Source organism: Pelophylax lessonae, assembly GCF_965119305.1.
Source record: "Pelophylax lessonae genome assembly, chromosome: 3".
NCBI classification, from domain to species: Eukaryota; Metazoa; Chordata; class Amphibia; order Anura; family Ranidae; genus Pelophylax; species Pelophylax lessonae.
In genome coordinates this window covers 406,696,467-406,954,685 of record NC_138770.1, presented here as the reverse complement: position 1 = coordinate 406,954,685, position 258,219 = coordinate 406,696,467, and the positions used below count along the sequence as shown (strand labels likewise).

At 40.8% G+C, this 258,219-nt stretch overlaps 1 protein-coding gene across 1 annotated transcript; it reads left to right on the top strand.

Annotated features, from left to right (window-relative positions):
* Positions 1-55,541: 55,541 nt before the first annotated feature.
* Positions 55,542-189,724, top strand: RFX6 (regulatory factor X6; the record flags this gene model as incomplete). Its single annotated transcript, XM_082252515.1, has 19 exons — positions 55,542-55,787; positions 57,837-57,993; positions 65,711-65,834; positions 93,613-93,674; positions 97,956-98,033; positions 99,864-99,891; positions 125,787-125,894; positions 134,005-134,082; positions 134,175-134,288; positions 134,389-134,438; positions 136,417-136,576; positions 145,787-145,931; positions 153,319-153,413; positions 161,219-161,336; positions 164,643-164,765; positions 166,867-167,076; positions 169,664-170,170; positions 183,485-183,700; positions 189,540-189,724. Exons 1-19 carry the CDS (start codon positions 55,565-55,567, stop codon positions 189,722-189,724), a joined length of 2,781 nt encoding a protein of 926 aa, XP_082108641.1. The 5' UTR covers positions 55,542-55,564.
* Positions 189,725-258,219: the final 68,495 nt, after the last annotated feature.

Here is a 258,219-nt window from a genome sequence, read left to right as displayed (position 1 = left end):
TAGTTGAATATTGCAAAATTGGTTACATTGCTTATTGCAAATGTATTTATCACGAGTACACAAGTGGGGATTTGTTTTTATGTAACCAGGTAGAGGGCAAAGCCCCTATGTATGTAAATAAAGACACTTATTCAACTTTCTAAACCAAACCTCTAGAATTGAGGGCTATGTAATTCGTATTATAAAAAAAATAAAGAAACCTAACAAAGACACCACATTAAAGGACTGGTGAGCTGTTTATATTACATTTTTGTTTTTGGGTTAACCCCTTCATGACAAAGGTGAAACAAATCTTAACGCTCCAAACACAATTTTGCAACTTTGACATATGAAAGAAAAAAAAGAACCAAAATGTTAAAAAAAAATATCATTTTTTTTAAAGTTTATCTTTATTTTGCCACTACCATAACCTACTATAACCTACCACCAAAGAACAATTTTAAAATAATGCTCCTGATGATCACAACGATACCAAATATGTGCATGTTATTTGCTGTTTGCACCCGTATTACTGCCCAGAAACAATAGCAGACATTTATCATTTTTTATCCTACATAAAACACACTGACACTAAGCCTTCCTTCACATTTGAGCGATTTGACAGGTCAAATCACGACAAGTCGCAGCCAATTGCCGGCAATAGCACCGTTTCAATTGGTGCAACGCCGACTTTGCGGCGTCGCATCGATTTGCAAAAATAGTTCCTGCATTACTTTTGCCGATTTCAGGTGTGACTTAAAACGAGATATCTGTGCATGAAGCTGCCCAGGTGTCTTTCAAGTAGCACCTGAAATCACGCTGACCTGCTACTTTGAAATTGTGCTACTTCAAGTGAAGAGCACAATTTCAAAGTAGCATCAATGTGAACCAGGGCTAACACTAATTAAAAAAATGCTTACCATTTTAAATCCTACCTAAAATATACTGACACTGACTGGTGCGAAGTCATGTGGGAATAGGAAGGGGCCATCCCCAAACTGTTCCCACAAAGTTGGGGTGCCTTAAGAGTTCCCTTCACTGGAACTAAGGGGCCAAGCCCAACCCCTGAAAAACAACCCCACACCATATTCTCCTCCACCAAATGATTTGGACCGGTGCACAAAGCAAGGTCTGTAAAGACTTGGATGAGCGAGTTTGGGGTGGAGGAACTTGACTGGCCTGCACAGAGTCCTGACCTCAACCCAATAGAATACCTTTGGAATGAATTAGAGCGAAAACTGTGAGCCAGGCCTTCTGGAAGAATGGTCAAACATTCCCATAGACGCACTCCTGAACCTTGTGGACAGCCTTCCCAGAAGAGTTGAAGTTGTTATAGCTGCAAAGGGTGGGCCAATTCAATATTGAGCCCCACAGACTAAGACTGGGATGCCATTAAAGTTCATGTGTGTGTAAAGGCAGGCGCCCCAATACTTTTGGTAATATAGTGTATGTTGCCAGACCAGGTAAAGAAGAAATTATATTTTATAAACATAATGATCTAGCAAAATTTGACAGGCTGCCACGTGTAATCTCTACAATTTATCATTTAGTACTATTCAGGAACTATGGTACCCTTTACTCTGAGCTCTACTATATTGCTAATTGTAATATCGAAAGCCTTCAGTTTAAAGTTTATGTATAACTCAAACTTTTTTGTTTTAGTTTTGGATAGAGTAGGGAAGAATTAACTCCACTACCAGTTTATTTTATGCTTTTTGTGAATCATTGGGGAAATTTCCCCTCACTTCCTGTCCTACAGATGCAACAGAAAGGTAAAGGAAAAATCCCAAACCGAGGAGAATTCCCTTAGACAGTTGCCCCAGAATATGTGCCCCTATGGGAAGATTTCCCCTTACCTTCTGTTTTGGGGAAAATGCTAAAATGTTGGCTTTCCTCTCCCTTTCCGTCTCAGTGATAATAGTCATCAGGACAAACAGATTGGTAGCTTTCTCTAAAAGGGAAACAGACTGCAGTAAAAACAAGAAACTTGACAGAGGGCCTAAACCTTACCTGTGCAATCCAAAATAAGAAAAGAAAAAAAAAAATGTTGCTTGGAGATACAAATAAATAAAAAAAAATCCAGTTATCATGTTTATTAGTGAACTGACAAAAGGTGATATAAGGAATAGTGCGATACCATTTATGTTGGTGCAGAATGGTCAGTGGACCCCGCTACAGAAGAAGCCCACACTTAAGAAAAAATTCTGGCCAAGCTCTGGTCACCTAGTGAGATACAAATTGGGATTTATAGTTCTGCCAAGTGCAAACCTCTGACTCTGTTCCAACCTTTCCACCCAGTAGGTAGATCACATAGACTTCAGCAATAAGTTCTCTGCAGCACAGTTCCTTGTATTTGGCGCCCTCTAATGGCCATAATGAAAGTGTGACATTCTTCTAGCTCAGGGGTATTGAATTACAATTCACCGAGGTTCGGTCAGCAAAATTATTTTCCAGCAGAGGTCCAAATATCATTTTGGTAACCGTTGCGCCTTTTCACATGTGCCACACTACATGCTGCTGCAGCACCATGTGGCTTGGTGCGTTGCGATTTTGGGAAAAAAAAAAGGTCAAGGACTTCTTTCTCCATGTTTCTTTTGGGTAATGCAGCCCATTAAAAAATGGGCTGACCTACCCACAACGTGTTCACCTAATGCACATGCACAGATCCAAACCCATTCTTACATCAGCGTCCTCAGTCCCCACTGCACATCACAGTCTCCTCCCTCTTGATGAGTGTCCTCAGGTCCCCGATTACATTCACCCCACCTTCCTCTACTTTCACAGTAATGTTCTCACCCTTCCTTGACATCAACTCCCCCCGACAATACTGTCCTCTGCCCCTATTTACATCATCCCCCCCCACATTACTGTCCTAAATCACCCCCCCCTCCACATTACAGTCCTCAGCCACCCCACATTACTATCCTCAGCCTCCCTTCACATTACTGTCCTCATTGCCCCCCACATTACATTTCTCAGCCCCCCCACATCACAGTCTTCAGCCGCCCCCAATTTAATGTCCACAACCGCCCCCCCTCACATTACAGTCTCCTGCCCCCCCCCCACTTAGTCCTCAGTTCCCCAGCTCCCTCCACATTACAGTTATCAGACCCCCCACATTACAGTCCTCAGTCCCCCCCTACTTTAATGTCCTCAACTCCCCCCACATTCTATTCCTCAGCTCCCACTACATTCCAGTCCTCAGCCCCCCTACATTCCAGTCCTCAGCCCCCACATTACTGTCCTCATTGCCCCCACATTACATTTCTCAGTCCCCCCACATCACAGTCTTCAGCCTCCCCCAATTTAATGTCCTCAGCCCCCCCCTCACATTACAGTCCTCAGCCCCCCCCCCCACACAGTCCTCAGTCCCCCAGCTCCCTCCACATTACTAGTATCAGCCCCCCCCCCCCCACGTTACAGTCCTCAGTCCCTCCCCCTACTTTAATGTCCTCAACTCTCCCCACATTCTAATCCTCAGCTCCCCTACATTCCAGTCCTCAGCCCCCCTACATTCCAGTCCTCAGCCCCCCACATTACTGTCCTCCGCCCCTTCACATTACTGCCCTCATTGCCCCCTAAATTACATTTCCCACCTCCCATTGCAGTCCTCAGTCCCCCAGTTTAATGTCCCCAGCTCCCTCCACATTACAGTCATCAGTCCCCCCACATCACAGTCCTCAGCCCCCACTTTAATGTCCACAGCTCCCCCCACACATCACAGTCCACAACAGTGTTGCAAAATGCTGATTGGTTGCTAGGACCGCCCTTCATCCTAGCAGCCAAACACCTGCTTGTTAACCTCAGGTAGCTCCATCCAGAACTGTCCGCCTCCCGCTGATGGCTCTGTGAGGATTACAGAGCGACGGCAGTGGGAAGAAAAGGCTGCTAAGGCTACATATCCATTCATGCGACTAAAAAGTCACGCGATTTCAAATGCGACTTTGTAATGGGACTTTAAGTGTGATTGCATGAGACTTTACAAACGACTTCTTGCAACTTTGATGTGATGCGATTTGGTTATAGTGAAATAATTCCTTTTCCTGCTGAGTCATTTCCTTTTCCTCTTTCGTTATCTGGTGTTGTATGGTGTTTAGCAGAGATGTATAGTAACTAAGTAGAACTACTTCACTACTGTATTTAAGTACCGAAAGGCGGTATCTGTACTTTCCTAGAGTAGAATTTTTTTCTCCTACTTCCACTTTTACTTCACTACATTTTTTTAATGATTTCCATACTTTTACTCCAATATTTTTTTTTTGTGCTGCATAGTTACTCGTTACTATTATAAAAATTACCACTGCCAGAACAGTAGATGGCAGGTTTCATGAAGCACAAAACATGTGTATTATCAGCGCATACGAAAATAAAAGCTACTGTATGTATAAATAAAAGCTCCATTTGAAATAATAAAAAACAATATGATGTTCAAACTTTTGACTTCTTTCTTTAATAACTACATAACGCAGTACTTGTACTTTTACTTTCAGTACTTGAGTAGCAAGATTTTTAAAAAAACTACTTGCAATACTTAAGTACAAAAAATGTTGAATACTTTAGTACTTCTACTCAAGTCACTTTTTGATCGAGCACTTCCACTTCTACTCAAGTCACTTTTTGATCGAGCACTTGTACTTTTACTCAAGTATGGGTTTCGAGTACTTTATACAACTCTGGTGTTTAGCAACCATGTTGGCTATGCAATACGTTGGGCCAGCAGTCATTATTGCTGCTGTAGCAGCGTTAATAGTTGAAGAAGGAGAGGATAACCGGAGGAGGAGAAGGCATCGGTTTTGGATCCATCCCGTCATCACCCAAAGGGAAGAGAAAATCCAGTTCAGGGTCCTTTTTTAATGACCTCTATGCTTATGAAGACAAATTCTTCAACTACACACGGATGTCAATTAGAAGGTGAGAACATATGTTCATGTCAACTTGCAACTGCAACAAGATATTTTTTGAAAAATGTGTATGTAGCCCTAGTCCAGAGGGAGTGTGGGTCCCCCTGGGTTACCGCTAGCAATAACAGTACCTTCAGACATGTTTTCAAGTGTGAGCACCTTAGATAAGAACCAGTCTAGTTTCTTCGTTTTTTTTGGGTTTATTTGAGAACTTGGATGGGAGAAGGGAGAAATGGGATACTCCAACAACTGAACTATGCACAATTAGGCAGGAACACTGAATAATGCTACATGATGTTTTGTTAGCGCTTCTCTGACGCTGATTAACGCTGACTGATGCTGGGTAACGCTGACTGACGCTGGCCTCTGAAAGGCCAGATACTGGAACTTCACCTCTGACTGTAGGAAAAGTCCCTTTAAGCTCCCCAAGAAACTCCTTCCTGAGGTAGCTGACTTTAGAGTAAACTGTATTGCTGAACACTTCAGGGCCCTTCCTGGTGCCCTCTTTTACTCCTTAACATCAGGGTTTAACTACTTGGCACCCCCTTTCACTGTGCACTCCTGGTTAGCTGGCTCCTGGATCCCCTTTGACCCCTCTGGAGTGGTCTCCTCTCTTAGGCAGACCCCTGGGCAATTCTTGAGTACTCACGACACTGTTTTTCCTAAAGAATTCTGCCCAGCAACTCCACTCGGTCAGCAACTCTGGATCCCTTCTGGCTCAGCTCAACCTCCGGTCCCTAGGCCGACTAACCAGACCACTTTCACACTTTACAGAAGGAGAGACAGCCATAACCTCCTCCTAGGACTGATGCTCCTGCCAAAAGACGCTCTGTCACATGCTCCCCACAGATTTATTCCCAATCCCAGGGTGCATTGCGGCAGACCCCGCCCACTGGGGCAGTCATAAACCCTGGTGTGCTATTGGCTAGGTTTCCTCCACTGCCCAACAAGATCCCTCATGGGATACAGTGGGGAAACTCCCCAGACTCAACAGATCACACCTGGAGGCATGTGACAGATCCTATCTAGGAGGGTGCTACATGAATATGCATGGTCACCATGACTCTTTTTCTAGTTTTTAGCATAGAATAGCTAGAAGTGTTAACCTCGCTAGCAGTATCCCCTAGCGTGACTCGGGGTAGGAATTTTCTGCTATTAGCGGTATCCCCGAGTCACGCTCGGGGTGAATGGCAGAGCTATGCAGACAGCGCAGCGGAGCGCCTCTTACCTTATCCTGGCGATCCAGCGATGAGCTCTCATTGCTGTGACCGCCAGCTGAGATCTCCGCCGCTCGTCTGTCGGTAGGAGGACTTCCTAGTTCCGTTCCCTGCAGCAGCAATGCTGCATGGGAGCGGAACTAGAGAGGGAAATTCAAAAAAAAAAAAAAAAACGTTGCACATAACACATTTTATATTATATATATGCATAAATATATATATATATATATATATATATGCATATATATATATATATATATATATACATATATATATATATATACACATATATACATATAAACACACATATATATATATATATATATATATATATATATATATATATATATATACCTATATACACACACACATATATATATATAAAATTATATTATTGATTCGATTATAATTCATGCGTTATATATATACACACACACACACATATCTATATACACACATATATATATACACACATATATATATAATATATAACGCATGAATTATAATCTAATCAATAATATAATTTTATTATATATATTATATATTAAATAATAAAATAATATTATTGATTCGATTATAATTCACTTGTTTGTGTTTCAAATTTATCACATCTGGGATGTCTACTAGAGACTTGTTTTGGTCAGGTTTAAGTCAGTAATTACTAAGAATTGTAGGCCTATAATACATAACGCCAAATTTCCATGAAAAGAATTGTACCGCTTTTGGAACAGAATTCCTGACAGAATCATACCGCCAGGGAGGTTAAAAAAAAACCTGAGCAAATAAAAAAAAAAAAAAAAAATGGAAATATACTAAAAAATGATGTATGTTTTGCTCTCTCTATGTTGCCATTCATGGCACATTGACAAGCAGTCACTGTACTATGTACGTCATTTTTATAGGGTCAATGTAGCTAATAGCCATATATTTTCTCTTTACAGTTTTGATGAATTGTTGGCTTTGCTCTTGAGCCCTGTGTCCTCCTCTGCAAGCTCCGATCCTGCCCCTGCTATAAGGAATAAATAGGTGCAAGCTGCAAAGTGATAAGTAGCAAATATAAACCACTTACTTTTTGCTGACCGTTCTGTAGCTGATAAAGAGTCCCAGGTTTCATAATATATGCGAGCCACTTCCAACGATGCTCTCTCCTTTTTCGCATGATCCTTGTAAAATGGAGCTCTGATGTCATATATTGCCGGACTTTCTCTGACAAGCCAGATGATTTCTTCATTGTCATGAAGTTGTCGCTTGTCCTTTCTAGGCATGGGCATGCTTCCTGCTGTCTCACACACTACTCTACAATGAGCTATGGGAAGTGATCTGTTTGGGAGGAGCAGAGATCATGTGCTTTGGTGGAACAGTAGAAAATATATATATATACTGTACTTCCATGCAAATCACAACAAAGTCGCGGTGACATACATGTACATGCGATTTAGTTCCGACTTACATTACTTTCTATGGAGAACAAGTCGCAATGAAGTCGGCAAAAAGTAGTGCAAGAACCTTTACTGGAGTCGATTTGTCTTGACTTGAGTCGCAACAATTAGAATGGCCCTGATTGAAATGAATGGATTTTGACTTGTCATGCGACTTCACATGCGTGAAGTCGCACAAGTTTCACTAGTGGAAATTGAGCCTAAATGGCGGTACTGCAGCGGTCTGAAGGGAATTGTGACATGGTCCACATTTGGCCCGCGGTACGCCATTTACTGTTGCCCGTTCTAGCTGAATTTTCCTCTATATTCACTGTATATTCTGCAAAAGTATAGTATGACACCAACATTTGTTAATTTAATAATGTCAAGTGTATACACATAGGAACTGAGGAGGTCAGAGTTTGATGCTGACCTAAGAAACTATCAAGAGATCCACTGATAACCCATGAAAGGCAGCAAAAATTGATTTTTAAAAATACATAAGCACAGAATATTATTGCTGCCAGTGTTTATGTTGATGGCAAAACAACCCCATGTGTTTTACTCTTGACAGCACAAAGCACAAAGCAAGTTACTCCTTGTTTTGCAATCGGATTTACAAGATAATTCCTTAGATAACAGAGACCAGTAAGATAGGCGTACAAGCATGTTAGTTTTACTGGCAAACATCCATGTCATGCACTGGCTAAAGAGGAGCACCTATATGAACACGTGATATTGAAAATCTACAACCAATACATTACTTTTTAACCTTTTTTAAATACTATTTTTATTATTGTAAAAAAAAATTTGTACGTGCTACTGTGTTACCCTGAAAATATGACTGGGTCTTATATTAATTTTAGATCCAAAAAACGCATTAGGGCTTATTTTTCAGGGGATGTCTTTTTTAAATATGTACAATAATCTACATTTTTTTTACAGGAATAAAACAATAAAATATTTTTTAAAAAGTTCCTGTGTTCCCTGTCTTCTCTCCCCCTCCCTCCCTGTCATCTCAGGGGTCGGCATCTCTGTAATCCCAAAAATAAAGTCCTTTTAAAATCATGTAATCTGGTCTGTAAATGGATTATATAATGTCCAGTGTGAGTCTTTATGTAACATTGTAAAAAATACCTTATTTACAATGCCACTGGGCGCTCACATTACCCACCAGAGCTCTTTTTCCCCGCTCCCAGCACTGCTGGGGGAAATGCAAAGATCCCTGCTGACGCCAGCCAGGAGGAGAGCTCTGATGGCTTACATGAGCGCCCAGCGGAGCTGTAAATAAGGTGTTTTCTACAAAAATGTTACATAAAGAAACACACTGGACAATATATAATCCGTTTACACGATTTTACAAAAACTTTAACCAGTGCTTATTTTCGGGGTAGGGCTTATATTGCAGCCATCCTAGAAAATCGAGATAGGTCTTATTTTCGGGGTAGGTCTTATTTTTGGAGAAACACAGTAGTAGTGGTCAACCTGCTAGATTAAAGCCTAGTATACACGCAACGATTATCGGCCGACCGATCATCCGTCTTTTGTCCAGAGTGGTGTTTTGTTGGTAGGAATGTGCCTAGACTGCACACAAATTTTCTCGCCCAACAAAAATCTGCTTCTGAAGTGATGTCATGTGTTGGTTTGCTTTCTTTGTGTTCTTTCTTCTCTGAGCATGCCCAGTCTTGCTCATTAGATTTTTCCCTGTCGAAATCTGTACTGACTGCACGAAAATCAGCCGTGTTTTGACGCCGGACAAAAATTTTATAGTCTGCACACCAGATTTTTTTCGGCCGAAAAGTCAGAGTCGGTTGTCGGAAGCATCATACTAACAAGCCGAAAATCGGCAGATCGGTCGTCGGGCGAAAATTCCCTGCCGATTTTCGACGCGTGTGTACGGGGCTTTAGGCTATCCCTGCATTATACAATTTTCTTGTACAATTTTCTTTTAGATTTACCAAAAATATGATATTATGAGCTCAAACCTAAACACTTTTAATTTATATGCAACCAGGCAGGCCCTTGCACTACATAGGTGAAGGTAAATCTAAAGGAAATTGAATAAGAAAATTGTATATGGTTGACCAGCCTTAGGGAATTTTGACATCACTAAAGGGTCATACATAGTGGTCTAGTTTTAAAAAAAACTTGCTTTGCAAATGTCTTAACATAAACGCAAATGTAGCAGGTAGGACCAGTAATGCTTGTAATAATATGTTGTAATGTCAGTGTCTATTTGTTACCTTTCATCATGCGGAATGCAGCATTTCCTAACAAATAAGTAAGATAAGCAAGTGCAGTGCTCTGATGCCTAGTGCCTTATTCCTAATCTATGCATCTATATGCAGCAAGATTCCCAGCCATTTTGCTGGATATGGGTCCGCCTGGATTACCGCTAACAATAACAGCACATTTAAGCATGTTCTCCAAGTGTGAGCACTGAGACAATGACCAGTCCAGTATCTTTGGGTTTTTATATTTATTGAGAACTTGGATGGGAGAAGGGATGAGTGGGATACTCCTTTGGCTCAACTATGCACAATTTGCTAGGGACAACTGAAAAATGCTTGTTGGCGCTGACTTGATGCTTGCTTGATGCCCGTCAATGCCTGTTAACGCTGGTTAACGCTGACATGCTGCCTGTTAACACTGAACTGACTTCTGATCACCTCCTTGTGACTCAAAGTCCTTTTGAAGCTCTCTTTGGCACTCCTTGCTGAGGTAGTTACTTTATCACTGCTGCACTGCTGAACACTTGTACGCTTCAGGGCCCGCACCGGCACCCTCTCTCTCACACTCTTATCTTCAGACCTTAGACACTGGTACCCACTTTTCTAAGCCTTCTCTACTGGTTATCTGGCTCCCAGATCCCTCTGACCTTCTGGAGTGGTCCCCTATCCTAGGCAGACCCCTGGGCAGTTTTTAGTACTCACGACACTGCTTTCCTGTAAGCCTCTACCCAGCAGCTCCACTTGGTCCACAGCACACCGGATCCCTCTCTGCAGCTCAGCTCAACCATTCATCATCTAGTCTGACTGCCCAGGACACTTTCCTCACACTGACAGAAGGAGAGACAGCCATCACCCTCCTCCTGGGACTCTGCTTCCTGCCAAAAATGCTCTCTCATGTGCCCCCCTCAGACTTATACCCCATCCCAGGATGCATTGCGGCAGATTCTGCCCTCTGGGATAGATATAAGCCTTGGTGTGCTATTGGTCAGGTTTCCACCACTGTCCAATCAGAGCCCTAATTGGACATAGTGGGGAGACTCCCCAGCTCAACAGGCACACCTGGAAACACATGACAGCCTAGCTGAACAATCAGGCCCCCCTGATAAGCAGACAGGGCCTCCCTTATGGTTTTCCTAGCACCTGCCTAGGAGGGTGCTACATCTATGTAAGTAAATATTACATATTAATGTAACTCATGATACAATCAATAGAATCAAATACAACAAGAGTAAAATAGCTAAGAGAGAAAATAGTCTAACACTAAGACTCTTTGACCAGCAGGGGAATTAATATTAAGGAAACCTCAGCATTGTGTATAGTATGTGGATTCCAGTGTGAATGGCTGAAATAATAAGTATCCTGGTTGGTAAAGAGCCAGCATCCACTCGTGTCCTAACAACCAGTGACTCATCCCCCCCTGACACATTCAGCTGTCAGCAGTGGATTCCAAACTGAGAGGTGAATTTAAAAAACAGTGGGGACAGTGTATAAATAACCGTGTGGAGTCCCTCTCAAAATTCATAACAGGCCCTTTGAGTGTGGTCCCACAATGTCAATCACTTCACTCATGATGTCCGACAACCTGCTGACACACCTAAACCCATAGCTTGACACCTGCTGAATGACATCTCCAGGTTCTTGCTGCTAAAGTGGCTCAAGTCTCTCTTGTGACATCATTGATGGTGGCTGGCGTTTGTTTTTTTCTTTCAAAAGGTGTTGGACATGGTGATTGATGTGTATCTGCATCACTGGACGATGTGATTGATAATAGATGTAGACTGTGGGACTTTATGTTTTAAATAAAGGACCTGTCACAAGCTTTCTGTGTTCTTATTAACACTACTTTTTTGTGAATAAATAGGTACACTAGTATGCACCCCTTACTCATTCACATGGGGGAGGTGTCCAGGTGCACCTTTTTCTTAAAGGGAGCTTCCAAATTTTAGTCAGGGTCTTCGGGAAGAGGCCCTTGTTCCCATCAACTAGTACATGGATTGCAGGAAAAAACTTACCAGGAAAGGTTAAAGGACCTTAACATGTATAGCTTGTAAGAAAGAAGAGACAGAGGGGATATGATAGAAACTTTTAAATACATAAAGGGAATCAACTCGGTAAAGGAGGAGAGCATATTTAAAAGAAGAAAAACTACCACAAGAGGACACAGTTTTAAATTAGAGGGGCAAAGGTTTAAAAGTAATATGAGGAAGTATTACTTTACTGAGAGAGTAGTGGATGCATGGAATAACCTTTCTGCAGAAGTGGTAGCTGCAAATACAGTGAAGGAGTTTAAGCATGCATGGGATAGGCATAAGGCTATCCTTCATATAAGATAGGGCCAGGGACTATTCATAGGATTCAGATATATTGGGCAGACTAGATGGGCCAAATGGTTCTTATCTGCCGACACATTCTATGTTTCTATGTTTCTATCAACATGGGGACAAGGTGCTTTGCCAAGGGGTCCTCCCTAAGATACTTCCTCCATATTGAGAGCATGTCGTTTGGTACCGTTCAGGAGGGGAGCCCACATATTTGTTCCCATTTTCTTGTCAGCCAGGCTGCATGCATAGATAAGAGGCTGAAGGAGCCCATGCTTTTTTTTTTTTTTTTTACACCATCCCTTTGTTTACATTCAGCTGGAATCCCTGGCTTTCAACTGGAATGTGCCTGGCTGGGATGACTCACTGGTTGATACACACAGCATGTTTTTGGTGTATGGGATTGAATGATTCACGGATTTTATACATATACAGTATCTCACAAAAGTGAGTACACCCCTTACATTTTTGTAAATATTTTATTATATCTTTTTATGTGACAACACTGAAGAAATGACACTTTGCTACAATGTAAAGTAGTGAGTGTACATCTTGTATAACAGTGTAAATTTGCTGTCCCCTCAAAAAAACTCAACACACAGCCATCAACCACTTAAGCCCCGGAGGATCTGGCTGCTCAAAGACCAGGCTCTATTTTGCGATTTGGCACTGCGTGACTGTAACGGACAATTGCGCGGTTGTGCGACGCTGTACCCAAATGAAATTGATGTCCTTTTTTTCCCACAAACAGAGCTTTCTTTTGGTGTTATTTGATCACCCTTTGCGATTTTTACTTTTTGCGCTATAAACAAAAAAAGAGCGACAATTTTGAAAAAAATAACTATTTTTCACATTTATTTATATGAAATTCTCAAAAAAAAATGTAAAAATCAAAATTTTTTAAAATTTTAGGCCAATTTGTTTTCTGCTACATATTTTTGGTTAAAAAAATCACAGTAAACGTATTTTGATTGGTTTGCGCAAACGTTATTGCGTTTACTAACTATGAGAAAGATTTATGTCATTTTTATTGTTTTTTTAACTAGTAATGGCGGTGATCTGCGATTTTTTTTTGCGGGACTGCGACATTGCAGCGGACAGATCGGACTCTTGACTGACATTTTTGACACTTTTGGGGCTACCAGCAACATTACTACAGTAATCAGTGCTATAAATATGCACTGTTACTGTAAAAATGACACAGACAGGGAAGGTGTTAACTTTATTGGTGATCAAGGGGTTAAGTGTGTCCCTCGGGGCGTGATTCTAACTGTCAGGGGGCGTGGCTTGTTAGATCATCACAGAGACATGTGTTTACATCAGCCATCTGTCTTTCTCTCTCGCCTGAGTGAGATCGCGAGTGGCCGGCGGATATCGGAGCCCCTGGTCACACGCGCGGGGAAGGCAGGGAACGAGCGGGGGCGGGAGCACCCCCTACAGGCTTGTGGGCGAGTGACGTACCCATACATCACCTTGCCCAGGAGAGGCTGACTGCCGCAGTATATAGTCGTGCGGCAGTTGGCAAGTGGTTAATGTCTAACCACTGGCAACAAAAGTGAGTGCACTCCTAAGTGAAAATGGCAAATTGGACCCAATTAGCCATTTTCCCTCCCCGGTGTCATGTGAATCATTAGTGTTACAAGGTAACAGTAGGCGCTAGCAGAGGGAGTATAGTTTTTGGGTCTTTCTGCTTACAAGAGAGATCACCAGGTAAACCTATATTGCTCTCTGCTTACCAGAGAACAGGATCCATTGGTCCTGCAGAGCTGACTGGAAGGGAGACACAGGAAAAGATCTGATTTTGCCTACAGTGAGTACAGATCTGTGTTCTGTTATGTGAGGGCCATCTCTTCAGTGGAAGAGTCAGTGGACGGGTGTCAACCAAGGGGATGCTAGAGAGTGCACTGAAGCAGTGGCGGTTTTAGGCATGGGCGAACGGGGAAGCCGCCCAGGGCGGCATTTTTTCATGACACGTGGGGGGCGGCACACGAACTTGGAGGGAAAAAAAATCATCTGTGCCGCTAAGCGTTAACTCTTAGGTTTGTTGTTAGCCTTCTTGCTTATGATGCATGCTATGCTTACCTTGCTAAAAAAAAAAAAAAAAAACACAGTAAAAGCCTAATATACAAACCATCACAGAAATTCTAATGGTTTCTATTAAATACCAAAGACCCTGCTATAAAGGCTGAGGCCCAGTCTTTGTCTGAGGAGGTGGGGTCGTACCGCTTCATCATCTGCACGGTTGTTTGGTATGACATGCTATCTGAAATACAACATGTCAGCAAACTCATGCAGTCTCCAAATATGCATTCCGACCTAGCTGTGAATCTTTTGAAGAAGACTGAGCAAGGTCTCCAGAGCTACAGGGCAAGTGGCTTTGTGACTGCACAGATGGCGGCCAAAGACATTTGTGAAGAAATGAATGTGGAAGCTGTTTTGAAACAAAAAACGCGCCACTTCTCATATGAATCACATGATGAGCCTTTCAGTGATGCCCTTAGGAAGTTGGAGATTGGATTCTTCAATGTTGTTCTTGATGCAGCCCTGTCAGCCATCGCGGAGAGATTTACCACATTGGAAAATGTGGAAAACAAATTTGGGGATTTGACAAATTTCCCTTGTCTTGCAGATGAGGAGCTGGCAGATCAGTGCGATGCACTAGGTACCACACTGCACTTCGAAGGGCATTCTGATTTGGGCAGTAGAGAGCTTTTGCAGGAAATCAAGAACTTCCCTCACCTTCCATCAAAAACCATGAGCCTCCGTACTCTCTCCCTTAAACACAAATCAGCATGAGATACAAACTAGCAATGGCAACCTTGGATACATTGGTCTAAGCACAGAGCAGTCATTTTGCCTCCTAGCTAGCTCACTTTATTCTCTTGAAATGTTTATTATGCAGTAACCTATGAAGAAATGGAGCGGCTCCGCGTCGTAGTCTCTGTTCTCGGGCACAGTTTTGATCCCCTTGGGGGTGTCCGGGAGCGGAGGGTATGGGGTGGGCCCGACTGTTTCATTCACCTATACGGGATAACAGGAGACGGGAGATACTAGCCTACATGTGCCAACTGGTGGTCAATTAATACGGTTTGATGTTGTATGTTACGTTACTTTGTTTATGTTTTTAATTTAAGTTCAGTTTGGAAATTTGTTGCTTGCATCGCTAAGTAATTCTATTTGCTTCTGGGTAACAGATGAAGCGTATGTTACTTACGAGCTGTTTATATTGTAAATGAGGCCACATTGTGGTCTTTTGGATTGTTGTATTACTATTGAACAGCCTTTGCTTTTCATTGTATGTTCTTGACAAATATTCAATAAAAACCTTTAAATTAAAAAAAAAAACATGAGCCTCCTTGAGCTTATCACTTTCATGCACAATAAGGATCTATCTGAGATCTACCCCAACTTTTGGACTGCTCTCAGGATTGCACTTACCCTGCCAGTGACTGTGGCTCAAGCAGAGAGGAGCTTTTCCAAACTGAAGTTAATCAAGACATACCTGAGGTCAAACATGTCTCAGGAACGGCTCACTGGCCTTGCTGTCATAAGCATTAATCATTCAGTAGGGGAGCATATCTCATATGATGCCATTATTGATGACTTTGCATCTAGAAAGGCCAGAAATGTCAGATTTTAGTTTCAGTTTGTGTTTTCTGTTCTGCAGTGAAATAATTTAATTTCCTTTGGTGTGATTTATTCTATATTTTATTTGTATATTATTCTTAATAATTTAAAATATTTTTTCTTTTGGAAAAAAAAAAATATATTTTTTTTTTCTTAAATAATATTGGTTTGTACAGAGTATATTTAAGTTATGAGCAGTTTATTTATTTATTTTTGCAAAAATTGGTCTGTTACGGAATGACATAGTATTACTACAATAAAACGTGTGGTGTGTACAAAATGTGAAGTTTTGTCATCTTATTTTATTTGAGGGGGCGGGGGGGGGGGGAAGGCGCCGGGAGGGAGTCTCGTCCGGGGAGAAATTTAATGTAGAACCGCCACTGCCCTGAAGATAAATTAGTTGCATCAAAGCTGCTGCTAAAAAGAGCAAGAGGACTTAATTCTTCCATACAAGTGGCAGTATGGTTAAAGCATTATGTCTGCTTCTACAAATACCCTGGTGAGGCCAAGTGAGAGTTGTCATCCTCTACTGTGAATAGCTCAGTTGGAGTATCCCACTATTCCCTTCTCCGATCCAAGTTCCACAATAAATATAAAAACCAAACACCCTGGACTGTTTATTAAGTAATGAGCAAACAGGAATAAGGAGGGATATGTGAAAAATCCCCTATTGACTATCTGCAGGTAATCAGGGGAAGACCCAAGAAGTTATCACACAGCAAGCCCTATGGGGACAATGTTACATGTACTTACTGTATACTGGACTACACAAAAGATATGGTCCAACTGAAGCCAATTTAGCAGATTTGAACATTTTCTTATTTACCACTAGATGGTGCAATGACTGTAAAAATACCGTATATGCATACTGGTGTACAGTATGTGTATTTTACAGATTAAAACAAAATTCCATTCCTTCATCTCCCCAGCCACATCTCAAATGAATACAATTAATTTGTTCAGGTTGCCAGCGCAGAAGGAGTGGATATGGGGCTCATAATCTTTCTAAATTTGGAGTAATGCATATGAAATTCTTGCCTGCAGCTGACTCATTGTCTTACTGTATGTGGACTCCATAGACCATACTGTTTATTTTAAAGTGCCTTTAAGTTTTTTTTTTTATAACACAGCATTGCAATTACTATCTGAGATTCAATACAGGTAATCTGAATCCATCCAGATAATAAATAGCATTCTTCAGCTTCTCACTGGTGTCATTCTCTGTCTCTTCCCCTTACAAGCATCGGGTTGCTCTCTCTCTAACCTTCCATTTCGCTTTCTTGGGCCTATTATAGGCCTACTGTCCCTCCTTTAGGTTGAATATATTGGTATTAACATTTTGCAAGAATAATGCAAACAAAACATAAGACATAGGACAAAAACTCCACAACACAAAAATGGGTCTTTGTATATATACAGAATGATGTACCAATAGCTATCATCTTGAGGTGCAGAGGAATCCCCTGATTCAGTGAATGGAGAGTCAGCGTAACTGAAATGGAGTCAAAGGCTCATGGGGGTAGGAAAAATGAAAGAAGTATGCCAAATCAAGGAGACAAAAAAAGAGGGAGCAAGGATGGTAGGTATAGAGAAAGAAAAGGTGAGGGATAGAGAGCAAACTTACTGAGAGTAACTGCCCTAAAAAAGAAGGATGATGGTAAAACCACAATTTAAAAAAAAGCAAAAAAAAAAGCAGAAGGTTTAGGACAGAAGAGGGATGGTAAGAACACAAAGAGAGACAAGGGTGACCATAACTGCAGAGGGCAACCCAGGTAGCTTCTGAGAGACAAGTAACCAGAGTAACCCTGAGGGGCGCAGGCCAAGGGGGGCGCAAAAAAATTGGAAGTGTTAGCAGTGATTGCTGTGCCCTCCCCACAGCCTGTACCCCCGGCCCCCAGGCAGCATGCAGCTCCAATCCTGGAGCCCTGTGTCCACTCCAGGGGGCATCAGTGTGGGCTCTCCAGAGCTCTGTCTCCGCCCACACATCAACGGTCACATGAACGTGACATCATCAATCGGCTCCAGCAGCAGCAGGCTGGGGATTACACTGAGGCTGTCAGAGGAGCCCATACCGCCGACCAGCGCCTTCAACCTCCTTTCCACTCCCAGGACAAGCTGACCAGGGGACACCTCTGTCTCCCTGTCACCCCCCACTCTCATTCTCTCCCTGTCACCCCCCCACTCATTTTCTCCCTGTCACCCCCCACTCATTCTCTCCCTGTCACCCCCTACTCTCATTCTCTCCCTGTCACCCCCCACTCTCTCCCTGTCACCCCCCCCCCACTCTCTCCCTGTCACCCCCAGTATGGGATGCCTGAAATCTGACTTGTATCTTAACCACTTGCCAACCGCCCAGCTTCTACGGCGGTAGTCTGGCTCGTACAGGCAAAGCGTCATACATGTATGGCGCTCACTCCCTGGGCTGTGGGGCACGCAGGTGATTTTTGGCCTGGACCTGTTGATCGGTCCTGCTTAATCAGATACTGTCTGTGCCTGTGTAATGTAAACATTAGGCACAAGGCACAGAAAAGATTCAAGAGAGAGGGTCAAAACTGTGAGTACTGCACACAGCACACTTGCACACACCTAGCTAGGCACACTTAACCCCCGATCACCCCCTCCACTTAACCCCTATACCCCCTGTCACAACACACACAGTATCCAGTATATAGCATTTTCCTATATACCTGTATTAGTGTGACTTGTGACCTGGTTTAGCGCTTGTGGCCGTTCCTTTTAGGCTTAAGATACCCGCCAACCCCCCGATAAAGATTTAACCCCCTGATCCCCCCAGTTAACCCCTTCCCCCGTCACATTGCACACTAATATACAGGTAATATAGTGGTTTACTGTATTTTTGTATTAGTGTGATTGTGACTTGAGTTAGCGCTAGCAAATTATTTTCTGTCCCAAGTAGTTTTAGGGTCCCCACCACCACCCCAATAAAGATTTAACCCCCTAATCACCCCCAGTTAACCCCTACACCCCCTATCACAACACACACTGTATACCGTATATAGCAGTTTCCTATATACCTGTATTAGTGTGACTTGTGACCTGGTTTAGCGCTTGCGGCCATTCCTTTTAGGATTAGGATACCCGCCACTCCCCCCAATAAAGATTTAACCCCCTGATCATCCCCAGTTAACCCCTTTATTGCCCTGTCACAGTGTTCCTTTTATAGTGTACAGTTTTTTTTCTGATCACTATTATTAGTGTCACAGGTGACATTGGTTAGTGTTAGCATCAGTCTAGGACAGCGCAGATCCCCGGCGTATAGTTAGAAATATTATTTAACCCCTTGGTTACCACATACACACACATACACTTTCATTACTAGTATAGTGTTTGAACAGATCGATATCTGATCAGAACTATACTAGCGTCCCCAATAGTTTAGGGTTCCCAAAAGGCAGTGTTTGCATGATCAGCACTGATTCCTGCCAGCACCTGCATTTAGCCCCTCTGCCCAGCCCACCCCACCCTACCCAGGCAAGTGCAGTAATCCATAGATTACTGTCACTTCCAAAAAACACAAAACACACAAAACCGCTGTGTTAGCAGAGTCAGGCCTGATCAATGCTAGCATTAGCAGTTTTTTGTAGCAACCAAATAGTCCTTGACAACCAGGTGCTTTTTTTTACCTGTGAGTCACACTACTGTACCTGTAAATTTAGTTGCTAAAATTACCAAACGGTAGTACAGTAGTGCAGAGGCCTACAGTATACTGACCATGTCCGATGAGAGCGATGGGGAAGCCTCACTGGCAGAATCAGGGTCAGTATATGAACCTGAAGAGAGCAGTGGCTCCCTGACAGACAGCTCTGACGACGGATGGGTCCCTATTAGAGCCAGGCGTACCCAACCCTATTCTGGAGTTGCTGAAGTGCAGAGATCGCAGCGTGCTCGTATGGAGCAGAGTGTCAGTACTAGTGCGCTATGGTGATCTGGCAAGCACCAGCGGCCTAGTACACCCTGGACCTAGAACAACCAGCACTGCAGTATCACTTGGTGGTGTGGCGAGTCCCATAAGTGCAGTTGAAGCTGGTGCGTTGGCTTGCACAATTAGTGGCCCGCAGCCACCGCGTATTCGAAGACAGGCCCGTAGAGCTCATAGTGTCTTCCCTGATGCCCTGGCATATCCTAATTGGCAGCCCACTGATACTACAGCGCCCGTACTTCCCTAATTCACTGCCCAACCTGGAATCCATGTGGAAACAGCGAATTTTACTCCCCTGAATTTTTATGAGCTGTTTTTCACGGAAGATCTTTTCACATCTATTGTGGACCAATTAAATTTATATGCTGGTCAATTAATCGCCGCCAACCCAAATTCGCCCCTTGCAAGACAATTCGATGGAAACCTATAAGGGTTTCCGAGTTTAAAACTTTTCTGGGCTTTTCCCTCTACATGGGCATAACCAAAAAGAGTGAGTTGCGGTTATATTGGCCACTAGCCCAATTCACCATATGCGCGTGTACTTTGCTTCCATGTCCAGGGCGAGATACGAGCAAATTCTGCGGTTTATGCATTTCAACGACAATGAAATCTGTCGTCCTCGGGGAGACCCTGAATATGACTGGCTCCACAAAATTCGGCCCCTTGTAAACCACTTCAATCAGCGGTTTGCAGCCCTGTTTACCCCCCAACAAGTTGTCTGCATTGATGAGTCCCTGATTAAGTTTACTGGTCGCCTTGCTATGAAGTAGTATCTCCCCAGCAAGCGTGCCAGATGCGGGGTCAAGCTGTATATGCTGTGTGACAGGGCCACGGGCTATATAGTTAGTTTACGGGTTTACGAGGGAAAAGATAGCACTGTGGAGCCCCCCAACTGCCCAGACTACATAGGGAGCAGCGGCAAGATAGTTTGGGACTTGGTGTCACCCTTATTCGGAAAGGGGTACCATTTGTACGTGGACAATTTGTATTCAAGCGTGCCACTATTTAGTCACCTGCTTGAATTTCAAATTGGCGCATGTGGCACCGTGCGACCTAATCACCGGGGCTTCCCCCAACGGCTTGTAGATTCCTGTCTTAGTGGGGGGGGGGGGGGGAGAGAGCCTGCTTGAAAATGGACAAATTGCTTGCAGTGAAGTGGAGGGATACACAGAATGTTTTTGTTCTGTCCTCCCTTCACGCAGACACGACAGTCCAAATTACTACGGCAACTGGCGTTTTGGAGAAACCCCTCTGTGTCTACGAATATAACCTTAATATGGGAGGGCTGGACCTCAACAACCAGCTTTTGGCTGCGTACTTAGTTGCCCGTAAAGCCAGACACTGATACAAAAAAGTGTCTGTTTATTTATTCCAATTGACTATGCTGAACGCCATTGTACTATACAGAGCGTCAGGACGAACTGGATCCTTCTGAGAATTCCAGGAAGAGATCATCGGAGCCTACCTGTATCCAGGAGGTGCTCCTGCCCAACTTCCCCTTCCAGATGCAGTGAGCCAGCTGCATGAGAGGCACTTTCCACAAGTCCTCCCACGTACCCCTACCAGAAGAAACCCCCAAAGAAGATGTCATGTCTGTAGCAGGCGCGGATTTAGGCGTGACACCCGTTTTTATTGTCCCGAATGTCCTGACCAACCTGGTCTCTGCATCGGGGAATGTTTCCATCGCTACCACACACTAGTGGAGTATTAGCGTAGGGTACAGCATGAGTGTAGGGCACACTAACACAGGGTCTCGAAAGATGTTCGATGGCTATCGACATTTTGAGGGACCCTAACCTGGAAAGTTCTAGTTGAAGAAAAAAAGTGTAAAAAAAAAAAAAGAAAATGCAAAAATTATTTTTAAAAGTTACAAAAAAAAATTACAAAATAAATATAAAATAAAAAAGCCAAAAGCAGTTGTCGTTTGAGCTATTTTTCTGTTCTTCTACTCTTCCTACTGTACGTTTACTGTACTGTTTGTTTTTTATTCTATTGTTAACCAGTTTGCCTTGCAGGTACATTCATTGGCTGCCACACTGATATGATATATTCTGACACAAACAAAGTTTGCGCTCAGTAAATATGGATACCTCTGATGGCAGCACTGTGGTAGGTGATTTCACCACTGCAGTTAAAATACCAATAGGTATACATGGAATTTTGTCATGCATACCCTCCGTTAAGAAGTGGGTTTGGATGTCTGGGCGATTAATGGTGGGTATACTACACAATATTCTTGTGGAGATTTCTGTTAGGTTCTCTTTTTTTCATTCAGCCCACAGGCTGCATGAAAAAAAAAAAACCTATACTATATGCCAAACAAGGACCATCAATGTACTGGTACGTTGCTAGACTTTGAGTGGTTATACCAGGATAATGCCTGCAGATTTAGGCATCATCTTGGTATCATTTTTTACAGCCAGCGGTCAGCTTACATGGAAAAAGCAATCCTAGCAGATAATTGGCCGCTAGACTGCTTTTACAAGCAGTGGGAGGGGACTCCCGCCCCCTCCTGCCGCCTTCAGCCGCCTTCAGCCGCCTTCCACGGTTTTTCTCGGGTTTTCCTGTCCCACCGGTTAACCCGAGAGTGCACCTGGTGGTTCAATTATCTAACCATAGAGCTGATTGGAGACGAGAATGGCTCCAATCATCTCTATGGCCTAAGATACCGGAAGCTACGAGCATTTCATGACTTCTTTTTCGCCAGAAATAAACAGCGCCATTGGGAAATTGGGAAAGCATCTTATCATACCAATCTTGGTGTGGTCAGATGAGTTAAGGTCAGAGGAGAGATCTAGAGTCCAAAAGACCCCAATTTTTTAAATAAAGAGTACCTGTCACTACAGATTGCTATCATAGGGGATATTTTAATTCACTGTGATAACAATAAAAATGATTAAAAAAAGAAAATAAATGAAAGGTGTCAAAATAACATAAAAAAGCAAAAAAAAAAAAAGAATCAAGCCCTCCTGTCCCCCCATGCTTGCGCGCAAAGGCGCACGCAAGCGTTGGTCTAGTGTCAGGTGTAAACCACAATTGCAGCATGCATGTGAGGTATCGCCGCGAATGCCAGGTCGAGGGCAGTAATTCTTGCTGTAGAACTCCTCTGTAAGTCAAAAGTGGTAACCTGTAAAGACTTTTAAAGGCTTTTAAAACTGTACGTAGTTTGTTGCCACTGCACAGGCGTGCGCAATTGTTAAAGCATGTCATGTTTGGTATCTATGTACTCGGCAAAAGATCATCTTTTAAATTTTACCAAGCAATTTCGAAATACATAGTGTATTTGTGCAATAAGAAATTGCGTTTGGAAAATCTGTGCGCAAATACTGTGTGACAAAAAAATTTGCAACATCCACCATTTTGTACTGTAGGGCCTCTGCTTTAAAAAAATATATAATGTTTGGGGGTTCAAAGTAATTTTCTAGTAAGAAAATATATTTTTTTTTCATGTACACAAAAATTCACAGAAAAGGCTTGGTTTTCAAGTGGTTAGAAGAGTGGGTGGCTAAGATTGTGCATAAACATAGAAACATAGAAACATAGAATGTGTCGGCAGATAAGAACCATTTGGCCCATCTAGTCTGCCCAATATATCTGAATCCTATGAATAGTCCCTGGCCCTATCTTGTATGAAGGATAGCCTTATGCCTATCCCATGCATGCTTAAACTCCTTCACTGTATTTACAGCTACCACTTCTGCAGGAAGGTTATTCCATGCATCCACTACTCTCTCAGTAAAGTAATACTTCCTCATATTACTTTTAAACCTTTGCCCCTCTAATTTAAAACTGTGTCCTCTTGTGGTAGTTTTTTTCTTTTAAATATGCTCTCCTCCTTTACCGAGTTGATTCCCTTTATGTATTTAAAATTTTCTATCATATCCCCTCTGTCTCTTCTTTCTTCCAAGCTATACATGTTAAGGTCCTTTAACCTTTCCTGGTAAGTTTTTTCCTGCAATCCATGTACTAGTTTAGTAGCTCTTCTCTGAACTCTCTCTAGAGTATCTATATCCTTCTGGAGATATGGCCTCCAGTACTGCGCACAATACTCCAAGTGAGGTCTCACCAGTGTTCTGTACAGCGGCATAAGCACTTCTCTCTTTCTACTGCTTATACCTCTCCCTATACATCCAAGCATTCTGCTGGCATTTCGTGCTGCTCTATTACATTGTCTTCCCACCTTTAAGTCTTCTGAAATAATTACTCCTAAATCCCTTTCCTCAGATACTGAGGTCAGGACTGTGTCAAATATTCTATATTCTGCCCTTGGGTTTTTACGCCCCAGGTGCATTATCTTGCACTTATCCACATTAAATTTCAGTTGCCAGAGTTCTGACCATTCTTCTAGTTTTCCTAAATCCTTTTCCATTTGGCGTTTCCCTCCAGGAACATCAACCCTGTTACATATCTTTGTGTCATCAGCAAAAAGACAAACCTTACCATCGAGGCCTTTTGCAATATCACTTATGAAGATATTAAACAAAATTGGTCCCAGTACAGATCCCTGAGGTACCCCACTGGTAACATGACCTTGTTCGAGGGCAGTAATTCTTGCTGTAGAACTCCTCTGTAAGGAGGACAGTTCAAACACCCCCCAAATGGCCCCTCTTTATTTGCTAAGAGGCATATTGAGTCCATGGAGTATTTTATATTTTGCCCTAAGTTTCGGGAAGGTGACAATTTGTTTTTTGTTTTTTTGTTTTTTACACAAAGTTGTCAGTAAATGATATATTGCTCACACATGCCATGAGTATATGTGAAATGACACCCCAAAATACATTCTGCTGCTTCTCCTGAGTACAGGGATACCCCATGTGTGAGACCTTTTGGCGCGTACAGGACCCTGAAAACCAATCACCCCCTTCAGGCTTTCTAAGGGCGTAAATTGTTGATTTAACTCCTTACTACCTATCACAGTTTTGAAGGCCATGAAATGCCAAGATAGCACAAAACTCATCCAAATGACCCCATTTTGCAAAGTAGACACTGCAAGCTATTTGCTGAGAGGCATGGCGAGTATTTTGCAGCTCTCATTAATTTTGGAAAATGAGGAAAAAAAAGGAAAATTCATTTTTTTCCTCTTTTTTCAATTTCCAAAACTTTGTGACAAAAAGTGAGATATGAAAACACTCAACATGCCTCTCAGCAAATAGCTTGGAGTATCTACTTTGCAAAACGGGGTCATTTGGGAGGATTTTGTGCTATCTTGGCATTTTATGGCCTTCAAAACTGTGATAGGTAGTAAGGAGTGAAATCAACAATTTACGCACTTGGAAAGCCTGAAGGTGGTGATTGGTTTTCGGGGTCCTGCACATGGCTATACTGCAAAAAAGTCTCACACATGGGGTATACCCATACTCAGGAGAAGCAGCAGAAGGTATTTTGGGTTGTCATTTCACATATACCCATGGCATGTGTGAACAATATATAATTTAGTGACAACTTTGTGTAAAAAAACAAACAAAAAAAAATAATAATAATTTTCCCGGAATTTGGGTTTTTTTGTGCTATCTTAAACATTTCAGGGCCTCTGAAACTGTGACAGGTAGTGCAGAGGTGAAATGCACAATTTACGCCATTAGAAAACCTGAAGGCGGTGATTGGATTTCGGGGTCCCGTACACAGCTAGGCTCCCAAAAAGTCTCACACATGTGGTATCATTGTACTCAGGAGAAGCAGCAGAATATATTTTGGGGTGTAATTACACATATACCCATGGCATGCGTGAGCAATATATCATTTCAATGACAACTTTGTGTAAAAAAAAAAAAAAAAGTTTGTCATTTTTTTAAACACCTGTGACAAAAAAAATAAATATTCAATGAGCTCAACATGCCTCTCAGGACATTCCTTATGATGTCTACTTTCCAAAAAGTGGTAATTTGGGGGGCCCTGCCATTTTAGCACTTCATGAAATGAAATAGGCAGTCAGAAAGTAACAGCTGCATAAATTCCAGTTTCTCTATCGCTCATTGACAGACGTAGTCTTCTTGATTCTCAAGAGCTGGGTTATGTTGTCTCCGCAGGAGTAGGACTAGGCAGAATGACAAAACGTTCTGGCTCCACCCTAGGGGGCAGTCCCTGAGGGTATATCCTCCCTCTCTCTGCTACAGGGAATCAGTTTTTTTCTGTCTAGTCAGGAGTAGGACCTAAGTTCCTTGCTGGGATCTTTTGGTCCTGGCAAGACTTTTTTTCTTTAAGAAAAAGACATTTTTTAGGTAGTTTTCTCCAGTGGTTTTTTCCTGTGAGATCTTCAAGCAAAAATGCCGGACTGGGCGACACTTGTGGTCACCCCAGCCGGCCTACGAGCGCGTGCAGACCAGGCATTGCGCTTGGTCGGCCGCGACATATTCAAGTAAGTATGCGGGGCCGGGCGACGGGCTGGATGTGAGATCCAGTGGCCCCCCCGGTTTCTGCCTAAAAGCGCGTGCAGACCAGTGCGCTGAGTCGGCCGCAACGGAGTCCCAGTAAAGGGACTGACTTTGCGAGTTAAAAGCTCGCTTGGACGCCAGGACCAAAGAGTCGAGGCGTCCACAAACCCCCACCTCGGTGGAGAGGGTATTATGAAGAGAGGGTGCCTGTCGGTTCGGTATGGTGAGTAAAACGTTCCCTTTTTTCCTCATTTATGAGGCAGTATATATTATGGGCCCCTCCATATATGGTCAGTATATATCTGACACTTACAAGTCCCCCTTGTAATACAGCATGTGTTTGTGGGAAGTGGACTTGGTTCAAGAGCTAACACTCTACCCAGCAGACTGTAACATTACAGCAAACATAGGAGGTATAATCCTACCTTATGTGCAGTGTATCTCTGTAGATCCATATGTCACCTCTCAGCAGAGTGCAGGTGGATGTGCTGGGAAGACGATATCGGCGGTCCGCCGCCATTTTGCCGTAGACCGAATGCATGTATGTCCTCAGGTCACGCCGGCCGCCATGTTTTTGGAGTCTTATGTCTCTTCTATGGGGGCGGCCATGTTTTGTGAGCCCAGCTTCCTCGTGGAGGGCTGGGAACGCCGGAAGGCGTACACAGGGGGCGGAGCCACGCCTTCTGCCCGGGAAAAAGCAAACAGCTCCTTCCAGTCTGTGTAAGACAGACGCTGGCTGCAGTTTGTTGGAAACTGCACTGCATCGGTTGGTGAGCCTTGGGGGTCCCTCTCTCTCTCTCTGGGATCGAGAAGCAGGTACTCTGAGGGGCGCTATTGCGCTAGGGGGAGACACACAAAAAAAAAAAAAAAAAAAAAGTTTTTTGTTTATTGCTGGCAAAAGTGTCCTGTATTAACATGGACCCTGCCACTCATGTATCTCCTCCGGATCCCCTCGAGGGGTCTGCGGGATCCTCCAGCACCCCATTGACAATTGAATCTTTGTCAGCCATTATGGAAACTTTTGTGTCCCGGGTGGAAGTGGCTTGTCAGGGACAGGGCGCAAGAAAGCGAACCCCGCCTAACCCCTTATTATCTGAAACCTCGGATTCAGACTCTGAGCCTATTTCTGCAGTTGCAGGTACTTCATCTGGTATTGGTGTCTCGGGTCCTGTCTCTTCAGACAGTGAGGAGGATGTTTCGGCATCTGCCATAGCCCGAGAGGAAGCGTTGGTAAACGCACTCATTGTATCTGTTCAAGAGACTTTAAGGTTACAGGGTATTCCATCAGAAATAGCTGAAACTGAGATCCCTTTAGGGACTAAAAAGCGCATCAAAGTGGCAAAGGTTTTTCCATTGCCCAAATGTTTTGGCAATCCAATCGATGAAGAATGGCGTCTGCCAAAACGCACTTTTAATAACGCATTGACAGGCGTTATCCGTTTGAGGAAACCCTTATTAAGAAATGGACAGAACCACCTGTGGTGGATTCACCAATTGCTAGATTGAATAAAGCCACGGTTATTCCTTTAGAAGACGCTCCGTCTTTTAAAGATCCAGTGGATCGCAAGATAGAAGCTATGTCTCGCACCATGTTTTCCTTGATTGGATCAGCTTTCAGGCCAATAATTGCTATTGGTCTGGTTTCGCAGGCTGTAACTGAATGGACCAAGTGGTTACGCCGGGACTTAGAAGAAGTCCCTCAGGCGGTATCAGATTTGTTGGAACAAATGATACAGGGGTTACAGTTTGTATGTGATGCGGCGTTAGACGCCACTCCATTAATGGCGCGAGCATCAGTCTCAGCAGTGGTTCTCAGGCGTACACTGTGGCTAAAAGGTTGGATAGCCGACCAAGGTTCCAAAAAAGCATTGGCTAATATCCCCTTTTCAGGAGAACGTCTATTTGGAGCCAACTTAGATGAGATCATTAAGGATCTCACCGGTGGAAAAAGCACCTTTTTACCGCAAAATTTTAAAGGTAGAGGAACTCGTCAAAGACGAGGGCCTTCTTTTTCTGCTCACAAGAGGTTTTTTCGTCCAGCGGGTGAAAAAACTAAGTCCTCCAAGGTTCCTACAGGAGGTGTCAGGGGTCGTTGGTCGGGCAAGCAAAAGCCCGCCCCCTCCAGACCTGAAGATAAACCATCCAAAGCCTGAAGGTGCGCCCCCACCCATAACTGGGGTGGGGGGACGTCTTCGCCGGTTCCCGGATTCATGGCTTTCCAGAATCCCGGACAAATGGGTTTGCGAAGTCATAAAGTCAGGGTACAAGATCGAGTTTCGATCTCTCCCACCGGCGCGATTCTTCCCTTCCAATATCCGACTATCTCCGGATCGTCTAGAAGATCTGCGGAGAGCAGTCACAGATCTACTACAACAAGGAGTGGTAGTCCACGTTCCTTGGACAGAACGGTTTCAAGGGTTTTATTCAAACCTGTTTACAATACCCAGGAAAGAGGGCAAAGTGCGTCCAATTCTGGACTTAAGAGCACTCAATTCTTTCGTCAACATAAGAAGATTCAGAATGGAGTCCATTCGCACGGTAGCAGCCTTCCTGCATCCAGGGGATGTCCTAGCGTCCATAGACATCAAGGACGCCTATCTTCACATTCCCATTTTCGCAGGACATCAGCGTTTTCTACGCTTTTCCGTAGAGGAGAACCACTATCAGTTTGTGGCGTTACCTTTCGGTCTCGCCACGGCTCCGCGGGTCTTCACAAAAGTGTTGGCCCCAATGTTGGCACTTCTGCGCCAAAGAGGTATATCGATTCTAGGTTACCTAGACGATCTTCTGCTTCATGCAGAGTCTCCTCAGACCTTGCTACAAAACATAGAAATTACTATGATTTCTTTACAGGAATTCGGGTGGCTGGTGAACCAGCAAAAGTCTTTTCTGGTTCCCACCCAGAGGCTCGAATATCTGGGTCTAATTCTAGACACAGTCAGGACAAGAGTGTTTCTTCCGGTAGGGAAACTTCGAAAGATTCAATCAGCAGTCCAGTTGTTACTGTCCAACAGCTGGTCTTCCCTTCGGACTTGCATGAGGGTTCTGGGGTTGATGGTGGCTTCATTCGAAGCAGTCCCATTTGCCCAGTCCCATACCCGAATTCTTCAGCAAGAGATTCTCCTCAGATGGAATCGGAATCCGGAATCCCTGGACAATCAGATACGATTGAGCAAACAGACCAGAGAGTCTCTGGTTTGGTGGCTTCGGTCTCCAATGCTCAGCCAGGGAAAGTCATTTCTGCCAATATATTGGACGATAGTGACCACGGATGCCAGTCTATCCGGATGGGGAGGAATTCTCGGTCAATTATCTGCCCAGGGACTTTGGTCCCCGGAAGAATCCAGATTACCGATAAATGTATTGGAACTGAGAGCGATCAGACTTTGTCTGATTCACTGGACCGAGCAGCTCCAGGGCAGCCCGGTTCGGATCCAGTCGGACAATGCCACGGCCGTGGCTTATGTCAATCACCAGGGGGGCACCAAGAGTGTCCGAGCGGCCAAAGAAGTGGCTTGCATTCTTCGCTGGGCGGAACGATTTGTTCCAGCAATCTCTGCGGTGTTCATTCCGGGGGTGGAGAATTGGCAGGCAGATTATCTCAGCCGTCAGACCCTGGATCAGGGGGAATGGTCCCTCCATCCAGACGTTTTCCACCAGTTGTGCCTACGGTGGGGCACCCCGGATGTGGATCTGTTGGCATCACGATTCAACAGGAAAGTTCAGAGATTCGTGGCTCGCTCCCGCGATCCTCTAGCAGAAACCGCAGACGCACTGATCGCCCCGTGGGGGCAATACCAGCTAATATATGCCTTCCCTCCTCTCGCGTTACTGCCAAGACTTCTTCGCAGGGTAGAGGAGGAAGGAATCCCAGTAATCCTGGTAGCTCCGGACTGGCCTCGTCGAGCTTGGTACGCCGACATGGTCAGACTGGTGGCGGACGTCCCGTGGAGACTTCCTCTCAGAGAGGATCTACTGTCTCAGGGACCGATCTTCCATCCTGCTTTACGATCGCTGGCTTTAACGGCCTGGCTATTGAGACCCAGGTGCTGAAGGACAAAGGTTTGTCAGCTTCAGTTATTCCTACTCTAGTTGAAGCAAGGAAAGCGACTTCCAGAAAGATTTATCATCGCACATGGAAGTCCTACATTGCATGGTGTGAACCTTTGGGGTTCCGTCCTCGGTCTTATTCGATTAGTCGAATATTGGCTTTTCTGCAACAAGGGGTTGAGCAGAAACTGGCCTTGAGTACTATCAAGGGTCAGGTCTCAGCATTAGCCATCTTCTTTCAGAAGCCTTTGGCTACTCATTCCTTGGTGCGGAATTTCATCCAGGGGGTGCGACATCTGGCTCCGCCAGTACACGCGCCGTTACCCCCCTGGGATCTTAATTTAGTGTTGTCGGTTCTTCAGAAACCTCCCTTTGAAGATATTAGGGAGATTCCTCTACCCACGTTGTCCCAGAAGGTGGCCTTCTTGGTGGCTATTACTTCTGCACGCAGGGTGTCAGAACTGGCCGCATTATCTTGTCGTTCACCATATCTGGTGGTTCATAGAGATAAGGTGGTTCTTCGTCCGAATCCATCCTTCCTACCAAAAGTAGTTTCAGAATTTCATCTGAATGAAGAAATTGTATTACCTTCCCTGTGTCCTAAGCCCAGTCATCCTCGGGAATTTGCTTTGCACTCCTTGGATGTGGTCCGGGCGATCAGGATATACTTGAAAACGACAGACTCGTTTCGCAAGACGGATTCACTTTTTGTGATCCCAGATGGACCCAAAAAGGGGTTGCCTGCATCTGCCGCGACCATTTCCAGATGGATCAGACAGACGGTAGTGCAGGCTTATTCTATTAAGGGTCGGGAGCCCCCGTTCCCTGTTAAGGTGCACTCCACTCGGGCACTTAGTGCGTCATGGGCCTTTCGCCATCAGGCGTCAGTGGTCCAGGTGTGCAAGGCGGCTACCTGGTCGTCGGTGCATACCTTCTCTAAACATTATAAAGTTGATGTAATGGCATCGTCTGATGCCTCATTTGGCCGCAAGGTTTTGCAGGCCGCAATTTGAGGAGACCAGTGGTCTACCTCGAGGGTTTTTTCCGTTGGAAAATTTTTCTTTAGTCTCATTCTTTGTTTATAATGAGCCTTCAAAACTTCTAGTTTGGCACCGGTTGGGCCTACTAGATTGGATTTGATTTTGTCAATCCCACCCCTCATTTGTGGCACTGCTTCTGGATGTCCCAGCTCTTGAGAATCAAGAAGACTACGTCTGTCAATGAGCGATAGAGAAAAATGGATTTTTGTAAGAACTTACCGTAAAATCCTTTTCTCTTAAGCTCATTGACAGACGTAGTACCCGCCCCTCTATCATTGAGTTGGGTTGGGTTAATTTCTCTGTACTGCTTTAAACAGAACTGATTCCCTGTAGCAGAGAGAGGGAGGATATACCCTCAGGGACTGCCCCCTAGGGTGGAGCCAGAACGTTTTGTCATTCTGCCTAGTCCTACTCCTGCGGAGACAACATAACCCAGCTCTTGAGAATCAAGAAGACTACGTCTGTCAATGAGCTTAAGAGAAAAGGATTTTACGGTAAGTTCTTACAAAAATCCATTTATTTTCACCATAGTTTGTAGACGCTATAACTTTTGTGCAAACCAATAAAAATATGCTCATTGAGATTTTTTTTGTCAAAGACATGTACATACATGCTAAATACATTTTGGCCAAAATATATGACATAAATTGAGTATATTTGATATTTTTTAAAAGACAAAGTTGAAAATGTAATATTGTCTCAAAATTTTCGCTCTTTTTTTATTAATATCGCAAAAAATAAAAAGCGCAGAGGTGATCAAATACCACCAAAGAAAGCTCTGTTTGTGGGAAAAAAAGGACAAAAATTTTGTTTGGATACAGCATTGCATGACCGCGCACTTGTCAGTTAAAGTCACGCAATGCCAAGTTGAAAAAAGGGGCCTGGTCTTTGAGCAGCCAAATCCTCCGGGGATAAAGTGGTTAAGCAGAATTCTGGGAAAATCAGTGAGCCGATCACACAAGCAGTAAATTATGTTTCTGGCGTGTGGTCAGTACATATTCTGTGTACAGAACCGCTCCAGGTAGCCATATTGCATTGCATTTTCAGAAAATTACAGAGATACAGATAGAAAAGGAAAGGTAAGTTTTAATAACATTCAATTACAATATGACTTGTGTCGCAATTGTATATGCTATATTATTATTTATTTTTTTTTGTGCTATTTTTTTTCCCATAAAAGCGGAGTTGCTCTTTAAATCAGAGGAGCTTGCTGCAGCAATTAGTTAATTCCCAGTTGGGAAAGCTCCTGGTTGTGACGGACTCCCAATCAAATGGTACAGGCACTATTTGAAATCACCGTCCCTGCGTCTTCTGTCACTCTACGGGGGAATGTTTTAGGCTGGGCTATCTCCTGCCTTCTTTCTATTAGGCACACATAGTTCTCATAGCTAAACCAAACAATTATCCTCTTCACTGCGCATCAAACAGGCCTGTTTATTTATTAAATATTGATTTCAAAATTCTCACTTAAACTATAGCCAGTAGATTTATGCCCGTATTGGACCATCTAATTTCTCCAGATCAAACTGGGTTTATGCCGGGTGAAGCCACTGAAATTAATTTTAGATGGGTATATACACATATACAGCTTGGCCTTGAGATCTCAACTGGGTGGATTGTGTTTCTTTAAATCTAGAAAAGATCTTTGATTCCATGGATTGGAACTATATGCTGGAGGTCCTGTCTGGGTTTTGCATTGGCCCAAATTTCTGTAAATGGATATCTTTTATATAGCACCTCAGTGGCGGCGGTCACATTAAATGGGATGGTCTCTTCTAGGGGTATTCATCAGGGCTGCCCACTGTCCACAGGCCTGTTTGCATTAATGATTGACCCCCTGCTTTGGCCCTATGGCATCCTCCAGAGTGAAGGGAATCTAGGTGGGCATGTTGGAGGAAAAGACGGGGTTATATGTCGATGACATGGTCCTCTTTTTATGAGACTCAAATTCCTCCCCGTCTTTACCCCTGGCCATCTTAAAGACTTTTGCCCAGTTTTCTGGCCTCAAAGTTAACTGGTATAAGTCTCAAATTTTACCAATAAAGGTTCCTGTCCCGAATTTGAGGTCCCCTAATCCCTGCCCACTGCAGTGGGTTGATAAGGTGAAATATTTGGGGGGCGTGGCTTGGCACGCAGAGGAGATGGCCGCATCTTAATACAGCTCCGCCGGCAGATCTCCTACCTCAGATCCCCACAGCTTCATCTGAATCCATCCACTCCCAAAATGGGCAAAATCACTAAACAGAGCTAAACAGATACTCTAAGCACCAACGCTCTGGAGGACCAGATAACAGCAGAGTAATACCCGATCTCTTCAAACCACAGCTTCACAATAGAAGAAGCATGGCTGCAGCCAAGATGGCGCCGGCTCTAACACAGGCTGAGGAAGATGATGGTGACCTGGACTCTTTGGCCACATCTGATGATATGGGAGGTGAGGGCCTGCAAAACGATCATCCTCTCACATTTAATGACATGACTATAATAGCTGCTGACATCAAGGGGTCGTTTGCAGCTGCTATCACCGACCTCAAAGCAGACATTATTAGCATCAAGGAACAGATGGCCATAGGGGAGAAAGCAGGAAAAGCCAGGGACAGAGCCATCCACAGATTAGAAGAGGTCACCCTTTCACATTCCTCACACCTCATTGCCATGAACCGACAACTTGAGGACCTCCACAATCGGGGGAGGAGGAATAACATTAGAGTCAGAGGCATCCCAGAAGAAATAGAGAATGAACAAGTTAAACCGGCCCTGACCTCCATTTTTAATGGACTCCTAGGCAGACCTGCAGAATCCCCTATAGACTTCGACAGGGCTCATAGAGCGCTTAGACCCAAGGCTCTAGATAACACACCACCATGAGATATCATATGCTGCCTCAGCAATCACCCCCTAAAAGAGGAGATCCTAAAACAAGCTCGACAAAACGATCAAGTCATTGTTCCAAGACTTATCACCTATTACTTTAAAAAATAGGAGAGCTCTGAAAACTCTTTTGGAACTACTGAAAGCTAAAAATATACCCTACTGATGGAAATTTCCATTCGCACTACAGGCTACGCTTGGTGGTAGGCAGCATCTGCTCAGAACTCCAGATGAACTCCCGCACTTTTGCGATCTTTTGCAGTTGGAGCCTGTATCCCTTCCGGAGTGGTACGCCGAGTTCATGCTCCCTACTACAGCACTGAGCTCCCCTAAAATCCCAAACCCCTCACCAGCACGCACTCCCTTTGGGAAGGGAGGAAAGAAGCAGAAACATAAAGATACCAGGAACCTATTCACCTCACCACCCAGGACACCAAAACTCAGAGATCACAAGTAATCGATTACTGGTCTCCTCTTCTTTATTTTTCCGATAAGCTCATTCTTTCACTCTCAGTTCAGGATAACCTGTCTTGCTAGACCAGTCAATATTTGATACCCCATAAAATCTATTGGCACAGTTTCTTATAGAGACCTTTTGACCAATTTCATCTTTTGGCCAATAGAGGGCAGAAGAGCCTCACAGTTGAATGATCATATATATTGAATGGCCTGCTACAACAGTTTCATTAGTTACGCTCCCTTTGCACCTCCTGAGAGGGGAACTGGACCTGAAAGGGGACAGAGTCTCAGATTTTATTCTCCTAAGTACTCATGAATAGTCAACATGTTTGATTATAGCAATGACTCACTACTTCTCAAAATGGTCGCATAGACTAATAGAGGGAGCATGATGAGACTGTGCTTGCAGGACTTTCCTCCTGGGAACCTTGCCATCGGACTCCTCAAGGCCTTTCATCTTGACATTATTGATGATTTTCTCCTTAAGTCACATTTTTCTAGCTCTTGGTTAAATCAACTTTAGGGTCTCTAATATTTTGACATAAGTCATTGTGAGACCAACCAGTCATTTTATTAATGCAGGAAAAGCGCTTCTCAAATATTCCACAAGATGGCAGTGCTGATCCCTCACTGCAGCTTTATGAGGTATTTGAGAATGGATCATACTTTTTTTTTTCCTCTCATACTACATTTTTTCTTTTCTTGCTCCAACCCCTGGGGGTCTATTGGGCCTGTGAAATTTAGCTTTATTAGTTGTTATACTATCTGGGTTATATAGTTCATTTATATGTTTCTCTTTATATATGTCATCTCTGCATGCACATGTTACCAAAAATCTATGAGAGTTAATCTATCTCAGACAATATTTGGGTTAATAATGAGAGTTCTATGACTGTGTGAAAACTTTAACACAACAATTATTTATTTGTATAAGGTTTGCCAATTCTACATAATTTACATCAATAATAACTATTGTACATACTACAAAAATGTAAAATATTCCTGGGTTCAACTAAACAAATACAATGCATAGAGTATAGACTCATATACACACACTATGACCGACACAAATAAAATATACAATGTACCCTTACTCCTTAATCCATAATTACCTCTAGTGATGGCTCTAGCTCTCCCATGCCAAACAGGAAGTCACCCTGTCTCACCGAACCTAATATAGACCCATATCCCATAGCCTTGTATAGGGCCATTCTCATTGGTTCAGCTATCTTGCTTGTCACTTCCTGTGGGCGTATCTCTTCCCAGATTGGACCATTTCCCCCTCCCATAGTTACGCCTCTTTCTAACCACTCCTTTTTCTGTGTGTGGGGGGGGTGTGTTTACTCCTCACTGTGGAGTAACTCTGAAATGGCTACTTAAGATATGCAAGATGTGTCCTGGCTCCAGAAAGTCTCACTTCCAGGATGTAAACACGGGTTGATACTATGCGTAGGTATTTATATGTAAATAGCCAGCTGGCCTTTCAAAGGAATGTGTTACCCTGGATTAATTAATTACTAAAAACCAGTCCGTCTGGCTCACGCAAATCTATCTACACTAAAATTCCCAAGTATGAGTTTGCAATGAAAAATGGGTACCTTTACTACTTTCATTAATATATATATTTACAATTACTGATGGAGTTTTATACATAAACCCCTCATCCTCACAACACGGTATGAGAGATTACGCCTAAACCCCATATGGCAACACACAACTTTACCTGTTGACTAGGAGGCTTCCTTTACCAGGCGAACTTCGGCGCAGCTTGGAGTTGTCTGATGCAGAATTTTGGACAAACTAGGTAAGGCTTAGACACATTTCTTTTTTTAAGTGAAGCCTGCCACTCCTTACTCCAACTTCAGTTCAACTAAACACCTGCATAAAGCAGGGGGGTGGCTTTAGTCTGCTGAGAGACGCCATTTGTCTGTCATTTCTGCTGTGATGACACAACCTGTGACTGGTTAACCGACAAGATATTTTACATCCCATAGGGTGAGCGTAATGGGTCTGGTTCGAACCAGATATGATTATGTCTTGGTTGGGATTAGGCCCAATGTGCTTCCGATGCATAAGTTAATTGTCTAAATTGGATATACCAACAAGCCGTGAATAATACACTGCCTTTTAAACTTGTTATGTTATTTATTACTGTACTCATTAAGGTTTACAAATTAGTTATTTCTGAAATTGAGGTGGGGGGCTGCCCCCGGCTGTTACATATTTTGTACATTTATACATTACACCTTTATAGCTATATACGCTATCTCGTCGCGCGTCAATCACTCTTTCCCACATAGGAACGGGTAGACTGACCTCCCAGACCCTGGTGAGGTGGCTGCCCATACTTCCCTAATTGCTCAGGGAGTCAATATCTTCTACTTAGTCTCTTTTACTTCCTTCTTCTCTTACTTTTCCTTTTATTCTCTGTCTAACTACCCTCCTTTAACCTTACCCTATACCTCAAATCCCGACAACTTTAGTACCCGACCTTGACCCCACGTTTACAAAATGGCTTACGCACATCTAGGCAAATCACCCTTCCTTGTCTCTCATAATGTAAAAGGTCTAAACTCTCCGGAAAAGAGGAGTCGTTTGCTATATGAACTTAAAAAAACTAAAGCACATGTGATTTTCCTACAGGAAACACATTTCCACGGCCCTAATATTCCAAAGCTCACTAATAAATACTTCCCCAACGCCTATCATGCCACAAATTCACAGGCTAAGACCAAGGGGGTCACTATACTAACCCACAAAAATTGTAAATTTGTACTTGAAAAACAACTCTCAGACCCAGCAGGAAGATATCTGTTCCTATCTGGCTCGCTGAATGGAAAACCAATCACGCTGGCTAATATATACTTCCCCAACAAGGCTCACATTTCCTTTTGCACGTTGATTATAGCCGAACTCAAAAAAATTGCAAAGGGTTGTATTTTACTAGGCAGTGATTTTAATGTACCCCTAGACCCTCTGCAAGACACATCTTCGGGTAAAACTTGCATCTCCTACAAAGTTATCAAAAGAATCAGAGAACAACTTAGATCACTGACGCTAGTAGAACCCTCAATCCATCACTAAGGGATTATACATTCTATTCAGCACCGCACAAGCGTTATACATATATACGTAACCCAGAGAGATCTTCCAAGACTGACTAAAGCAGATATAGGTATAATTTCTCTCTCGGATCATGCACCTGTCTCTATAGCTTTCCAATCAGATATTCCCTGCAAGAGTGAGTTTACTTGGAGACTGAACTCCTCATTGCTGGTCAAACAGGAGGTCCTGACTGACATTCATACTTCTATTTCCAATTTCTTCAAGGACAACATCTCAGAAGACATCTCCCCACTCATAGTGTGGGAGGCTCATAAAAGTGTTATAAGAGGTGAGCTGATCAGGCATGGTGCATCCCAGAAGAGAGAGAGAGAAAAAATGGTCAACACTATGGTCGAGAAGATAGCATCTCTCGAACTACAACATAAACTTAGTAACTCTAAAAAAGTAGAACAGGAGTTACTGACACATAGAAAAACACTAAACGACATACTTCAAGCCAAAACTAAGAGGTCATTATTCCTCAAGAAATCCATTTACTATGAACATGGGGACAAGGGAGGCAGGCTTTTAGCTACGGCTCTGAAAGAGGCACAATTTGCCAACAACATCCATTGCATCCGAGGTCAGAATGGTGCCCTCCTACGAGAAGCACACAAAATGGCAGAAAGTTTTGGTACTTTTTATTCCCAGTTATACAATATTCCATCCCAAAACAAACCAGAGGGCATCGATACTCCACAAGATCTTTTAATAGTGGACTATCTACAAAGTAGTGGCTTACCTGTTTTACCAAAAGATGCAATTGATGATTTGGAAAGAGAAATTACAGTGGAGGAAACTGAATCAGTTATTAAAGAACTGAAAACAGGGAAAAGCCCAGGGCCAGATGGCTTTACATCCCAATATTATAAATTATATATTGATACAATTACTCCCCACCTTACAAAAGCTCTAAACTCTATTCTACAATCACAGGCTCCCACTAGGTATTTTTTGATGGCATATGTGTCAGTGATCCTTAAAGCGGATAAGGACCCAACTCTGTGCTCGAGTTATCGTCCGATATCACTCCTCAACATAGATCTAAAGATCCTAACCAAAATTCTTGCAAACAGACTGGGTTCCTTACTTCACCACGTTATCGGACCAGAACAGGTTGGATTCATGCAAGGTAGGGAGGTGAAAGATAGTGTCACCAAAGCCTTAAATCTCATTCATGGCATCAGGGGCTCTAATATCGAAGGTCTTCTGCTCTCCACTGATGCAGAAAAGGCCTTCAATAGGGGAGCATGGGACTTCTTGATACAGACATGTAAACATATCGGATTAGGTCCTAACATGCTGACCTGGATCCAGGCCTTATATTCCAATCCTAATGCCAGGGTAAAAGTCAACAACATCCTGTCTCCATCTTTTTCATTAAAGAATGGCACAAGGCAGGGCTGCCCCTTGTCTCCTTTATTGTTCATACTCTCCCTTGAGCCCCTTATCAGAACTATAAACCTGTCTCCGGATATACATGGATCCCGCAGAGGTTCCAGGGAATTTAAACTATCGGCTTATGCCGACGATCTCCTGTTCTTTATTTCTAAGCCACACATTTCCATTTTGAATAACCAATTTAAACTCTACAGATTTTAATCAAACTTTAAAATAAACCATAGCAAATCGGAAGCATTAAATCTAACCCTACCCCCAAAGTTATTAAAACTCACAATTGAGAATTGTCCTTACAGGTGGGAAAAACTTGCCCTAAAATATTTGGGGGGTTAAACTTACACCAAGACCAGAAGATATGGTTGAGGCAAATTTTAGACCCCTAATGAAACAAATTGCAGCAAATTTAAAGAGATGGAACGTGAGAAATTTCTCATGGTTCGGCAGAGCCTGTATAATCAAGATGACAGTGCTCCCCAGGCTATTCTACCTCTTCCATGCCCTCCCGGTCCAGATTCCCATTTCCTTCTTTCGTAAATTAGCACAGCTGCAGAGGACTTTTGTCTGGGCTGATAAGAAGCCACGTATAAAACTCAAATATCTACAACTACCAAAATTAAATGGAGGAATTGGTCTCCCAGATTTCCAAAAGTACTACCAAGCTACACACCTAACTAGAATTCTGGATTGGCATTTCCACTATGACAATAAAGATTGGGTAGGCATGGAATTGGGCTGGAGCACAACTCCTCCCCATCATCTCCTGTGGACAGAACAGCGAAACTTGCCATTAGGAATTAAGAAACACCCACTAATAGCGACTACCTTAAAAAGTTTTCAGAAAGTTGCAACCAAGCATAATCTCTCCTCAGGGCCGAGTCCACTCATCCCACTACTAAATAATCCTGACTTCCAACCGGGCATTAACAACCGCTCTTTTCCCTTACATAAAAATGTATGTTCGGGTTCGGGTTAAACAATGCTTTTGCAACTCAAGCATTAAATCTTTTAGTGAGATACAACAAGAATGCCCATCTGATGCACCTCTTTCATACTGGACATATATGCAATTGCGGGATTTATTTAACCGCAACAAACACAAAAATCTGATGTGTAGACCATTAACTGATTTTGAGGAACAATGCATTAGAGGTGAACGAATTGAGGGAGCCACATCCCAATCCTACAAAAAGCTCATAGAAGCACCTCCAAACTTCATTGATCCATATAAAAATATATGGGAAAAAGAGCTGGGATGCTCCTTCACTCTGGCACAATGGGAGAAGGCATGTTACTTCTCACATAAATGCTCATTAAGCACCAAGCTACAGGAAACCTCATACAAGATCAGGACGCAATGGTACCACACTCTTGTCAATTTACATCAATGGTCCAAGCAGTCCTCAGACACTTGCTGGAGATGCAACTCCGCACAAGGCTCCTTTCTCCACCTTTGGTGGGACTGTGCAGTACTGCAGATCGTCTGGAAGGAGGTCATTAGATGGGGGTGCCACATTAAAGAAACTACTCTAACCTTGGATGAGGCATGCTGCTTGCTACACATTAACCGTTACCCTTACTCTCCGTTCACATGTAGGCGTTTTGGGGCGTTTTTGGGGCGTTTTTCTGCCCTAGGATCAGCTCTCAAAACGCCCAACAAGACAAATCCTATTCATTTCAATGGCCCCTGTTCACATCTGAGCGTTTTGATGCTGTATACAAAACGCCCAACGCTCAAAAAAGTACAGGAGCTTTTTTGTGGGCAGATTACAGGCGTTTTCCATTGGTCTCTATTCAATCTAAAAACGCCTGCACAAAAATCGCGGTAGAAATCGTGGTAAAAATCGCTGTAAAATCGGGTTAAAAAACGCGCAAAAACGCTACGCTCAGGTGTGAATGTAGCCTTACAGAAAGTATAAAAGATCACTTACATGTCATTTCTTGAATGCAGCCAAATCTCTAATACCTCTCTATTGGAATTCCAAGAAAGTACCAGCCATTACAGACTGGTTCCTCAGGGTGGGTCAGAAATGGAGGAGACTTTGGCCATCAGATCGGAAAGAAATGACTTATTCCACAAGTTATGGTCCCCTTGGCAGGTCTTCACTGTTTCAGATGAATATAGTGCACTCATCAACAAGTAAATAATGACCTGTACACATACCACATTAAATTGAGAGACAAACCCTTTGTCTTGCCATTTCCCTCCCCACCCATCCTACCCTTCTTACCCTTCTTTCCTACTTATCTTTGCCTTCTTACTATTCTTTCTTTTCTGACTTTTTATCTCACTCCTTTCTTTACTTCTACACTATGGATGAACTGTCTTAGGTTCATCCCCTTACGATTGTACCAGCCATACTACAAGAAGTTTACATTATTATAGGATTTTTTTTTTTTTTTGGACTGCAATCGTCCCTTATAACCATAAAGTTATTTTATAAGAATTTATATTTCTCTGCATTTGTCCACTAATAATGCTGAATGTTACTGGATTATTTGTTTTCTTGAAGTTAACTCTAAGACACTTTACCATTTTATTTGCATTTTGTATGACTTTTTATTCTTGAATACAGTTTAAAATTGTGAAAAAAAAGAAATATTTGGGATTGACACTCTCAAACTCAGTCTCTGAGTTTTTCTACTTAAATGTAACCCGTTATACAAACTCTGAACTCTCCCTATTTTCTTATACTGTATATGTTTAGAACTTTGCCCATCTGGATTTCAAAAACTGTATGTAAGTCTATAGATAGGCTGGTGTATGAATTCTTTTGGGGAGGGGGGTGCCCCTCGTATCCGAATATGAGTGTCACAGCAGCCATGGAATGAGGGGGCTAGCGGTACCCAATTTTTCCTGGTATTTCTTAGCAGGGCAGTTGGTCTTCGTTCATAGGCTCACTCAGCCAAAGGATTTGGTTTTGCTCTCTTGTCATAATGCATGGTTATCTTAATTTCCACAGTTGGATGTTAATGACTGTGATGACATATGGGGGCTCACCTTTTTCAGAATAATATCAGCACATGATCACCTCATACAATATAAATTCCTCCATAGAATTAACTATACCCCTGCTAAACTGGCAGGTATTTTTCCCACACAATCCTCCAAATAATGGAGATGTGTCATCCCTTTAGTAAATTAAGCAATAACCTTGTATATGGCTACTTATACAAATAGGGGTGTACCAGCCATACTTGAGTGGGTGTGAAAAGGTTGGATAAACAATAGGTCCACTGCATCTAATTAATCGTTCATGAGTTGATTTATGCCTACTTTGGGTGCCTTGCTAAACTTTGAGAGTCCATAAGTATATTTTTTTCTGTTTTTTTTTATTGTACCCCGTGAGAAGACCCATTGGGTTAAACTGATGGTATGATGTAATACCTGCTTGTCTCCTTCTAGTGTTAATGTTATTACCAATAATAGGAGGTGCATTGTCTTCTGGTACTGCTGCACTGTACTGTTGTAGGTTGTGTTTCTTTTCTGTTTTTTAGGTTTATATGAAAACTAAAAAAAGGAGGTGGAAAAAAATGGTGGTGTAAGGAGGTGAAACTGTCATCAGTGGCAAGGTATGTGCAATACAAAATTGACTGGCATTAAACAAAATTAAGATACCTTTTTTTTTTCTAAAAATTAACAAATGACCAAAAAGAAAAAAAAGGGCATATTATCAAACATCTGTTGCACCCCCTTCTGTCCACTTCCACTTCATTTTACATCTGGAGGGGTACTTCTTGTGGTGTACACATCATAGCATACATAATGAGGAAAATTTCTATTGGTTCTCCAAGGTGAGGGTCCAGAACAAGACAAGGGTGTCCGCTGAATTTTTAGCACTGGATCACAATTCATTTATACCAAGAAATTGTATGGGTGAGCAAACTAGACCCGAGGAGTTTGTATATCTAGCTTTGGCAGCTAAGAAGAGAACAAAGCCAAGTGGGAGGGATTTGTTGTGGAAATTAAGTAAATGATTTATACAAAACAAACACATGCGACATCTATCTTATATATAGGCCTTCCTTAACTACTTGCCATCTGCCCATAGTACATTTACTGCAGGCGGGCGGCAGCTGCACTGATGCTCCCCCGGGGGCACGTAATACTTCCTCTCGTGTTGGTATGTATTCAGCTCAGACGTCCTCTTATGAGGTCTAATAACTGATTAAAGATTGCAACCAACATCCTGGTAAAAATTGGAAAACCTGTCTGGTTGACTATGCATTTCTCCAAATATGAGGACAAGGTGGCCAATAGATGGACCCTGGGAATTCAAGGGATGTATCCAGTGGAGACGATGTCTCCGCCACTGAAACAGTTCCATCTGTGTCCTCCTTCTCATCTTCATAGGCAGAAAAATTATTACAGCAATCAGATTGTTTCTGTAATCCATTTTCAATGATCACACTTCTGCAAAGGTTGAAGTCCTCTCACTGAACAAAGAAACAGAAAATGGGAGGGCAAAAATGCACTATATATATTGTCAGGGGACACAAAAAAAAGTAAACAGTTGTTACAAAATCGCAAAAATTTACTACCGTGGCTAAACATAGCTGCATGAAAATGCATGTAGTCACAGATAAACACAATGTACAAGAAAATCATATAATAACTCACACTATGTGAATAAATATATCAAAACATCAGTGTGTAGCTGGTATACACCAAGTGCAAAACTCAGAAAATTACAATCAAGAAAAATCAAAAAAGAATGTCCTTTGATAACGCCCTGGGGGAGGGGTGAAACACACTGACACATTTTCGGTTTTTGTCTGCCCAGACTCTATGAGCTGAGCATGCACAAGAGTGATGTCATCTTGTGCTGGCCAATGAACGTGGCTAAAGACTGGCACACAGCAGAAGATGCCAGTGGTGACAAGGGACAGGACCTCTGAAGTGAAGTTAAGTTTAGTTCTGCTTTAAAAATGAATCTGAAATGCCCCTCAATGCATAAAAAATAGATGCTGTTTTCATTTTCCATAGGATAGGAACCATCCACCATCAGCAGGATTTTCCCCTAGAAATAAGTGATGGCAAGATGGTCACCACTCATCTATATGCGCTTGGAGGACTGAAACGTCACTTCCGGTTCTTGGGCCATTTAAATATGTTTTTTTTTTTTTTCTTAAAGCAAAAGATTATAAACATGTTTTTTTATCTTTTGCTTTTAAGGGTAGAGGCCCTGTCATGCTGTATTGTTATTGCAAGGGATGTTTACATTCCTTGCGATAGCAATAAAAGTGGTCAATAGGATAGTGTAAAAATAAAAACATAAAAATGATTAAAAAAAATGTAGGTCATGCCTTTATATGTAAATGGTGTTTGCAACACACATGTGAGGTAACATCTGAGCAGGAGCAATAATTTTAGCACTAGACCTCCTCTGTAACTCTAAACAAGTAACCTGTAGACATTTTTAAACGTCGCCTATGGAGATTTTTCAGTACCATAGTTTAGCGCCATTCCACAAGCATGCACAATTTTAAAGCAGGACATGTTTGGTATCTATTTACTTGGTATAACATCATCCTTCATAGTATACAAATAAATTGTATTATATATTATGTTTTTTTTTTTTCCATTAAAGTGTATTTTTTCCAAATAATTTGCGTTTGAGAAACCGCTGCACATAAACCGTGTGACAAAAAATTGAATAAACCGCCATTTTATTTTGTAGAGTCTCTGCTAGAAAAAAAAAAAAAAATATATATATATATATATATATATATATATATATATATATATATATATATATATATATATACATACACTACCATTAAAAAGTGTGGGGTCACTTAGAAATGTTCTTATTTTTGAAAGAAAAGCACTGTTTTTTTCAATGAAGATAACATTAAATTAATCAGAAATACAGTCTAGACATTGTTAATGTGGTAAATGACTAGCTGGAATCGGATGTTTTTTTTTTCCCATCAAACATATTTTATTGAAATCACATGAGGAAAAGTTACATAACAGTAAGCCCATGTGGGCAGGAATATATAACATAAAGGACACGTGCACATCATTGACATGGTGTACAATAACGTACATGGGTAAAACACCCAGGTTGTAAAACACTTATGGCAGCGATATGAATAGAACAATCAAAAACCAAAAAGGAAGAACCACTCTTGTAGAGGAGTAGAGCGCCCTGACTCGCCCAATGGGTCGATCTCTGTCGGGCGCTCCAACTTAGGACAAAGAAGAGATAGGAGCATCAACATTTGTGGGTTTGATTATACTCTCAAAATGGCCAGAAAAAGAGAACTTTCTTCTGAAACTCGACAGTCTATTCCTATTAGGAGAGATGAAGGCTATTCCATGCGAGAAATTGCCAAGACACTGAAGATTTCCTACAATGGGGTCCCGCTGCAGAACCGTAATAAAGGGCCCCGCAATGAGAGTAAAGGGCCCCAGGATTAGTGGGCAGAGCCCCAGGCATGAAGGGAAGGGCCCGGTGCACAATTAAGCAACAGGACAAGTACATTGGAGTCTCCAGTTTTGAGAAATAGATGCCTCACAGGTCCTGAACTGGCAGCTTCATTAAATGGTACCCGCAAAATGTCAGTCTCAACGTCCACAGTGAAGAGGCGACTCTGGGATGCTGGTCTTCTAGGCAGAGTGGCAAAGAAAAAGCCACATCGGAGACTGGCCAATAAAAAGAAAACATTAAGATAGGCAAAAGAACACAGACATTGGACAGAGGAAGATTGGAAAAAACTGTTATGGACAGACAAATCTAAGTTTGAGGTGTTTGGATCACACAGAAGAACATTTGTGAGAGACGCAGAACAAGTGAACAGATGCTGGAGGAGTGCCTGATGCCATCTGTCAAGCATGGTGGAGGTAATGTGATGGTCTGGGGCTGCTTTGGTGCTGGTAAAGTGGTAGATTTGTACAAGGTAAAAGGGATTTTGAATAAGAAAGGTGATCACTCCATTTTGCAACACCATGCCATACCCTGTGGACAGCGCTTGATTGGAGCCAATTTCCTCATACAATAGGACAATGACCCAAAGCACACCTCCAAACGAGAACTATTTAGAAAAAGAGAAGAGCACCCCCCAATGGGACTTTAAAGGTCTTCCAAAAATAATGTACTGCTGTTAAGCAATGAAAAAAAAGGATTTTTATGTAAAACATATAATTTTATTCAAAAAGAGTAAAAAAGAAAAAAGACATAATACATAATACTAAAACAAAATATGAAACAGACATGGGTGGCTAGCCCTAAAATGACCACATCATATGGTAACTAGGTACAATGTAACAGTATAGTAGGTACAAGAAGTGGTAATTACACCCGACGCGTTTCTGGAAAATTATCCATCTTCAGGAGTGTTGTGACATACATTTGTGACAAACAGAGTACTAGACATAGATGAGTAAAAAAACTAAAGCCATAAATTTAAAATCGTATGCGAATCGTCCAGTCTCTGCAGGGATGAAGGATGGAATGACATGGTCCCGGCCAATCTCCCAATGGAGGAAAACAACCACGAAGCCCAGCGAGACCGCTCAAAGGGGCGGATAAAAGCAAAGTTTGAAGGACAAAATTATTATTTCAAATAAAAATAATTTTTTCCAAACTGGTCATTGTCTTGACTATATTTTCTATTGATTTTGCAACTCATTTGATGAATAAAAGTGTGGGTTTTCATGGAAAACGTGAACTTGCCTGGGTGATCCTAAACTTTGGAATGGTAGTGTATATATATCTAAATATAAATATATATATAATGTTTGGGGTTCTAAGTAATTGTCTATCAAAAAATATTGATTTAAACTTGCAAACAATAAATGTCAGAAAAAGGCTGGGTCCTTAAGCGGTTAAACAACCTATGAACTATAAGGCCATCACATATGAAAGACGTGCCTTATAAAAACGGATACTGTATTTTAGTTTTACAGGTATGATTGAATTGTGAAAACAAAACAATTGAATACTTCAAGTGGAAAGGTACATCTGCAATTATGCTAGTGACATTTGGTGCTGTTGGGAGCTATGGTTTTACTGTTAGCAATCTGTTTGTGAAAAATGGTCATGCTCCAGCCTTTAAAGCCACTGGGGGCCATTACACTTATTTATTCATGATATCATTATTATGCAGCTTAGCAAGCATTAGGTTTTTCATGGGCAAGCCAAACATTCATCTGTTGGATCCGTCAACCATTTTAAGGCATCAGCTTCACTGCCTGTCTTTATCTTGTATTTTAATCAAATCCATGAGAAATATTTTAACATTTAAATCAGCCTCAAGAAGAAAAAAAAATAGTAATATTAACTTACCACCCGATCATCATTGTCAGCACACTAACTGGCTTTAAAATCTCTATTTGTATGATGTGACATTTCCTGAAGCATCCCTGACACATACAACGTACTTATATATTATATACACTCACCAATGACTTTATTAGGTACACCTGTTCAATTGCTTGGTAACACAAATTGCTAATCAGCCAATCACATGGCAGCAACTCAATGCATTTAGACATCTAGATGTAGTGAAAACGACTTGCTGAAGTTCAAACCGGGCATCAGAATGGGGAAGAAAGGGGATTTAAGTGAATTTAATTGTGGCATGGTTGTTGGTGCCAGATGGGCTGGTCTGAGTATTTAAAAAACTGCTGATCTACTGGGATTTTCACGCACAACCCTCTCTAGGGTTTACAGAGAATGATCCAAAAAAGTGAAAATATCCAGCAGCAGTTGTGTGGAGGAAAACGCCTTGTTGATGTCAGAGGAGAATGGGCAGATTAGTTCAAGATGAAAGAAAGGGCAACGCAAATAAGCATTCGTTATAACCAAGGCATGCAGAATACCATCTCGGAACACCAGTGCCAGGACAAGATCATCCAATGCCTGGGGCAAAGAAGCCCAATTTTGCCCCCCCCCTTCATTCTGTGCAAGCATATGAGGAGAAAGGGGGGGAGAGAGCACAGCCCGTACCTCCTCCTGGCTCTCTCCTTGCCTTTTCTAGCACTGGGCTGACAGAAGTAGTGATGCCGCTGCCACTACTCCTTTCAGCCTTATAGTAAAAGGAACTTGCGGTGCCCCCAACCCTACAACACATGATGCACCCAGGGCATCCACTCCTCCTGCCCATACCTTGTCCCGGCCCTGATGAACGCATAACAAATCGATCCTTGAAGCAGATGGGCTACAGCAGCAGAAGACTACACCGGGTGCCACTCCTGTCAGCAAAGAACAGGAAACTGAGGCTACAATTCACACAGGCTCACCAAAATTGGACAATAGAATATTGGAAAAATATTATCTGATCTAATGAGTCTGGATTTCAGCTGTGACATTCAGATGGTAGGGTCAAAATTTGGCGTAAAAAAACATGAAAGCATGGTTCCATCCTACCTCATATCAACAGTTCAGGCAGGTGGTGGTGGTGTATTGGAGTGGGGGATATATTCTTGGTACACTTTGGGCCCCTTAGTACCTATTGAGCATCAATTAAATGTCACTGCCTACCTGAGTATGGTTGCTGACCATATCCATTTATAACTACAGTGTACCCATCTTCTGATAGTTACTTCGAGCAGGATAATGCACCATGTCACAAAGCTCAAATCATCTTAAATTGGTTTCTTGAACATGACAATGAGTTCACTGTACTTCAATGGCCTCCACACTCACCAGATCTCAATCCAATAGAGCACCTTTGGGATGTGGTGGAACTTTGTGATACCATAATGTCAATATGGACCAAAATCTCTGAGGAATGTTTCTAACACCTTGTAGAATCTATGCCATGAAGAATTAGGGCAGTTCTGAAGGTAAAAAGGGGGTCTAACCCAGTACTAGCAAGGTGTACCGGTATCAAGGTGTAAAGTGGCCGGTGAGTGCATATTATCCTGCTGTGTAATGATCATATGTGGCACTTGGCTTTATGTTACGTTACATTGGTTTACTTTTATTAGTTTTCTTCCTTTCAGCTTACAAGGGTAGAAAACTACGAGAGATATACAGTAAAGCCCAGTGCATCACATTTAGCATACTTATCTACATGTTTGTTTGGACTGTCCTCATCCCTATCTATGTGAACATTAAAGTGACATTAAAGCTTTAATTTTTATGAAATAATAAACATGTTATACTTAGGCTGGCCATATACAGAGCAAATTTCTTTCCTGCAACCACAGGTTGCAGGAAAGAAATTAGCTTGATTCCTCAATCAACACACACAGTGTTGATGTGGGAATCCCTCCTGCTGTACCATTGTCTCCTCCCACCTAAGGCAGCCGCTACTCATAATCACAAGAGAATCCGGCAGGATGGTTGTACCCAAATTGATCGATCAATCAACTTGGTACATTAAGCCTGCCCTGTGTATGACCAGCCTTACCTGCTTTGTGCAATAATATTGCACAGAGCAGCTCCGAAACTTTTCTTTTGGGGTAGCCTCTAGTGACCTTTTTTTACATGTTCAGAAAGGAAATGGTGGGTTTGAACAAAAGATATGTCCTTTTTTGGCATTGTGTGCTGGATATTGTTAGTGAACCTCTCTCATGCCTTATTCAGAGCCTACAATATGCAAGGGGTTGCCTTATTCTAGAAAACTCATCCTCATGTGTGCAATTTGCATATTGTTCACTTCTTGACTGGAAAAGATTCTAAAGTAAGAGGGATATTCTACAAAACTGAGTTAAAAGGTGACTTAAATAAAAAAAATAAAATAAAAGGCCAGATTTTACTTAACCCCTAGAGAACTACATAAAATGTATATCCCAAATCACTGGGCTATAAAAAAAGTTTTTATTTTATAAATTACTCAAAAACATGAACAAAAGTGAATAAAGCAAGTTGTGTAATAAATTAAAATGGTACCATCAAACCACATCATACACACCTAAAAACATGCATCCACCTCTCTCACTGTAAACAATATACTAAAAAAGCCCCTGTAAGAATCAATGCACAATATTACAATCAAAAGGTTGGGGTAAGAAGTGACGCTCCCATGCACGATTTATGAATGGAACTATTGAGAATAATTCATGTAGATATCATGTAGATATCAAGCCATGACATCCATCCAATGATAATGTCCTCATTAAGAAATGATAAACAGTATCGATGTTCCAAGGTCATAACCCAGTGAGCATGGCCCAGTGAGTTGGGATATATATTTTGTGTAGTTCTCTGTTGGCAAAGTGAAATCAGGCCTTTTAACTCAATTTTGCATATTGTATTGTATTTGCATATTTTATCATACTGATATACTCCCACCGTTCAGAGAATTCATCCTTACCCTTTTTAATAAATCTATGTATGTGATGTATGGGGTAGTCTTGGAGTGCCCAGTCTAGTGTTCAATAATAAAGATATTACTATCTTCACCAATGGATATGAACACATGGAGGAAGGAGATGGAGCCTCTGGAAAAAAAGGGTTATATTCAAGGCTAGAATGTAAAGTGATAGGAAAATCAACAAACTCATTGAATTCAGTGGAGGTACCTTTCCACACAAATAGAATGTCATCTATGTGGCGATGTCAAGTAAGTACATGGTGTTGGTACATTGGTGAATGAAAAACATGCTTCTTCTCAATGAGTCCCACAACATAATTGGTAATAGCAGGTGCCACAGGGCTTCCCATCGCAGTGCAGCAGATTTGCTTGTATATGGAATCTTCAACTCTAAAATAGTCATTTTCAAGAATGTAGGTAAAGTGCAAGAAAGGTTGAAAACGGCGCTACCTTTATGTGATAAATAAAAATTAAGGTGCGATCAAATGCAAGCAACGCATAAATAAGGGGGTGCAGCCCATAAAATATAATATAATACCATAAAAGAGGTAAAATAAATAAATACGGTGTTTGGGTAGATTCAAATGGAACCGATTAAATCTCCTAATATGTGGTAGGTTCAACCAGAAAGTGCTGAAGTGCAATAAATATAATCAATAGACATAGACTGGTGAATTTATTTTTGTGATAAATAAATAAATTATACAGTGCAAAAGTAAATAAATAGTGTAGTGGATAATAATTATGGCTATGTTACTTGTGTGAATGTAACATGCCAATACAGAAAAACACTTGGTGGTAAAGTGGTGAAAACCAGGGAAAAAAATCCCTTAAGGTAAGATGGCAGCTGCAGTCACCTGTGTGGCCACTAGGTGTCGCGCTGTATATACAACCTGCAGCATATAGAAGTCAGGCTGATGTGTATCTCCGAGGGTCCCCCTCCGCGATCAACAAGGCACAAGTTGGCGTTTTTCCATATGGAAAAAGAGAGAGGGAAGCCCCATGAAGTATTGAATACAAGAATTGCTGGGAAGTACGTAGCATACACTCACTGTGAAAGCTGCCTCGGATCAGTAATGAACGCCGGGAAGCTTCCGTGTTCCACGGCGGTGGAGTCCGAAACCGGAAGTGACGCTATGACGCAATGGACCCGCCCTACGCGTTTAGTCAGAGGACGTCTGCTGGAGCGGCGTCACCACGGCGCACTCCCGGTCTTCTTATAGCCAGCCCTTGTCATGGCAGCAGTTCGGCTACCTCCGGCCATCTTGATGCTCCTTATTGTTGCCAGGTAGAGGCCATCTTGCTACTCATTGTTTACTGCAGATGAGTATGGAGGGCGGCTATTTTTACATCATTTTCGGAGCAGCTTTCACCAGACTACTACGAGGGCCACATCAGAAAAAAATTTAAGTGTGGAAACTTAAAAAATATATATTTTTTTTCTAAATTTTTTTCTGATGTGGCCCTCGTAGTAGTCCGGTGAAAGCTGCTCCGAAAATGATGTAAAAATAGCCGCCCTCCATACTCATCTGCAGTAAACAATGAGTAGCAAGATGGCCTCTACCTGGCAACAATAAGGAGCATCAAGATGGCCGGAGGTAGCCGATCTGTTGCCATCACAAGGGCTGGCTATAAGAAGACCGGGAGTGCGCCGTGGTGACGCCGCTCCAGCAGACGTCCTCTGATGAAACGCGTAGGGAGGGTCCTTTGCGTCATAGCGTCACTTCCGGTTTCCGACTCCACAGCCGTAGAACACGGAAGCTTCCCGGCGTTCGTTACTGATCCGAGGCAGCTTTCACAGTGAGTGTATGCTACGTACTTCCCAGCAATTCTTGTATTCAATACTTCATGGGGCTTCCCTCTCTCCTTTTCCATATGGAAAAACGCCAACTTGTGCCTTGTTGATCGCGGAGGGGGACCCTCGGAGATACACATCAGCCTGACTTCTATATGCTGCAGGTTGTATATACAGCGCGACACCTAGTGGCCACACAGGTGACTGCAGCTGCCATCTTACCTTAAGGGATTTTTTTCCCTAGTTTTCACCACTTTACCACCAAGTGTTTTTCTGTATTGGCATGTTACATTCACACAAGTAACATAGCCATAATTATTATCCACTACACTATTTATTTACTTTTGCACTGTATAATTTATTTATTTATCACTAAAATAAATTCACCAGTCTATGTCTATTGATTTTATTTATTGCACTTCAGCACTTTCTGGCTGAACCTACCACATATTAGGAGATTTAATCGGTTCCATTTGAATCTACCCAAACACCGTATTTATTTATTTTACCTCTTTTATGGTATTATATTATATTTTATGGGCTGCACCCCCATATTTATGCGTTGCTTGCATTTGATCGCACCTTAATTTTTATTTATCACATAAAGGTAGCGCCGTTTTCAACCTTTCTTGCACTTTACCTATATCTTGACCCCTTGGGGGTTTGTTTGTTGGCCGCTTACACCTGATAGCCATTCACGTTTCACCGCACACTCCATAGCGCTGGTCACTTCTTGCTTTTACCTACATTTTCAAGAATGTGTTCTATACCCTGTAGGATTGCTTCTGTTGGGATCGCAGATGTCTGTTTAGGTAATACATTTAGGCTGCGCCAGAAGCTGTCAGAGTGACGAAACGCGTAGGGCGGAGCCTAGCGTCATTACGCAACTACCGGTTTTCAGCCGTGGAACCCGGAAGCATCCCCAACATTACCTCCCATGACTTACGAGTGCAGTTTTTATTACTTTTATGTAAGTGTATTTATCTTTTATTGATGAAATTTATATCGGATTTACACTATGGGGACTGTTGTTTTACATGCCACTGAGAACAACAGGATGACATAACAAGGGGGATCACCTGGGAATGAAGGTGGAGGAGGCACAAGCACCAGTTACATTTACCCATAAAGTGATACACCCCTGCTGAAAAGGGGTAGGATTTCTGGTGAGTGCGATACCAGGTGGGGGGCACGAGTGGAGACTCCAAGGCTCACTGCATGCTGAGACACTAACTGCATTGTGTTGGCACATGCTATTGTCACTCCACGGATGGCACTATAAGGACCAGCAACATTTTTCAAGAAAACTACACATTTGATTATAGAGTTTTTCATGGACACCTAAATAATTAGGATGAATAATTAATACATTTTGGACACTTTGCACGTGCACTTTTTTGCGATTTTTGCACTTGGTTTCTGTTTTTGCTTTTTGCTTTCTGTGATATTTGCATGGGACTGTGATATTTTGCACATTGTTATATGAATTTGTAATGATCAATATGGTGACTTTTATATGATTTTTATATGACACTTCTAGCACTTTACAGCATTTAAATAGTTATCAATTTATTTTTGCAATAGTTTGCAACATTCGGTGCACTTTATGGCATTTGCACAATAACATCAAAGGTTAATGTATAAGGCAGCGCCTCAACCCAATACCTCACTTAAATGAATACATTTTAAACAGCAGCTATGCGATCCTGGTTAGGAATGTTAGTGTATAGGGAGCTGATAACAATGCTGGCTATAGGAAAATCACAGACAAGTTTCATGTTAAATAATTTGATAAGAAAATCAACCGTATATGGTTGAATATTTTGGTCCAAGAATTTGGCGAGTTTTTGAGTCATTCCGCCTGAATTGGATACCATAGGCTGATATTTTAAAAGTGAGAAACCTTTATGGATCTTGAAAAATCCATATATGATAGGAAATACTGGATGATCCATGATGATAAACTTGGCAATTTATTTTGATAGTTAACTGTTGGAAACCCCCATGAGTTGGGAACACATTTTGCCCTTCCCTTGTCGGCTTTTTACACTTGTTTTTTTTTTTTTTTTTTAGTCTTTTTGTCTTTTTTATTTCCTTACCTTTCCTAGTTTTTGCTCGTTTTGCTTCTCAGCTGTTTGGACCAGGGCCATCTAGTGTCAGCTTTTCATAGTGCACCCTCTGCATGAACCAGTCCTGGATATTTTAGTAATTCTTATAAGATAATATACAGGAAATTTCAGTTTTAACATGTGAGAAATTTAACATAATGTGTATTAAACACATTTCATGTTTTTGGTTTGATATATTATCATTCTCTCTTGATTATGATCAGGGGACCTCCACAGATGCAACATAATATTGTTTTATATGTTATATTTCTTTCCATTTTATGCCTACCTGGGGGGGGGGGGGGGGTCTTTAAAAAATAATTCTCTGTGCAGCTCTTATTATTATTAGGCTTTTTAACCTTTTTGCCAGCAATTTTGTTTGACACTTGCATGTTGTGCTAATTATTTGTATTATAAATGTTTGCCAGGTAATCATAGAAAAAAATTCCAAGTATTATCTGAAGTGTAAAATATTTACTGCTTTATAATTATGGAGAAAAGGTAAAAAAATGCATGGAAGAATCTACGCATAGGCAAAATCTGAAATTAGAGAATAGAGGAAAAAATGTGAGAAATAGAAAAAAAATATGGTGAAATTACCATTTTATAGGTAGGCCGCAGAAATTACTTCAGCAGATTCATCCACATACACCAATACCATATATGAATATTTTATTGTACAATATTGTATTAGTTCTCATTACATATTATTTATAGGTCTAAATAAATAAGATAAATTCTTTCATTCTTGCAAGTGTGTTTATTGCTGTCATAATATTATGGTACAGATTGGTTAATTCAGATTTTTCCTATGGTTTCTAAAATTATTTTTTGCATCCACTTTCCTTTGATTTTTCTTCTGTCTCAGAGATGTAAAGACCACATATTTGACTCTAGCAGCTCTAGATATGGAAACACATAATAAACAAACATCCCTTCGCCTCACACAATCTGACAGGATTGTTTCAACCTGTTAATCATTAATATGGTTGATGTGATCACCACCATTTTTTCTATCTTTTTGAGACAACAGATAACCCAATTTACTGTGGCTACGTCACATCCAGAGTCATTATCTCTACCCCTGTGTGACTTTTTGTCAAAATAAAAGCACCTGGAAATCTAGGCTCCAACCTTTAGATGAACAACTGCCTTTCATTTGATAGGAGATATAGGCCAACAACAGGGTGTGCTTCTAGCTATACTTTAAAATAGCCAGTGATGTCAAAGCTTTTAGAGCAGCATTTGTCAGACCAGAAAGCAAATATTGTATGAAGCTCGTGAAGGACCAGGCAAGCAATACGCTCCACATGGACTTTTACATGGTCTTCTTTTTAATTCAGATCTATTTTTACTTTATATAACACCTGGGATGTTGGTTGGATTTTTTTTAGACTGAAATTGTGATTTTGTCTTTCGAGTTTCTTTGACAGTTGATGAGCTGGAATAATTGTACATTTATATAATGCCAATTGAACAGTTTTCTGAGACACAAGAGGGAGACTGTCCATTCCAAACTAGAGAGCAACATAAAAAAAGTAACACAAGGATACCGGATTGCTATGGGTCTATGGTCGAGAAAGAGCTTATGGCTTATTCACAGGAGAGTCTCTGCACAGAAAGAAATGATGGAATAATGCTTACACCAGATGAAGAAGAAACTACAAATGGTCTTGGAATAAAAACAGGTATGAACTCCAGCTCTATGTAATATTTAGGCCATTGTTAAGCAGATCTTTCACCAAAAATGGGTGGCAATGCATAGTATACCTATCTAGTTGTTGTTAGCACTAGAAGATATCCATAATAGACCAGTTTCAAAAAGTAACTGACTCCTTAAAGAACTTTTTTTTATCGGTTTCTAAAAACTGGAAGTGGTTGATGATACATTTTAATAATTTTTTTGAGATATCTGGTATCTGTAGGGGACCGTGAACACTTCTGGAGCACAGAAGTGACTCAACCCTATCTGTAGGTGATCGTGAACACCTCTGGTGCCCAGAAGTGACTCAACCCTTAATTTCCATATCAGGCACATAGGGCATACATTTAAAGACGTCCATTGATCAAAGACAGCAGTCAGTTAGTAAATGACATAACTATTACATTTCATGTTATGCATCTGATGCTCACATACACATACAGAGTTGTATTACATGAGGGGGGAACATACTCTAACCTCAGCAAAAAAAAAAAAATCTCTGCACGGCTAATATAGAACTATAAGCTACTGGCAAAAAAGTTCAAAGATAACCAATGGTTTTGTACACTTAGGACATTCTTAAAAATCATATACAGTATTGTTTACAATCCACACACAGCCGATTGCTTCTAAAGATCTTCAAAAGGTGTAGGTATCTGACAACACACATCTTTTCTCTGTATTCAGTCCTAAGGTGCCATATTTGCTTCAGACAATCAGATGCAAAATTATAGTTCTCATTTCTCAGCCTAATTGTAAAACTGAAGTAAACACAAATTTTTAGTACTGCTTCATTGTATCGTGTACTTTTGGCAAAAATCAACGTAAGATAATTTTATCATTATTCAGAATAGTATTATTATTAATATTATACAGGATTTATATAGCACCAGCAGTTTGTGCAGCGCTTTACAATATAAAGGGAGACTATACAGCAACAATACATCTCAATACAAGAGGAGCTGCTGGGAGCATATAATCTAATAGAATGAAATAATAGCATGACATATATATAAATGTATATATGTGCTAAAAATATAATTCTGCATGCATATCTCAGTGTAAATAATGCATGTATTTGTGGGTTTGTTATAAATGCTTAAATACATTTGCAACTGATGTCAACATTTAGCTACTAGCATTGTCATTTGGAGTAATTACATCAAGGAAAACTGTAGTGAAGGAGATTGGAGGATGTTCCTGCCATCCTCTCCTTCTAAATATACCTGATGGTCACGTTGATCCAATGGCTTGAATATTTTGCATGTCACTGACAATTCTAGGACAATATTCCCACGGACAATATCCCCCCGGACAATATCCCCCCTTTACAACATCCCCCCGGACAATATCCCCCCGGGACAACATCCCCCGGACAATATCCTCCCTGGACAATATCCCCCTAGACAATATCCACCCTCTAACCCTAACCCTATTGCCCGGGGGATGTTGTCCCGGGGGGATGTTATCCAGGGGGGATGTTGTCCCGGGGGGATGTTATCCGGGGGGGATTTTGTCCCGGGGGATTATGTCCAGGGGGATGTTTTCCAGGGGGGATATTGTCCGGGGGATATTGTCCGGGGGGATATTGTCCTGATACCGTCACTGACATAGACCAAGTAGGCAAATTAGGAGTACTGACTTTTCTATTGTGCATGCATGTTCCAAGCCAGTGTCTCAATTTACTGAAGCCAGAAACAGCCAGGCAACTAGCATTTTCAGGAACAATGGCAGTCTCTGTATTTCCCTAAGGACCGTTATTTAAAATATATTAGACGATGTTAAGAATGTATAGTTAAGATGAAGAGCAGTCACTTTTGGTACACTACATTTGTATTTGAAGTACATAATATCTTTGCTGTATACATACATAGTTTTTATCCTGTGACAACAATAAAGGGGAGAATATTATCTATTTTTACAAAGACCAGAAATAAACACGTTTTTTAGTAATGTTATCTATATGAAGAAATTGCTAAGAATATAAATGATACATACATTTACATATCCTATGCTTTTTGCTGTCTGTGTTCAGAGATGCATCTGTCGAACGACACGTGTTCATCGGAAGATGAGGACCTTGATATCATTTATAGGAAGGATAGAGTTATTTGCAATAAGGCATCACAGAAAAAATCGATCACACAAATTATTAAGGATAAGAAGAAACAGACACAGCTCACTTTACAATGGTGAGTATAAGAAATTCATATGAAATTCACATTTTCTTCAGATTTTTTTACTATGTAGAAGTAAGAAAATGTTAATGATGCCCATGAACCTGGCAATTTTAGGGTAATATGAACCTGCTTTTGGTCATACAAATTGTTTTAGCGCTTGGTTAAAAAAAGTTTATGAATAACCCCAGTAATAACAGCAAAAAATTGGGGGAGATTTCCTCAAACTGGCGCACACAGAATCGCGTGCAGCTGTACATAGAAACCAATTAACTAGCCCTGTTCACATCAGGGCGATTTGCCATGTGATTTGACATGTCAAATCACATTCCAAATTGCAGCCTATTGCTGGCAATGGCACCGTCTGAATCCTGCACTACTTTGGCGACTCGGGGTCGATTTAAATAGAATTGACATCTGTGAATGAACCCGCACAGTGTTTTTCAAAACAACCCCAAACTTGCAATAAAATGCGGGTTTGAAATCATGTGACTTCAGCTGAACTCGCACGATTTCAAACCCACCTCCAATGTGAACATACCATTATTGTCAAAGCTTAATTGAACAAGCTGAAGTTAGAATCTGACTGGTTACTATGCACAGCTACACCAGATTCTGTGTGCACCAGTTTTAGTAATTCCCCCCCACTATTTATTGGATGTTGTGAGTCTCCCTGTTCAGCTCCCAGTGCCTGAAAACCTGTTAGACAGCACTATGCAATTGTAGAATACCTCACAGTGCATAGCATCCCTCTACATCCCTCTTAAATCCTGTTGAGCAAGGAACTGTGAAAACATAATATTTTCTCTCTGACTGTTGAGTACTTGAGGATCAGGGCCCTTACAAACAGGGGGACTGATCAGGTCCACCTGTCAGTTTTTTAGGCAGACCCGATCAGACCCTTCAGTCTCCACAATGGAGCAGCGGGTGTCAACAGACATGTGCCCATTGACACCTGCCAATATCCAATTCGATCCTGTCCGCTAAAAACAGATGGATGGGGATCCGTTCTTCATCTGTCTGGTGGATCAGATTGGATGGCATTTGTTCTTCATCTGTCTGGTGGATCAGATTGGATGGCATCCGTTCTTCATCTGTCTGGTGGATCAGATTGGATGGCATCCGTTCTTCATATGTCTGGTGGATCAGATTGTATGGCAGTCAGGTATAAAGGGACAGGTGGTCCATTTACATCCAACTGCCCATAGAGTAGAGTGGGCTGTGTCTGTGTCCGTTCAGCATCAGCAGAGTGGTTACGGACCTGCCATCTGCCTGTTCAGCGGTGATCAGCGGATAGATTCCCCGCTGAGCAGGTGGACTCCAACAGAACCTGCCCCTTGTAGAATGGACCTTATTTTTAAAAATCCTTCGGGATTCAGTAACATAAATATTCATTTTCAAAGAAGGTGCTTTTTCTGATTTGATTTCTTTGAATGTAACATATTGCAGATTACTAGTCTTTATAGATGCATTTGTCTTTTTTATGAGGCTTTCTTACCTTTATTTTTACCTGGTCATCCTGTCAGTAACACATTTCCTAGGATGATAAAGCTCACTTACTGTACTGCATCTATGAATGAGCAGCATGATCACCTTAGGCTGCTTGTTCCTGATTTGCACTACAAACACCACCACTGGTATTATCTGTTCTTGCAAAAATGTACTTAGCCTGAAAATATATATAAAGCTTGCTATATATTATGTTTTGGTTATTGTGTTTAGATATCCTAAAGCCTGTACACACGATCAGATTATGGGACAAATAATCATCCGTTTTTTGTTGCATGCTAGTCATATTGAAAGTGAAGAGGTTACTCAATTTACGAAAATTCTCGTATGACAGAATACAACTTCGGAAGTGATGTTATGTGTTGGATTGTTTTGTAAATAATTTTTCAGTTTCGGAGAATGCGTAGTCTTGCTCTTATGATTTTTTTTTTTTTTTGGACCAAAACTGTACTAATTAAAACGAAAATCGGACGTTGTGTTCAGGTACATTAAAAATGTTATAGCCTGCACCTCCAATTTTTGTTGTCCGAAAAGTCGAAATCGGCTGTCTAAAAGCACTATACTAACGATTAGATAATCGGCCGATTGTTCGTCGTATGAAATTTTACTTTAGATTGTCTTATCGTGTATACAGCCTTTAGTCTGTCTGTACTTTTGAACAGATCAATAGGTAATTCATTTAAAACAAAAAATATTGGAGGAAGTAAACCATACTTTCTACAGAAAACTTTTACAAGATAGTAAATATACCCTATAATCTAATGTGATTACCCTATAATCAAATGTGATGTAACTAGTCACAACAATGTATATTTTGGTAAGGTTTAATTTACACTAGTGCGATTTCAGATGTGACTCACACAGAAATGCATGACAATGGAAATCACATTGTTTTCAATGGTACCCATTCACATCAATGCAATTCAGCATGGCGTGATTTTGTACTACTTTGGTGCAATTCCAGTGCGATTTTGGCCCCATAGAATATGCAAACTACATTCAAGGTCCATCCAAGTTGCACTACATAATCACACTGAAAATTGGATTAAAATCGGATTGCAGCAGTGTGAACCTAGCATAAAATGTATTTCTGTGTATAGTTTGTAAACTAGCATGTAACAAGCAGTTATTTTCTCTCCTTACATGTGTTTCTTGCTTAGAATTGCTGTCAGTGATTTTTGCCTAAAGTCTGGTACACACGTACAGAAACAGAAGCAACTAGCTGACTTTGGGTACATGTGTACCACTGTCTGTTTAAAAGAAGCTGGTCTTGGCGACATATGTCTCGGGGGCTTCTCCGCTGTGTTTCCGAGGCTGCGGCCAACAGGGGACGGCCTATCATGTGTGGTGGATTTGCCCGAAAGTACGGCATTACTGGATACGAATCTATAATCCTATTTATTCTCTGACCCAAGTGAACCTGCGGAAGTCCCAGCGACAGGCGTTGCTGGGGGAGGCGGTGACGGATGCCCCCAAAGGAGCCAAATTGCTTATACGATTTATTTTTGTGGCAGCGAGAATAGTGATAGCACGGTCCTGGCACTCTGCAACCATACCTCTTGGAAATTTTAGAGCAAAATTGACTTGGCTGATGATTAATTAACGTTTATCTGCTGTACTGAATGATAGGGTGAAGCTGTTTGAGAAGGTTTGGCACCCCTGGTTGCGATACTTGGAGGGAGACCCCCAGGCCGACTTGGGTTGAATGGTACCTCTTGGGCTTTTTGGGCCTCTCTGGGGGTGGAGTAGGCTTCTGCACGAGCTCCCCCTGGGGGTTGCCCCCTAATTTCACCAGTTGGGCTTTTATGCACAGTTTATGTGTCTTCCATCCCATCCCTCTCTCCCCCCTTCTCTCTCTTTCCTTTTCTCCTTATCTTTTCTTTCTTTTTGCCTTTCCCCCTCTACCCCCTTATTGTCTTACCTCTCCGGTCCTTCCCTTGGGATGATGGGCATTTGCGGCCGCCAGGCCTGAGTTCACGGGTCCCTCCAACCCCCTTTCTTTTTGCTTGGGGTGGGGGGAGGTGTATTCTGTGCTTGCTTTCATCATGTTTACCCATATCCCCACATTGCATTATTGTGTTTTACGTGGCGGACGGTCACTGTCACTATGGACTTTTTGATACTGTCAGTTTATAATGTTATTCCCTGTATTTGGCCTCTTTCCTTGCCCTTTCCTTTGATTTCCCCCCTCTTTTCTTTTTTTACTTATATTGTATTTTATTACGAAAACTTTCTAATAAAAATTATTGAGATAAAAGAAGCCGGTCTAACGTTCAACTTCTGTCAAATGGTCTTGCTGAAAAACCAGCATTCAATCAGCGCTTGTAGCTGTATTTTGATGGGGAGGAGGTCCCCCCTATCAGAATACAATAGTTCAGTGGGAGTGATCCCTTCACCACACATCATTGTGTTGATGTTGGGACCTGGTGTTTTTTTTTTTTTATGCAACCGCTGGTTAAATGGATTAAAAAAAAAAAAAAGTCAGTAAATTCGATCTGAGGGACCGAAAAAACAATACAATCTCTATAGGACTAAGGGCGGCCATAGATTTTCTTTTTCAGGTTGTTATAGGGGAATTCATCCTGCCGAGCCATTGTGTTCACCGGGGGGTCCTCTGTGGGAGAACACAGGCTATAACATATAATAGCCGCTAGCCATAATTGCATGTAAAACCCAGCAGGCTGGATTGATCAATCAGCTTGGATACCTGCCCATACATGGTTCGAACCAAGGAGGCAGAGGAGAAATTACCGCTCCAGGTGAGCTTAGGAGATCCCACAGCAGGTAACCCCACAGGTGGTGGCCTAGCCACCACTGCAACAGACAAGGAAACTGGGAAAATGCAGTCGCACATTGCAACGGGATACAGATAAAACTTCTTTATTGTAATGCAGAAAGATGCAGTCACAGGAATGAACAGGAGGTTAACATGTTTCACACATCTTGTGCTTAGTCATGCTGAACCAGCCGAGATTAGAACCGTCTATGGCTGGCTTAACTGATCTTATCTCCAGGAGGCTGATCACATTTCCTGAAATACAGATGAACACTAGAGGGGATGTTTACAAATCTGCATATGAAATATAGCATGAGCTAAGGAGCAAAAAGAAAGTAAAATATTATATTAAAATTTGTTTTCAAGTAAAACCTTATGACATTTTTCAAAAATACACTATATATTGACCTTGAAGTAAACGTGCTTTGTCCATGCAGACCAAGGTAATCCCCCCCTCCCCACCAATAAAGATTCACTTTCCTTCACTCCCCCTCTGATCAATTTATTTACACTGAGCAAAAGAACTGCCTGGCATTTTTGAATATTGAAGAGCATGTGACTGAGTCCATGTGACAGTTATGGGCCAAACATCAAGCACCAACTGTGGGTGAGTCCATAGTCCTATGTAAACTAACACTCATGGCTCACACAAGGCAGCTTCTTCTGCTCCAGCTGCTGTACAGAGCCAAAGTTCAGTTCAGACAAAGGGAGACTCAAGTAAGGCTGCTACATCTGTTCTTTCTCTTAGCTAACCTAATCCTTTGTAATATTTTAAATGCCTATTTGTAAAAACAAAGACTGCATACATATTACATTAATTAAATAAACACTAATTTAAAAACGTTAAAACGTTAAAAAAAACATTTTAACCAAAATTGACTCAAAATCATAAGATTTTCCCTTTAAACCAGTGGAAGTACAAAAATTATTCTGGGGCCCAGTTTAGATCTTCTATTTTATTTATTTTCAATTTTAGAAGCCTCCACCCCAACCCCAGCTTCAAAATCACAAAAATTAGAGGTCTAAAAGGATATGTGACCTTTTTCAACATAACTGTGTGTCAAGTACCAGGCTGGAGGCTGATGGGATGAGAGGGCTCCCCTTGAAGCTGAGGTGGTGACAGAGGGTGCTATGCCCAAAGATGCATGAGTTGCCTTATGATGAAGCTGTCTGATGATTCCAAATGTGAGGACATCCAAGAGCAGAGAAGTGATCATAATAGATGATTCTCTGGAGGTGCTGGCAGGTCTTGACAGGTGGGTGAAGCAAAAAGCATAGTCACAAGCCAGGCCAGGGGTCAAACACAGAATGTCAGTCAGTAGCAGAGGCAGAAGTGTGGTCGAGATCAAGCCAGGGTCGAAACAGGAATAAGGCAGGAGCGGGTCCGTGAAGCAAGCCAGGTTCAGAGCCAAAGGACAAGCCAGAGCAGGTCAGGGGCAAGCCGGGTCAGTAACAAGTAATCAAGCAGAAGCAGAAGCACAAATCACAGAAACACAGGATACAGGGCTGATGATAATCCAGCAACTTGTGAGAGCAACTGGTGTCCTTATATAGGCCAGTGAATACTGGCAATTAGCAAGCTTGGTGTATGCCGGTTTGCTGTTGCCCACGCAGGTTTGCCATTGCGTGACATTCGCTAATGGCAATACGCAAATTAATGGGGCCATATTGGACATTGGCGTATTTGCCAGGTCCTCTTAGGGTTCTTCCCTAACACTATGGGACAATTTAACCAAATCTAAACAGCGCAAGCTTTTGTTTAGACTTGTTTAGAGTTTTTTAGGCCTCATTTACCGCACATGGGTGCTGTGGCCCATATGTCATGAATAGGCCTTATGCAGCTGGAGCCTTCAGGAGCTTCATGCCTTTTTAACTGTATGGTGATGAAGCAGCTGTATGGACACAGCTGCTTGTCCTAATTTGACAGGCATGCAAGGAAGCCCTAAATGCACAGGGGTTTATTTACTAAAATTAGAGAATGCAAAATCTGATGCAGCTGTGCATGTTAGCCAATCAGCTTCTAACTCCAGCTTGTTCAGTTAGGCTTTCACAATAAAAACTAGAAGCTGATTGTGCTGCACCAGATTTTGCACTCTCCAGTTTAACCCTCCTCTTGTGTTAGGGTCAAAACTGACCCGTTTTCAGGTTTTGAATGTCTATAAGTATCACATAAATTTGTTTATTGCATCAAGATTTTTTTACTTTGTCAGGAACCTCTATTTAAACAATGTAATAGAAAAATAATCATTTTCACTAAATTATAAAATACTGTGGTGAAAATTAAGACGTTCATGGTGTTAGGGTCAATTCTGACCCAGTTATAATATAGGATTTTAGGACACTAATAAGTGCCAAAACTGAAATCATAAACACTCTCTCTGCTTAGTAACAGTGACAGCCAATCCCCTCTCAACCCTGTGAGCTGTAGTTAGGGAGGGGCCTATCTCTTTTCCTGCTTGTCTGCTTCTCTAAATAAAGTGAAGAAACATAGGACAAATTCATTTCAGAGTTGCTGACTTTATTTTACCATTTTTTAAATTTGACAATGAGAGGTATGCTATCAAAAGAAAGGTCTAGGGGTCACACCAAAAATATTAAAACCAATCTTTTCAAGGATAAAGAAGCCTAACAAGGTAACCAAGAGGTAAGAAACAAATTTGATGATAAATAATTATTCAGAGGGTATTTTATGGCTGATTTAAAACACGGGTCAAAACTGACCCTAACATCATGGATAGTAACGGAATTCTAACATAAGAGGAGGGTTAAGTAAATCAACACCCACACAGAGTATTTGGGGCTGCGCATCCACCCCTGCAAGCCTGTGAAATTAGCTTCTGTACAGCCACTACATTAGTGTTGCCACCTGTCCAGGATTGGGGCAGACAGTCCGGGTTTTAAATCATGTGTCCAGGTTTCAGTGCACCTAAAACCCGGACACATTATTCAGAAAGGAATGTGGCTCAGGGGGCACTCTGTGTCAAATTACTGTTTTCTTTGGAAAGCCCAAAGGTGTACCAGGTCTTTTGAAATCCAATAGTGTATACAAAAATAAATAATAAATTACTGTGCGCTGCTAAAGTGTTCGGGTTTGGCTTGAAGAAAAAGTGCCAACCCTACACTACATCCCTATAGAGTTACATTGGCTGCCTTCACACAGATCCTGGCGGTTTCAGTCACAAACAAAGGGCAAATTCACAATGTACAGGCCACAGTGCCCATAGAAACACCTCTCTATTCAATGACTAAATTATGAAAGAAATGTCTAAATATAGTCCTTTACAACAAGTTTTTGGTTACATTGATAAATAGCTAAAGAAAAGAAAGCAATTGTGATACACTTAAAAATAAATGATCTCCCCAGTCTGTTCAATCCAAATAAACGTAGTAAGATTTGTAAACGATGTGAAATGAACACAAGTAAAACATATGACTTTTACATGACAGGTTGGAAGAAAACTACATTGTATGTGAAGGGGTATGCTTGCCAAGGTGTATACTGTACGCGCATTATCTAGATTTCTGCAGAAAGGAGAAATTGGAGCCAGCTTGTGCAGCAACTTTTGGAAAGGTATGTTGTTTTTCATATACACTCTAGAAATGAACTGTGTTTTGTAGTTGTAGGCCTGCAAGCAATAATAGTTGCTATTATATAATGTTTGTGCAATTTCACTTTTGTTACCCACTTAACCACTTAAGCCCCGGAAGATTCTACCCCCTTCCTGACCAGGCCCTATTTTGCGATTCGGCACTGCGTGACTTTAACGGACAATTGCACGGTCGTGCGATGCTGTACCTAAACAAATTTGACGTCCTTTTTTTCCCACAAATAGAGCTTTCTTTTGATGGTATTTGATCACCTCTGCGATTTTTTGATCATGCGCTATAAACAAAAAAAGAGCGACAATTTTGCAAGAATAACAATATTTTTCACATTTTTTTATATGAAATCCCCCCCCCCCCAAAAAAAATGTAAAAATCTAAATTTTTTAACATTTTTGGCCAATTTGTTTTCTGCTACATATGTTTGGTAAAAAAAATCACAATAAGCGTATTTTGATTGGTTTGCGCACAAGTTATTGCGTTTACTATCTAAGGGAAAGATTTTTGTCATTTTTGTTGTTTTTTTTTTTAATGAGTAATGGCGGCGATCTGCGATTTTGTTTGTGGGACTGCGACATTGCGGCAGACAGATCGGACCCTTGACTGACATTTTTGACACTTTTGGGGGTACTAGTGACATTACTACAGTAATCAGTTCTATACACATGCACTGTTACTGTAAAAATGACACTGGCAGGGAAGGGGTTAACTTTATTGGGGGAGGAGGGGTTAAGTGTGTCTCTAGGGGCGTGCTTCTAACTGTGCAGGGATATGGCTTTTTATGTAACAGCAGAGATCTACGGTCCTACATAGCAAGACCGTATGATCTCTGCTGTTACACAGGGAAGAATGGCAGGCGGCTTTGTTTACATTAGCCACCTGCCTTTCTCCCTCTGTAACTGATGATCGCGAGTGACCGGCGGACATCGGGCCTCCGGCGGCGCGCGCTCGCCCCCTATTGGCTCACAGGCTAGTGATGTACCGGTACGTCACTTTGCCTGCACGGGGCTGACCGCCGCAGTATATGTACTTGCGGCGGTCGGCAAGTGGTTAAGGACCGGAAGGTTTTACCTCCTTATGACCAGGCCATTTTTTGTGATACAGCACTGCATTACTTTAACTGACAATTGCGCGGTTGTGCGATGCTGTACCCAAAAAAAAAATTGATGTCCTTTTTTTTGCACAAATAGAGCTTTCTCTTGGTGGTATTTGATTACCTGTGTGATTTTTATTTTTTGCACCATAAAAAGAGTGACAGTTCTGAAAAAAAATATATATATTTTTTACTTTCTGCTATAAAACATTCCCAATAAAAAAAAATAAAAAATCAAATTTTTTCATCATTTTAGGCCAATATGTATTCTGCTACATATTTTTGGTAAAAAAAAAATCCCAATAAGTGTATATTGATTGGTTTGCACAAAAGTTATCGCGTCTACAAACTAGGGGAAAGATTGATGTCATCTTTTTTTTTTACTAGCAATTGTTGCGATCAGCGATTTTTAGTGAGGCCGCAACATTGCGGTGAACAGATCCGACACCTAACTGACATTTTTCCCCCTTAGGGGGACCAGTAACATTACTACAGTAACCAGTGCTAAAAATATGCACTGTTACTGTACTAATGACACTGGCAGGGAAGGGATTAACACCAGAGGCGATCAAAGGGTTAAATGTGTGCCTAGGGGGTGCTTGCTAACTGTGTGGGGGATGCACTTACTAGATGAACACAGAGACCTGTGTTCCTAAATAGGAGGAACACAGGATCCCTGTGTTTATCACTGACAGAACAGCGTACATCGGCAGACTGCTGTTCTGTCTCCATGGGGAGCGATAGCGGGTACCCGGCAGACATCGCAGCTGCCGGACCCGCTGATTGGCTTCCCCCCTAGTGTATGTCGTTTCGCATAACAGAGCCGACCTGCCACAGTAAAACGACAGCGGCTAGTCGGCAGGTGGTTAAAGAAAAATCTCTCCTGTTATACAGTATATATTGCAAGGATTGAATGAAACATACAAATTTCATCTTGCTGCTGTTTCTCTTATACAAATGTATCATTTCCACTTACTTTCTTAGTTCCTGGGGGCTAATGGAGAGGGTTTGCCTGCTATAGTCACATGATCAGTGATAAATCCCAGGAATATAAAAAAAAAAAACAGTCAGAAAATCATATGAAACAGAGATGTATACAATGTAGAATACTCCCATTGCTACGGTATGTTTTCTGTGGTTAGCAAAATGGCATGTTTGAAATTTTTTGGAGTGTTAGAAGTTAGAATTGGCTGCAGATTTAAAGGGGAAGGTCAGATGTGCAGTAAAGATCCAACTATTCTGAGCCGTACGAAGGGGGTAGGTGGCAGAAGGAGTGGGCTCAGGGGTGAGCTTATCTATGGTGGAACTATAGCAACTTATCAGATTGATTGTTTTTACTGACTAGCTTTTAGCATGGTTCTGTCTATAGGTGTCATAGACATGAGATGGTTTCTAAAATCAGCCATTGATGATCGAATCAGAAGACACCTTTGTCAAATCCATGGGTATCCTTACTTTAAGAGCCCATTCAGACTAGCGCGACACGACTTCGGGGGGCGACCTGTGAAGTCGCGTGCACCGCGACTTCGGCGCAACTTGCAGAGACTTCACATAATGGAAGTCTATGCAAGCCGCTCCGAGGTCGCCCCAAAGTAGTACAGGACCCTTTTTCTAAGTCGGAGTGACTATTAGAACGGGTCCTGTACTACTCAATGGACCGCGACATACCGCGACTTGTCAGGCTGACAAGTCGCGCTAATGTGAATGGGCTCTAAGGATCCCGTTTACATTCTGCTCTCTGCAGTTTGTGAATTACTAGTGTCAACTCAGCAACTTGGATATTCAAGGAACCAAATAAATTAGGAGAAAAAACACATACAGTATCTCACAAAAGTGAGTACACCCCTCACATTTTTGTAAATATTTTATTATATCTTTTCATGTGACAACACTGAAGAAATGACACTTTGCTACAATTTAAACTAATGACTGTACAGCTTGTATAACAGTGTAAATTTGCTGTCCCCTCAAAATAACTCAACACACAGCCATTAATGTCTAAACCACTAGCAACAAAAGTGAGTACACCCCTAAGTGAAAATGTCAAAATTGGGTCCAAAGTGTCAATATTTTGTTTGGCCACCATTATTTTCAAGCACTGCCTTAACCCTCTTGGGCATGGAGTTCACCAGCCCTTCACAGGTTGCCACTGGAGTCCTCTTCCACTCCTCCATGATGACATCATGGAGCTGGTGGATGTTAAGACCTTGCGCTTCTCCACCTTCCATTTGAGGATGCCCCACAGATGTTCAATAGGGTTTAGGTCTGGAGAGATGCTTGGCCAGTCTATCACCATTACCCTCAGCTTCTTTAGCAAGGCAGTGGTCGTCTTGGAGTTGTGTGAGGTCATTATCATGTTGGAATACAGTCTCTAAAGGGAGGGGATCATGTTCTGCTTCAGTATGTCACAGTACATGTTGGCATTCATGGTACCCTTATTGAACTGTAGTTCCCCAGTGCCGGCAGCACTCATTCAGCCCCAGACCATGACACTCCCAATACCATGCTTGACTGTAGGGAAGACACACTTGTCTTTGTACTCCCCACCTGGTTGCCACCACACACGCTTGACACCATCTGAACCAAATACATTTATCTTGGTCTCATCAGACCAAAGGACAGAACCCTGGGGGACCCCACTTTCCACACCCGCCCAATCCGAGTACTCCCCATTAATCACCACCCTCTGTACTCTCCCCTGGAGCCAGTTCTCTATCCAGGTACTCACCTTACGGTCCATACCTACCTTCCTTAGTTTGTACAGTAAGCGTTTGTGGGGAACGGTGTCAAAGGCCTTTGCAAAGTCCAGATACACCACATCCACAGGCTTACCTTTATCTAGGTGGCAGCTCACTTCATCGTAGAAGGTTAATAGATTGGTTTGGCACGAACGATTTTTCATGAATCCATGCTGATTACTACTTATAATACCGTTTTCATTACTAAAGTCTTGTATGTGGTCCCTTAACATCCCCTCCAACATTTTGCAGACTACTAATGTTAGGCTGACCGGCCTATAGTTACCCGGGATATATCTCGGCCCCTTTTTAAATATTGGTACCACGTTGGCTTTTTTCCAATCAGCTGGCACCATACCGTCTGTAAACTATCCTTAAAGATCAAGAATAATGGTCTGGCAATCGCCTGGCTGAGCTCATTAAGAACCCTCGGGTGCAAGCCATCCGGTTCCGGGGATTTATTTATGTTAAGTTTCTCTAGTTTAGCTCTAAGTCTATCCTCTGTTAGCCATGGCGGCACTTCCTGAGGTGTATTATTTAGTCAATGTGTTTAGGCCAATGTGTTCTGACCTCACTTTCTTACTGTTTATATACTTAAAGAACTTCTTGGGGTTCTTTTTACTCTCCTCCGCTATATGTCTCTCGTGTTCTATTTTAGCCGCCCTGATTTCGTCTTTACATTTCTTATTACACTCTTTATAATGCTTAAATGCTGCCAATGACCCCTCAGTCTTGCATTTTTTTGAAGGCCTTTTCTTTAGCTCTAATATACATTTTTATGTTGGAGTTTAGCCACCCAGGGTTTAGTTTTGCTCTTTTAAATTTATTTCCCTGTGGAATGCACTGGCCCACCCCCTTGTTAAGTATGCTCTTGAAGCACTCCCATTTTTCCTCCGTGTTCATTGTTCCCAGGGTTCTATCCCATTTGATATTTTCTAGCAGCGAGCGCAGTTTAGGGAAATGGGCTCTTTTGAAATTCAGTGTCCTTATATTACCCTTGTGTTTCCTATTACTGTAATTAATACTGAAACCAATTGACCTATGGTCACTGCTCCCTAAGTTATCCCGTATTTCTATATCCGTGAGCAGGTCTGTATTTTTGGTAATCAGTAGGTCAAGTACCGCATTGTTTCTTGTCGGTGCATTCACCATCTGACCCATGAAATTGTCCTGCAAAACATTTAGGAACTGCCGAGCCTTGGCTGAGTGCGCGGTTCCTTCTGCCCAGTCTATATCCGGATAATTAAAGTCCCCCATTATAATGACATTTCCCATCCTTGCTGCCAATCCTATCTGTAACATTAGGTCCGCCTCACCCTCCTCCCTCTGGTTGGGGGGCCTATAGCATACGCCCAATATTACCTTCCCCACTGTGCCTTCCCTTTGAAGCTCTACCCATAGGGATTCTACCTCATCCTTAGCTCCATTATTAATATCATCCCTCATATTTACCTGTATACTGTTCTTAATATACAGACATACCCCTCTATTTTTTACCCTCTCTATCCCTGCGATAAAGGGAATACCCCTGAATGGTCACCATCCAGTCATGAGAGCTGTCAAACCAAGTCTCAGTTATCCCCACAAAATCTAAGTCCCCCTCAAACATCAGCAGCTCCAGTTCTCCCATCTGGTTGGCCAGGCTTCTGGCATTGGTATACAAACCTCGTAATTTTGATCGGTTACATTTATCCTCATTTGATGTTTTTAGGCTGCTCTCTTGGTTTTTCCCCGTACCCACCCTGGGTTTCGGAGCTCCGAACACCCTACCGCTAATGCCCCCATTTCTGCCCTCTGAAACTTGCTTTCCACTGGCTAATTCTACATCTGTACCCTCCCCCCCCATTCCCTAGGTTCCAGTAATCCATGTCCCTAGTCTGCTTGTCTTCAGCAAATTGTTTGCAGGCTTTCTTGTGCATCATCTGTAGAAGAGGCTTCCTTCTGGGATGACAGCTATGCAGATCAATTTGATGCAGTGTACGGCATATGGTATGAGCACTGACAGGCTGACCTCCCCACCCCTTCAACCTCTGCAACAATGCAGGCAGCACTCATATGTCTATTTCCCAAAGACAACCTCTGGATATGACACTGAGCACGTGCACTCAACTTCTTTGGTCGAGCATGGCAAGGCCTGTTCTGAGTGGAACCTGTCCTGTTAAACCGCTGTATGGTCTTCGCCACCGTGCTGTAGCTTAATTTCAGGGTCTTAGCAATCTTCTTATAGCCTAGGCCATCTTCATGTAGAGCAACAATTCTTTTTTTCAGATCCTCAGAGAGTTCTTTGCCATGAGGTGCCATGTTGAACTTTCAGTGACTAGTATGAGAGAGTGAGAGCGATAACACCAAATTTAACACACCTGCTTCCCATTAACACCTGAGACATTATAACACTAATGAGTCAGATGACACCGGGGAGGGAAACCAATTTGGACCTTTTCACTAAGGCGTGTACTCACTTTTATTGCCAGCGATTTAGACATTAATGGTTGTTTGTTGAGTTATTTTGAGGAGACAGCAAATTTACACTGTTATACAAGCTGTACACTCACCACTTTACATTGTACCAAAGTGTCATTTCTTCAGTGTTGTCACATGAAAAGATATAATAAAATATTTACAAAAATGTGAGGGGTGTACTCACTTTTGTGAGATACTGTTCGTGGAATGAGTTTGTTTTATAATGCAAGTGACTTTGGTACATGTGTGCAACAGTTTGGGGTCAGTTTATCAATGTTTTTGACCAAAATTCACGCAACTTTTCATTAAATTTTGAAAATATGTAAATCTTGGACAAAATTTGTGTGACTCTTGAGTGAAAACATTGAAGAATAGACCCTCTGGTTGCAAAATGAAAATGTTTGCATCAGAGACCAAAAAAATAGTCTGCTGGACAGAGAAAAATTTGTAGTGCTATATCTGACATCAGATATCAGCAATATCAGGTATTGCAGATATCAGTTTACTTAGTCAGCTTCCATGATTCTATAGATGGGTTTTATCTACCGTAGTTATAATTCAAGGTTGCCAAATTTTGTAAAATTTTTGGGTAAACCTCTGCTGTTATGTATGATCTGAAATTTGGGTAAAAGACTATCTGCTACCCTCAATACCTAATAAAAAGTTAAAGTGGAACTTTACCCAAAGGGTAGGTTCCACTTTATATTCTCCTCTCCCCCTACTATATTTGGCACAGTAACATTTTTTGAGGAGCGAGTAACTAGGCAATCTGGCAAATACTAGGCAAAAACTATCTTTGCCCACAGCCTTCTGGGACATATCACAGGTCCCAGAAGCCTGCAGAACCATTCACAAAGCGCAGTGCTGCCCATGCATGTGCAGTGGGAACCCGGCTGTGAAACTGCAAGCAGTCAAAGCAGGCTTCCCACAGTAAATATGCTGGTGCTGGGGACCCAAAGACCTGTGAAGAACCGTCCCAGGCGAGGACAGCATTGGATCCATGGACAGCTAAGTGTCCTTTTATTAAAAGTCAGCAGATACAGTATTTGTGGCTGCTGACTTTTCATTTTTTCTTTATAGGGTGAAGATCCTCTTCAAGAGGATCTGTGCCTTTCCACTTTAGGAGGATAATTTTCCTAACAGCACTAGATAAAAGAGATAAGACTAGACAAAACAGGATCTTTAGCCCACTAGAAGAATAAAAGCATCTATCAGATCCAGTGACCAACCTCTCTGCTCTGAACCCCCCCCCCCCCACTCACTGGAGTGCTGGGCTGTCGAGGGGGTGGGAGCGGCCAGCTCAGGCTCTCTGCAGCTCACTGAGAGGCTTACCAGGATGATGGCCCAGGCATGTGGGCAGATCCTGACTTCATTGTCACGATCTTGCCTGAGCCTTGACTGGCTCTGTGATGCTTCAGTAGTGATGTCGCGAACCTAAAATTCGCCGTTCGCGAACGGCGAACGCGAACATCGGCAAATGTTCGCGAACCGGCGAACCGGGCGAACCGCCATAGACTTCAATAGGCAGGCGAATTTTAAAACACACAGGGACTCTTTCTGGCCACAATAGTGATGGAAAAGTTGTTTCAAGGGGACTAACACCTGGACTGTGGCATCCCGGAGAGGGATCACGCAAAAAAAAGTTCTTAAAAATTATAATTTTTTGATAGAGAGCCAATTATTGGAAAAATTAAAAAAAAATAAAAATAAAAAATTTCTTTGGATTTAGCATCTGGGGGATCTAAAAAGTGTACCTGTGAAGTTTCAGCTCTGTAGCATGTCCAGAACCCCTAAAAAACAGCATTTGTCTTATATTTTCAGGAATATGGCTTCTCTGCGGCTGGCTTTTTCTCTTGCAGGCATTTATCGGGCATTTTTTTAGGCAGGCATGTCATTTTTTGTATTTAGTGTCTGGGGGGTCTAAAAAGTGTACCTGTCAAGTTTCAGCTCTGTAGCATGTCCAGAACCCCTAAAAAGCAGCATTTTTCTTATATTTTCAGGAATATGGCTTCTCTGCGGCTGGCTTTTTCTCTTGCAGGCATTTAGCGGGCATTTTTTTAGGCAGGCATGTAATTTTTTGTATTTAGTGTCTGGGGGGTCTAAAAAGTGTACCTGTCAAGTTTCAGCTCTGTAGCATGTCCAGAACCCCTAAAAAACAGCATTTTTATTATATTTTCAGTAATACGGCTTCTCTGCGGCTGGCTTTTTCTCTTGCAGGCATTTATCGGGCATTTTTTTAGGCAGGCATGTCATTTTTTGTATTTAGTGTCTGGGGGGTCTAAAAAGTGTACCTGTCAAGTTTCAGCTCTGTAGCATGTCCAGAACCCCTAAAAAACAGCATTTTTCTTATATTTTCAGGAATACGGCTTCTCTGCGGCTGGCTTTTTCTCTTGCAGGCATATATATCAGTGGTGGGTGGGCAGTGGCACAGTACACTCTCTGTGGACCTGACAGCAGTCACTGGCACCCAGGCAACTGCAATTTAAAAAATATATATATATTTTTTTACTTTGCAAGCTGCTGTGCCACTTTATATATCAGTGGTGGGTGGGCAGTGGCACAGTACACTCTCTGTGGACCTGACAGCAGTCACTGGCACCCAGGCAACTGCAATTTAAAAAATATATATATATTTTTTTACTTTGCAAGCTGCTGTGCCACTTTATATATCAGTGGTGGGTGGGCAGTGGCACAGTACACTCTCTGTGGACCTGACAGCAGTCACTGGCACCCAGGCAACTGCAATTTAAAAAATATATATATATTTTTTTACTTTGCAAGCTGCTGTGCCACTTTATATATCAGTGGTGGGTGGGCAGTGGCACAGTACACTCTCTGTGGACCTGACAGCAGTCACTGGCACCCAGGCAACTGCAATTTAAAAAAATATATATTTTTTTTTACTTTGCAAGCTGCTGTGCCACCTTATATATCAGTGGTGGGTGGGCAGTGGCACAGTACACTCTCTGTGGACCTGACAGCAGTCACTGGCACCCAGGCAACTGCAATTTTAAAAAAATATATTTTATTTTACTTTGCAAGCTGCTGTGCCACCTTATATATCAGTGGTGGGTGGGCAGTGGCACAGTACACTCTCTGTGGACCTGACAGCAGTCACTGGCACCCAGGCAACTGCAATTTTAAAAAAATATATTTTATTTTACTTTGCAAGCTGCTGTGCCACCTTATATATCAGTGGTGGTTGGGCAGTGGCACAGTACACTCTCTGTGGACCTGACAGCAGTCACTGGCACCCAGGCAACTGCAATTAAAAAAAATATATATTTTTTTTTACTTTGCAAGCTGCTGTGCCACCTTATATATCAGTGGTGGGTGGGCACACAGTGGCACTGCAGTGGGCACAGTACACTCTGTGGACCTGACAGTAACTGGCAGCCCAGGCAACTGCAATAATAAAAAATATTTTTTTTTTTCAATTTATTGCAACAAGATGCTGTGCCACCGTATATATATCAGTGGTGGGCAGTGCACTGCAGTGGGTACAGTGCACTCTGTGGACCTGACACAGCACTCACTGCAATTATGACAGAGGAAAAAAAACATATTTTTTAAAATGCAAGGTACTGTGCCTGTGCCACCCGAAATGAGTGTGGTGTGCACACAGTACAGTCTGTGGTAGGTCTGTGGCCTCTCACACACAGCGGGCAGGCAACTGCAGTGTACAATAGATATATATAGATATATATATAAAGAAAAAACTCTATTACCTTACCAGCCCTTAAAAGGGCTTTTGGGGACACTATATATATATATATATATATATATATATATATGTATATATATAAATAAAAAAAATCCTCAATTACCAGCCCTTAAAAGGGCTTTTGGGGACACTAGATAGATATAGATATATATATATATATATATAAGAAGAAACAACTCAATTACCAGCCCTTAAAAGGGCTTTTGGGGATGCTAGGTATATATATATATATATATATATATATATATATATATAAAAAAAAAAAACCACAAATACCAGCCCTTAGAAGGGCTTTTTGGGGTGCTGATATTACAGCAGTAGTGGACCAAGAACACTGCAAGACCAGGAACACTGACTAACTGTCCCTAGCTTAACAGCAGCAGCAGCAGCAGCAGCAGCAGCAGCAGCAGCAGCTCTCTCCCTACTCTCACTACACACACTGCTTCAGAATGATCTAAGATGGATGCTGCCCTTGCTTATTTATAGGAGGTGGGAGGGTGTGGGAGGGAGGTATGCTGATTGGCTGGAAATGTGTCTGCTGACTGTAAAGTTCAGGGTCAAAGTTTGCCTCAATGATGTCTTATGGGGGGCGGACCGAACATCGCATATGTTCGCCGGCAGCGGCGAACGCGAACATGCTAAGTTCACCGGGAACTGTTCGCCGGCGAACAGTTCTATACATCTCTATGCTTCAGCCCGCTGTCTGCTGAAAACAGGTCACAGGAGTGCAGAACGAACGGCACTACTGTGATCCACAGGAGAAGTACAGCCAAACAAGCATTGGCTGTACTTCTCCTTTAAATGTATTTTTTGCAGCATGTCTCGGGTGTAATAAAATTGGTGTGAGCATTCAACTTTGCCCTCTTTGCCGCCACACATGTGCTTTATGTAGGTGGCAAGAGATTAACTATAACATATATGCATCAAAAAAAATCATAAAAATCTTAAAATGTAAACACCCAGAATTCAAAAACTTATATCAGACATTGATGTAACATCACTTTTCTGATCAAGCTAATTATATTTTAGGTCAGTAGTTATTGGCAGCAAATAATTGCCTAGTTTTGTACTTTTCTGGGGTTTTCATTTCTGATCAGTGAGCATATTTGGGTATATCAGTGTCTTCCTTCTGACATCATATGTGTCAGAAAGGAAATGAAATATAAGAGGCAGAGAAGTAATAAACTGTTGGCAGGTGGCTGAAAATCTTGTAATTTTAGCATTTGCCAGAAGGTTAAGTATACGTGGGCTGGTGAGAGCTACTAAGGGCTGCTCTACTGCACTTATTTTATTAATATGATTGTAAAAATCACTGCAATGTTTACTTTGAAGCTGGGCGCCTTTGCTGTAATACATTTGGTAATGGCAGTGGTACAGATAAAGAGTGCTTTATTGTGCTTAGTAACAGCAGGTAGTGTACATAAATATTACATTTGTAAACTATGTGGGGAATAGTTATAAAGCAGTGAATTTCACATTCACTAAACATTCAGTGCAGGTGAATATGACTGGTGCATGGCTTTTAAAATACAGGAAATTAATAACTTCCTGTGAATGTTTGGTAAATGTCATATTCACTGTTTTATAAACTTGCCCTTATGTGTTATTGTTGTTTCTGATTCTAACGCTGGCAATGGCTGTGTTAAAATGTTAATGTTAACATTTGTGTTTTTTTTGTTATTTATTTAGCTATGCTGATACTAATGCTGATATGTTTGGCACCATTGCTTAGAAATAAAAAAAATGCACAATTGTATGCAAATTTTCTGAAAATGGAATTCTTGCCTGGCCATATACAGAAAAAGAAAATTGAATAATATTTGCACAATCTTACAAAATGTGCATGTGTATAGGGTGTGGCATAATAATCTCCCAGCCTCAACCTGTGCAGAGATTGTCCAGTTGGCAGGACAACAATCTAAGCACCAGCAGAGTGATCATCACTAGTGCCAGTTAGCTCCACAGTTAACCCTTTACACAAACAAATGGCTGCAGCCACCACGTGTTTTAATGGAAATTCCCAGAGTTTGCAGCATTTTCTATTGAATTTCTAACTTTTTAAAATGTCTTTAGCACTCACTGCCATGATCAGAAAGGAATGTAACAGAGTTACACAAAGCCCTCACGGAGGTAAAGATCATTTACATTCTGATTTAAACACCCACAGGTGTAACATAACAATTGTAAAATATAATTTTAATGGAACAAGAAAAACTGTGCAATAAAATAAATACAGAAAAGATGTTATAAACCAGATAATAAGCAACCGTAAAATAAACTGGCTTAAAACTGACAGGATTAAAATTAAACTTTACTTAAACAAATTGTGGTCATGGCAATTAAACAATACTTTACCGCAGGACTCTCAAGTAATGGCAGAGATACATAAAGATTGACTGAATATTTCAAACAGAACAACTCCCCTTCCTGTGACCTTGTAGTCTTATGTTAAGCTCAAAAGCATTCATTACAATGGGGACTTATTCTGTGTTTTCATTGGACTAATTGAGGGCCCATATCACAATAATTCCCAAGAAGGGTAAAGACTCCCTGTATCGCCTGATTTCCCTGCTCTATGTGGATCTAAAACTGTTAGGAATACTTAAAAAATTATTCATCACTATCAGGTTAGCTTTATACCTACCAGAGAGGCCCAGGATAACGTAATTAAGACCATGGATTTCCTCCACTCAGGCCTATCAAAACATATTCCAATGTTATTGCTATCCACCAATGCAAAAAAAGCATTTGACCAGATGGATTGGACATTCATGGAACTGATTATATAACATAATGGTCTCAATGAAAGGATGATGACTTGGATCAGAGCTGTATGCTGAAGGCCATTGGCTCAGGTCATGGGAAATGGTACTTTTTCCTTGCCCTTTAAAATAATGAATGGTACATGGTAGTATTGCCCCTTATTTGATTTCATTTGTATTCTTACTTTGGAACCTTTCTTGTTCAGGGTAAGCGCAAATCCAAAACTTACGACTATGTCTCTGAGGATGTGGATGACTTTTTTTTTCTATGCCACCAATCAAATTATCTCTCACCAAATTAGCTGGCGGAGTTTTCTATTTATGGTTGCCTGTTCAATTTTCAAATGAATTACCGAATTGTGGAGGCCCTAAATGTATCTCTTCCAGACAAGATTATCCAGAACATATGGGACAACTTTGCCTTTAAATGGTTGGAATCTGCAATTAGATACTTAGGTACTAATGTTCCTCACAACCTTCCTTAAATATATGAAGTTTATTTCCCTCCTATCCTAAGCCAAAATAAGAAAGATTTTACTAAATGGCATCACAAGAGATTTCCCTGGTGTGGCAGTTACAGTGTTTTGAAAATGAATATCCTGTCTTGAATATTGCACCTACATTTGAACAGTTTTATGGTCTCATAAATCCCTGAGATAAAACGGTGTTTCCTTAGACTCCATAATGAACAGGGAGGATCGCTTTATCAGATGCTTCATTATACCATGCAGCCTGTCATCGAACAAGTGTAATTAACTGGTATCGTTAACATGTTCGAGCCAAACAATGGGTACATTTAAAGCAAGACTTATTCCACTGAAAACACTCCCTTAGTGTTAGGATAATATCCCCATCCTCTGTAAAAACCCTCCCCACTACTGCTACCACATGGACCACGTGTCAGAATTTATTTTCAGTAGAAAATATCTCCCCATCACCCTCTACTCCCTTCTCTATTCAATTGAAATGTGCAATTTCATCTAGGTTTAGGAAATAAACTTAGACGAAAGATATATAGAGCATATTTCTTCATTACATCACAAAACTGGCCTACGGTGGAACAATTGGTGTCAGAAAACCCAATGGTGCATCTGAGATCCTGGAGGATATTACAATTATCTAATTTCCTCTGTTAATTGCTGACTGCCACTCTTTTTTTTTATAGACCACTGACATAATTTAAAAAGCAATGCAAAGGACTAGACCCACATGCAGCCTCCATTATTTAATTAATGCCCCACCTGACGATATTTTTTCCTCCCTACCTAGAAAAGTGGGAATCAGATTTACAACTCTAACTGACATCTGAACAAAGGGACATGATAATCTTTTAAGCCCAAAATAAATCCATGTGCAGGAAATATCAATAATCTGGTTTCAAGATTCTCACACTGTGGTATAGGATGCCTTTAATCATACACGCTATGTATTCAACAACTTTTGACTTATGTTGGGGATACACGTTGTAACTTAGTCCTAGGTAATATCTTGCATATCTTTTTGTCTTGCCCTGCCCTCCAATCCTTTGGGTCAGATGTGTCCAATGTATCACAAAACTGTACCAATTATACCCTTCCACATCACTCAGCCTTTTTCCTACTAAATCATGCCAACAAATAAGATATCTACTCTTCCAAATCAAATTAATGCCATGAAGAGTTGTATCCCACAACAATATAAAATTTTCAGGCCTCCCCAATAGCCATGTGGGGTACTAAAGTTATTGAGTATATGAAAAGCCTCATTGCCTAAAGCTGGCCATACATTATACAATTTTCTCGTTGTATTTCTTTTAGATTTACCTTCAACCATGTAGTGCAAGGGACTGCCTGATTGCATACAAACTGAAAGTTCTTCAGTTTGACCTCATATTATATAGTTTTGGTAGATCTAAAGGAAAATGGTACAAGAACATTGTATAATGTACGGCCAGACTAAGACAGATAAACACATTATTTAAAAAGGCCTGCTTTTACTGGAACGAGTTCTCTTCCACTCCTGAATACAAAACTCTTATACACGACAACCCCAGAATGGATATGGTGGACCGCTCACGGGGTATGGGAGGATAAGAAATAGACCTCCTCAGTGTTCCCTGTGTGTTCTCCACCCCACTTTCCCAATGTTAATATTGTAAAATGGTCCATACAATGGCTTATAAATCTTTTGGACACTTAATTGTCAGCTTGAAGTGTACCTATACTGAGATGTGATGTACCTCTAAAGGTATAGAATGATGATTTGTGCATTTTTGGTCAGCAGGCATTTAATGCCTTTGTATCTGTATGTTTGCAACATTTTTGACCTTTGTAACTCCCTTTACCGTATGACTTTCTTTATAAAAAAATGAAAATACTTGGCAAAAGTGTTCCTAGTCTTTGGCTCTGTGCAGAGAACAATTCATATGCAGAGTAAATTCAGTCTAATTTATGAGAACTACGGGCTCTTGTCTTAGGCATGTTTGGTGTCTAACTGTTATTTTCTCATTCGTTAATGTAACCAGGAAAAAAATCCAACAGATTTCTCAAACAATGCTATACAGTGTGAATTAATAAATCTCCTGCTGCACCCACTGTATTACCTAACCGGTGACTGAATCTGAATGGATGCAGCTACTGTTAAGCCTAAAATATTTTCCATCCAGCTACTTCCATTTTGCAATTGAAAGATGTCAGATGTCAGACAGCCACGGGGACACCTTGCTTGCTTTAATCTGGATTGTAATGTGTTACCTCCCATGAATGCCTAGAGACATAAGATTTTCTAACCATTTTGTTTTGACTTAGGCTGGCCATACATACATATGGTTTCAGTGAATGAAAGGACTGTCAGTCCATTAAATTTAGCAGGCTGGAAAATTTGACTTATCAGTTTCAATGCCTGATCCTGCAACTGAGATTTGCCAGCATCACCACATACTCCATATATAGTAATGATGGAATCTCCCAACATATGTGTGATAGTGAACAAACATATTAGGAACTAGAGATGGCCTTGCGGCTCACCCGGCGGTCAGTTCGCGGCAAATTTTGCTTGTTCGCTACCCGCCAATTTTGCGAACACATGGCGTTGTTCGCGGCGGCCATATTAGTTTACATTGGGGAGAACTTTGACCCATGACACAGCCGTCAGGTGGAACAGGACAGCCAATAAAAACATTTCAGCACATGGACATGCCCCCTACCTTATAAATAGACCTGAGCTGTCGGCCATTTCACATTCTGCTTTTTGCCAGTGTAGGGGGAGATCTATTGTTCTCATGAGGGAGAGATTGCCAGACACAAATAGCTCTGTGAAGATCCACAAAAGTCCTTTTCAGGGCTGGTATTTTGGTTTAAATCTACTAGTATCTTTTCAGGTTAGGGGCAGGTATCCAGTCGGTGCTTTAGGGGCAGTTAGAGATCGGCAGCAGTCACACAAATCGCTCTGTTAATGTCCACAAAAGTCCTTTTCAGGGCTGGTATTTCGGTATAGGTCCAGTCTCTCTTCAGTATAGGGACAGGTATCCAGTCTGTGCTTTAGGGGCAGTTAGAAATCGGCATCTGCAGTGACACAAATCGCTCTGTTAATGTCCACAAAAGTCATTTAAAGGGCTGCAATTTCGGTATAGGTCTATTACAGTCTCTTCAGTATAGGGACAGGTATCCAGTCTGTGCTTTAGGGGCAGTTAGAGAGATTGGCTGCAGTCACACAAATCGCTATGTTAATGTCCACAAAAGTCATTTAAAGTGCTGCAATTTTTGGTATAGGTCCAGTCTCTTTTCAGATTAGGGGCAGGTATCCAGTCTGTGCTTTAGGGGCAGTTGGAGATCAGCAGCAGTGACACAAATCGCTCTGTTAATGTCCACAAAAGTCATTTAAAGGGCTACAAATTTTTTGGTATTGCTGTGCAGTGCACTAAAAAGGGGGGGGAGGGGTAATCCACAGTATAATATACTTTGTAGAAAGCATATTATAGTGGATTAGTAGTATTATTGTGCACTGTGCAGCATTGTGACAGGTGTGGTGACTGAGCGTTGCTGCAGCAATACTACACACAGTGACAAAAGCACTTATAATGTATTATAACTGGTGTGATAGACCAATGCCCCCCCCCCCAACACCACATATTGAAGTGGGGTGTTATCTGAGTATACTTTTACATGCTTATTTGTGTCCTGCAACAATATTGCCTCTTTTGCCAAGTTAAGTCTGATACACACAGTGCCAAACTCACTGGCCAATTTTTTTTGAACTGTTGTGATAGACCAGTGGCCCCCCAATACCACATATTGAAATGGGGTGTTATCTGAGTAAACTTTTACAAGTGTATTTGTGTCCTGCAACAATATTGCCATTTTTGCTGTGCTAAGTCTGGTACACACAGTGCCAAACTCACTGGCCAATTTTTTGAACGACTGGTGTGATAGACCAGTGGCCCCCCCAATACCACATATTGAAGTGGGGCGTTATCTGAGTAAACTTTTACAAGTGTATTTGTGTTCTGCAACAATATTGCCTCTTTTGCTGTGTTAAGTCTGGTACACACAGTGCCAAACTCACAGGCCAATTTTTTGAACAACTGGTGTGATAGACCAGTGCCCCCCCAATACCACATATTGAAGTGGGGTGTTATTTTAACAGTATAATTTTCTAAGATTGTATTTTAGTCCTGCAAAAATGTGGCCTCTTTTGCTGTGTTAACTGTGCTACACACAGTGACAACAGTTACTGGCCAATTATTTGTAGAACTGGTGTGATAAACCTGTGGCCCCCCCAATACCACAGATTGAAGTAAGGTGTTATTTAATAGTATACTTTTCTAAGATTGTATTTTAGACAACAGTTACTGGCCAATTATTTGTAGAACTGGCGGACTGACGGACCGGCAGATAGGGAGGAGAGGCAGGCAGAACTTGCATTGCACAAGAGGTACAAAGCAGACTGCAAATGTATCAGGAGCGAGCCATCAACCATGTACAGTCACATCTGGCGCTCCCAGGACGCCATCACATGGCTCAGCAGTGGGGGCTTTTTTTTTAATGTGTCCGTTGCTGACAACAGTGTTGCCATCTGCAGCCTTTGCAGTCAACGCATAAGTCGCGGGAAAGCCCAACACTCACCTAGGGTCCACCGCCTTAAGAAGGCACCTGAAATCCCATCACCGAGCCCAGTGGGAGCAAACCCGTCAGAACCCACAAAGCCACACTCCAGTCTCTCACCGTCCAGCCTCTTCTCCTTCTCCTGTCTCCTCACAGTTGTCCTCCACTCCACCTTCCATGATGCCGTCATCACGTTGTTTTGGAAAAAGGCAGGCTTCTGTGGCTCAAATGTTGGAGCGTAAATAAAGGTGTCCGACAGGTGTCCGACTACATCGGGTTAACGGCCGATGTGGATGCTCTGAGGAGTGATGAACCCCTGGACTACTGGGTGGTCAGGCTTGACCTCTGGCCAGAGCTTGCACAATTTGCAATGGAACTGTTGGCTTTCCCCCCATCCAGTGTCCTGTCCGAAAGGACGTTCAGCGCAGCAGGGGGGATCGTGACCGATAAGCGCACTCGCCTAGCTCATGACAGTGTAGACTACCTCAAATTTATAAAAATGAATGAGGCATGGATCTCTGAGGAATTCAACACATGTGACCAGTAGACCATGTTTCATTGAAATTCCTCATCACAGGCCACAAATATCTGCCAGACCGCCATCTACCCACAACAATTCCTGGTCCTTGTCTTCGCTAAATACAGCGGCATAAAAGTAATTTCATGTCCATTGAATGGCTAATTTTTGGGGCCTATACAGGCCGGCACTTACTTCTGTATACTGTGTGAATGCCTAATGTACCTCCAGCCATCAAATACTACCTTTTTTGCTGTCAGTTAAACCCATCTGAGCTAATGTTTTCAACCTATACAGGCCGGCACTTACTTCTGTATACTGTGTGAATGCCTAATGTACCTCTAGCCATCAAATACTCCAAGTTCTTTGCTGTCAGTTAAACCCATGTGAGCTAATTTTTGCAGCCTATACAGGCCGACACTTAATTCTGTATACTGTGTGAATGCCTAATGTACCTCTAGCCATCAAATACTACGTTCTTTGCTGTCAGTTAAACCCATGTGAGCTATTTTTTGGGGCCTATACAGGCCGACACTTACTTCTGTATCCTGTGTGAATGCCTAATGTACCTCTAGCCATCAAATACACTACGTTCTTAGCTGTCAGTTAAACCCATGTGGGCTAATTTTTGGGGCCTATACAGGCCGACACTTACTTCTGTATACTGTGAATGCCTAATGTACCTCCAGCCATTTTTGCAGCCTATACAGGCCGACAATTACTTCTGTATACTGTCGGATGCCTAATGTACCTTCAGCCACAGAATACTACGTTCTTAGCTGTCAGGTAAATGCAGGTGGGCTAATTTTTGGGGCCTATACTGGCCGACACTTACATCTGTTTCCTGTGAATGCCTAATGTACCTTCAGCCACAGAATACTACGTTCTTAGCTGTCAGGTAAATGCATGTGGACTAATTTTTGGGGCCTATACTGGCCGACACTTCTGTATCCTGTGAATGCCTAATGTACCTTCAGCCACAGAATACTGCGTTCTTTGCTGTCAGTTAAACCAATGTGAGCTAATTTTTGCAGACTATACAGGCCGACACTTCCTTCTGTATACTGTGTGAATGCCTAATGTACCTCTAGCCATCAAATACTACGTTCTTTGCTGTCAGTTAAACCCATGTGAGCTAATTTTTGGGGCCTATACAGGCCGACATTTCTGTATCCTGTGTGAATGCCTAATGTACCTCTAGCCATCAAATACTAAGCTCTTTGCTGTCAGTTAAACCCATGTGAGCTCATTTTTGCAGTCTATACAGGCCGACACTTACTTCTGTATACTGTGTGAGTGCCTAATGTACCTCTAGCCATCAAATACTACGCTCTTTGCTGTCAGTTAAACCCATGTGAGCTAATTTTTGCAGCCTATACAGGCCGACACTTACTTCTGTATACTGTGTAAATGCCTAATGTACCTCTAGCCATCAAATACTATGTTCTTTGCTGTCAGTTAAACCCATGTGAGCTAATTTTTTGGGGCCTATACAGGCCGACACTTACTTCTGTATCCTGTGTGAATGCCTAATGTACCTCTAGCCATCAAATACACTACATTCTTAGCTGTCAGTTAAACCCATGTGGGCTAATTTTTGGGGCCTATATTGGCCGACACTTACTTCTGTATCCTATGTGAATGACTGATGTACCTCTAGCCATCAAATACACTACATTCTTTGCTGTCAGTTAAACCCATGTGGGCTAATATTTGGGGCCTATACAGGCCGACACTTACTTCTGTATACTGTGAATGCCTAATGTACCTCCAGCCAGTTTTTCAGCCTATACAGGCCGACAATTACTTCTGTATACTGTTGAATGCCTAATGTACCTTCAGCCATCAAATACTACGTTCTTAGCTGTCAGTTAAAACCATGTGGGCTAATTTTTGGGGCCTATACTGGCCTACACTTACTTCTGTATCCTGTGAAAGCTTAATATACCTTCAGCCACAGAATACTACGTTCTTAACTGTCAGGTAAACCCATGTGGGCTAATTTTTGGGGCCTTTTATGGCCGACACTTACTTCTGTATCCTGTGAATGCCTAATGTACCTTCAGCCACAGAATACTACGTTCTTAGCTGTCAGGTAAATGCATGTGAGCTAATTTTTGGGGCCTATACTGGCCGACACTTACATCTGTATCCTGTGAATGCCTAATGTACCTTCAGCCACAGAATACTACGTTCTTAGCTGTCAGGAAAATGCATGTGGACTAATTTTTGGGGCCTATACTGGCCGACACTTCTGTATCCTGTGAATGCCTAATGTACCTTCAGCCACAGAATACTGCGTTCTTTGCTGTCAGTTAAACCAATGTGAGCTAATTTTTGCAGACTATACAGGCCGACACTTCCTTCTGTATACTGTGTGAATGCCTAATGTACCTCTAGCCATCAAATACTACGTTCTTTGCTGTCAGTTAAACCCATGTGAGCTAATTTTTGGGGCCTATACAGGCCGACATTTCTGTATCCTGTGTGAATGCCTAATGTACCTCTAGCCATCAAATACTAAGCTCTTTGCTGTCAGTTAAACCCATGTGAGCTCATTTTTGCAGTCTATACAGGCCGACACTTACTTCTGTATACTGTGTGAGTGCCTAATGTACCTCTAGCCATCAAATACTACGCTCTTTGCTGTCAGTTAAACCCATGTGAGCTAATTTTTGCAGCCTATACAGGCCGACACTTACTTCTGTATACTGTGTAAATGCCTAATGTACCTCTAGCCATCAAATACTATGTTCTTTGCTGTCAGTTAAACCCATGTGAGCTAATTTTTTGGGGCCTATACAGGCCGACACTTACTTCTGTATCCTGTGTGAATGCCTAATGTACCTCTAGCCATCAAATACACTACGTTCTTAGCTGTCAGTTAAACCCATGTGGGCTAATTTTTGGGGCCTATATTGGCCGACACTTACTTCTGTATCCTATGTGAATGACTGATGTACCTCTAGCCATCAAATACACTACATTCTTTGCTGTCAGTTAAACCCATGTGGGCTAATATTTGGGGCCTATACAGGCCGACACTTACTTCTGTATACTGTGAATGCCTAATGTACCTTCAGCCATCAAATACTACGTTCTTAGCTGTCAGTTAAAACCATGTGGGCTAATTTTTGGGGCCTATACTGGCCCACACTTACTTCTGTATCCTGTGAAAGCTTAATATACCTTCAGCCACAGAATACTACGTTCTTAACTGTCAGGTAAACCCATGTGGGCTAATTTTTGGGGCCTTTTATGGCCGACACTTACTTCTGTATCCTGTGAATGCCTAATGTACCTTCAGCCACAGAATACTACGTTCTTAGCTGTCAGGTAAATGCATGTGAGCTAATTTTTGGGGCCTATACTGGCCGACACTTACATCTGTATCCTGTGAATGCCTAATGTACCTTCAGCCACAGAATACTACGTTCTTAGCTGTCAGGAAAATGCATGTGGACTAATTTTTGGGGCCTATACTGGCCGACACTTCTGTATCCTGTGAATGCCTAATGTACCTTCAGCCACAGAATACTGCGTTCTTTGCTGTCAGTTAAACCAATGTGAGCTAATTTTTGCAGACTATACAGGCCGACACTTCCTTCTGTATACTGTGTGAATGCCTAATGTACCTCTAGCCATCAAATACTACGTTCTTTGCTGTCAGTTAAACCCATGTGAGCTAATTTTTGGGGCCTATACAGGCCGACATTTCTGTATCCTGTGTGAATGCCTAATGTACCTCTAGCCATCAAATACTAAGCTCTTTGCTGTCAGTTAAACCCATGTGAGCTCATTTTTGCAGTCTATACAGGCCGACACTTACTTCTGTATACTGTGTGAGTGCCTAATGTACCTCTAGCCATCAAATACTACGCTCTTTGCTGTCAGTTAAACCCATGTGAGCTAATTTTTGCAGCCTATACAGGCCGACACTTACTTCTGTATACTGTGTAAATGCCTAATGTACCTCTAGCCATCAAATACTATGTTCTTTGCTGTCAGTTAAACCCATGTGAGCTAATTTTTTGGGGCCTATACAGGCCGACACTTACTTCTGTATCCTGTGAATGCCTAATGTACCTCTAGCCATCAAATACACTACATTCTTTGCTGTCAGTTAAACCCATGTGAGCTAATTTTTGGGGCCTATGCAGACCGACACTTACTTCTGTATCCTGTGTGAATGCCTAATGTACCTCTAGCCCTCAAATACACAATGTTCTTCCCTGTCAGTTAAACCCATGTGGGCTAATTTTTGGGGCCTATACTTGTCGACACTTACTTCTGTATCCTGTGAATGCCTAATGTACCTTCAGCCACAGAATACTACGTTCTTAACTGTCAGGTAAACCCATGTGGGCTAATTTTTGGGGCCTTTTATGGCCGACACTTACTTCTGTATCCTGTGAATGCCTAATGTACCTTCAGCCACAGAATACTACGTTCTTAGCTGTCAGGTAAATGCATGTGGGCTAATTTTTGGGGCCTATACTGGCCGACACTTACCTCTGTATCCTGTGAATGCCTAATGTACCTTCAGCCACAGAATACTACGTACTTAGCTGTCAGGTAAACCCATGTGGGCTAATTTTTGGGGCCTATACTGACCGACACTTACTTCTGTATCCCTTGAATGCCTAATGTACCTTCAGTCACAGAATACTACGTTCTTAGCGGTCAGGTACACTAAACCCCCCTCCATTGCGGGGTTACGTTCCGGACCCAGCCGCGAAAAGTGAAAATCCGCGAAATAGAAAAACCCTATTAAAATACATTGTAGGCATGTTTTTTTACTGTCACTGTACGTGTAAAAGCATTTTAAGGTCTTTAAACACACTTTTAAAACAATAGAAACTCATTTAAACACATAAAAGATACTGAGAGACATAGCAAGAGCTATGGAAAACACAAAAATATTTCATTTTTAATGATTTATATAGTAAAATAACATTACAAAAAAAACCACAATATACCGGGACCTCAAAAACTGAACCGCGATGGAGCGGGGGTTTACTGTAAACCCATGTGGGCTAATAAAAACACTTACTTCTGTATCCTGTGAATGCCTAATGTACCTTCAGCCACAGAATACTACGTTTTTAGCTGTCAGGTAAATGCATGTGGGCTTTTTGGGGCCTGGATTGGCCGACACTTACTTCTTTTCCTGTGAATGCCTAATTTTTCAGACTGGAATTGAAAATCAATGGGTCTATAAAGGTTCCGCCAAATTGTGGAATGGATGCGGACCCATTTTACAGATGTGTGAATGGACCCTATACGTATTAGACATGTATTTACCGGCTGCTGTCTGTTCTATCTGATTTATGAAAAAACATATATATATTTTTTGCTGTAAAAAAAAAAAAAAATTAGGGCAGCTTTTTCAATAGCAATACTTCTGTTATGACATTGTCCATGTGCTGGGACTATTTGTTCACAGCTAGTACATCTTTTGTGGCTGCAAATATGACCTAAAGGTTTTTAAAGTTCGCCTCCCATTAAAGTCAATTGGGCCGCCGCGGACTTTTGAGAAAATTTAATGTAAGAAAAAATCCGCGCTTAGGATATAAATGTACCAAACTAGGAAGTATGCTGGCTGCAGCCCACCTCTAAAACTATAATCCAAGGATATATAGTTAAATAGAAACAGTAAAATGGGAGGTAGATGGCGCTGCCTGCATGAACAGCTGTGTGTAGTAAATATAAATATAATACAGTCCTAATAGGCAGAATAAATATGTTCTTAAATAAAGTGCTTTATCAATAAAAACGTCTTAAAATTCATATAATCATGTGAAATAAAGTGAATAAGTGCAAAAAATGGGCTTAGGACCCTTACCTTAAATAAAAGTGCTCAAGTGACTGTGCAAGGAGGGAATAGCCCCAGAAGTGGGCTCAACTTCCTCAAAAGATAGAAAAAGTTGTTCATGCAACTCAAATAGGCAGTGACAATAGGAAAAGAGAAAAATTGGTTTAACAAATTGGATGGTGAACAGTGTGGTAAAAACCGCACTGGTGCAAAAAATCACATATAAAGTGCTATGAAGATAGTTATGATAAGCAGGGTGGCCCAATAGGGTGTGTAACAGATACACAAAATAATATATTGTATACGATGCGATTCACCAAAATCGCATGCACACCAGTCCACTCTACCAAAGTGCTGGATAGTGCATAATTGGCTCTTCTGCTCCTTTTTTTAGGATTTAATTAATTTAATTAATACCCACAGGCTTGTTACCCCTGTAGGGGTAGTTACCTCTGGTAAGTGCAGTCCTGGGAGTGCGGGGAGCACCGGTTGACCACCATAACTTACTAAGCACACTTGAGGATTTTTTATGGCACCTGCACCAAAGTTACTCTGGTTGTGATACATATATTACTCCTGGCACTGAAGTAATTTTCTGGTATTTGGGAACATTCCAAGGACATTTGTCTTACATTTGGTTGTTGCATGTATTTTGGAAATTTTTTTCCTCTGAGGAATTTGTGTTGTGGGACTTTGGGTCTTTGGGACCCCCATCTGTTATAGCATCTGTACGTTTGGAACTCAAATCACATTGTTTAGGGCATCTGTGCGTTTAAAGTTTTTATGAAACCTTTTACAGCATCTGTGCTTTTGGGATTTTAAAATCACTTATACTTTTTTCAGTCACTTTATCACAGTCTTAGTACTTTTATACATGTATATTTATCTATTTAGTATCTGTGTATTCTGTTGAACACATTATCACTCCTTTATGCACTATCCAGCACTTTGGTAGAGTGGTCTGGTACATTTGGTGAATAGGCAGGGGGTGTCAATTAAAAGTTAACGACGCCCCCAGTTGAGATCGCATATCACAGTGCAATCTGCAAGTTTAAACAGAATCGGATCGCACTAGTGTGAACCACCATGCAATCCGATTCTGCTGCGGATAAAAAAAAGGGTCATATGTGTGTTTAGTGTGATTGCGGTGCGAATTCAGCCATACAAACTGTATGGCTGAAATTTGCCCCGCACAGAGATTGCATGTAATTTAGGAGCAGTGCGCTCCGAATTACATGCGATCTCTGTGATCGCACTAATGTGAACCGGCACTTAAACTTGTTCCTAAAGCCTCTTACACAAGATGAGATTATTGGACAATATGCATTCTCATCTCCATTTCAAAAATGAAGAGGTTACTAAAGTTACGAAAATTATCATAATACAGAATAAAAATTCGGAAGTGATGTAATGTATTGCATTGTATTTGTATTGTTATTTCGGACCAAAACTGTACTGATTAAATAAAAATCATATGATCTGCTATCAGATAAGAAAAATTTTAGTGTGTGTCCCTTCAGATAATTTCGGACAAACTGTCGTACTAACAATCAGATTATCGTACCATTACCTCGAAAGTGGCCTAACCAACTTCAAAATTAGAAAATCATATAAAAAGGTACCGCTACTGCCACTTAGTAAACATAATACTATAAAGAAAGTTAGTAAGGAACATTACCCAGGTCAGAAGGATAGATTGTAAATGAAAAAAAAAATAATATTTAACCCATTTTTTTAATAGTTAACTGTGGAAGGAATGGGGCTTTTAGTTCTACCCCCGTTTGCATTGATATGTAGCTGACGTTGGTTATGCATGATATTTAAAGGGGGCACCCATTATACATTAGGTATTGTTCTAATAATTCCCTATACTTTAAAAACAATTGCCTTGTTTTATTCTTTTTATACTCTCTGCTTTGCAAAATCCACCTATCTGACCTGAATGCTTATGCTAGTTATACAGTATATAATGTAAATACGTGAATAATGGTAAAATATAACAAAAACTTGAGAGGTCAGGAAGATGCTTGGCACCCATGGGCTTTTTACTTTTAAGATTTAATATTTTAAATTTCAGTTTTTGGGTTTACTTATACTTTAACATAAAACTCTAGGTTAAGTGAAACAAAAACAGCTCTTGTAGTGCCCCCAGCACTAAACAGGTGAAATGCTAATTTTTGTGTAAACTACTAGTTCCATCAACTATAAACTAATAGATATCGACAAAGAAATACACTATACTGTATTACCAAAAGTATTGGGACTCCTGCCTTTACATGCACATGAACTTTAATGGCCTCCCAGTCTACGCCCGTAGGGTACCATATTGAGTTGGCCCAGCCTTTGCAGCTATAACAGCTTCAACTCCTCTGGGAAGGCTGTCCACAAGGTTTAATAGTGTGTCTATGGGAATGTTTGACCATTCTTCCAGAAGCACATTTGTGAGGTCAGGCCCTGATGTGGATGAGAAGGCCTGGCTTGCAGTCTCCGGCCGCTCTAATTCATCTCAAAGGTGCTCTATCGGGTTGAGGTCAGGACTCTGTGCAGGCCAGACTCGCTCATCCATGTCTTTATGATCCTTGTTTGTGCACTGCTGCGCAATCATGTTAGAACAGGAAGGAGCCAAAATGTCTTGGTATGCTAAGATTTCCCTTCACTGAAAATAAAGGGCCAAGCCCAACCCTCAAAAAACAACCCTACACCATAATACCCCCTCCCCCAAATGATTTGGGCCAGTGCACAAAGCAAGGTCCATAAAGACATGGATACTATGGCTGCCTCTATAAATACAGTGGGAAAATAGGGATAGCCACAAAGGGGCAGGAAGTGTGGTATTTATAGGATCACCAAGTTAAAAAAAAGTAAAAAGGCCTGAAAAAATAAACACCAATGCAGCCACCATACCTAAGGATTGGTAAACTTCACTATTTAAAATTTTTGTTTTGGGGTTTTGATATGCTTTAAAGCCAAACTCCAGACACAAGAACTGTACTCAACAGTACATGAATTCAAACATACCGTGCTTCGGACAAACATGGATATATACTAAGTAAATAATACATTTAAAAAATATAACAATATGGGACAGACTCTAAGGACCACCTGGCCTTTTTCTACTATGTAGCATATAGAAGTATACCTGAATGACAGTGATTGGCTTCTGAAAAACAAAAAATGCTTGGCTGCTGAAAACCTGTTAAGTTAATAATACCCAGAGTACTATGACAGAAAGAGGAGAGTGGAAGACTGCTAGAGGGAGTAGTTAAGAGGGGGAAAGAAAGAGAGAGTAAGTAGCCTATGGAAAGAAAAAGGAAAACAAGTGTACAAGGGAAAAGCAGGAGACATTACTGAAAGAAGTTATATAGACTCGCCACTGATTTTGGGATGCCATTGCTGTCTGGATGTTTGAAAATTAGCCCTACCGCTATACGACCCTACAGCACAATCTTCTTTGCATTATTGCTCTGGTTATCTAAAATAAAGCATTTCTGTATTTTTCATTTAAAACAAACCTGGAAACTTTAAGCTTTCTCATGTCTTGTATGTATGTTTTTAGACAATTCGACAGAAGTTTCCCCTTCTGACCACAAGAAGATTGGGCACCAGAGGACATTCAAAGTAAGACCAGTGTTTTATAACTGTTTTTTAAGATGCTTAATAGTGATTATGTATACCGCCAACAAACAAGCAGAATTCCGTCAACCAACAGTGTCCAACCACAAAATTGCAAGTATTTGTTTCAGTCAATAAGATTCTTAGATTTACTTTTTATAATACATTAGTAAGTAAAAACTCTAGTGTTTAAGTACAAGAAGAATACAGTATTTGTTGAATATCTGATGGAATACTAAAGAGCAGGGATGGAAATGGATGTTGGAAATGATCATGTATTCATTTCTTCTGTTGTGGGCCCATGCGAGATGTTCAGTTCAGATGACAAAATAGTTCAAAGTTGGGATTTGTGCATTACAGTGCCATTCTGAATTAAGGCATCTGCTAAACACCATATGTTAGTTAGTGTGTGTTTTAAAACCTCCATGTTGCTCCATCCCCCTTACTATGATTGTTGGTGGTGGAACACGTTGGGCAGGACTTGGCCGGTGATGTCATTGCACACAGACTCCCAGAAGCGTGCCACTCGCTGCTTGTTTTTTTCTCTGTATCTGCTTGTAAGTACCTCTCCTGTGTGAAATGAAGCGATTAATCTGAAGGTATTACCCTTTGTTGGCTGCTTTTGGTTTCTTTTGAGGATTTTTTTTACCCAGTGTGGTCTGCTTTTAACCCTTGAAAAGTGAACAGCGCTTGACCTTTTTTTGCTAACCAAATTTTTACTACTCCTTTAGTAAATCAACCCCAGTAAATTGAATTGTGTGAAGGTACATTATGTGTTACTAAAACGCAAGAGGCTTGTGTGTCTAATGAGCAGATATGGCTGCCTCGTGTATATTAAGTGCCTTGAAAAAGTATTGACACCCCTTGCATTTTCCAAATTTTGTTATGTTACTGCCAAAAATGTAAATTTATTTTATTGGGATTTTATGTGATAGACAAGCACAAAGTGGCACACAATTGTTCAAAATGTTTTACAAATTAATTTCTGATAAATATCTTTACACATGTAGAATGTTGCCCATTCTTCTTTGCAAAATAGCTCAAGCTCTTTTAGATTGGATGGAGAGCGTCTGAGTAATACCACAGATTCTGAATTCGATTTCGATCCTTTGGCTTTCTTTCAACAATGGCTTTCTTCTTGCCACTCTTCCGCAAAGGCTAGATTTGTGGAGTGCACAACTAATTGTTGTCCTGTGGAAAGATTCTTGCACCTGAGCTGTGGATCTCTGCAGGTCCTCCAGAGTTACCATGGGCCTCTTGGCTGCTTTTCTGATTAATGCTCTCCTTGCCTGGCCTGTCAATTTAGATGGAGGGCCATGTCTTGGTAGGTTTGCAGTTGTGCCATACTCTTTCCATTTTCAGATAATGGATTGAACAGTGCTCTGTGAGATGTTCAAAGCTTGGGATATTTTTTTAAAGCCTAACCCTGCTTAAAACTTCTCTACAAATTTATCCCTGACCTGTCTAGTGTGTTCCCTGGCCTTCATGATGCTGTGTGTTCACTGAGGTTCTCGAACAAACCTCTAAGGGATTCACAGAACAGCTGTATTTATACTGAGATTAAATTACACACAGGTGGACTCTATTTACTAATTAGGTGACTTCTGAAGGCAATTGGTTCCATTCGATTTTTAGTTAGGGGTATCAGAGTAAAGAAGGCTGAATACAAATGCACGCTAAACTTTTCAGATATTTATTTGTAAAACATTTTGAAACCCATTTATCATTTTCCTTCCACTTCACAATTATGTGCCACTTTGTGTGGGTCTATCACAAAAAAAAAACAATAAAATACATTTAGGTTTTTGGTTGTAACATGACAAAAGGTGGAAAATGTCAAGGGGTATGAATACTTTTTCAAGGCACTGTACATCATTACAACTTATACAAATTAAAGTTTTTTATTACAATATTGCATATTAATATGATCATTCACGCAAAGCTGATTCTTTTCATATGTGTTTGTCTAAAAAAAATAAAAATAAAACTTGAATGCACCATACATTCTCCTTAACTCATGGAATTAAACTTTCAGTTGGGGGTTAGGAAGTTCCAGTCAATCCACTAATTGGGACAATGATAGACTAGCTAGACAAATCTAGATTTTGTCTTTATGTAGATTATTTTTAGGTCTTTAGAGATGAAGTACAAATAGCAGAACCTTATTTAGGAGATGTGACTGAACATGCTGAAAAAATGGCATGACAGCTGGCCTCGTGATAACATGTTATTGCAGGCTGGAGATAGCTTCCTTATATCAATCTGCTTATCAGCCATTGTTTGTGGCAGTGCATGATAAAGACAGGTCTTGTGGGTGCACACACAAAAAGTGAACATATGCTGCAGGAAATGTATAGTAACTTTCAAATAATGAGGCCATAAATGTTGCAAATAAATATCAGCCTCCTTTTTAAACTAACAATTGTGTAAATTGAACTGATATGCAGTAAGAGTAATGTGAAATATTTGTGGGAAAGATAAGCAATGTTTAGTTTACAATATACTTTAGGTTAAATGGCTTCAAGTGTTTTAGGGTAATAGGATTTAAGATGGGTGACCTATTTTAATTTGCTATATGGCTAAAAATGGATTATACTACTTGTGTTTAATTAAGCTTTTTAAAAAACATAGGTGGCATCACTATCAGTTTCTTGATGATTCTAGTAAATACAGTTGAAATAGGTTTTGAGGACATTGAGACCCAAGCATGCTAAAGTAATATTTTTTAAAAGAGCAGAAATGGATGACATGTGATAGCAGGTCCAAGTTCAGAACTGTATGCCGTTTCACATCTATGCGGCATCAAATATGCGCAACTTTGACAGCTGACATCCTGCGTGCCTTCATTGAGGCTTGCTTGCAACTTCATTATCAAAAGTCAATTCAAGTCTCAATGAAGTCGCCCCAGAGTAGCACATGAACATTTTTCTAAGGCCCTGCATGTTTAGTTGCACCGATTAGAACGGTTTCATTGGCGTTAATGGGATGCGACTTGTCATGCGACTTTAAACTCTCGGGTTGCATGACAAGTCGCAGCAGTGTGAACCAAGCCCTAGGCATTAGGCTTGTACCTATAGGTAGCAAAGGCAAAAACGTTGCTTTTCCCCCTACAGTTATCAACCACACATTTTTTCTCATTATAACTAAAAATCAAGTAAGTTCAAAAGCTTGTTTACACAATATTGCTATATTCTCAGTTAATAAATGTAGGATAAAAGTTTAACATGAAAAAATTTAAACTACTGAGAATATATTGTTTCTGGGAATATATTGTTTATAAGAAAATATGTCCTTGTCTACAGTTTTACTAGACATTAGATTCATGAGAACATCCTGTCACTGTATCATGGCCAGAGGGTATATCTAGGCCACATTGTGAAGTTTCATGTCTATTCTTTGTTCTGTACTGTATATAAGCTTCAGTCCGCCGAGTGTGGTTCATTGTGTATTCCCGAAGCTTCGAGGGGTTCCCCAGTCATCAGTAGAGAACTTCACCCAACAGTAAATAGCAATATAGTTTTCATAGTTCTTTGGTTAACCACTTTTTTGCTATTCGGCACTGCACTAACCTAACTGCCAATTGTGCTGTTATGCAACGCTGTAACCAAACAAAATTTGTTTCAATTTTTCTTTCTTTCTTTTAGTGGTATTTCTTTACCATTGGGTTTTTTATTTTTTGCAATACAAACAAGAAAAATCACAAATTATGAACCCCCCCCCCCCCCCCAAAACCCGGAAGTTTGCAGCGACGTACGGGTACATTCATTTGCCTACAGCGGCCGCCCGTCTGCAGTACATTTTGGGTGGGCAGTCACTAAGTGGTTATAAAAGGCAAAAAGTGACATTTAGGATTATATGTTTTGATAATTAAGTTGAATGTTAAACCAAAGTTCCCCCAGTTGGTTGAATTTGCCTATTTTATTCAAATGAATAAATATAATTGTAATGCTTCCCTATACTGGTCAAAACTTTAAGTGTAATCTTTAGCTCCATAGACTAGAATGGTAATCACATGCAAAACACTTATCTGTCCTAAAGTAACATGATTTTAGTATGTTTTCTTCAAGTATTTGCAAGAGAAAGAGAATGATAGCTGTATCCAAATCGCATCAAAAATGCATTAGAATTGCATCTGAACCACACCAACTTGCACTGCAGCTGCCTCTTCAAATCACACCGCCAAACTGTTTTAACTCGCACTGCATCAATCTGAACCTAGGCTAAAGCAACTGCAGGTTTCTTATTTTATTTTCCCTATCATATAAACATGCTCTTTTCTTTGTACAGATATCATTACTACGGCATTGGCATAAAGGAAAGCAGTGCATATTATCATTCAGTGTACTCTGGAAAGGGGCTGACAAGGTATGAATGTTTTTAAATTAGATCAATATAATTATTGATATTGGAAAAAATAATTATCATCATCATAGTTATTGTTGCAATTCTGTTTTAAAAGCTGTTTCTCAAAGATACATCCTGGTTATTGAAAATAAGCATTAAACTGCCTGCAGATGGCACAGACTGCCTGGTTAGTACTTTTTCATTCAGGCATTACTGTATTGCCTTAGTTCATCCAAGTCCTTTTTTGTTGGGGATATGGGACCTCCTGCATGTAATGCATAAGGGGTATTCCCAAACACACCCACTACAGCCTCTATGCTGGAGTGGGTGTGCCACCAGTGACATAATCTCTGGGTTAAGGCTACATTGGGTTACAAAGGACTCAGATTAGGAAGCGTGTTTACCTATCTGTCTGTCTGTCTGTCTGTCTGTCTGTCTATCTATCTGTCTATAGTTACATAGTTAGTGAGGTTGAAAAAAGACATCAGTCCATCCAGTTCAACCTATGATGCGTGTGTGTGTTTGCTTTTAACCGTACATTGTATACCCCTGTATGTTGTGGTCTTTAAGGTGTCCATCTAATAGTTTTTTGAAACTATCAATGCTCCCTGCTGATATGACTGCTTGTGGAAGAGAATTCCACATCCTTACCGCTCTCACAGTGAAGAACCCCTTACGCACTTTAAGGTTAAACCGCCTTTCCTCTAGTTTTAGTGAGTGGCCACGTGTCTTATTGTATCTCCTTTCTCTGAATAGTTTGTTCCTTATGCTCGGGTCGCCAGTACAGTATTTGTACATTGATATCATATCCCCCCTCAATCGTCTTTTCTCCAGAGAGAAAAGGTTCAGGGCTTGTAGTCTTTCCTCATAGCTGATGTCCTCCATTCCCCTAATTATTTTTGTTGCCCTTCTCTGGACTTTCTCCAGTTCCAGCACATCCTTCCTGAGGACCGGTGCCCAGAACTGGACAGCATACTCCAGATGTGGCCGGACCAGAGTGTTGTAGAGTGGGAGAATAATCTCTTTATTTCTGGAGTGAATCCCCTTTTTTATACATCCCAGTATTCTGTTGGCTTTGCTTGCGGCGGCTTGGCATTGCATGCCACTGCCAAGCTTGTTGTCTACCAGTACCCCCAAGTCCTTTTCCATCCTAGACTCACCCAGAGGTTCCCTCCCTAGTGAGTAGCTTGCTTTCTGGTTTCTGGCCCCCAAGTGCATTACTTTACATTTATCAACATTAAACCTCATCTGCCATGTAGTTGCCCACCCCGTTATTTTGTTCTGGTCTGCTTGCAAGGTTTCCACATCCTGCATAGAAGATATTGGCATGCCTAGTTTAGTATCATCTGCAAATACTGAGATTGTGCTAGATATCCCCTCCTCTAGATCATTTATGAACAAATTAAACAGGATTGGTCCCAGGACAGAACCCTGGGGGACCCCACTTTCCACACCCGCCCAATCCGAGTACTCCCCATTAATCACCACCCTCTGTACTCTCCCCTGGAGCCAATTCTCTATCCAGGTACTCACCTTCTGATCCATACCTACCTTCCTTAGTTTGTACAGTAATCGTTTGTGGGGAACGGTGTCAAAGGCCTTTGCAAAGTCCAGATACACCACATCCACAGGCTTACCTTTATCTAGGTGGCTGCTCACTTCATCGTAGAAGGTTAATAGATTGGTTTGGCACGAACGATTTTTCATGAATCCATGCTGATTACTACTTATAATACCGTTTTCATTACTAAAGTCTTGTATGTGGTCCCTTAACATCCCCTCCAAAATCTATCTATCTCACTATATGTCTTATTACTCACTATCTAATTTTTCATATTTATTTTAATAAAGGTTTTCTGGCAGCAAGATGAAGAGTGAGGTATGTCAATTTGTCTTGCTGTCTTTTGAAACAACAGTCTTGTTTCGTTGTTTTGTTTAAACTGTATCTAAACCCAAGAATACATTTTAATATATTGTGGTTTACCAGTCCTAAGGCAGGCCATAGATTATTCAATTTTCTTTCCTGCAACCACGATTTGCAGGAAAGAAATCACTTGATTCCAGTTTAGTCTTTCTTGCCGGCAGAACTCAATGATTACTGCTAGCAGCTATAGCAGTAATCGCATGCCATAAATCCAACCGGCTGGTTGTACTGAAGTTGATTGTTGGAACAACCAGCCTGCCCATGCACAGATCGAATCTCGACCAGTCTCCGATGAAACAGACGAAACGCGATCCAACTATGGCCGGCTTTAGATGTGGTGGTGGCATTAGTTTCCTTTTTTTCAGGCTTATTTTCCTGCCAGTAAAACTCTCCATGTCCTAGGGAGACAGTGCTCACTAATAACACTGTATCTATGTCACTTAAAGTGGTGTTCCAGGTGGGGAAAAAAAATTAAAAGTCAGCAGCTACAAATACTGTAGCTGCTGACTTTTAATATATAGACACTTGCCTGTCCAGGGAGCTCGTTATGTCGGCAACCCAGCCAATTTTCGGATCAGCTGTCAGGTGCTGCTGTCACCATTTGTTGTAGGGGAAACTGGAAATTAAATTCACAGCCAGTTCCCTAGTGCGCATGCATGAAGCATGCTGCACTTTCTAATTGGCCTGGCAGTAAGGGAAGGAGGAGGGGGCGGAAATTCTGAGTTACGGCGCTGCAGCACTGTATCCTGGAAGTGGGGAATGGTATCTGTCTAAAATAGGTACCCGTTCTCCCCTTCCTCCCTGAAAGGTGCCAAATGTGGGGCTGGAGGGGGGGGAGGAAGCACATCAGCAGAAGTTCCACTTTTGGGTGGAATTCCACTTTAAGATGGGATATGTGTAAGAACTTAGGCCCCTTTCACACTTGCGGACCGTTCAAATCCGCCTGTCAGTTTTTCAGGCCGATCTGACCGGATGCCCCCATGCATCTCTATGGGGCATCGGATGTCAGTGGAGACATGTCCGTCACCATCTGAAAATGGTGAATTTAAAGTTTAAATGGTGAAATGGTGAATTTAAAAAAACGACTTGGTCTGGCATCTGTACTAATATGGCATGCATTTCCTCTTGATGACAAGTGCAAATTTTCCACTGACAAATGCCCTTTGTCCAGTAAAAGATCTAATAGCACCTTGGCAGAAAATAAGGCAGTGTATGGCTGGCAGACTGGTTCCTTTATAAATATACAGTGTTCAGGTTGCTATCGACATGGGAGTGAGGCTGGTTAGCCTGTATGCAGCCCTTGACTCCTCTTTTGAATCTTGAGAACAGATTGATGACTTATTAAACAGGATCACAACTACCTAATTTTTTTACTGTTTCAAAGTATCATTGGAATACATTTAGTAAGCATATATGTATACATTCTTCTGAATCTATGATTGTAATATTTATTTTATCTATAATGTACAGTCAGAAAGTGGAGAGAGTGGGAATGAATTACTAAAACTGGAGAGTGCAAAATCTAGTAAAGTCCTGCATAGAAACCAATCAACTTCCAGGGTTTGTTTTTGTAGTCAAAGCTTAAAGCGGAGTTCCACCCTAAAATCAAAGTTCCATCCATCTTCTTGCTCCGGGTCACCTGAAAAACAAATGGATAATCGCAATTTTTTTTACTTACCTTGTTTAGAAGAAAATATACTCACCTTACTTCCTCTTCCTCCCCTCGGCGGCCACGGCGAGTCGTCACTTCCTGGCTTGCAATGATTCCTGGGAGCTGAACGTCATCGCTTCCAGGAATCAATGCGCCTGCACCGGCCCGACGTCAGTTCCGGTGCAGGCGCCGCCATACCTTGCTAAACAGCTTCTGGGCATGCCCAGAAGCTGTGCAGGGATGACGCTGCAGCCCCGGAAGTGACGGTAGGACCGGCGCAGTGCATCGTGGGACCGAAGAGGACAGAAGAGGACGCAGAAGAGGATCTCGCTGGCTTCAAGCTGCCCACACCTGAGATGGCAGCGCCGGAGAAGACATTTTCAAGGTAAGTGCAACCCGGGACAGTTCAGAGGCTATCCATTGTGGAATGCACTAGCCCTGACTGTCCCAGGGGTATTTTTATTAAAAAAACTTTCTGAGGGTGGAACTCCACTTTAATTGAACAAGTTGAAGTTAGAAGTTGATTGGCTACCATGCACAGCTGCACCAGATTTTGCACTCTCCAGTTGTAGTAAATTAACCCCGGTGCTTGCAGTTTAACAGACCCAGTGATGCAACACATATCAATAAAAAGGATTAGCACACAGGTCAGAAAGTTTAGAGGAAGTCACATATGCTCCATATCAGCTATTCATAGGTAGGGTAGTGTGTGTTTAACATAATTAAGTGATATGCTTGATTCTTTTCTTATTAAAGGCTTTTAAGATTCTCTTCCTATGATATATCCTGAACATGGGTAAGCAGTGGTTTAAAGGAAACTATGACACCAACAGAATTGGTGTAGTGAATAGTAGTATTTGGTTTCTTGGACTACTGCAGTCTTTTTTAACCAGGGTGCCTTGAGGTTTCTACAGAGGTGCCTTAGCAAAATGCCTAAAAATTGTCAGAAAAAATAGTATATAAGGCGGCAGGTGGATGAAGCCTGCCTTTTAGTTACACAAAGCCATGGGCTTTCATTGTGCACCATTACAACCTTTTAGCTGCCAGCCTCCTAACGACCAAAGACATCATCAGTTAATAAGGAGGATGTCCGTCATCTGTATAGCATCCTTGTTTGACTCTCCCCTGTTTCTCTCCATCAGCTTTGAGGTCACATTAGCTGAGTGATGGAGAAAAACTGAGGAAGAAGAAACATTGGAATACTAGTCAGTACCAGTTTGCACCTCTAACGTTGAGTCTCCTATATGTGTGGATGTTGCTGCATTATATATTATATAACTATTAGAAAAGTGTTTACATTTTAGGATGAGGTGCCTCAAAACTGTTCATAATTTTAAAGGGTGCTTCGAGACTGTCCATTATTTTGGAGGGTGCCTTGAGATTGTCCATAATTTTAATGGGTTCCTTGACTAAAAAATGTTGAGAAACACTGGACTACTGTACTAGTCTGCGTTTCAAAAACAAAAGTTGTAAATTAACAATATCCAAAATGTAGTATGTAACTGATATCAAAGATGGACTTTTTTAGAGTCCATGTATCATCAATGCAAGTAAAGTAGATGTGTGGCGCTCACTGTTGGTAACTTTGGAGGGAGCTCAGACTATCGCATTAAAGAGATAGCTGTGTAGATCCCACATCATCAAAAATCACAGAAGCAGGTCTTGGTACTTCTAGCAAGTAATTATCCAAATCCAGCGAAGGCACTTATGGGGTTTTTGTTTAATAATAAATACATTCCAAATAATAAAAACCAGGGAAACAGTCAACTAACAATGCACATCCTTAATAAACTTGCTCCAGAGCTTAGGGAATGTACTGAAGTTTCATTTTGCAAAGAATATCCAATCACATGCAAGAAGAAAAAAAAACAACAACAACATTTTAGCTTGCACATGATTGGATGATGGAAGTCACCAAAGCTTTACTTTATTCACTAAGCTCTAATTCCCTTGCAGTGTGCAACTTCCCTTGCAAAGTGAACAGTCTATTTACATTTAAATCAACCGCAAGCGTTTGTGATCATTTATTTCTGAACAGGTAGAGCCAATTTACTAAAAATGCAGCACAGACTACTGGGGTAACATAAAGCTGTTTGACCTAGCAGCCCATCTGGTTTCACAATTTTTTTTATATGGGAAGATAAAACAAAAACTGCCTGGTTGTTGTGCAGTGTAACAATTTCATTTTTTGCCACTTTCCTTTGCTTTAGATTTTACATTGAGATCATTGAATATCATGTTCACCTGAAATGCAATCAACATTTTAGGGCATTGAATTTGAATTCCTGATTTTTACCCATAGGTGGCAACATGTGACTTTGCCTATTCAGAAATTACAGAGAACATTGGTAGCAGTCCAATACATTTTTTCAACCTACCAGATCTCTGTGTTATACTGCACTCATCTGCTCACGCAATCATTTAATGTCAATGTTGGTAACTAACTTGAGGATACATACACAAGCATCACATGCTACTGTTTGAATTTAAAGTACTTACATTGGGCCCATGCTTTCATACCTTGCAGTGCCAACCAGAGGGCAGCTAGAAAATGGGGTCTGCAACATTAGCATAGCCTGATACTGCAACCAGCTTTCAATGAAGAGCTGTGCAGGGTGAAGCAAATGAATCAATGAACATTGCTAAGTATTGAGCCATTTTAATCAATAATTTCACTGGGCATAGGTCTTTTACCTGATCAATATCATCTCAGACATTGAAGGGGGGGCAAGATGGATAAAGCTTGTTAAACAGTAATAGCATCTGCCTGTGTATACACACCTGCTTCTATTACATTCTGTAGAATCCAGCTCAGCACAGGAGTTTTACATTTGGATTTGTTAAATTTGGTCACTCACAGTTTGGATAAGGCTGAATATTAATTATGTGCTCATCAAAACAATGTCCGATTTTGTTGTGTCACCCTCTATAACCACAGCGGTTGGCCACTGCAGAATTTAAATATGTGGGGTTTGCTTTCAACAAATCTTTTTTTTTTTAATTTGGATAGAGTAAGGAAGGATTATAACACCTGTTAGATTTTTTTTTTTTTTTTTTTTTTTTACCATCTGTGTCCCATTGCAGAGATTTCCCTTCACTTCCTGTCCCAAAGCCAACCAGGAAGTGAGAGGACATCCCTGCAAAAACTGAATTCCTTGGGGACCCCAGGTCACCAGAACTAGTGTCCCAATTGGAAGATTTCCCATGTATTACTTCTCTGGGGACAACCCGAAATTTGGGTAGTTTCTTTACCTTTTAGTTTCAATGATAAAAGTAAACAGGAAAAATAGAGAGGATGAAAACGGGGGCACAGACAGCAATAAAAACTTACAAGTGTTCTATTCCATCTCCACTCTATCCAAAATTAAAAAAAAAGGTTTTCCTTTAGTTATACTTTAACTAAGAAATCTGCATGTTACAAATTAATATAATAGGATAATGATGCAAGGGGCAGTCTGGTTTATTGCCATAGTATTCGGCCTGTGTAGCCTGTTCAGTCCTTACATGGGACTGTTCTGCCATGTATTGCCAACTTCAGTCTGTTCTTAAAGTTTTTTAGTTATCTACATCCTTTACTATGCTTGGCTATTTAAATACTCAGCAGAAAAAAAGGAACCATTCAGTTTGACTTTTTAGGTACATAGATAATAACAGCTACTTGAAATATTACAATTCAAGTTTTCTATTCAGTACAATGAAACTTTGATTTGTAAAAAAACACATACAATAGTGCACAATACCTATATAATCAAAAAACACAAAATACAAAGACACTACCTCTAAATTAGGCCCACACACGCATACTGTAAAGGATTACGCAAATTCAAACAATATAGTTGCAATATGTGGACCTCTATTGGGGCAAAAAATACTTTATCACGTTTCATGAATGATTAAATGATTAATTTCTTCAAGAGGAATGTTGAGGGCGAATACTCTCTTAAAAGTGCACCTGTCTGTGTGAAGCTTTAAAAGGTACATATGACCTAGAAATCAGTAGAAGGGCTGAGGTGGATGACATGTACCAAAAATCCATAATGGCATTACTTTATATATACAATGTGAAGTGAGGGGGATCCCAGGAACAAATCATCAAAGTGAAGAATAAATGAAACCATGGACCACCAATGCAGGTATATCTATTACCAAATAACTAGTTATAAGCCAGGAGATCCTTGATGGTTATAATATACCATGGCCAGGCTAGAAGTATACAGTAAGGCAGCAATGAGTTCACATTCCTAATATATAACATAGTCAGACTTTACAATAGGAAGCATCTAATATAGAACCAAGTCCTTACAAGCATCTGTTGACAACCACATCCCCTGGTGCACTTTTTAAATACACTTACACATTTGGAAGACCAAAGCCTATACTTAATCCAGATTTAAATTTCCGAACTCTAGAGCCAAATATCACTAAAATTCAGTAACATCATATCGTTGCTTGTTTGTCATTAGTAATATTATTATCATAATATAACATAATGACTTTTAATCTTATCTACTTGCTAATGAACATTTTCGGACAGATGGCATGACTTAAAATATAAGTATATATACCAGTATAATATACCAGATAAACATTCTAAGTAAATCCATTAGTTTTACTAAATGCTTTGCATTAGGAAGCCCTTTGCCACTTAGTCTTTTTCCATTGCTTTTAATACACATAATGAGTAATGTAATTACTTAATTGCACACTTTATCAATATACACTAAACTTAATATTTACAGTTAACTGATTGGCTATAAAATATTGATTTAGTATACATGTTTTGCTTGTTAAGTTTTATTGTAAAATCTTTTTCCAGCCTGTTCTTAATTTTCCCTTTCACTGTCCTTATCTCGATTCCTGTTACACATATGCATAAAAGTAATTAACCACTTCCCGACCACCCGCCACCTTTTTACTGCGGCAGGGTGGCTCTTCTGCGCAAACTGACGTAGGTCTACGCGCGCGATAAGCTAGGGGGTGAGCGTGCGCCGCCAGAGGCGCGCTCCCGCCCCCACTCGACAGCGGGGAAGCTGATGCACAGGTCAGGCGGCTTTGATTGCCGCCTGACACCCGCGATCGCTCCCTGCTGAGAGAGAAGGACGGTCAGCTGTTGTAAACACAGCCAACCGTTCTTCTCCCTGCAATGACCATAGAGCCCATGTGATCCTTCTATATAGGATCACATGTCTCTATGGTAATTTCAGAAGCCATGCCCCCCCCCCCACAGTTAGAATCACTCCGCTAGAGTCACATTTAACCCCTTGATCACCTATACTGTTAACCCCTTCCCTGCCAGTGTCAATATTACAGTAACAGTGCATATTTTTAGCATTGATTACTGTAGTAATGTCACTGGTACCCCCAAAAGTGTCAAAAATGTCAGTTAGGGGTTCAATCTGTCCGCCGCAATGTCGCAGTCCTGCAAAAAAAACAAAAAAAACAATAAAAATGACATAAATCTTTCCCGCGATAACTTTTGCGCAAACTAATCAAAATACGCTTATTGCGATTTTTTTACCATAAATATGTAGCAGAAAACATATTGGCCTAAAATGTTAACAAATTTAGATTTTAAATTTTTTTTTTTTGAGATTGTCATATAGCAGAATGTGAAAAATATATATTTTTTTTCAAAATTGTCGCTCTTTTTTGTTTATAGCGCAAAAAATAAAAATCGCACAGGTGATCAAATACTACCAAAAGAAAGCTCTATTTGTGGGGAAAAAAGGACGTCAATTTTATTTAGGTACAGAGTTGCACGACCACGCAATTGTCCGTTAAAATAATGCAGTGCCGAATCGCAAAATAGGGCCTGGTCATTAAGGGGGCAAATCCTTTCCGGTCTTAAAGTGGTTAATAAGTAGGATCTTTCTTTTTTTAAATAACAAACATGCTTACCTGCTCTGTGTAATGGTTTTGCACAAAGTAGCCCTGTCCTCGTGTTCTGGTGTCCCCCACCAACACTCCTGGCTCCTTCTGCCTTTAAGTACCCCCGTAGCAAGGCACTTACTGGGAGGATACTTGTACGTGCTCGATCTCAAAGCAGCATTTTGTGCATGTATAACACACACATTGCAGCTCGGCCCTGCTGCTTGCTTCCTCCTTATTGGATTTAATTGACAGCAGCAGGAGCCAATGGCTCCCGTTGCTCTCACTGAGACCAGCGAGAGGAGGGAGAGCAGCGCCATTGCTCCCGGGCACAGAACTGGGCCTAGATTGGGCTCAGGTAAGTATTTTGGGGGGCGGGGGGCAGAGAGGGAGTGGCTACACCTAAAAGGTTTTTTACCTTAATGCAGAGAATGCTTTAGGGTAAAACTCATTTGGGCTTTACAACCACTTTAAGTAATTCTTTGTCATTTGCTATGTTTTTATATGCAAGAATAGAATGTTGGGATGGATGACATATTTACATACTTGTGAAAAATAGTGAGTGTCAGCGTTGCTCCTTAAAATCAACCACTATAATATACCTGTGCATAAACAACTAATTCAAATCATTGATTGCATATACAGTGCATAAAGTGCATAGTGCAAAAAAGTGACATTAGTGGTAATAAAAATTCATGTACATAAATAAATACACGTCCGCAGCAATATATATAATAGTCCATAAATTGCTGCTGCTGTGCTTCAATGAATAGTAGACAATCCGTGCTCATTCAATGTGCAATCCGTGCTCCCCTTTGTGTCCCCACTCACCGGAACAAATGTATCAAGAGCTTTTCCTGGGTAATGAAATTCACGCTGGTATAAATAGTAATCAGCAGATGGTTTTTCCAGACTCTATGCCTTATGAATTCTCCTCCACAGTTGTACATAGAAAAGATAGACTCTCCATGGTGAAGTACTGTATGATATTTTATTAAATAAACAATATCCACTTACATATAAAAACACCGTTATCCTCTAATGTCCGGTGGTAAGCAGAGTGCGGCATGTGTTCAAAAAAAAAAAAAAAAAAAAAATATATATATAGATAGATAGATAGATAGATAGATAGATAGATAGATAGATAGATAGATAGATAGATAGATAGATAGATAGATAGATAGATAGATACACTGCTCAAAAAAAATTAAAGGAACACTTTGAAAACACATCAGATCTCAATGGGGAAAATAACCATGTTGGATATCTATACTGATATACTGATATGGACTTAATAACGTGTTAGGAACGAAATGATGCCACATCGTTTAATGGAAATGAAAATTATCAACCTACAGAGGGCTGAATTCAAAGACACCCCAAAAATCAAAGTGTAAAAATTATGCAGCAGGCTAGTCCATTTTGCTGAAATTTCAGTGCAGCAACTTTTATAGCGCAACAAATAAAAACCGCAGAGGTGAACAATTACCAGCAAAAGAAAGCTCTGTTTGTGGGAAAAAAGGACATCAATTTTATTTGGGCACATTGTCGCACAACTGCGCAATTGTCAGTTAAAATAACGCAGGGCCCTATTGCAAAAAATGGCCTGGTCATTAAGGGGGTAAAACCTTCTGGTCCTTAAGTGGTTAAGGTGGTTATCCTATTGTATATGGATGAACTGGCACAATTTTTTAACAATTTATTCATGACATAATTTACACCCAGCACACTGCACTTTATCAATTTTTTTCTATTTGTTGCATTACTACTATTGGTTGACCAAGGTCTTGTCTTGGTGGTGTAAGTTTTAGGTGTATTTAAAACGTTAAATATTTGTATGAGATGTTACTGTGGGATAATTGGTCTGGTTGCTTTTAGTGCTTTTAATTTATACATGTGGTTCTCTTGTGATGCTTTATGGAACCTATGTAAAATTTGTTTTTAACTACTTCAATACAAGGCACTTTCACCCCCTTCCTGCCCAGGCCAATTTTCAGCTTTCAGTGCTGTCACACTTCGAATGATAATTGCGTGCTAATGTAACACTGTACCCAAACAAAGTTTTTATCATTTTGTTCACACAAATAGAGATTTTTTGGTGGTATTAAGTCACCACTGGCCTTTTTATATTTTGCTAAAAAAAAATGGAAAAAGACTGAAAACACTGAAAAAATGTGTTTTTCTTTGTTTCTGTTATACAATTTTGCAAAAAATATTGCAAAAATTCAGCCCAAGATGTGTTCTGCTACATTGCTTTGGTTAAAATAATCTAAATCAGTGTATACTATTTGATCTGTAGGAAAGTTATAGGGTCCACAAACTATGGTATATATCTGAAAATTGATCAATCCTGATGTACTGACAACCTATCTCATTTCTTGAGGCCCTAAAATGCCAGGACAATAGAAATATATAATTATATAGTTATATAGTAGTTGAGGTTGAATAAAGACAATAGTCCATCCAGTTGTACCTGTGTATGTGTGTGTGGCCGTAATCATTTCCCATACCCCTAAATGCTATGATCCTTGAGATGTACGTCCAAGAGTCTTTTAAAAGTAGTCATACTTCCGGCAGTTACTACCATTTGTGGTAGAGAATTCCACAGTCTTGTAGCTCCTACTTTAAGGAACCCACTGCGTAGCCTGAGGTTAAAACACTTCTGCTCTAATCGCATTGTATGGCCTCTTGTCCTCATGCATTCCTTGCGACTAAATCGTTTTTTTCTTTGCTGAGATCATCGTTGAGGTATTTATAAATCGCTATCATGTCCCCTCTCAGGCATCTTCTCTCCAGGGAGAATAAATCAAGCGCTTGTAAGCGCTCTTCATAATTAGGGTCCTCTATTCAGTTTAGTTGCCCTTCTCTGGACTCTTTCCAGCTCCAACACATCCCTTCTGAGGACTGGCGATCAGAACTGGACAGAATACTCAACATGTGGTCGGAACAGTGTTTTATAAAGTGGTAGGATTATAGTTTTATCTCTGGAATACATCCCCTTCCTTATGCATGCAAAAATTCTGCCGGCTTTGGCAGCTGCAGCTTGACATTGCATGCTATTGCTAAGTCTATCTTTTACTAAGACCCCCAGATCTTTCTCCATTTTTGATTCCCCCAGAATTTCACACCCTAAAGTGTATTGTGCTTTTATGTGTTTAGTCCTCAAATGCAATACCTTACACTTCTCCACATTAAACCTCATTTGCCATGTAGTTGCCCACTCTGCAATTTTGTTCAGGTCATTCTGTAAGATTCTTGCCTCACAATGTGAAGGTATTGCCCTGCTTAATTTTGTGTCATCTGCAAAAACTGATATTGAGCTACTGATCCCGTCCTCAATGCAATTTATGAATAAATTGAGCAAGATTGGTCTATGTATATATGTATATGTGTATATATATATATATATATATATACTGTATATATATATATACATATATATATATATATATATATATATATATATATATATATATAGAGATATAGATATAGATATAGATATACGTGTGTATATATATATACATAAAAAGTACAGTAAATCTGCAGGAAAGGGCACTGGGGGGCAAACTAATGTGAACTTATTTTATTTTGTAATGTATCAGCGTGTTTGGTGCGTTTTACTGTTTGAATTTGCCGCCGGTTCCACCCCCCTGCGAATGTCACATCGCCGGAGACGGATGCTGGGGCACAGAGCATCGGGAGGAAGATCTGGCCACCGCACACCGCCGGTATACATCGCTGGATCCTGGGGACAAGGTGAGTACCCTCTCTTACAGGATCCAGTGATCTTCCTAGCGGTACCCCGAGTGTGGCTCGGGGCTACTGCTTTTGGCACCGAAATTTAACCTCGAGCCTCACTCGGGAATACCGCTAGGGAGGTTAACTGCAGACTTTCAGCTTTAATTTGAGGGTATTTACATCCAAATCAGGTGAACGGTGTAGGAATTACAACAATTTGTATATGTGCCTCCCACTTTTTAAGGGACCAAATGTAATGAGACAGATTAACAATCATAAATCAAACTTTCATTTTTTTAATACTTGGTTGCAAATCCTTTGCAGTCAATTACAGCCTGAGGTCTGGAACGCATAGACATCACCAGACACTGGGTTTCATCCCTGGTGATGCTTTGCCAGGCCTCTACTGCAACTGTCTTCAGTTCCTGCTTGTTCTTGGGCATTTTCCCTTTAGTTTTGTCTTCAGCAAGTGAAATACATGCTCATTCAGATTCAGGTCAGGTGATTGACTTGGCCATTGCATAACATTCCACTTCTTTCCTTTAAAAAACTCTTTGGTTGCTTTCGCAGTATGCTTCGGGTCATTGTCCATCTGCACTGTAAAGCGCCATCCAGTGAGTTCTGAAGCATTTGGCTGAATATGAGCAGATAATATTGCCCGAAACACTTCAGAATTCATCCTGCTGCTTTTGTCAGCAGTCACATCATCAATAAATACAAGAGAACCAGTTCCATTGGCAGCCATACATGCCCACGCCATGACACTATCACCACCATGCTTCACTGATGAGGTGGTATGCTTTGGATCATGAGCAGTTCCTTTTCTTCTCCATGCACTTCTCTTCCCATCACTCTGGTACAAGTTGATCTTGGTCTCATCTGTCCATAGGATGTTGTTCCAGAACTGTGAAGGCTTTTTTAGATGTTGTTTGGCAAACTCTAATCTGGCCTTCCAGTTTTTGAGGCTCACCAATGGTTTACATCTGGTGGTGAACCCTCTGTATTCACTCTGGTGAAGTCTTCTCTTGATTGTTGACTTTGACACCCATACACCTACCTCCTGGAGAGTGTTCTTGATCTGGCCAACTGATGTGAAGGGTGTTTTCTTCACCAGGGAAAGAATTATTCGCTCATCCACCACAGTTGTTTTCCATGGTCTTCCGGGTCTTTTGGTGTCGTTGAGCTCACCGTTGGGTTCTTTCCTTTTAAAGATGTTCCAAACAGTTGATTTGGCCACACCTAATGTTTGTGCTATCTCTCTGATGGGTTTGTTTTGTTTTTTCAGCCTAATGATGGCTTGCTTCACTGATAGTGACAGCTCTTTGGATCTCATATTGAGAGTTGACAGCAACAGATTCCAAATGCAAATAGCACACTTGAAATGAACTCTGGACCTTTTATCTGCTCCATGTAAATTGGATAATGAGGGAATAACACACACCTGGCCATGGAACAGCTGAGCAGCCAATTGTCCCATTACTTTTGGTCCCCTAAAAAGTGTGAGGCACATATACAAACTGTTGTAATTCCTACACCGTTCACCTGATTTGGATGTAAATACCCTCAAATTAAAGCTAAAAGTCTGCAGTTAATGCACATCTTGTTTGTTTCATTTGAAATCCATTGTGGTGGTGTGTAGAGCCAAAAAGATTAGAATTGTGTCGATGTCCCAATATTCATGGACCTGACTGTATTAAGCATTTGTGGGGAACTGTATCAAACGCCTTAGCAAAATCCAGGTAAACCACATCCACTGGTCTCCCCCTATCTAGCTCACAGCTCACCTCCTTGTAGAATGTTAACAGATTTGTTTGACAAGAGTGGCCTTTAGTAAACCCATGCTGATTACTGCTGATGATGTTGTTCTCTTTAGCAACTCTTGGATATAGTCCCTTATCATCCCTTCCAGAAGTTTAGATACTATTGACGTCAGGCTGACTGGCCTATAATTTCCTGCGCTATGCCTTGGCCCTTTTTTGAATATCAGTATCACGTTCACTTTCCTCCAGTCACCTGGTACAGTTCCTGTCAAAATACTATCAGCAAAAATCAGGAACAGTGGTCTAGATATAACCTTACTGAGTTCTTTGAGTACTCTCGGATGTATGCCATCCGGGCCTGGTGATTTGCTTTGTGTTAATTTTATCCAGTCTTTCCCTGATTTCACCCTCCGTTAGCCATAATGGCAAGTCCAGTGAAGTACTGCTAACCATACAGTCATGGTCAGTGTACCCTTCCTTTTGTGTAAAGACTGAGGAGAAGAAAGCATTTAGCATGGTTGCCTCTCTGTGTCCTATGTAACCATCCTCCCCTCATCGTTAATTATGTGTGCAATATGCTCTGACTGCGTTTTTTTGCTGTTAATATATTTAAAGAATTTCTTAGGGTTCTTTATACTATCCTATGCTATTTGTCTCTCAAAGTTGATTTTAGCCATTCTGATTCCGTATTTGCATTTCTTATTTAATTCCTTGTACTGCTGGAAAGTCGATAATGTGCCCTCTGATTTATATTTCTTGAAGGCCATTTTTTTTTCCCTAATATGTTTTGTTACATTACGGTTTAGCCACCCCAGCTTGGCTTTGGCTCTTCTAAATTTATTTCCCATAGGAATGCACTGTGTGATGCTTTTGTTTAATATGTTCCTAAAGCATTCCCATTTTTCCTCTGTAGTTAGTAATCCTAGAGTTTGGTCCCAGTTTCCCCTTTACTTCTTCCCTATGGAGTTCTACCCCCACGGATTCTAACTCCGTACTCATCCCTTACATATTATCACTCCTCTCTACCACCCTTACATTATTCTTGACATAGAGACATACCCCTCCCCCTTTTTTCCTCCCCTGTCCTTCCTATACACAGAATACCCTTGGATATTGGCCAGCCGGTCGTGTGAGGGGTCAAACCAAGTTTCTGTTATTCCCACCAGGTCTATGTCCTCCTCATGTACTCACAGTTCCAACTCATCCATTTTATTAGCTAGGCTCCTGGCATTTGCGTATACCCCTCTTAGTTTTATGGAAGATGATAATATCCCCCAAATTATCCCTTTTTGGAAAGTAGGCAGTCCAAGGTGTTTAATAAAAGGCCTGGCAGGTATTTTTAAGTTGTAATTTCTTGTCATAATTTTTTGGAAAATTAAGAAATTAAAAAAAAATTTCATAATTTTTTTTTTCTTTACATACTGTCACCTGTGCGGTACAGCCTTGTCATATAACTGGTGTGACTTGTGATGGTGAGAATAAACAAAAAGTTAGAATTTTCTTTATTTTTATTTTATTGTTTATTACATGTTTACTCTATTTTTACAATTTTTTTTACAATCTGTTACCAGAGCAATATAATGTTACCATAGTAACTTTGTACTACTCTAGGGAAGTGATTTTTTTTTTTTTTACACACTATGTTTGCTTATACCAGTGTATTGCATTGCTATAAGCACACATTTTACTGAATAAAACTTAATAATTCAGCCTGTTTTGCTATAAAGCTAATCACATGGTACAGGTGGGCTGTGATTGGCCCTGTGTGTACCATGTGATCAAATTGACCAATCACAGCTAGCATCACAATTGTATACAATTGATGGAATGAAAGGAAGCCATTTATTGTGTACAACTGTCATGTGACCTGCTGTGATTCGTCATGGTGGTCACATGGTACCATTAGTGAGCTGGTTCTCTGATTAGTCATTGACCATGTCCCGTGGACACAGCTGGTGACAGATTGCGCAGATTGTGGCACTGCGATCGGCACTTTCTGACAGGACGTCATATGATGTCCACTCAGAATAATAAAGCCACAGCCTGCTATTGGCCAGGTGGGAACTGGCTAAAATATATGTACTTTGGTGTCAGTGCTAACTTATTCTAAGGACACACAATGCTGTTTTTTATTTGAAAGTCAAATAAAGACATGCAATTGCCAACTCACTTTTGTCTACTACTAGGAAGGAAAAAAAGAAACAGAGAACAATGACTATAGAGTGACATTAGAAAACAGAAATACGCATCCAGTTTTCAGTTTCTTTGCTGGCAGAACAATAATTCCCATATTATTATTATTTTTTTTAATTTTATTTCAGGTACTTATATAGCGCTGTCAATTTACGCAGCACTTTACATATACATTGCACATTCACATCAATCCCTCCCCTCGAGGAGCTTACAATCTAAGGTCCCTAACTCCCATACATACACAGTGGGGCCAATTTTTTATACAGGATCCAATTAACCTACCAGCATGTCTTTGGAGTGTGGGAGGAAACCGGAGTACCCGGAGGAAACCCACGCAGGCACAGGGAGAACATGCAAACTCCAGGCAGGTAGTGTCATGGTTGTTATTCAAATAACACACGGCCCGTGAGTGTGTTGGTCTGTCCTTGTTACAATCTGCAACCTACTTGTACCAACCGCAGGGGTCCTCCCACTCGCAGAATGTCAGTCCTTGGCACTCTTGTCAGTGACCGGTGTCACCCCAGTATGAAGATGGTGAGGCCTCTAGCACATGTCTGATGGCATCCTCATATCAAAATGGCAGCACTGAAGTGCTTCCTGTTATAGACAACAATTGCATCACTTCCTCCACACCTCCTGAGATCATTTCCTGTTGGATCACTATAAAGCTGAAAGGAGAATGCTCAATTGTTTTGTGAGCTGTTCATATTGTGTACCTGTTGCTTGCTGTGTGATTATGCTACCTGGCCTTTGCTACATTTATTGACTTTGATCCGTTGTTGCCTGCCCTTACCTTATGCTATGTTTGACTTTGATTATGGACTTTCTCTTTTTGTACCAAGTTTTTGAAAACTGTGCTGTATTCACCTCCTGATGGTCTTTATCCAAGGTGTGTACCCCTGCTATTGGGCTCCCCATATCTAAACACTGACAGTCCAACAGAAGCTGTGACATCTCCCTCCCTACGGAGGCGGACCGTGTGAAAGTGCCCTAAGTCATATATGGTTGCATAAAAAAAAATGGCCATTAAGTTAAACCAAAAGACAAAAAGAAATAAATTAAAAACCTGCATCCACAGATTCCTCAACCCACAGCTGACCCAAAGAAAAGCAAAAATGTAAACATACAATATATATATATATACAGTATCTCACAAAAGTGAGTACACCCCTCAAATTTTTGTAAATATTTTGTTTTATCTTTTTATGTGACAACACTGAAGAAATTAGTGTACAGCTTGTATAACAGTGTAAATATTGTACATTTTCTATCCCCTCAAAATAACTCAACGCACAGCCATTAAGGTCTAAACCACAGCAACAAAAGTGAGTACACACCTAAGTGAATATGTCCAACTTGGGCCCAATTACCCATTTTCCCTCCCTGGTAACATGTGTTACAAAGTCTCAGGTGTGAATGGGGAGCAGATGTGCTAAATTTGGTTTTATCGCTTTCATTCTCTCATACTGGTCACTGGAAGTTCAACACAGCCCCTCATGGCAAAGAACTCTCTGAGGATCTGAAAAAATAATTCTTGCTCTACATAAAGATGGCTTAGCCTATAAGAAGATTGCCAAGACCCTGAAACTGAGCTGCACCACAATGGCCAAGATCAGACAGCGGTTCAACAGGACAGGTTCCACTCAGAACAGGCCTCGCCATGGTCGACCAAAGAAGTTGAGTGCACATGCTCAGCGTCATATTCAGAGGTTGTCTTTGGGAAATAGACGTATGAGTGCTGCCAGCATTGCTGCATAGATTGAAAGGGTGGGAGGTCAGCCTGTCAGTGCTCAGACCATACGCCAGACACTGCATCAAATTGGTCTGCATGGCTGTCGTCCCAGAAGGAAGCTTCTTGTAAAGATAATGCACAAGAAACCCGCAAACAGTTTGCTGAAGACAATCAGACTAAGGACATGGATTACTAGAACCATGTCCTGTGGTCTGATGAGAATAAGATAAACTTATTTTGTTCAGATGGTGTCAAGCGTCTGTGGCGGCAACCAGATGAGGAGTACAAAGACAAGTGTGTCTTGCCCACAGTCAAGCATGGTGGTGGGAGTGTTATGGTCTGGGGCTGCATAAATGCTGCTGAGAGCTACAGTTCATTGAGGGAACCATGAATGCAAACATGTACTGTGACATACTGAAGCAGAGCATGATCCCTTCCCTTCAAAGACTGGGCAGCAGGGCAGTATTCCAACATGATAACGAACCCAAACACAATTTCAAGACGACCACTGCCTTGCTAAAGAAGCTGAGGGTAAAGGTGATGGACTGGCCTAGCATGTCTCCAGACCTAAGCCCTATTGAGCATCTGTGGGGGATCCTCAAACAGAAGGTGGAGGAGCGCAAAGTCTCTAACATGCACCAGCTCTGTGATGTCGTCATGGAGGAGTGGAAAAGGATGCTAGTGGCAACCTGTAAAGCTCTGGTGAACTCCATGCCCAAGAGGGTTAAGGCAGTGCTGGAAAATAATGGTGGCCACACAAAATATTGACACATTGGACCCAATTTGGACATATTCACTTAGGGGTGTACTCACTTGTGCTGCCAGAGGTTTAGACATTAATGGCTGTGTGTTGAGGTATTTTGAGGGGACAGCAAATTTACACTGTTATACAAGCTGTACACTGACTACTTTACATTGTAGCAAAGTGTCATTTTTTCAGTGTTGTCACATGAAAAGGTATAATAAAATATTAACAAAAATGTAAGGAGTGTACTCAGCTTTGTGAGATACTATATATATATATATATATATATATATATATACATACATATATATATTTTTATATATATATATATATATATATATATATATATATATATATATATATATATATATATATATATATATTTATATATATATATATATGTGTGTGTGTGTAGAGTGCTGCAAAAATTGATGGCACTATATAAGAGCCTGTAATAAATAAAATAAATAAAAAATCCCTTATCCGGTCTGGGGACATGGCCAGGATGTGAACTGAGAAAGACGTGTGAACTCCACTCCTACATTATCCTGCATGCATCCTACACTTCCCTACAATTTACCCTCCCAGTTCCTGGATTCCTTGACTTTTTCTACGGTGCTCGAGTCACTGCATCACTACATGTCTTTGGGCAAACCAAAGCCAACCAAACCTCTGGTGGGCCCTTACTGCACTCTATCCCATATTTGCCACTGAGTCTTTCAACATGGCGGTCTCAGTGGGCACACAAAAATGATTCAGTCTGCTCCAACAGAGAAAAACTTTATTTTCTGATCTCCTAAGGCAAACATAAACTCCCAGGATCAAAAATATACAGTGTTACAACTTATAAATATTGACTGCCAGTTATTTTTTGTGCAGATCCAGTTTACATCAGTTTTTTTTTTTCAGCATCAGGTTCTGCTTTTCCTTCTGCGTCAGGAGTGGTTTTATTTTTTTGTGGCGCAGCAGCACTAATAATATTTAGGGCACAATTGCTGTCCCCCCTTCTGCATCGCAGGTGCTATTCCTTCTGCATCAGTAGTGGTTTTTTTTGTGGCACAACAGCACTAATAATATTTAGGGCATAATTGCTGTTTCCCCTTCTGCATCGCAGGTGCTATTCTTTCTGCTTCAGCAGTGTTTTTTTTTTTTTTTGGCGCAGCAGCACTAACAATATTTAGGGCATAACTGCTGTCCCTCCCTTCTGCATTGCAGGTGTTCCTCTTTCTGCGTTAGCAGTGGTTTCCTTTTATTTTTTTTTCCTTAGCAGCACTATAAATATTTAGGGTATAATTGCTGTTCCTCCGTTCTGCATTGCAGGCATTCCTCCTCTGCGTTAGCAGTGGGTTTCCTCTTTTTTTTTTTTGCTTTCTTAATTTTTTCCTAAAATGTTTAATTAAAAAAAAAACAAAAAAACTATAATAAAACAGTTTATACCAAGCACAAAAGTATTGCACCCAAGAACAGTGTTTATCGGGCGGACAGAATGGCAGAGGACTCTGGTAAGTGCAGAGGTGGAGGTCTGTGCATGTATGTCAACAACTTATGGTGCACGGACTCTACTGTTACTGAAAGTCATTGCTTCGTTCATTTGGAGTATTTGATGATTAAGTGCAGACCCTTTTATTTACCGAGAGAATTCTCAGCCATTGTTGTGATTGCAGTGTACATTCCACCGGATGCTAATGCTAAACTAGCTATGGAGGAACTGCATGCAGCTATTAGCAAACAGCAGTCTGCACATCCTGAAGGAGCTATCATTGTTGCTGGAGATTTCAATCACTCCATTCTGAAATCTGTTTTACCAAAATTTCACCGCAATGTCTCCTGCTCTACCAGAGGGGATAAAACACTGGACCAGGTGTATACAAACATACCTGGGGCATACACAGCCATTCCCCTCCCCCACTTGGGTCAGTCTGATCACCTCTCCTTGTTCATGCTACCCAAATACACACCATTGATCAAACGTGTGAAACCAGCTCTGCGGACAGTAAAGGTATGGCCAGAGGGGGCCATTTCTTCTTTACAACAGCAGTTTCAGGATACTGACTGGAACATGTTTGCCTCACAGGCTACACTGGACTCTCATACAGACATGGACACTTACACATCATCTGTTTTGGATTACATTAACACATGCATTGACAATGTCACTACCGTCAAACACGTGAAATGTTTTCCTAATCAGAAGCCGTGGATGAACTCTGAAGTCCGTCTCCTGTTGAAAGCAAGAGATGCTGCCTTTAAATCTGGCGGTGTAGAGGACTATAACAGAGCCAGGTCCAACCTGAAAAGGGGCATCAGGAAAGCAAAGCTCATATTCAAATTACACATAGAAGAGCACTTCCACAACTCTGATCCCAGACGCATGTGGAAAGGCATCCAGTCAATCACAGACTACAAACCTATAGCTCAATCAACCAGCAGTGCCTTTCAACCGAACAAACTTAATCACTTTTTTGCTCGTTTTGACCATGCACAGGACATTTTACACCAACCATGGACTCTGCTATTGCTTACAGCTCACTTTCATTCTCTACAACGGACGTCTATTCAGTGTTTAGCAGAGTGGATGCACGTAAGGCAGCTGGCCCAGATGGCATACTGGGACGTGTTCTCAGAGCATGCGCTGGACAACTGGCACATGTTTTTTCTGACATTTTCAATCTGTCACTGGCTCAAGCCACAGTACCAACATGCCTGAAGACCACTACTATTATACCAGTGCCTAAGCACTCAGCTGCTGAATACCTGAACGACTTTCGCCCAGCTGCACTCACCCCTATTGTTATGAAATGCTTTGAGAAACTGGTCCTGAATCACCTTACTGCGGGCCTACCACCTACACTGGACCCACACCAGTATGCCTATCGCCCGAATAGGTCAACTGAGGATGCAGTTTCCACAGCTCCTGTACCATATCCGCACATCCTCTGACATCTCCTGCACCATGTCCGCACATTCTCTGACATCTCCTGTACCATGTCCGCACATCCTCAGACATCTCCTGTACCATGTCCGCACAGCCTCCGACATCTCCTGTACCATGTCCGCACAGCCTATGACCATCTCTTGTCTTTTATCATGTCTGCAGTCTGGAGAGGAGTCAGGAGTGGGAGTGCCGCCGGGATGTCAGACGTATGTGGACTGTGGAGAGGAGTCATAGGATAAAATCAGAGCCAGCAAGCTGAAGCCCACTGAATGAGCCCTGCATGGTGCAACTGAGAGGAGGTCAAAGACAGCTCCGCCAGGCCAGTCTAAAGAGGGGAGGGGGAGGGGTCAGTGATGTAGGGGGGAAGTGAATACAGTAATGTAAGGGGGCACTGATATAAAGGTTACCCCCTTATATCTGTAACCCCCTCCCCCCATTACCTTAGTGTATTCTTTCTGCGGAAGGTGGTCTCTGGTCACATTTCCAGAGTTCCTGGGGTTCCACTTTACATCAAAGTCTGCAGGATTTCCCCTTACAGTGCAAGGGGGAACTCTGCGGACCCTGATGTAAAGGCAAACTTTGATTCTTTTTTATTCTGGTAATATATCACCATCACAATAAGTGGACTGTTCTTGATAATTTCTCCACTTTTAACTGGAATTTGCTTATATATATATATATATATATATATATATATATATATAAAGCCCTATGTGATTTCATATCTGTCTTATCTATATATAATACATTCTTCACATGTTCTTTAAAATGCATGGTTTTCCCTTGTATGATCAAGAAAATAATGACGTCATGCTGTTGGGCTGGTATAATAATGCTGTGGGGCTGGTATGAAATTATTTCCAGGGCTGGTTTTTATTCCCAGTCCGGCCCTGGTGTTCAGCCTTCACCAATACACAAGGCCCAATTTTTCTGCACCTGTTTGACAGGTGCATGTAATTTCAATTTTTTTTTTTTACATTTTTAACAGCAGAGCCTTATCCTGCACCCAGCAAGAGTATCTGTGAGGGGTTACAGTGTTCAGGCATCACTAGGGATGGGTGGACAGTTTGGCCTGAACATTGCCCATTCAGATATTCGCCTAACACCTGAACTTTCTCTGCACTTAGTGGGATGTTCGCCCGCCGAACACACAGTCAATAGGTTGTTAAGGCTTCCCTGCTAAGAGATGTATTTAAAAAAATAAATTGTAAAAAAAAAAATGTGAATTAAAAATAATTGGGGTTAGGAGGACCCTTTGGGTCTAGTATGGCTTTTAAGGGGAACCCCATGACATAATTAGGAAGAAATAAAATGTGGGGACCCCCCCTCCAAGATCTTCTGGTATAGATTTGAAGGGGAACTCCACGCCAACATTTAAAAAAAAATGGTTTGGGGTCCCCCCTCAAAATCCATACCTTATCCGAGCATGCAGCCTGGCAGGCCAAAAAGTGGGGAGAATGAGAGAACCATACCAGGCCACTTGCTCTCAACATGGAGGGGGGGGGTTTGGGGTGCCCTCCAAAGCACCTTGTCCTCATGTAGATGTGGACAAGGGCTTCTTCCCGACAACACTGGGCTGTGGTTGTCGGGGTCTGCGGGTGGGGGGGCTTATCGGAATCTGGATGCCCCCTTAATAAAGCCCCCCCCCCCCCCATGTGAGAAAAAAGTAAGAACCACAGGAAACAGTTTTTGACAATTCCTTTTGTTAAAAAATAAAAAATAGTGTCCCTCTATGTAAATCCATTGTCATTAACGATGCCCGCCAGACCTGAAAAATAGAAAAAAAAATGCTTTTGCCTCTTGGGAGGCGCCCCGCCACCTGCCCGATCTGCGATTTGACAGTTTTTATAAAGGCAAGAGGCGGGGCCACCCAGCTATGTCACCTGGTGGCACCGCCCCTTCTGATGTCATCATGTGACATCATGTGACGAAGGCCCTTGTCCCAATCAACATGGGGACAAGGTGCTTTGGGGTGGGGGAGGCAGTGCCCCCCTTCCCCAAAGCACCCACCCCCCATGTTAGGGGCATGTGGCCTGGTATGGTTCAGAAGTGGGGGGCACTCGGTCGCTCCCCTTTTCTGACCTTCTAGGCTGCATGCTCGGATAAGGGTCTGGTATGGATTTTAGGGGGCCCCTATGCAGTTTTTTTTTAATTTTGGTGTGGAGTTCCCCTTAAAATCCACACCAAACCTGAAGGGCCTGGTATAGACTAGAGGGTGGGACCCTACGCCGTTTTTTTTTTCATTATTTTTTTATCTGTATTGCCGGGAGCCGGCAATACATTACAGCCGCGAGCAAGTTTGAATTCAATTTTTTGCTTTAGAAATGTCAGTATTGCTGCAGTAGGCTCCATACATCGTTCAGATGCGCCACTTTACAGGCAGACGGAGGGGACCCCCCAGGCATGATATTTAACCACTTGCCTACAGGGCCCTTTCACCCCCTTCCTGCCCAGGTCAATTTTCAGCTTTCAGAGCTCTCACACATTGAATTACAATTGCGCGATCATGCTATACTGTACCCATATGACATTTTTATAATTTTTTTCACACAAATTGAGCTTTCTTTCAGTGGTATTTAATCACCGCTGGGTTTTTTATTTCTTACAAAAAAAAAGACAGAAAATTTTGAGAAAAAAAAGTTTTTCTTATTTTCTGTGAGCAAATTTTGAAAATAAAAATGTTTTCTCCTTCACTGATGTGCGCTGATGAGGTGGCACTGATGGGCACTGATGAGGTGGCACTTATGGGCACTGATGAAGTGGCACTTATGGGCACTGATGAGCTGGCACTTATGGGCACTGATGAGGTGGCACTGATTAGGAGGTACTAATATGCCGCACTGATGGGCACTGATAGGTGGCACTGACAGGTGGCACTGATGAGCACTGACAGGCGGCACTGATGGGCACTGAAAGGTGGCACTGATGGGCACTGACGGTCGGCACTGATGGGCACTGAGAGGTGGCACTGATGAGCACTGACGGGCAGCACTGATGAGCACTGACAGGCAACACTGATGGGCAGCCCCATCAGTGCCCACAACCAGTGCCCATAGTGCTGCCAGTCAGTACCTAGATGAGCAGGCACTATTGGGCACTAACTGGCAGCACTATGGGCATTGATTTTGGGCCCTGATGGTGGGCACTGATTGGCACTTGATTTCACATTTGTTTAATCAGGGCACTGATGATCAGTGGCCTGATTACATGTCTTTGTCTCCCCTATGAGGAGGAGCCGCTGATCGGCTCTCCTCGCCTCATACTCTGACAGTGTAAGGCGAGGAGAGCCGAATAACGGCACTTCCTCATTTACATCTGACCGGCTGTGATTGGACACAGCCGATCACATGGGTAAAGAGTGATGTCATTGACTCTTTACCGAGAGTGGGGCGCACGAGAGAGGCAGTTCTGGTGCGCCATCATATGACGGCACCCCAGAACAATAGATGCACCGCTCCACTGTCATTTGACGGCGGGCAGGCAGGAAATGATTAAAGTAATTTTTCATTTTTATTGTTTCACTATAGGCATCATTAAAATCACTGATCCTTTAAAAACTATAGTTATAAAAAAAAAAAAATTGTATCGATACATGTCCCCCATGGCAGTACCCAGGTCCCCATAAACTTTTTATTATGGCAATAACTTGCATTTAAACCTTTAAAATTAGGACTTTTGATTTTTCATGTTCGTGTCCAATAGACTTTATTAGAGTTCACATGTTTGCTAGAACTTTTTCCCTGTTCCAGATGTTTTGGTGCAAACTGAACAGGGGGTTGTTCGGTCCTTCCATTCTGTTGAGGCAACTATCACTCACAGCACTGTATCTATGGAGAAGCTTCTTTCCTGACTTGAATGACAGACACCTCACTGTCCCCCTCTTTTCAGCTCCATTACATAGGGAGGAGGGATTTTGAAGTTAATCGAAGTTAGCAGGGGAAACTGATAACATCATTTAGTTCAGTTCATTACTCAGGGATTTAGAAGGATACTGGATTTCTATCAATCAATAGGAATATGCACTTGCAGAAAATGTACTTTCCAGAAATAAAGAAAAACAAATGGGGCTACTACATCAAAGGACGGGTAAGGTGTAATACAATACCTAATAATCTTGGGTTTAGATATACTTTTTTATTTCAAAGGTTAGGCTACGTTTGAGTGCTTGGGTAAGGGGAAGGGAAAGTGTTTGGATTAATCTACTGTGTTGGCTCTAGTTTAGGGATCTAGAAATGTAGGCAAATACCCTAAATTTTGCTTGTTTACTGTTCCAAGCACCCCACAGCATAAACTCACTAAGGCTACATGGACACGACCCCTATAAAAAGCCATAAAACTCAACAGCAAGAGAAAAAAAGGCTACAAAATGGTACCTCATCCTTATAAGACCCTACACAAAAAAAAAGAAAATGTGATTTAGGACTTTACTGGTACCAAAATAGGAATGGCCTTATGTCATTAGTATAAAACATTAATATTAATTACAAAATCTTAAAAACGACATAAAAACAAGAAAAATTGCTCTCATTATATACATAGTCTGATATGACTTTTAAACCATCTCTGCTTATCATCCAAGAGGTGGATGGGTTTTCACATTAAGTCGCATCCTCAGGACCTTATACCTTGGCAGCAAAAACGTTTCAAAAACATAATATGCGTTTTTGCCCCGATTATGAGGTATTTTCCTGTGGCAGTCAAAAGGTTCCTATCCTGAATGCAACTCTTCCGCATTCAGGAGAGGGGTTTTAACCCCACCTAAATGCTGCAGCTCCTAAACTCTACTAAAAGCCTATGTCTACATATACACAAAGGCTTTTATGGAGTTGAGTTTAGGAAATTTGGCAAAAAAACACCAAAAGCTCCTAAACTCAAGTTTAGGAGCTGCCAGTGTACATGGAGCATAATGAATCTGCTATATAACTCATTTTAAATTCTTTTACATATGTTTGCTATATCTGGAGTTGCCCAAGCTGCTTTTGTATACGGCATTGTTCTACCTGGGCTTCAGCTGTGTCTCCAGTGATATTTCTGTTTTACAAAATATACTAAATTAGTAACAATAATATGAAACAAATGGTAAAAAGGGTTCATTTTGTAATTTTCTGCTGAATTTGTTTTCAATTTTAGTATCCTGTAAAACATATAAATAGTATGAATATATTTATATATATATATATATATATATATATTTTAAAACTCATCAATTTATTTATTTTTATACACAGGGTGGCTTTACCAGAAAGTATTCCCTTAGCTCAAAGACTGGAACTCTGCTACCAGAATTTCCTAGTGCACAGCATCTTGTTTTACAAGGATGTTTATCTAAAGAAAAGGTAAGAATAGCTACATACCGCACTTCAATGAAAAAAATAATTTCCTGGGGATTTTAAAATTTAGATACCTTCTGCTTGTCTGGAAGGGAAAGAACATACCAGAACTTTTTTTCTGTGACAGTTAATGGAGACAGCTGATCAGTTTTCTTTTTACGCATTTCACCCCATAAATGCTAATAGTCTTATTTCAGAGGAAGTTTTATTTTTTAATGTGGTAAAGCAAATCAAAGTTCACCTTGCTAAATTCAGATCAATTCAGGATGAGCTGCTGTTCCATGTACCTGTATGAAAATGATCCTATTCTCTTTGTATTGTTTCCTTTTCTTTGAAAATCCCTTGTGTTTCTGCCAGTCCCTCTACTTCCCTATTAAATGCTGACCACAATAAGCAGAAGAACACAACGTGGTCAGTTCTCTAGCTATCCCCCCCCCCCACCCTCCCTAAACCCATACAACCTTTCGCTGGGAAGATCAGTGTGTTGCTGTTCCTCCTCCCCCAGCTCTTATGTAGCTGAGAAAAGAGGGAATGTGATCGGAGGGGAAGAAAGGTATTTATAATGTTTTTTTTTTATAATTTATTATATTTATTTTATATATCTATACGCAGATGTTTTGCCTTTCATTTCTATTTAAAACTGAATAGGTTGTTTTACAAGATTATCAATTACAATCACTTTAAATTAGTATTAAATCCTTTGTGGAAAAAAACTTCTCAACTAAAATGTCATTAATTTAGTAAAAAATTTAATTTCTTTTCAACAATTCATTTAGTAAATTTTGATCTTTCTTTAAAGAAATTTCCACCCTCTATCTTGTGGTTCAGCATTTCCCCTTTACTTTTGGTTGGGGAGTGTGCACCCTCTCTTTTCCCCATGGTTGATGGTGGGACTGCATATACCATGATACATTGCATGCGTATTGCTAATGTGCATACCCAATGATGCATGAGAGAGTTTCTGCTGATCACTGTAGTTATGAAAACAATAATTTTTCTCTTTTAATAAGATTTATTTATTTTCATGATCACACTAAGTGTGCCCTCTGTGCTTGTCTGCATAGAGAGTGACCTGACTTTCTATTGTAGTTTAGAGGAGAGGGGGAATGAGCACATTATGGTGGCTACAATAGAGTTCCATAGGGACCCTGCTAGTGAATGTAGCCACCGCAAAATTACAAGTAAGCTTGGGAAATAGGTCAGAATGCCTCTGAGAAGAACAAGTGATAGTGGCAATATGACACATTTTTTTGTGTTCAAAAATACTTTAAAACATGTATTTTTATCACTTCATGCTTCTGCATCAAGGGTTACATTTTTTTGTTAACAAAATAGAGCTAAATTAATTGAACACTTATATTGTGCAATTTAGCTTGCAGTAAGCTATATCTCGTGTTCAGTAGCATACTGTTGGAATATTCTTGAATATACCAATACTGAACTATTCAAAACTTACAGAGGTTGAAACCCTATCTACCATGTAAGTCTCCTTGTGGAATGATCTATCTACCATTTGTCTCTCTTGTTTGGTGAGACAAACGGTGGTGTTTGGTGGATGCATTAAGAACAGTGTAGAAGGTGTGGAGTCACCTTATATTGTGGAGATATACACCCCTCTTATTCTTTTGCATCCAATGCTTGGATAATCCCCCCTCCCCCCTCCCGTTTACAAGAACATGTCATGTTGATCCAGGCAAGCAAAGATTCATATTTTCGTGAAATGTATACTACCTTTACTTGATATGGATAAAATAGGATGGGGTCTAGAGTAACAATGCCCAGGTCTCTCTGAAATTTAGTAACAGTCTAATCTATGCAGTGTCCATCGTTAAGCGTGGATCCTGAAGAAGCTATTAACAGCGAAACGTGTTGATTCCATACACTTATAATACCCAAGACTAACTGTCTAACACTGTATTGGTTTTATACAATATGATTTTACTTTTGATGGCACTTCATCTTTTTATTGTGATACAATAAAATTATGTTTTTATACTATTGATGGTTCTATTCTTCCTCATTTGGTGGCACAATTAAAGTCCCTTCCCCTGTGGTTGTTGAGGTCCCCTCCTCCCTTTTAGAATGTGGCCCTCCCTCTTACTGGGGGTATGTTGTGGTTTGTTATGTACTTGAATGGGATGGTGACACGATGAGGTTTGATTTTATACCTTTGTCTGGCTCACACCTTAATTTACATTGATTAAAGGATAAGTTCACCTTCGGGAACATGTTACACGTTTGACCCGTTTTTAGGGTGGAACATGTAACATGTTTCCGATCCTGTAGCCACTCCACGACCCCCACACACCACACGACAGCAGGTCAGGGATCTTTTCCCTGTGCCTGCTGTCACTATTTGAAAAAAGCATGTTATTAATTCACAGAGTTAATTTGTGAATGAATGAACTATAAGCACCGCCATCCTTTGCGACTGTCAGCTTGTAGTTCTCAATGAACCGCCAGGGTGCTGTTAAGCGCTCTACTAGCTCATAGATTCAATCTGTCTTTGTGAAACTGCCTGTCCATACAATGTATGTGAAGACAGCTTACACTGGCGGTCTGTAGGAGTGCTGCATGGTGCAATGCTTTCCAGGCTCCTACAAAAAAAAAATACCTGCACATTTTTTACCTGCAAAAAATGTGCATTTATTTATTTATTTATTTAAAGTGAACTTATCCTTTAATGCTTGTGTCTCATTATCTTTGACCCAGGCTTGTTTTGGGAAAGGGTGCAGGTGTATTATACATATAATTGATTACACAAATTTTATGTTTTGGCTATTTTATTGTAACAAAGATGTGAAATTAATTAAGATTTTGTAAGTATTTTGATTAGTTAACACTGGGAATTTCTTTTAAATGAGGTATAACCATTCAAGCTCACCATAACAAAATCAAATGCTGAGAGCTGTAGTTCCAAAGAATTTGCTGCAAGGCATTGACTTTCACCTCTAAGGTAGCACAGGAGCAGAATGACCTTAGCCTTCAGTCACTTTGACCTAAAGTGTTACTAAACCCACAACAGTAAAATTAGTCTGTATATGCAGTAAAGCATGATTGTTATACTCACTGTGGAACCTAAGGGGTTAATCCTCCACATTTTGTGTAAAAAAGGCGGTTTAATCCTGCCTTCTCTGATCCTCCCCTTATTCCACAGTCCCATGCTAATTTCCTGATAACACAGAGTCTATGGAGTCAGGCTGCACATGCTCAGTTTGGTGTGTGTTGCTAGAGAGCTTTTTTTTTTTTTTTTTTGTCTTGAGAGAATGCATGTGATCAGGACAGGGCCAATCAGCACTGTCCAGGCAGAGGGTCAGAGATTTTGCAGTCTCATAGGACTGTCAGAAAACTCCTCTTACAAGCTTTGGCCAGCGTTTGGCTGGACACTGATGAAAAAACACAAGACTGCTATATCCTACTGATGAGAAAAGGTATTTAGAAGTTTATATTTAATAAAATAATTGCATTTCCATGTTCTGTGTACTGTGAGAGATCAGATATAGTGAATGCAGGGTCCTGGGTTTAGTCACACTTTAAGGCCAAAGTCATTCTGTGTCTGTACAGTCACAATCTTTGTGTTTACATCTTCCTTCTGGCCCTGACTTCCCTAGGTGGTGGCAGCAGTGCAAATGGCCATGGACAAGTAAGTGTTCACGCAAACCTTTATATATGTATCACATAAAATACAGTCAACATTGGACTGTGGACACAGATTTCTTGTTTTTCTTTGCACAGCTAAATACTACAGAGGAATACTGACAAAAATGCAGCTGTGTGAATGGGTTCATAGCAATACAATACTGGTGCATTCAGATCTGTATAAAACTGTATGTTGTTGCCTCTTAAGGCCTAAGTGTAAAACTGTATGTAATACTTATCTGAACTCAGTATTTATTACACCTGTGTCTGAGAGCTCAGTTAGTGAAGAAGATATCACAAATTAATTAGGGATGGGTCGACCACCCCCCTGTTCGGTTCGCACTAGAACAGGGATCCTCAAACTACGGCCCTCCAGCTGTTGAGGAACTTCACGTCCCATGCGGTATTGTAAAACTCTGATATTCACAGACATGACTAGGCATGATGGGAATTGTAGTTCCTGAACAACTGGAGGGCCATAGTTTGAAGACCCCTGCACTAGAACATCTCGAACAGGAAAAAAGTTCTAGCGAACATGCAAACTCAATTAAAGTCTATGGGACGCAAAGATGAAAAATCAAAAGTCCTAATTTTAAAGGCTTATATGCAAGTTATTGCCATAAAAAATGTATGGAGACCTGGGTACTGCTCTGGGGGACATGTATCAAAGCAAAACATGTTTTAAAACAATCGTTTTTACAGGAGCAGGGATTTTAATGATGCTTAAAGTGAAACAATACAATGAAATATTCCTTTAAATATCATGCCTCGGGGGTCCCCTTAATGTGCCTGTAAAGTGGTGCATCTGTACGATGTATGGAGCCTGCTGTAGCAATACTGACATTTCTAAAGCAAAAAATGTCATTTAAAACTTGCCCGTGGCTGTAATGTATTGCTGGCTCCCGGCAATACAGGAAAAAAATGGCGTAGGGTGCCCTGCTCCCAGTCCATACCATGCCAAAATTTTGAAAAAAAATGGCATAGGGTCCCCCCCAAAATCCATACCAGACCCTTATCCGAGCATGCAGGTTGTAAGGTCTGGAAAGGGAGGGGGGAGCGGACTGAACCATACCAGGCAACATGGGGGGGGGTGGGTTTTTTGGGGCAGGCAGCTTTTAACAAGTCTTGTTTTAAAAAAATTAAAAAATAGTGTCCCTTAATGTAAATCCATCGTCAATCACGACGCCCGCCGGACTAAAAAAAAATATGCTTCCGCCTCTTGGGAGGCGTCCCACCGAATGCCTTCCCTCCACTTTGACAGCTCTTATATAGTCAAGGGGAGGGGATATCCACCCAGCTACTTCACCTGGTGGCACTGTGATGTCAGAAGGGGGCGGTGCCACCAGGTGACATACCCGGGTGGCCCTGCCCCTTGCCTATATAAGAGCTGTCAAAGCGGAGAGAAGGCATTCGGCGGGACACCTCCCAAGAGGCGGAAGCATATTATTCATTTTATTTTTTGGGTCCGGCTGGCGTTGTGATTGATGATGGATTCACATTGAGGGAAACTATTTTTTTTATTTTTTAATAAAGGGCTTGTTTCCTGTGGTTCTTACTTTTTGACACTTTTTTGGTGAATGGGTAGGGGCACGATGTACCTGATACCCATTCACATAGGGAGTAGGATTTGGGGGCCCTCTTGTTAAAGGGGGATTCCAGATTCCGATAAACCCCCCATCTGCAGACCCCCAAACCACAGCCCATGGTTTTCGGGAAAAGGCCCTATCAACATGGGGACAAGGTACTTTGGGGGGGCCTGGTATGGTTCAGGGGAGGGCACCCACTCGCCAGGCTGCATGCTCAGATAAGGGTCTGGTATGAATTTTTGTGGGGGACCCCATGCCATTTTTTTTTTAATATTGGCGAGGAGTTCCCCTAAAATCTATACCAGACCCGAAGGCCCTTTTATATATTTTGGTGGGGACCCCATGTCATTTTCTTTTTAAATTCTGTCATAGGGTTCCCCTTAACCACTTATGCCTCGTTTCCACTGAGTGGTACGGTACGGTTCGGTACGGTACGGTTCGGTTCGGTACGGTACACATTGCGTTTCCACTGCCAATAGTACCCTTTTCATGATAGGCGTGGTATAGCTGGTCACAGCAGGAAAGCTGTGATAGACGATTCTTTGTCAACCAATCAAAGTTCTGCAGAGTGTAGCTCCACCCAGTTGGTACGGGTCTAATGTGCTTGGTACCCCAACGAAAGGGTACCAAAAAGTGGTACGGTACGGTTCGGAATTAGGGTACCAATTATAATGGAAACGGCATAAATAGCGTACCGTACCGAACCGTACTAGAAAGCTCAGTGGAAACGCGCCATTAAGTACAGGGCACTTTTACCCCCTTCCTGCCCAGACCAATTTTTAGCTTTCAGTGCTCATTGGCGTTTATAGGAAATCTTGCTCAGCTTGATATGGCACTGCTCCTCCTGATCCAGAAGTGACAGGGACACCAAACTTGGGGAGCCAGGACTACAACATATCTATACGTTTTATAAGTGGATTATGCCTGTACACTATACTGACTGCACTAAACTGACTAAACCCATTATCCACTAACTACCTGCCTAATCTCTAATGTCACACACTATACACATCTGTAAGCAGCAGCCTTATATAGTGTGGGGTGTGGACTTAGCCCCTGACCCACGATTAGCCAAAGGCACTCTGCCTGTGGCCAATCATGGCTTTCACAATACATTGTGCTGTGATTAGCCAAAGCATACAAGTCAGGTGCATGCTTTAGCCAATCATCAGCAATCAATGCACTGCAAAACATTCGACTCAAACACACAGCCCATCCCTAAAATAATGTATGAACCTTATTTGGTGTAATACACTGAAATTTTACCGTGGCATATTGAAGTTATATACTTTGATTGATGTAGTATGCTGAAGTGGACACTTTCTAAATTATCGCTGAAGAGGTATGCATTAAGGGGTGGAGCAACGCTAAAACTAATGCTTATGCAATATACCAATAATGTTTTAATTGTCAGAAGTTCTAATACATCGTCTCTTTACTAAAAAGGTTTTTATTTTTTTGTCTGTATTCCTGTTGTAGAGATTTTCATCACTTTCTGTCTCCCCAATGCAAACGGATTGATATTTTAATTATTATAAATAATACTAGCTATAGAAAGGTAATAGTTTAACTGGGAAGAAGCAGCTGCTCATGTCTGAACAGGCAGGGATCTTGGCTATTGGAACCTTGCTTGGGAATTTCTGTGCTGATATACCAGGTCTTGTAAATTTCAGCTCATAATGCCATCTTTTGGTGCTGATACTTCCAGTACCTAATGATGTAACTATAAGATTGATTTACTAAAATTAAAGAGTGCAATACCTGGGGCAGCTGTGCATTGTAGCCAATCAGATTATAACTTCAGCTTGTTCAATTAAACTTTCATAATAAAAAAATTGAAAGTTTATTGGTTTCTTTGCAGAGTTGCGCCAGATTTTGAACTCTCCAGTTTTAGTAAGTTAACTCCATGGTTGTTCAATGTGAATTTTGGATTATGTTAAAGGTAGGATAAGGGTAAAAAATTAGTGGGTTAGGTATAAGGTTTTATAATTCAGTTTAAGGGATCATTTTCAAAATTAGATTAAGGGTTAGGATTATGGTGAGGATTAGTGTTAACGTATTCTTTGGGTTGTGATTGTGAATGGAGTAGTGGATGGTCTCTCGCTGGAGAGATTTCCCTTTCACTTCCTGTTCTGTAGACATAGAAGAAAGTGTGGGAAATACCCTCTTAAACCGTTGTTACAGAAAAGAAGTGTGCCAATTCAAAATGTTACCTTCTATTCATGGTGTAGTGACAACTCAAAAACTCAAAATATTGTTTTTTTACTTTACTTTCTTTCCTAGTGGCGATGGTTGGTGAACAGGACAATTACAGGGACTCTCTTAAGAAATCTACTTAACACAGACAGCAATAAAGAAATCTCTAACCCTACCTTATTCTGTTCAAAACTGAAAACAATTAAAGTTTGCTCAGGATCTAAGGCCATTTTTTAAAGTTGGAGTAAAGGCTAAGGTTATATGTTAATCATCTCTTTTATGGGTTAAGTAATGTGTTATGAGTTAGTGTAAAGCTCAGATTAAGCATGCTTTGACCATTTCATTGGGCTATACCATCCATGGTATAGAAAGTTTATATTTGTTCTGTGATGGTTGCTATATTCCAAAACAAAATAGATTATGCTCAAAAGTGAAGCTATACTGAAAGGCTATTAAAAAAGTAGAGAATTTATAGAACTGATCAACCATTTACTGATACAAACAATATAAATGAGACAATGCAATCTATGATCATGGTAAACAATAACATTGCTTTTTTTTTTTTTTTTTTTTTTTTTAATAACATATTAGCTAACTTTTTAAGGTTTTAATTCAATCCAATTTCATTACCGTGTTGTGTACAAGTATATGTTTTACCTATATATTGACCATTGATTTTTTTTATTTTTTTTTAGGTAGATACACTCATCATGATGTACAAAACACACTGTCAATGCATACTTGACAATGCCATCAATGGAAATTTTGAGGAGGTGAAATGTTTACATATGTTGGGGTGGATACCACAGTGTCATATACATCAATTATTACAAAAATATAAAAAATAAATTGTTTTTGGTTTTAGATTCAGCACTTTTTACTGCATTTTTGGCAAGGGATGCCAGATCACCTGCTACCTTTGCTTGAAAATCCTGTTATCATAGATATATTTTGCGTTTGTGATTCTATCCTGTACAAGGTAGGTTGATCCTTTTCTTTTTTTTTTTTTTTTTTTTTCTTTTTTATACAATCCTTTTTTGACATTATGCGCTTCAGTTACATGCTTTTGATTATTTTAGGTTCTCACAGATGTCCTTATACCAGCAACAATGCAAGAAATGCCTGAAAGGTACATTAGACAGCATGTTTTAAAAAAAATGCTTATTGTCTACTATTATTTCATTTACCGTTATACATTACACTGGGAAGAAATATAATACAAGAAAATAAATATGCTTTACTGTATTTTATAATTGAGTGGTTTGGTTGGGAAACAGATGTAGTGCTTTATCACAGAAGCATTAGTGTCTGGATTGGTGAATTTTGTAAATCTACCTTAAAAAAGAAAATGCATTTTAAAGCAGACCTTGCCAGTCCTTTTATTTTAACAACAATCTTCCCATATGAATATATTTGTATTTACCTTTTTTTTTTAGATAGTTTACTGGCCTGTAAAGACCTCCCTTGAGTAGATATTCAACAACAAAAAAGTATGTCACCAACACACCAAGGATCTCCAGAACAAATCAAAAGCTTTATTCAGTAGTCACATCATAGTTACAGAAGCAATGCGACCCATTGTCATATGCCTGATGAAGGGGTCCTGTGAGGCTCTGAAACGTTGTTTCTGTAACTATGATGTGATCACTGAATAAAGCTTTGGTCCCATTCTGAAGATCCTTTATGTGCTAATGACATACTTTTCACTTTGAATGTATTTGGTCTCCAGCCGGTGGTCACTGCAGCACTTTTATACTTACAGCCATTTTTCAGTAACATGTACATTGGGAATAGGGCATTTGACATCCTAAAGCCATTCTATAATATTCACCTTCACTCTTCAGCTGCAGGAGGAAAAAAAGGAGAATACTACAGAATGACAGCACCTTGCAGAACTCTCACGGCTTTTGGATGAATACTCAACTTTTGCAGATAATTGTAACAAAGCTGTTATAAACTTATAAAAGCGGAGATATTTTTTTAAATATTTTCCTTATTTTTTATCCAATAATCCTATTCCACTGGCATCCCTCCTTCATGTACTTTAACACTGTACATTCCTTTTAACACACAAAAAAGGCTAAATATTTTTATCTGATTGCCCAATATTGCAGAAACGAACCAACAATCACTGTTCACATCCTATGGGAAGGCAAACCGAGAGTTTATAAGTATAGCCATAGTATTATCTGTTGGCTGCCTGCAGCTAGCTGACCTGAATATTAGCCTTGTAAATAATATGTTTTTACTAAGATCTGGAGGCATTTTGCTGCATCCAATAATCAGAGTAAATTCTGTAATTTCGTTGGTGGTTGAGACTAAATAAATTCAGTTCTTAGTAAGAACGCATTAAAGAGGACATGAAATGTGGAAGCTGTGTCCAAAAAAGATAAGCAGAGAACTAGTCACCAGTATTGCCTGTAAGCTTGCCTGTAAGCTCCGTGCAAGTGATCTTTTTTCTGTTTACTGGCTTACCATTCCCTATTCTGCGCTGTCTCTGTGTGGAGGTGACCATCTTCGTAGAGGAACAGAGTTTTGCTTCTTCATGTAAGAGCTTGCCCCCTTATGACTGGTGGGAAATATTCTATTCAAGAAGCAGCAGAAGAAGTGTATGAATGATACAGAATGAAGCAGAAGCAGGAGGATCCTCTTACAATGGGTCTTATGATACAACTTTCTTTCCAGCAAGCCCTCGGGGAGAACAGTGAGAAACACAGTAGTAGCATTACCAAATTTCACTCCAAATCTCCTAAGCAGTCAGAGACAACAGTACCTTAGATTTCACACTGCAGATATACCGTTATTAGACTACAGAATAGGAGTACCTAGGCACAGTAACATGACAGAAGGTGCATTGTTATTTTTCAAGAGGAATTAGCAAAAACAAGTACATTTTTCAAGATATTGCTTAGAAAAAAATTAACATTTCTGGATAGTTCCTTTAAAATACTAAATCTTCACTTTTTGAGTTCAGGTCCACTTTAATGCCCACTTCATCTGTGCTTGTTTTTTTTTAAATTCTTAAAAGAATGTTAATTAATCGTTGATTCATATTTGTTCTATTGACATATTGCTGTATCAATCTAAAGGCTACATTTTTTCTGTAGTTTACTAGCTGACATAAGAAACTTTGCTAAACACTGGGAGCAATGGGTTACTACATCATTGGAAAACCTTCCAGAATCACTCTCAGAAAAGAAACTGCCAATTGTTAGAAGATTTGTGTCATCCCTGAAGAGACAGACTTCATTCTTGCACTTAGCACAAGTAAGTTCTGAAAATCACATTCTATTTTCAGCTACAGTCTATCTCCTAGTGAATTGAAAGACCTCAGAACCATTAATATAATAACCATTATTCTTCAATAAATCAAGTGCGTAAATCTTTTAATAAATCAAGTACATCAGTGTTCAATAAAGAATATATAGCAAATCTATATTATAAAGGACTAATATATATATAAAACAAATATATATATTTATATAAAGTGAGTCCATCTTTGAACAAAAATCCAAAAAAGTATATCAAATCTCCGTGAATAGTGCAGTCCCATACACCAGAACAATCTTTAATCTGTTGACTCTAATCACCACAGTGCCCTTCATCCCACCTATGGGTGTCTTCTGTCCTGCTTCGATAGACCTCACTAACTAAAGAAGGTCAATGTGTGCTTTTGCAGTGTTAGCGTGGCACTGCTTTCACTGGCTGGTTTGTCCCAATCTGCAGCTTTCAGCATAGTATCATATATATATATAGGAGACAAGAGGAAAGAACAATAGTGCAGATCACTCATAAAAGTTTTTATTTTAATAAAAAAATCCACTCACATTTAGGAAGTAAAATACAGGCAGTGAGCAGTGACATAACCATGCTAGGCGGAGCTGTGACCGCCTGGAGTATCACTGAGATATGCCTGTATTTTAATTCTAAAATGTGAGTGGATTTGTGAGTGACAGTTGAGTCAATATTTTCCAAGAAAAAACAATTACAGTATGATGTTCTAAATAGGGATGATCGAACGGTTCGGGTCCACCATAGGTTCGGCCCGAACATTGGGTGTTCGAGGTTCGGCCGAATTTAGAACTTTTTGCCCAAAAAGTTCGGAATTCGGCAACCAGAACCGCCCAAAATGCAATGCTTCAGGAAATGGGCTTTAAAAGCCCGTGATTGGGCCAGAACCATTAGCAAAAGCCAAATGAGGGGGCAGGAGAATGCTAGGAATGTGATTGGAGTGACTAGGGGGTCCCTAGACCAATCATTAGTGAATACGCCCCCCAGTATATAAGATCGCCCCCGCCATATTCCTAGCATTGTTATACTGGACATGGAAGAGAATGGAAGCAGTTCTGTTAATTTTACTTTAAAAGTGTCATTTAGCATTTATTAGTGTGAGGAAAGGGATATCTAGTGTAGTTAGAGTGCTCCTTTACACTTAAGTTAGCTTCAAAAATTGAGTTTCTGTAGGGAAAGTGTTAAGTGTAAGGGGACCGTAGTGTAGTGTAGGGTTAACTGGCAGTGACTGCTATGGCAGGGTGACAAAACCCCTCCATAGCAGGGTGACCGCTATAGAGAAATGATCATTTCTCTGAATAGCTTCGTAACTGGAATATGGCTTCTCACCAGCAAGCATTTTTTATGCTGCAGGGGCTGCCACTGCCAGTGCTTTTTTGAGGACATGTTTGATGTCAGACATGACATCTGAACATGTGTATAGGGGGTATATATAGACATATATGTCTGAATATATACCCCTAGACATATATAGGTGTGATAGTAGCAGAAATAAATGCTTGCGCTAATGAAATCATTTACAGGAATACAGGAATATATTTCTGCTACTATCACACCTATATATGTCTAGGGGTATATATTCAAACATATATGTCTATATATGCCCCCTATACACATGTTCAGATGTTTTGCCTGCCTCAAAAGAACCCAAAAAAATGCCAAAAAAACGCTAGCATCAAAAAAAAATGCCCAGGTGTGTTTTTGCTGGCATTTTTTGGGGGGTTTTGGAGGCAGGCAAAACATCTGAACATGTGTATAGGGGGTATATATAGACCTATATGTCTGAATATATACCCCTAGACATATATAGGTGTGATAGTAGCAGAAATAAATGCTTGCGCTAATGAAATCATTTACAGGAATATATTTCTGCTACTATCACACCTATATATGTCTAGGGGTATATATTCAAACATATATGTCTATATATACCCCCTATACACATGTTCAGATGTTTTGCCTGCCTCAAAAGAACCCCAAAAAATGCCAAAAAAACGCTAGCGTCAAAAAAAAATGCCCAGGTGTGTTTTTGCTGGCATTTTTTGGGGGGTTTTGGAGGCAGGCAAAACATCAGAACTTGTGTACAGTACCACTATACACAAGTTCAGATGTTTTTCCTGACTGCAAAGAACCCAAAAAAATGCCTTCTATTAAACCGGCAAGGTGTTACAGCAGCGAAGCCATATTCCTGTGCTCAAAGTTTTCTAATACAAACAATCCTTTTTTTTTCTGGTTGCAGGCAAAACATCTGAACTTGTGTATAGTGGTACTGTGCACAAGTTCTGATGTTTTGCCTGCCTCCAAAACCCCGCAAAAAATGCCAGCAAAAACACACCTGGGCATTTTTTTTTTTGACGCTAGCGTTTTTTTGGCATTTTTTGGGGTTCTTTTGAGGCAGGCAAAACATCTGAACTTGTGTATAGTGGTACTGTGCACATGTTCTGATGTTTTGCCTGCCTCAAAAGAACCCCAAAAAATGCCAAAAAAAACGCTAGCGTCCAAAAAAAAATGCCCAGGTGTGTTTTTGCTGGCATTTTTTGGGGGTTTTTGGAGGCAGGCAAAACATCAGAACTTGTGCACAGTACCACTATACACAAGTTCAGATGTTTTGCCTGCCTCAAAAGAACCCAAAAAAATGCCTTCTATTAAACCGGCAAGGTGTTACAGCAGCGAAGCCATATTCCTGTGCTTAAAGTTTTCTAATACAAACAATCTTTTTTTTTTCTGGTTCTGGACATGCTACAGAGCTGAAACTTCACATGTACACTTTTTAGACCCCCCAGATCTGAAATCCAAATTAAAAATCAAAAAATCTCTTTTTTTTTTATCAAAAATGACAATTTTTAAGAACTTTTTTTGTGTGATTTTGTGTCTGGGGGGGTCTAAAAGGTGTACCTGTGAAGTTTCAGCTCTGTAGCATGTCCAGAACCAGAAAAAAAAATCATATAGGTGTTAAAGTTAAAGGAGGCTCCCGAACCACATCCCTGTTCTACTGAAAATGTATCTTTTTTTTCATGGTTCTGGACATGCTACAGAGCTGAAACTTCACATGCACACATTTTAGACCCCCCAGATACTAAATCCAAAGTAAAAATCAAAAAATCTCTCTTTTTTTTTTTTAATTTTTCAATAATTGGCTTTTTTATCAAAAATGACAATTTTTAAGAACTTTATTTTGTGTGATTAATAGTTAATGGGGCATGACCCAGAACCCTAGGCACTTTTTAGGGGCATTTATTGGGTTTTGGGGCTTCAAAATGGTGTTTTTTTATTACCGAAGTTCGGGTCCCATTGATTTCAATGGGGTTCTGAAATCCGGGCCGAACTTTCGGGAAGTTCGGATGTTCTGGCCGAACCGAACTTTTCAAAAGTTCGATCATCCTTAGTTCTAAACACAACCGCCCTAAATAATGTAGGGACTCGCTGCCCCTTAAGCAAGCATTTGCATTTGGCCACAATCTCAGATGACAACATGAGACCTATTTTATTTAAGAAAAAAGAAAAAAATATATTTCAGTTTATTATATCACAAACAAGAGCCATAAATATTGTACAGACATGCAGCACATCATATAAGTGGTTTTACTAGGCTGCTATGCAAGATGGAGAGGCTAGGCAGGTTTCAGCCTTGTAAAATACTCTTGTAATGCTTTTTCAGAGACAAGAACCAGAAAAACGAAACTGAGTAACTGGACAATATGTACTCCCTATTTGCTAAGATTCTATGTAAGAGGGAGATCTGGCAGACCTAATCTGGGACACACAAATTCTCAGACCATAGACCAAAACAATTGTAAAAATGTCATGATGACTTCAAGACTTTTTGCTATTCCACCATTCCAAAGGGAGAGAACAGGCAGATATTCTAAGTCTTAAGACTTAAAAGTTTTGAGGGGCACCTTTTAAGTCTTTATCAGATAGGCTGCAATTTTTGGAAGGAGAAAGAAATTAGAATGCAACTTGAAATCTACAATTTGTGCCTTCTTTTGAATCTTAACTGTGACAGTTTTGTAGCACAATTATTAGGCCTGTATGGGGAGGGCACCATTTCTGAGCAAGTGAACAGGCATTTAGCATCCATAAAAAAAAGTGTATTTGCACCACAGCTAGAAAAGCCTGATTGTGAAGGTCGCAAATTCTGACCATATTAAGTAGGCATTTAGCATCAGGAAATAAACAAATAATATATTTTTTTCACACTGAGGATAGAAAAACATACAGTGTAGCAACACACTTAACAAACTGGTGTGTTTAGAACTTCAGAGGGATAGAGCAGGCAAGCAATTTACACCAAGAAATCGTGTGTCAGTACCCTTGTTTTTGGACACCGATGATAGAAACAACATACATCTTTGCAAGTTATGAGGGAGAGAGTAGCAAGACTGCAATTGGCTCCAAATGGCTTCCTTTTTTAAAGAGTGAGAAAGGGTTACTTTGGGGGGGGGGGGGTAGAGAGAGAGAGATTGAAAGATAGAGAAAGAGAGAGAAAGAGAGAGCAAGCAGATTACACTTTTTTTCCCATACAACAAAAATGAAGGTACCTGCCAGCACAGCATTTATACCCATTTTGAAGAGGCCCCTTTTTCTGACCAACAGAGTGGACAGATTTGAATATAAATATTAAATTAGACTGTATATTTGCCTAGATATGATATCAAAATTGTACATATTTCAGACAGAGAATCTCATAATTAATAATGGACACACTAGCTGCATTAGGTGCACATCGATAATGGGAGCTGTACACCTTTTTTAAACACACTTTAATTCTTTTTGAAAATAGACAACTATGGAGGCAGTTACATTTGGTCATTAAATAAAAAATGTATTTTTTTGGACACACTATATAACTATTTCACACGTGCACATAAACACTTCTTTTTTTAAGAGAAGGCAATATAGGATGCAGGGAAATGTTATATTTCAGCCAGCAATAATTAATCCGAACATTCACATTTGCAACTCTGACACAGTTAATAAAGAATTTAGGGTGCCTCATTAATAAATTGCTGTTGCTAAGAACAGCAGCTATGACCCCATTCATTTTTAGACAGTAATGGTAGCAGGCCTACAACAATGGTAAGAGATGTTAACAGTGGTAGGTATGGGGATGTGCTAATGGTGGATGAGTGTACTCAGGGATACCAGGCATGGTAATAGTGTCCAAAAGTAAGCTTTTTCATCCTGTCCTCTTCTGGCCTGCCTCAGAAGATCTTGTAACCCAAAGCATGCATTTCAGAAACTGCTGCACCACCAATGTGCCAAACAAGGTCGCTGCGATAGACTGCACCTGGGTGACAGAGGAGGACGATGAATGGTTTGGTTAGTCACTCCACCAACTCTTCCTCATGCTCTTGCTGTATAGCAGGCCCAAATGGCAAACGTGCCCTACTCGCAAATGATGCACCACATCCATGACCATCAGTTTGGCCTGTGGACATAAATGCTGCATGTGCCCTCATAGGCTGCACATGTAGTCCTGCCAGACATGATGCTGATAAAGTGGGGCTTTTATTTGCAACTATTGGAAGAGCTGTGTCCTTTCACCTGCCACTTTTCTAGATCACCATTATTTAATCATATAATTGTATCTGTGCTTGTCTACATCAATCTGAAGTTTTAGCATTGTTTGTTCATTGAAAAGATTGATCACCTCCTGATTCCATATTTATCTTCAGGATGACACCATTCCCTGGCTGCTATTTGACTGAAGGCTGAAAAGTTAATTGACTCTCATTGCCTAATTCTCCATAGTGTATAGTGAATTAATTGGGTCAGATTGGGGGGAATTGACTACCCCCCCCCCCACCACCCTAAACCTGATCATGTATCTTGATAACAGTGGAGGTACAGAACCTGCTGATAAAATCCAATAGAAAAGTATTAGCAATTTCCTGCTTCATCTTACTAGCATTAGGATTTGAAGTTTCATGCAGACATAGCCTGCAAATTTACTAACCTTTTTTACATTAAAATGCTAATTCTGTCCTTACATGTTTAGATTGAATGCGGGGCCCAGTCATCATCTGACATCATGTGACCTTATCTATGTTACATTTAGTTAGATTCACTCAGATTCACTTAGATGAACAAGTAGGCACCAAAAATTATTATTTTCCCCACTAGAGAATTCCCAAGAATAATGACTTTAATTCTCAAACTCAAAGTAAAACATATAATGACAAAATGCATTTCTTGTACACATCAGGTTGCTGTTGTTGAAAGAATCCTCTGTTATTAAAAGAAACTGCACATAATAATACAGTCATCAATAGTCCAACACTTCCTTCCAACAATGTTTGCTGTAATATTGGTTGTCTGTACAGAGAAATATTTCCCCATACCCCTAAAGAGTATGCACTTCACTCATTACCGTGTCATTAATCAGGATCTCATTTATATATGCAGAATATAGGCTTTTAACTGTGGGTCATGACTACATTCTCATGTAATATAAAAGGAAATGTGATTCCTGAGTCAATTCATATAATTAAAGTGCAACATCGTAAATTGATATATGACTAGGTCCCCAGATACAAACTCAAAAGTCTTCATCCAGTTTGCAACAACTGTTGTTTTCAGATTGACTTGTTGCAAACATTCATACATAGATAAAGAAATGTCCCAAAAACTGAGCTTTACATCCAGCTTACACTTGACACATTTCATCCCTGTCATGGGACTTCTTCAGAGGAGTGTGATGAAATATATATCATTCTACATTGGTCATTTAAAGAGATCAGGGACACAAACAACATCTCCATGCAATTGTAGTACGGACACTAGCCCCATGCTGATGGAAATGGTGCCACATCACCAACACTCAACAGAGTGACAGAGGACACAGCGCTGCACTCCACCTCCACCTGAAACACATACATACTTTTACACTATATACACAAGTGCACACACAAAATACATATACATACATACACATACTGTATGCTTGTACACACACTGTATACACATACGGTAGATACTGTATATATACACACAATTACTTACTTCCTCTTTCCTGGAGAGACAAGACTGGCTGTACCTCCAGCTTGTTTACTCCTAATGACAGGAAAGTTTGAGGGCTGTGGTGCAGAGGAAGTGGGGCTTGATAGCCTGTTCCCCGTTTAAGACCACCCTTCACAGTTTGTAGACAAAAAATGTGACTGCCCTGTAGCAATATTTTGCCAGCCAGCAGAGAATTAAATGATTGGCAACAAAATTGAGACACTGGGTACCAGACAAGAATTGAGGGCCATGTGCCCCGGGTGCCTGGGTGGGATGTCCATGCTGTAGAAACTCTGGGAGGTTTGGACCCCCTTATCCCCTTCCTTATCTATGCCCCAGCCAATGTATGCAGTGAGTATACTGTTAACCCCCCACCACCCCTTCCCACACACACACTATGAGGTTGATTTACTAAAGGCAAATAGACTGTGAAATTTGCAAAGTGCAGTTATTACACACTGCAAGAGCTGTTGCTCCAGAGCTTAGTAAATTAGGTAAAGCTTCACTTTGCAAAGAATATCCAATCACATGCAAGAAAAATAAAAAAATAAAAAACAGCAAATTTGCTTGAACATGATAGGATGATGGGATTTAGCAGATTCCACCTCACTTACTAAGATCTGGAGAAACTGCTCTTTCAGAGTGCAACTGCATTTTGCAAAGTTCACAGCCTATTTGCCTTTAGTAAACTAATCCCTTAGTGTCTTTGTGAATTGCAAATATTAGAAACACGCCAGTGGCATTATTTACACTGCTGTTTATCTATGCAAACTGGCTGGAGAATTGCTTTGCTGTTTATATTGTATGAAAATATGTTTGTGGCTCACAGTTGCAAGCCGTTATACTGCATATATAAATAAAATCCTGATTAGTGACACAGAATGCAAACTCTTTGACAGGGAAGTATTACCATGTGCAGACAACAGCTTTGAAAGGAATTGTTGAACTAATGACGATTGTATTGATATGTGCAGATTTGCATTCTTTCCATGACAATAACCTGACACTGACGAATGATCTACAAGCCATATGATTATACTGGAGATGTTTTTATCAAAGGTCTTTTTTAGGCAGGCTTGTTTCCCATCAAACAGATACTATTCAGCATTCTTGACTATGTTACAGATTTTTGAGATTTATGGGGATGATACCTCCTGGCAGGCATTTCAGTTACACATTCTGAAATACCATAGTTCATTTAAAGCTTAACTCCAGGATGAAAAATGTATTATAGTATATTCTTCTACACCTAGATTTAAAAATCATTTGAACCTTGCTGTGTGGGGAAGCCACTGCAAGGGTATTTTTTTTTTGGTACCCGAAGTTGGGTAGAGTTAAACTTTATGCCTTAAAGTAATTCTATAGAACTTGCAAGCTACTACAGGAGCCTTTTTTGCCTCTTATGTTCAGCAACCCCATAAACATTTATGGCCTTCAAATAAGGATATTATTATGATGCTATTAACACTTATTTCTCCCTTACCTGATGATTACCACTATTGAAGTCTGGGTAGTATATGTTATTTACTGAAGGAACTGTATACATGCATATTAAGGTCATTAGAAAGTTAATTCTCCTATACAATTGAGCTACAATTAATAGTCATTACACTTATGGATATACATTCTTATTAAAATGCACAATATTCTGTGGTCCATTGCACTTTAAAGAGAAGAACTAATTTTACGTGTTTTTAAAGACATTTTCTTTGGGTCTTTTCTGCACTTGTTTTTTTTTCTCTATTTGATTCACTTTTTTTATTTTGTGAAGTCTTAAAAGAAGTTTCAATATACTTTTTGTATTTATTCTATTTTGTTGTTATGTTATTTACTTTGCATTTGAGTATTAAGAGTATACTTTTTGGGTTATCCATATTGCCTAAAAGGTGGGGCCTTCCTCTCAAACTTTATGTTGAAGGGTTCTGCTGTGCTAGGTACAGTGATAGACAGTGGGACTTATGCAAATCTTGAACTGTATGTATTTGCCCTTGGTCTACCCATCTCACATGTATGGTCAAATATTTTGCCTGATTTATTGGGGTAAATTAAACATCATAGTGATGCTCAGGTGATCCCTGCTAAAAAGGCATCTTGTGAAAAAATGCAACTCATCAGTATTTTAAATGCGTTTAAAAATGCCAGTGAAATAATCATTGACATAAAACCTGTATTTGAATTAAACAGATTGCACGGCCAGCTTTGTTTGATCAGAATGTGGTAAACTCCATGACTGCAGACATCGAGAAGGTAGACTTGTACAGCATTGGATCTCAGGCTCTTCTCAGCAGTTGTGGTGGTGCTGATTCAGACAGTGATGTCTACACAGAGCGTGAGTCTACAACCAATTTTTTTTGTTGTTTTGCAGCATTCATAAAGAAATATATTTTATCAAAATAATTTTGTCTAGTTCTTCATTATTCTTGTATAGGTAATTGGTTCTATAATTTATTTATTTCAAATACACTTTACAAGACTAATTCATTTGCTACTATAGACATGAATGGGTCAGAACCTTGAATTGCTGGACAACTTTATCCATTTATTGCCTTACATATCAACAGGTGCCTCTGTGGGGCACTAAAAAGTTTGATGGGGTTCTCAAAGACTCAACACATGCATATAACTTTTTATATTTTAACTCAATCATAACATCACGTTATCACATGGAGTACATGTCGCATGACGTGTACAAATCAATAATTCCCAATGAGAGCTGTCTTAACTGGTTCAATCAAGTCAATCTGACTTTGAAAAACGTTCCTGTACTACTTTGGTCTGACTTTGGTCTGTTTTCAGCCAATTCATTATCATTGAAGTCGGATCAAAGTCAGATCCTAGACCTAACCATCCGACTTGTGACATTCGACATGGTGAATGCAGCAGCAGGAAAAGGAGTTTATGTCATACTGGGATTGTTTTGCTTGGTCAAAGGACAAGTCAGACTATCTCAAAATTGTATCCTGTTCATTCAAGTCAGATGGAAGCAGGGCAAAGTCGGATTGACAGTCATACAATAGTCGTGTCGTACCAGTGCAAACCCGGCCTGTGTAACTAAAAGGAAGAAAAGTAGCAAAAGTAAAAAAATAAACACACATAACATCTAACTCCTCAAAACACCAACCCCATATGTATAGACCCATCCACAGCATGACAGAGATTACATTTGTTCAGCCTGGGAGCTGCCATAGTTAAAGCTACCCATATCAAACTAGACATATATAATATGAGTTACATAACAGATAAAGATATTTGCTGTGGAGGAGTTTAAACACCTCAATGTGTTTCTCTATGAGCTTCTTCAGGGGAGGGGTGTGCCAAAGGGAACATATCCAGATGGTCAGTTTGCAGGGGCCATACTACGCCCAAATCACTGTGCCCAAGGCACTCAAAGAGGGGCAAAGGACAAGCAACACCAGAACAAAAACATAGTCCAAAAAAGGGGTTATATGAAATAAAATGATCTTGCCCTGGTCAGTGCACCATTCCACTGCAAAGGGTATTAGGTGGAGTGTGTCTAAGTGTAGTAATGAGTCCAGGTATTTCCCTGCAGCAGCAGGAACACAGCAATGGCTAGCTGATCAAAAAAAAAAAATCTATCTATGGGCAAGGTTAAAACAAACTTTTGTAATGCAAGCAAGGTCACAGCTAGTAAGGTAATCAGAAATGGGCATACAACCAACAGAAAGAATAGACCACAGGCAGATAATCATTCAGAATCCCGAACAGGAGATAGTTTTGAGCCGAAAATTCAACAGGATTCATAGATTGTACCTTGAAGATGATGACAGTCTCTGGGAACATTATATATTAACTTTAATGCTTTTCTATTACACTAGGCAGAGTTTTAGTGCCTGGTAGTGTTGGTGTTATGATTAGCATGAAACATTCTCACACAAAAAAAATCATGAGACCAGCATGCTCTTAGCACTGAGGCATACACTTACAGTGTATGACTAGCTGAGTATGCAGTGGAATATGGGCTTAGGCTTAAATATTGGTTAATTGTTATGGGTGTAACTTAAGTGTTAACTGTTGGGTGTATTTTAAGTACTAAGGGGGGACCTAAGAAGATGGAAAGTGTTTATTCTTTAAATCTATAACTTTTACTATGTGTCAGATGAATAGGTGAAGGTTTTATAAGATCTTTTTACCGGTTCACCAGGCAGGTAGCCAACAACTTAGAATAAACATTGTTTTTTCTCCTCTTAATTTGGATTTTTAAAGCAATCAATTGAAAACAAAAGAAAATATATAAAATTGAAATATTTATTAGAAAATGTTTAAAAAGGATTTCTTATAAATCACATGAACATATCAACTATATTGGTGATACAGGAGACCACCGAATAGAGAAATACAATCATACAATTGATAGAACCATATTATATATATTATATAATGATGGTTCTATGGACTTAAACAGTTTATGACTTGACTTAAACTGCCGGGGCCCACATTTTTATTTCATGCTGTTTACTACCACTTTAAGTCCATGGATAATGTTGTCCTGCCTCACATCTTGTTGCTCAACTCATTAAAATAGTCCTGCATAATGTGAAGAAGAACATCAACAGGATCGATAGTAATAGGTGTAGACTTCCTAAAAAGCACTGTTTATCTCTAGCTGCAGGCACACGCACTTTCCTGAAATATCGGCAATATCGGTAACCTCAGGGGCCGATATATCGGGGAAAGTGCATATCAGCCCCCGATATATTGGCATTGCCGATAATCGGTCGATCCCTAGTTAAAACTATTGTGAGTTTTTCGGTTTTTGGCCAATTGTGTCAAATTAGGGGGATTTCATTCATTTCCTGGCCTGTAGACTCAATAGGAAGTGAAAAAATATCTTTCCAATGTGGGAAATATCCTCTCTTAGACAGCTGTTACTGGTAACAAGGAGCCAAATATACCTGGGTTTGGTTTGGAGTTCACATGTCAAATCTTGGGAGCCATACAAATCAGTAATGGCTATTTTCAAGGTTAATAGGCAAGAGATTGTCTAACAAATGATATCGAGAGCTGGGTACTCTCCTGGGGGACATGCCCATAAATATACAGTAGCTTAAAGTGAAATATTAAAAATGTTCACAATTGATTTAAAAATCCTACTTGGGAATGTATTGAACCTGCCTGTGGTGCATCTATATGATATATGCAATCTACATAAAAAAAAAAACAGCATGGAGAGTCCCCAAAATAATGATATGTTTTATTTAAATTTCCTTAAGGTACAGTGTTGCATAACTAGGCAATCGCCAGTTAAAATAGCGCAGTGCTGAATAGCAAACAATGCTCATGAAGGGGTTAAAATCTTCTGGAGCTGAAGTGGTTAAAGGCTAAGTTCACCTTCCAGCACCAATATACCATTATATATTATTATTAAACCTCTGCTGCAGAAAAAATAACAGCTTTTAATTATTTTTAGAGCAAGGCCTTACCTGGTGTGTTCGACAGAAAAGTTTGACTTCCTGGTATGTAGATTTGGGGCGTGAGATACCCAGGCTTGGGGTGCCATTAACATGTAATGGCAATGCAAGCACCATGTGCATTTGCAGTGCATTTCTGAAATGCACGACAAAGCACGCATTTAATGCTCAGAAACGCAAATATGAATGAAGCCTCATTGTTCTTGTGTAAACACGCCAATTTCATTTTCAGGCCTCAATCACACCTAATGTAGTGTTAACCGAATATTTTTGGCTCATTTTTCCCGCAACATGCATAGTACAGCCCATTGATTTCAGTGGACTGCCCTACATGCAGCTAGGTAGCTCATGGGACATTTTGGTGTGTTGCAGTTTGTGCATTTTTTTATGTGCATTTTGCTGCATTTGATGCTCATTTTTTCATGTGACAAAATTTATGTTTGCTTCCCATGCCAAACAGAAACCACAAAGAAGAAAACATGGTGTTCAAGGGTTCATCATATAACAATATCTACAATGATATATTATACAAAATAAATATTTAAAAGCATACACAAGTAAATATACTCAAATGTTCTGTCTATTACAACAAATAATTACTGTCAAGTGAACAAATTAAATTTTGACACATTTCGTGGTTCATACCGCTTCTTCAGAACATTGTGTTCACTTATGACAGTTTATCCCATAAAATAATAATACTCACAAACCAGGCGCTCCTGGGGTGCCTGTAGGGTGGAGGGATAGAAGTAAGCCTGTCGGGCTCCTCAGGGGTTGTTCTGCTGCTAGCCAATGAGCATAGGAAGGGTGCTGATAAGGACAAAAGTAGATGAGGAAGGCAGCGCATGAACCACACCGGGATGCAATGGATAAAGGAGTCAGGTGAACATCCAGTATAGAAAGGGTTAACAATTTATTGGTATTGATTACCGGAAAACAAAGTACATAAAATGCTTACATCCCCTTTGGCTGGAGTGGACAAGGGCACCTGGCAGCAAGCAACACAATGTGAGAAGGTCAGTCTCCTGCGCAATGTGTGCCGGACAGGCGCCACTTGTGGGAAAACACCAGGAACCAGGGTGGGACACAAGCTCAATGGTTGCCATGACTACATGTTTCGCGCCATGCGCTTTATCAAGTCCCTTGGGCATGGCACGAAACATGGCGCATGGCAACCATATGGCTTGTGTACCACCCTGGTTCCTGGTGTTTTCCCACAAGTGGCGCCTGTCCGGCTGATGTCACCTCCCTGGAACTGCAGCGGAGTCCTTTCATCCTCGCGTCGGCTGGTTTCCGGCTTTGTGCACACACTGCTCAGCAGTCCTGGGAGACTGACCTCCTTGCACTTGTGTTGCTTGCTGCCAGGTACCCTTGTCCACTCCAGCCCAAAGGGATGTAATCATTTTATGTACTTTGTTTTCCGGTTATCAATACCAATAAACTGTTAACCCTTTCTATACTGGATGTTCACCTTACTCCTTTATCCATTGCATCCCAGTGTGGGTCATGCGCTGCCTTCCTCATGTACTTTTATCCCATAAAATATCTCTCAAATCTAGAAGTGAAAGACATACAATAGGAATAGGTATATAGTGCATTCTATTAAAAAAACATAATTATCAAAAAAACCTATCCCCCTGGGTAAAATATGAAAAAAGGAAAGGAAAACAGAAAAAAAAACAAAAAAAAAAACAAAACAAAAACCCAATAACCTGCTTTTCACAAAAACAACTATAAAATGCCAAGAGAGACACTCAGATCGTCCCAGGGTGCAGGGAGGATTATGAGGATAGCTGGTGTCTGTTTCTGGGTCGAAAAGGATGAGGTGCTGCCGCATAGTGATGCCGCCCATGTTGGAGGGTCTTGTTGACCATGCAAGACCGCGAGGTAAAGTGGTATACTGATGGTCAGCGTTCTCCATTTTAGGCAATGGCAGGCTTTTTTGGAACATGGTTATGCATTGTCCAATGGTTGGGAGCCCCCTCCAGCCTCCTAGGGTGGAAACCTTTTTGGATTTGATGGATACCCGTAAAGTGTCCCCAAGAGGCCCAGTGACTATATAGTGGCAGGCTGGTAGGGGCCTTTCTTTTTTTTCCTCTTGGTCATCTGGTTACCAGTGATTTAATTGTGCAAAAGGTATTTCACAGGCAAGTAATATGTCTTTCTGGTTGATGGAAAGTAAACGGTTTTAAGGTTGGAATGATAGGATGAATTATCTTATTACATTTTGTTTTATTTTAAAGTGTGACAAATTTGGGGTCAGTGTTAGGGCGGGAGATATGATTTGGCTACTCCTGAACCTGTTCCCGATTGTGTTAACACACATGGGCCTCTTTTGGATGTTATCTATCTGACTTTCAGAGATATGGAGATGGAACCTGTAAACAGAAATCCCAGTCTCATCGAATGCTAATCTATAGGTGGTTTGCCATAATATCAGCCTTTTTTTAGTAAGTACCTATATGAGATGTGTATTTTGTTTTTTTGGGGCCATGTTGGTTGTTCCTTTATCATAAGCCTCCCCACAGCCTGCTTATCTCTTTTGGCATTTTATAGTTGTTTTTGTGAGTAGTAGGTTATTGATTTTTTTTCTGCTCTCCTTCCCTTTCTTCTTCATATTTTACACAGGGGGATAGCTGTTTTGATAATTATGTTTGTTAAAAGAATGCTAATGTGTACCTATGCACATATTCTTATTGTATATCTTTCACTTCTAGATTTGAGAGATTTTTTGTGGGATAAACTGTCATAAGTGAACATAATGTTCTGAAGAAGCGAAATTAACCGGGAAACACATCAAAATGTAATTTGTACACTTGACAGTAATTATCTATTGTAATAGACAGAACATTTGAGTATATATACTTGTGTATGTTTTAAAAATGTATTTTGTGTATTATAGTATATTAGATACTTTTATACGATGGTTTGGTAATCTTGTTATGAAATGTAAATATCGGCAGGCCAACCTTGAACACCGTTTTCTTCTTTGTGATTTTGTTTTGCTTTTTGGGTTGGTGACCTCCCTGTACAGACATTATTTTGACTCCCTCTGCTACGTAGGCAGCCCTACTGTATATACATTTGTATGATTATTGCTTCCCATGCCATTCCACCAGGAATGCCTTGCAAACATAGTTGATGGGTGCAGGTTGTTTGTGCTAATGAGGTCAGCTGGTGAACTCCTTCCTGAGTCTTAACAGTTTTCATGTCCCAAATCTACATACCAAGAAGCCAAAAACTTTTCTATGGAACACATCAGGGCTGAGGTAAGGCCTTGTTCTAAAAACCATAGAAAGATTTTATTTTTCTACAATAGGGTTACATTAATGGCATGTTGGTACATAGGGGAGCTGGAATTTAGAAAAAAAAAAACATAACTTTTATTCACAATTAATATTGCCAGAAACCTAAGCAAAAAAATACAAACATGTCTGACCCTGCCATTGCACCCCACCAAATGATAGATTTCCTACTGACAGCTGAAATGTAAAAAAAAAGAAGACAGGGGATGTTTGCCAAATAACATGGCCATTTTTGTTTAATGTCGTTGACCAAATATGGCCATGACCAGTGACATAATATGATCAAATATGGCTATGTTAATATTTGGTCAGTGATGTCAGTTGTTCATAACTGTCTCTTTGATTATATTCAGTCTGAAGCCAGGAATTGCTAGCTGACATCTGAATAGAAGGCAGGATCAATTATGGTTGTTATGACCTCAGTTTAATTCCTGATGACATTGGTGAACAGGACAATTAGAGAGAGTGAATCTCACTAATGGGAACACATAGCAATAAAGACCTGACAGTGGTGTTAACCCTTTACAACTCTTCTAATCTTAGAACAAATTTTGCCTTTAGCTATTCTTTAAATGAATAGAGACTGGTCATGCAAATTTAATGTTCAGAAGGCTAAGCCTGTATTATTTGAATACCCAATCATGTGTAAAGTTAAAGGAGAGGATTTTTCCATGACCATGATTGGTTGATTGAAGAGATATGCCTTGCTTAGTGAACATTCTCATTCATAGTAATTTAACCCTCATAGTGTATCACATGGAGGACAAAAAGATACGTGCTTACTAAAAATCACCATTACATCTTAATTTAAATACTTTGTCATAAAACGTTTAATTCTGTACTTTTGTTCTATCTTCTTATAACCTGTATCTGCTATTTTCCCAAATCTCTATTAATTTTATAGTATCTGACAATTATTCCAAGTGTACTTTAGTTCCAGGATATCCACAACAATGTCACATTGTGCCTAAATATATTGCAGTCTTTCATGAACTAAAAGACCTTTTGAAGAAAAATGCAACAGTGGAGTCCTTCATTGAGTGGTTGGATAATGTTGTAGAACAAAGAGTTATTAAGGTAATAATTTTAATTTAATGGAAAAAAATCAGCAACTCTGAGCTTTGTGTACACATTATATTTAAGATAGGAAAGCAGCATTTAAAAGCAGGGGACTGATGTGCTATACCTAGAGCTTTTTTTTTTTTTGGATAAAACTGAAATTCTGGGCAGGCTGTGTTTCTTCTTACATTTTAAAGTATACCTAAAGCCAAATGTTTATTTTTTTATTTTGGTTAAAACCCCATCAGTTTATTTATTTATTTTTTACCACTTTCCTTCACTTCTATTCTATTGGTTGAACTGGATGGACTTGTGTCTTTTTTCACCCAGACTTAATGATGGGGTTTATTTACTAAAGCTAGAGAGGGCAAAATTAGTCACAATTCTGCAGAGAAACCAATCAGCTTCTAACCTCAGCTTGTTTAATTAAGCATTGGCAATAACGGAAGCTGATTGGTTTCTCTGCAGAATTCTGACTAATTTTGCCCTCTCCAGCTTTAATAAATAAGCCCCTATGTAACTATGTAACGTCCTGTCCCATAGGCACAGCTAAAAATGAGATACACCTCTTCAATGTGGGGAACATATTCTCCAAGACCTGATTCCCACCTATGCATTTTTTAGTGGGTTTTAAGTTTTGCAGAAACACACTACAGTCCATTTAACATGGTTTCCTATGAGTTACATTCACATCTGTGCATTTTATGGAAAGGGCCAGGGACCAGTAAGTTGTGTTTTTGGCTCCATAGACTTCAATGGGTCAAAAATGTGTATTGAAAAACGCAAAATGCACCTGGAATATACATCAACTGCAACCTGCATAGGTGTGGACCAGGCCTTAGTTAGTTGTCTAAACAAGTGCCCCCATTGGAAGATTTCCCTTCTATTTCTGTTCGCGTGATGACTTAAAGCAGAACTAAACCCTCCTATCATTTAGGAAGGCCAAGAAAGCTGCCATCTTGGCCTCTGATATTCAACTGCCATAATGGTGCAGATGTGATCAGTTATGACACCAGCCATTTGATGGTTTGACAGTTTGGTTAAGAGCACAGTTACATTCCTGACACATGCGGGAATGTAACTGTTTTATGAAACTGTTAAATTGATAAGTTTAGTTCCACTTTAAAATTTTTAATTTTCCCTCCATTTCAGTCCCAATGGCAGTGGGATGAATCAGTGATTACACAGAAAACAATAAACCCAAAAAAGGGTTCTAACTCTGCACGACACCATCCAAAGCGAAAAAAAAAATGCTTTGGCTTTCAGTAAACTTTAAGGCTCCCCTTTTAATTTTTTAATGCACTTTTAGTTTCTTTACTGCAGAAGTTACTATGTTTGATTTTTTAATAAATTTATTTTTTAACCCATATAAATTAGATTAGGTATTAGAATGAATTCACCTATTTTAGTTTATATATAGAGAATCTCTAAAAAATAGTCACTATTATTTGACACATTGTTTTGCCATTGTGCATTCAATGTAACTTCATAAATAAGACCCTAGGTTATGTTTGCTAATTTCTTGTAATGAGTAAGCCATATACTCTTTACTTTTTCTTTCTTTGAAAATAGATTTTGTGAAAGTGTGGAAACAGAGGTCTAAGATCTTTACCAATACTCATCTTGTTTATCACCAGGCTTTAAACTGAAGTTCTTTTTGTGTAACCTTTATTTTTCACATGCATGTTCTTACATATTTGAACTATTGTTTAAAAATAGATATTTTAAGAAACTATAAACTACACTTTCCAAAGTGAGCAAAGTACTTTCTTGTATTAAAAGCTATAGACTCCAAAAAGAAACATCATTTTGCCCCTGTACAAATCATTGGTACCTCATCTAAAATATACAGTTCACTTTTGGGCACCAGTCTGTGAAAAGGATATTCGAGAACTGGAGAAAGTGCAGAGAAGGGCAACCAAACTGATAAGAGACACGGAGAAGCTCAGCTATGAGGAGAAAATAGAGGAACTGAATTTATTCTTTCTTTAGAAGAGGCAATTAGGGGGGATATAATTACAAAGTAAAAAAAACATAGGAGGCCCATATAGTGAACTTGTTTTAGAGTTATTCACTTTAAGGTCATCACAAAGGGCAAATGGACACTTTTGTCTGTAGGAAAAGAGATCTAACCTCTTGATGCCTGAAGGTGAAACAAATCTTAATGTCTGAATGCAATTTTTACAACATTGGCATATGTGAGCACAACTGTACATCTCATTGTAACTACTTAGTTTATCTAGGTAAATTGTACCTTTTTTCAGGATAAATTGGGCCTTCATTTGGTGATATATGTTAATAGATATCTTTTGGTTTTATATTGATATTGTCAAAGAAGAACTGGCCCAAAATAGTAAAAAAATAAATAGTTGTTTGAACTTTTGCCATTACCATGATCCAGCACCAAAAGACCCCCCATAAATTCTCTTGCTCCTGACATTCACAGCAGTATACAGTATTTATTATTGTCTGTATCTGTAGTAGGATCAAAATAAAAATTGTACGCATTTTTTTTTTTTATCCTGCTTAAAACATACTGACACTGACTTTTGACACTGACACTTGACCCTGACCTCGACCCTGATGCTAAACTAAATCAGGCCTTGATATAGCTATTTTAATTATATTTATTATAATTTTTTAAAACACTTATTTTATTTTACATTTACATTCTCCTATGAGTAGGAGAAAAGGATACAATAGGGGAATTTTTTCAAAAACTGAATCAAACAGAATCTAGAGCTTCTATCTTCAGCTTGTTCAGTTAAGTTTTAAAAATGAAAGCTAGAAACTGATTGGTTACTATGCACAGATGTTCCAGATTTTAGCTGCTCGGGTTTTGCTAAATTCCCATCAATGTATGTCTTTTTACATTCTGAAGTAAAAGTAGGAGAGTATAGGGCCTGGTTTTATAGTAATTTTTGTGATTGCCAATCACTTGCTATTACAATGATCATGTGATTGAGAGCAGGTTCTCTCAGATTCCAGTCATTCGTATGGGACCCAGAGCTGTCAAGGACAACTCGGTTTCCATGTTGTGAGCACCCTATGGTGTATCCTTACAGCATAAACATATGCATATATGAAGGACCCACCTCCATTGTACTGCATACATGAGTGATACCGGTGTCAACAGGTTAATTTCCACATACATAAAGGCTTCTTCAGAGCAAGAGCTGTGAAAATGTCAAATAGTCTTACTCTGGAGTTTGTTTTATGCAGCTCAGTTGATTGTTCTAATATAAGCTTGATTCCTCATTCCTAAATGCACAAAATCTACACTGGCCATGAACGTTTTTAAGCAATAACCCCAGAGATTGTTGATCCAGGGAATATCCACTTGTCTTAAGGTATTAGGAAGGATTTTCCCTTCTGAAGGAAAGTAAATCATGTAAAGGATTAAATACATCACTTGATGTGCTGTGGAACTACTACTGGGGACTATTTTATACATATATAAATATACAGTGCATTTATACAGTGGGGATTGAAAGTTTGAGCACCCCAGGTAAAAATTTGTATTAATGTGCATAAAGAAGCCAAGGAAAGATGGAAAAATCTCCAAAGGGCATCAAATTACAGATTAGACATTCTTATAATATGTCAACAAAAGTTAGATTTTATTTCCATCATTGACACTTTCAAATTTACAAAAAACAAAAAAAATGGCGTCTGCAAAAGTTTGGGCACCCTGCAGAATGTATAGCATGCACTGCCCCCTTTGCAAGGCTGAAACCTGCCAGTGTCATGGATTGTTCTCAATCATCATCTGGGAAGACCAGGTGATGTCAGTCTCAAAGGTTTTAAATGCCCAGACTCATCTGACCTTGCCCCAACAATCAGCACCATGGGATCTTCTAAGCAGTTGTCTAGAAAACTGAAACTGAAAATAGTTGACGCTCACAAAGCTGGAGAAGGCTATAAGAAGATAGCAAAGCGTTTTCAGATGTCAATATCCTCTGTTCGGAATGTAATTAAGAAATTGCAGTCATCAGGAACAGTGGAAGTTAAAGCAGGATCTGGAAGACTAAGAAAAATATCAGACAGAACAGCTCGCAGGATTGTGAGAAAAACAGTTCAAAACCCATGTTTGACTGCACGATCCCTCCAGAAAGATCTGGAAAACACTGGAGTTGTGGTACACTATTCCACTATAAAGAGATACTTGTACAAATATGGTCTTCATGGAAGAGTCATCAGAAGAAAACCTCTTCTATGTCCTCACCACAAAAATCAGTGTTTAAACTTTGCAAATGAACATACAGACAAGCTTGATGGATTTTGGAAACAAGTTCTGTGGACCGATGAGGTTAATATTGAACTTTTTGGCCAGGAATGAGCAAAGGTATGTTTGGAGAAGAAGGGGCACAGAATTTGATGAAAAGAACCTCTGTCCAACTGTTAAGCATGGGGGTGGATCAATCATGCTTTGGGGTTGTATTGCAGCCAGTGGCACAGGGAACATCTCACGAGTAGAAGGAAAAAATGGATTCAATTTTTGGATGGTAACTTGATGTCATCTGTGAAAAAGCTGAAGTTAAAGAGAGGATGGCTTCTACAAATGGATAATGATCCTAAACACACCTCAAAATCCACGGGGGATTACATCAAGAGGCGTAAACTGAAGGTTTTGCCATGGATGGCCTTCACAATCTCCTGACCTCAACATAATTGAAAATCTATGGATAGACCTTAAAAGAGCATTGCGTGACAGACAGCCCAGAAATCTCAAAGAACTGGAAGACTTTTGTAAGGAAGATTGGGCAAAGATACCTCAAACAAGAATTGAAAGACTCCTGGCTGGCTAAAAAAAGCATTTACAAGCTGTGATACTTGCCAAAGGGGGCAGTACAAGATATTAACTCTGCAGGGTGCCCAAACTTTTGCAGACACCATTTTTTTGTTTTCTGTTATTTTGAAAGTGTAAATGATGGAAATAAAATCGAACTTTTGTTGACATATTATAAGAATGTCTAATCTGTAATTTGATGCTTTTGGAGATTTTTCCATCTTTCCTTGGCTTCTTTATGCACATTCATTTTTGCACTGAGAAGCTTCCGTCTAGCCACTCTGCTATAAAGCCCAGATTGGTGGAGGGTTGCAATGGTGATTGTGCTTCTGAAAATTTGTCCTATATCCACACAAGATCTATAGAGCTTAATCAGAGTAACCATCGGTTTCTTGGTCCCTCTCTTACTAAGGCTCTTCTCCCTTGATTGCTCAGTTTGGCCGGGTGACCAGCTTTTGGAAGAGACCTGGTCATGCAAAACTTCTTTTATTTGAGAATTTTGGAGCAAACTGTGCATCTGGGAACCTTCAGTGCAGCAGAATTTTTTTCATAGCCTTCCCCAGATCTGTGCCATGTAATATTCCTGTCTCTGAGCTCTACAAGTAGTTCCTATGACCTCATAGATTTTTCTCTGATACAGTATGCATTGTCAGCTGTGAGGCCTTTTATAGGGAGTTGTGTGCCTTTCCAAATCATGCCCAATCAATTTGCATAACTTACCACAGGTGGATTCCAAGGTGTAGAAATCTCTCAGCAATGATCAAGAGAAACAGGAGGCACCTGAGCTAAATTTCAAGTGTTGTTGCAAAGGGTCTGAATACGTATGCCAATGTAATATTTCATTTTTCCCTTTTCATACATTTGCAAACGTTTCTAAAATTATGTTTTCACTTTGTTAGTATGGGGCACTGAGTGTAGATTAATGAGAAAAAAAATGAATTTAAACAACTGTAATATTAGGTTGCATCATAACAAAATTGAAAAAGTGAAGGGGTTCTGAATACTTCACAAATGCAGTGTGTGTATACAGTATCTCACAAAAGTGAGGACACCCCTCACATTTTTATAAATATTTAATTATACCTTTTCATGTGACAACACTGAAGAAATTACACTTTGTTACGATGTAAAGTGGTGAGTGTACAGCTTGTATAACAGTGTAAATTTGTTGTCCCCTCAAAATAACTCAACACACGGCCATTAATGTCTAAATCGCTGGCAACAAAAGTGAGTACACCCCGAAGTGAAAATGCCCAAATTGGGCCCAATTGGCCATTTCCCCTCCCCAGGGTGATGTGATTCATTTGTGTTACAAGGTCTCAGATGTGAATGGGGAGAAGGTGCGGTAAATTTGGTGTTCTCACTCCCACTGTCTCATACTGGTCACTGGGAGTTCAACATGGCACCTCTCTGAGGATGTGAGCAAAAAATTTGTTGCTCTACATAAAGCTGGCCTAGGCTATAGGAAGATTGCCAAGACCCTAAAACTGTGCTGCAGCACAGTGGCCAAGACCATACAGCGATTTTTACCAGGACAGGTTCCACTCAGAACAGATAGAGTCCAAACTGGGGAGACCGCTCCAGGTGAGGCAGGAATCAGGTGCCGGTCGGATCCAGTAGTTTTACCATTTTGTCCTGCACTCACAGCGTGTATGTATTATATTTTGCCATTCGTTTGATGTGGAATAAATACACTCCATTTTTGAACTTTATCGGAAGTGCGGTCATTCCTTCTTGCTTCATCCACTCAGAACAGACCTCACCATGGTTGACCAAAGAGGTTGAGTGCATGTGCTCAGCGTCATATCCAGAGGTTATCTTTGGGAAGTAGACGTATGAGTGCTGCCAGCATTGCTGCAGAGGTTGAAGGGGAGGGGGTTAACCTGTCAGTGCTCAGACCATATGCCGCATACTGCATCAAATTGGTCTGCGTGGCTGTCATTCCTGAAGGAAGCCTCTTCTAAAGATGATGCACAAGAAAGCCGACAAACAGTTTGCTTAGCAGACTAAGGACATGGATTACTGGAATCATGTCCTGTGGTCTGATGAGACCAAGATAAACTTATATGGTTCAGATGGTGTCAAGCGTGTGTGGCGGCAACCAGGTAAGGAGTACAAAGACAAGTGGGTTTTGCCTACAGTCAAGCATAGTGGTTGGAGTGTCATGGTCTGGGGCTGCCAGCACTGAGGAACCATGAATGTCAACATGTACTGTAACTTACTGAAGCAGAGCCTGATCCCCTCCCTTCAGAGAATTGGCTGCAGGACAGTATTCCAACATGAGAACGGCCCCAAACACACCTCCAAGATTACCACTGCCTTGCTAAAGAAGCTGAGGGTGAAGAAGATGGACTGGCTAAGCATGTCTCCAGACCTAAACCCTATTGGGCATCTGTGGGGAATCCTCAAACGGAAGGTGGAGGAGCGCAATGTCTCTAACATCCATCAGCTCCATGAGGTCATCATGGAGGAGTGGAAGAGGACTCCAGTGGCAACCTGTGAAGCTCTGGTAAACTCCATGCCCAAGAGGGTTAAGGCAGTGCTGGAAAATGATAGGGCCACACAAAATATTGACATTTTGGGCCCAATTTGGACATTTTAACTTAGGGTTGTACTCACTTTTGTTGCCAGCGGTTTAGACATTAATGTCTGTGTGTTGAGTTATTTTGAGGGGACAGCAAATTTACACTGTTATACAAGCTGTACACTCACTACTTTACATTGTAGCGAAGTGTAGCGTTTCTTCAGTGTTGTCGCATGAAAAGAAATAATAAAATATTTACAAAAATGTGAGGGGTGTACTCACTTTTGTGAGATATTGTGCATATATATATATATATATATATATATATATATATATATATATATATATATATATATATATATATATATAGACAGATTTTCCATTAATTTATGAATTTATTTTTTTCTTTGAATTGAACTTATGTCTTCTTCAACCTAATATGTACTTATGTATAGAATTGCCTAATCTTACTTTATTATCATTCTTTTTTTTTTTTTTTTTTTTTACCAGACGAGCAAACAAAGTGGCAAGTCTCTGAAGAAGAGAGCTCAGGATTTCCTGTTAAAGTGGAGTTTTTTTGGTGCCAGAGTTATGCACAACCTAACATTAAACAACGCATCTAGCTTTGGTAGAAATCACAATATATTTCTCTTTAGTTTAGATTTTTTTTAACTGAACTCCACACAACAGCTAAATACACAATTTTAATTAATGTATGTGAAAGGTTGCCAATTTTGTCCAGCTAGTCCTGAAATTACATAACTTTCCTCTACTTCAGTCTAATCAACTTTGTTGCAATTTAAAAAAAAAAAAAAATAAGTCCAGCCTGCAAAGAAAATCATTAATACTTCAATATCTTGCCAGCAATGCCATTGAACTCTAAATATTAATCTTCTAAGTGTGTCAGATCTGGTCCCCCAGTGGCCACTGTGTTTTATTTTCACCCAGGCTCCACATACCATCTGTATCCTGTGGTGTCAGGTGCAGAACATTTTTCAGTTAGATTATCTGTTCAAAACAGTGGTATTTGGCAGCTTGGATGGTAGGAAAGGTAAGAATTAATACTTTCTTTGTGGACTGGGCTTCCTTAAAGTTTTTCAGCGGTAGAGCTGCATTAAATAATATAGCTTTAGTGGTAGGACCCCAACCTATTCTCGAACAGAGAATTGGCTATAGAACACTTTTGACACATCCCTCTGTTGTCTCACATAAGGTGGCTCACCTAACTGCCTCCTAGTGCTGTCCTTCCCTCTCCCATACCAAGTGCTACTGTATAGGGGGTTGCAAAACACCAATGCAAAATCAAATAAGGTACTTACACTAGCTGCATTTAAAAATATTTTTCATATTGTTTTAATGAATACATTAAACTGCATAACTGATGTATTTTTATATTTGCCTGAAGATCCGTTTTAAAGTGTTTGTAAAGGTATTAAAAAAACAAAAAACAAACATACTATACTCACCTCCTCAGTGTATGGGTTTTGCAGCCCCGATCCTCCTCCTCTCACGTTCCCCACTGGCTCCCTTGGCCCCTCCCTCTGCACTCCTGAGCCTTGCTCTTTGTGTCCCCAAGAAACAGAGAGTACAGGTCAGGCCCACCCCGGCCCCGCCCCCGCTCCTTCCTTACTGGCTGTGATTGACTGCAGTGGGAGCCAATGCCTCCTGCTGCTGCATCTCAGCCAATTAGGAAGAAAAGACCCAGGAGAGCCTTGGCTCTTGTGCACATTGCTGGATCAAGATGGGGCTTATATAAGTATTATGGGGGCTGAGGGGGGAGCTGCAAACTGAAGATTTTTTACCTTCATGCTTTTAGAACCACTTTAAGAAAGCCCTTCTGCAAAAATCAGTTCTTTGCGTGTCTCTAGAGTAAGTGTTTTCTGAGTCACTGACCAGAAAGGAGCATGTAGTTAGTGAAGTCAAAGGAAAGTCTGAACTCCTAATCTGAATGCTTGATGTGACTCAGAAAAAACTGAAATCTTTACATCGATTTAACAGCAAAGAAACTAGCAATTTCAAACATTAACACCAACAATGAAAGCCTATGTATTTTATCAGCATAGATTTGAACCTACTAGTATTATGGTATCCTTTTGTTAAAAACATAACCTTTATTTTATTCTTTCATCATGGAAAACAACTTTAAAATGCAAAATACTCTTGTATTAACCAATGAAATGAACTCTGAGTGTTGTTCAGCCCTATTACTAAGTCACAACTACAGGCTCAAGAAAAAATCACATAAATCCTATTGTATACAAAAAGTGCTGTTGGTGCCTTGCAAAAATAAAATTAAATTTGTATCAGTCTGTTATTACTGGAATATCAATACATGGCTCCAATTTCAGTCAATTCCTGCTGAAACAGACAAAATTTGAGCCGTGGGTAGCCCTGTTGACACCACCCAGCTCAAAAAAAAAAGACTTACTGATACTGATACTTGTTAGCACAGATTTTGTATTACAGGCAGAGGAGTTTTTACGTGGTGATGGTGAATATTCACTTTGAAGAAAGCTTTGTTTGTTATAGGGCGCACCCCAAAGGAAGATCGGGGCTGCTCTGTGCAAAATCTTTGCACAGAGCAAGTATGTATAGGCATGTTTGTTATTTTTATTTAAAAAAAAATTACAACCACTTTATGCTGCTAGCATTAGTGAATAGTTAAGAAGGTATATTATACTTGTTTTCTCGGCTAAGCACACTATCCTACCTGCATGTCTTATCTAAGGCAGATAGATATCTACATGCTACATAATGCTACATAAATCATCTGCCCTTACCCAAATTGGCCATGACTAGAAATGCTAGGGGGGGTGTTTCTCAAAGTGATTTCTCTACAAAATAAAGCATGGAGACATGGATGGAAGGGTGAGTTTGCTTAAACAATAATAAAAATGAATGAAATAGCATTTTCTGTTTGTGATGCTTGGATACAGTTCAGTTCCGCTTTAAGCTGTTTCAGTTGACAAGTGCAATGTCTGTAGTTCTGCCCTTTTCCCTGTGAGCTAAAGACCTTGCTTGGTCTACCCATGTCACCGAAACGAGTCCCCAGGTTTGGCATTCTCTATGTATGGTTTACTGCAGCAAGCAGTTATGCCCTAGCAACCTATTACAGCATGTTTTTACATTTCTCCCTGGTGTTATCCAATTGAAGGTTCCTGTATGAAGGGAAACTGTAACTATTTGCATAGCAAATTGAAGGTACCTGTATGAAGGGGAACTGTAACTGTTTGCATAGCAAATTTCAGTTTTAGAGTTTTTCTTTTAGAAAAAAGCAAGTAAAATGTAAGCAGCAAATTTTATGTTTTTTTTTCTGTATGAATATGAAGACATGTAAGACATATAAAGAAGGCGTTATCCCAATTGGGCTTCAAAAGTGGAAACACACTTTAAATTTGTGCAGTAACTATAATATGACAGAGGAAATGATACTGATAATTGCCAAAGATTTAACTGCAAGAGACTACACAGACAACACTCTCTTCCAGATTAATGTGCTGTTTTGCTGGAAGTAAATAATGCTAGATAAGGTGTTAATTTGTTTCCAAATGTCCATATCCTTCAACTGGACCCTACAGAGTTGGTACTCTTTACTATATCTCTTGTCCAAATACAGCAAACATATAAGTCATCCAAGCTTATTGTGAATGATTTATTTGCTTTTCCTTTAGTATAAGGCATGTCTTGCTTTCATCAGCATGATCTCCGATCTAGTTTGTGTGCTTTGAGGTAGTAAATATATTGAACCATGTAGCTCATTCATCCTAAGATTAGAATTAGAAATCTGACTTTAGAAACAAACCTTTGTTGGTTTTGGAAGGTCATTTGAAGTGCATTGATTGTTTATTTTTTGCCTTCACTTGTCTCTTGTAGATTGTGGTCAGATGTTCATGAAGATAGTATCAATACTCCACTCTCTCTTTTCTTTTTGTAGGTTCATTTCACCTAATACGAATGCTTCTTGATGAATATATTTTACTTGCTGTTGAGACACAGTTTAATAATGATAAAGAACAGGAACTTCAGAATCTATTAGATAAATACATGAAGAATGCAGGTAAACTAGAATTTGTCAACTAGAATAAAACTAAAACCACTAAGGATTGCACTTATTAGTATAAAGAAATAATGCTGAGGAATTGTTGAACATACCATCAGCCAGTTAGCTACTGACTCACCAATTGATAGATTGGCGTTATCCAAGTAACTTAAAAAACACAATTAAAAGCTAGGGCTGAAAGGAACCCAAAAGGATGTATACATTGCATATCTAGATTTTAGTAAGGCTTTTGACACTGTCCCACATAGAAGACTTATCAATAAACTGCAGTCATTGAGCATGGACTCCCATATTGTTGAGTGGATTAGGCAGTGGCTGAGTGACAGACAACAGAGGGTTGTAGTCAATGGAGAACATTCAGGACAAGGTCATGTTACCAGTGGGGTACCTCAGGGATCTGTACTGGGACTAATTTTGTTTAATATCTTCATAAGTGATATTGCAAAAGGCCTCGATGGTAAGGTTTGTCTTTTTGCTGATGACACAAAGATATGTAACAGGGTTGATGTTCCTGGAGGGAAACGCCAAATGGAAAAGGATTTAGGAAAACTAGAAGAATGGTCAGAACTCTGGCAACTGAAATTTAATGTGGATAAGTGCAAGATAATGCACCTGGGGCGTAAAAACCCAAGGGCAGAATATAGAATATTTGACACAGTCCTGACCTCAGTATCTGAGGAAAGGGATTTAGGAGTAATTATTTCAGAAGACTTAAAGGTGGGAAGACAATGTAATAGAGCAGCACGAAATGCCAGCAGAATGCTTGGATGTATAGGGAGAGGTATAAGCAGTAGAAAGAGAGAAGTGCTTATGCCGCTGTACAGAACACTGGTGAGACCTCACTTGGAGTATTGTGCGCAGTACTGGAGGCCATATCTCCAGAAGGATATAGATACTCTAGAGAGAGTTCAGAGAAGAGCTACTAAACTAGTACATGGATTGCAGGAAAAAACTTACCAGGAAAGGTTAAAGGACCTTAACATGTATAGCTTGGAAGAAAGAAGAGACAGAGGGGATATGATAGAAACTTTTAAATACATAAAGGGAATCAACTCGGTAAAGGAGGAGAGCATATTTAAAAGAAGAAAAACTACCACAAGAGGACACCGTTTTAAATTAGAGGGGCAAAGGTTTAAAAGTAATATGAGGAAGTATTACTTTACTGAGAGAGTAGTGGATGCATGGAATAACCTTCCTGCAGAAGTGGTAGCTGCAAATACAGTGAAGGAGTTTAAGCATGCATGGGATAGGCATAAGGCTATCCTTCATATAAGATAGGGCCAGGGACTATTCATAGGATTCAGATATATTGGGCAGACTAGATGGGCCAAATGGTTCTTATCTGCCGACACATTCTATGTTTCTATGTTACTAATTGGACAAATGGTAATTAGTTATTTCCTTTTGGGTTCCTTTCAGCCCTAGCCTGTAATTGAAACTATAATTAATTTCTATCTTTCCAAATAACATGAAAATCTTTAAAAGCATGATATAGTAGAAATTCATATATAATGTGTTATTTTTTAAAATTGAAAACGTGATGATCTGTTTATGTAGGTTTGAGTTTTGATAATACTGGAAACAAGCTGGATTAAAAAGATTTGTGATCATCATATATCGATATCAACAAATCCTCACTATTCTGCCATTTACACCAAGCACAGAGGGGCTGATTTACTAAAAGCAAAATTATGTTTACTTCTCTAGGGAATTTTCTCCATTGCTTAGTGAATGAGGTGAAGCTCTGTTGACTTTCACAATGTAATCATGTGCAAACAAAAATACTGTTCTTTTTTATCATTATTATTTTCCTTGCACTATTGGGTATAATTTGCAAAGTGAAATTTTATTACATTCACTAAGCTCTTGGGGGGGGGGGGAAATTCCCTTACAAAGTGCACCTTCCCTCAAAAAGTGAACAGCCTATTTGCTTTTAGTAAATCAACCCCCAAAGGGTATCCAGTGTGTCTTAGCTTGACCAACATAACTATGTAAAAATTGCCCTACCTAAACTTTAATTGCACCATTACCTCATTTTATTCATACTTCATGATTTCCTAATCTTATTTAGTGAGCCATATTTATTTTGTCTACCTAGATGCAAGTAAAGCAACATTTACAGCATCTCCTAGCTCTTGCTTTCTTGCTAGTCGCAACAAAACTGGTAGTCTTCCAAATGAATCCACTGTCAAAAATGAGTGTCAGCAAGAACAAGGTTACCCAGCAATGTCACCAGACCACCATGCTGGTCTTGTGCGTGGACTGCATACCTTCTCGAATGAAGATAGCGAAAATATTCCACTTACAGGTAAAATGATGGACATACCTAATTGAAGACTGACAGATGCATAAAAATGTTTGAAGTTTAACTGTCGGCTTGGAGCACCCCTCCACAGTGCCCTCTCTTCCGTCCCAGAGGATGCAGGTTCATCTTCAAATCTAATAAAGGAGAATGCAGAAAGTGGCATTAACATGATTTCAGCACTACTCCGTGCAATATGGGGCACTATGGGGTAGCAGGACATCGTGGTGTCACTCCTCAGGGGGTGGGTCCATGACACCTTGCATTCAAAGATGTCCTGATATCTAGAAGCAGAAAATAATTACTGTGGGGGGATAGCACCAGAGAGGAAATGCCAGAGCTGCTTTTTGTTTTAAACCCCTACTGAGGGACCAAAAAGAAAAATTATAACATAAGATAAATATATAAATAAAAGCACAAACATACATAAAAAGTGCATAAAAAGGGAGGACAGCTACATGGTGCAATTTATGAAAAATTATAATGTTTTTTTATAATCAACATTACCACGAGTATTCACACTGGAAAATAAATCATTCAAACATTCAGTAACCTGAGAAAAAAACATGCGCAAATCAATGACCAAAAAACAAATAGTGAATAAACAAATAAATAAATACATCTTCATTTAAATTATAGAAAATCCATAAAAATTGTGAAGTCCATGTATAGAGCCTACACATGAATAACATCCTCAGTTAGTATAGGAAAGGTTCCTCTCCACAAGCATGCAGACACACTATGCACTCACCACCTCAGAAGACGTCAGACGTAAGCAGATGAAAAAGCGTTGGGTGGTGTTTGACATACGTCATTTCTGGTCAGCTGTAATGCAGGTGGAGCGCAAACCGGTGATTCCTCTACAATACATGCTGATCCCTGTCTTCTTTGATGTAAGTGCAATACAACCTTCTTTTTTAAATAAATGATTTGAAATATTGCACCATGAGAGTGTTTTTTCACCTCCCTCTACAAATGGCAGCACTGGAGCTTTGAACACGCTATATATATATATATATATATATATATATATATATATTGAATGGATGACATCAGCGGTTTGAATTAATTCCTGTGACCTCATGTATGACATCTTGGATTTTCCAATATGCGTAGTTTGACTCCATGTAATAGGGGTCAATTAAATCTGGTCAGTACATAGTGTGCCTGCATGCTGGTGGAGAGGAAACTTTCCTAAACTCACTGAGGAAGTTATTCACGTGTAGGATTTATACATGGACTTCACAATTTTTATGTATTTTCTATAATTTAAATGAAGATGTATTTATTTAGTTGTTTATTCACTATTATTTTTTCACTATAGTGATATATTTTATGATATAAGAGCGCGGTTCCTTTATTTTTACATTCAGACAGTAACCTAAAACATTAGGCCAAATGTCAGCTGTTAAATTACATTTACTGCTACATTTATCCAGCTTGGAGCAATGTCTCTATGCATATACCATACCTGGCCAATGTCCCTGGAAGTTGAAAATCACTAAAATAGATACTATTTGCTCTTGGGTCCTATGCTGAGCAGCTGGCCTGCTGCACTCTGAACACAGAAGGTTGGCCGCTCAGCATGGGTGCCATTTAGTGAATGCTTTGCATTTTCTCAATGAATGGAAAGCATTCTCTAATTGGATGAGGTGGAGAGTGTGACGTCACCACCATGCCTCTCCACCTCCATCCAGTCAGAGAACACTTTGCATTCATTACGAAAATTCGAAATATTTTCCTAATGGTAACTGTGCGAAGTGACTAACCTCTTGTGTTGAGAAGGTAGCAGGGCAGTCTTTTGGCATGGGATCCACAAGTAAGTGGAGATCACTGGAGTAGCGATGTCTACTTCAGTGATTTCCAGCCTCCAGGGGAATCAGCCAGGTATGGTATTCCTATATTTACATTGGTCCAGCTTGGACTATGTACATAATATCCATACCAGGGGTTCCTCTTTGAACCCCCCTCACCCTCAACATTTCCTATGCCACAAAAGATAGTGGAAATATGTAAATTAGCTGTCTATGTGGAGAAAAGATCTAGTAGAGTATATTCCGTATGATTATTTAAAGCTGATCACAAGCCTTTATTTTTTAGGCATTACTTCATAAAATATTGTGAAATTTCTAGGTACACGAGTGTGACCTTTCTATTTTGAATGTTTTTCTGTTTTTAAGGTTGCCAGAAATTAGAAATTTAAACAAAGTAAATGCTCAGTGCCAGGTCAACTTTTTATTCTTAGTTTTGGATAGAGTGAGAAGAGGGTAGAACCACTGGAACCATTTATCTTCTCTTTCTGTTAATTTATAGGCGCAAGGGGATGTCTCACCAAACAATTAATAATGCAGGAAAAAAGTTAAGTTGTCAGTTTTTGTTACTGTTATGCCCTCACCGAGGAGTTGATAGGTGTTAGACAAAAAAGAAGTAAAGTAAAATCTCCCTAAACAGGCCAAAAACAGTATTTAAGATATGAGTGATGTTTAACCCTTTCCTAATCAATAAAAACACTAAAAACGCTGATGTAATTGATAATATATAATGTATTTTGCATAATTGTAAAATTTTTATCCATATCAAATTATGTTTATAGATCAGATGGATGTTACTCAAAGTACAGCTCATTTGATGACTCCACCAATGTCACCTGCTATGTTAAATCGTGGTAGTGTTATAAATCAAGGACCGATGGCTTTGAGGCCTTCTAGTGCAGGCCAAGGAATATCTAGTCATTCTCAAGTTTCTTCATTTTCTGAGCCACTCTACCAGAACCTTCCTCAGTCTAATCAGAACTACTTGTCATCTGGATCAAACTACCAAGCCATGTTCCGAGCTCATCCTCAGACTACTCCTGGAGCCTTCCATCACAGATTGGATCGTTACCAGCAGATAAATGAGCAGCAGGCTTCACGAGATTATTTCAGCAACAGCTGTGCAGTGACTTCATTTAGTGCTCGTCCATCCTCAAATTATGGAAATTCATCAAGTCCTCAAGAAATTCAGAGCATGCAGTTTCTGAATGCTAGTGGGTTCAATTTTCTAAATGGTTCTGTTTCCGGAAGCTGCCAAGGAGGAGCCTATTCTTCAAACACACCTAATGGTAGTGTTTACAGCTTGCCACAGTTATTGTGATAATAGATTTTTTTTTCCACAGATATCTTTTGTAATGTGATTTTTGCACAATTTTTGTGAACTTTTTTTTGATTTTGCCCACAGATGTAATAATGTTTATCAGTAGTTAATCTTATAAAGTGTTATTTTATCCCCAATGGTACTATCTTCTGTTTTTCTCAATATACATATTTTAGCTTTTGCAGCATTTTTATGTACATTTTTATTTTTTATCAAGAGTAAAGGTTTGTATATTGTACACTAGAGACAGAGTTAATTACCCACTAAAATGATTTTGCTTTACATTTGAGATAAGATATTAGCTATGGGGCGTGGGGGTGGAAAGGGGCCCTGAGTTAGAGGGACTCTTGAGGTAAATTAAGCAGATCTGTGTGCATGTGAAGATAACACAAAATTACTACTGTATCATTAGAGGTTGCAAAGGTTGCAGTTGAAACTAACCATGCATCCTCTGTGACATTTCTAAATAAAAAAAGCTACAGGCTGTCCAATAAACCTGCAACAACAAAAGAGAAAACAGGCGCCTCTGAGTTAAGACTGCAATTTAATATAGCAAACAAATAGTAAAAACTTACATCAAGGTAAGTATAAGCAGACAAGATGGGTCCTTCCGGTGTCCGTGTGGAGGCTTTGGGTTTAAAGTCACCGCTGTGGGTCTGTAGTCATCTCATCTCTTCCTTTTCCTGTCCAGCAGGAAGTGGAGGGTGTCACGGCAGTGAGATAGAGGCTTGGACCGCAGGGTGAAACCGCAGTGAGATGGAGGATTGGACCGCAGGATGGCCATGATATTCGTCCACAGGATCTTCCGGCGTAATGACTGTAATGACTGACGCGTTTCCGAGCCTGCGTACTGTGGTGGGATACCAGCACGTGCTCCTTTTTCAAAGTCAGATGACCAGTGTAGTCCTACATTTCTGGCCAGGTTGTTTGTTTGTTTGTTTTTTTCAGTAGACAGTTTCCCTTATACTGGTAGTCTGGGAGAAAGGAACAATCTTACATTAGTGGTCAGTGGCAGGAAGAGTGCCCCAAAGGGAGCAAATTTTCATTGGTGGGAAAATTACCCTTTGCATTAATGTCAGTGGAAGGAGGAATGTCCAGTAAATTGGTTATTAGTGGCAGGAAGAACACCCTTGAATGAGTAGTCTATGGGAAAAAGATTGGCAGACAAAAGGAGCCCGGATTACCAATGAATGAAAAAAAGCCAGTATGCAACCTCAGCAGCTCTGTTAGGGACTCCTGGGTGCAGAGTCTGATAGATGAGAAAACTGAAAAGGGGGGCGCTTCTGGTTATGGCTGTATAGATAAAGTCACAGTATGTGAAAGCAACAACTGTGATAAGGCTAAAAAAGCTCCACTCCAAGAAGAGGAATTCCAAAAGTCACACAGTTTATTGAATAAAAGCAATTAAATGAAAAATTAAATGGGAAAAATATTGCCTCATACAAAGGTGGTCAGCAGAGAAAATGCCCGGTTACACTGGTGGTCAGTGTAAGAAACGCTCCTTAAATTAGTGTTGGTTCAGTGGGAGAAAACATTTTCCTTACATTGTAATCAGCGGATAACATTTCCCTTTACATTATTAGACAGTGGGAAAACTCCTCCAAGTGTGTTCCAGTAGGGCCCCATTACATTGAAAGTTAGTGGGAAGACAGTTCCTTACATTGGTGTTCATTATGGTTAGTTGAAATGACAGGAAGGATTTCCCCTTAGATTGGTAGTTTGTAGGAAGAATGCATCTTAAATTGCTGACCAGTGGGCAGAGTGATTAATTACCTTGTTGGTAAGTAGGTGGAACTCCTTTGAATTTGTGATAAGTGACAGGAAGAATGCCTTTTTATATTGGTGGTCTGTGGCAAGAAGGATTATTCCTTAAGTTGGTGGTCAGTGAGAAGAAAAGTGCCACTTCCTACAATGTTGGCCAGTAGGGAAAAGAATTTCCCTTACATTGTTGCTCAGTAGGAAATAGAATGCCCCTTCACATTGGTGGTCATTGAGAATGATCCCCGTTATATTTGTTTCTAGTGATAAAAATGCCCTTTTACATTATTGGTTGGTGGTGAGGGTGACCATATAACACTGGTTACCAGTGAGTAGAATTATACTTGAATTGGTGGTCAGCCAGTTGAAAATAACAATATTGTGAATGGTTACTCCGGGAAAAGGACATTTTCCACTAGCCAAAGTCACCATCAGGCAGCAGATCAATCTATATGAATGGCCTGTTCGGAGTCAATGCACCCTCTTGTTGTCATCACCCTACTTTTGGTATGCAAATGCCATATGATATAATCTTTAGTGATAGGAAATAGAAAACATTGTTTCTAAATTGTAAAAAATAGCAAATGTCCAAGGGTAATTACCATTCTAAATGCAATTATGCGTCAGTGAATTGACATTGGTGTTTATTTACTAAAGGCAAATCAACTGTGCACTACAAGTGCAGTCGGTGTAGATCTAAAGGGTGACATGCAAGGAAATTTAAAAAACAGTGTTTTTGCTTGCACGTGATTAGATTATAGCAATCAGCAGACTTTCCCCTCATTTCAGAGCTTCCCCTCAGAACTACAGCGGCTGTACTTCCAAGTGCGCTCGCAGTGCACAGTGATTTGCCTTTAGTAAATCAACCCCATTGTGTATTTGAAGTTTGATTTACACATAGACATTTTAATGTGGTTATTTTATTTTTAGTGTGGTTTGTATTTTCAGACCACCTGAAAATTTAATTCTGTAGCATTTTTTCAACAGTACAGTTCTTGTATAAGTGGTTTAACATTATTCTGTTTTCAAAGTGCTATTAATGCTGTAGTTTGCCCATTTTTTTGTGTATTTGAATGCATGTAGCAGCATAAAGCCTCCTAACCAGCAAAACTTATAAAATGCATATCAGAACAAATGTACAAATGCTTAAAAGTTAGTATATACTAGTTTATGTGGCAGAACATGGACCTGCTGTTTGCTTGTGTACTGTCTTTTTGGGAAGGCATTGCTATTGAACATATACTACAGAAGTTGGGGTTTTAACCATTTAAGCCCCGGAGGATTTGGCTGCTAAAAGACCAGGGCCTATTTTGTGATTCAGCAATGTGTGACTTTAACGGACAATTGCGCGGTCGTGGGGGAGTAGGCGAGGACACCTTTAAATATTAACCACTTCTGGACCAGAAGGATTTGCCCCCTTAATGACCAGACCATATTTTGCGTGAAAATTTATGTGCTTTTTTTCCCACAAACAGAGCTTTCTTTTGGTGGTATTTGATCACCTGTGCTATTTTTACTTTTTGCGCTATAAACAAAAAAAAAATAACAATATTTTTCACATTTTTTTATATGAAATTCCCCCCCAAAAAATGTAAAAATCAAATTTTTTTTAACATTTTAGGCCAATTTGTTTTCTGCTACATATTTTTGGTAAAAAAAATCGCAATAAGCATATTTTGATTGGTTTGTGCAAAAGTTATTGCGTTTACTAACTATGGAAAAGATTTATGTCATTTTTATTGTTTTTTTTAACTAGTAATGGCGGCGATCTGCGACATTGCGGCGGACAGTTCGGACCCCTGACTGACATTTTTGACTGACATTTTTGACACTTTGGGGAGTACCAGTGACATTACTACAGTAATCAGTGCTATACATATGCACTGTTACTGTAAAAATGACACTGGCAGGAAAGGGGTTAACTTTATTAGTGATCAGTGGGTTAAATGTATCCCTAGGGGCGTGTTTCTAACTGTGGGGGGCGTGGCTAGTGATGCAACCACAGAGACATACGATCCTACATAGCAGGATCGTGTAGTCTCTGCAGTTAGATCAGGGAGAATGACAGGCGGCTTTGTTTACATCAACCGCCTGCCTTTCTCCCTCTCCAGCGGGAGATCGCGAGTGACCGGTGGACATCGGAGCCGCCGGTCACTCGCGCAGGGATGTCAGGGAACGAGCGGGGGCGGGAGCGCGCCTCCGGCTGCGTGCGCTCCCCCCCAGAGGCTTCTGGGCGAGCGACGTAGCTCTACGTCGGTTTGCCCAGGAGAGCCAGACTGCCGCAGTAAATAGTCGTGCGGCGGTCGGCAAGTGGTTAATGGGTGACTTGACGCCCAGCAGAAGATTTGCTACCTAATAGTAGGATCTGGCAATTTATGATGACTATTATCCAAAGGTGAATTTAGTTTGACTGACTTAGGCAAAGAAACAGAAAAGTCTGAATAAAGCCTTATATCTAGTATTGTTCATCACTATTGATGCTAAACTGTAGCAAATGGGATTTTTTTTTGCAAAGACATCTCACAAAAATACATATTTGAGAACTGTACTACTGAAAACAATGGCACTGAACTCTTGTCAATTCACAAATGCATATAACAAAACATTTTTTGCATAGATTCACTGAATGTTTTCACATACCGTGCCTTGAAAAAGTATTCATACCCCTTGAAATGTTCCACATTTTGACAACCAAAAACGTAAATGTATTTTATTGGGATTTTATGCGATAGATCAACACAAAGCGGCACATAATTGTGAATTAGAAAGAAAATAATATATGTTTTTCAAATTTTTTTACTAATAAATATCTGAAAAGTGTTGCGTGCGTTTGCATTTAGCCCACCTAAGTCAATAGTTTGTATAACCACCTTTCGCTGTAATTACAGCTGCAAGTGTTTTTGGGTATGTCTCTACCAGCTTTGCACATCTAGAGAGTGACATTTTTGCCCATTCTTGCAAAATAGTTCAAGCTCTGTCAGATTGGATGGAGAGCGTCTGTGAACAGCAATTTTCACATCTTGCCACAGATTCTCAATTGGATTTAGGTCTGGACTTTGGGCCATTCTAACACATGAATATGCTTTGATCTAAACCATTCCATTGTAGCTCTGGCTGTAGGTTTAGGGTCATTGTCCTGCTGGAAGGAGAACCTCCACCCCAGTCTCAAGTCTTTTAACAGGTTTCTTCAAAGATTGCCCTGAATTTGGCTCCATCCATCTTCACATCTACTCTGACCAGCTTTCCTGCCCCTGCTGAAAAAAAAAACATCTTCACAACATGATGCTGACACCACCATGTTTCACTGTGGGGATGGTGTGTTTAGAGTGATGTGCAGTGTTAGTTTTCTGCTACACATAGTATTTTGCTTTTAGGCCAAAAAGTTCAATTTGGTCTCATCTGACCAGAGCACCTTCTTCCACATGTTTGCTGTGTCCCCCACATGGCTTCTTGCAAACTGCAAACTGGAATTCTTATTCTTATGGCTTTTTCTCAACAATGGCTTTCTTCTTGCCACTCTTCTATTAAGGCCAGATTTGTGGAGTGCACGACTAATAGTTGTGCTGTGGCCAGATTCCCCCCATCTGAGCTTTGGATTTCTGCAGCTCCTCCAGAATTACCATGGGCCTCTTGGCTGCTTCTCTGATTAATGCTCTCCTTGCCCGGCCTGTTAGTTTAAGTGGACGGCCATGTCTTGGTAGGTTTGCAGTTGTGCCATACTCTTCGGATGATGGATTGAACAGTGCTCCGTGAGATATTCAAAGCTTGGTAAATTTTTTAATAACCTAACCCTGCTTTAAACTTCTTCACAACTTTATCCCTGACCTGTCTGTTTTTTTCCACTAGGGTTCTCTAACAAACTTTGGAGGGCTTCACAGAACAGCTGTATTTATACTGAGATTAAATTACACGCAGGTGAACTCTATTTACTAACTAGGTAACTTCTGAAGGCAGTTGGTTCCACTAGATTTTAGTCAGGGGTATCAGAGTAAAGGGGGCTGAATACAAATGCATGCCAAACTTTTCAGATATTTATTTTTAAAAAAATAAAAAAAACATTTATCATTTTCTTTCCACTTCACAAGTTTGTGCCACTTTGTGTTGGTCTATCACATAAAATCCCAATACAATACATTTACGTTTTTGGTTCTAACATGACAAAATGTGGATAATTTCAATGGTTATGAATACTTTTTCAAGGGACTGTACACACATCAAGTTTTTTTGTTATTTTTCACATGCAAGTCAAATCACATAAATAAAAGAATGGGTTTTTGTATGTTAACCACTTAAGCCCCGGAAGATTTTACCCCCTTCCTGACCAGGGCCTATTTTGCGATTCGGCACTGCGTGATTTTAATGGACAATTGCGCGGTCATGCGACGCTGTACCTAAACGAATTTGACGTCCTTTTTTTCCCACAAACAGAGCTTTCTTTTGGTGGTATTTGATCACCTGTGCGATTTTTTGATCATGTGCTATAAACAAAAAAAGAGCGTCAATTTTGCAAAAATAACAATATTTTTCACATTTTTTTATATGAAATTCCCCAAAAAATGTAAAAATCAAAGTTTTTTAACAATTTAAGGCCAATTTTTTTTTTTTTTTACCATATGTTTGGTAAAAAAAAATAGCAAAAAGCGTATTTTGATTGGTTTGCGCAAAGGTTATTGCGTTTACTAACAAAGGGAAAGATTTTTGTCATTTTTGTTGTTTTTTTTTTAACGCGTAATGGCGGCGATCTGCGATTTTTTTTGCGGGACTGCGACATTGGGGCGGACAGATCAGACCCTTGACTGACATTTTTGACACTTTTGGGGTTACCAGTGACATTACTACAGTAATCAGTGCTATACATATGCACTGTTACTGTAAAAATGACACTGGCAGTGAAGGGGTTAACTTTTTGAGAGGGAGGGGTTAAGTGTGTCCCTAGGGGCGTGTTTCTAACTGTGATTGGCTGTGGCTTGATGTGTAAGAACAGTCATCAACGGTCCTACATAGCAGAACCGTATGATCACCATTCTTACACAGGGGAGACTGACAGGCAGCTTTGTTTACATTAGCTGCCTGCCTTTCTCCCGGTGTAACGGATGATCGCGAGTGCCCGGCGGACATCGAGTCTGCCGGGCACACGCGCGGGAGAGTCCGTGACCGCGCGGGAGTGGGAGCGTGCCTCCGGCGACGTGCGCTCGCTCCCTAGAGCCTCACAGGCTAGCAACGTAGCCCTACGTCGATTTGCCTGTGAGGGGCTGACCGCCGCCGTAAATAGTCATGCGGCGGTCGGCAAGTAGTTAACATTACTCTATTACTATGGGACCAATCTAAAGTACCACCTTCCTGTAAAGGAAGATGTTGTATATCTTTCTTTCCAGCAGCCTTTGTTCAAAAACACCACCACATAGCAGCCTGTAGTGATGTAAGAGCCAGCAGGAGGCACCACATTGTGCATTGGTGAAACTATCAAATACCTTAAGCAGGAAGGTATCTACCACAGTGCATAATTTTAAGACATGGGCCACCAAAAAGCTAAGTTAACAGTAGCCCTTCTTCAGGCTTGGCTTACTTACTAGTTTGGACCCCATAGGATCACTTAAAAAGTACCACTAGCCTCTGGCTGGTATTACAGTGAGATATCTGAGGAGGAGACCAGAAAATTAAACCACTTGAGGCAGATAAAATAATGCATCAGAAGATAAAATACTGATACATCAGAAATGAAGGTTTTCACTGGTTAAATAATGATTTCACTTTGAAAAGTAGTTGCACCAAACCTATGGGATATTTTGGTATGTAAATTGAGTGTTGTGATGATATTATGTGATATTAATGAATAGCATAGTGAATGACACTCTGGTCTTCATTATCAGGAGCCATAGTCAAGGATGTATTTATTGCAGCATGCTCATGCATATGCTGGAAATCACAAACTGCTAGAAAGATGTACCGTCCGCATGAGTTTACCTAACCCTACCCATTCCAATTAAATAATCTTCAGAAAATTGTAAAAAGATTAAACTGACATCTAGAGGAAAACCTGTTGTTTTACATGTTCTCAGTCATGGCTTGAAACAGCCATTTTCAACCAGGGTTTCTGCAGGGGTGCCTTGGCAAAATTCCTAAAAATGGATCAAAAATTGTATACAAGCCAGCAGGTGGATCAAGACTGTCTTTTAGTTACGCAAAGCCAATGGTGTTCATTATGCACCATTATGACTTTCTAGACACTGGCATCCTGGCAACCAATGATGTCATCAGCTAATAAGGAGGATGTCTGTTGCCTTAACAGCATCTCTGGTTAGCCCTCCTGTGCCCCTCTCCCTTAGCACTGTGGGGACATTAGCTGACTGATGGAGAGACATTGAGGGAGAAGAGAAACATTGGAATACTAGTCAGTACCAGTGTGCAAAAGTGTATTTGCTTTGAAAGAATATATCATCTCTAACATCGGGGCCCTACACGTGGATGTTGTTACATTGTGTAAAGCTATTAGAAATGTTTTTTTACATTCTAGAACGGGGTGCCTTGAGACTGTCCATAATTTTAACCACTTTCAGACCGGAGGATTTGGCTGCTCAATAACCAGGCCCTATTTTGCAATTCGGCACTGTGTGACTTTAATGGACAATTGTGCGGTCATGCGATGCTGTACCCAAATTATATTGACGTGCTTTTTTTCCCACAAATAGAGCTTTCTTTTGGTTTTATTTGATCACCTGTGCAATTTTTATTTTTTGCGCTATCAACAAAAAAAGAGTGACAATTTTGAAAATAACACAATATTTTTCACATCCTGCTATATGAAATTCTCAAAAAAAAAGAAAATTTAAAAATCTAATTTTTTTAACATTCTAGGCCAATTTGTTTTCTGCTACATATTTTTGGTAAAAAAAAAACTGCAATAAGCGTATTTTGATTGGTTTGCACAAAAGTTATTGCGTTTACTAACTACGGGAAAGATTTATGTCATTTTTATAGTTTTTTTTGTTTACTAGTAATGGTGGCAATCTGCGATTTTTTGCGGGACTGAGACATTGCGGTGGACAGATCGGACCCGCAACTGACATTTTTGACACTTTAGGGGGTACCAGTGACATTACTACAATAATCAGTGCTACAAATATGCACTGTTACTGTAAAAATGACACTGGCAGGGAAGGGGTTAACCCTGTTTGTGATGAAGGGGTTAAATGTGACCCTAGGGGAGTGATTCTAACTGTGAGGGGCATGGCTTGTGAAGTCATCACAGAGACATGTGATCCTATATAGCAGGATCACATGACAGCTGTGATAACTTCAGGGAGAAGTACGGACGGCTGTGTTTACATCAAACGTCCGTCCTTCTCTGTCAGCGGCGGGAGATCACGAGTGGCCGGCGGCCATTAGAGCCAACTGCCACACGCACTAGCTTCCCCGCTGACGAGCGGTGACGGGAGCGTGCCTCCGGCAGGGCAGGATCGCCCCCTAGCTCCGCCCAGGCGAGCGCCCTAAATTTATGGGCCTTTGCCTGGGAGCGCCAGCCTGCCGCAGTACATCTGCGGCGGCTGGTGCTAAAGTGGTTAAAGGGTGCCTTGAAACTGTCCATAATTTTAAAGGGTGCCTTGACTGAAAAAAGGTTGAGAAACATTGGTTTGGAGACATGTTTACTGCTCTGCAGCTCAACTTATACAAGGTCTGTCTGCTTCTAATAGTTTGTGGTCTCCAGCAATCGCATAAGTTAATTGCAAAAAAAATATTCATTTCTGGTTCTTGCAACTAAAAGAGTAGAGAATTTACAATTGCAAAGAGAATGCTTACTTCGCTTTGTAAATGAGTTGAAGTTGTTTTCACTTGAATCTGTCAATCGTGTGCAAGCAAAAATTCTATCTTTATTTTTTTCTTTCAAATGACCACGAACATTTACTTTGTTAAAGTTGGCAATCCAAACATATTCCCCATACCTACCACCCCCTGAGCTTGTCCCTGTTTTTCTTTCATCTTTCTATTATGAATATATGCTTCCCTTTTAACTCTGCGACATCATCATAGGGCATCTAAACTTCATACATCAACAGAGAACTAGATGAATGGTAGGGGGCATTACTGTGAGTGTCGGAAGGTGTACAGAGAACTCCCTTGTCATTCCAGATATTCATACTGTCCCATTTTCATCAGTCTCCACTGTATGAAGAATAGCGTAATAAAGGACCACAGCCGTTTTTGATCCAAAATTGTCTTTTGGTTCATTATGATTATATATAAAGGTATATATATATATATATATATATATATATATATATATATATATATATATATATATAGTTGATTTATTGAATTGTTCTACCTACGGTCCCATAGCAAACAGCAAAGCCCCTTTGCTTTGCAGATCCTATTCATGTGCCAATACTGGAACATTGAACACAGCTGCAAAACAATAGGGATTAGGTGTTTGCTATCCTTCATGTGGCTTTATTCACTGTATAAAAAAGACTGCATAGGCAGGAAGTCTAGGAAGTGTCTGCCCAGCATACACATTGCTATCAGTGATCTGAGCTTCTGGGTAATTAGCAGCAGAACTAACAGAGAGACTATAGTTACCAGAAGTCCAAAGATTTACACCACCCTGTCAAAGACCTGAGCTAGGACTTTGGGCAGAGAGAATAAGAGGCTGCTAGGTGGGCACAGCCTATCATTTATACCTCATTGTCGGTGTCCCGGAGCTGTAGGATAGGGATGTGCAGAGCTAGCGTAGCATGCAGAGAGAGGCTTCTGAGCAGTCTGATTAAATTAGCAAGCGCAACCATACAGCGGATGCCTTACACAACCCTATCACTGTCCTGGGCCCTTAGTTGATGCAGAACACATATTCGAATAATTAGATCAGAGGGAGGAGGTCCATCTTTATGCTGAAATGATCCTGCTACTGGGGGCAGTGCGAGAGTGATGATGTCAACTGATAAGAGCTTCCAAGGGCAATGAGGGGACCAGTCACCCTGCTGCACATAGAGCAGGCACAGGTATCTGCTCTCCTGAACAGGAAATACTGGAGAAATAGGTCAGTAGGGTGACTTTGGGAGAGGATATCACAACAATGTAGAAAAAGAAATCTTCTATGCAAGGACACAGGATAAAAAGGCAAAACATTATTAACGTCCCTGAAAAAAAAAAAAAAAAAAAACATTTTTGCATGGAGATGAGCATAAGCAGAAAACCTAAATTATTTTAGTAAACCAAGCTAGGGAATGAGACAATGAGGAGAATTTATCAAAATTGGAGCAGCTGTATGTACATTGCAATAAAGCAGTTTCTATCTTTCATTTTCAAAGCTTATCTGAACAAGTTGAGGATTGATGCTGATTGATTGCCATGCACAGTTGTTCCAGATATTGGCTGCTGCAACTTTGATTAATTCCCCCAATATGTTCCTCCTTTCCTCTATAAGACCTGAAGAAGTTACTTGAATGAATTGCCAAATGTCTTCCCATCTTAGAACAAGCCCATTTCAAAGAGACTAACTAGTACTAGCTTTTGTCTACAGTTCCAGTTTAGCTGCAGAGCTAAATGTTAACAGAGAAGTGTTTACACTGGCCTAGGCCTGTGATTACAGCTCACAATGCATATGTATAGAGATGCTACAACAAAAAGGTCACGGTATATTTGCAAAGTCGATGTGTACCCCTTAGCATATTAAAGAGATATGGGGGTTGATTTACTAAAGGCAAATAGACTGCACACTTTTCAAGTGCAGTTCACCTCATTATTTCCCAGATCTTAGTGAATGTGGTGGTAAAGCTTAATTTAGTAAAAAATACTCAATCAGGTGCAAGGAAATAAAAAAATAAATAAAAAATGTTTACTTGCACATGATTGGATTATGGAAATCAGCAAAGCTTCATCACATTTACCATGTTATGTGAAAAATTAGTGCAAATTCATTGCCAAAGTGCAGTCTATTTGCCTTTAGGAAATCAACCCCAGTATGTTTTAAAAGCATTGTTGTTGTTCAGTAGTTTAGTCATGTCTGACTCTTCGTGACCTCATGAACCATAGTGCGCCAGGCTTTTCTGTCCTCCATTGCCTCCTGGAGCTTGCCTAACTTCATGTTCATTGTTTCAATGATGCTATCTATCCATCTTGTTTTCTGTTGTCCTCTTCTCCTTTTTCCTTCCATGTTTTCCAGCACCAGGGTCTTTTCCAATGAGTCCTCTCTTCACATTAGGTGGCCAAAGTATTCGGGTTTCAGCTTTAGGATCTGTCCTTCCAGTGACTTTTTAGGGTTGATTTCCTTCAGGATTGACTGGTTTGATCTTCCTGCAATCCAAGGGACTTTCAAGAGTCTTCTCCAACACCATGGTTCAAAAGCATTCTTCCACGTTCAGCCTTCCTTATGGTCCAACTTTCACAGCCATGGGTTACTACTGGGAATACTAAAGCTTTGCCTATACGGCACTTTGTCGATAGGGTGATGTCTCTGCTTTTTATAATGTTGTCTAGGTTTGCCATTGCTTTCCTCGTAAGAAGCAATCATCTCTTAATTTCATGGCTACAGTCACCGTCTGCTGTGATCTTGGAGCCTAGGAAGATAAAATCTGTCACTGTTTCTATTTCTTCTCCTTCTATTTGCCAATGAGTGACGTGGCTGGTTGCCATGATCTTAGTTTTCTTAATGTTCAATTTCAGGCCAGCTTTTGTACTCTCCCTTTTCATTTTCATTAAGAGACATTTTTGTTCTTCTTCACTTTCTGCCATTAGTGTGGTATCATCTTCATATCTCAGGTTGTTGATATTTCTCCTTGCGATCTTAATTTCGGCTTGTGATTCATCGATCCTGGAACTTTAAAAGGATAGTTATCTATAAAGTGTTTTTGAATTGAAAATGTTGAAATGTAATATGTATATCTAAAGAAATACTGTATATTTTAGTCATTCAAATAACTGAATATTTGGTATTTTTAAGTCAAAATCCCTCCTGGGTTTTGTCATTCAAGTGGCTTCATAGAAATTAAAAAAGAACTCCCGATAAGCGGTGAAATTCATCCAAGATTAAACAACTTTATTTGTTCTTGACATAAAGTGCATCTAAAGTTATTATAATTTTTTTTTTCCAGTTTGGGGAAAAGTTAAAACCCTTGTCAGGTTTTTATTGCTCTCTGTGTCACCTTTGGGGAGGTCCACCTCCCTATTTGTCCTGGTGACCATTGTTGCCTGAAATGAAAGCAAGGGAAAAATCTTTTGAGTTGTCACTGGGTCATGAATTAGCGGAAAAATCTTTCAATTGTTTCAGAGACAAGTGTCTAAGAGATCGTTTTTCTTACTCTCTTTTCACTTCCTGTTACATCTTGAGATAGGAAGTAAAGGATACGCTCTGTAAATGGACAGAGACAAAACAAAAGTGAATGTTTTAACAATTTCCTACTCCATCTAAAATTGAAAATGATAGTTTTGGCTTTAGATATACTTCTAAGCTTACTTGATATGTTTATATGGTTTATCTGTTTATCTTTTTTATATGCTACAAATAATTGTGGTCCCCTCTTTTTTACAGGATACTATGGAAATCATTTAGGCTATTCAGAGTCCCATCGACTTGGATCAATGATAGACCAACATGTATCTGTGATTAGCAGCATAAGTTCTATACGACCATTGCATTCTTTTAATGATATTCATGATCCACTCAATATTTTAGAAGACAGTGGCAGAAAGCAGTTGGGATCCTATTATACAGAAGCATCACCTGCTATTGTTTGTCGCAATTCAAGTAAGTAAAGTGCAAGGCTCATGGTTGTGTAACTACAGTGCATCCAGAAAGTATTCACAACGCTTCCCTTTTTCCACGTTTTGTTATGTTGCAGCCTTATTCCAAAATGGATAAATTAATTATTTTCCTCAAAATTTTACAAACAATACCCCATAATAACTACGTGAAAGAAGTTTGTTTGAAATCTTTGCAAATTTATTGAAAATAAAAAATGAAAAATAAACACATGTACAAAAGTGTTGAAGCCCCTTTGGCACCAATTACAGTCTCAATTATTTTTGAGAATGATGCTACAAGCTTGGCACACCTATTTTTGGGCAGTTTCTCCCATGCTTCTTTGCAGGACCTCTCAAGCTCCATAGGGTTGGGTGGGGAGCGTCGGTGCACAGCCATTTTCAGATCTCTCCAGAGATGTTCAATTGGGTTCAAGTCTGGACTCTGGCTGGGCCACTCAAGGACATTCACAGAGTTGTCCCTTAGCCACTCCTTTGTTATCTTGGCTATGCGCTTAAGGTCGTTGTCCTGTTTGAAGATGAATCTTCGCCCCAGTCTGAGGTCCAGAGCTCTCTGGAGCAGGTTTTCATCAAGGAAGTCTCTGTACATTGCTGCATTTATCTTTCCTTTGATTCTGACTATATCTTCCAGTTCCTGCCGCTGAAAAACATCCCAACAGCATGATGCTGCCACCACCATGCTTCACTGTAGGGATGGTATTGGCCAGGGTATGAGTGGTGTCTGGTTTTCTCCAGACATGACACTTGCCATTCAGGCTAAAGAGTTCAATCTTGGTTTCATCAGACCAGAGAATTTTGTTTCTCATGACCCGAGAGTCCTTCATGTGCCTTTTGGCAAACTCTAGGTGGGCTGTCATGTGCCTTTTACTAAGGAGTGGCTTCCATCTGGCCACTCTACCATACAGGCCCAATAGGTGGAGTGCTACAGAGATGGTTGTTCTTCTGGAAGGTTCTCCTCTCTCCACAGAGAAATGCTGGAGTTCTGTCAGAGTGACCATCAGGTTCTTGGTTACATCCCTGACTATGGCCTTTCTTCCCTGATTGCTCAGTTTGGCCGGCAGTCCGCTCTAGGAAGAGTCCTGGTGGTTCAAAACTTCTTCCATTCACAGATGATGGGGGCCACTGTGGTCATTGGGACCCTCAATGCTGCAGAATTTTTTCTGTACCCTTCCTCAGATCTGTGCCTCAATAAAATCCTGTCTTGGAGGTCTACAGACAATTCCTTGGACTTCATGGCTTGGTTTGTGCTCTGACATGCACGGTTAACTGTGGGACCTTATATAGACAGGTGTGTGCCTCTCCAAATCCTGTCCAATCAACTGAATTTACCACAGGTAGACTCAAATTAAGTTGTAGAAACATCTCAAGGATGATCAGTGGAAACAGGATGCACCTGAGCTCAGTTTTGAGTGTCGTGGCAAAGGCTGTGAATACTTATGTACATGTGATTTTTTTCATTTTTTATTTTTATTAAATATGCAAAGATTTCAAACAAACTTCTTTCATGTTGTCATTATGGGGTATTGTTTGTATAATTTTGAGGAAAAAAATGAATTTAATCAATTTTGGAATAAGGCTGTAACATAACAAAATGTGGAAAAAGTGAAGCGCTGTGAATACTTTCCGGATGCACTGTAAGTTGGATAAAGACATCCAGAGAGTCCATCAAGTTCAGAGAAATAAAAAACACTCTGCTTTCTTAAAACCTTTATTTGATTCAGTTACACAGAAAGGTAAAAACTTGGTTCTGTTATTACAGGGAAAAATCTCAAAAAATAATATTGAATAACTCTCTGGATGAACACTCTAAAAAGTTACATATTTTCTATAATTATTAGTAACCCGTGATGTTTTGTATTTTTAAAAATGCATCCAACATTTTTTTAAAGGAATCTAAAGTCTCGTACACACGCGTCGAAAATTGGCAGGGAATGTTCGTCCGACGTCCGATCTGCCGATTTTCGGCTTGTTAGTATGATGCTTCCGACAACCAACTCTGACTTTTCGGCCAAAAAAAATCTGGTGTGCAGGCTATAAAATTTTTGTCCGCCGTAAAAACACGGCCGATTTTCGTGCAGTCAGTACAGATTTCGACAGGGAAAAATCTAATGAGCAAGTCTGGGCATGCGCAGAGAAGAAAGAACACAAAAAAAAGCAACCCAACACATGACATCACTTCTGAAGTAGAATTTTGTCGGGCGAGAAAATTCGTGTGCAGTCTAGGCACATTCCAACCAACAAAACACAACTCTGGACAAAAGTCGGATGATCGGTCGGCCGATAATCGTTGCGTGTGTAAGGGGCTTAAGTCTGTGAGAACAAGCTCCCGTTGAAGACTATTCTTACAGTTAGGCTCCATTAACACCTGAGCGTATCGATTTACTGGCATTTTTGCAACTTTTAATGTTTTACAGCTTCAAGTGTTTTTATTTAGCCAAAAGAAAACACAAGGGGAGGAGAGGGAGAGGCAATTTGGGGTTGGAGAGCTGCATTTTACGCTTTTTAGGAGCTTTTTTCTACTCAAGTCAGGCGTTTCTATTGAAGTCTATGGGGCCAAAAACGCTTGCAATCTGTCAAAAAGAAGTTCATGCACTTTTTTAGCTTTAGGTGTTTTGCTTCAGGCAACAGAATGCTCAGATGTGAACAGGGGACATTGAAATAAATGGAATTTTGCTTGTTGGGCATTTTGGAACCTGAGATGAGCGTTTTACTAGCTGAAACTTGCTTAGGTGTGAACAGGGCTTTAGGAATTTTTACTGTATGTAAAGGTTAAATCTCCTCCAGGGGCAAAAAGCCTCCTTTTATCTTTTATGGTGACTTTCAAATGTAAAATATTTACATTTGGTTAATATAACCTCCTTTAGGGCCCATTCACACCAGAAACTGCACATTTACTGCATTTATTTTTTGCATGCACAGTGATATGAATTTGATACATGTTTTTATACTCATTTGCAAGCATTTGTGGTGCATTTTTCATATGCTTGCAGTTCCTTTGAGGTCACTTCCATGTTCTTTCTTCTTTGGGCTTTTATGTGCACTGCACTACATTGGTGCATTTACATGCGCTTCTGTGCGTTTGCAGTGCAGAAAATGCAGCTTGCAGTACTTTTTATTACTACATTGTGCTGTAATAGTGTGAACTATACCCACAGAATAACCTGGATTTTGGACTGTCTATGCAGTTGGAGTGCAGTCAAAAACGCATTCCCATTTCGTCCCCACTGCATTTGGTGTAAATGGGCCCTTAACCGCTTGCCGACTGCTCACAGTATATTTACTGCGGCAGTCGGCCCCTCACAGGCAGAGTGACGTAGGTCTACGTCGCTCGCCTGTGAGGCTCTGGGGAGCGAGCGCGCGCCCCCAGAGGGGCGCTCCCGCGTGGTCACGGACCCCCCCGCGCGTGTGACCAGCGGACCCGATGTCCGCCGGCCACTCGGCGATCGGCGGGGGAGAGGGAGAATGTCAGGCAGCTTGTGTAAACAAGCCACCTGTCATTCTCCTCGCTGTAAAAACACTGATCACTCGGATCTAGTATGTAGATCCGTTGATCAGTGTCCTTACAGCTCAAGCCACAGCCAATCACAGTAGAAAGCACGCCCCTAGGGACACACACAGCCCCTCCCTCCCAAATAAAGTTAACCCCTTCACTACCAGTGTATTTTTACAGTAACAGTGCATATATATAGCACTGATTACTGTAGAAATGTCACTGGTAACCCCAAAAGTGTCAAAAATGTCAGTCAAGGGTCCGATCTGTCTGCCCCAATGTCGCAGTCCCGCAAAAAAAATTGCAGATCGCCGCCATTACACGTTAAAAAAAAAAACACCAAAAATGACAGAAATCTTTCCCTTTGTTAGTAAACGCGATAACTTTTGCGCAAACCAATCAAAATACGCTTTTTGCGATTTTTTTTACCAAACATAGGTAGCATAAAACAAATTGGCCGAAAATTTTAAAAAATTTTGATTTTTACATTTTTTTTTTTGGGGAATTTCATATAAAAAAATGTGAAAAATATTGTTATTTTTGCAAAATGTACGCTCTTTTTTTGTTTATAGCGCAAAAAGTAAAAATCGCACGGGTGATCAAATACCACCAAAAGAAAGCTCTGTTTGTGGGAAAAAAAGGACGCCAAATTTGTTTAGATACAGCGTTGCACGACCGCGCAATTGTCTGTTAAAGTCACGCAGTGCCGAATCGCAAAATACCCCCTGGTCGTTTAGCAGGAAAATCCTCCGGGGCTTAAGTGGTTAAGGTGGTTGTAAACGATTAACTTGTAAAAAAAAAAAAACATTCAGTTTAAAATTGAACTGAAAGGAAAACATTTGAGTATAGAGATAAAAAAAACATTTTATTACATTTATAAAAACTTTTTTTTATAAGTGATCACATTCCCTCTGTTCTCAGCTGCATAAGAGCTAGGGGTAGGAGAAGCAACAGCACACTGATCTTCCCAGTGAATGACTGTGCAGGGGGGACATGTCAGGACAAGTCTGTTCATTGAAGGAGAGCAGCCTGAGTTCCCAGCACAGCTAGAGAACTGACCACACTGGGCTCACCTGCCTAGTGTGGTCAGTTTTTAACAGGAAAGTAGAAGGACTGGCAGGAAAACCGGGGATTAACACAAAGGAAGCAAAAAAAAAAAAAAAAAGAGAACAGGATACTTTTTCATACAAGTACATGGTACAACAGGCACATATCATGAAATGCTGGGGTAACAAGCGCTTTAATATTCAAGATTGATTAATTTAAGTTTAGTTCATCTTTCCTTATAACTGAGGTTCTCTATGTCCCCTAATTCATTTAGTTTCCCTTCTGTAGACTACTTTTAGTTAACCGACATCTTTGTTTGGTCTAGTGCCCACTGCTGAACATCACATTTAAGCAGGTCTTACTAATGTTTTTTGGAGGGGAAAGATCCTGGAAAGGAGTCAAGGCTGTTCTACTAGAAAAGTGAATGTTTGTAAACCAGGTGAAGCTCTGTTCACTTTGAGTACCCAATCACGTTGCTGGAAAATGTAAAAAAGCAGGAATTTTGCTAGCACACAATTGGCAGATTGATGTAAACAAAGATCAGCTTTTTTAGAAACATGCATTACACAAAGAAACCCAATGTTTTTCAGTGCAAAGAGATCAGCATGGTGGAGCAACTTCATGTGGCATGTCTATGCGCTGAATGATGTTTCACAGAAAAAAAAAAAAAAAAATTCTTACAGTGAAAAAGGGACTTTTAAGCATTAGCTTTAACCCATCCTTACACAGCTGGAAAACTACAAATGTTGTCAAAGTTACAACTGTTTAAAAATTCATTGGGGCCTGAGTATAGGGACTGTCTCAAAAACAAAGAGGGGACTTTTTGGAGTTCTGGGTTTGACCACAATCTAACCCTAATTACTTTTTAAAATTGTGTTAATGGCCACATTTTGGGCATTCAAGCATTTGTATATTCTTAAAAAAAAAAAGCAAAAAAGACACTAGTGATCTCTGTAGCAGCAGAAACTATGAAGTAATCGATCCTCAATATTTACAGCATAAGTGCTAAAGTTGTTTAAACCTCCCAGAAATGAGAAGTTGAAAGGCTGAAAGGCTGGCAAGTCACAACTGGGTTGGGCAGGGAGAATGGGATAGGCCAAGCGGAGCTGCTAAGAGAAGGACTTACTAGACTTCAGTGCCTCTGCTGTGAAGTTTGAAGATGAATTGCTCCACAGTGCCTATAGCTACAGAGGTCAGAAGGTGCTTCTTTTAAAGATAAGCCATAGCATGATTACAAGTTCATCTTATTTGCCAACCTAACATAATGAATGTTTTTACTTTTTTTTAGCAGGTTCAAATATGCAAAGTGTGATATCTGCCCCCACCTCCCAATGCATGTATGGAATGACAGAACAATATGGCCCTCAAGAATCACTGGAGACTCATGTTCAGTCTAGTGACATGAGGGAGATGATGTCCTCTTTACCTCCAATCAATACAGTCTTCATGGGAACATCTTCAGGAAATACATAAGTCAATTCTGATAAAAAAAAAAAGTAAAAACGACACTTTACATAAGTAAATTATACCTTTATCCACATTCCTGACAGTTTTGGTGTTGTAAACTAAGGAAATAAGACAATGGGATAATCGGCTTTGAGAACAGTATGTTTAACCACCATGTTTTGTTTTTCCACCATTAACCAATTGAAATCATTATCTCTTTTTCACCCTTTGAGGGATACAGGAATCTTGGCCATGTCACGTGGGTTATAATGCCACTTTTGGGAGGTTTGGATACTGGTGAAACAAAAAAAAAACCTAAGCAAGACCCTGTACAGCCCCACCTCCAACTGTCATGTCCAGCTGTCATGTGTTTCGCTAGTGTTGCAGGTTGGATACCTATTTTCAGCTCTCCGATAGCTTTTTACTACTATTTTTTCTGTTCAATCAAGCTATTTGTTCTATTGTGGATATCATTTCTTTGATAACCAAGACCGATATATGCTGCATGAGCTATTAAGTTCATACCAGCTATCTAGATAGGGTAAAATTTATTTAATAAATATAACAAGAGAAAGACAGGTTTTAACATGTCCAGGTCAAAGTAGAGACATTACCAATCACATATATTGAAGCATGTTTTACATAAGAAAGAAAAACAATTGTCCAGTATTATAGGAAAAACACAATCAGAGAGAGACAGAGACCAGAGACAAAGAGAACAGAGGTCAAACCCAGAGGGAGAGCCGGGGGGAGTAATAGCTGGCAGAGGACCTATGGGCAACATGTTATTATAATTCAGTATCATAAACAGAAAAGCAAAGTTGTACAGGTACTTGAGTTAACCACTTAAGCCCCGGAGGATTTGGCTGCTCAAAGACCAGAGCCTATTTTGCGATTCGGCACTGCGTGACTTTAACGGACAATTGCGCGGTCGTGCGACGCTGTACCCAAATAAATCAATGTCCTTTTTTTCCCACAAACAGAGCTTTCTTTTGGTGCTATTTGATCACCTGTGCGATTTTTATTTTTTGCGCTATAAACAAAAAAAGAGCGAAAATTTTGAAAAAATAACAATATTTTCCACATTTTTATATATGAAATTCCCAAAAAAATGTAAAAATCAAAATGTTTTAACATTTTAGGCCAATTTGTTTTCTGCTACATATTTTTGGTAAAAAAAAATCGCAATAAGCGTATTTTGATTGGTTTCCGCAAAAGTTATTGCGTTTACTAACTAAGGGAAAGATTTATGTAATTTTTATTGTTTTTTTTTTAATGAGTAATGGCGGTGATCTGTGATTTTATTTTGCGGGACTGCGACATTGCGGCGGACAGATTGGACCCCTGACTGACATTTTTGACACTTTTGGGGGTACCAGTGACATTACGACAGTAATCAGTGCTATACATATGCACTGTTACTGTAAAAATAACACTGGCAGGCAAGGGGTTAATTTTATTAGTGATCAAGGGGTTAAGTGTGTCCCTAGGGGCGTGTTTCTAACTGTAAAGGGGTGTGGCTTTTGATGTAACCACAGAGACATACGATCCTACATAGCAGGATCATATGATCTCTGCAGTTACACCAGGGAGAATGACAGGCGGCTTTATTTACATCAGCCGCCTGCCTTTCTCCCTCTCCACGGGGAGATCGCGAGTGACTGGCAGACATCGGGTCCGCCGGTCACACGCACGGGGATGCAGGGGAACGAGAGGGGGCAGGAGCGCGCCTCCGGCGGTGTGCGCTTGCCCCCTGCAGGCTCCTGGGCAAGCAACGTAGTACTACGTCATTTTGCCCAGGAGGAGCTGACTGCCGCAGTAAATATACTGTGGGCGGTCGGCAAGTGGTTAATCTAATCCTGGGGGAGTAGGCGAGGACACCTTTAAATATTAACTACTTCTGGACCGGAAGGATTTGGCCCCTTAATGACCAGACCATATTTTGCGTGAAAATTTATGTACTTTTTTTCCCACAAATAGAGCTTTCTTTTGGTGGTATTTGATCACATGTGCGATTTTTATTTTTTGCGCTATAAACAAAAAAATATATATATTTTTCACATTCAGCTATATAGCATTCCCAAAAAAAAAATTAAAAATCTAAATTTTTTAGCATTTTAGGCCAATTTGTTTTCTGCTACATATTTTTGGAAAAAAAATCGCAATAAGCGTATTTTGATTGGTTTGCGCAAAAGTTATCGCGTCTACTAACTACGGGAAAGATTTATGTAATTTTTATATATATATATATATATTTTTTTTACTAGTAATGGCGGCGATCTGCGATTTTTTGCGGGACTGGGACATTGCAGCGGACAGATTGGACACCTGACTGACATTTTTGACACTTTTGGGGGGACCAGTGACATTACTACGGTAATCAGTGCTAAAAATATGCACTGTTATTGTGATAATGACACTGGCAGGGAAGGGGTTAACAGTGTGGGTGATCAAGGGGCAAAATGTGTACCTAGGGGCGTGTTTCTAACTGTGGGGGGGGGGGGGGCGTGGCTTGTAAAATGATCATAGAAACCTGTGATCCTATATAGAAGTATCACAGGGGCTCTATGATTATTCCAGGGAGAAGAACGTTGAGCTGTGTTTAAAACAGCTGAGCGAACGATTGCAGGTGTCAGGCGGCAATCGGAGCCACCTGACCGGTACATCGGCTTCCCCCCTATGAGCGGGAGAGCGCCGGCAGCGGCACGCACTGGCCCCCGAGCTCCCTGCGTGCGACTGACGTATATCTACGGCGGTTTGTGCAGGAGCGGCTGCCTGCCACAGTAAAACTGCAGTGGGCGGTCATAAAGTGGTTAAGGAAGTTCACTAGGGAGAGAGAAAGGATGGTGAAGGTGTACCTGCAGCTTCTATTTTACTTTTTTTTTCTAGGCACACTCACACCCCATCGTGATTCTTGCCAACATTACCAAAGTTCATGCATCCTGGTGGGAATGCTTCTTCATCTTCACTTACCCCTACACTTTCTTTTCTATAGAGTTTTTTTTTTTTTTTTGTTTTCCTACTCCTATTATTGCTTGATCACTGGCAAGCTCTAGCCTTCACTATAGGAGATTACAATTTTTTTGCATTTATATGAATCAGACACTCACTCTCCCATCTTTTAGGCCTCATGCACACTGGAATTTTTGCAGCTGCACCTAGGGGCATCAGGCGTTTTCTTTTTTTAACCGCCTCTTAACTCCCCTGCATGTTAGCCTGTGTGTCCATGTACACATAGGCTTTTAGCAGCATTTAGTGGCAAAGCCTTTAAGAGGCAGAAAGTACAACCTACTGCCAATGCGTCAAGGAGCAGCAAAGATTTGGCAGGAAAAAAAAGCTTGGCGTTGCTAAAGGTGTCTAAACACGCCTAAACATGCATTATTGCTAGGGGCGTTTAGCGCTTGAGTGTTTATTCATTTCAATGGCCAGAATAAATTATTATTCTGGCCAATTAAATGAATTAACGCCCAAGCTCCTAATGCCTGTAAAACATACCTATATGCTTGTAAAAGCTTTAGACACCTTTACAACAGGAGGAAAGGCTTCTAGGAGAGTTTGCAAAATGTCCTGTGTGCATAAAGACTTAAAGATGACTGCTTATTCATTCAAAGTGTTGTCTAAAAAAATGCAGCCTATTCCCTAACAGTCCCTGCAGGGGGGTTTTCATTTTGACCTCCTTCAAGTACTTCCCCTTCTGATTGTATTTTTTCTAGAAAAAAATATTTGGAATCATTTGGAACTTCCTTTACAATCCTCGGCATTGATTAGTATATCCTTGCCTTGTCAAAACATCTTTCTATGTTAGTTTGTTTCTCAATAAATACTGAGAACTAAATTCTAAGGATCCCTCCCCTGGAGATGCGTCTTTTTACTGTAACTATTATTGGTACTAATTCATCTGTTACTACTTAGAAATTTGTAACTGCATTGTTTTAGTAACACTGTTTTCCCCTAGAGCAGGGGTCTTCAAACTATGGCCCTCCAGTTGTTCAGGGACTACAATTCCCATCATGCCTAGTCATGTCTGTGAATGTCAGAGTTTTACAATGCCTCATGGGATGTGTATTTCTGCAACAGCTGGGGGGCCGTAGTTTGAGGAACCCTACCCTAGAGGGATACTGTAAAGCTGGTAGCCTTAGCACCACTCCACTTCTGAACCTCACCTTTTTTTCAACCTGCTCTCCTTCCTTATAAGGTTAACAACCAAAGGCAAAAAAATGTGCTACCCCTAACAATAAACCTAGCCATACCTACATCCAGCTTTCTCCTTATAAGGTTGTTTGTGGTCCTTCTCTTGGGTTTGTATTCTAAGTAACCTTAATTTATCTACCCTTTTGCTGGGATATTTCCTGACTACATACACGCCTCATAATATTAAATCTCTTGCCTTTTAGTCAAGGGTTCACGATACATAATCTAAGCTTACAACTTTTATCTGTTTCTATATTTATAGACATATATTGATGTGTTCTAGTGTATTTCTTCCCAATAGTCAAGAGATTGGTATTTCAGTGTTGGGCCTTTATAATAGTAACATTCTTTTAGTCCACCACTTAACCTACCATTTATCTGTTGGACTAAATCATATCCTATTTAGCACTTGTGGCCCCACCTGAATTTTTCCTTATAGCTGGAGCTTACTTTGCAACAATACCTGAATTTAAATGCCATGACCCCACATATTCTTCCCAGAAGCAGCCCTTTGATTTCAGCAAGGCATTTATTTTAGCAAGACTCCACTTAAATGGTTATTTTCATAGTGTCTGTTTTGTAATTACAGTAAAATCTTTTTCTGCCCCTCTGTATATTTGGCTTTATGTATTGCTTGCGCAGATAATTAAGAAATGACGGTTACAAGTGGGGTTATACAGTGACTCGCTTAATATTTTTTCATTTTTTTATTTTGCCAGTACAGTATCCAAACCTCTTGTAGGTGACAGTATATCCCACATGTCATTGACTATTTTACATTTCTGTGTCCCTCAATGGACTCCAATAAAAGGATTTTTTATCAAGTACAAAAATGCTGTATTTGTTACTAGCTGCAGTGAACACATATATTCATTGTGCATGCATCACCTTGTATTGTAACTAGTGATGAATTAATGATTTTGTGATTCAGCAATAGGAATAGTTCCACAACATTTTTATTCATTGGTATATATGCATATATATTTTTCTGAACTGCGGAGAAACTGTGAAATAGAATTGCCTGGATTTTTGAATTTTCTGGTTTTACTGATCAGGGAGGTCTGCATGCCAATACTCAGGTAAATTAAAAATTACTGAATCAGGTATTAGAAGGGATAACAGAACAAGATATGTAATGTGCATAACATATAAACATATTATCTTATTGCCCGGCCTTACAGTATAGATTTTGATTTAAAAAAATGTAGATAGTTACACTTTAAGTTTGCTGACTGAATAAACAGCCCCTATAATAAACATGAAGAGGGACATTTAACACAAGAAAATTTAAATGATCTTTTTTAGAATATTCCAAAATGTATTCACAAATATAATTGTGAGAAAATCATTTGGCTCATTGCCAACATCTGACGGAAAACAATATCCATTGTGTGTCCTTTGATGCATGGACCAGTGTTGACCTAGGTTGCATCTTGAGGGTGAACGGATATCCTTTGACAGCTAAAAATGGTTTTCAAAAAGTGGATGTGGAACTTTAAGAGTTTTATACAAGTGTATTGCCACATCTACATATTGTCTCTTGTTAGTTACAATTTGGAATAGATATATTGTTAATATTCTAACATATTTAAAATAAAAGATTGTTTAAAGGGCAACTTTATATTTTGGTACAACTTGTCCTTTAAGGCATCCCCTTTGAGTGCAGCCCACCTTGTCCAATACTTAGTTCTGCACCAATTCTAGTGTTCTTCACTGTGCAGTCCAGTTCAGAGATACACAATTTACTAAAATATACAAATCTGAAAAAAGATTTAAATTTAGACATATGTTAATTTTAATAGAAATCCGGCAACATAATATGGTTTTCAAAGCTCAGAAGTAAAACCCGCAGAGCTTCACATTGGTGTTTTGCCATACTTTTATTGGGTCTTTATTCCTACTGGTTGACTTCTCACTTTCAGTGCTGAAAAGTCTGGTCTACATGGTAAAACCTGTGCCAAAGTTAAGCAATCCTTTTTGTGCTAATAAATTCTCAATTTTATTCTATTTAAGACAAATAAGCCAATTAGATTTTAGTTTTTCAAAATCATACGAATTAAAAAAAAAACATTTCTGATTGGCTGCTATTGGTCAATGCACTTTTCAGTTTTGGCACTTTACAATGAATTGTTAAGTATATCCAATAATTTTAGTTTGCATGCATAGTGCGTGTCTCTGTATGTCTCCTATAACTGAAAAAAACATATGCTGATTTGCAAAATAGAAAAAGAAAAACATAAAAAAACAAAAAGCAGTTCACTTGTATGCCCAGCCAGTGTGATACAAATATGCTGCTGCTTGCTTGTTCTCTACCTTGATACCACCCAATATTATGTAAAAGTAGGCTGATACTGTGGCACATTACAGATAGGGGACACTACCTATAGTTTGCATTTATTCATCTCTTAATTCTTTTTTACAGTGCATGAGTGTCAGCCTGCCACTACAAAGCTGTGAAAAACTAAGTTGGTAAAGGACCAGAGAAAAGCAGTCACTGGTGTACCAAGTATGTTTCTTGATATAATGTGGTATGTTACCACATGATGCATTGGGCTGGTCATGGCTGTAACTTCTGTGGACCTTCATCAACCACTGATCTGTCTGCCATTTGCATACACGAATCCCTTGAAAGAAACCCTCTTTATAAGAAAGACCATCATACCATCTGACCATTTTGGATGTATATATATTTTTAACATGTGTATATGTGTGTCTACCTGTAAAATATTTGAATATTTAGACATGTATTATATTAATATTTATTACTGCTAGAGTATAAGTTTACTAGAATTTACTTGACATAGCGTCAGGATACATTTTCTACCTCCTATGGAATTGTTTACAAATTCATACAGTAAGCTCTCTTCTTACTCTTCATTAAACTACGTTCTTTCCACGTGAATGGCAGTCTGATTGATTTATTTACATGTATTTTTAGTAAATTATGGTCTTTAGGTTATACCAGGTACCTACACACTCATAACTTATAGTGCTGATAAAACCGCTCTCTTTAAAGTGTTTTAGTGGGAAAGGGGGTTACACCTCAACTAAAGGCCTAGCTATTAGTGGTTACTCAAAGTTAACAATGTTTTTTTTTAATATCAGAGACATTTTTCTGCTTATCTATAAAATATTTACAGCTCTAATAAGTGTCATTTCTCCACGTGTACCACGTTTATGTTGCAGCTTACAAGGTTGAAAGCAATTTCACAAAAACACATGAATCTATATTTAATTTAATTTAATAATCAATTAATTGCTCACATTTATTTGCGCAGGTTGGTTGGTGTTTACACCAAACCCCCCCCCCCCCCCCATTTCACATTATTTATATCCACATCGGGAGAGCTGTTTGGATAGGGGGAGAAACATCTTCAATGTTACAGAAAAAGATCAGTTGAATGCGGCTCTTTACTATTAGGTACCCCGTGAAGATCATTTTTAGGGAGCAAGGGAAATTAGAAAGCTGCTAATACTAATCACAGTGATGACACTATTAAATAAATGCATTTTCTATATAGATTTTGTATATATATGCATACTGAAATAACTCCTGTAAGCTTATAAAAACATAAAAAAATACCCAATACCTTTAGTCCCGGTTCACATTTGTGCGATGCGGAAACGCTGCGAATATGCAGCATTATCCCGCATCGCATCCGCACCCCTGGCAGTTCACAATGCCATATGCGATATGCAGGGGGTGTCAATTAAAAGTTAACGACACCCCCAGTTGCGATCGCATATCGCAGTGTGATCTGCAAGTTTGCACAGAATCTGATCGCACTAGTGTGAACCACTATGCAATCCGAATTTGCTGCGGATAAAAAAAAGGCTCATGTGCGTGTTTATTGCGGATGCTGTGCGAATTCAGCCATACAACGTGTATGGCTGAAATTCGCACCGCACATGAGATCACATGTAATTTTGGAGCAGTGCGCTCCGAATTACATGCAATCTCCACAATCGCACAAATTTGAACCGGCACTTAGGCCTCATGCCCACTGGAAATTATCAAAAGGTCAGTAGAAAGCTGTTGCTGTAGAAGGAGTTTTTCAGCTTTTTGCAGTAGTATTTTTCAGCAACTTTTATCTTTTTCAGCTGTAGCATTTTTTAGCTTTTCTTTCTTTAGCACTCTACTCCTACGAAAGCTTATGGCTCAAAAACATTGATAAAAGCAGAATAGCCAAGTTTTTCTGTGTTTTTTGGCTTTTTTCAGCGGTTTTAAGCTTTTATTAGAGTTAGAGTTTTTACAGCTGAAAAACGCCTCTTAAAACCCACTAGTTCTGTGTTTTTTCTCCAGCCAGAAAACGCCCCTGCCAAAAACTGCTGATAACAGCCTACGTGTGAATGAACACATAGGATAACATGCTGGGGAGTTTACTGGCTGCAGAAAAAAATGTCTGATAACAAAAATAGCAGTTGTAAAAACAACCAATCTGCCAGAGGCCTTAAAATTTTCCTTTAATCCGAAATGTATGCAATCCACTGCAGCCAAACCAGATTTTTCCATATTTGGAAGGAGTAAGCCTGCTTCCTAAAACCTGGACTGTGTAAGTTTATTTTTTTACATAATAGATCATAAATCAGATTCATACTTTCTAGGCAGCATTGGCTCTGGTTGGTAACTGTGATAATGCAGCTCCATTAAACTCAGCAGGGACAGTTTGACATGTCAGTTACATAAGATATTCTATTTCTTCATAAACCTTGGTCAGATGACTTCACTTTGTTTCATTTTAATGTGTTAAGAGAGCCACAGTGGTAATGAGCAGCACTAGCTGTTGATGTCACATTGCGTAAATACCGGAATGCTCCTTCAGTAGCTCTGGTATGCATGCACTAGTCTTTAAAGAGTGGTTAAATTCCAAAACAGATAATAAATACAACCCGATTCCAAAAAAGTTGGGGCACTGTACAAATTGTGAATAAAAACAGAATGCAATGATGTGGAAGTTTTAAATTTCAATATTTTATTCAGAATACAACATAGATCAAATGTTTAAACTGAAAAAAATTATAATTTTAAGGAAAAAAAAAAGTTGATTTTAAATTTCATGGCATCAACACATCTCAAAAAAGTTGGGACAAGGCCATGTTTACCACTGTGTGGCATCCCCTCTTCTTTTTAAAATAGTCTGCAAACATCTGGGGACTGAGGAGGCAAGTCGCTCAAGTTTAAGAATAGGAATGTTGTCCCATTCTTCTCTAATACAGGCTACTAGTTGCTCAACTGTCTTAGGTCTTCTTTGTCATATCCTACTCTTTATGATGCGCCAAATGTTTTCTATGGGTGAAAGATCTGGACTGCAGGCTGGCCATTTCTGTACCCTGATTCTTCTTCTATGCAGCCATGATGTTGTAATTGGTCTGGCATTGTCATGTTGGAAAATGCAAGGTCTTCCCTGAAAGAGACGACGTCTGGATGGGAGCATATGTTGTTCTAGAACTTGGATATACCTTTCAGCATTGATGGTGCCTTTCCAGATGTGTAAGCTGCCCATGCCACACGCACTCATGCAACCCCATACCATCAGAGATGCAGGCTTCTGAACTGAGCACTGATAACAACTTGGGTTGTCCTTGTCCTCTTTAGTCCGGATGACATGGAGTCCCAGTTTTCCAAAAAGAACTTAAAATTTTGATTCGTCTGACCACAGAACAGTTTTCCACTTTGCCACAGTCCATTTTTAATGAGCCTTGGCCCAGAGAAAATACCTGCGCTTCTGGATCATGCTTAGATATGGCTTCTTTTTTGTCTATAGAGTTTCAGCCGGCAACAGTGAATGGCACAGTGGATTGTGTTCACCGAAAATGTTTTCTGGAAGTAATCCTGTTGTTATTTCCATTACAGTAGCATTCCTGTATGTGATGCAATGCCGTCTAAGGGCCCAAAGATCACAGGCATCCAGTACGGTTTTCCGGCCCTGACCCTTACGCACAGAGATTGTTCCAGATTCTCTGAATCTTTGAATGATATTATGTACTGTAGATGATAATAACTTCAAACTCTTTGCAATTTTTCTCTGAGAAACTCCTTTCTGATATTGCTCCACTATTTTTTGCCGCAGCATTGGGGGGATTGGTGATCCTTTGCGCAGCTTGACATCTGAGAGACGCTGCCACTCTGAGAGGCTCTTTTTATACTCAGTCATGTTGCCAATTGACCTAATAAGTTCCAAATTGGTCCTCCAGCTGTTCCTTATATGTACATTTAACTTTTCCGGCCTCTTATTGCTACCTGTTCCAACTTTTTTGAAATGTGTACCTCTCATGAAATCCAAAATGAGCCAATATTTGGCATGACATTTCAAAATGTCTCACTTTCAACATTTGATATGTTATCTATATTATATTGTGAATAAAATATAAGTTTATGACATTTGTAAATTAGTCCATTCCTTTTTTCCTCACAATTTGTACAGTGTCCCAACTTTTTTGGAATTGGGTTTGTAAATTACAGCTAACCAGTCCTTTAAAAGAGATATGTGTTTTTTTTTTTTTAAGATTCATACTTACCTAGGTGGATGCAGTCCAGTGTTGCATCTGTCCCCCGGCGCCTCTAACACTGAGAACTGGGCGATCAAACACCGCCGATCGCTCGGCTCTCACAGCTCCATGAGTGACTGACAGTCACTTACTGGAGTGCTGGGCTGTGGAGGGGGGCGGGAGTGGCTTGCTCCGGCTCCCAACAGCTTGATGAGAAGCTGAGCCGGGTGCCGGTCCAAGTATGTGGGCGGATCCTGACTCCATTGTCATGAACCGGCTCTGTGACATCAGATGACAGAGGGCTTTATGAGTGCAGAATGAACTGCACTCCCATGATCCACAGGAGAAGTACAGCCAAGCAAGTTTTCTCTTGTCAAGTTTTCTCATCTCTTGTCATCTAACATTTGGATTTATAAAAGCTGGCTATTCACAGACGTCTGTAAGTGTTTTTACCCTAAAATTAAATTTTATTTTACCAGTTTTACACTAGGTTTGTGTACTCTGGCTTATTTCCTATGTTGGTTTGCCATCCGGAGAATGAGACCATTTAATCCAGAACCCCGTTGATTAATTTGATCAACCATCAATCCATGATTGATCTTTTTCCTTGTGGAGGAATTTTTAGCTTGTATGACACATCTACTTTAAGGTATTTGGGTCCATACCATCTGGTGAGTGCATTTGTCTCTTCACTTTGGTGCTGGGTCTATCTTCACTGATAAGTTTGGACACCTGAACATTTCAGCTTCACTTCGGTGTTTTTCACATTTGTTTACCATATTACATGATCATGGACTCAATATTTATGATATTGTTTGATTATTGATGTTTTACCACAGTCATATATATTCATTTTATATTTAGCACTGCACTTTTTATGTATAAGCTTTGGCTGTACTTCTCCTTTTATGAGATGCTTTCATTAGTTTTCTTTTTCCAGACTTCTTTCGAATATTTTTACCTGCCATTTGCGTAAAAAGCCACATTTCCTGTCCCTGGGTGGTTATGCTCACTATTATACTATATCTGTGGGGAAGCCAAGGGTGTAACCCAGACTGGACTACAAACACGTCTGCCCTTGTTTATCTCCATTTCTTGAGGGTGGGGGAATTAGTAGTTTAGAGAAGAAATAAAATATTGGTTTAGGCTTCTAGTTCAGCTCAAAGGAGGTGACAAAGATACTGCATTTCTGATGAGATCAGCAAGAATAGTCTGTTTTTCCTGAAATGTACCAAAAAACGAATACAGCCTCCACATCGAAGGACTGGTAAGCTGCAACATAATACATTTTTGTTCTACAGTTTAGTTAGCCTTTAAAGCTAGTACATCAACAATATTTAATTAAAGGTGGGTACTCATATAGGGGAAACTGTTAGTGTCATGCAGTCATGAAATAGAATCTCTGTATTGTGGCCACAAAATTGTCAACAGTATTGTAGACAAAAAAATTAAAAAAGAAAGAAAAAAAGTAGAATATCATACTGGCAGCAGAGAGAGAGAAAGAGATTAAAGGTAAAGATGGAAAGGTAGGGGCACGAGTGGATGAGGGATAAATAAATAAAAAATAAATTGTAGCAGGATAAAAAATAAAATTGATCGATAGAGTAGAAAAGAGATGAAGAAAGTGAAAATAGCAGAGTGTCACGAAAAGAAATAATTTGCCACAAACAATTCTTTTTGTGCACAAATTAGACAGACATTAGGAATTAGGTTCAGATTTTCCACTACCATGGGTTTGAGTCAAATCTTCAGGATTTGTGAATGACAAACGTGGGGTGAAATGTTTGTAGGTTGTCCTACCTGACCATAGGGAATGGATAACTCAGCCACCTTTCTAAAACAGGGTGAGCTCACAGTGGCCATATTGTCAGTTCAAATTGAAGCTGTTGTGGAGAGCTAAAAAGTCTATGTTGAGAGATACTCTATTTTTTTTGGTTAAACTTTTTTTCATTTTGGCATTTGTAAATACGTTAATGGCAGTGCCCAGATTCTCTTGCCTTTTGTTTGACAATAGCTTACTTATTAGCCCTACAAATGATTAGAATTAAATAACAAGGTTTACCTTTTAAGTCTTCAATGGAGTTAGCCACAATGTTCTCATACTTCCAGTAACTGTTCACAACCAAAAGCCAGGCAGAGTCACTCATGCTTAACAACCGACTTGGGCAGTGTACATCTGCAAGAAAGAGAACATAAAAATCAAACACATTGTTTACTGACATATAAAATACCTCTATAATTCATCCAACCTATATTTTGCTAGCAAATCATTTAGGTTAAGTTGGAACTAACTGCTGTTTTTTTTTTTTTTTGTGAAAATTGTAATCACTGACTGTCCTAAGTAAATAACAGATTGTTTTCTGTACTCAATACAGAGAAAAGCAGGAGAAATCACATTTGCTAAAATTGCACAAATTGCTGGAGCTTGGATCATGTGTTAATCCTTTAGAAATGTCCATTACATTTAAGTATGAGTTAACATGTCCAATAACATTTCTACAGCAATTATATTTTTAGTTTAAATGTTTTTGGCAAAATTTCAAAAATGATCGCAAAGCATCTGAGTCTATTCTGCAGCATTTTGCATTGTTTTGCTCATAAAATGTGCAGGAATGCTATTAGTATCATTCTAAAGCAGAAGCTGGAACATTTTGTTTTTCAGTGAAATATTCCTAAACTGAGCTTAGGAACGTTAATTGTTCAAAAGGTTAGATAAGAGCGTACAAGAGTTTTTCATGTTTTTTTTTTTCAAAGTCAATTATGTCGAGTTTGCAGTATTGCTGTTTGTTCTAAGTGTTGTGTTGGTATTGGATCAAGTTTAAAGCAACACATTGTTGTAATATATCTTGTGAAGTTTTGAAATTCAGGATGCTTTTAAGGATGGCATTGGTCATAAATGGAGGCTCATTTCGACTCAAAGCTTGTGTCTAAGAACTAAAATTAAAAAAAAAAAAACAAATTAAAAAAAGGAGCTAGACTAATTAAAATTTTTTGGTAAAGCAGTTGAAGAGTCAGAAGGTTTTTTTTATCCTAATGCATTCTATACATTAGGATAAAAAGCCTTCTGTGTGCAGCAGCCCCCATAATAATCAAATGAGGTCCCTCTCTGTCCAGCGATGCCCACGAGTCCCTCGGCCTTCTGGGCTTTCCCTCCTGATTGGCTGAGACACAGCCACGGTGCCATTGGCTTCCACGGCTGTCAATAGAAGTCATTTAGCCAATCAAGAGAGAGAGGGGGTGGGGCCGAATGGCAGCTCCATGTCTGAATGGATACAGGGAGCTGCAGTTTGGCTTGGGTGCCCCCATAGCAAGCTGCTTGCTGTGGGGGCACTCAAAAGGAGGGAGGGGCCAGGAGCAGCAAAAAGGGACCCGAGAAGAGGAGGATCTGGGCTGCTCTGTGCAAAACCCACTGCACGGAGGAGGTAAGTATAACATGTTTGTTTTTTTTTGTTTTTTTTAAACGAGACTTTACAATCACTTTATGAAAATAAAAAATTTCCAACACGTTAAAGGTGTCTTACAATATCCATATTTCAGGGCTTAGAGCTTGGACAGAGAGCCAATGTCTGCTGAATGGTAAATTATCTTAAAGCATGTTTTTATTTGTAAAGTAATTGCAGTACATAGGTTAAACCTATGTTTGGTGGTTGGCAGTTGGTGTTATATACAGAAAGGTGAAGATTTAGGCCCTATGTTGGAGGAATTTATGGGAAGCACTCAATCTTTTGTTCCCATAGCCTTTCTCTCTCATACACAGAGGCTCATACAGCTGTTTATTTTACACAAAACATTACATACCCCCAGGAACTTATTCCATATTCCAATGACACTATAGAGAATTCCAAGATTATCCCAGATGTGATCGAGGTCCAACTGATCTAATTCATATGTTGTGGTAATACTCTAAATTACACTGATACTGGCAGGATACTATACATATTATCACTGCTATTAAGGTTTCAATACTGCTAAACCCAGATATATGCTCAATATATAAAGAATGTATTCCTCTAGAAATATATGTTCCTATTATCAAATTACTTTTTTGGGGCATCTAAAACAATTGTTCAACAATGCATAGCCTCAAATCCACTGTCAGTGGAATTTTTTTTTTTTTTTTACAGGAACTGCCCCCAGAAGTTTGGTAAACTGTGGAACCAATGGTTATTTGTCCCTGGTCTAGTAAATATTGCTTTAAATTAACAGAGACTACTACAATAATGACATTGATAGCATGCTAGACCTCTAATCACCAATGCATAATAAGGTTTTAGAAGCACATCAATACTCAATTATGTCTGTTTTTCCTTCAAGGTAAGCCCAGCCAAACACAGAGAAAATTTCTTACCTGCAACCACAGGTTGCAGGAAAGAAATTAGCTTGATTCCCCCATCATCGATTCCCCCATCAAGACAGCCATTCTCTTCTACTGGCAGGGAGGAAGATGATAATCACAAGCGAACCGTGTATGGCTGGCCTAAGCTTTTGTTTGTGGTGTGTGTGTGCACATGGTCTGTGGCCACTCACCCGCACCTTTACACCTGTCTCATTAGGATAAGCATCTGTATCTGTGCAGCCACTGCATCCTCATAGAATTGAATAGGTTGCCTACATGCAGTCAAACAATCAGATTGGGAAGAGACCCAAAGGAGTTCTAGAGGGGAGGAGGGGAATAAAGCAGCTGTGGTCTCACCTTTATAAACTTTATTAACAAGATTCAAAAAAGGAAAGAAAGATCACAGCAAGTTACACACAATGGGTTAAAAAGGGGACAAGGTTGACAATCACACAACCTGGACCCACTGTCACACCACATTTTCTAGGTTAATAACCACAGTACCGTTTGTGTACAGTGGTACACTGTAAATCTGGAAATCAGGTTACGGTGAGTAACGGGAAACTTCAGCGGTGTCAGCCGTTATGCAGCTGTACATACCACTGTTGACATTAGTTCTTACAATTTCACCAATGATCAGCCAGTAATAACAGTAAAAATCACAGTGATACGGCGTAATTATTACTCCACCAAAAACCTTGTGGCTATGAGAACAGGGGATGCACATCTAGCACCTGTGTACAGCCCAGTGCAATTAGCAACATCCATGTAACCATATCACTTCAAAATAGGAGTTCAATCCAAGGACTAATAGCCAAAAGGAAGGTCTGTAGATCCACACCCAATTCAGTGTATATGGGTGTACTGATTGACAGGTATTTGGAGGATGTGTTGACAGTATGGTTGTTGTATAGCTAAAGAGAGGGTATGTGCTCCTGGACTGGCCTGTGGGCACACTCCTGACTTCATAGAGTTTGGATACAAAACAAGTCTCTATCCCATGTGAGCAGATCACCCTCTAAAGCATAGAACTCACGGTTGTAGGTGCACTCCAGGCTGTCAAGGGATGCAGGGTAGTCCCTGTTAAAGCGGAGTTCTGGCCTCAAAATCGACATAATCGATTTTGGGCCATCCGCTTGCTTTAGGTCACCTGAAAAACAAATGGATAGTTACGTTTTTTTTTTTGTTTACTTACTTTGTTATTGAAGAAAATATACTCACCTTTCTTCCACTTCCTCCCTCTGCGGCCGAGGCCCGTGCCATCACTTCCTCCTTGCATTGATTCCAGGGAGCTGAACGTCATTGCTCCAAGGAATCAATGCGCCTGCACTGGCCCCGCTCGTCACTTCCGGTGCGGGCGCCTCATTCCCTGCTAAACAGCTTCTGGGCATGCCCAGAAGTTGTGGAGGGAAGACGCGCCTGCACCGGAAGTGACGAGCTGGGCTGGTGCATTCTGGGAGAAGAGGACACGGAAGAGGGCGCACTGGCTTCAGCTGCCTACACCTGAGATGGCAGCGCTGGAGAAGAAATTTTCATGGTAAGTATTTCTTCTAAAAGGTAAGTGGGACCTGGGACAGTACAGAGGCTATCCATTGTGGAATGTACTAGCCCTGACTGTCCCAGGGGTATTTTTAGCTAAATTTCACCCCCGAGGCCAGAACTCCACTTTAACCACTTCTGGACCGTCTACCTTGTATTTACGTCACTACTTTGATGTTAAGTACCGGAGTTATGGCAGCAGTTAGCTGCCAAAACCCTGGTATTGTCCCACACGACCGGCGGTCCTCTTTCACATAAAAGTGGTCCCAGCTTCAGATTCACTAATTTTATGGGTGGCAGGAGAAAAACATCCGATCCTCTCTGGTGCTGGCCGGGCAGGAAGTCAAGTGAGGGCAAGATGGCCCCCACTCGACTCTATGCCCTTGAGGACTTTGAAGTCAGACGTCGCTTCCGCCTAACGGCCTTAAAGGCCCAGATTTATTTTTTGCTTTTAAGTGTAGATGTGAGATCTAAGGTCTTTTTGACCCCAGATCTCACATTAAAGAGGACCTGTCCTGCTTATTTCTATAACAAGGGATGTTTACATTCCTTGTAATAGGAATAAAAGTGATAAAAAAATGTTTTTAAAGGGACAGTATAAAAATAAAAAATAAAAATAAATAATAACAATTTAAAGAGCTTGTCCCTCCAAGCTCACGCGTAGAAGCGAGCGCATACGCAAGTCGTGCCCATATATGTAAACTGTGTTCAAACCACACATCTGAGGTATTGCAGTGATCATTAGAGTGAGAGCAATAATTCTAGAACTAGACCTCCTTTGTAACTCTAAACTGGTTAAAGCGTCACCTTCGGAGATTTTTAAGTACCAAAGTTTGTCCCCATTCCACGAGCGTGTGCAAATTCTGAAGCATGACATGTTAGGTATCAATTTACTTAGCATAACATTATCTTTCACATTATAAAAAAATTGGGCTAACTTTACTGTTTTCTTATTTTTTAATTCAAAAAAGTGTGTTTTTTTTCAAAAAAATTATAATTGTAGGACCGTGCAAATATGGTGTGACAAAGTATTGCAACAATCTCCATTTTATTCTCTAGGGTCTCTGTTAAAAAAAATATATAATGTTTGGGGATTCTAAGTAATTTTCTAGCAAAAAATACTGATTTTAACTTAAAACAACAAGTGTCAGAAAAAGGCCTGTTCCTACCCCTGGGTGTCTATCTATCCTTCCTTCGCCTCCCAGTAGTCCACAAATTTAGTCAATCCTCCGCTGCTCCCAGCGGCGGTTCCTCTGTCTACTGGGTTAGGCATAAGGATAGTCCAGTTGCAGATGAGAAGGATATGGGAGCCTCGAGCTCCTTAAAGAGAGCCTCACCCTCGCACTGATCCCGCTATGAGTGGCATGTTTCCTGTCAAGAGGCGGGGCAGCATTTGATGATTGCCTGTGGCCGATGGCCGGTGGATGGTGGAGAATCACAGGGTTTAAGCGTGAGTGGGGGTGTGCTAGGGTAAACGCACCTACGCGTTTCGTTCACTAGGTAGCGTGGACTTCTTTAGGGCTACCTTCTGCTTAGTCTTTTTAAGTCTTTTAAGTGATATCACATGAGAAGTATCAGGTGGAGCACATGTCCATGATTTTGTTAACCCTTCCTAGGGTCAGTTTTCTGTGTGGATGTTAGTTACACGTAATCGCCATCTTGTGGTCAATAACCAGCCTTTTTTCGACTTCAGTAGTAAAGAAAAAATTGTAACAAATGTATGAATTCACATATAGGCATTTGTGCAGTCGGCCACTTATGCAAAGACTTGGGGGAGAAGTATAGTTAGCCATATAAGTGTTGTAGGGCTTTTTACTTTATTGTTTTATGGTGCCAGAAAGACCTGGAGATTAAGTTCATTATTCAAGCCTTTGGGAGTCATTGTACCCAGACAAAAAATCTATTCCTTTTCTCTTTGCAAGAGGATGGTGTTAAAGTCATCCCTCCTATTTGATAATTTAAGAGAAAAGAAGCCTTTGATTTTTAGTCCTTTTGCTTGACCATTGTGGAATTTAGCAAAATGCTGAGCAATTGGTGTTTCATCATCCTTTTTTTCCCTTATACATGAGAGATTTCTGATGCGGACCTAGAGAGAACGTTTTGTTTTCCCCACTTAGCGTTTGTGGCATGTGCATTCTAAAATGTAGAGAACCCTTGTTATGTTGCATTAAATAAATTGCTTTATGTCTATCCACATCCGTGAAAACATCTCTTCTGTCCACAAGTTTACATATAAGGCATTTCCCACATGAGAACATGCCTTTCAGTTCGGGAAGGTCTTTCAGCCAATTGGTGAACTCAGATCTCACTAGCTAATCTCCCAAGGTCCTAGCTCTCTTCACCACCATTAGTGGTCTAGGTCCTTTGATGTCCGCCAGTTGGGGCGAACGACTTAGTAGGTGCTTATTTTTGTTGAGCGAGTCATGAACCTCATCCTATTGTGAGCCATGTGGGATAATAATTCTTACGGGGCCCGTTCTGTGTTTTTGGTCTTGCAATTTGACCTTATTAGCCTCTAGCAATTCTGATCTTGGTCTCTGAGAAGCCTTTCTTCTAGATCTTCTCAGGGTCCTATGTGGATGTTTCCTTTACCTGAACCTTGCTTACGTCTGATTTGCAGTGCAGTACCCACCAGTTAGCTAAGTTTATATCTGCATTTTTTTAATAGACTTCCTATGAAAAAACAATATGTTAGCTATGATTGAAATACAGCTATGTGTAAAACTAAAATAATAGTGTTACAAGCATACATCTGTGGAACTAGTCATATTTCCCATATTGTAAACAATGTCACCTTATGTGGACCTTTTTACTGGAGGAAAATATAGTTAAACATAAGTGACTTGCCATCCATTAGACAGAACAAGAACTGACGTTTTTTATATTTACTTTCTTACAAAAGTGCTGTTTCTGGCAGTAGGTTGGCTCTTCCATTGATGGCACAGATGGACACACCATTTGAAAACATATAAAGATTACAATAAACTGGCAAAATATGAGGACCAACTTGCTGCGCTGCTGGCTTAGTTGAATATTATCCTTGTTCAAATAATGGACCACATGCTCACTTTACTCTTCTGTTCTGGTTGCTACAACAAAGACTGACAGGAACAGGAAGCCCACCATTTTAAAAAGATGACAGCACATGCATTCATTATGAATTTTTTTTTTTTTAAACATATATCTAATTTTTCCCTGTCATCTTGAAAATAAAAGGAACAGAACATTATAGGATTACATAAGTGCTATAGAACAAAAGTAATCAATCAAAGACCTTTAGTTTCAGCCTTTTAACTATTTACACAGATTCTTTTTAACCTGGCTATGCAATGGTCATTTTTTCACAGATTTGAGCACAATCAAATGTTTGAGTCGATTGTACAATCATCTACTGTAGATACTTATGATGCAACCCTTATCTCTCGGGATAACAAATATCCAAAATCCAATCAGGCCATTTGACCTTGACACAGATGAATGCAACACTAGTTTGTATAGGGGCTTAAAGATATATTAATAAAAACAGTGTGGCTTTGAAATCATGCTACTCCGGCACGATTTACGAGCCGCACATCAGTGCAATTTTCACTGCTGATTTCATTGCGGCTTGCGACTTCATTTTACAGAAGTCTATGCAAGTTGCAATTAAATAAAAAAAGAAGTAGTGCAGGAAACTTTTTCATGTCACCAAATGGTTTCATTCCTGGAAATGGGGTGGGACTTGTCATTAGAAATAGAACTGTCAAATTGCATGATGAGTCGCACTGGTGTGAATGTGGCTAAGTATATTAAATAAAAGGCATGTACACAAATGGTAGAAGTCTGACAAACAAAATGTAATGGAAGAGCTAGAACTTCTACTACTTGAGGAGGACTTTGACTTTGTGGTAGTTTAAGAAACCTGGTTAGACAGTTCAGTTTATAATAATCAAAAGAATATTGGTAATACCAGCATACCTAAGGTGCTCCCCTGGCTAATTAAAATCCAAGTTAAAAAAAGACAAGATAAATAATGTATGTGAGCAAATCTAGATGACCAGATGGCTTACAACCACAGTTTGTCAAAAAGCTTTGCCAAGTAATAGCTAGAACAATGGTGCTAATTTTTAAGGAGACATTACTAACTGAAATATTACCAATCAATTGGCAAAAAGGAAATGTGTTACTGACTGAAACATATACAAGGTAACTACAGATCAGTCAGCCTTACACTGATAGTATACAAGGTATTTGAAGTAATGATGAGGGAATATATTCAAGAATTTGTCAGCACAAAAAGGTATCGTAATTGACAACCAGAATTAATTTATGAAGGACCATTCTTGTCAGACCAGCCTAACACTCTATGAGGAACATAGCAGCAATTTAAATAAAAGGGAGGCCAGATTTATCTGGACTTTACTAAAGCATTTGATACAGTTCCCCACAAACACGTAAGCCTGGTACACGCAATGAGATGATCAGATGAATGATCGTCCGTTTTTTTTTTTTTTTTGCATGTTAGTCTCCATATCAAAAATAAAGAGGTTACTAGAGTTACCAAAAATTCTCAAAAAAAATAGTTAGGAGAGTTGTCCTTGAACAAGAGAGAGTGCAGAGAAGGGCAAAAAAATGAATAAAGTAGATTGAGGACCTAAGAAAGGACTTTCTATTAGGAAGGATTATAGAAATTAAACATTTTACTCCCTGGAAAAGGGGTGATCAAGAGGGGAAAATGATAGCATTGTACACATTTATCAGTGAGGACAAGAGTATTAGGAAAAAAAACTGCTCAGTTTAAGAATACTGAAGCAGGCCACAACATGAAGATGGACAAAAAGTGATGCAATCTTAAAGCTCAACTTCACCTTTAGTTTCAGTTTAAATAGAGTTGTCTCTGGTTGGTTGAGTAAGAGAGGCAGGCTGATGATGTCACAATCTCCAACTCAGCCAATCAGAAGAAACATGGGGGAACATCCAGCACCCAGCTTGGGTGCCTCCATCAAGATATAGCTTCCTCCAGTCTGGAACCAAGAACCAGGTATTATAGCTGAGCAACCAAGATCTAGACGATACTAGCTTAGGTGCAAAATGGAACACTTAATTGTAAATTCACACAGAATATATAGCGCACAAGATCAGGTGAGCCTGATCACATTATTGTAGACAATACAAACTGTAAACAAAAATATAATTACTTAGCTAAGGAACAGCAAACATAAACATAACCATTAAGCCAATTAAACAACTAGTCACTTAAAAAACATGCCTAGGTGCCCAGACCGTCCGCAGCCCTGGATACACAAAGTACCAGTACATTACACCTTATCATAAACATAAACACATAACATCCCACAATGGTTCGATAACAAAGTAAAGTGAACACAATATTAACCATATATCCAAAACATGAGCAGACAGACAAAAACAATAGGTAAATCAATTAACAATGGGAATTCACTCCTAGGAGACACACAATAGGGGCAAAGACACATATAACACCTTAAAAAGTTTATAGCAGGACACCCCAGTATCAGGTCAGTTTGAGCTGATTATATTACCATCTACTCTGAGTCTCACAGTGTCTGACGCAGTCATTGCTGGTTTGGGCATAGAGTCCCCAGGTATGTATCTGGGTCCTCCAGTTCCCAGAGTCTGTGTGTTTTGGGGAGACATGGACTTGAATGCAAAGCAAGACCACTTCAAGGGTCCCCCAGGCACACACCTCCCAAGAATAGAGCCCCTCAAAAGTCAGGGCCCATTGATTTCCTGCGGCAGGCTGGCTCGGCTGCCCGAAATGGCGTAGCCCTATGTCGGTGGCGCGCGCCAGGCACCCACGATCGCTCCCCGCTGAGAGAGAAGGACGGTCAGCTGTTGTAAACGCAGCTGACCGTTCTTCTCTCTGAAGTTACCCCTTCCCTGCCAGTGTCATTATTACAGTTACAGTGCATATTTTTAGCACTGATTGCTGTAGTAATGTCATTGGTCCCCCCAAAAGAGTCAAAAATGTCAGTTAGGGGCCCGATCTGTCCACCGCAATGTCGCAGTCCCTCTAAAAATTGCAGATTCCCGCCATTACTATTAAAAAAATAAAATAAATAAAAAGGACATAAATCTTTCAGAATTGTCACTCATTTTTTGTTTATAGCGCAAAAAATAAAAAACACAGAGATGATCAAATCCCACCAAAAGAAAGCTCTATTTGTGGGGAAAAAAAGAACATCAATTTTATTTTGGTACAGCGTCGCACAGCCACGCAATATTTTGTTAAAATAACACAGTGCCGAACTGCAAAAAATGGCCTAATCATTAAGGGGGCAAATCCTTCCGGTCCAGAACTGATTAAACTGCATAACGGATTCTTTAAAGTCAGTGAAGTAAAAATGTGGAACTCGCTTCCACAGTTAGGGATGTCAGCTGAGAGCATTGTTAACTTCTAAAAACTCTTAGACAAGTTTCTCAGCAACCACAATATACAGGGATATGGGAATCCACAGTGACATGTACAACATTTTCCACCCACCCTAGCATTCTGACAGGCAGTGCTCCAAGGGTCTCCTGGTGGCAGCTTCAGCAATCCCCACAGCACTTCCACACAGCGGCTTGAGGGGAATATTAAAAATGTGGTAGAAGCACACTGCCACCTATTGATAGAAATTAGTAAATTACAGGGTGCACCTTCTGCAATCACCAAATATGTTCCCACATCCGCAATAAATCAATACTAAAATGTGTGATCTCGCTGCCTCTAAATCAAGGTAAAAATAATAACTAGAAAGTGGCAAAAAAAATGCCTAAATACTGTATGTAAGTGTTTCATATATATAAAGTGCCAGAGCAAATTAAATCCATAAACCTTTAGATTGTAAGCTCTAACGAGCAGGACCCTCTGATTCCTTTTGTTCCAAATTGTATTGTAATATAATAATAATAATAATAAACAAACATATAATGCAAAAAAAGGCCAATGCAATAAATAATAAAGCTTCTTGTTGTGATTGTGCAAATGAAAAAGTCTCTATTTGATAAAGTGGCAATGCCCCTTAGTTATTTAAAAACTGTCAGAGGGCGGAGCTGGCAGACAGCGGGAGCCTTCGTCAGGAGTGGAGCTTTTTTTTTTTCATTGTGACCTAAAAACTCAAAGATGTATGTGTCAAATAAAATAATTTACTAAATTATAGGTTGACCTATCACAAGTTCTTCTTTTTTTTGTTTTATGTAAAGTTCCAAAACTTTGCATATAATCACATAAAAGCACATACCACAGTCTATGTCAAATCCCCATATATGCACATCATTTTGCTCATCTCTACTTAGAAAAAGAAAAATGTATATTATGTGGCTTGATTTGAAGATACCAAAACAGCAAATGTAAAGTACAACCACAGAAGAATACATAGCAAATACATTCAGCATTTTTTTGTCACACAATAAGGGGAAGGTAACGCTTTTAAAAATGTATAAAGGAACTTTATAACTGACACAGTCATATAAATCTGCCTTTTGTGTACATTTGACTGAATTTTATGTTGAAATATGTAACTTATTAAAGCTTATTGATAAGTTAGCTTACCTGTTCTTAGATGTAGTAGATGCATTTGTTTTCGTTTTTTCAGTCCTGGTGATTCTGCCACTAACACCTTTCCTGTCCTAGAGTGGCAAGGCTCAATCACTGCACTATATTTACAGATGGGCAGCAATGTGATCTTAGCACAGGAAGTGTGTTAAGACTACTGAACATCTCCATCTTTGCTCATCTTCTTAATAGAAGGGGAGGTGTTCTGGAGTCAATAGAGGTAACTGGGCCAAGATGATAACACTGGCTAGAACAGTATTAATTTATAATGAAATAATATTTAAATTATTATTATTATTATTATTATTAATATTGTTAATAATAATAATAATAATAATTTTCTAAAACAGAATACTCAAAAAAACAGATAGCAGCATAAAATAATTATCCATGTCCTGGCATTTCACTATCGATAACAACAATTGCACATTTCTTTGTGCTAGCATATTACAGAGCTAATCTTTCCTATAAAATAAAACAACAAAAATTATTTTAAATGTTTTTTTAATGGTATAATTAACCAATTCAAAATACTATAGAAGAGAAAGCAGTGAATGTGAGGTTACATTCTTCACTCATTGGTGGTAAATATTCAATGTATATCAAACAAGAATTACAGATATGGGAATTTTCTATATATGTAGTTATATTAGTTCAGCTTGGACCAATGTAACTATACATATACAATACCTATTGAATCCTTCTAGAACCTGGAAATCACTGTAGTAAACATCACTACTGCAGTGATCTTCACTGGTTTCTAGGTCCCGTGCTGAGTAGCTGCTCTGCTGAATTCTGAACACAGGAGGTTGGTCCATCAGCACAGGCTCCATTCACAGGATTCTTTGCATTTTTTTAATTAATACAAATGTTAATTAATACATTAATGTTTTCTGATTGAATTGAGGTGGAGAGGCAGGGTGATGACATCATACCTGGAATTCTTCTTAAAAACATATTTACCAGGCAAATACACCTGCAGTGAATGTTTGTCGAATATCACATTCAGCACTTTATAAATGTGCAATTTGAATTAAATAGACTCATTTATAGGAACATTTTGTTAAATGTCAGATTAGTCCAGTGCTTGTAGCATGATGTCCTGTGATATTTTTTTTTTTTCTTTCACAAAATGGAGATTATAATGGGATCATGTAACATGTCTTATTAATCACCCATTTTTTTCTGCAAAAGATGCTATTATAATTAAGCACTTACGCTTTTCATGGTGGCTTTTGTTATTACATGTATGCTTCTCTGGTGGTAAGCATGTGTTCTAGCTGTTATAATATAATCATTAGTACACATCATGCTTTATATTTTGCCATTTTACTAGAAAGCCCATTATCTTCAACTTCAAAATCAATATAACATAATTAGCCTACTGGGTAATTTAGCAAATTCTGATAAAATTGTTTTAATTGTAGGCTGTAATACATGGTAAAGTCTGAAGTTCACTAGTTTCATAAATTCACTCCAATTTTATCAATGCAAAAATATACAGCTATTGCAGTATAATGCTCTCCCTACTTTGCTAAAATTTTGTTGACTTTAAATTATGCTTATGTAGCAGTTTTTCCAGGCCTTGTGCCTGATGTGGTTGTGCCATTGTTACCGGTGACACCTCCAACACTCTTGAGTTGTGAACCGAAGTGTGAGAACTGAGACAATGACCATTCCGGCATCTTTGGTTTGTTTTGTTTTATTGTATTAAGGGGATGGGAGAAGGGAATGAGTGGGATACTTCTCTGGCTCAACTAGATACACTTTGGGACACTTGAAGAAAAATGCCTGTTGGTGCTGCCTTGACGCCAGCTGAATGTCGACCAGCGCTTCCTGACACCTAAAGATACTGTAGTACTGAAACTGTGCTGGAACCTCAACTTTAACTCAGAAGATCAAGGGCTGTAGAACACTTGACTCCTGACACTGCTTTAGCTCAAAAGTCACTGAACAGCTCCCTCCAGCCCTGCACTGGCTGAGTTAGCTCTGTGTAGATACTTGTGCTGCTGCAATTCTTAACTTGTACACCTTCCACTGTACACTGACTCTTCAGGGCCCAAACTACAGGCACCCCCTTTCACACTTTGGGGTCCTCTACCTAGGTACCCCCTCTAATACTTCAGGGTCCTCTGACCAGGCACCCCCTTTAACAGCTAGCTGGCTCCTGGATCCCTAGAACCTTCTCTGGAGTGGTCCCCTCTGATACTAGGCAGACCCCCAGGGGCAGTCCAAAGTACTCACAACCTTTGTAGGCTTTCCTGGGACTGGACCCCTCTCTCTCTGCTGGTTCTCAGCACACCGGATCCCCTCAGCAGCTCAGCTCCACATTCTTTGGATTTCAAGGCCGCCACCCGTGACACCTCTGACAGGAGGAGAGACAGCCATACTCCCCCTTCCTGGCACTCTTCTTCCCACCACAGATGCTGCGTCATGCATTCCCTTCAAACTTATATCCACTCCCAGAATCCTCTGCGGCAGAATCTGCCTTCTGGGGTAGATACAAGCCTGACTGAGCCACTGATTGTGTTTCCTCCACTGCCCTATGAGAATCCTCTCACAGAGCCAGTGGGGAGACTCCCCTCTCAGTGACCTCACCTGGGAGACATGACAGTCCAGCTAAAATCATGGCCCTGCTGTTAAGCAGCCAAGGTCCACTATACTTTACCTAGCACCTACCTGTAGGGTGCTACACTTAAGAATGTCATTAAAATATACTATCATTTGCCACTGATTTTCTAACATTTTATTTTATTTTTTAATAGCGTGGGACAGGGCTTTTCTTTATGGCAGAGCAAAAGTCCAGGCCTACGTAGGCAACACACCTCAAACTTACCAAATCCAAAACAGTTACCAGGATTTAAAGGCAGTTGCAGATACCATTTATTTTTCTTTGGTTAACATTTCTAGCGTTAATTCATGGGACACAAACCCTTGAAATGAAGACTAAATCACTTTTATACATTTTTTATAATTGGTTAATATCTTTCATTTTATGCATGGCTGAATTTTGTGATTGTCATATAGGCTCTAACATTTTGATTCAATTTCAAAAGTCATTCTCAATTTTTTTTTAAAATGCTTTCATTGAAATAGCTCCTGGGGATTCTACCATTTAAGTTCTTGTAAAAGCAAGTTTGTGTTGCTCCCATAATAAATAACAATCTAAGAAATTGAACAAATTGAGATTATTCGGGTGTTACTTAGATTGAACAAAACATAGGGGTTGATATACTATAAACTGGAGAGTGCAAAATCTGGTGAAGCTCTGCAAAGATACAACAAGGAAAAAAGGCGCTAGAGCTGCAGATCTAAAGAACAGGGTGCAGCTCTGCATAGAAACCAATCACCTTCCAGTTTCTTTTTGCCAAAACTTAATTGAACAAGCTGAAGTTAGAAGCTGATTGGCTACTATGCACAGCTACACCAGATTTTGCACTCTCCAGTTTTAATAAATCAACCCCTTAATGTCTATTATTAATAATATTTTTATTATTGATTATGTCTTAATAAAAACATCATAAAATAAAAAAAAATGGTATTTACTGTATATATGATTAAACATATGTAGTTCATGTAGAGTGGTCCCTAACGTGCCACATTCCGAATGAAGAATCAGAAAAAAAGGATGGGTTCCCCTGTGGGTGGGATTTTTAAGGCACTGATATTTCAGAAAATACGCATAGGTAAAAATAACAAATATCACTTTATTAAATGTAATTATACAAAAAATTTGTAAAACATGAAAAATAGCAGCGGGCAAAGTTAGATATACATCACATTACAAAGTGAAGCGTTCACCATGAGACCCCCATAAATGAACACCCGACGCGTTTCGGAGACACACACTTCTTCTTCAGGGGTGCCTTGGGAGGGTGGTCTGTGAATGATCAATGCAATTGTATAAATTATACATATTGATAAATTCAATCTTACAAGAAAGAATAATAAAGTCAAAAATTATGCACTTACATGGTTCACTGTAATGGTTAAAACGAGAATGCCTGCCTGCACGGCTAAAAAACAGGACATGAACGCTGGCATCGTTCATGTCCTGTTTTTTAGCCGTGCAGGCAGGCATTCTCGTTTTAACCATTACAGTGAACCATGTAAGTGCATAATTTTTGACTTTATTATTCTTTCTTGTAAGATTGAATTTATCAATATGTATAATTTATACAATTGCATTGATCATTCACAGACCACCCTCCCAAGGCACCCCTGAAGAAGGAGTGTGTCTCCGAAACGCGTCGGGTGTTCATTTATGGGGGTCTCATGGTGAACGCTTCACTTTGTAATGTGATGTATATCTAACTTTGCCCGCTGCTATTTTTCATGTTTTACAAATTTTTTGTATAATTACATTTAATAAAGTGATATTTGTTATTTTTACCTATGCGTATTTTCTGAAATATCAGTGCCTTAAAAGTCCCACCCACAGGGGAACCCATCCTTTTTTTCTGATTCTTACTGTATATATGAAGTCAGTCTGAATAGTCAGAATTATGTACAACAATAGGATAACAAATAGTGTCCACCCATGGATTTTCTCTACATATCTCATCTACCTTCTGCTTTAATACCCAGGGAATGTTGTGCACATAGATAGTAATTTTATAATTACTTCCAATAAACAGGTTGGATGAATAAATTGCATTTCATTTTGAGTTTGTTTTTGTACTAATTTCCAGTTGATAACTAATTGAATGTAATTTTCTATGGCATTTGTCTCATAACATTTTTCAAAGGCCACAGTTTGTCAGTTAATAGTGGGGGTACTTCATCATCAAGGCAATAGATAGTGTTATGTTTGCGCTACTAAACATTCCTACAAATTAATTTCTTACATTAAAAAAAAAAAAAAAATTGTGTCCTAATACTGAGACCCTGTATTTAGGTTTCAAATACAAATACAGCTATTCAAACATAGTAAATAGAGCATGATGCAAAAAAAAATAAAAATAAATAAATAAATAAAAATAACAGGACATTTAGGACACCTAAAATTAATACTAATATCTATATCTAGTCATAATTATTTGTTTTTCTTTTATGATTATTAGCTAAGTGTTAACTTATTTGAGTTTAGCAAATGTGTCTTTTAATGTATATAAAAGACATGATTTGTATAAAATATTTGAACTGGAAGTCATTAAACGTTCTCAAATAGGAAGTTACGGAAGACACTGAATTGATACAAGCTATAAAATTATACTAAGCCATATTTTTTCTCTTCCATCTGGCAAAAAATGAACCTTATACTATAACAGATGGCGTTTAATGCATTGATTACAAAAATCCTGAAGTTAAAATACTTTAATTACTAAGTCAATACCACCTCCAACCTTTGTTGAGGCTTTAGTGTAAAAACAACAGACGGTATAAGGCATCCGGCAGGACAATATTTAACTAGAACTTTGCATTAGCGGCTTTCCTGCAGACTTTGAATGCTAAAGATCACCTGGATCATAGTTTGTTTTATTAACTAGCTCAGCTTACACAGCATGTATTTACTAGGTACAACACATAAAAGGAAATTTCTGCAACTAATGGTGTATTTTAATGAATATCTGATTTGAACACATATTCACAATATAGTTAGATTTGTGACTAATAAACAAATGTGAGCATTTCTTTGTGAAATCAGTGCATTACCAAAGTAGGGCTTTGCAAGTTTTCAATGTATTTGTGTGATTGTACTGTGGTTGGTCCAATTTTTCCCACAAACCAAAAACAAAATTTGACTCTTTTTTTTTTTTTTCCAAAAACTTTTATTGTACAAATGCATATACAACGCAATGAAAATACAAAAGTCATGCAAGAAGCAATGTAGCCAATAATAATAATAAAAACAACAAAAACATTTTCTTCTTGCAGCATAAAGATAATCTAAAAGAGTCATAAGAGAAACAAATCTCTAATGATGCAATTTCTACATCCATTGAAATAGGTGGTTACATATCGTACCAAGCATTTTGAATCAGACATGTAATAGGGTCATGATAGCAGTTGGTAAAACAAAATAAGATATAAGAGGGATATCCTCATTTGAATACCGACACCCGCTATGAAAGATTTTGTGGCATGGGTGTTGTTGTCTGGTCTAGTAATATTCTGTTTGGAAGTAGGTGTGATCACACAATAGCTGGGCTGTATACGTAGGTTAGGACTTTATAAACAAAGGATTGTGTTAGAAACACATAAAAAGAAAAAAGAAGAACAAATAAGGTACATGAGGGGAAATAATAGGAGATAAGGTCAAGACATTGAGTTGTGGATATGAGTAGATCCTTTCCCACTGGTGTTCTGAGAGATCTATAGATAGTTCTTGTTCCCATCTGCGGCTACCTATATTGGATTTGGGGTCACGGTCGGCGAACAACATAGACTATTTGTCTGAATGTTAAAATTAAAGGAACACTTTGAAAACACATCAGATCTCAATGGCGAAAAATATTATGCTGGATATCTATACTGATATGGACTGGGTAATGTGTTGGGAACGAAAGGTTGCCACATCGCTTGATGGAAACTAAAATTATCAACCCACACAGGGCTGAATTCATAGACACCCCACAAATCGAAGTGAAAAAAATATGCAGCAGATTAGTCCATGTTGCTGAAATTTCATTGCAGCACCTCAAAATGATACTTTGTAGTTTGTATGGCCCCCACGCGCTTGTATGCATGCCTAACAATGTCGAAGCATGCTCCTAATGAGACAACAGATAGTATCATGAGGTATTTACTCCCAGATCTGGACCAGGGCATCACTGAGCTCCTGAACAGACTGAGTTGCAATCTAGCGGCATCGGATGGACCGAAACATAATGTCCCAGAGGTGTTCTATTGGATTTAGGTCAGGCGAGCGTGGGGGTCATTCAATGGTATCAAATTCCTTCATCCTCCAGGAACTGGTTGCATGCTCTTGCCACATGAGGCCAGGCATTGTCGTGCACCAGGAGGAACGCAGGACCCACTGCACCAGTGGAGGGTCTGACAATGGGTCCAAGCATTTCATGTCGATACCTAATGGTGGTCAGGTTGCCATTGTCTAGACTGTCGAGGTCTGTGTGTCCCTCCATGGATATGTCTCCCCAAACCATCACTAGCCCACTACCAAACCGGTCATGATGAACAATGTTACAGACAGCATAACATTTTCTCCATGGCTTCTCCAGACCCTTTCACGTCTGTCACATGTGCTCAGGGCGAACCTTCTCTCATCTGTGAAAAGCACAGGATGCCAGTGGCGGAACTGCCAATTCTTATGTTCAATGGCAAATGCCACTCAAACCCCACAGTGCCGGGCAGTGAGCACGGGCCCACTAGTGGACATTGGGCCCTCAGGCTACCCTCATGAAGTCTGTTTCTGATTGTTTGGTCAAAACATTACCACCAGTGGCCTGCTGGATGGCATTTTTTAGGGCTCTGGCAGTTCTCATCTTGTTTCTTCTTGCACAAAGGAGCAGATACCGGTCCTGCTGATGGGTTAAGGACGGCCCTGCTCAGCTCTCCTAGAGTAATTGCTTGTCTCCTGGAATCTCCTCCATGCTTCTGAGCATGGAGGAGCACACCTTCTGGCCTACTGCCTGTGCAACCTCTATAAATGTACAGGTATCGACTTATGCTACCAGTAGTGACATTGACCCTGGCCAAATGCAAAACTAGTGAAAAACAGTCTGAAAAATAAGTAGAGAAAAGAAATGTCAGTTCTGTAAAACCATTCCTGTTTTGGAGGTCGTCTCATTGTTGCCCATCTAGTGCACCTGCTGTTGATTTCATTAACACTAAAGCAGCTGAAACTGATTTGATTAGATCAATACCCTAGGATTTTAATTGGATTGATGCTATAAACTGATTAAAAAGTATCCCTTGAATTTTTTTGAGCAGTGTATTAACTGCACATATAGGGGTTGATTTACTAAAACTGGAGAGTGCAAAATCTGGTGTAGCTGTGCATGGTAGCCCATTAGCTTCTAACTTCAGCTTGTTTAAATAAAGTGGTCCTTCAGTCATTTTTTCTTCTTTTATTCAATGAAACCATCACCCCTTGCTGTGCAATCGTTGAGAATAAAAATAAAAATTGAATACCTTTTTTTCTGTACTTCCTCTTTCCCTGCTTGTAAAAAGCCTAAGCTAATGACGTTGTTTCCTGCATTTGCACTGACTCCTGGGAGATAAACGTCAGATTTCCAAGCAGTACTTTTTTTCCCCCTCTCACTCTTGTGAGGGTTTAATGGCAGGGGAAGGGTTGGGGAGAGTGACTGGAAAACTGAAGACGGCTACAGAGTTGGGGGGGGGGGGCTGGAAGTGGGCAGACATAGGAGGAGGCTGCAAGGGAAAGGAGGATTGACTTCCTATTTTTAGATGGAGATTTCATTACCCATACCTCGTGTGTGCCGTGTGAAGTTAATCTAGCATCCAATGGAAAAACGAATGACTGCACTCCCAAATGCTCCAAGATCTTTACCCAGTAAAATCTTCCAACAAGCAGAATCAAGGAAAGTTCATGACACTTGTCGGAAGAGCATGTTTGACATGTTTTGTCAACCATGCTCTTCCGACAACCGTCATGGACTTTCCTTGATTCTGTTTGTTGGATGATTTTATTGCATTAAAGATCTAGTAGCATTTGGGAGTGCAGTCATTCGTTTTTTCATTGGATGCATTTACCGGACCACTGACTGGACCTGCAAACTTTTGTCTACGAGCTTTCTCTTATCACCTGGAGCAGCATTATCTCTCTTTTGTGCTGCAAGTTGATCTAGCAGCTGCAGCGAACTTCTGCTGCTGCTGCCATAGAAAAAAAAAGGCCCGGAAGCTCTGTCTCTATTGTGCAGGTACAGCCGTGCTGAGCAGTTCATGAGCATGCGCTTCCAGGCCTTTGTGTAAATTTTACTATAGCAGCCACAGCGGCAGATTGCCACTGCTGCTATATTAACCTGTCCATGTCGGAAGGGATGCAGCTTTTCTACTGTGCCTGCGTGGCAGGGAGCCCATTACCACGCATGCGGTGGCATTATTCCAGGAAGACTGCGGCTTGGGCTTCATTTGCCCTCACTAGAAATGGCCGCTCTCAACGCCAGAGAGAGCGATATCAAAAAAAGACTTGGACAAAGATAGAGTAAGCTGGCATTCACTACTATTTACAAATTATGATGTATAATGATTGATCTGCATACTCATGTTTTTTTTGTTTGGATTAAGCTACTTTGACATCAGTTCCTCTTAAAGCTTTGACAAAAAAAACCTGGAAGCCGATTGGCTACCATGCGCAGCTGCACCAGATTTTGCGCTCTCCAGTTTTAGTAATTCAGCCGAATTAACTCACTGGAAGATTGTTGTTGAAATGCACAGTCTTTTGAGAAAGTCTGCTTAAAGGAGTTGTAAAGTTTTAAGGTTTTTCCCCCTTATGCATTTCATGCATTAAGATGAAAAACCTTCTTGGTAGCAGCTGTCCCCCAGACCCCCTGTTATACATACCTGAACCCGAACAATCCAGCGATGAGCATGAGCCCAGCAGATCCAGCTGCTGTCTCGGGCCCTCATTGGATCGATTGATAGCAGCAGGAGCCATTGACTCCCACTGCTTTCAATCAAATCCAGTGACATAGGAGCAGGGGGCGGGGCCGAGTCCTGCTGTCTGTGTCAACGGACGCAGCAGTAGGACCTTGAGTGCGCCCGCTATGTAAAGCAGCTCTCTGTGGGGGCACCCAATGAAGTGGAGGAGCCAGGAGCACAGCCGGAGCACCCCAGGAAAGTAGGATAGGGGCTGCTCTGTGCAAAACCTTTGCACAGAGCAGGTAGGTATAACATGTTTGTTATTTTTTTTTAAAAAAACCTTTACAATCTCTTTAAGCAATATTAGTCAATGTATTCCAGTGCAGTGTGTGAATAAATTCACAAATTAGGTGAATTGTAATTTTTATTTTTATGCTCATATGTATCCAATACAGTTCATGAATCATTGCGTGATTACCCAAAATTGGAAACATCTGCTTAAATAAATAAATATTTAGGCAAATTGACTAAGAGCCCATTCAGACTGGCGCGATCCGACTTACAGGGGCAACCTGTGAAGTCGCGGTGCACAGCGTGCACCGCGACTTCGGCACGACTTGCACGGACTTCATATAATTGAAGTCAATGCAAGTCGCCTCCAGGTCGCCCCAAAGTAGTACAGGACCCTTTTTCTAAGTCGAAGTGACTTGTGTTGCTCCTATTAGAACGGGTCCTGAGCTAATCAATGGCGAGTGACCGACCGCGACTTGTCAGGCGACTTGGTCGCCTGACAAGTCGCGCTAGTGTGAATGGACCCTAAAGGTCAAGCCTAGATATATATTTGCTGTCAGCTCAATGCAAGAATATTCATGATCATGTAATTTCATTGTCCATAAGGGTTTCATTCCCGATTAGCATTCCTGAATGCCTGAGATTGGGAATTTTAGACAATATAAAAAGTAATGCAGTCATCCTACAACTTCAATGTTATTTACTGTGTAAAAAAAATATGATTTGAAATTCCACCATGAGAGATTGGTTCATTACATACAAGTTCTGATTCTATACTGCATGCAATAAACACTGATAAACTCTAAATATGCCACTGTAGCATGAAGTAGATGATGCGGTTGGTGCCAAGCAACCATAAAGACTACTTGTATCCTGAATTAGAGCAGTTAGATTGCATAGTATAAGATAAATACATAGTATAAGATAAATACCTGTATACATAGCCTTGGTAAATATACAGTTTCTGTTTTCAGAAAACACTTCAAAGAAGAAGCAGATGATTTCTAGCCTCCTTTGAAGGGACTGCTGCATGACCCCATTCCGAATCCTCTGCAATCCAGATAAGTATACCCCTAACTCTGGCCAGCAACCCTATCCTCAGAAACACACACCTTCTTCGAAATTATACCTAAAACTTGTGTGCACCAGTGGGGTTTATTTACTAAAGTAGTAAAGACCGTTTACTTGGCGAAGTTGATGATCATAATTACAAAGAACCTTCATTTATTTTAAATACCCAGTCATGTGCAAAGGAAAATAAAAAAGGGGATATTTGCTACAATATGTTTGGTGATTGAAATTAATACAGTTTAAATATGTTAAGAAAGTAGTCCCAATTTCTTAAATAAGAAAACAATGTATTTCATTGTCCCCATTAAAGCTGGCACCAAAATCCCCATTGTTGGATGCAAAGGGGGTGACATCAATCCCTTGGTCAAGTGCCAGTGCTTGGGCCTAGCTATTGGCTGCTAGACCTAAGCCCTGTGAAATGGGTCACATGATCCCCCATGCCTGGAAATACCAGGTGAGTATCAGGGGTGAATAGGCCAGGGTAAGTTTTGGATATGGTTAGCTGACTTTTTTGGAGTGACTTTGTCACCTAAAATAGAAAGCCCCTAACAAAAAATTGCTGGTTCCTAGAGGTGCACTCACATGTAGCAACCTTTTTTCTACACCTAAATGCTGGGCCATTGTGATTGACCAAAGCTATAACACTTTCTGGTAATATTGATGCTTGTCTGATTCCTCCCTCCTCCCACACATTCCTACTAGCTAGTTACAATGATGAAAATCCATCAAAAATAGATCTTTTTTTAGAAAAAGGCTTTTTTTTTGCATAGGTAAAAAGACGATAGACCTGATGGCAGTTTTTAATTGCTGGCTGTGTCAACTGGGGAAAGTCGCTCTGTTTGTCTTGGTAACCAGGATGGAAAGTGATCGGAATGGGGGGTCAAGGTAGGAGGGAGGGGCAGGAGAGTCATGTGCCCCGGGAGCAGTGTTTCAATGCAGGAAAGGAGTGTCAACTTGGATGAGTTCCACACAGTGTAGTGAAAGCACAGTGCAGCTGTTTTTTCAGGCTCCTTGCCACAGCGTTCACAGGATGGTGCATATCCTCCTAACTCTCACCCCTTCAGTGACAGCCTCACTTGCTGGTCACTCTGCCTAATCTTTTGCGGAGGGACCCTACTTTGATGTTTGGCCGAGGGTGCCATCTGTCAATTAATTACACTGCCCCTTCCATCTTGGCTGTTGGTGTGAGAGAGAATGGCCAGCAAAAGCAAAGCAGCACCCTAAAACTGATGGCGGAGGGTGCCTTGTCACTTGTGCTGTACAGATCTATCCACGCATGTTATCAGATCGATAAAGACATTCTACAAGATGGTGAGCCACGATTGCTGTATGTTGTTACTTTGCCTCTGCCCACTTCCCACAATGATGTGTTTTGTGCAAATATCTACTAGCTGAAAAGGTGACAGCAGAAAGAATTTTGTGATCACCATTATTAAGATATGAGAAAAAAAACCATGACATACATATATTTGTGCTTTATTCAACATTTAATTTTTGAAGGTTTATCATATTGTTTTTTTCTATTACACTTCTTGGTTTATCATATTATTATTTTAGCTTCATCACACATCTGAATAGCGCACTACCCTTTGCTTTTATAATTCTTGCACTAGACCTCCACTGTAACTCTAAACTGGCAACCCTTAAAAATATTTAAAGCGTCACCTATCGAGATTTTTAGGTACCATAGTTTGTCGCCATTCCACAAGCGTGTGCAATTTTAAAGCATGACATGTTAGGTATCTATTTACTCGCGTAACATCATCTTTCACCCTATACAAAAAATTGGGCTACTGTTTTGTGTTTTTTTTCTTTTTAATTCATAAAAGTGTATTTCTTTAAAAAAAAAATTGTGTTTGAAAGACCGCTGTGCAAATACAGTGTGACAAAATTTTGCACTGATCACCATTGTATTCTCTAGGGTCTCTGCTAATATATATATATATATATATATATATATATATATATATATATACACACACACACACACACACACACATATATATATATATATATATATATATATATATATATATATATATATATATATGTACATATATATATATATATACATATATATATATATATATATATATATATATATATATATATATAATGTTTGTGGGTTCTAAGTAATTTTAAGGGAAAAAAATACTGATTTTAACTTGTAAGCAACAAGTGTCAGAGAAAGGCTTGGGCTCCAAGGGTTTAGCAATGCATTGCACTGCTCCTACACAGCACACACCAGCAGGCACGCATCAAATGAACCATAACATGTGCTCAGTGGTGTAAACAGGTCCCAAGTGCTAGCAGTTGTGTCAAAGACAACATTTCTGGTGCCGTAAGCAGAACTCTTTCAATAAGGAATGAATTATTAAAATAACCCATACATTAGCTTAAATATATAAAATTATGACACTACAGACTTGCATTGGTACAAACGGCCACGGCCTTTATTAAATATTTTTAAAATACTATGTGGGATTTAAACAAAGGTATAGCTTGGCCCTAAAGCCCAAACTAACCACCACTGAAAAATAAACAAATAATACATATATATACTGTAGGCTAGCCAAAAAGCACAGCCTATACCACAAAATAAAATTAAACATCCCACAACCACTAAGCCGTGACAAAAACAGAAAAACAGGGCGGGCGGGAGGGACAAAAAGTCCTGAAGCTATTGTCTGTTGCTCCCGCTGCTGAATGAAATTTAACCGTTAGATTTCCTCTTTATATAGGGGAGTCCAAACGGCTCAAGGTGAAAATTCTGTCACTTTTGGACCAACCAACAACAGGTAATAAAAAAGTAACCAGTAATATTACATTGTCATTGTCCAATCAATAATAGAGTTAAATGACCAATCATATATTCTGTCTTATCAACCAATAGACTGTCTTTAATAACATGTAATTAAATCTTTTTTTTTTTTTTTTTTTTTATACCAACTGTCATGCTACGTCCCCACAAATGAATGACAGGTACATTTTATGACCTGTCCTTCATCTTTTTTCCATCACAATGAAATGATGATCTTTATAGTGAGTGTAAACAAAACTGTTCCCCCCAACCATTGCTATATATTACAATTCAGCGGGGCTGGAGGGGGCCCTGCCAAGCTGTCTGGGACCCTGTGACTGCTATGGGCTGCCTGCTGAGATGTCAATCCCTGCACTGTGCTGCTTAATTGCAGTAGGAGGATTCCTGAGCAGCTGACAGCTCTGCAGTCCTAACCTCAGTGTTACCATCTCCAAAAATTAAACAGCTGGAAGTACACTAAACCCCTGTGATTTACCTGTGGTTTAGCCACAGTGCAAGGAGTGATATCACAGCAGGTGGGACAAGGGTAAGGTCTACCGCTTGTCCAGGCTGACCAGTAGCACTAATTGCTGCAGGAGAGGGTGGAAGCTTTGCTGGCATCTTCTGTGAAAAGCAGGGTTTAAGGAGGAGATCCTTCAGACAGGAATCTGATTAGCCAAATTATACCTAATGGCAACACTGGCGAGGTCCCCTAGTTACAACAGCTCCTGCCTACCCTATTTTCATTACAGTCCATCCCCTCTCCTAGTCACACCAACTCCCTGCCACCATAAATTCACCCCACTCCCCTACGCCATACAAGCTGAAGTTAGAAGCTAATTGGTTACCATGCACAACTACACACAGCTACACTATATTTTGCACTCTCCAGTATTAGCAAATCATCTCCACAGTATTTCATATTGGGTTTTAAATCCACTCCATTGTTTGACCTGCATTTTGCTCAATTTCACTGCCAATGGATTACTAGGGATTAGGCCTAGGCCAAGGTAGAGGCCTGTAACTTGGCTCTATGCTAGGAAAGAGGGGCCTAGCTGAGATGGGAGCCTTTCCCGCAGTCAGGGCTCTCTATAAACCTGGTTGCCTGTTATCTGTAGCAGAAATTAACAGTGGCTCCTGATACACAATGCAGGAATGGCTGTGAAACTGTAAGCAGAGCCCTGCAAATTACAAAAGCAGTGCAATCTGCAGGGTGGGCCTGTCACTGGTCCACTGTGTATCAAGAGTGTTGATAGCAACTCCTTTATGAATAAAGGCTGCATTCACATTGCAGTCATTATTTATAAATAATATAATTCATAAATAACATATTTCTTTAAAGATAAAGGTATAGTCTTTTTATCTGTATATAATATTAGCTCCAGTAAACCATCAATTGTGAAAAAAAAAATCTGTTTATGTAAATCTCCCTTAACTCTTAAAACTCTATATAGTTTGTAACTCCTTCTCTCCTTTTTTTTCACCAAATTAATTATTTTGTATACATTTTGTTTAATTGTAATTTAGTTTGTTTTTATAGTGTCCCATCAAAAAAGTACACACACAAAAATTATGAAAAAATGTGTTAATTTTGTTGTTCTTTTTACCAGTTACATAATATTAATGCCATTATGAAAGGGGCAAATAACATTTGCTAATGTGATAAATGATAAGCCACTTCAATACCCGAGTGAAAGAACTAATTTCATTTATCATAAAATGAATTATAACTTGGCTCTGTTTTACCGTACTCATTATGACTAAATCACACTGGTTTAACCATGTTGGAACACTTCCCCTTGTTATTTCATTTTTCTATGCACCACGAAGTGGCAACCCAAGGTTCAGTGGACAGCAACTGTCATTTTTGCACCCTATCCCAGCTAAGCCACTGTACATGCAAAAACGATCCAGCTCAGCTGGGGAATGAAGATGGGGAATGCAAACTTTTACTTAGGTGCCGAGCTGCCATCACCATGCATGGCTTACAAATATAAGGCAACCTTCTCTTAATGCTGGGAAACTGTACTGCTACATGCTGTGGTTCCATCCTCCAACTCCTATATCACTATTGGAAAACCAGAGGCCTAAAAATGTTAGACTGGAACCACACCACACAGAAGGGAACACTGGCATCTAATAGTCCCAGAAATAACAAATAATTCAAAGTCTGACAAAGGATGAAGCAATAGAATGGAATGACAATGGAAACGCTGGCCACTGTAGAGGTGCATATAATAGCTCTTCTTTTGCAGGGAACTGACCTTATATTTTTTTGGGGGGACATTATTAGTGGGGGAGATTAGTGGATCCCTTTATTAACCAGTACCAGACCCCCAGAACACAGAACCTATTCACTACTAGTGTTTTTATGTAAAACTAAGCAAAATTAGCCAACTTGAACATTGTTGTCCAATTCAGATTTTTGTGCATTTTGACTCAAAGAACAGCTTGGCCCCATGTGCTATGAATAAAATACACAAATACAATAAGAATAAGAATATACAGTATATGACAGTAATGAGGAAAAAGAATCCTTTCAGTGGTTGGATCACTGACAAGCAATCTCCAAAGTTTATAGCATGTTTTATAAAACTATTTATTATTCCTATATACAGCTGACATTAAGCACCGTGTTTTGAGAAATTCGATTTTTATGTAGGGTCCATAATGGGCAGATATCAAGATAGAAGTCACGTTATTGTTTATCTTTTGGGATTTGAATGTCTGTGAACAAACATGTACATTTGCACAAAAATAGGCGTTGTGCTTGTTCTGGAGATATGAATTGCATTTTGCTATTGTTAGAGAAAATCATCAACAAGATATTACAGGTAAAAGTAAATACAAATGAACAGCAAACACAAAGTTGTGGTTTTAAATGAGTTGGTATTTTCCCTACATTTCATTTCATAATGATATTGGCAACAAAGCTATTGGACTTTTCAAAAGCCTTTAGCATGGTCTGATAGCTTTTCTATTCCCAGTATTAAAGCACGAATTGGTTTAAAATATAAACATGATCTGTTTCCTAATGTATTTTTGCTCTTAAAATATCTGTGTTGGGAAGAATTATTAGTGGGCATTATTTAGCAACAGAGTTATTTGGAAAATAGCTGATTTATCTAGAGCAGATGTTGGTTTGGTTGTACTTGCGGTGTGTGCTAACATTGCCACCTGTCTCCCGCTATGGATACTGGAGGGCATGTGCTGCTTTTAATTCGCTACTAATCTTTTGTAAATATTAAAAAAGGCAACTTGACAGCATCCAAACATTTTATATTCCATTTTACACCACTCATATAATTAGTACACAAGCTGCTATTTCTATTTCCTTAATCTAGTCTACACTTTTTTAGGTGATGAATAAATTGACCGATATACAATCCATGGAAAAGCCTCTGTTCCCGTAGATAAAGAAAACATTAAGTCAATTTATTCAATGTATATATTTTTAATGGTTAAACTAGATTTGCATTTGTGTTTTTTTCATATAAAAGTATTTACTCTAAAGTTAATGATGTAACAAAACACTTTTGTTTAGTATATTACATAGAGTTTTGATCGATGTAGAGTTTACATATGTACATTTAATACCTTAATAGTTCTGAGTAATTACATTTCATCTCTTATCAAGTGTCAGGATCAATGTACCTTGAATATTTGCAAGTGGTGGTGCAATCACAATAAATCAGTGCTGATTTATTCCAAGTAGTGACTACCAAAAGGAAGTGGGTGCAACTGACCATAAAATGCTTGACTGATCTTCAAGTCATTTATTATACTACCCATAAATAGAATCATGGTGGTAAATACGGGAAAACCAAGTCACTCTTAAAATTTATTTTATTTTCGTTAAAACCTATGAAAGATTATATTCTTGTACAAAGGAGTAAGTCCAGTGTGCCTTTGGAGTATTTTCCTCTGATGCAATCCTAGTGCAATTTTAAATAACAGTACATGTAAAAGGTTTCTCTTCTATGCTCTTCTGGGGACATGCCCTATACTTCTCAACTACCCAATCAACAATGGTGGTTTGCCACACGGCTCCCCCTCAAACACTCCAGATGTCTATCACACTGGGAATCCTCACAAAAGTTATTACATAACTGGTACTACACTCCTGAAAAACTGGCCACCATCTATCCAAGTTATTCCCCACAAAGCTGGAGAAACCGTGGACTTAAAGGATCAGCCCTACACATCTGGTGGTCCTGCCCCCATTTTATTGACTTCTGGTCCTCTTTTTTTGTCTTGGCCTCCTCCATCTTCAAATCCCCTATCCAGCCAGATCCAGAACTGGCTCTACTGGGAATTGGCATAGACTCATGGTCTTCTGACTTCCACACCATCCTCACTCATATCTTGGTAGCAGCCAAACTTGCCATAGCTAGGAACTGGAAACAAGCTACTCCCCCTGCTCTTACAACCACCATACGCATTCTGAATGCACATGTTTTCTTCAAACTAATGTTTGCTAAAGCCCAACTTTCTAAGACAAATTCACCAACTCCTGGTCTCTATGGATCCCTTCTGTACCATACCATTAGTCCTGTAAAATATCTTTGTGGTCGGTAATTAAATGATGGTTGAAAACCTGAGTATGAAAAGGTCGGTGTGGTGTGCCAGAACCGACGTAAGGGGTAGGCCTGTAAATAAAGAAGGCCCCCCAAAGGTTAGAATGCCAAGAAAAAAGAATGAAGGTGGGTGGGGTGACAGCAGGAGCAGCAGGCCGGAGTAGGGGAGGAGCAGCGCTATAAAAGCCCGCTAGCTCCTCCCACAAATACTGGCCTGCGGCCAAACACTTGTGGTCGGTAATTAAATGATGGTTGAAAACCTGAGTATGAAAAGGTCGGTGTGGTGTGCCAGAACCGACGTAAGGGGTAGGCCTGTAAATAAAGAGGGCAAAAGAGATGCAAAAGTACACACTTTATTCAACAAACAATTTAAGACACAAGCCTTCTAAAAGCCAATCTTAACTCTTTTTCCGGGTGAGGGATGTAAGTTTGAAAGGCATCTGATTCCCACCGACCAAGCCTTTTAATAATGTGACCTGGCGTGTTGTTACCGGAGGCAGCCGACGCTGCACCTATCCTGAAGGAGTGACCTGAGTGCGAAGCGGGGTCCCAACCTAGTTTGATACAGTGCGGACGTAAAACACAAACTTAGGTGTGGTAAGGGAATTACCCAGTAAGGTGAATAATGGTGAGCGGCTGGGAGAGTTCTTGGTCTGGGACAAGTATACGTCCAGGACCTTGACAGGGCACCAATTATTCCCAGATGGGTATAAGGGGACGGTCAAAGGGTGCCCCACCTGCCTGGTTTTTGAACACCGAAGTGTCAGGATATAATAATCCCCAAGCTTCACCAAATCCTCTTTGAGGAGGCAAGAGCGACTCTCCGATGGTGAAGCCACCGTGAACTCTCCGGGTCTGAGGAAACCGTAAAAGGCCAGGTACATGGCGGCTTTAATGACTGAGTTGGTGAGGGGTTCAAAGGGTACATCGTCCAACAAGTCAGATAAAACCCGGAATTTCTCCCCATCTATGGGCAACTGCCTGACCGAGGTGTGGCGATCCACTTTACTAATACCCTTCAATAGGTTCTTAACTGGGTGAGGTCTGAGAAAGGGAGACCGGTTCGGCTCGTACATCAAGATGTGGTGTTGTATGCCAGATAGGTAAAGTTTGATGGTACTGGCAGACAGTTTGAGCTGAAGGTGGCAAAAAGCCGCAAAGGCAACCATCGTCTAGACTGAGTGGTCATGAATATCAAAATCTGCTGTGAACCTCCGGAAAATGGTCATGGCTCTGTCGTAGGCCCTCCTGGTGTTCGTAGACAGGGCCATCTGGGCCAATTCATGACTATGCGCCAAAATCTGGGCTAGTCCAGGACTAACTCGTTGAACTCCGGGGTCCGTGTGGGGCATCTGTCGGCCGTCGGGTGGAGGCTGAAGAACACCTGCAATTTAGACCGGGACAAAGCGTCAGCAGCAGAGTTGGAGTGGCCTGGGATGTGCTCGCAGAAAAGGAAAAACTGAAAGGTGGCTGCCAACAATGTCAGCCTGCGAACTAGCCTCATGATAGTCAGAGATGATGACCGGCCCTTATTGATGATGTCGCAGGCTGCCCTATTGTCACTGAAACATTTAACGGCCATCCTTGACCAGCATCTACCCCAAGTGAAAGCTGCCGCCACTTTTGGATAGATCTCAAATAAAGCCGAGGTTTCGCAGAAAGCAGGTAACGAAAGTGACTCGGCTGGCCAATAATCCTTAAACCACGAGTTCCCATAGACAGCTGCGAACCCAGTATTAGCGGCTGCATCTGTCAAGAAAACAGGGGATTGGGTGGAAATAGGCGGAATGAACATAGATATGCCATTCCAATGCTCAAGGAATTCCACCCACATAGCCAGGTCCTAGCTGGGGATTCCAAGTGAGCAACAAACGCCCTCCGGAAGACCTGGCAATAAGCACAGTTACCGTGAAATAAAGGATCTACCCTGGGGAATGATGCGCATAGCGAAATTCAAGGACCCTATTAAAGACTGAAGATCTTTCCTCGAGAAGGTCCCCAACTCAAGGAACTTGCCTACAACCTCGCGAATGCGCTTGAGCTTGTCCTCAGGAAGGCTGAATTGCATGGACAGAATCCAAGGTGATGCCCAGGAAGTCTAACCTGGTGACAGGACCAATCATTTTGCCCGGTGACAGGGGGACCCCTAGGGTAGAAAACAAGGCCACGGTGCTCCTCAAACTGACGGGGCTACAGTTGCTACGTTCAACCAATAAAAAGTAGTCCAAGTAGTGTAATGCCGTGGGGCACCTGGCGATGTTGAGAAGAAGCCAGCAGAGAGTTTCTGCAAAGGTTTCGAAAATCCTTGGACTACTTTTAGACCCAAACGTGAGTCTAATGGCAAAGTAATATTCCCCTCTCCACTTAACACCGTGAATATGCCATAAAGAGGGGTGAATGGGCAACAGCTTGAAGGCGTTGGATATATCTGTCTTACTGAGCCAAGCAGCCCTACCTGCCCCCAAAATGGCTTAAATGGCATTATCCACGGTGGTATAGTGGAGAGAGAACTCAGCAGATGGTATGAGGGAATTCAGGCTAGGGTTAGCAGATTAATGAGGAGCAGACATGTCAATGATCAAACGTTTTTTATTTGAATACTTGCTGATGGCAATACCAATAGGGTTCGTGCGCCAGGAGGTGAAGAGGGGGGGGCGGGAAAGGGGCCTATCATGAACCCTTCCTGAATCTCCTTCCTGAGTAGAATATCCACCGACTGCGGAGCATCCCTGGCAGACAGCAGGTTGGTACATTCCAGAGACCCTACAGGCAGCGACACTAACCCAGTGTGGAACCCAACCGAGAGCCCATGAACCAAATATTCAACCAAATGCGGAGATGGGTGCGATTTCAAGTAAAAGGCCAGAACATCAATTTTTACCTCGGTTAGTCATTGCTTTGGATTCAGCCTGGAAGGACACATGGACTTGGCATGTGCCCTAAAGCAAAGCGAACAGACGTGGAGCAACCTGCAAGCACTGAAACTACAGGCACCCCCATTGAAATTATTGCAGACCTGGGCCTAGCCTAGATAAACAATCGGGCGACCAAGCTTATCTCTGAGGCCATGTTGTTCCGTTCTACCAGCACCCCCCGTGACCCCAGATGTGGAGGGCTCGGACTCCATGGGCCTTGCCTAGATAAACAATCGGGCGACCAAGCTTATCTCTGAGGCCATGTTGTTCCAGTCTACCAGCACCCCCCGAGACCCCAGATGTGGAGGGCTCGGACTCCATGGGGCAAAGGTTGGCCGTGTGCGAGGTGGCGGAGCATGTAGTGCACAAAGGTGGTACCAAACTTGCAAAGTGCCTGCAAAAGAGTTCCGTGTTCAAGAGGCTCCAATTGGACCGAACATTGAACTGGGCCAAGGTTCCCGCTGCCTTAGCTGAAACTGATTTGTGACTATCCACCACGCTCCATGATCTAGTGATAACTACAAGAACTCAATAGGCTATCTCTCTAAATATACCACTCTGATACGAGAATGATATGCATCAGCAAATTTACCTTCCCTAGGGTGTCATGCCTGACTATCATCATCACATCCTACTGGTCCCTACCTCTTCCACTTTCTTGCACTTCCCTTGCCTTACCTCCCTCCTCCATCATCCTTCTTACCCCCTTCCCTTCTTCCTTTTTCTTCTCTGTTCTTGCCCCTCAGGCTATTGAAGATTGTGGTATTAACACTAAAATTTGACCAGCTATAACACTTTTGTTATGTTACGGGTATTTAAACTTGGTTTCTGTACTTTATTATAACAAAATAAAGATATATTGAAAAAAAAGAAAAAAAAAAAAGGTCACATAAGTAAATTTGAAAAAATAAAGGTAAGTAGTTTAAAGTTGTTTTTTTTTTTTTTTTTTTCCATCAACTTGAATTTCATGAATTTGCCTATGGTACTATATTGTTCTTATCTATATATGTTATTTATATTTCAACAAAAGCAATTTTGGTCATAGAGATTATACATTTAAAAAGATTATATTTCTGAGATTAATGCATGCATAATAATAGTATAGTTTTAAGATAACTAACTTTTAGGTGCAACCTTTTTAAGTTGTTTTTTTTTTTAAACTGGTGAAAGTTTCTTCTCACTTTTAGAGGCGTCAGTACCACAAAAAATGTTATGCATTTCTGTTATGATTGTTGATAGCAGTTGATCAAGATATATAAATGTGAGTAGTCTGGGAGATTATTTCTTTTAAACTCATATCTTAAAAAAGCATTTAACTAGTATTAAACTTTCAGCGCTCTTTAGTTTAACACATGAAGCACAATACAATAAACATTCCCCAGTAAGCTATTTGTTAAAATTATTACCTCAGCACTTGCTGCTGGCTCGTGCTTTCTCAATGCTGCTTCCCTGAACTTCCAGTCATTACAGGAAAGAATTAATAGTGGACAGTGTAACCTTGAGTCTAGTCCCTACATGCAAGGGTGGCTCGAAAGGATGTTGCAAAAGAAAAGAGCCACCCAGAAACTGGAAACCTGGGGCAGAGGACTTGGCACCAGCTTAAGCTAGAACATAGGCAAGGATCAATAAGAACACCTGTATGCAAAACAAAATATTTATTGTTGAATATGATGATAAATATAATGCAAAAAATAGGATAGACAATAAACTATTTGTTTACACCTTAGTTAATTCCAAACTTGGTGTGTATCACTACATTTAAAAATGTAAAATAATGAAACCTGTATGAGTCACTAGTGCGATGCGGCAAAACCCTGCGATTCAGTACCCGGTCACCGCATCACACCAGATTTGAACCGTGGCTCACACTGAGATCTTTGAATTGCTGGGGGTGTCAATGTAAAGTTAATAGCACCCCCAGATTGGTTTGCAGATCACAGGGTGAACTGTGAAATAGTGCAGGAATCGGATCGCAATCCGATTCCAGTGCGAACCAAAAAAAGGGTCCTGCACCATTTTGGTGCTAATGCGATGCGATTTGAACCATACAGTTTGTATGGCTGAAATGGCATCACACAGACATTGCATGTGATCTGCACAGCGAATCGCATGCGATGTCTGGCACCGCACTAGTGTGAACCGCCAATAAATCATTAGTGGTAAGTTTGTGTACAGTAGTGCTAACATTTGAAAATATTTAGGAGGGACATCTTAAAGAGTTAGGGCCAGTTCACACCATAGAAACGCAGTCCAGATGCGTTCCAGATGCTTTTCTGCATTCAGGTTTTTAACGTATTTTTGATGCGTTCAAGTGCATTTTTTTGCCTCTTTCTTCTTTAACCTTAAATAAGGACATGTGTGTTAAAGTGCATTTTTGGTGCATTTAGGGTGTGCGTTCCGGGGCCTTCCAGTATGTTTTTGATGCGTTTTACGGCGTTCCAGTACAGTCCAGTGCAGGAAAATTGCACCATGTTCTACTTTTTTTTCTGGAACATGAATGCACTGGAACTGCAAGCACTGGTGTGAACTATGCTATTGGAAACCATATAAACAACTTTCCATGCATTTTTGATGGAGAAAAAAAAAATGCACTGGACTGCATGTGGTGTGAACTGGCCCTATGTTCACCTCTACTGAAAAACTGCCTATGCCAGTAAGGGGCACCTATAGACAAAAATAAACTGTGCAGTTGGATTATGCTCATGCTATAGGTGAAGGCCAACAATGTAGCTCCAAAAGTCTGGCCAAAAAACTCCCAGAGATGGCATCATTCCATCCCACCTTGTTGCTAGGATGTTGTTAGGGCACTGTGTAAAGAAAAAATTAGTGCGTTCAACTTAAATACAGCAAGTGAAGTATATACAAATACGTATACAATGTATATGATATAGTGAACTAAAAAAGATACCTCTCTAAAACCACAAATAGAGTCCAAACAAAAGTTATATGGGTTCTGGTAGCAAAAAAGTCTCTCAACACAAAAGTGATATAAAGTAACTCCTTTGAATAAGCAAATGCAGTGAACGTGACTCCTTGCAGACAAAGTAACTCCTTTACATAAGCAAATACCGTCAGGGCCGGCCTTTGGGGTGTGCGAGCTGTGTGGCCGCACAGGGCGCCATGGGCAACAAGAGTGCCGTGCGGCCATCACAGCTCACAGATGATCAGGCCGCACAGCAGGAGGTAAGCGGCGACCGCGGCCTGGGCAGGGTTAACACAGGCCGCGGTCGCTGCTTACTTTCCGCTGTGTGGCTGTGCCTCGGTCTCCTAGCTGCACACAGCTCAGCCTCCGATCCGTGCTGACAGATCCCCTCCTCTCCTCCTTTCTGCAGGGACGCCAGAGGAGAGAGCAGCTCCTCCTCCTCCCGCCCCTTCTCCTCCTCCTCCTGCCCATACTCCCCGGGTATGTGTGTGCGGGAAGTTTAAAGAAAAAAAGAAAAGCTGCAGACAGCGTGTGCCTCCCTACTGAGGTAAGTAAACTCTCTGATGTAAGGGGGGGCGATGTGTGGGGGGGTCTCTGATGTGTGGGGGTCTCTGATGTAAGGGGGGGGCGATGTGTTGGGGGGTCTCTGATGTAGGGGGGCTCTGTGTGGGGGGTGTCTGATGTGTGGGGGGCTCTGATGTGTGGGGGGTCTCTGATGTGTGGGGGGCGATGTGTGGGGGGGTCTCTGATTTAAGGGGGGTGATGTGTGGGGGGGTCTCTGATGTAGGGGGCTCTGTGTGGGGGGGCTCTGATGTGTGGGGGGCTCTGATGTGTGGGGGGGTCTCTGATGTAGGGGGGCGATGTGTGGGGGGTCTCTGATGTAAGGGGGCTCTGTGTGGGGGGGTCTCCGATGTGTGGGGGGTCTCTGATGTGTGGGCGGTCTCTGTGTGGGTGGGTCTCTGATGTAGGGGGGTCTCTGATGTAAGGGGGGTCTCTGATGTAAGGGGGGCGATGGGTTGGGAGGTCTCTGATGTAAGGGGGTCTCTGTGTGGGAGGTCTCTGATGTAGGGGGGGCTCTGTGTGGGGGTCTCTGATGTGTGGGGGATCTCTGATGTAGGGTGGGGCTCTGTGTGGAGGGGTCTCTGATGTGTGTGGGGTCTCTGATGTAGGGGGTCTCTGATGTGTGGGGGGTCTCTGATGTAGGGGGGGCTCTGATGAAAGGGGGGCTCTTTGTGGGGAGGTCTCTGATGTAAGAGTGGGCTCTGTGTGAGGGGGTATCTGATGTATGGAGGCTCTGTGTGTGTGGGGGTCTCTGATGTGTGGGGGCCTCTAATGTAGGGGGGCCCCTGATGTAAGGGGGGTCTCTGATGTGTGGGGGGTCTCTGATGTAGGGGGGGCTCTGTGTGGGGGGTCTCTGATGTAAGGGGGGCTCTGTGTGGGGGGGGTCTCTGATGTAAGGGGGGCTCTGTGTGAGGGGGTCTCTGATGTAAGGGGGCTCTGTGTGGGGGGTCTCTGATGTGTGGGGGTTTCTGATGTAGGGGGGGGTGCTGTGTGGGGGGTCTCTGATGTAAGGAGGGTCTCTGATGTAAGGGGGGCTCTGTGTGGGGGGGTCTCTGATGTAAGAAGGGCTCTGTGTGTGGGGGTCTCTGATGTGAGGGGGACTCTAATGTAAGCAGGGCTCTGTGGGGGGGTATCTGATGTAAGAGGGGGCTCTGTGGGGTCTCTGATGTAAGGGGGGCTCTGTGGGGGTCTCTAATGTAAGGGGGTCTCTGGTGTAAGGGGGGCTCTGTGAGGGTCTCTGATGTAAGGGGGGCCTCTGTGAGGGTCTCTGATGTAAGGGGGGCTCTGTGATGGTCTCTGATGTAAGGGAGGCCTCTGTGAGGGTCACTGATGTAAGGGGGGCCTCTGTGAGGGTCACTGATGTAAGGGGGCCTCTGTGAGGGTCACTGATGTAAGGGGGGGCCTCTGTGAGGGGTCTCTGATGTAAGGGGGCTCTGTGTGTGGGGGTCTCTGATGTAAGGGGAGCTCTGTGGGGGTCTCTGATGTAAGGGGGTCTCTGATGTAAGGGGGGGCTCTGTGAGGGTCTCTGATGTAAGGGGGGTCTCTAATGTAAGGGGGGTCTCTAATGTAAGGGGGGCTAAGTTATTAATGATCATAAAAAAGAAAAGTCAAATAAAGTGCAAAAAAGGTGCAAGAAAATGGGGGGGAGGGGGGTCACGCGCGTGCGGTGGAGGGGGCACCACAGGATTAGCTCGCACAGGGTGCCTAAACACCTAAGGCCAGCCCTGAGTACAGTGAACGTGATTCCTTGCGGACAAAGTGAAAAGGCAACTGTGACTTTACCACCTCTTGATACAAACAAAGGAAGTGGAATGGCTCCTTACCAGATCCCACTTCATTCAAACATGAAGTAAAGCAAACGGAAGAAATCCCAAAGGAAACCATGCACCAACACTCTGTGTATCACCACGTGCTGTACAAGTGAATAGATGGCTTCTTACCATATGGTCAATTAGGGTAGGTTTCAAGGTATACGTTCCATAAGGAGACTCCCCAGAAATGGTGTCCCGGTTGAGTTCCTATAGATCCCACACTAATGGACTTTCTTCTCTTTATGGATACAAATGACCAAGTGTTGGAGGCTCAGCCCTCCTGATGTGTGTTTCCCAGAAAGAGATGAGATTTATTAAAAAAAGACAAAAACTTACATGGCAAAAGGGACTTTAAGACTTGTATGCTTCTTCTGAAAACCGGCACGGCCGCCTGCAGTGCGGACCTCGCTGTGTGTCATGACAGCGTGGCTACTCCACCCAATGCGTTTCCCCTCACAAGGCGTCAGCTGGGATTGGGGATTACATTAACAAGGTACTTCACCCCCTTGTTTTTTTTATCCCCTTTTACCTGTTATGCAGGGATTTCTTCAGAAAACATACACATCTGCCCAGTGAACTCAGCTTTGTCCTGTTGTGATCTGCCACACCATTTTCCTTTCCTACATTATCCAATGTTGGCTGTCTTTTTGAGGTTCTTTCAGCCAGCCCCCAATGATACATTGCCAGGTCCCCTCTCCAGCCACTGTGTAGCCCTGCCCCTGCAGCCCCCTGGGATATGTGACATGTCACAATTGAGACCTCTATAGGCTGAAAAGCGTTAACTTTTGTATACTGGATTTCACCCCAATTGAAATAAATAATGGAATTTCTTTATGTTTGAAGACACCAAGCTGACAACTATCTGTAGTTTGGTTGTTCATATTTGGCTGCGTGTGGAGACAGAGTATCGGGCACCAGTGAAGATTTCTTCCCCTTTTATTGATTTTTAGGGGTAGTAGCAGTATCCTGTCAGGCATGTATGAAATACATATATTTTGCCAGCACAGTAGCCAGTTTTTTTTTTTATGGATTTAAAGAAAAAAAAAAAATATACGGCTGGTATTGTTATTGTTACTGTTATTAAAGTTCTGCAAGATAGTGACTTCGGCAATTATGGGAGATGTAGTCCAGGAGGAGCCAGGATCATAGACTGCTAAGACAGAAAGACCCTTCTCCCAGGGAGCAACAGGACGCGCGGAGATTGCTGGGAGTGGTTATATAAAGGGAGGCGGGACTTTGCTTCGCTCTCTTGCCTCAAGGACAGCGCACTGGACAGAAGGGGAAGAGCTGCTGTGGATCGCAGGAACTTAGGCCAAGGCCTAGTGGCGGACACCGGAGTAAATCCGGCGGTGTGAGTGTGCGGAGGAGTCTCGGTAGCGTGACCGAGCAGAAAAGTGGCTGACAGGCGGACGGAGACGCTGAGCAGAGCAGAGCCTGGTCGCAGAGGGAAGTGAATCTCTCGGTTTGGGTGAGAAACATTCAGTATTTGCATCTCTATTTAATACAGACCTAGTGAAGGGCAAATAGACTGTGTACTTTATAAAGGCCATATCGAGATTTAGTTGAACCACTGGACACTGCAGATACAAATATAGTGTGAGGTGGGTGAACTAGGCCTTAAGCCCTAAATCCAGTCCTAGGCTGTCAACCTGTTGTGAAGCATTAGCAATTGTTACGTTTGCTTCTCTGTGGATTACATCTATTGATTGCTTTGGGGAAAACAGTTCATCATCTCTACCATTTTTGGATTACAAATACTTTCCTCAGATTGTTGGGAATTCCTTGCCTGTGAAAACAAGTGAGGCCTCACTTTTCAGGAGACTATTGCAGTTCATCATAAAGGGGCCCCGTTAGTACACAGAGTGCACTCTGATAGTTGTTCCAATATTGATACATTGCTTACTCTGCATTCAAGTTACCAAGTGTAGTCATTCTTATCTGTGGTCACTCTAGTTACTTCAGCTTATTTTAAGTATTGTTTATCGTTGCTGAGCGCAATCCTCTAGCATTCATACACATTTGTTTGTGCATATGTATGTGTGGCCTGCGTTCTGGATCCTGAGTGCTGAACTAAAAGGCCTAAATCCTTGGTTGGGAATTCAGGATTTATCCCTTTAGCAACATCTGTGTTATTTCTGATTCTGTTTGCATATTCCTGTTTTACATATAAAAGTCAAAAGCAGTAAATTGTTTATTCACTGTAACATTTGTAGTCTCAGTTATTCACAATGACCGAACGAATAGTGTCAGACGGGTTGGAGCAGGCTCAGGGCGTAAGAAGTGAAGAGGACACCCAGGGCTACACATACATATATATATATATATATATATATATACACACACACACACACACACACAGAGTGGGCAAAATAGATATTGTACACGTCACCGTTTTTCTAGCTAAATATATTTTTAAAGGGGCTATTGACATGACATTTTCACCACATATTGGTAACCTATGCAATCAATACATAAAAAACAAATACGTTCAGAAAATAAGTTATATGTAATACAATAGAAAGACACAGTGAACAAGTTATTGAACACATAAAGAAAGGAAGGTGCAAAAAAGCATGGAAAGCCAAGACAACACCTGGAATCTATCAGTATTTAGAATCCCGACCCTTGTCTGTGCAAATTAATATCAGCTGGTTCAGTCTCAACTGATGGCCTATAAAAAAGGTGTCTCATTACCAAGGTGTCACACATGAAACATCTCATGATGGGTAAAAGCAAAGGGCTCTCTGAAGACCTTCACAACCTTATTGTTTTAAAATATACTGATGGCATTGATTACAGGAAGATTTCTAATGTTCTGAATGATCCAGTGAGCACTGTTGGGGCCATAATCCAGAAGTGGAAAGAACATCAATTCACCACAAACCGGCCATGACCAGGTGCTCCTCGCAAGATTTCTGACAGAAGAGTAAAAATAATCAAAAGAGTTGCCCAAGAGCCGAGGACCACTTGTTGAGAGCTACAGAAAGACCTGGAAATAGCAGGTACCATTGTTTCAAAGAAAACAATAAGTAATGCACTCAACCGCCGTGGTCTGTATGCACGCTCAACACATAAGACTCCATTGATGAAGAAAAAGCATATTGAAGCTTGTTTAAAGTTTGCTACACAACATTTAGACAACCCTGAGTAATACTGGGAGAATATATTCTGGTCAGCTGAAACCAAAATTTAACTCTTTGGGTGCCATAACACACCATGTTTGGAGGTCAAATGGCACTGCACATCACCCCAAAAACACTATATCAACAGTGAGGTTTGGGCTGTTTTTCAGCATACGGTACTGGCAAACTTTATATCATTGAAGGAAGGTTGAATGGAAAAATGTACCATGACATTCTTGAAAAAAATTGCTGCCATCTATCAGGATGATGAAGATGAAACAAGGGTGGACATTTCAGCAAGACAATCATCCCAAACACAAAGCCAAGGAAACTCTCAATTGATTTCAAAGAAAGAAAATAAAGCTGCTAGAATTGCCCAGCCAATCACCTGACTTGAATTTAATAGAAAATCTATGGAAAGAATTAAAGATCAGAGTTCATAGAAGAGGCCCACAGAACCTTCAAGATTTAATGTGGAAGAATGGGCCAAAATCACAACAAGTTTCCCCATACAGCAGGCATCTTTAAGCTGTCATTACCAACAAAGGATTTTGTATGAAGTATTAAATAAATTTCAGTTAGCGTGTTCAATACTTTTTCCCTGTCTCATTCCATTTTATTACACATAACTTAATTTCTGAACTTATTTATTTTGGTTTCTTTGTATGTATGGATTGCATGGGTTGTTGCCAACATGTGTTAAACATTTCATGTCAATAGCACCTTATGAAATATATTTACCTAGAAACATGGTGAAATATATTTACCTAGAAAGGCAATAGAAGCATATAGTCATAGGTTACCCACTGTAACGGACCGTTTCAGCAGACAAGGGTGTCATGCCTCCAGCATAAGGAAGTAATTAATTCTATTGGAACTTGTAATACCAATCTTGTCCACAAGATGCCACTGTGACATAGACTGTTATACAGCACTTTATGGTACTTCCTGTACTCTATTGCTGGATATTAGTTCCACCCCTCTCTGAGAGAATCTCAATTTTAAGATTTACCTTCAGGAAGGAGCAGACAGCATCTGAGGTTGCTGTGGGAAGATTCCTGAACCCCCCTTTGAAGCATCGCTGGTATGCCTATGAACTGTTGGTTATATACTCAATGCATATACTGTTTATGTTTGTATACTGATTATATGCCTTTATATGTTTATTTACAGTTTCACCTCTCTATTCACAATCCTATTCGCATATCCACCTGACTTGTAACCTGTTCATGTGACCACTATTCTTTCACTGGAATAAAGCCTTAAGTTACAAAAGGACTGGTTATTGCAAGATTAAAGGTTTAGCTGTATGTTGAGCTGCACACGCCTGGGGCATACGTGTAGTGAGAACAGAACAGTGAAACAGTGGTTATCCAGCAAGTGGGATTTAGGACAGAGACTATACAGAGGCCTGCTACTCTGCCAGCGCAGTCATCTGCATATGCAATACAGCAGTCTCTACACAGTCAAGCATTCCTGCAAGCGACATGTCACATAGCCAGACATCCTCACTCAAGACAAGGTCCCGAGTTTCCGGCTCCTCTAGATCTTCCTTCGCAAGCAATGCACTCGCCATAGCACGTGTGAAAGCTGAAGCCGCCAAGGCGCGAGCAGCCTTTGCTGAGCAAGAAATGCAGATTAAACAGGAGAAAGTGAAGTTAAAGACCGAGGAAGCCCTTCTAAAAGCAAAGACAGAGGAAGCCCTCCTAAAAGAAAAGACACAAGAGGCACAGTTAGAGGCAGAGGAGGCCCTCCTAGAAGTAGCCCTAGAGAAACTGACTGAAGAGAAGGAAGTAGCAGCAGCCATAGCTGAAGCAGACGCCTTAGAATTAGCTGTATACCCGAGAAGTGAATGCAGCAGACGCAGCAATATTCTCGATCCAGCAGCTGAAACTCCAAATTCTCTACAACAAACTTCAGATTACATCAATCAACATTTTAAAACAAGCAGTGTCAAAGATGATGTCAAAGAGACAAGCCAAAGACACTCCACGGTACCGCCGCAAGTCAGTGACAAGCCTGCAAACGGGAGAAATCCGCACAAAGTGACGTCTCCTACGACAGACTCCCCATAAGTGAGATAATAGAATCACCTTCTAATCGCCCTCCAGAACCAACGCCCAAGCCAGAACGGTACATCAGAGACCAACTCGGTGCCAGCAAAAGGTATGACTACACACAGCCATCTTACCATGACAACACACAACAGGCTAACCAAGCCACAATAGACTTTACAAGGTTCTTTGCACGACGTGAGTTAGTCACCAAAGGACTTGAAAAGTTTAATGACCGCCCTGAAAACTACAGAGTCTCCTTTCAAAACACTATCAGAGACTTAGGGCTATCTTGCAACGAAGAGATAGACCTCCTGATCATATGGCTTGGAAATGAGTCTGCCGAGCATGCCAGGCGAATCAGGACAATAAATATAAACTACCCAGACACTGGTCTTAGAACAATTTGGGATAGACTTGATGAGTGTTATGGTTCAGCAGAAGCAGTAGAAAATGCATTATTCAAAAGACTTGATAACTTTCCCAGAATACCTAGCAAAGCCTACCATAAACTTAGAGATTTAAGTGACTTGTTAATGGGACTTCAAGTAGCTAAATCCGAGGGAGACTTACAAGGACTTGCATTCCTTGACACAGCCAGAGGTGTCAACCCCATTGTGCAAAAGTTATCCTATAACTTGCAAGAGCAGTGGATTACACACAGATCCCGATATAAAAGACAGCATGATGTTCCATTCCCTCCTTTTTCTGTTTTTGTGGACTTTGTGTGCCAGCAAGCTAAAACAAGAAATGATCCAAGTTTTGATTTTACGCTGTTGTGTGCTGCTCCTGTGGGACTTAACCCTCGCAAACCTCCAGTAGCAGTACACAAAACTAACGTGTCTCCTCCAGGTTCCTTTCACAGGCCTGCCAACTTCTCTAACTCAGAGACAAAGGTCAATGATCCTGGTAAGCAGTGTCCCTTGCATCGGAAGCCACATCCTCTACTAAAATGCAGAGCCTTCAGAGAGAAAACCCTGCAGGACCGCAAAGCTTTCCTCAAGGAGAACCACATCTGCTACAGGTGCTGCTCTTCAACATCCCATCTCGCCAAGGACTGTAAGGTCAGTTTAAAATGCACAGAATGTGACAGCTCAGATCACAACACAGGGTTGCATCCTGGGCCAGCTCCATGGACTTTACAACACACCCTCAGCACTAGTGAGCACGGCGGGGAGGAGGAGCACACCACCACAATTACACCAGAGGTCACTTCACAATGTACAGAGATATGCAAAGGAGCCATAGATGGTAGGTCCTGCTCCAAAATCTGCCTAGTCAGAGTCTACCCAGCAGGCCAAAAAGACAAAGCTATTAAGCTTTACGTAATCCTGGATGACCAAAGTAACAAGTCATTAGCCAGCTCGACATTCTTTGACATGTTCAGCGTTAAAGGCCCCAGCATTCCCTACTCCTTAAAAACTTGTGCAGGAATAGTGGAGATGGCTGGTAGGAGAGCATCCGGCTACCAAATCGAGTCCATCGATGGGCGATCACGCTTGTCTTTGCCAACTCTTATCGAATGCAATCAGATCCCTGATCATAGATCTGAAACTCCTACACCAGATGTAGCTGCTCATCACCCACACTTGAAATGCATAGCGCATCTGATACCAGAACTTGATCTTCAGGCTCAGATTATCCTACTCCTCGGGAGAGATATCTTACAAGCCCACAAATCAAGAGCTCAAATTATTGGTCCCAATAATACTCCTTATGCTCAGAAGTTAGACCTCGGATGGGTCATCATAGGAGATGTCTGTCTAGGAAGCGTGCACAAACCTCACTCCGTTAGCAGCATGCTGACAAATACCCTAGATAATGGACTTCCCTCTCTTTTCCAGCCATGCCACAACCATTTCCTTGTTAAGGAATCAGTCTACGCCACCCACTCATCTTGTCCCTTCACAAGCCCCACTAGTGACAACCTTGCCTGTGACAGTGACCAAGACCATTTAGGGTGCACAGTCTTTCAGAGAACTAAAGGTGACAATCGTGTGGCAATGTCTATCGAAGACAAACTCTTCTTAGAAATAATGGAGCAAGGTCTAGTCAAAGACAGCACAAACAGCTGGGTTGCACCTCTTCCCTTCAGACCACAGAGACAACGCTTACCCAATAACAAAGAACAAGCTTTACAACGTTTTGCTTCCCTTAGACGTAATTTGCAAAGAAAGCCAGAGATGAAGGAACATTTCTTTTCTTTCATGGGGAAGATCTTTGAGAACGGTCATGCCGAGGTGGCTCCCACCCCTAAAGACTCTGAAGAGTGTTCGTGTCTCCCTATATTCGGATAGTGATGTCGCGAACATAAAATTCGCCGTTCGCGAACGGCGAACACGAACATCGGCGAATGTTCGCGAACCGGCGAACATTGCGAACTGCCATAGACTTTAATAGGCAGGCGAATTTTAAAACCCACAGGGACTCTTTCTGGCCACAATAGTAATGGAAAAGTTGTTTCAAGGGGACAAACACCTGGACTGTGGCATGCCGGAGGGGGATCCATGGCAAAACTCCCATGGAAAATTACGTAGTTGACGCAGAGTCGGGTTTTATTCCATAAAGGGCATAAATCACCTAACATTCCTAAATTGTTTGGAATAACGTGCTTTAAAACATCCAGTGTGTGTATACGATCAGGTATGATGTTGTATCGATCAGGTAGTGTAAGGGTTACGCCCGCTTCACAGTGACAGACCAAACTCCCCGTTTAACGCACCGCAAACAACCGCAAACAGACCAGAACCGACCAAAATGGGACAGGAACTGGGCTTTAAGGGTTAGGGTTAGGTTTAGTGTTAGGGGCTAGGGTTAGGGTTACGGTGAGATACTTAGGGTTAGAGTTAGTAACCCTACCCCTACGCCTCTAGCCCTAACCCTAATTCTAATTTTTTTTTCTGGTTCTGGACATGCTACAGAGCTGAAACTTCACAGGTACACCTTTTAAACCCCCAGACACTGAATCACACAAAAAAAGTTCCTAAAAATTGTAATTGTTTGTTAGAGAGCCAATTATTGGAAAAATTAAAAAAAAATAAAAATAAAAAATTTCTTTGGATTTAGCATCTGGGGGGGTCTAAAAAGTGTACCTGTGAAGTTTCAGCTCTGTAGCATGTCCAGAACAAGAAAAAAATACGAATTAGGGTTAGGGCTAGGGTTAGGCTTAGGGCTAGGGTTAGGGTTAGGTTTAGGGTTATTTTTATGGCTAGGCTTAGAGGGTTAGGGTTAAGGTTAGAGGGTTAGTGTTATGGTTAGAGGGTTAGGGTTAGGTTTAGTGTTAGGGGCTAGGGTTAGGGTTACGGTGAGATACTTAGGGTTAGAGTTAGTAGCCCTACCCCTACCCCTCTAACTCTAACCCTCTAACCCTAAGCACTAAAAATAACCCTAACCTTAGCCCTGACCCTAACCCTAGCCCTAACCCTAACCCTAGCCCTAACCCTAACCCTAGCCCTAACCCTAGCCCTAACCCTAATTCTATTTTTTTTCTGGTTCTGGACATGCTACAGAGCTGAAACTTCACAGGTACACTTTTTAGACCCCCCCCCCCCAGACAATAAATCCAAAGAATTTTTTTTTTTTTTTTAAGTTTTCCAATAATTGGCTCTCTATCAAAAATGACAATTTTTAAGAACTTTTTTTGTGCGATTTAGTGTCTAGGGGGTCTAAAAAGTGTACCTGTGAAGTTTCAGCTCTGTAGCATGTCCAGAACCAGAAAAAAAGATAATTTTTCAGTAGAGCAGGGATGGTGGGAACCCCTTTTACACCTATATGATCTTTTTTTCTGGTTCTGGACATGCTACAGAGCTGAAACTTCACAGGTACGCTTTTTAGACCCCCCAGACAATAAATACAAAGAATTTTTTTTTTTTTTAAGTTTTTTTTTTTTAATTTTTCCAATAATTGGCTCTCTATCAAAAATGACAATTTTTAAGAACTTTTTTGTGTGATTTAGTGTCTAGGGGGTCTAAAAAGTGTACCTGTGAAGAGTGTACCTGTGAAGTTTCAGCTCTGTAGCATGTCCAGAACCAGAAAAAAAGATCATTTTTCAGTAGAGCAGGGATGGTGGGAACCCCTTTTACACCTATATGATCTTTTTTTCTGGTTCTGGACATGCTACAGAGCTGAAACTTCACAGGTACGCTTTTTAGACCCCCCAGACAATAAATACAAAGAATTTTTTTTTTTTTTTTAAGTTTTTTTTTTTTAATTTTTCCAATAATTGGCTCTCTATCAAAAATGACAATTTTTAAGAACTTTTTTGTGTGATTTAGTGTCTAGGGGGTCTAAAAAGTGTACCTGTGAAGAGTGTACCTGTGAAGTTTCAGCTCTGTAGCATGTCCAGAACCAGAAAAAAAGATCATTTTTCAGTAAAGCAGGGATGGTGGGAACCCCTTTTACACCTATATGATCTTTTTTTTCTGGTTCTGGACATGCTACAGAGCTGAAACTTCACAGGTACGCTTTTTAGACCCCCCCAGACACTAATCCATAAAAAGTCATGCCTGCCACCGTATATATCAGTGGTGGGTGGGCAGTGGCACTGCAGTGGGCACAGTACACTCTGTGGACCTGACAGTCACTGGCACCCAGGAAACTGCAATTATAAAAAAAATATATATATTTTTACTTTGCAAGCTGCTGTGCCACCGTATATATATCAGTGGTGGGTGGGCACGCAGGGGCACTACAGTGGGCACAGTACACTCTGTGGACCTGACAGTCACTGGCAGCCCAGGCAACTGCAATAATAAAAAATATTTTTTTTTTTCAATTTGCAACAAGATGCTGTGCCACCGTATATATATCAGTGGTGGGCAGTGCACTGCAGTGGGTACAGTGCACTCTGTGGACCTGACACAGCACTCACTGCAATTATGACAGAGGAAAAAAATATATATTTTTTAAAATGCAAGGTACTGTGCCTGTGCCACCCGAAATGAGTGTGGTGTGCACACAGTACAGTCTGTGGTGGGTCTGTGGCCTCTCACACACAGCGGGCAGGCAACTGCAGTGTACAATAGATATATATATATATATATATATATATATATATATATATATATATATATATATACATATATATATATATATATATAAAGAAAAAAAGCCTTAAAAGGGCTTTTGGGGACACTAGATTTATATATATATTTATATTTATATATATATATATATATATATATATATATATATATATATATATATATATATATATAAAATTACACAAATACCAGCCCTTAGAAGGGCTTTTTGGGGTGCTGTCAGGATGCTGTCCTTACAGCAGTAGTGGACCAAGAACACTGACTAGCAAGACCAGGAACACTGACTAACAACTGTTCCTAGCTATTAACAGCAGCAGCAGCAGCAACACTCTCCCTGCTCTCACTAACACACTGCTTCAGAATGATCTAAGATGGATGCTGCCCTTGCTTATTTATAGGAGGTGGGAGGGTGTGGGAGGTAGGTATGCTGATTGGCTGGAAATGTGCCTGCTGACTGTGAAGTTCAGGGTCAAAGTTTGCCTCAATGATGTATTATAGGGGGCGGACCGAACATCGCATATGTTCGCCCGCAGCGGCGAACGCGAACATGCTAAGTTCGCCGGGAACTGTCCGCCGGCGAACAGTTCGGTACATCTCTATATTCGGAGTGTACCATCCCAAAAAGCCAGGTCAAATCAGAGTAGTGTTTGACTCTAGTGCCAAATACAAGGGTATCTCCTTAAACAATGTCCTCTTGACAGGCCCAGACCTTAACAACAAACTCCTGGGAGTGCTCTTACGCTTCCGCAAAGATTCTATTGCCTTCATAGCTGACATTCAGCAGATGCTCCATTGTTTCTTGGTCAGAGAGGAAGACAGGAACTTCCTAAGGTTCCTTTGGTTCCAAGACAATGATCCTTCAAAAGATATCTCAGAGTATCGCATGAGGGTACACATCTTTGGCAATAGCCCTTCACCTGCAGTCGCTTTCTACGGACTCAGACATTCCGCCCAAGAAGGTGAACTTGAGTTTGGCTCAGATGCAAGACAATTCGTAGAGAAAGACTTTTATGTGGATGACTGTTTAAAATCCTTACCTTCCAGTGAGTCTGCAATCCGTCTTCTTAAAAGAGCACAGGAAATGCTCGCTTGTTCCAATCTCAGGCTTCACAAGATTGCTTCTAACAGTAAAGAGGTAATGGAAGCTTTCCCCGCTCAAGACCATTCCAGTGATCTAAAGGACTTAGATCTGGGTACAGACTCTTTACCTGTACTGCGCAGTCTAGGTCTACTTTGGGACTTGAAATCCGATTCCTTTACCTTCCAAGTAAATGGAGAAGAAAGACCTTTCACTCGCAGAGGTGTCTTGTCTACTATCAATAGCCTGGTGCATCCTGGTTTCCTCCCTTCTGCCCTGGAGACAATTGGAGAAGTAATTCAATTATCTCCCAGGACAAAGGCAAAACTCCATTACACACATGGGGACCCAAATACAGTATTATGCTTTAAAATATATAAAGTTACTTTTTATACATTAAACATAGACATGTTACATAACCCCAGATAGCTCAGGTCTGAGTGCACATTATTAGGTGAATGGCACTCAGACCCCACGATTACTGTTTAATCGCCATGGAGCCAAAGTCTTTAATCACACGAATAGGCTCCATGGCATAGCTATCTGGGTTGCCACAAATTCACATGAAACAAAATACCGAATGAACGGCTGTTCGGCTACATCCCCACGAATAGGAACCAGGAGATGGACAGCTCAGCGTTGTTCGTGCAAATAAGTGTCCGTTTATAATTCCATAGTTTAGGTGCCGAACACCGCTGGCCGTATGGGACTTGTAAAATGGCCGCCGCCACGTGTTCGGTCGATGAACAAAGACCACCCTGCCTTCGTCAATTAAGCTGCGGTTAACCGCAACTTCAGGGTGGTCAATTGGCGGCACACTCCAGCTCCCAGGTGGTCGTGCAATCGTTAGTTTGTTCGGTAGATAAAATCTACCAAACACCCCGACAGAAAAGGCACGAATAAGCCTTTCTGTAGGGAAAATAAGTATTTTAAAGTCTGGTCCATAGTCCAAAGGCAGCAGGCGGGCAACCAGGCTCCTCCAATGCAATGTGGCGAGATTGGTCTCGTCACACCCACCCTTCCAAAACACAGGGAAAAAGGACAGGAAGAAGTAAATGGAGGGGGGACTTCTATGGCCACGGGGAGGAGCAAGCAGCAGGAAAGTCTAAAGGAGAGGTAGAGATGCTGCCATATGCAGGTAACAGGTGCTGAGCAATGCTAATGTGACATCATTCTCTTCCTCCTGCACTTCTACCATGTCCTTCTCCTTCTATGTGATTAAAGAATTAGGAGTGGTTCTGGGGAGCTGGAAATATTTTAACAGCCTCCACTGGTTCATCATATAGGAAGTTTTGTAAAGCCATCCCTGCCAAGGTCAAGCAAACAAAGGCACGCATGGCAAGTTTGTAAAAAATATACCACTGCCTGGAGAAGGTCCAATATGTGCTTGAGATAATGGCCTGTCCTGCTGCAAGTTTTATGTCAGAGAGAGCCTTCAGTGCAGTTGGAAACTTGTAACTGAGAAACTGGCTTATCAAAATGAATCAGGTCATAACTATGGATGTTTATGATCAAATCAATACATAAGAAAAAACTAAAAATCTTTCCCCTTTATTCTTGCTGCTGCCAACATTTCTGCCTCCTGGCTAGGGATGATCGAACGGTTCGGGTCGACCATCGGTTCGACCCGAACATTGGATGTTCGATATTCGGCCGAATACCGAACTTTTTGCGGCAAAAGTTCGGTATTCGGCCACCAGAACCGCCCAAAATGCACTGGGACAGGAACTGGGCTTTAAAAGCCCGTGATTGGCCCAGAAACGTCTGCAAAAGCCAATGAGGGGGCAGGAGTCTCCTAGGAACGTGATTGGAGTGACTACGGGGACCAGAGGCCAATCAGGAGTGAATACGCCCCACACTATATAAGATGGCCCCGCCTAACCCCTAGCACAGTTATCCAGAGCCTGTTGAAGAGAGTTGAAGCAGTTCTGTCTGACTCCTGCTTGCTACACTACATTTCCTACATATCGAGTGGTTCTAAAGCTCCATATAGCAGAATTGTATTTAGCTTACAGCCAGTGTAGTTAGATACAGCGATTGTGCTGGTTCTTAGAGTTAAAAAAAAAAAAAAAAAAAAAAAAAAAAAAAAACTTAAGGGACAGTGTCAGTCTTCTGCTGTATGGAGCTTTCTATTTAGTGGAAAGGGATATCTAGTGTAGTTAGGGAACTTTGTACTACATTAGTTAGATTTGAAAATTTAGTTTCTGTAGGGAAAGTGTGAGGGTTCTGTTTAGTGAGCACGTGGCACAGTGCTGCTGTATCACAGCAGGTATACGTGCTTGCTAGGCAGCAAAATACAGTGACAACTTAACGCCTGTTGTTCAAAGCGTTAGGTGCACTGTACAAAAGCCTTTGCAACTGTGCGTGACACGCAACTGCTGTGCTGTATCCAGCGACAACTGTGGGTCGCATAGCAGTGTGCGTTTTTCACCGCACACAGTTGCCAACGCATCAGTGACAACCTAACGCCTGTTGTTCAAAGCGTTAGGTCCACTGTGCAAAAGGCTTTGCTACTGTGCGTGAACCGCAACTGCTGTGCTGTATCCAGCGACAACTGTGGGTCGCATAGCAGTGTGCGTTTTTCACCGCACACAGTTGCCAACGCATCAGTGACAACTTAACGCCTGTTGTTCAAAGCGTTAGGTGCACTGTACAAAAGCCTTTGCAACTGTGCGTGACACGCAACTGCTGTGCTGTATCCAGCGACAACTGTGGGTCGCATAGCAGTGTGCGTTTTTCACCGCACACAGTTGCCAACGCATCAGTGACAACCTAACGCCTGTTGTTCAAAGCGTTAGGTCCACTGTGCAAAAGGCTTTGCTACTGTGCGTGAACCGCAACTGCTGTGCTGTATCCAGCGACAACTGTGGGTCGCATAGCAGTGTGCGTTTTTCACCGCACACAGTTGCCAACGCATCAGTGACAAATATGCCTGGTAGACCAAGAAAAGGCATACGTGGCCCTGCTGCGGAAAGGGGCACAGCTTCTAGGGTGTCTAGAGGCAGGGGTGGACGTGGTGGTCAGTCCTCAGCCAGGCCACCATTTGGATTGTTCTCCGGCAGTGGCCAAGCTATACGTCCACAGTATGTACAGGAGGTGGTGGACTATATGAACAAACCCTCATCATCGGCATCATCTGCAACTACAGTGACCCAGGCAGAGAAAAGTGGTCAGTCTTCTGCAGTTGTCAGAACAAATACAGATGAGTCCATGTCCACCTCATGTCCTCCCTTAGACCCAATTTCAGACATGGCAGAGGAGTCAGCTGAGCTGTTTGACCACAGTGTCGGCCATCTACTCCAGCCTGATGCTCAGTCCTTTATGGAGTCTGATGTTGGGTCTGAGTTTGAGGAGGAGGCAGAGCAAACAAGAGGGGAGAGCAGACGGCCCGCTCCATCTAAGGCCGCACCTGTTGTCTCCCAGGCCAGGCCTGATGCTCAGTCTTTGATAGAATCAGATGTTGGGTCTGAGGTTGAGGAGGAGGCAGAGCAAACAAGAGGGGAGAGCAGACGGCCCGCTCCATCTAAGGCCGCACCTGTTGTCTCCCAGGCCAGGCCTGATGCTCAGTCTTTGATGGAGTCAGATGTTGGGTCTGAGGTTGAGGAGGAGGCAGAGCAAGCAAGAGGGGAGAGCAGACGGCCTACTCCATCTAAGGCCGCACCTGTTGTCTCCCGGGCCACTATACACACCTCATCTTGCTGGGCCTTTTTTGAGACATCCCATGCAGATAAAACAGTTGCGATCTGCAAGATTTGTAAGAAGGGTATAAAACGTGGCAAAAATGTCAACCACCTGGGTACAAGCTGCCTAAACAGGCATTTGACAACCCACCACTCGGCCCGTTGGCAGGAGCATTTAAAGAACCCACAAAAGGGCCAAAGATTGGTCAGTCGGCCTCCTAGTTCTCCTCGCGCTCCTCCTCATGCTCCATCTGCTCCACCTGCTCCACCTGCACATCAGTCTGTTCCTGGCCCTGCTATAGTCACTCGTCACCTGTTGGCAGCCTCCACTGGCAGGGATGATGATATAGCAGGCAGTGTCGCATCTACCTCCAGCACACCACCAGCTGTATCATCTAGACGCCAAATTTCGATTCCACACATGCTGGAACGAAAAAAAATGTATACTCCCCGCCACCCACATGCCCAGCGTCTAAACAGTAGTTTGGCTAAACTACTGGCTCTGCAACTATTACCATTTAACCTGGTAGAGTCTGCTCCCTTCCGTGACTTCGCAAAATGTGCAGTTCCACAGTGGCAGGTGCCAAGTCGGCATTACTTTTCCCGTAAGGCCCTGCCATCCCTATACCAACATGTGGAAGGCAATGTAGTGTCATCCCTGGCCAAGTCAGTCAGCCGTAAGATACACTTGACGGCTGACACTTGGTCAAGCAAACATGGGCAGGGACGGTACATTTCTGTCACTGCTCACTGGGTGACACTGCTTGCCAGTGGAAGGGATTGTAGCCAGGGCTCGGTGCTGCAGCCAGTGTTGCCCCCACGTCTGCAAACAGCTGGTGGTGTCGCTGATCCGGGTAGATCGATCACTTCTACCCCCTCCTGCTCCTCCTCCTCTACCTCCTCCATGCCCTCCTCTGCAGAATGGTCCTTTGAATATGATGAGATACCACGTAAACGTTCAAAGGGCTATTCTATGTCTCAGGCCAAAAGGTGTCACGCAGTGCTGCAGCTTGTGTGTCTAGGGGACAGGCAGCACACTGCCCCTCAGATTCTTGGGGCTCTGCAGGCACAGGCCCAGAGGTGGTTGACACCACGCCAGCTGCAGCCAGGGATGGTGGTTACTGATAATGGGTCAAACCTCCTGGCCGCCCTTCGTCAGGGAAAGTTAACCCATGTGCCATGCCTGGCGCATGTCCTGAATCTCGTGGTACAGCGGTTTTTGAACTCGTACCCGGGAATGCAGGATGTGCTAAGGATGGCAAGAAGGGTGTGCAGTCACTTCAGGCGGTCGTACAGTGCCACTGCACGTTTGGCCGAAGTGCAGCGCGAGTTTCACCTGCCGGTACACCGCCTCATCTGTGACATGCCCACCCGCTGGAACTCCACCTTGGCTATGCTGCAGCGCCTGTACACGCAGCAGAGGGCCCTCAATGAATACCTATGCGAGTACGGCACCAGCACTGGCTCTGCGCGCCTGGGCTTCTTTTCACCACGGCAGTGGCTTTTGATTAAGGATGCATGCGCTGTCCTCTCGCCATTTGAGGAGGCCACAAGGATGGTCAGCCGGGACAGCGCATGCATCAGTGACACCCTACCGGTACTGTTTTTGTTGGAGCACACTCTGCGTGGCATTATGGACAGGGCACTGGAGGCAGAGCAGCAGGAGGAAGAGGAGGACTTCCTTGCCTCTCAAGGCCCCCTTTATCCTGAGAATCCTGACCCCATTATGCCTAGCTCCCAGAGGCCCGAGCAGGATCCAGGGGTGGAAGAGGAGGAGGAGGACGATTCTGCGGGAACTTTTGCAGGGTTTGAGGAGGAGGAGGAGGAAGACATGCGGCAATCTGCAAGGCCTAGTTTGACTCCCTCGGGACACTTTGGAGTAGTACGTGGCTGGGAGGAGGAGGAGCCCGTTGAAGATAATGTCGTTATGAGTGACCCCGAGGAGTCAGCTTCTCAGGCCTTCGCTAATTTGCGACGCATGGGAAACATCATGCTCCAGAGCCTGCGAAAGGACCCCAGAATCAAGGCCATTAAAGAGACTAACCACTATTGGTTGGCCACCCTACTTGACCCCCGGTACAAGTGTAAAGTCTCGGAGCTTTTCCCATCCACCCATAGAGTCCACAGGATCAAATCCCTTGAGGACAGTCTCAAGAGGAATCTGGTGAACATGTTCCCCGACTCCCGTAGGGTGCAGGGGCGGGGACAACCTACCATGGATTCTACTGGTGGTCACGAGAGGAGCGTTGGAGAAGGCGTGCGGTTGACGGATGCCTTTCGGTCTTTTTTTAGTCCTCACCGCCCAGGCCTCTCAGCTGCCACATCGCATCGACAGCGTCTGCATCACATGGTGGACGATTACGTGAGGGCACAAAGTGACACAGAGGGCTTTTCATGTGACGAATCCGATCCACTGGCATACTGGGTCTTAAGATTAGACCACTGGCCAGAACTGGCCCAGTATGCCATGGAGTTGTTGGCCTGCCCTGCTTCCAGTGTCCTATCGGAACGGGCATTCAGCGCAGCAGGAGGATTCGTCACAGACCATCGAACTAGACTCTCCACCGACTCAGTCGACCGTTTGACATTCATTAAGATGAATCAGTCGTGGATATCAAGCTTTGATGCACCTGATGCAGACCTTGTAGACTAGGCTATCGTTGTGATGTGGCAGTTGAGCCTCAGTTTAAGCCTGGACCATGGTGCCACCCTCAAACCCTCCTCTCATTCTCTTTACGTTCACAGAACCTCATTTTGGTTATGACAAAAACGACAATGTTTGCGCACCTGTTCCACAGGTGCACACCTTTACAATTTTTGGGCCTCCTTCAACACCAGCTCTTTGGGGTTAAGGTGGGGAGGCTATGCTAAAACAAAAACGACAATGTTTGCGCACCTGTTCCACAGGTGCACACCTTTACAATTTTTGGGCCTCCTTCAACACCAGCTCTTTGGGGTTAAGGTGGGGAGGCTATGCTAAAAC